The following is a 288,358-nucleotide window of genomic DNA, read 5'->3' as shown; positions in this document are numbered from 1 at the left end:
GTTATTCACCCCATGAGCAGAAGCAACAATCTTATTTTTTAAAAAGTATCAACCATTATATGAAAATATTTTAAACATCCAAATTCTGAGATATGTTATATCTGTTTGCCAAATGGTGGTAGGGGTTTTTTTTTAGCCCACAAGGATTAATTATGCCAGCAGAGGGCAGTGGTGTGAAGGAAGAACTTCCAACCAAACTTAATCAAAAGAGATGGAGAAGGGCTCTTCATATTCACCAAAGGAAAAAACCACCAAGATAATGTCTCAGTTCTGAACATCTATGCCCCAAATGTAAGGGCACCCACATTTGTAAAAGAAACATTACTAAAGCTTAAATTACACATAGAACCCTACACATTAATAATGGGAGACTTTAACACCCCACTCTCACCAATGAACAGGTCATTCAGACAGAAACTAAACAGAGAAATAATGGAACTAATAGTTGTTATACTCAAATGGATCTAACAGATATCTATAGAATATTGCACCCAAACACAAAAGAATATACCTTCTTCTCAGCACCGCATGGAACCTTCTCCAAAATTGACCGTATACTTGGCCACAAAGCAAGTCTCAACAGGTTAAAAAAAAAAAAACCTGAAATACCCCTGTATCTTATCAGACCACCATGGATTAAGGTGGAATTTCAGAAACAACAGAAAGCCTACAAACTCGTGGAAGCTGAAGTTGACTGAATTACCACTGGGTCAAGGAAGAAATAAAGAAAGAAATTAAAGACTTCTCAGAATTCAATGAAAATGAATGTACCACATACCCAAACTTATGGGACACAATTAAAGCAGTGCTAAGAGGAAAGTTCATAGCACTAAGTGCCTTCATGAAGAATTTGAAGAAATCTCATACTAGTGACTTAACAGTACACCTGAAAGCTCTAGAACAAAAAGAAGCAGACACACCTAAGAGGAGCAGATGGCAGAAAATAATCAAACTGAGGGCTGAAATCGGTAAAATAGAAACAAAGAGAACAATACAAAGAATTAATGAAACAAAGAGTTGGTTCTCCCAAAAAATCAAGAAAATAGATAAACCCTTCTCCAAACTAACTAAAAGGCAGAGAGAGAATATCCAAATCAACAAAATCAAAAATGAAAAGGGGGTATAACAACAGACACTGAGGAAATCCAGAGAATCATTAGGTCATACTTCAAAAACCAGTTCTCCACAAAATTGGAAAATCTAAAAGAAACTGACAAATTTCTTGATAGATACCACTTACCTAAGTTAAATCAAGATCAGATAAGCAATTTAAATAGACCGATAACCCCTAAGGAAAAAGAAATAGTCATTAAAAGTCTCCCAACCAAAAAAAAAAAAAAAAGCCCAAGGCCAAATGGTTTTAGTGCAGAATTCTATCAGACTTTCAAAAAAGAGCTAATACCAATACTCCTCAAACCATTCCAAGTAGAAACAGAAGGAACATTGCCAAATTGCTTCTATGAGGCCACAGTCACCCTGATACCCAAACCACACAAAGACCCAACAAAGAAAGAGAATTACAGACCAATTTCACTCATAAACATTGGTGCAAAAATACTCAATAAAATACTGGCAAACTGAATCCAAGAATACATCAAAAAGAACATCCACCATGACCAAGTAGGCTTCATCCCAGAGATGCAGGGATGGTTCAACATAGGAAAATCTATCAATGTAATCCACCATATAAACAAACTGAAAGGAAAAAAAATACATGATCGTCTCCTTAGATGCTGAAAAAGCCTTTGACAAAATCCAACACTTCTTCATGATAAAAGTCTTGGAGAGATCAAGGATACAAGGGACATACTACACATAATAAAAGCAATATACATCGAGCCAATTGCCAACATCAAATTAAATGGAGAGAAACTCAAAGCTATTCCAATAAAATCAGGAACAAGACAAGGCTGTCCACTTTTTCCATACCTATTCAATATAGTCCTTGAAGTTCTAGCTAGAGCAATAAGACAACAAAAGGAGATCAAGGGGATACAAATTGGAAAGGAAGAAGTCAAAGTATTGCTATTTGCAGATGGTATGATAGTATACATAACTGACCCAAAAAATTCTACAAGGGAACTCCTACAGATAACACTTTCAGTAAACTGGCTGGATACAAGATTAACTCAAAAAAATCAGTAGCCATTCTATATACAAATGATAAATGGGCTGAGAAAGAAATCAGAGAATTAATACCCTTTACAATAGCCTCAAATAATATAAAATATTGGTGTAACTCTAACCAAACAAGTGAAAGACCAGTATGACAAGAACTTCAAGTCTCTGAAGAAAGAAGTTTAAGAAGATATCAGAAAATGGAAAGATCTTCCATGCTCATAAATCGGCAGGATTGACATAGTAAAAACAGCCATCTTAACAAAAGCAATCTACAGATTCAATGAAATCTCCATTATTTTAGCTATCCTGCACTTTTTTGTTTTTCCATATGAAGTTGAGTATTGTTCTTTCAAGGTCTGTGAAGAATTTTGTTGGAATTTTGATGAGGATTGCATTGAATCTGTAGATTGTTTTTGGTAAGATTGCCATTTTTACTACTTTAATCCTACCGATCCATGAGCATGGGAGATCTTTCCATTTTCTGATATCTTCTTCTATTTCTTTCTTCAAAGACTAAAAGGGATGCATGGATTTCCCTGGGAAGGGGAAAGAAATGAGATGGATGAGATCTCCGGGTAAACTGGGGGTGAGAGGTGTGGAGGAGAAGGGATGGAGGGATGGGAGCATGAGGGATAGGGTTGGTTGAGTTGGGGGAAGGATGGAGGGGGAGAGTAATAAAAGAGATATCTTGATAGAGAGAGCCATTATGGGGTTAGGGAGAAACCTGGTGTCAGGGAAACTCCCAGGAATCCACAAGAATGACCTCAGCTAAGACTCTTAGCAATAGTGTAGAGGGTGCCTGAACTAGCCTTCTCCTGTAATCAGATTGATGACTACCCTAATTGTCAACAGAGAGCCTTCATCTAGTAACTGATGGAAGCAGATGCAGAAATCCATAGCCAAGCACAGGTCTGAGCTCTGGAAGTCCAGTTGAAGAAAGGGAGGAGGGATTGTATGAACAAGGGAGGATCAAGATCATGATGGGAAACCCACAGAGACAGCTGACCTGAGCTAATGGGAGCTCACAGACTCTGGACTAGTGAGCCTAGGACTTCTGCATGTGGATGACAGTTGTGTAGCTTATTGGTGAAATTATTAAGGCCACTCCACGTAGTTAAAAGGGAGGTTTATTTTGTGGGGTAACTTACAAGTGAAGGGATAGGCTACAGGGTCTGGGAAAGGTGCAATCCGGCGGTGTTCTCTGGAGAACTCTGCTTGGTCTACCTTCAGGGTCCAGGGTCCAGGAACCAAGAGAGGCGGTGCATCCAGATCTCGGGTCTTCAGGGTCCTCTCTTGGCCCTGCCTTGTAGGTGTGACAGTTACCAAAACCTCAATGGAGGTTGGAACTTCCAGATCAAGGCTGGAATGGCTACCCATGACAGTAGCTTGGTCTGTTTGTGGGGCCTCTAGCAGTGGGATCAGTACCTGTCCCTAGCACATGAGCTGACTTTTTGGAACCTATTCTCCATGCAGAGATGCCTCACCCAGCCTTGATGCAGGAGAGGAGCTTGGTTCTACCTCAATTTGATATGCCATGGTTTGTTGACTCCCATGGGAGACCTGTCCCTTTCTGAATGGAGGAGGAGTGGATGGGGGAGCATAGATCAGAGGTAGGGAGAGGGAATGGGAGAGAGGAGGGAGGGGAAACTATGGTTAGTATGTGAAATAAATGAAAATATTTAATTAAAAAACTATAAAAAAAATGGGGTGCAGATCTAAAAAAAGAATTCTCAATAGAAGAATCTCAAATGGCCGAGAAACGCTTAAGGAAATGTTCAATATCCTTAACCATCAGGAAAATACAAATCAAAAGGACTCTGAGATTCTACCTTATATCTGTCAGAATGGCTAAGATCAAAAACACAAGTGATAGCTCATGCTAGAGAGGATTCGGAGCAAAGGGAACACTCCTCAATTGCTGGTGGGAGTACAAACATGTATAGTCATTTTGGAAGTCAGTTTGGTGGTTTCTTAGAAAACTGGAAATCAACCTACCACCAGACCCAGCTATACCACTCTGGGGCGTATATCCAAAGGATGCTCAATCATACCACAAGGACACTTGATCAACTATGTTCATAGCAGCTTTATTTGTAATACTCAGAACCTGGAAACAACCTAGATGTCCCTCAACCAAGAAATGGATAAAGAAAATGTGGTACATTTACACAATGGAGTATTACTCAGTTGTTAAAAACAAGGACACCAGGAAATTTGCAGGCAAATGGATGGAACTAGAAAAAATCATTCTGAGTGAGGCAACCCAGACCAAGAAAGACAAACATGGTATGTATTTACTCATAAGTGGATATTAGCTATAAAATAAAGAATAACTATGCTACAATCCATAGACCCAGAGACTAGGTAACAAGAAGTTTTCATGGGGGGACACCCTGATCTCCCTGAAAAGGAAAAATAGAAGATATTTAATGAGTGGACTGAGGGTGGGTGGGGGATGGGGACATGAGTGATCAGGTTGGGGGGCACAGAGAGGGAGAGTGCTGAAGGAGACTGCTGGGGGGGGGGGAATTTCGGGATCAGGTGGAAGCCTGGCACAGGGGAATCTCCCAGGAGTCTATGGGAAGGATCTCAGCTTAGACTCCTAGCAATAGCAAATAAATAGCCTGAACTGGCTATCTCTTGTGACCAGATTGGTGCTTGGCCCAATTGTCATCAGAGAGACATCATCCAGCAATTGATAGAGGCAGATGCAGAGACCCACAGCCAAACATTAGGTGGAGTTTGGGGATTCTGCAGAGGAGGAAAAGGGAGTATAGGAACCAGAGGGATCAAGGACACCACAGGAAAGCTCACACAATTAACTAACCTAGGCTCATAGGGGATCGCAGAGACTAAACCGACAACCAGGGAGACTGCATGGACTGACCTAGGCCCTCCTCAGATATGTTACAGTTTTGTAGCTTGGTCCACTTGTGGAACTCCTAACAGCAGGAACAGAAGATGTCTCCGACTCTTACTGGATTTTGGGACCCTACTCCTCATACTGGGTCACCTTGCCCAGCCTTAATACAAGGGGAGGTGCTTAGTCTTACTGCAAGTTGATACACCATGTTTTATTGATACTTGTGAGAGACCTGCCCTTTCCTGGATGGAGACAGAAGAGGCAGGAATTAGGAGGGAGTGGAGGGAAGCATAGGAGGTAGGGACTAGGAGGGGAAGATGTGAGGGAGGCCTCATCTAGGATGTAAAATAAATAGATGAATAAAAAAAGGACATCTTAGTGAAGTTAGCTTTGGTATAGGAAGAGATGGTGCCCGTGGCCTCGGCAGGTGGGCAGGAAATAGCGAAGGAACAGGGGAAGAAATTCCATGCTCAACCCATGAGAGTGGACTCTATATGTCTTGCCACACAAATCATAACTGTGGGTGTGAAGCACTGTCATCTAGATTATGCTTGACCCTGCTTGCCCCCATTTTATCCCACTCTGAGTATGTTGTGGGGCTAAGATCAGATGGGTCTCTGGCTTTCCATGTTAGTTGGAACTTAAGACCTTTGAAAGTCAACTTGTTGGAATAGTTAGTCATAATTTAAAATCTTAGTAGCCTTGTGTGGCACTTTTATCCAGTTAGAAAAGCACTTGCCAGATGGCATCATCTAAGGAAGTCAGACTTAATCACGCCAAGAGACTGCCTTCGCCCCTTCCACAAGACCACCTCCAAGGTTTCCCAGGTTCTCTTAGGGAAATAGTGTCGAGGGAAATAAAGGATAATTCTGTTCCAAGAGAGTAAAGATAGGAAGTAAAGTTGAGGCCTCATATTGTTCAATCTCTCTGTAGTTGGGAAAGGGAGGGTGATATTAAACAGGGTGAAGAAGCCCATTGAATACAAACAGAAAAGCTGCTTCTCCTGTTTGGGGTAATGCTTCCTTTCTTTGGTCTCTCTCTCTCTTTTCTTTTTGCCTTTAGTTATTTTCCCACCCTGGTTTTACAGTGTGCCCAGTCCCCTTTTATGGAGGTCCTCTCCACCTATTCCCCACAGCATCTTTACCTTTGTCTGTGCACAGAGTATTCCTGGTCTCCATGGAATGTCCAGAGTTTTCCAAACTCCAGTTCCTCTTTTGCTGATGTGGAAAGTGCCAGAGACATAATACAAAAGGGCCACCAACAAAAAATTGGTGGCAGGCATCTCCCCTGGGAGGAGGTCTGAGGTACTCCCTCAGGTGAGACAGGTTCTCAACTGACCTCCCAAATTGTTGAAAATAAGTTTGGGTTTGAAAAGAAAGAGACCACCATTCCAACTGAAGTCTCTGGACAGGCATACTTTATTCTTGATCAAAAGGGTGCCCTCAGAAGAGCAAACACACCAACACAGAAAATGTGTTTAGTTTTCATTCTAACCCAGCTGGAGGCTGTGTCTTTCCCCCAACTGCTGGGGTCTGACCTCACAATCGTATTCAGTTGACTAGTCTGAAAAGAATTGGTTCACAGGGAAAGGAGTCACTGTTCCAAGGAGAAAAGGGTCACTGCTCCAGGCCATCAAATTCCTAGACTAGAGCAGTGGGACTTTGTGTAAACAAAGGTTTTTACTGGGTTAGGGAGGATTAAAATATTGCATAAAAGTCTTACAGTGTAGGAAAGATAAAAAGATTTTAATTCTGTGTCAACACAAGTTTTATAGTATCTTTTAGGAAAGACTCATACTGTTATGGGTCTGGGGTCATTAAGAGATTCACCAGTCTGACTGCAAATAAGTTTAACAAGAGGCTTTATTGAAACTGGAACCAGGACTGCATACAAGAGTAGGGATTCTCAAGATGCAGCCTCAAGTCGCATTAGTTAGGGGTTTATAAAAAAAAAAAAAAAAAAAAAAAAACCACAAGTTACATTCTGGGAGCTATGTCAGCACATATCCTGCCTATACACAAGCATCCAGCCTATGTGTAAGCAGGGGCTTAATTAGCAAACAGATGTATTTGGTTACCTTGAGCGAGCAAGCTTGTTTACAGAAGCAGAAACACATGATTAGCACTGTAACTGTTACTTTACATGAATGGCAGTTTTAGTTAAAATTGTTTAAGACTAGATAGTTGTGAGAGAACCCCCAGGGATTCCAGGAAGCCATCTGTTCTTAAGCAAGCTGGCTAGCAGGGTCCCATTTTTATCAGTACAGCTTTTACAGGCTAGAGGCTATAGGAAAAAGGGATTGGCCAAAGAAACTCATCCTGGCCCTAGAGCCCAGAACCAGGGAAAGAAACATAGCCTGGGTCTGGGACCTGAGTTTCTGATTGTTGTTTTGACTTATATTTAGAAATTTGTAATCCACAGTGTTGCACAGACAACAAAATGGGTAAAGGGTTTGGAGGATGTATTAATACAGACAACATCCACACACTGTGAAAATCACTAGTAAGGCTGTTGCTGAGGGGGAATTTCATTTGGAAATTCCTAGGAGCTGACAGCAGTTTGTCACTGTGTGAAGTCGTGGCTCTTGCAGGGTTAATTCCAAAGGTGACTGCCTTATAGTCTCACAGCAGCCGTTGCTTGTCACCTTCAGTGGGAATAATTTATAGTACAATCTTACATGCAGGCATACTGTTAGTATTACTCCTCAGAATCCCCTTATTAATAAAGTTAGTCAAATTAGCCAGTGGAGAGTCATATTTGGAAATCCAATGACAGTTAACATTTTTAATAAAGGCTCAGAAATATTGTTGTGGAGCATGTGGTACAGAGAACTGTGGTCAAATTAATAATTGAAGTGCAGAGCCTGACAGAGGTGAAGATTGATACTGACTTCTTTCCTCTAATATTTGGAGGAGTTTTAAAGGTAAATAAAATGAGATAACAAGACACATCAAGTTTTGTTTATTTCTTTGATCATTCCTCCCCACATGAGAGCACAGGTCCCTTGTTTGTCTACACATCTTGAATAATTCACTACTCATAGACTTTCCAGTCCAACACATTATAAAACAAACTCAGTCTGAGTTCAATCATATTAGACTGCAAGCTGAATTTTTCATGAAGGATTATTTAAAACAAAATGTATCTTGGGCCCAACAGCCTTTGAAACCAAACAATCATGAGAGTTCAGTGAGAAAGTGTCAACAGTGGAGAATTCTTCAGTTCGGAGAACTAATGTTTGATGCACATTAACCATAACAATATTAACAGCACTCTGCTGGAGCTTGGTACTGACTGGAGAGGTGGGCTAGCTTTGGTCTTGTACTTTAACTAGTTGGGAAAGCACTGGGAGAGGTGTTCCTGGGTTGAACTTGACCTGCCTCTGGAATCTCTCCATTTTGAAAGCTTTATTCAGTTGGATTTTTCTGCCTCTCCCTTCTTAATTCTTGCTCCTATAGGAAAATGAAAACACTCAGACAATGACATTGATACTGCAGAGGCTTTTCTGGGAGCAGTGTCTTTCAGTGTTCTGTCTTCTAAATGACACAGTCAACCCTCGGGCATAAAAGTCACTCTTTTTATGGAAAGACCCCAACATTGATTGACAAACTACAAGTCATTTTAAACCTCATTTTAAATTTGAGCCATATCTTTATGTTAGAACTTGACTTGGTCATTAGCGAATAATGAAACAATGGTTTTCACTGGGCTGTACACATGGTAGAAAGAATGGAGCAATTATCAGTCTTTCTCTTGAGTTGTAGAGAATACTGTAATTTTGGCTGGGTAGTTGTGGCATGAGCCTTTAATCCCAGCACTCAAGTGGCAGAGGTAAGAGGATCTCTGAGTTCAAGGGCAGCCTAGTCTATAGAGTAAGTTCCAGGACAGTTGGGGCTACACAGAGAAATGAAACCCTGTCCCAAAAAAAGAGAGAAACAGAGACAGAGAGAGATGCTGTAAATATCTCCATTAGTATTTTACCATTAGATTGTTTTATCTGCTAGCTGACCCGGACTTTTAGGTCACTGAGAAGCTCATATTAATTTTTAATACTCTCCCTTTCCCATTAAAATGCTTATAATTTTGCTAGTAAAAAATGGAAAAAAAGCCGGGCGTTGGTGGCGCACGCCTTTAATCCCAGCACTCGGGAGGCAGAGCCAGGCGGATCTTTGTGAGTTCGAGGCCAGCCTGGACTACCAAGTGAGTTCCAGGAAAGGCGCAAAGCTACACAGAGAAACCCTGTCTCGAAAAACCAAAAAAAAAAAAAAAAAAATGGAAAAAAGAAAAATATTCCATTAGGAAGGAATGAAGAGAGAGAAGAAAGGGCAGGAAGGAAGATGGGCTCCTAGATGAATGTTATGGGATAAATCTCCTTTTCAATCTTTAATGAACAAGCTGCTGCTGACTTTTGAATAGAGAGTTCATCTCAAAGGTGACATGAGAAGATTTTAAATTCAATCAGCATCTCTAGGACTCAAGAGCAACAATTGCTACATTCTTCATATCATGTCCATTGAGAACTATTACACTTAATTATACACTATTTAAGAAGACATCTACGGGACCCTCCTAGCAATTTCCTAATCAAATGATGTGGAGTCAATTAAATGAGGTTTCTCTCTTATCACCATGCATGCTATTAAGAACTGGCGTAGCAAAAACAAAGTAGACAACTAAGACAGCATGCCTTAGTCTACTTTCTGTTGCTAGAACAGAATACTTGAGACTGGGCAATTTATTAAGTAAAAGGATTTATTTAGGCTCATGATTCTAGAAGCAAAAGAGTACAAGCATGGGTGGCTACATGCAGCAAAAAAGAGCCTCACGCTGCCCTATAACATGGTGGAAGGCTTCACATAGTGGGAGTGACCAAGAGCTTAGCAGTGGCTGCACCTGAGAGGAGGAGACGAGAGTGGTCCAGATGATTTCTAACTAATCGTCACAGGAACTGATCCAGTCTCGGGAGAAGGACCCGTGTCTCCTGACATGCCCACTCCCCAGTGCTACTGCCTTGGGAATCCTGCCTCAGTGTGTGTGGCAAGAACATCCAGACCACAGCACAGAGACCCTGAGTCTGAATTTGCAGCACAGACTAAGAACAAAGCTGAAGTGTCTACATCCTACTACAGAGACACTTGCTTCTTGCACGTTCTACAGCCTACAATCAAGGAACGTTGCTGTGGGATGTTCTGTATGGCAAATGTGTTGCTCTGATTGGTTTGTAAATAAAACAACTGATTGGCCAGTAGTCAGGCAGGAGGAAGTGTAGGCGGGACAAGGAAGAGAATAAAGCTGGGAAGTGGAAGGCTGAGTCAGAGACACTGCCAGCCTCCACCATGACAAACAGCATGTGAAGATGCTGGTAAGCCACAAGCTACATGGCAAGGTATAGATTTATAGAGATGGATTAATTTAAGCTGTAAGAACAGTTAGCAAAAAGTCTGCCACGGCCATACAGTTTGTAAGCAATATAAGTCTCTGTGTTTACTTGGTTGGGTCTGAGTGGCTGCAGGACTGGCAGGTGAGAGAGATTTGCCCTGACCGTGGGTCAGGCAGGAAAACTCTAGCTACAGAACGTGTTTCACAAATCATTTCATAACATTTTTTTTCATATTTAGTAGGAATATTGCCCCATGGTTTCCCTTGGCTGAGTCTGTGGCTGCCTATCTCTGTGGCATTTCTAGATCAAGGAACAGCCAGTGAGATATTGAAACAACATGGCATCATAGCCAAAAGAACCTAAAAGTTTCCCTCCTCACATCTCCATATCCCCATCTCTTCTACCCCTGTCCCTCCTCTGCAAACTGAAGGGCTCATGGCCATCTTTTCAGGCAGCCTTTATCCCTCCCACAGGCTCTAACTCTCTCCCTCACAGTAAATCCTGGAATCCACTCCTTGCAGCCCCTCTGGTTTTTCCAGAGTTGATTTTGAGGGGAGGGTAAGACCCAGCAGCCCTGTTGGGTGGCCATGCTTCAGAGCTATGACTTACTTTGGGAGAGGAGGAGAGAGGTACAAGCTTTCCCGGTAGGAGGAAAGGTTTAGGTTCTGGGTCTGTGGAGAGATCCAAAGCAGAGGACACTCAGGGGAAAGAGAGGAAGACAATTGGTGAGACATATGGCATGTGTATCCAGAAGCCAGAGATGGAATAAAAAAGGCCTCTGTTTAGCATTTGACATCATGTCATGGCCTTGGCCACTCAGGGAGCCTGTGGCCAAGATGACATACAGGGGCCTGAGACCCTTGACCCCATTAAGCGGGCCAGTGCTAGGTGCCTGCACCCTCTGGTGAACCTAGAAAGTCAGGAGCTGTGAAGTTCAATTTAAGTTAAATTGAGCATTTAAGCAATGCTCCCCTCCCACACTATCATTTATGATGCCAGTATCAACCCTGAGGTGTAAATGTCTTCACTATTCCTGCTGCATAGAGAAAGAACTCTCATTTCAGAACAGTGACAGGACAAGCTCATGTCATACAGCTAACAGCTTAGTTCCTTGTGGAGTACCGGCCAACTCGCCTGAACATGGTCCTTTGGGACCTTGGGATGTCCACAATGGCTCAGAGGCCAAGGCTGTGGCAGCTAACTTGTCCTTGCAGACCTTTATGCAAGGCTGTCATGTGTAAGGGCATAGTTTCACTGACCACCTGGAAAGCTGGGGAACCTGAAAGAGAGAGGTCATCGATGGAAGAATAGAAGTCACTGAGGTGATGCTGGGGAGATGGCTCTTGGGTAAAGTACGTGCTACAGAAGCGTGAAGACCTGAGTGTGGATTTCCAGCACCCATGTAAAAAGCCAGATGTGGCTAGATATGCAGGTGTGGTTGCAATCCCAGTGCGAAAAAAGGAGAGTTGGGAGGATCCCATGCCTTACTGGCCACTAGCTGCACACACATGCATACAACACACACACACACACACACACACACACACACACACACACACACACACACACGATGGGTAAATAATATTATTAAAAAAAAAGGATAGCATGGAGGATGTGGTGGTTTGAAAGACAATGTCCCCCAAAGGGAGTGGCACTAATGGGAGGTGTGGTCTTGTTGGAGGAAGTGTGTCACTGTGGAGGCAGACATTAAGGTCTCATCTATGTTCAAGCCATGCACAGTGAGACAGTTCATTTCCTGTTGCCTGAGAGATGTAGGGCTCTCAACTACTTCTCCAGCACCATGTCTGCCTCCACGCCACCGTGTCCCATGATGTTAATGAACTAAACCTCTGAAAATGTAAGCTACCTCATTAAATGCTTTGCTTTATAAGAATTGCCGTGGTCATGGTGTTTCTTCACAGCAGTAGAAACCCTAACTAAGACAGAGAGAATTCCTAGGGTTTTGTTTGTTTGTTTGTTTGTTTTAGGAAGAAATAGACATTTAAGAAAAAATCATTTTATATATATACATATATATATATTTATCCTATGTTTAGCAGTTTAATGGATTAGTTGTCATTTTATTTAAGTATAAAATTATTGTTGTTTTTATCTAAGTTGTTCTACTTACCAATAAAGACTGGAGAGTCAGATGTTGGAGTGAAAACTTGCAAGATCAGAGAAGCCAAGAAGCAACCAGTTGACCTTCCTTTTCAGCCAAAGACTCAGCAAGAGAGCATCTTTCCACCTGTCCCAAATCAAAAAGGCCCACAAATCTCTAAGTCCCTCTCTACTCCTTCCTGTGCATCTCTCCATGCACAGTCCTCCTGCCTCCTCCATCCTCTCTGTGGCTAATTCCTATCAACTAGTTGCTGACTCTGCCCCCTGATCCAAGGTTAATTTTATTAACACAGTCTCAGAGTTTCATTGTGTGGTCAAATATCCCACAACAAATTATCACTTTAAGTTCAAAAGTATTCTCTGGGCATCAAATCAAAGAAGCACTAGGGGTTGTTTATTCATACATATTTTCTTTAACTGGGAATTGAACCTAGTGCCTCATGCCTGCTAGGTAAGAGCTCTGCCACCAAGCTACATCCCTAACCCTTTTTACAGATTTATAAATTAAGTGGTTGTTTTTTTCTTCTGCTTAAGTCAGGATATTGCTATAGAGCACATGTTAGCCTCAAACCTATGATACTCTTGCCTCGACTCACTGAGTTCTGGGATTATAGGTTTGTACCACCATGCCCAAGCTAGCTATAAATTAACTTTTTTCTGAGTAAAAATTAAGCATACAAAATAAGGGTTTCATCATGGTGTGTTTTTTTCTTTTTTAATTTCAAACTGTTTGGTCTATGGCTCAGGCTTATTGCTAGCTAGTTCTTACATCTTAAATTAACCCATTTCTATTCATCTATATTTTGCCACATGGCCATGGTATTATCGGTCTGCAGGCATCTTGTTCCTTCAGCAGCTGGATGGCGTCTTCTCTGACTCCAACCTTCTTCTCCATGTATCTCTGCTTGGATTTCCTGCCTGGCTCTTATACTGCCTTGCGATAGGCCAGAGCAGCTTTATTTGTTAACCAATAGGAGCAACACATATTCACAGCATACAGAAATACCATCCCATAGCATTTCCTCTTTTCTGTCTAATCAAAAAGGAAGGTTTTTATTTTAATATGGCAAAATTATATATAACAAAATAGTTGTCAAGTGAGAATTATAGTTATAATGTCTATTTGTATTTGGCAAAATTAAAGAAAATATTTTATCATCTATCCTATTTTTGTGTTTAAAGTTTTATATTTAATTTATTTTTATCATAACTAAGTAAAACTATAATTATAACTATCTAGTCTTTAATTACATCAAAGACCCCAGAAGGATACAATATTATCTGAGTAAACAGTAAGTGCATTGTAAGCAACTTCTAAAATTCTAGAAATGACAAGAGACATCTGGTTGCCTGGACAGTCATCCAAGAGCTGGGTAAACAAAGGTGGTATATCCCTATGTGTATGTGCTATGGCATGGCTAAATTGAAAAATATATACATTATTCTTAGAGAAAGAAGCCAGACATATTAGACTCTATACAGGAAAGTTCGCTGTGCAACTTAGAAGAAGCAAAACTAACCCACCCTTCCTCCGGGGCAGTCAGGCCAGTGGTTGCCTGAGCAGGAATAAAAACCAACTGCAAAGCAAAACTGGCAGCTCTGGGAGGGGGTAGAAATGCTCTGGGGGACAAGTCACAGTGGATTTACCTATCTGTCAAAAACCATCAAATTAGATAGCTAATTTGGATACATGTGTTGTGTGTAAATTGTACCTCAAAGCCATTCTTCAAAAAGTGCAGCAGACAAAATCCAACTGCTTTAAGATTCCATCTATATTGGGCACTGAAGCAAAGTAGCCGGGTTACTTGTTCCAGGTGACATAGGGGGTAAATGACAGATGTTGACATAAGCGGTTCTCTTTAACGTCCATCTTCTAGAGTCACCAGGGCAAAGGCTCCATCGCCTCCTAGAGCCAGGACAGAATAGGGAGATGTACGTGAGTCCCAGCCCTGCTGCTGCAGGATCTAAGAACAATGGACCCGACTTTCCTCCCAGGTGAAGTGACATTGAGGATCAAAGGATAAGAAATGCTAAGGGACCTAACACTTCCCCATCACTCTGAGAAGAGGCTGCTGCTGTTGCTATGGTTATCACAATGACTATGGGCTTGGCTATTGCTCTGCTGCTGCTACCGTTTGAGAACTATTTACAGTAAATGCCAGCTCCTTAAAAACACATACCAGCAGAACATTGTTGCAGGAATATCTTTTTACACTGTGTGAAGATGTGCCACTATGATTGGTTTAATAAAGAACTGATTGGCCAATGTCTAGGTAGGAGAGACTAGGCGGGACTTCTAGGCAGAGAGAGGAACTCCGGATGAATCTAGGTGTGCCAGAGACACCAGCAAGATCCTGAAGAAGTCGGACATATGGTACAGAGGAGAGGTAACTGAGACACGTGGCAGATGTAAATTAATAGAAGCAGGTCAATTGAAGTTATAAGAGCTAGTTGGGGGAAAACCTAAGCTGAGGCCAAGCTTTCATAATTAATAATAAGTCCCCATGTTGTTATTTCTGAGCCGGCAGCCCAAAGGAAAGTCTGAGGGGGAAACTCAGCCCAGAGGAAACTCTGCTGGGGGAATCCCAGCCATCCTCCTGTCTGCTTTCTGCTTCCTGCCCCTAAGTCCTGAATGTACTGCTCAGAGCCTTCCGAAAGGAGGCCCAGGCAGCCATCCCTCTCTCCCGATGTCGACTGTCTTGTGGGAAGCTGACTGTGAGAAGAGCTGGAGACTCTCGTTCCCACACCTAACCACCTGGGCTCAGAGAGGAGGAACTAGCCCTCAGCCACCCAACCCAGAGGTCAGGGAGCCCACGACAGGCTGCAGTTGTATGTGTGTTCTGTCGAGGGTTCGGGCAACCTCTCCACACTGGGTAGGGAATACAGGAGGACTGGGCCACCAAACCCTGTCCTGCCTCTCTCACACCAAGTACAGTGGGCAGCATACCACGGGTGCTCATCAAACTCCCACTGACCGACTGAACACAAGCAGAGAAGACCGTGCAGCCTACGAGACCACCGGCCTAGATAGGGAGGCCCCAGTCAGGCAATGTCGTGCAGAAAGTCCCAGCTGCGTGTCACTGACAGCAGGACAAAGTTACTGTGGACGTCTAAAGGTCTCTGGGGGCTGTTGTGTCATCATACCACCTTGCAGGCCAGCCCTTCCTCCTTGTCTACTGACAGGAAAAGCTTCCGCTTCCTCCTAGTGGGGGGCGGGGGGCGGTGAGAGGCACCAGCTGCAGTGATTCTCATCACTTTCCTCTCTGGCCTGCACCCAGCAACACAAGTGCAGGAGAGCGGCAGCTTCTCACCTGCTGACTCACCCCTGTTCACTTGGGAACCCTAAGGTCATCTGGCCATTTCCCAAGCATTAGCTTCCTCAGCTCCTTTACCCCTAGGCGTCATCACCTTGACACGAGCCCAGATCCACTCTCCCTGAAAATGATTCTTTTGTTACTTTTCAATCCATATGCTTGCATTATTATCCTGTACTTCTCTTTAGTGAAAGACCCAAATGAAGCCAAGTTTCGCCTAAGAAATAGTAAAAATAAGTCATATAACCACGGGAATGGGGTCAGCTTAGTGGTTACCTTGCATGCAGAAGACTCCAGGTTCAATCACCAGCACTGAAATTTTGATCAAAGATAGGACCATGGTCTAGAAATTCTTGGTAAAATGCCTAGCTGGAGCTGGGGAGACAGTTTAGCCTGTAGGTGCTGGTCACCAAACCTGATGACATTTCCTCCTCCCATGTTGCCCAGGACCCACATGGTAGCAGAAAAGAACAGTCCTTCAAATTGTCTTCTGACCTCCACATGTGTACCAAGCCATGCATGCATGTGTGTACATTATATATTATATATACACAACACCAAATAAATAAAATGCAATTTAAAAATATATCTGAGCGATTTGCCTTCATGTATACATGGGCACTATATTTATGCCTGGTGCCTGCTCGTAGCAAAAGAAGGTGTCAGATCCCTTGGAAATAGAATTATAGATTGTAGCTAAAAGTTTTCCTGTGTCCCACCTGGCCCGCAGTCAGGACAAATCTCTCTCATCCGCTGGTCCTGCAGCCAAATAAACACACACAGGCTAATATTATGTTTAAACTATGGCCACGGCGGGCTTCTTGTTATCTAGTTCTTACATCTTAAATTAACCCATTTCTATAAATCTATACTTTTGTGGCTTATCGGTACCTTTACATCTTGCTTCTTCTGGCAGTGGCTAGCAGCGTCTCCCCTGTTCTGTCTTCCTCCTTCCTCTCTTTCTTTAGAATGTCCCGCCTAACCTTAATCGGCCTCACCATTGGCCAAACAGCTTTAATTACAAAACCAATCAGGGCAACACATTTTCACAGCATACAGAATGACATCACCCATCAATGGATGGTTATGTAGGTGCTGGGAATCGAACTCTGATCCTCTGCAAGAGCAATGCAACAAATGCTCTTAACCACTGAGCCATCTCTCCAGCCCTTAATTTTTTCAAAATACTAGGACAAAGTCATACTACAGGCCAAAAATATGTTGAGAGTGGCTGTTTTGGGAAAGCTGTGGCTCTATATGCCTGGCAGTACATGCCTACAATCTAGCACTTGGGAAGGTGAAGAAGGAAGATCTGATCTTGAGTCCAGCTAGGGCTAAAGAGCAAAACCCCAAACAAAGTAAGCGGCATTGGTAAACGATTTTCTTCCAGTATGTCTTTCCTCTTCTCCTAAAGGGCCCTTGTGTCACTGTGGTAACCAGGGCCTCTAGAATCCTTTTATGATACATGGCTGTGCGAGAGACTTGAGTCCAGGCAGGGAAGGGCGGAGCCAGAAGAGCTATCAGGAAGCTGAGCCACCAGCCAAGGAAAGTGAGCACCTGTAGCTGAGGTGTGGGTGGGACTTAGAGAGATGTAGGTGGCCTCCTGGGTCCCCCACCACATTATCATACCAAGCGATGGGTTTCATTGTGGCATTTCATACCTATGTGTCATTATCCTTGGTCCTTATTCATCCTCCGGACTCGTAAAGAGGCAGAATCAAGGCAGTTGGCACAGACCTTTCCTTCTCTATCACAGGAGTAAGCCATTGCTCTTGAAACAAAACCAGACATGGGAGAACTTGAGACAAACCCTGGGGGAGGGGGTCATGACACACAGAGACTGTCACACTGACAACAACCATTAAAAAAAAAATATAAGACTGAGACAGGCGTGCGTGGTGGCACACACCTTTGATCCCAGGACTGAGGAGGCAGAGGCAGGCGAATCTCTGTGAGTTTGAGGCCAGCTGGTCTATAGATCGAGTTTCAAGACAGCTAGGGCTGTTACAGAGAGAAACCCTGTCTAAAAAGACAAAAAATTAAAAATTAAAAAAACTCACTCATAAGATAAAAATAGTTCTCTTCTTTAAAAAAAAACGATAAAATCAACGCTCACACTGCATTTATCAGGCTTACTACTTACTCAGAAATAATTAAAATCAGTGAACTGCAAAATGAAAACCAAATTAAAACTTAAGAGAAACGTAGGTGCAAGCCCTGGCCATCCTACCGTTGCGTGCATACTGAAATTTGCCCGGCCACCCCGCTGGTATACCGTGTGCAGAATCTCTTGGAGGGCTCTCTCTTGAACCACAAGAGCAGGGCTGCTTGGCTTAATATGTTGCTAGGGCTTTGTGAGACCTTGTTCTAACTGTGGCTCAGAAGATATGCAAACCGAATTCAAATAAAAACCAACACTTCACACACGTGCAAATCAGGGTGGAAAAGGAACTTCTGAAGGGGCCCCAAAATACCATCCTGTGAAAGGAGAAGATGAGGAATTGATGGCGGTAGAATCTTTTCACTCTATGCTCCAGTTTCCAAATCCCAATCGTCTTAAATCGCTTCTAAAATAAAGGAACAGGGCCAGTGAGGTGGCTCAGCAGGTCCCTGCTGCCAAGCCTGAAGACCCGAGTTCAATCCACAGGACTCACACAGCAAAAGGAGATAAGCAATTCCTGCGAGTTGTTCTCTGACCTGCACATGCTCAGTGTGGCATGCACATGTACACCACACTCCCCACCCCACCCCACCCCCACACAGACATGAATGAATAGATGCAATAAAACAATTTAATTTATATTTAAAGCTAGGGACAGGTGAACATAGTTAAGAGAAATCGATTTGGTAACGAAAGGGAAGCAGGCACTTCGTTACATGTTTTGCTTCCATGAATTTGTGTTAACGGAAGAGGCAGTCATGGTACAAGCAAAACACGCAGTTATTGTGAAATCACAGAAAACCCACTTCTCAATACCCCTAGACATCCTAGGCCAGTGTCACAACAGTTATGTGGTTATTGTGTGTCATAAATTAAAGTGACACAGCAAGACAAGACAGAAAAACAAAAACCTACGTATTAACTAATAGCAGCCGCCGGAACAGCAGACTGGCTCATTGGCTCTCGCGCAGGAAAAGATGCTCGAAAGTTGCTTTGGGACAGTGGCCAGAGCCAGTAGGATGCCTCTGTGAAAAATCAAGTGAAGCAAAAGGAGCCTGGAAAGATGTGGGAGGGCTGGAACTCTCAGCCACTGCCAGTGGGAATTCAGAACAGCAAGGCCACTAAAGAGAACAGATGTGCAGGGACCCCTGACCTAGCAATTCATTTCTAATCAAGAAAAATGAAAATGTAAGTCTGCACAGAGACCATTCACAGCAGCTAGCTTGACATGAAATTGCCACCGGTAGTTGAATGTATACTCAAATCGTGGTATAGCCATATAACTGTTCAACAATAGAAAGACATGAAAACACTAACAAATCTAGAAAATTATAGTGAGCAAAAGAAGTCGGACACCGAAGACAATACAGCATATAATTCCATTTAATGAAGTTATAGAAAGGCCTAATTAAATTGTGGTGACAACTCTCTGTCTTGTTTTATTTTTTTTTCAAGACTGGGTTTCTCTGTGTAGCCCTGGCTGCCCTGGAACCACTCTGAAGACCAAGCTGGCCACTTACTCAGAGATCTGCCAACTCTGCCTCCAGAGCGGTGGGATTAAAGATGCATGCATGCCTACAGAGTGAGTTCCAGGACAGCCGGGGCTACACAGAGAAACCTTGTCTATAAATAAATAAATCAATAAATAAATAAACAAACAAACCGTGGTGCCGAAAGTGAATCGTGTCTTCATGGGGATGGGTTGGGGGTGACTCTATTGGAGCATCAGGTTTCACAAGTTGGGTGTTTACTGAAACTGATTAAGCTGTATATAAACTCAAATGGATGTTTTGTTACATGTAAATTATACCTCAACAAAATAGTGAGGCATTTGTTGTTGTTGTTGTTGTTGTTGTTGTTGTTTGGTTTGGGTTCAGTTCTTTAAAACAAGTTTTAGTTCTCACCTCAAGTCCAGTTTGCTTCGAACTCACTATATATCCATGTTGGCCTCGAACTCACACTGATGAGACTGGGTCAGCATCTCCAATGCTAGACTTACAGGCACGAGACACCATGCCTAGCTTAAAATTGATTTTAAAAGAAAATATTACAGCTAAGTGTGACAGTCATTAGAGCCTTCCCAAGTATATACATAAATACTTACACATGTACAAAAGGGAGGTAACTGGGGTATCACGTTATAGTATTCTTTGGGGTTCAAGAGAGCTTTGGGTGTGAAGGAGGTATAAAAGGGGGCTGGTTCCTTCTCTACAGATTCTACATTTCTCTAGAGATTCTACATTCTCTACAGATTTTTGCATTTTAGATAAAAGAAGGTGAGCTGGACCTTCAATGATTAGGAAGAGTGCCAGGGGAGATGGCATTCAAGTCCATGGTTTTTAATTCTAGAAGTCGGGGGAATCCACCTCCCACAGGAACTGAAAAGGAGGCTCTTTGCTCCCTGCTGCCCCCTCTAGCACAGACAACGTGCCCAAACACAAGGTTAGAAATGCTGACAGAAACACTTCATCACATAGTTTGTGCTTTCAGTTTGTAAATAGAGAATTGCGGCCCTTTTAGCAGGGTCCCAACTTCTCAGGAACCGGAGAGTTCTTCTCCTCTCCTCAGCCTTCACTCTGGCTTCTCCTCAGCCAGCAGGCTCCACAGACTCACCCAGTTGTTACCCACCTAGCCAAAGATGCAACTCAGCTTTCTGGTTCCACCATACACTTTTAGGCATTACCAAATCCTCCATCTTATTCCCTAAAATATGAATCATCCCAAGTTTTATATCAGCCATCTTTTTATAGCCACAGATAGGACACATTTAAAAATATGTGTTACACTTTTAGAATACTGACTAGCACGTACAGGCACTATTTGTGGAAGCAATGGCTTGGCGTGGAGCTGGAACACAAATGCCACATTATCCTTATAACATCTATTTACCCCTGTCTTTATTTAGTTCGGTTTTGCATTGCTGAGTGTCTCAGCTGATTAACTCCGCACGGCAAACACGCATGAACTGTGGGGTTGCTGCCACTAGGTGGCGGAGCTGACTTTCCAGTCAGATTGAGTCATGGCTCTGCCTGTCTGGTGGAAGAAGGAGAGAGCACCAGGCTCTGACGGCCTGTGCCCTTGGCAAGGGAGCTTTCTGAATGACAGCCCAGTAAACGTGGATCTGTTTGCTAACACCTGTAGAACATGACTATCTAGCAATGATAAGAAAACCTTCACTGGAAACATTTTTAGAGAGATTTCCAACCCAGGATTCTGAATGCAGATACTTTTCAGCAAAGCAGTGGTTTATTAGTGCCAGGGAGCCTGGCTTTGCTTACCATTCTTAAACCAATCCAGCGGGTTGTGATGGCACAGGCCACTAGGATTTGCTTAAACCAATCCAACCAAAGAAACACCTAGTGCAACTCTTAACTGCTGTATCAACACAAAGTATCGACCTCTTTTGCCTCTAATTTGCTCATCTCTCTGCTCAGAAGTCCTGAGGCAGAGTGCAGTGTGGTACAGGCAGCATGCAGAATTTGAGGATTCCTGCATACACATCCTCACTTACCCACTACCCACTGAGCCAACACAGACCCACTTATTTTCTTCTGGCATTTTCTGACTCTTACTCCTACTCCATCTTCAGTCTCCTAAGACTGCTCCAGTAAACACTGGCTTGTGGACCCAAACGGAACCAAATAACACTGTCAGAGTGCAGAGGGACAAAGGTTTCAGCAGGTGTCCTGATCCCTGTCCCAGGCCCTCTGCTTCTTGGTAAAATCAAGCGTCAGCAAGAATTCTGCTCAGCAGGCTATCAGCTCACCTGACGTCTAATCAGGCTCCTCAGTCTGCATCACCACCCAGGTGAGGGGCAATGTCCCACCTTGCCATCAGTAAGAATCCTGGTAGGTGAGTGTACCCAGAACCTTCCTGACTCCCCATGTTTCCTGTCAGTCCTGTTCCATCCTCTGGCACCCACCACGTTCCCCAGCTGTAAATTATCCCTTGTCCATGCAGTGTCCTGAGCCCAGCCCAGGTCTACACTGCATTCTCTTTCCCCCTGTCACAACCGTCCTACATGAACCTGGTTTTACTGTTAATAACAACACTCTAGCTCTGGGGGTCCTTTGGTGTAGGATAATTTTTATTCCACGGGCAATTTTTCTCAGAGAAACCTTTGTTTACTGTGACATTTCCTGGCTTTAATCTGTACTGTTCAGAACTATGGCTTCATGTAAAAGAGCTAGACAAGCCTTCCCAATGCCATGAATGGATGCTCACACAGGAGGGGCGGGGAGACTTGAGGAAGGAGTCCTAGAGGGGCCCCGGTACCTGCCACTCCTCCTGCTTCCGGCTGGGCTCTGGGATAGGAACACAGTCAAAACCCAAAGGCACTTAGACGTCTGTGGCTGCACTTGGAACCAGGGAAGCTACGAGCTGTAAAGAGATAGAAATAATGGACACCCTAGCAAGAGAGTACTGAATTCTGGGTAAACACAGACACCCACAGCTTCCTGTGGTCCCAGAGGAGTTCAGAGGGACATCTAAAAGTTTCCCTTATCCCACACCTCAACACAGAGGGGCCCACAGGCCTGGAAGCTTCTGATTAGGGTGAGGACACAGGCTGTCCTTTAGTGGGAGCCACAGAGCTCAGGGCTAATGATCTAAGGTCACATAACAGCATTTTCCAAAACCACCACAGACCAGTACCCTTCCACACAACAGCCCTGTGCTATACAGACCCCCTAATACAAGGCTGGGTTGAGTTTCTGCCACAGCAGCAGAGGAGAACTTCACCTGAGATTAGGTAAATTATATAAACATGAAGAAAATTCTACTTCTTTTTCTTAAGACTTACCCTTTATTTATGTGTTCGGGGGTGGGGGCGTGGTGATGTATGTGTGAGTGCAGTATCCGCAGAGGCCAGAAGAGGGTGTCCGATCCTCTAGATCTGGAGTCACAGGTTTGAGAACCTCCTGAGGCGTGTGGTAGGGACTGAACTGGGTCATCTGGAGGAGAGCTTAATTGCTGACCTGTCTCCCTAGGATCTACATGAGGGGAGGAGAGAGATGGCTCCCAAAGGCTGTCCTCTGACACATGCATAGAACACATACATGTGTACATACATGCTAAAATGTATTGTATGTGTTTCAATAGCTGAAACTTCTATCTTAACCAGAGCAAATAATCAAAAGAGAACCAGGGCCTTTATTTTTGTATAGGTAAACATCTGGGGACCTGAACTATGTCATGAATGATTTCCAGCTGTTCACACTGGTAGTTCATGTGGGCCACTCCTGGAAGGCAGGCAGACACCTCCTGAGTGTCCAGAATGTTCCCATTGCTACTTAAATTAGGAAGCAAAACGTAAACATGCCTGGACCCCAATAAACATTGAAGGCTCCAACTCAAGACCCGCACACCAGCAGAACCAGACAGCCCAGCGCAAATGTCTCTCTAGGGACGAAACAGGAACAACGGGCGCTGGCTTCATGTTGGACAGAAAACCTGGTGCTGTTCCTTGACTCTCCTTTTGCTCAAGCATGGCCCTTCCTAGAGGCCCAGCACCCGTGGTCCATGTGTGTGACCTACATCCGTCTTTTTTGTAGTTCTTGGAAATGCCACTGGTGTTCATTAAGTGGTCTGTGTTTGACAAGTCCGGGTGTGAGGTGAGGGTTGGCAAGAACTCTCTCCTCAATAGGTCATAAGCTCCCCAAACAGATAGTATCCCTCCACCCCCTTTCCCGTATCTCCCCGGTGTAACTATGGTGGCAGGAATGGAGAGATCTAGGGAGACATGTATGCCCCTCCTTTTAGCTACCAGACTATTGAAACAATGGTCCCTAAGAAATTGGATTCCCCAAGCATCTCATGCTGGGAAAGAAGAAAGGCTGAGTTCTGAAACCAGCCAGCAAGGGAGTTTGTCTCCTGGAAGAGGTTTCACACAGTTCTGACAATATATCAAACCACCTTGCTGGAAAGCCTGGGGCCTAGTCCACGGTGATGAGCCCAGTACCTCCTTGACTGGGGGACTGTTTAACTGTGATATCGCTTCCCCTTTATTTAAACCTAAACCTCGTGCCAGGACCTTGTGCCCCTCTTCTCAATCTGGCCACATTGAAGAAGTCTCCCCTCTTCTCCTTTCCACTATTATGTTTTTAAATTGACTTATTGAGGATGATTATCTTAGCTTGTTGGTGCTGCCAGAGCCCAGGTTCCAAACCTTCAACTCCAGTAACACCAACAGCACCCAGCCCACTGGAGCAGTGAGCCCAGATTGATAATGGAGAACTCGCTCTGCCAGAGATTGGAAGGCTCTACCCTTCCCTGTGAGGAGGAGTCCCAGCTCTGACATCTGCCCATGGGCAAGTGCTTCTTGCCTCTTGGGTCCCATTTGTATAACTGAATGCGATGAGCCCTGGGGTCCTGCTGCTTAGGGAAGGATCTTCCGAGATCACCCAGAAGTGATAGAGCAAGGATGAAGCGCTTGAGTCATGAGTCACGCCTGAGGGCATTTCTTTGGCCAGACAGGCTGTTGGTGCCACCTTAGCAGAGCTCCTTTCCTGTCCTACCACTGCATATCTAGCTTTGAGAGTAACACACAAACAGGACCGGAAGTCTAATGATATGAAGACCTCTCCTAGCCACAGGAAATGCCACTTGGATGACAAGAGCTGTGTTTCCATTGGCTTTCTCAACTGGCCATGATCTCTCAAGGTCTGAGGCCTCCCCTCCTTTAAGGCAGAGAAAAGCGGGGGGAGACACTTCATTAGCTCGAAAGTGTACCCTGGGACAAGAGACCCACGTTTGGAGTAGCAGGTGCTTATCAGCACGTCTCAGAGGCACAGTCACAAGAAGGGTGGGACCCTCAAACCCTTTATGTGTGTATATGAAGAACACCTCACCTTCCCACATAACAGAGCTAAGTCAGCCTCAACATGGTCCTCGCGGTAGAAGAGGAAGTGAGCAGCCACCTGCCCCTGTGGGCTTATGTGCTTGCGTTTCTGGGAAAGTGTACGGCTCACTTCTGACAGACTTCCTTCATTGGCTTACTTTCACCTAGAAACCTCAGACCCAGCTTCAGCGAAGATCCAGACACTCCATAGGACACAGTAAACCAGATGGCTTGGGGGTTCTTTCAACTCAGTACTTCGAATCTCTGGTGATCTGGTTCATGGACAGTTCCGGATGGACAGTTCTCTTACCTGATCTGACAGAGTCCTGTTTTATCAAACAGCTACCTGAATGGCTTCCCTTAAGCCCTGGTTTCATCCCAGCAGGACTTCCGCTTGTCTGTCCCAACTGAGTGACAGGTACAGTATTCTCACACCTGCACAGTCAACTGTGGCTGTGGGTTCTGAAATGAGCCAAGGACGCTGAATGCTCAACGGGTCACCAGCAGCCCACACATTTGATAATCCCATAATTCTCCACCACTGCTGCCCCCCAACATTGCCGTCACCTGTACCTTCCCTGCTGAGTCCTCCTCATGAGATTTCCTACAAGCTCTAGCTTCCTGGCCTGTGGCTTCTGCCACTGTTTTCTTTTCTTGAGGATGACTTAATGGCACACCCCATCCAGTGCAGCCCAGAGCCACCCAGCATTGTTGTGGGAATTAGGGATGAGTGAAACCGTTTCTTAGATGCTCTTAGGAATCTGCCCCAATATTGACCAATACAGTACTTACTGGTTAACACATTCCTCCCCAGAATCTGAATCTTCCAGAAGCCTAGGACAGTACCCGAGTTTTCCTGTAATCCCATGCCGACACTCTTCCACTGCCGACCCGGCCTCCAGAGTTCCCTGAGCACGCACAGAATAAAAGCACCAAGCAGCCAGTGAGTGCCACAGGAAACCTTCCCCCTGCACGTGCCCTTCTCAGCGAGATGCCAGACCGAACACCTTCAGAATTGTTTTTCTGAGATCGCCTCTAGTGACTTCCTTTTATTCCATAGCTTATGTCATTTTTAAAGAAATAGAATGTTCTGAGGGTTTCTGGATTACTCCTCCAACTTGTACCACCTCAGATTTGGGTACAAAGCCCCAAACAACTGCTGATGGGCGACACAAAATTCCTTTTCCAGATATATTGTTACTTATTAACAAATCAAGTACCTCATGGTGTCTACAGCTAAGTTGAGCCCAAGGGCATTTTCTTAATCACTCAACACACATTTAGCTCTCCTTTGTGGGAATGCTGAGGAAATACAGAACACAAAGTCCTGTTCGCTCCAGAAATGAAAAGGCACGCACTTCCTTTTAGGAGGCTCATTCAAAGAATGTGGCCTGTCCTGATTCTTAAAGTGGGCCACACCAGGGCAGTGGGGAGAGAAAGTGCTGTGCATACACTCAGAGAGGCAGATGTTCTTCTGGCATGGAAGGGCCCTAGACATATTAATTAGATAGAATCTTGCCCATTAGCAGTGATTGTCTTTTGTGTCCTAGTTTATCTACGTGGAAACACATTCACCAGATGTGTTCATAGCTTGATCAAAACATGCATCACAATGAGTATTATAAATATACTCAATTTTATTTATCAATATGGTGTCATACCCTTCAAAGTGATAAATTCTTAGATTTAGAAGCAGCCTTCTTGCTACCATTTCATCACTGCCCGTCACCTGGAGGGCTGCCGGCCATTCCTCAGTATCATGAAAGACTGCTGTGGGAATAGAGATGGTGGGTGAAATAAGATTCTTAGTCTTTTTTGGCTATAGTTACACCCAATATTCCAATATTTCTGCTAGGTCTCTGTAGCAAGTCTTTCTCTGTCCCACCAGCTAGCTCTCAAATAAAGACACAGAGACAGTATTAATTATGAAATCTCAGCCTATAGCTTAGGCTTGTTTCTAACTAGTTCTTATAACTTAAATTAACCCGTTTCTACTAATCTACTAATCTACTAAGCTACCACATGGCTCATGGTTTTTACCTCTCCTCCTACATGTCCTGCTTCCTCTCTGTCTCCTCTGGCATCTCTCTTATGCCTAGATTCATCTCTTCTTCTTTCCTCTCTGCCCAGAAGTTCTGCCTAACCTCTTCCTGTCTAGCTATTGGCCATTCAACTCTTTATTAAACCAGTCAGAAGGCACCTTGGCAAAGACACATCTTCACAGTGTACAAAAAGATTATCCCACAACAGATCTAGGAATCACATTCTGGGACAGTGAAAATGTAATTTATTATCTAGAATTTTTCCTGTCTTGGAGAGCTTTGATCATTTCTGAAGCGCCATCCCCAGAGCCTTGTTTCCATTCCCATATCCAAACTTCCATTATCATTGGAGAAGTTAGAAATCTTCAGAACTGGAATAACTCAATGGCTCTGCCTCTACCTTGTAGGCTGTTGGGAGAGAGGAAGATTCAGAAAAACACAAGAAAGCATGGGTCAGAATATTGAATCGCCATAGTCCTGAGAGGTGGCTACCCATGATCACATGCCCCTTCATTTTAGATTTTCAGTGTGATTATAATTCCCAGCCAAGCACCGTGACTTTCAATGCAGTCTCTTTAGACTGCCTTGCTTCCGCTGCTCTAGGACCCAGAGGGCCTGAGTATGCAGAGATGACCTGGCACAGGTAACTTGGAATGGAATCCCTAGCAAGGTGAGCACAAGAGAAGGAGCTGAGATGGTACAACAGCCTGATGCCTGAACTAAATCTTGAGGTATGAGACCCAGCTATATACCCAGAGTATAGGCCCAGGCCTGTGATCCTGGAAGATTGCCCCCATGGAGAAGTGCACCCGAAGAGCAGTGTGCCTGAAGAGGAAGGTGCAATGAGGAACTTCCCCATAGAGGCCTGTGTCAGAGGAGAAAGGCTGTTCTGCCCTGGAAGACACAAGGAAGGCCAAGAAGGAGCAGGTGAAGGGTGCTGCCCTGGACTTTGACAGCACCTGGACAGATGAGCCAGGTCCCAGATTACTGCCTCTGACTGGTCACACACTCTGAGACAGAATCCACCGAGAGGCCAAACATGTTTAATCTCTATTTCCTGGATCTTTAGGAACACTAGAGTTAGTGAGCGGCCTCCCAGAGGTGCCTCCAGACATCCTGTGATTGCCTGCAGTGATCTCGCTGCAAAGCAGAAGGCTACACAAATTAGTCCCCTTCGTCCCCACCACAGTCAGAGGCCTATGTTGTCATGGCTACCATATGATTTGGCAACTGGGGATGGGGAAACAATTTCCTGAGGTCACAAAGTGTCAACCGCTAAGCCTAGATTTGACCTCAGACCTTTGTTCTTGTGGTCTGAGCCCTAAATTAAACATGCAAAGCCTTGACTTCCAGCTCAAATCAGATGTGCAGCTATCACACGTCCCGCCTCTGTGACCACCGCAGACTTAATCAAAATGACTTCTGGCACTGGCTTCTGTGGGTTCCGTCGGGTCACCAGCTCACTGCGGTGACCATGGCAGCAGGAAAGTGAAGCAGCTGGTCACGGTGCATCTGCAGTCAGGAAGCAGAGCTGACCACTTTGTTTTTAATGAGTTCCCAGAACTCCTCCAGTGAGAATAAATTACAATAATACTTACCAAGCACTTACTGCAAGTGAGACCCTGTATGAATATCTTAAGTATTTTGCCCCATTTATTCCTAATAATGTGTTCCACAAGACCAAGGTTTTCATCCTGACTTTGTAGAGAAAGACTCACTCTAACTATGGAGTGCCACGTTCCCAGGGTACCCACTCAGTCAAACCCGCTCTTTCCTTGCTGATGTGCATAGTGCTGTCTATCAGTTACTGGGACAGTCACAACTTCACTTGCTGCCTCCTGCTCTCCTGTAACCTCACAGGCTTGCCAAATTCATACACTCAAACATTATTTGCTCTTACGTTGCCCTCATCCTTCTCCAAAATGAACTAGCAAAGCTAATCCCCTGCCTATTTTTCTGGGGTGCTGAATAATCCGACTTCAGTTAGTCAACCCAGACATCTTAGAATTATCCTCAACTGCCTCAGCCTGCACAGCTTTGGGATTGACCTGACTGGGGAGACAGGGAACGAAGAAAGCAACAGACGTGGACATTAAAGAGCTGGGATTGGGTGGGCTGTGCTCTCTGATGGAATCGCTGCAGAAGCCGCGCAGAAGCTCGGGACATTTATTGTATGCAGCAAAAATGGGGAGGAGGCAGGTGAGCTAATCTTGGCAGAGGGTCATTGTAGGGGAGAATTCTCAGGTTGGGGGGCAGTCTCAGGATAGGGGAGGGTAGTCTCAGGAGAGGGGGGCAGTCTCAGGATAGGGGAGCAGTCTCAGGATAAGGGGGCAGTCTCAGAATAAGGGGGCAGTCTTATGATAGGGGAGCAGTCTCAGGATGGGGGACAGTTTCATGATAAGGGGCAGTCTCAGGACAGGGGAGGGTAGTCTCAGGATAGGGGAGCAGTCTCAGGATAGGGAAGCAGTCTCAGGATAGGGGAGCAGTTTCAGGATAGGGGAGCAGTCTCAGGATAGGGGAGCAGTCTCAGGATAGGGTAGCAGTTTCAGGATGGGGGAGCAGTCTCAGGATAGGGGAGCAGTCTCAGGATAGGGGAGCAGTCTCAGGACAGGAGAGCAGTTTCAGGATAGAGGGTAGTCTCAGGATGGGGGGCAGTCTTAAGATGGGGGGCCATCTCAGGAAAAAGGAGCAGTCTCAGAATAGTGGGGGGCAGTCTCAGAATAAGGAGGGCAATCTCAGGATGGGGGCAGTCTCAGGATAGGGGAGGGTAGTCTCAGGAGAGGGGGTAGTCTCAGGACAAAGGGGGCAGTCTCAGGATAAGGAGGGCAGTCTCAGGATGGGGGGGCAGTCTCATGATAGAGAGGCAGTCTCAGGATAGGGGGCAGTCTCAGGATGGGGGGCAGTCTCATGATAGAGAGGCAGTCTCAGGATAGGGAGCAGTCTCAGGCTTCAGTCATCTGAAAGGAGGAAGCTACAGATGATCCTTTCTGCATACACCATCAACATCCATGCTCGGACTGCTAGAAGGCCATTTTTCCGAGCCTGAGCCAGGGGAGATCTTGCTATTCTAGGTCTAGAGTACTGGGATCCTTGACATGGCCATGCTCATGTCAGTACACATTCACTCAGAACTTCACCTGCTCCCCACACTCGGCTTTCCTTCCTTGGCCCCCTCCTTGCCCACATCCAATCAGTTACTGAATCCACTCTGAGTCTACATGAAAATACCTCCATTCCATCCTTCCATGTTCTTCCCTCCTGCACTGCCTAGGTCAAGGCCTTGTGATTTCCCTCTGGACTATCTCAGCCCTTTCTCTGCGACTGTGAGAAGAAGAGGAACTGGTTGCAAGCGCAAATCTGACTGTGCCATCCAGATTGCCCAATATGCAATGTCCTTCCCAATCTGGCCACTTGCCCGTCATCATTTCCTGCAGAGACCTGGCCTGAAGTCCCCTTTTTTCTGAGGTTTTCCAAGCCCCCTTGTGTACCACTCTTCCTTTAAGGTGTGGTATAAGCAGGAACATCTCATGGTTGTACCCCTAATGCACCCAAACCCAATTACCTGGCCTTCCTCTTGGTCCCTCCCATGCACTGCCCCTATGTTATGATGAGAATTCTAGGATAGTTGTTACTTTTGTCTACCATTCCAGAAAATCTGTGAGCCTACGTCTTAATCCACTTTACATTGCCAGTGTTCAAGTCAGTGCCCTTTATGTAGAAGGAAAAAAAAATCCCGCCTCTTCCAGAGGATCACCAGTCTTTAGTTCCCCACGCTGTAGATAAGCCAGGTTGTCTAGTTCAGCTCCATTCTAGAATGTAGCCTCCTCTCTCCCGTCTTTTTATGTCTGAGCTGCCAGTTAGGAAAGGAGTGGATTCAGTATTGCCCATCTCCAAATCTGGTCAATTGATCTCTCGGGCCCCTGTCTTTCAGGTACTGTAAACGGGTCGATGCTTCTCAGCAGCATTGCATAACTCAACTTTCTTGAATAATTCAGACTATGTTTGCCACTAAATTAGATCTAGCTTTGAAATAAATCAAGTCACCAATGGCAACAGCTCTCTGCCCTCAAATTATAGTGCTTTCAGCCTATTCAGTTCATCTTATCTCAATTGATAAGTTTATATAGTTGGCCTTTATTTCACTCTGTTCCTGTGAATTGGAGTCAGTTGGGAAAGTCTCCTGATAGATGGGTGATTGATTGATTGATTGATGGATTGTAACCAAAACTTTAATCCCAAGAATTCTCAAAACATATTACAAATGACAGTATGAAAAAAAAGTCTTGCACAGTAACTCAAAGGTTCAGCTCTACAATGTACCCTTAAACTGATAGCTAACTTAAAGCCTTCTACTTCCAAATAAAGAATGTTACAAACAGTCATTCGTCCATATATAGCAATGAGTGTATAACCTCTTTGCAAGCCTTCAGAATGCAGTTCCCACCCTTTACCTGCTGGCTTGTGTTCGCAGCAGCGCTTAAAGACTTCTTATCATTTCCCCACAGCTCCACACCGTAGCCCAGCTACTACAGAGACTACAGCCCTTTCCATTTCTGCCCGTGGTTTCCATATCATTAGCACATCACACTTGAACTGGGCAGCATCTAGGTTTATTTCAGTCTACGAAAAACTAAAGTTCAAAGCAAATTCAATCTTGCTTAAGGGAACATTGTAAAGTAACAATTCTGGATATTACATGCCTCATCTGATCCATTTGGAACCACAGAGAATTACATCGTTATGTGTGTCACTGTTCCAAGAGACAAAACAAATTTGAACAGCTAAAACATCTGAAAAATGTACAAAGCTTATGACGTCTCAAACAAAGCTTGAATTTCCTGTACATACTCCTGTCGGATGAAGTTCTTTCCCATACACCACTTCTTTTGCAAACTGGTCTACTTCCTTTCATGTGACCTAGATTGGCCATGAGACCGAGAGAAGGATTGAGAGGGCTTGTGATTTCTGTCACGAGACAGAGACCTTTCTCTTCTCCTATCTCTAGAAAGTGACCTGCTCCAGCTTCGAGAGAAGTTTCTCCTTCTTGGAGATCTTCGCTGAGGTGGAGGACTCCTCCTATGGCAATCATCTCGAGGGCGACAACCCCAGGAGGGAGGTGGGCCACGATTCCGACTTCTTTTTTTCAGCATTCCACTCTTACACAGCAGCCACATAGTGTTCTTCCATCTAGCTCTCGGACAGCACCAGCGGCATCGCAAAGATCCTCAGATTCAATGAAGGCAAAGCCAAGAGGGTTTCGAGCAACCCACACACTTCGGAGTCGTCCATTAGTCGACAAAAGTCCGTTCTAATTCAGTCTTGTTCCCATTGTTTCCAAGATTACCTACATACACCTTACAATCTAATGGACAGGAATCACCATGCATTTCAAGATCCTGGGTTCAAAAAGCTGAAGCTCAAATCCCAACACTCCAACAGGCCCACCCACACCCTTTAGGATCTGCTTCTGCAAATGCTCTCCATTCCCTGGCATCCACGAAATTGTCTAGATGGGTGATTTCTAACAAAGTGAAACAATGACAGTTTTGTCCATTTTCTTATAAATGGCTAATTAATCACCTGATTTAGTTGGGGGGACAAACTGAGTTTATATCCTACTGTTGAGAACAAAAGGATAAGTATCTTCCTACATACAGATTTTACTATGACAATCCAAAATAGGCCTTAATTAATAAATGATCGTGAAATCAGTTGCCAGAAATAGCAACTCCAGAATAACTTTTCTAACACAACACCATCACTTATAAAGATATTCCAAACATTTGCTCTGCCAACAGCTAAACTACCTACTAAGATAAATATTAGTCAAAGAAATACAAAACAGAATTCTTCAAAAACTGCATAACGAAAATTCCCCAAGTAGTGACCTCATTACCAAGAGTTTCCATCAACAAAGTCACCCACCCCAGTTGCTTAAGTAGGAGGCAAATCTGCCTTTGAGTAAACAGTTAGAAATCCCCAACAATTACTTCATGACATACTCTATGTGACGCCAATCACATTCATAAATGATGCCCAAAACAGGTCTTGTTTTTCACAATCTTCTGATTTTTGCCAGGGCTTATGGAGAAGATTTCATATGACTCTGCTCCCTCTTTGATACAGTTCTTGAGTCCCTGGATACAATGGAAATAATATGATATCCCACAGGCTAATTCAACGTGGATTATACTCATTTAAATAACGTCCAATCTGAGTCAATAATCAATTTAGAGTACTCACTGTGCTGTGGGGAGCAAACAAAAAAAGAAGTGATCTAAATCTTCAGGAGCTCTCACGGTCTAGCAAAGAGAAAGGTTGACATAAAACTAGTTCAAGACAGGTGAGGAAAATAATATAGGGGACTGGTGAGACGGCTCAGCAGGTGAAAGTGATTGCCACACAAGCCTGAAGACCCAAGTTCAATCCCTGCAACCCATGTAAAGGAGGATGGAGAGAACCAACTCCACAAAGCTGCCCTCTGACTTCTGCACATGTAGCACATGCACACCTACAAACATACGTAATATACTACTGCTAATGATGATGATGATGATGATGATGATGATGATAATAATAATAATAGATAAAATAAGTAGTCTAGGAAAATGGAGAGGATAACTAGACATTGTCTTTGAGTACACAAAGTCTTGAGATATGATTTAGTAGGAAAACATATACCAAGGAGGGATCTGAGCTGAGAATGTAGGATTCATATGAAGATCAGTCAGTAGTACATGTATGTAGTAAAGTATGGTGGGAGATAAATCTAGAAAGTAGAGAAAGGCATGGGGACTTTTAATTTCTTGCTCAGGTTTCATCTTGTATTATAGCAATTCTAGGCATCTGGTCAACCTTTGTAAACAGTCCATGTAAACCTGAAATTAGTACATATTCTATGGTATTTGCATATATTTCAACGTATGTTCATTAAATCAAACTCATTTAGAGCATGTTTAAATTTTAAAATGTTTTCCAGTTTCATCTATACCTAAATGAAATAAATAAGTTGAAGTCTCTATATATGGAGTTGTACTTGAAAGATTTCATTGTGTCTTCTCAGTTTTGTCTTATTTACATCTATCTTATTAGGTACTTTAAATGCTTGTGTCTCTCTGGTAAATTAAACTTTCATCATTACATGCTTAATTACAACACTGTCCCCTATCTCAGATCCCAGTCTAAGACTAGTAGAGTCACTATAGTAGTTATAGCTGTTGTTAGTGTTCATCTTTGCCTTTTAGTAGTGAGTTTAGCACATTAGTGATATTTCTGATCTTGTTTCTACCCTTTTCTTTCCCATTTTCTGTCTCTTTTTTTCTATGCTGTTAATTTCTTTTCTAAGCATCTTCTTTTCATTTTATTTTATTGTTTTTGTGGTGATGCTGGGATGGAACTCGGGTCCTTGCACTTGCTAATTAAATGCCCTACCTCAGGTCTCCACCTCTCAAGTGCTGGGATTGCAGGCATGTGACACCATACCTGTCTTACATAGTGATGGATATTGAACCCAGGACCTCCTGAATATCAGGCAGCACTCTGACAATTGAAGTACATACCCAGCTTTATTTTTTTAGACTGCTTGCAATATATTCTCACTAGTATACTTATTCCATATTTTCCCTTGACTATTTCAGAAGTTATTCCCCTATTTCTATTCTTTTTATGGTTACATTGCACAGTTAATAGAGTAAAAAACAAACAAAAAAAACCAGTATCCTTACTCCCCAAAGATCCTACAATTTTAGCTTCCAAGTAACTTCTGAATATTTTTCATGCTTTGGTTCACTAATACTTTGGTTCTGAACTTTCCTTAATCCTACCATATATTTATTAATGACGTGATTGCTATTACTATTATTATTATTCACTCATTCAGTCAGATAATAGGTTTTAAATTTATCTATAATCATAGCAGTTTCTTTGCCCGTAATTGCTTTTCACATCTTAGACCTTCTTTACTAAATCATCTTCTTAAAACTCTTTTCAGGGGCTGAAGAGATGGATCAGAGGTTAAGAGCACTAGCTGCTCTTCCAGAGGTCCTGAGTTCAATTCCCAGCAACTGCATGGTGGCTCACAACCATGTATAATGAAATTTGGTGCCCTCTTCTGGCCTAACGTAGGTAGAACACTGTATACATAAATAAATGAGTAATTCTTAAACAAACAAAAAAACACCTCTTTTCAGCAATCCACCATTCACTTTGGATGTAGGACACAGATAAATCAACTAGGACTGACAAGAAGCTGTCCCTCTGCTAGAAGAAGCTATGCAGGCTGCTGCTGGGAGAGAAAAGACATCAGAGATCTTACCCAGTGCTCCATCCTGCATGCCACAATTTCCACCTACGAGCAAAGATATACTCACTAGCGCAACGGTGGTGAGACTGTTTATGGAAGTGACCTCCTCACTCTTGATTGAATTTGAGGTCTGCTCCATGGCAGTCACATGGCTGCTACTGCACACATGTGACTAGCGAAGTCACAGGTCCATGGAGTGAAAACTTGGTGCTATTTAGTTAGTCACATTGTCAAAAAGCCTTCCAAATACTTACGTTTTCATGAGTAGATTTGTGTTGATCTCAACATTGGGTAGAGAAGGTACTTATTCCAGTGGGTAGTGGCTAATAAAGAGATATGCTTTTCTAAATACTGAAACTAAGTAACTGTGAATGCTCAGCAGTAGATAGAACATCTGTATCAACCCATACACCCAAGACTCAGGGGGCATCATAGAAGACAGGCAGAAAGAACAGAAGAACGGGAGGACTGAGAAGAGCACTGTGGAATGCTGTCCTCCGGACATGACATGGGTGCTGCCCACAAGAACTCCTAACTGTGGTTATCGTCACAAGATCAAGCCAGTTATAACCTCCAGCATGGAGGTGGGAGGGGCTACCCAGTCCCCATTCCCAGCTGAAGAGCTACTAATTCCTGTTAGTTGCTGAGGGAGAGATGCCCACTTTTCATTAAACTGTGCCTAGAGGCAGGTTGCCCGTATCCCATTGGATAATGCTACAGCTATGTGCACATGAGCAGCATAAGATTGGAATTAATGGGTTTTTAAAAGAACCAAAAATTGGATCTGAAACTGGAAGGGAGATATATTGGGAATGGAAGGGCAGAGAATGGGGGATGGGATGATCGATATACATTGTGCACATCTATGAAATTTTCAAAAAAAAATGAAGAGGAAAACAATCAAGTAAAATAAAATCATTCCCTTGAGCAATGCCTATCAGCAGTCTACTCTTTCAGTTTGTTCTTTGCATTTTGAAGATACTATCCCACTGAGTGTGGTTTCCATTGCTGCTGTTGGTAAGTCTGGCACTTTAATTTCTTTCCAGTATTTCTATTCTTTGTCCTCTGACTTACGGACTTCTCCTAAGGGAAAGAAGAGGAGCAAGAGAGGAAGAGAAAGAGAGAGCGACTTTAGTTTTATAGTTTCACTACAACTTATTTGTAGGGCATTGGTGTATCCTCTCTACTATACACTACTTTATTTATTTCTGGAAAATTCTCAGTCATTTCTTTAAACATTGCTTTTCCCCATTCCTTTTATTTTCTTGTGCATACCTCCAGTCAGGTTAGTGTTAGTTTATTTTATCACCATCCCTGGCATTTGCCCTGTTTTTAAATTCTCATTTACTGTCACAAACTTTTACAAAATTTACTTCCACTTCTGCTGAATTCCTTCAGAACTGTCTTCTGCTATTAATTCTTTATTTGGTTACTTAACCCAATCATTAATTTATGCAGTTCAACAGTTCTATTTTTCCACTTTTAGGATGTCATATCACTTTTTCCACCCTGCCTGGTTTTATTTCTCACTCCTTCATTTATATCTCTGAACATGGTCTACATGGTTCCACACTGGAAGAACAGCTCTCCTAACAAAGTACATGGCTTTAGACAAATGAAAGCATCTCTGTTCCTCTGTACTCTCATCTGCTAAATGGAGATAATAATTGTATCTTCCTCATAGACATGTAAGTATTAAATGGGTGGATGTATATATCACAATGTCTCTGTCAGGGCATAGAAATCAGCCTAGGTTTTTCAGTCAGAGAGGAAATTATTACATACAAGAAACTCAGTGACAGGAATTATCAAAGGAGCTACAGGAACAAAAAAGGAGGGAGATAGTGTGCCATGAAAGTCAGGAAGTATGGAAAGCTGCTGCTGTGCACAAAGACTCCACTGAGTTCCCTCTGCTCTGCTCCCAAGGGTCAGTCTCCTGTCTATCAGCTGGCTACTGTCCCTTCAGCAGGGCATCCCTTGATCCCATACCTTCAACTCCTCACTGCTAAGAGATCACTGTAAGAAGAGACACTTAGCTGCCACTTCCACTACTACTGTCATTCTGCTGGTGTGGTCAGAGGCACAGCCAGGAGCGGAATAGCTGCTATCATCTAATCAGGTACCAAGTAGAAGAGCACAGCGGGAAAGTGAGGACAAATGTGCACCTCGGTCAGTATTAGACACGGTATGTGGACTGTTTATATAGTAGGAGCAAGACAGATGCCTGCTGTTGTGGCAGTTACAGTCTATAATAAAATAGATCCAGTAATTCACTAACAGCTGGAATCTTAAAATCTTCCATCTACTGTGTGTTCATTCTGCTGATTCTTATGCATGTCACCTAAAGTTTGTGGCTCTGGGTGTTTGGTGACATTCAGTGATGATCTTAGGCACACCTGATTTCAGTCTATGGGGATCATCTTCTCTGGACAAATTGGGGGTCTTCCCTCCAGAAAGAATTTGTTTTGCTTTCTTGCTGGGAAGGCAGGCTTGTAGCTCGAGTTTTTCTCTCCGGGTCCCGCCAAGCCCCAGCAGTCCCGTAGCCCATTTATAAAATAAACATACAGACGCTTATATTATTTAAACTGCTCGGCCATTAGCTCAGGCCTACCATTGTCTAGCTCTTACTCTTATACTCAGCCCATTTCTGTTCATCTATATGTCACCACGTGTTCTGTGGCTTTACCTGCTGCCTTTACATGATGCTCCCTGGATGGCAGGCTGGCGTCTCCTCCTCTCCACCTTCCTGTTCTCTCAATTCTCCTCTCTGCTAGTCCCGCCTGTACTTCCTGCCTGGCTACTGGCCAATCAGTGTTTTATTTATCAATCAATCATCCACAGCACTTCCCCTTTTTCTTTATTTTCAAAAAGGAAGGTTTTAACTTTAGCATAGTAAAATTACAGATAACAAAACAATTATCAAGAAAGAATTACAGTTACAATATCTAGTCTATTTATAATAACTAGTCTATTTCTATTTGGCAAAATTAAAGAAGATATTCTATTCATCTTATATTTGTGAGTCTAAGGTTTCATATCTAACTTATCTTTTATCATAACTAAGGAAAAGCATAACTATCTAGTCTTCAACTACATCAAAGACCTCAGAAGGATATAATATTACCTGAGAAATGGGAGAAGGATGCAAGCAACTTTCGAGAGTCTTGTGAGAGTGGACAGAGACAGCTGGCAGCCTGGACAGTCATCCAAAGTTATTTTGTAAAGTTGGGGCATCTGTCTTCAGCCCACAGGCCTAGAGTCTCTCAGTCACTTTTCTCTGTGTCCTGTAGAATGTCTGGCAGTTTCCTCTGTGAAGCAGGAACCTGAAGGACCATTTTGCCAAGCAAAGTTCAGCGGTCACCTTCCTATGAGTCCTGCATATCCTGTTGATCAAGCAGTCCAGACAAGAACAGTTTCTTGCCCAAATGGCTGTTTTTGCCAAGAAGAAGATAAACTCCATACAGAGTGTCTTCAATGCCCATCCTCCTCTCTGAAGTAAATTGGTGCTGCCAGAAGCAGACATGTCTCGCTGTCCAGAAAGTCTAAATTTTTAAAACATTTTAAATGCCATATTCTGTAGGTCTTTAAAGTGTTTGAAGATTACCTATCTATCTGAAATATATCAATGTATACCTATAAAACTAAACTAACATGACTATAAGTTTGATTATCATAGAAGACTAATTATTAATCTGTATTTCTTAATTATCCATTACAATTTAAATGAGTTGTAAAAATATAATACCTTAAACAAGAGTAAAAATACACATACATTAACTTTAAATTTGTATCAATAAACTAAAATCCATAGCAATATAAAACATTTTTAAACAAGTTGTTACTCTTTAAAAGTAGGTTTATTAATCTAACCTTTCATCCCATCATATCTAAACTATCCCCTTTTCTTCTTTAGAAAGAGATCACATTTATAATCAACCTATTTTAAAAAGAAATATTGGTTTTTCTCTATCCCACACCAGAGGGCTCTTCTGATTTGGGACACAAGAATCTCTTAATCTTTTCTTTTAGCAATGTGCCTGGGTTTAGCAAAAGAGTGAGCCAATTCCATCTCCAAAGCCAGCTTGGTATATTTGAGAATTTGGGCGTAGCTTCTCTTACTACTTCCTGCTGGAAAGGGATGCTGCATCTTATGGGGACACAAAGAAAAATTTAAGATTATGGAGTAGTCTGTGAGGGTGTATAGTCTGAGCCAGTTGCCTTGAAACCGTTCTGGATATTGAATCATCTGGGCCATAGTGTCATCGGAGACCTTTCAGGGGGTCTTGGCTGGTCAAATCTGATGTATCTTATTCTGGAAAAAATCCATAGCCTCTGGCTTTGTGTGGAAACAAAAACAGAGCCTCCTTTCCAAAGCAACATATCCTTACATCCAAATTTTGAAGTCAAGATATTGTACTTATATCATTCATTTAACAATGTAATGCAATTTGCTAATCCTTGAATGTTATTATTACCAACCATTAGGATATAAAGAAATGAAAGTTAGTAGTTAGACATTACAATAGAATTTGTAGTCATATTAGGTATGTTTTCAAGATTGAGCAGATATATTTTAGATAGACAGGTCATCTTCAAACCCTTCAGAGATCTACAGAATATGACATTTAAAATGTTTTAATAACTTAGAAAATTTTTCTTTTTTTTTAATGACTATTGAGACATGTTGGCTCCTGGCAGTACCAATCTACTTTAGAGAAAATATGGGCATTGAAGAAACTGCATATGGAGTTGACTTTCATTGTGGCAAAAGTTAGTCACTGAAAAACAAAGTATCCTCCAATTGACTGCTGACAAACAGGACAGACAGGACATGAAACAAAGGACTAACGATTCTTGCCAAAACAAGTGTGGTTGTGGCTTTATCAGAAGGCATCTTCTGAGGCCAGGACAATATGGCACCATCCCTGAAGTGGCCTTTGCAATCCAGAAAAGGTACAGTGCCTTTTTCTTCAAAGGCAGCTGAACAGGCAGTGGACCGATGCCTTCTGATGTGCAGTGGAACAGCAGCTGAAACAATTGTTCTTGAAGAGTAACTAAGCTGACAGAGTCTAACCTCTCAATGGTAGACTGGCATTTAATAGAGGGATGTGGAGAAGAACAGGATGCTGAGATGAAGCCACATACACACAGCCAAAAAGAATGGACAGCTGAATTCAAAAAACATCAACAATTTCCAGAATTTAAAATCCTGAATCATGACATGACACTAGTGGAATTCAGGTGTTTCTGGTACATGGGCTGCTCTCACCAAATGTGAGGTTGAACTGTTAACCTTGTGTACATCCTACTTCACAAATGAGTCTGTCAGATATGCTAAGCCTATAGGCTGAAGATGATGCCCCAGCACTGCGGAGAAACCTCAGGTGACTGTCCAGGCAGCTGGCTGTTTCTGTCAACTCACATTTTTTTTTTGGAAGCTGCTTGCGTACACTTCCTGTTTTTTAATTTTGTTAGGTAATATTATTTCCTTCTTGGGTCTCTGAGGGAGTTGAAGATTAGTTAATTATAGTTGAAGACTAGATAGTTATAGCTAAAGTTTAGATAGTTATAGTTTTCCTTGTTAAGAATTTTAGAAAAGAAACTCACTAAAGACATAAAGACATAAGTGTATAAATTTGAAAGATGTTATAAGATAGTTCTGTTAGTAATATAAGTTAGGATAGAAAGTGAATCAGGTACATTTTGGACTTACCAAAATAGGATAGATAATGGAATTATTTTCTCTGAATTTGTCAAATGCAAATGGACTAGACATTGTTTAGGTATTTATTGCTTGTATATATGGTATATAGTTATTGTACTTTTGTCTTGTTTTTCTTATTTTAGTTATAACTTTTTTCCTTTTTTCTTTTTATTAAATTGAAAGGGGGAAATATGGTGATATTTTATTTGTACTGAAATGTGGTTTTATTTGTATGTTAATAAATAAAGTTGGCTGAGGTAATAGCAAGCCATAGCAGAAGTCTGGCAGTGGTAGCACACGCCCTTAATCTGATCACTTGGCAGGCAGAGTCTGTGTGTTCAAGGATATAGCCAGCATGGAGACACACGCCTTTAATCTCAATACCAACCATAGAAGACCTGGAGGCCTGTATAGACAGGCAGTGATGAGGAGGTCATATTGTTGGGTTTACAAGCAATAAGAAGGCAGAATAGAAAGTCAATAAAAAGACAGACACACAGGAAGTAGGCCTCTTTCTGAGGGGAAGGACAGCAGTGGCAGGAAGGGTAAGAAGGAGGTTTTAAGTCTCAGTTCTTAGCTACTGCTCTGACCTCTTGGGCTTTTAACTCTGCATTTGGCTCTGTATTTCTTATTTAATAAGACTGTTACATCTACACAGGCTAATGCCAACAACCTGGAACTTCCTTTTACATGTTTTAAAGGTCTCATATTGGCTCCTGCTCACTGGGCTCACCACCTCATACCACTGTCCCATAGCTCAAGGTCACCATCAATCGCAATGCTGATGTGTTTTCTCTCACGTAAGAGGCCTGCCTCAAGAATGTGTCTGCCTACAAACCATAACTACTCCACCCAATACTTTGAGAGAACATTAAGGCAATAGATGCAAAAATAAGCTTAGAGATTTCCTTTCCCTTCTGGGTATCCAGAAAGGTAGTTCAAAAATCTATTTTATCTTAGATCAATTTGTTTTGAGTCTAAAGGACCCTGCAGAGTCTATTTCCATCAAAATCTGGAATATGTATTTTAGTCCATAGAAGGTGGGGGAACCATTAATTAACTAGAAGTGATGGAAACCAATCTAGGTCTCCAGATGAAAACAGGCATTAAAACATCTGGTTTTTAATGTCCCACTTATTTTAATATTAGAATTGGAACCTCTGCAAAGGTACATCAATGGTACTTACATATTCAGATTTAGTAGGAGATCTAAATTTCAGGTAATTAACCTTATGGATATCACATACGGATTTGACAGAACTCAAATTCTAACTTGAACCTGACCAAGTATTATCATTGTAACTGTGGCCTTCATCATAAATCTAATTCATTTGCAGTTTAGTTTAATGATCTATGAATGTGAATGTCATTGACAAGATCCCAAGAAGTCAGGTTCCTGGCAGTGTAACTGAAACAAGGAACACCTGGACCAGCGACACTGTGGTCAAGTGTTCAAAACATGGTGGCTTTATCAAAGGAACAGTCCCAATTGTAGCCAGAAAAAACTCTAAGAGTAGCCTAGAGGCCATCTGAAGTCTCTCTGAGACTCTGATTCCATGAGTTATATTCCATGGGCATGCTCCAAATTTCTGCTTGTTTTGAAAAAGCAAGCCCTATGAAGAATAACTTCTATATATGATGATTAAAAAATAACTGAAGCAGGTAGACAGAACTTAGGCCTGGTGCTTGTAGAGTCTCTTAGCAGCCAAATGAAGTGATGTTTTCAAATACAAAGAGTAAAGGTAGGAAGGAAAAAAAGCATTGAAAGCTGTAACCCCACCCAACTGTATGGATTACGAGTTTCCTGGTTGTGTTTCTGCATATGTTTGACTAGACAGGTAGCATGGTGAAGATAATGGGTGAGACTGTGCTTGGAAAGAAGGAGGGTGGAGCACTCATGACGGGCAGCTGAAATGAGCTGAGAAGAAAGACAAGGTCCATTTCAGGGGCCAGTCCAAAACCACGCTGGTAATAGGGTGGTGGTGATGAGGGGGAAGGGAGGGGACCAGGTCAAGCACTTGGCTTTTCCCTTGAGCAACTGGGTAATTAGAGCACCATTTAGTCAGAACCAGAAACCCAGGAGAGGGACAGGCTGGGCAGGAATATCAAGAGTTCTATTTGGAACACGTTGACTTGAAGATGTTTGAGGAAGAGCCAGATGATTATGTAAGGTGTGCTGCTGTGGATATCTGTATGCTGTGAATGTGTTGCTCTGATTGGTTAATAAATAAAGTGCTGATTGGCCAATAGCCAGGCAGGAAGTATAGACAGGACAAAGAGAGAGGAGAACTCTGGGAACAGAATGGCTGAGTCAGGAGACGCTGCCAGCTGCCATGAGAATCAAGATGTGAAGACAGAACTGGGAAAAGGTACCAAGTCACGTGGCTAAACATAAATAAAAATTATGGGTTAATTTAAGTGTAAGAGCTAGTCAATAGTTAGCCTGAGCTAATGGCCGAACAGTTTTAATTAATATAAGTCTCTGTGTGTTTACTTGGGTCTGAGTGGCTGCAGGAGTTGGGTGGACACAGGAAAATTCCAACTACACTGTGCAGTTGAAGATATGAGCATAGAGCATATCTGAGGTACCTCCTGAACTGACACAGAACTTCCAGGCTACTCACACCTGAGTTTGCCCAAATAGTTTTTGAGAGCTACTATAATGACTGGTAAACTTGAGTGGCAGATTCAATTCCTCCTCCCCCACACTGTGCAACATTAAAAGAACATCTAAAAGGTCTAGCACTTCAGGAAGTCGACAAGCATTGGTCTTACCACTACTCTCCACTCTGTGTTTTTAAAGATTTACTTTAGTTTTAACTGTGTATGTGATGGCTGAGTGCATGTGAGTGCAGTGCCCATGAAGGCCAGAAGAGGAAGTCAGATAGATCCCTTGGAGCTGGAGTTACAGGCAGTTGTGAGCTGCTCAACATGGGTGCTGAGTACTGAACACCAATCCCCTGCAAGAGCTGTGCATCCTCTTAACCACTGAGCTATCTCTCCAGCTCTTTCCACTCCATTTTTCTCAGAGAAAAAACTTCCTACCAGTCGTAAGGCAGGGTCACACAGCCATCCAAAGTCCCTACAAAGCCTTTGTAGTCTTCCTCTCTGGATGTGGATGAACATCAATTCTTGCTTCTGCTGTTCTGGTCCTCAACTCTCTGCCTGATCTCCTTCCTAATCCTAAGAACTACTCTAGAGAGAGAAAGAGAAAGGGGCACTGCTCTGGAGAGAGAGAGAGAGAGAGAGAGAGAGAGAGAGAGAGAGAGAGAGAACAAGAACTCTAGAAGACCCCTGCTGAGCAGCTGAAAGGATGGCAGTGTCCACAAAAACCCTTCAGAAGCCACACCTTTTGCGTCCTGGCTACTCAGCTATCTTGTGGAAAATTCTTCACGCCTGTCTTGGACCTGCCACCAGCACTAACTGGTATATTGTTCTCACAACATATCCTCCCAGCCCCAGCCCCTTTAGCCCTTATATTCCAACTCCCACCCCGACTGGCCCATCTCTTCCAGTCACCAAATGTTTGTGTACCAACATTAAAGCCAGCCTCAAATGTGACCTAGCCTTGAAAATGAGGAAAAGAAATGAAAATTATTTAAAGCACACTTCATTCTAGGAACTACTTATCTCTCTGACTCTCATAGGCAGGGCAGATAGATTTTTATCATGCACATTCTGTAGTTAAGAAAACAGGCTCAAGAGGACATGTAGTTACAAGGCTGAAATGCAAATCCAAGTCTGTTAACATCAACATCTATGTTCTCAACCACCATTTCATCTTACCTCAAAAATCCAACGCTATCATCCTGACCTCATATGCTGCCCAAACCACACCTCAGATCAGAGGCAGAGAATGTGTTGGATGAAGCCCTCCATAGCATACCTAAGGAGTCTCCAAGTAATTCCAATATGGAACCAGAACTGAAGACCACTATCTGTTCAGTCCCTTCCTTTATCACTGTAAAAGCAACTCTTCATACCCCTGATCTCTCACCACTTTGCTTCTACCTCCAACCATTTTCTTTGTTCACCAGATCAGCCACTCAACAGTTACTCATTGATCCCCTATAGGGTGGTTCTAGCTGTGTGAGAAACACTGGGCATCAACATGAATCAAAATGATGCTTTCTAGCCTCATGGAGGCTGCTCTCCCAGAGAAGTGATACAGCAACTATGGGATGTCCACAAATACAAAAGGCAAAACAAGCTCATTTAAAACAAAATATAGAATATCTTTGTGCCTTTGAGGCATGAACATATTTTTCATATAAGATACTTAAGGCATAAATCATTCATAAAAAACTGATCAATTTGACCACATTTAAGTATTATTCTCTTTTTGACTGATAGACACTATTAAAAAGTAAAAAGAGCCATAAACTAGGAACCCAGGCTTATAACATGTATGTTTACAGGACCAATCTTCAGAATATGTGAACACCTTCTACAAGGAAACAGGAAAAAGAAAAACAATCCACCACAGGAGAATGCATGCATTTCATCCGACAATAGATTCAAATGGCTAGTCAACATTTGAGAAGATGGCTTATCACATTAGAAATTAGAAATATGGAAATTTAGCTACAATAAGATACCATTTTACACCAAATCGACCTTTAATTGAAAGTCTGGCTACACCAAGTATTGCCAAGAATGTGACATGACTAGGATTGCTTTGAAACTGCCAGCGGGTGTGTGCTGCTGGCATTCACAATAAAATGTAGTAAGCACGTGATAGGTGGACCAGGAAATGACATGGGCCCATATAGAAGGTGGAGCAGGAAAGGCTTCCCGAAAGCTCAATCTGTGGCAAGGAAGGGTGTTCCGTGCAGGAGGGGGATGGGTGTGAGCTATTCAGTGCCAAAGAGAAGAGTGTGCTTGTCCAGGTCAGGAGGCTAAAAACCATATCAAAGAGCTTACAGAGCTTTCAGACCATGGTTTGAGGTGAAACATTCACTCACTCATTCATTTATTCAGCGTGTGTGTGTGTGTATGTGTGTGTGTGTGTGTGTGCGCGTTAGAAGTATGTATGGATACACTTGCCCATTCAGGTGCCTTCCTAGACCACTGTCTATATTATTTGTTGAGGCAGAGTCTCTTGCTGAAGCTGGACCTTGCTTTATCTACTACACAGCAAGCCCCCAGGATCTCCTTGTCTCCTAGGACTGGGATAGAGGCACACTACCACACCTAGCTTTCTTATGGGTGCTGGAGATCTGAACTCAGGTTCTCACGACTACACAGTGAGTACTTTACACAACTGAGCAATCTCCGTAGCCTCTCAATCACTCATTCAGCAAAAAAATTCTCTGCCACCTGCCATGGACCAGATCTGATCTGGGTGTGAGCTCTACATAACTGAATCTACTGAGGAGACATCACTCTGGCTGTGGGGGGAAGAACAGGACGGAGCGTCTTACAGCTAGCAGCAGACAAATCACCCATGAAGTGAACCCAGGGCTATTTCTCAAGGCAGAGGACACGGATGAAGAGACGGGGGGAGGGGGAGGGAGCAGAAGGATTCAGACAAATCACCCATGAAGTGAACCCAGGGCTATTTCTCAAGGCGGAGGACAAGGATGAAGAGACGGGGGGAGGGGGGAGGGAGCAGAAGGATTCAGACAAATCACCCATGAAGTGAACCCAGGGCTATTTCTCAAGGCAGAGGACAAGGATGAAGAGACGGGGGTAGGGGGGAGGGGGGAGCAGAAGGATTCAGATGTGATGACTGATTAAATGTGAAGCTAGAGTAGGGAGAGAAGACTGGAGGAGCCATAGCCAAATATCCAGGTGGGTGACAAGATATACAGAGGTGTTCTAGCCTAGTTTTGTTATAACAAAGACACATGAGGCAACCTACCTTATAAAGAAAAGACGTTTATTTAACTCATGGTTCCGGCAATTTAATGACATGGTGCCAGCATCAACCCAGCTCTGGTGAGAACGTCCTAACAAATGATAACTGAGATGGCAAGGACACATAGAGATGGCATTACCAGACAGGACACCAAAACCAACTCAGGACTCGGGCTCAGGCTACATCAAAACATGCTGCCTTCAAAAATCAACTCAAGGGTCCCCAAAGAACTACCTGAAACCATGTGAGAGCATGCTTTCAATGACCTAAGGACTTTCCCACTAGGCCTCACTGCTCAGCATCACCACTCTAAGAAACAGGCTCCTGAGGCACCCACCACTGAGACAAAGGGGAAACATCCACTCAAACCAAATCCAACCCACAGCAGTGAGCTGAGAATGAGAGGAGAGCAAGGCGCAGACAGTGTGTGCAGTTCAGAATCACTAAAAGCTCTTCAGAAGATACTACAGGAGACCAGGAAAGGAATGGCCCACAGAGAAGCAGGGTGACCCTCCAGAGATGGGGGCAGGGAAGGTTGTGGTGTAATAAGAAATGAAAATGGCCAATATGAAACACTGCTGAGGAGGCAAATCATGAAACACACTGAGCGTTGACTGTGGGACAAGACAATCATCAGAAGGCTTAGATTAAGTGGTGGTGGGAGCAAAGACGTCGAGGGCTGAGACAGGAGAGGAAAAATCAGTGAAGGACTCTTTCAAGAGAACCAGCAGTAAGTGGAAAAGGAGGCATTGCCTTCCTCGTTTTTGGTTTGGTTTGGTTTGGTTTTTCATTTTGTGTGAGTGTGGCATGAATGGGTGTGGTGAGAAAGTGCATGCCAGTAGAATACAAATATAAAATAGAATAAGAACAAGAAACAGTGGAGTCCTTGAGAAGCAACATGCTGTTTCAGTCCCATTGATATGCTGCAGCTCAGTTCCGCCACTCAGCATTCCAGAGTTACAATAGTGTGAACCCCACAACTTCAGTACCATGCTCCCCAGTATATCTGATCCTCCATCGGGTGTCAAGCTCACTTCCTAGGTGCCCAAGCCACTCACCATTTTTAATAACTGGCTCTAAATGCAAGGAGCCTTACAAGCCCTGAAAATGTAGTAAATTGTTTAGTAAGGCTCAGAACTCAGGAACGTTTATACTTGTCACAATATCTTTATGTTTGAAGATACAAAGGACACAGAGCAGAAGGGTTAGCTCAGTGGCCAGATACAGAGAGAAAGATGGAGTCAAGTCATGCTTCTGTACTTGCTCATTGTGGAACGTCAGGGTCCTCACAAAAGTGTGGCCCCCATCCAGGAAGCATCTGCAGGCTCCAGTGACCAGTTTTTTGGGGGGGTTCATTATGTAAACAAGACAGATGGAGTCTCTGGTCAATGAGTGAATTGTCTTCTCTAAAGATCTAATGATGAACTCATGTCTGAGGCTCAAGGCTGCAATCCCACAATCATGGACTAAATTTTTACAGTGTCTTGGCCCCATTTTGAAACTACCTATATACTAGAATGTAAAGGAGCTTCCTAGGTGGTAGGCACCATGATATGTACTTTTTAAATATTTTTTAATTGATTTTTTAAAAATTTCATACATGTACATGTATTTTTATCATAATTGATCATATTTACTCTGCAATACTCCCACCTCCTCCTCCTCCCAGTTCTACCCCTCTATACCCTCTATACCCTCCAAGCTTCAGGTCCCTCCCTTTTTTTATATAGCTCACTGATTCTGATTTGTGCTACTCTACACTCATGGGTGTGGGGCCTTCCATTGGAGCATGGTCAGCCTAACAGAGATCACATCCTTAAAGAAAACTCTCCTTCCCCAAGAAGCTGTCACTCAACTAGGGGTGGGAACTTGTAAGCCCCTCCTGACTCGTGCTGGAATGCTAAGTGGCTTGATCTTGCTCAGGTCTTGTGCAGGCAACCACAGCTGCCAGGTCACGAGTGCAGCAGTCATGGAAACACTGTTTTGGTCCAGCCCTCCTAACTTCTGCCTCTTACAATTTTTCCATCTCTTCTTCCAAGACGGTCCATGATCAGTTGTGAGTTCCTTCATTAATTGCTGCCCACTGGAGCATTTTGCTCTTTATCTGACCTCTCTCTGTATATCTGGTCACTGGGACAGCCCAGAGCTAATTAATTCTCATGTTATCAAAGATAACTCCTGCTATTAGAAAACCCCAAGGGCTTTAGAAGGACCATATCAGCAACCTAGGGCAAAGACCAAATCAATTATGTATTAGAAAGTAATTGAAGATTCGAGGCCTGCGTAAGAGGCAAATAGGATACAGAGCTTCTGCCACTTCAGCAGTAAGACAACAGATGCGTGATGGGAAATGCCAAAGGTATCCCTTTTCACTGGTCAGTATATAGAAGGTAATACTATCAGGTTGGCAGGACAGTGGTATGTAAAATGACAGCTGTGGACAGGAAGCCCTGCAGGACTAATGAGCAGAGAGAAAACCAAGTGAGTGGCATCCATTGCTGAGGCCAGGCAGCTTCTTCCAAGAGGCCTCGGCAGACCCCGTGGGAACACAGTGGAAGCAGAGCAAACATATACAACCCCGCCTTGGATGTTGTAGACTGAGAACAACAGAATGAAAATCGAAGGGCTGCTCGTGAGAGTAGGACGAATATTACTGAAGAGATGGAGCATGGGAATTATGCTGTGGAGGAAGGAAGGAAAAGCAGAAAGGCTCTGATAAGAGCAAGTTGATGTATTCAGATTGTGGGGGCAAGAACTCGGGAAGGCTGGGGACTGTGGTCACAGATGAGCATGTGTACACATGATTACAGAAATGGGACTGTTCCAAGAGGCTCTGAGGGCAGCAAAGAAGGAAATCCTGTGTTTGATACCTAATTTCATTTTTCATATTGAACATAGTAAGTTCCCTGAAAGAGAGCCATGTTTGACTCATCTGTGTTTGTCTTACAGTACCAAAAAAAAAAAAAAAAAATGAGCTTTGAAGAATAGGTGGGGCTACGTTGTGAGAAATTCTGAAAACCTAGGACACCTCTGAGTACCGAATCCAAGGAGAGTGTCATTTTTCCACTTGGACAAAAGCCTCAGGGGCGTCGAGGCATCTGCAAATATCCCCATCCCCACTGCAGCCCCAGGTGATGCTCACTGGTCACACACCGGCTCACACCTGATCAGTGGTGCCCGTTGGAGTGTCAGAGATCCAATGCCAACAGAGGGAGCAAGGCCATATCCATTAGTAGGGAAGGGCTGAGGAGAAGGAGAGGTGAATAAGTACTTCTGCATGTCCACAATGGTTCATCTCTCATAGGTGTTTTCCCTTGTGGGACTTATCATTATAATAGCAAGAGTGAGTCTCTCTGTCTACATGGTAAACATGGGGACACTTAGGACACATGGGAGGGAAATGCTCCATCTAATCTCCCCCATTTTCTTTTCAACTCACCAACCATGTGCTGTCTAGATGACTTCAGCCCCCACTTAGAGTGCCCACTATAGGCAGGGCATCACTGGGGAGGTGGGCACTTTTTTCACTGCCCTCTACAGACAGCGGAGAAGGTTAAGTATGTTCCAGACAAGTCACATCCAAAGCAACTTCTCGGTACCTAATGAGAAGCCTTGTTGCCTGAGGGAGCCTTGTGAAAGTTCTTCATCTGTGTATGGAGGTAGTGGACCATTTTCTTGTTCACAGGACAGTTATAACTTAAAGGAAATAGGCATAAATTTTGCTGTGAATCCTGTTGAATTATTGATATTTTAAAATAGTATTTCCTGTAAATAGAAGGGAGATAAAGAACTGGACTGGCTGAACCCCAGTGATCTAAGGGCAACACTGTTGAAACTATTTGATGACACTGTTTTTTGTTTGTTTGTTTGTTTGTTTGTTTGTTTGTTCGAGACAGGGTTTCTCTGTGTAGTTTTGATGCCTTCCTAGATCTCACTCTGTAGACCAGGCTGACCTCGAACTCTCTGCCTGACCCTGCCTCCCGAGTTCTGGGATTAAAGGCATGCACCACCGCCTCCCGGCTTGATGACACTGTTTAACACACAGTGAATAAAATTTATTCGAAGGCATCATACAAGGTAGAGGGACAGCTCCAATTCGATTATGTAAGAGGAGAGAGAGACCAGACATAACTTCAAACATTATGTAAGAAAATGAGAAGCCATGAAGGAGAGACTGTTATGATCAAAGTACATGTATACATATATGAAAATGTCATAATGAGATCCATTGCTGATGGCTTGAATGTAAAATGTTCACGGCCTCACGTTCTGAGCAGCTGATTCTCATCCGATGATTTGCTTTGTCATGTAGCCTTTCAGGGATGGTTCATGGGAGCAGTGAGGGTTACAGACCATCCCTAATTCTTGCCTGTTTTCTGATTCCTGGTTCAACTAATTGTAGAAGCCCTTGCCACATGCTCCACCACCATGGAGCGTCACCATTCTTTCCCTGCCGTGACGGACAGTATCCTCTCAAACAGTTACCTAAATAAATCTGTGTACACTTACGCTGCTTTTGTTAGATACTTTGTCAGTGATGAGACAATACGCCGTCATTTCATATTATAAATGTCAGATAATCAAAACTAAAGAAAAGGGGGCTCCATAGACAAAGAGGTGAGTAGGGAGGTTAATGAATAGGAAATTAGTAAACAGAAAGGTCAGAAGTCAGTGGATTCTGGCTAAGCTTAGCAACAGGATCTCTACTAAAAACAGGCCAGGTGACCAGACAGTACCTGGGTAAGGGGGCAGAAGGAAGAGCCACACTAAATATCAGGACTGGTCAGTTGTTGATGGCAGGACATTCTTGTTAAACTAAACATAGTTCTTTTCTAAACTAGCTTTCACAGGCCTAGGGCAAGCGTCAGGGAGCTGCCTAAAACTCTGTCAGTGTAAGACCCAGGTGCTCTGACACACAATCGGGGTAAGCCAGTGAGAGAAGCATGGGTTCAGAGAGAACACGGAGGGTCACTCCTTCCCATTCCATCCCCATGCACTTCCTCTGTGCTGCCATTTGTAAGATGATGGGAAAAGGACTGACTCCTAGTAGCTAAGCAAATTCTGCTGAGGTTTGCAGCCCAGGGTGAACCGAGACTTCAGAGTCCTGGGATTTCTCAAGAGCAGGGTGTAGCACCACGCATCCACCTCTCCCTTTGAATGCCTGGTGGGGGCAAGAATTGGAGCTGGAATTCAAGGACCTGTCCTAATTTCTAGTAAGTCTCACCCCTTGACTATCAGCTGCTGTTGGGAGTTTGTTCAGAGAGCTAAATGGGTCCTCAGATGCCTTGAAGCTGCTGTGGAGTAGGACTCTGTTGGAAAAGGTTGAAGTCTTGACTAGCAAGCAGTTTCAGAAGGAACTCCCATGTGGAAGCAAGGGAAGGCAGAAAAATGTGCACAATCAGCTAGAGCCACACAGTCTACCAGGCAGGACCCAGGGTTCTGATCCTCCCACTCAGGGACACTGAACACAATCACTCTCAATACTCTTAAATTGGGCTTAAATTCTCCAGTGCAAAGGAAACAATGTGAGGATTTGCCTGGAGAATGTTCCTTTTTCCAGTCTCTGTGCAATATTTTAATCACTCACCTCACCCTCAGGATATAATATAAATGAGTTGGAAGAGGCTTTCTGTGAGAGCCTTCCTACTCTCCCACTTTTCTGCCAGGCCATGCCTCCCAGGTGTGAATGGAAGAAAGAGCAGATAGCCTTTCCCTGAAAAGTTGGTCAGGTATAAATAAATTGTATAGTATAGTTGCTCTTCCCTTATGAATACACATATACACATGCACAGACACACATCAAAAGGTGCTTGGATGGATGGATAAATGGATAGATGGGTGGATGGAAGAATGGATGGATGGATGGATGGATGGATGGATGGATGGATGGATGGATGGATGGATGGGTGGGTAGATGGATGGATAAATGGATGGATGGATGGATGGATGGATGGATGGATGGATGGATGGATGGACTGCTGTGAGATGTCTTTCTGTATGCTGTGAATATGTATGGCTCCCATTGGATAATAAATAAAGCTGTTTTGGCCTATGGCAAGAATACTTACAGCCAGGTGAGAAATCCAGGCAGAGATACAGAGAGAAGGGTAGAGTTGAAAGAGATGTGAGCCACCACCAAAAGCACAACAAGATGCCAGCAGACTGGTAACACCATGGCTATGTGGCAACATATAGATTAATAGGAATTGGTTAATTTAAGATGAGAGATCTAGCTAGCAAGAAGCTGAAGCTATAGGCCATAAAGTTTATAATTAATATAAGCCTCTGAATGATTATTTTATAAGTGTTTGTGGGACTAAGAGGCCGGGTGGGTGCTGTGGGTGATTGATTAATAAATAAAACACTGATTGGCCAGTAGCCAGGCAGGAAGTATAGGCAGGACAAAGAGAGAGGAGAATTGTTGGAACAGGAGGGCTGAGGCAGAGAGACTCGGCCAGCCACCTTGAGGAGAAGCATGATGTAAGATACCAATAAGCCACAAGCAAGGTATAGATTTATAGAAATGGGTTAATTTAAGATATAAGAACAGATAGCAAGAAGCCTTCCACAGCCATACAGTTTATAAGTAATATAAGTCTCTGTGTGTTTATTTGGGGGATGCTAGTGGGAGAGATTTGTCCTGACTGTGGGGCAGGCAGGACCAGGAAAACTTCAACTACATGTGGGACTGAGAAACATTCCAGCTACAATGGATGGATGATGCCATTCCCTTATATTTCATTTCCTTGGCATGCCATCAGCACCTTGACTCCCTAGCTTCTGATCTTCCCAAAAGTATTTAGAAAATATCTCTCAGGAAACATCTCATACTTACTATGAGGAATGAAGTATCTTTGTACACATTTACCTGCCACGAGTATTTCTAGAAAGACACAGGTCAGAGGAGCATTACCTTATTAGGTTAGGTCAGTCTCAGTTACCTCCTTGTCCCAGAGAACTTTGTAAAAGACCCAGAATTGTTGTAGATTATTATTTTAAGGTGTGTTACTTTTGTTTATTTTACATTTGTTTAACTCTGTGAAGCTGTGTTACTGTGCCTGTCTAAAACACCTGATGGTCTAATAAAGAGCTGAATGGCCAATAGTGAGGCAGGAGAAAGGATAGGTGGGGCTGGTAGACAGAAAGAATTAATAGAAGGAGAAATCTGGAAGAGGAGAAGAAGTAGCCATAGAAGGAAGAGGACATCAGGGACCAGCCACCAAGCTACACAGCAAGCCACGGAGTAAGAAATAATGAAAAGTATTCAGAAATGGAGAAAGGTAAAAGCCCAAAAGCAAAAGCTAGATGGGATAATTTAAGTAAAGCTGGCTAGCAACAAGCCAAGCTAAGGCCAGACATTTATAATTAAGAATAAGCCTCTGTGTGTGATTTATTTGGGAACTGGGTGGTGGGTCCCCCAAAGAGCAAAACAGAATTCCCAGTTAAGTAGATGAACTCAAGCTAGGGAAGCAAGATAGTCTTCAACATGCCTTTCTTCTCCTTTTGTTCAAGAGGATAATATTGTGTATCAGAACCAGAGCCACTATTCCCCTCTGGAAGTCCCTGGGGTCTGCTCGCTGCATCCACATCAAGAAACTCTTTGGGGTATAGTATATTCTGAGTTAGACATAGTGTCCTCACGCTTTTGATTCAAAGGTATTTTTTCCCTACGGAAGTCCTTGTTTGTCAGGAAACTAGTCCCTACTGGAAGCCAGGCATGTGGTTGCAAGATTGTGCCTGGTTTCTGTTTGTTTGGTCAATCAACATTCATGGAACATTGTCTTGTTCCAGTCAAGGCTACAAGCAAGGAAATCCCACCTGGTGTAGTACATGTACAAATAAAAGCTCAATGACAGAGGTTTACTGAGGAACACAGATGGACAGCATCCACCATCTGGCTTGTCATGGAGAGGTAAAGCGTGAGATGAACCTTGAAGAGCTGAGTAGGCCCAAATGACAAGGAAGAAAAAGTTTTTAGGAGGCCCACAGGTTGTGCAAAAGCAGAGAAGCCATAAAGAACGTGCAATCATGAAGCTACAAATAGCTGGGAAAGGCTGAAGCATAGGAGAAGGGAGGAGAAGCCGGGAGGCCGCTGTAGGCTTTGTACACCACGTACATGTTTAGAGCTGTTCACACAAGAGATGGGGAACCAAAGGTGGGTTTTAAGCAAGGGATTAGTGGCCTCACATCTGCTTGTTGGATATAGCTCTAAAGCTGTGTAGAAAGTAGATGAGGTTTCCATGGCAACCAAGGTATTGAAGCAGCATATGATTTAAATAGCTATGGTGAAAAGGGAGACAACCTTGTAGTACAATGTAGTAGTAAGTAGGGGTGGAGAGAAGTCCACCTACACAAAAGAGCAGCTTAATCCATGGATGGCAGGTTTGGGACGGATGGATAAATCCTGGGGGTGGCAGTGATTGGGGGAACAAAATTTCTGGTTGAAGTAAGTTCTCCAGTGGAAGAGGAAGTGAGGCATGGAGAACAGGAGTCTTCCACTTTGTACTCTTATATACACACGATACTTTCATAGATACTTGTCGCTTTGATATTTTAAATGAGAATGATTGTACATAATACAAAAAGTTTAAGAAGGGTCTTTTTTGTTGTTGTTTTTTGGGGTTTTTTTGTTGTTGTTGTTTTTTCGAGACAGGGTTTCTCTGTGTAGCTTTGTGCCTTTCCTGGAACTCGCTTTGGAGACCAGGCTGGCCTCGAACTCACAGAGATCTGCCTGCCTCTGCCTCCCGAGTGCTGGGATTAAAGGCGTGCGCCACCATGCCCGGCATAAGAAGGGTCATTTTTTAATCACTACTAATGTTGATATTTCTTTTGTGGAACTTCATATCAAGCATCACTACATATGAAAAAATCTGTTTTTAAGAGTGGACCCTGGATGACTATCTCATTGATATCCATGAGATATTGGTAGATTATCTAAATCTCTAATGTCGGGTAAAGAAAGGACCCCCAATTCAGAGCCTGATGAATTTTAAGCTGTCTACCCACAATCTTAGAATCTTTGTCTTCACGGGAAGGATTAACAGCTGCCCACGATCAGACTCCTTTATTCCATGCTGCTCAGTCATTAGGGACATTAGCCACCTAGAATCTAGTCCTGGACTTCATCAAGACACCAATAAATTCCGAGTGGCCCTGATGGCAACTTTCTCTCCCTCAAGACAGAAAACTCTGTTCCAGCCAAGAAGGAGGAAGTAACTGGAGAAGTGAAATTAACAATAGCAATGTCCTGGAGGGGAATGGCCAAATCACCTCCTGTGATGTAATAACCAGAGAGATGAAAATAGACAGACCAGATACATTAGAAGTATTTTATCATAGATGTGAGGGCTGCAAGTCCATACAAAATATTATCCCAAAAATAAAAACTCTAAAGAGTTTTGTTTTTTTTTTTTAATAGAAGAAGACAAAGGAAATCCACAAACAAGGTTGCCAGTCACAGGTGAGGAAGTGAAGCAATAAGGAAGAGCCTCGGAAAAGGGAAGAAAGACAATTGACAACTAATCCGGAAAGTCCCAGTGTTGCCCCGAGAGACAAATAAAGAAGTGTGAATTCACATAGCATGTCACCCACTGGAAGGCAAGGCGGAAAGGCATGGAATGGAGTCAAGCCCAGTGCTAAATGCAAAAACACTTGAGCAGAACTGCTGAGATGCGCAACATCTACTCAACAATGCTGTTTAGATTATAATTAGGTCTTCGAGAAAATAGTCCAGAGATGGATGCTGTGTAGACAGGAGGAGGGAAAAATAAATAGTCAGAGCAATTAACCGTGCAATAGAGCAGTACTAGGTAATACTTAGAAGTCGTTATGGAGACTGAGATGACGATGCAGGGGGAAATGGCTGATACTTACTAGGTATTCCATAAGGGACATTAAAAAAAAAAAACAACTATTGTCACTAGTTTGCATCCAAGAAAAATGGTACAGTTACAATGGTGTAGGACAGAGACTGCAACCTAAGATGAGCAGACAAATCCGCTGAAGTCTGAGGGGGACCCTGCAGGTGTCCAGACAGGGATGCAAACCTCAAAGAGGTGAGGATGAAAACCCGGTTCACATTGACTTCATCAACCTGGATCAGACTCGGGGAGTCTGATGCCAAGTGGTTCATTGCCAGCATATTTAAAACACAGTACAATTTTGGGGGAAATTTCCTGGTGTAATACAATGCCCAGTGCACAAAGAGGCATAATTACATTGAAACTCAAATCAGGGTACACACCCTTTCTTCCAAGATGGCTTCTAGAGATAGGCGACCTGTACTAGTGTAAGGGCTAAGGAAGGGTCTGGCCCGGTCTTGGTCATATAAATAGCATAGAGATCATTTGGGCTCAGAGCCACCTCTGGTCCTGGTTGTGGGGATCTCTTGCTACACAGATTATGTAAGGGTTATTTAGACTATTATGTATCTCCAGTCCTGGTTGTGGGAGCCTGGGGAGCCCCTGGCTGTAAGGGTCATTTAGATTACTAGCCACCTCTGGTCCTGGTTGTAGGAGCTTGATATGGCCTGGCCCAACAGATAACACATATAACCAGGCTATTAATCACCTCCAATTCCAAGCTTCCTGGATGGAAGAAGAGGTTTTAGGTCTGTCCGTGCCTTTGAGGGGGCAATCCTGTGTGCTTAACATTCCTGGTTTCTCTGGAGATCTGAGGGTGCTAGGACCTTTGTGCTGTGCTCCCAACAGAAGCCCATTAAATTGTGCACAACTTGTGACCGCTCTTCTGAAGCAACAGCAGAACTGAGTCACTGCACCTGAAACAAAAACAATCTGTCCTTTTAGAAAACAGGAACAGGTGCTGGAGAGACGGCTGCTCTTGCCGAGACCCAGATTCACTTCCAGAGCTCACATGGTGGCTCACAGCTGTCTGTAACTCCGTTCAAAAATCCAGTGCCCTCTTCTAATGCATACAGGCACCAGGCATGTACATGGTGCACATGCATGTGTGCAGGCAAAACACTCAAACACATTAAAAATAAATAAATCTTTTTGTAACACCTATTTCCAGAACCCTCAGATAAGTAGTAGCATAGCCCCTTGTTCATGGCATTTCTCACCCACAGTAAAAGAGAAAATTGAGCAGATAGTCATGCCCCTACCCACCTAGAGCAATTCCTGTGAGATATAAAGGGAAGTCAAGCTTTCAATAGCCTCTCCGAGGTATAATAACAGCTCATCCATCAAGAGAAAGGTGTTGGATATCATATATTACAAGGTTCACATGTTAGTTCCTTTATGTAAGTTCCCCTTACTATAAAGGAAAAGAGAATCTTTGCTGGAACCTGTCTGCATCTTTTCTGAGCTCTTGAGTCCAAAAACAGGGAGTAGACTAACTGGAGATGATGCCCTGAGAGGAAGGGGAAGGGCAGAGGCCTTAAAACTAAAGCTCATGAAAGGGCGTGATGATGCACATCCATAATCCCAGAACTTGGGAGACTGAGACAAAGGACCTTGAATTCAAAACCAACCTGAACACAGTTGGTGAGATGGCCTCGTGGGGAGAGGCGTTAGCCATGCAGGCCTGGCAACCGGAGTTTAATCCCCAGAGCTCATGAAAAGGTGGAAAGAGAGAAACAACTGCAAGTTGCCCTCTGCCCTCCACATGTGTGCCATACATGCAACCACACACACCATACATACGCAACAAGGAATAATAATAATCATTTTAATGCCAAACAGAGTTGGCTCAGCAGTTAAGAGCACCAGCTGTCCTTTCAGAGGTCTGTGGTTCGGTTCCCAGCACCCACATGGTGGCTTATCACCGCCTCTAACTCCAGTCCTAGGGAATTCTGCAGACACTGCACACACATGATGCACAGACAAGCATTCACAAAACATACCCATCTACATAAATAATAAAAAATAACTTTTAAATTAAAAAATAATTGTGAGACAAACAAGTAAAATGTCCTGAAGATAATTGTGTCTAATCATAAACTCCCAAGTCCCTTAAGATAAAAAAGAAAAGTGTCAATAATGTAACATCCAGTGTCTGGGATCTTCTGGGCATCTCCAAGGGGCTTGAGTTACTTCTGCGGCTCTGCCCTCTATAACACACACAGCTTGTCTTCTAGGCCCCAGCTGGCTCCACTCTACCCTGCTGCTGTTCTTGGCGGTCATCCTATGGTACTGGCATTTCCAAAACACTGGGGTCTGCTGATACAACTGGGCTGCACTTTCACCAATAGCCTCTCCTGGGCCCTCTTCATGGTGACAATCCTCAGCTTTTCTGCATGACCCCTTCAATCCTGTGCCTTCAGCCGCCACTGGGGCTAGACCTTCACCAATGGCCTCTCACAGTGTCAAGCCTCAGCTGCTCTCCATGACCCCTTCATGCCTTCAAAACCAGTAGTACCACCTGGGTGGTATACATGATCAAATTTAGCTGCCAGCATGAGGCACAACCTTGGCCCATCTCTGGAACACAGCTTCTGTGTGCTGACTCTCCGGGGACACACACTTTCCAGAAGATTTCACCTCAACGATGCCGGTTACTTCCTAATCACTGCTAATTTCTCAGCTCCAGCGACCAGCATCAACTATTCCAGCAAAGCAAAGGTTTCACTTTAATAATTCTGGTATCTTGTTAATCCCAGCCGATCCTTCAGCCTCAGCTAACCAGAACCACAGAATCTTAATTAAAAATAACTGTGGTCCCAACAGAGTCTTTAAACTTCTCTCTGAAATTTTACAAGCCAGGCAGGCCTCCATTGCCTGCATTACCGTTGACATTCTTATCTTCCAAGGTCCTACAGAACAGCTCACAAGCATTGAACACTCAATGACTTTTCTTGCACAAAGTTTCCAACTCCTTCCACAATCCTCCCCAAAACAACATGGTCAGGTCTGTCACGGCAATACCCCAAAATCCTGGTACCAAAATTTGTCTTAGTTAGGGTTACTATTGCTATAATGAAATACCATGACCAAAGAAACTTGGGAAGGAAAGAATTTATTCAGCTTATGCTTTCACATCTCAGTTCATCATCAAAGGAAGTCGAGATAGGAACCCAAGCAGGGCAGGGACCTGCAGGCAGGAGCTGATGCAGAGGCTATGGAGGGTTCTGCTTCCTGGCTTGATCCTGATGGTTTGCTCAGCCTGTTTTCTTATAGAACCCAGGACCACCTGCCCAGGGATGACCCCACCCTTAATGAGTTGGGCCCTCCCCCATAAATCACCAATTAATAAAATGCCCTACAGACTTGCCTACAGCCAGATCTTATGGAGGCATTTTCTCAGCTGAGACTCCCTCCTCTCCGATGACTCTAGCTTATGTCAAGTTGACATAAAATCAGCCAGTACAGAAAAGATGAGAGGAAAAAGCAGACTCCTAAGAACTGTGCTAAAACACCAACTCCCAGAAGGAGACAAGGTCTGGGGAAAGGAGTAGGGATAGAAATGGCTTTGTTCTGTTCTGACCAAGAGGATAGACAAAGAAGGAAGCACCCAGTGTAGACCCCACACATCGATGGGTGTGGGAGCTCGTGCCTGTAGTCTCAGTCCTTGGGAGACAGATGCAGGAGGATTGCCATGACCTTGAGGCCAGACTAGGCTGCAGAGTGAATTCATTCACATTTATCGCAGCAGCAGAAAAGTAACTAAGACAGGTACCAAGTCACTTGCTGCTTTGAAGAAATGCCTGTCTCCATCTTGGAAGCATGAGATGCCAGGGTGGAGGGAACCTTACAGCTGAAAAGGGCTGAGTAAGTCAAAAACTGGAGAATTCCCCAAAAGCTAGAATACCCACCACCATCCTGGCATTGCCAACTTCCTCCTTTGCTTTGTTCATTTCCTTGGTCTACACTGTCATCACCACCGTCATTACTATACCACACACTTCCCCCCCAACACAACGATTCCTATAATGAGTTATTTTCTACTCACTGAGGACCAGAAGGATGAGTGGCCTGACAGACAGGGTTTGATACACATATTGTGCAACTTGCCTGCTCTATTCCACAAGGGGAGGAGACTTGGAGTCCAAGCCACAGGGCCAGGATGAGGTATGACAGAATAACAGGGTACCAGAGGCATTGCCCCATGGCGCCAAAATTTCCCTGTAGAAGAAAAAGAACCCTCAACCTCACTGTTGCACTGGGCAAATCATCGCTCATCTCCTCATCTCTGTTTCTCCATCTGTTAGTCACGTTTAGATGACCATTTGTCTTCATCCATATGGTCCCACCGGATCCTACCAATCGCTGGGGCTCCTCTCCGCTGTCAGGCTTGGGGGGTTGGGAATGTTATAACTAGACGATGGTGAGGAAGACGCTGCAGCTGGACTGAGCTCAGGGTTCCTGACAAAGCACCCAGGGAGAAGGGGCTGGGAGCTGACGCTCAAGCCCCTCATAAGCCCCTGTCCGGTCCCTGGCTTTCACCCTCCCCTGCTCCGCCCATCTCACAGCAGCAGACCAGAAGTGTCTCTAACACTCTCAGTCAGGAGAGCCCACAAAATCATCTGACCCTCCGGCCCTGCCCAAAGGCTCTGAGGAAGGTAACAGTCCCTCCAAGCAGGCTTGGGTAGCAGTGGTTAATTTGAAAAATAGATCCTGTGAAGGCAGAACAGACAAATGTACCAGCTGGCCCAGACAGGACTTCTGAACCGTCTGCAGGACAAGACAATAAATCTTTTTAAAAATTTTTTCCAGGAAAGGTTTTTCTGTGTAGCCTGGAACTTGCTCTGTAGACCAGGCTAGCTTCGAACTTACAGAGATCGGCCTGCCTCTGCCTCCTGAGTGCTGGGATTAAAAGCATGTGCCTCATCAGGGCAGCACAATAGAGCCAACCATGTTAGCAGAGATGTGGGTGAGCCAGCCCCGAAGTTGTGAGCATGGGAGAACTGTCCCCATTATTCATCAGTCTTGTGGCTGTATGAGCAGGGGAGAGTTGCCCTCCTCCTTCTCCTCTCCCTCCCCCCCCCACCACCCATCAATGCCTGAGGCAGGTGGGAGAGCTGGCCCTGTGGTCACAAGAATAGGAGAGCTTTCTCTGACCCCCACCAGCTGCAAAACTCGGGAGAGCAGGCCCTGCAACTTGCCTGGACACCACAATGGAGCCAACCATGTTGGTGGAGGTGTGGGTGAGCCAGTCCTGAAGTTGTAATCATGGGAGAGCTGTCCCCACTACTCGTCTGTCATGCAGCAGGGGTATGTGGGGGTATGTATCCCCTTTACTGCCTGCAACAGATGAGAGAGCTGACCCTCCCCCTTACCAGCTGCAGCACTCAGGAAAGGAAATCGAGCCCTGCCCCTCGTCTGGGCAGCACAGCAGAGCTGCCCAGTGGTCGGAAGTGAGGGAGAGCTGTCCCCATTACTCATCTGACATGTAGCAGCATGGGTGGAGGAGAAATGCTCTCCTCCTCATCCCCCACCCATCAACACCTGAGACAGGTGGAGGAGCTGGCCCCGGGCTCATAACCCCTGGGATGGCTATCTCTGCCCCTCACCAGTTGCAACACTCCAAAGTGGCCCCTGTACCTCACCTGGGCAACGCAATAGGCCCTGATGGTGTCAGGGTGGGAGAGCCAACCCTGAGGGTGTGAAAGCAGGAGAACTGGCCCCGCCCCTCACTGATTGCTACAAGAAGTGAATTATCTGGGGCAATGCTGGAGAGCTCACCCTAGGGGTGAGGACAGGAGAGAATTGGCTGGCAGACCAACCCTGCAACTGCCCAGGCCCAGAACCAGGGTTATGACTTGGCCCGCCCCAACATCCACCCCATCTATGATTTGCTGGAGCACATGAAGGGACCTGCCCCACAGACCCAAAGATGCAGAATCTCCACAACACAGGGCAACAACAGGATATCCAAGAAAAGTCCTAGAGAGCCCAACATCGATGGTGTAGCCGAAACCAGAGGCCTCGGACCAGACTAGCGACTCTTTACAATGAACACTTCCAAGTAAAGCTATTTGGACAAAGGGTCTACTGAATGACTCACTGTGTCACACTACAGCTGCCATGAGGAGATTTCAAATTTTCTCCCCCCCTTTTTTTTTCCTTTGTTCTCTTAAATTTTGTTTTATTGTGGGGGTGGAGTGTAGGGGCAGAGGACGGATGTGAAGGGATAGAGAAATGAATGCGATCAAGATACATGATGTAAAGACATAGAATAAATAAAAAGAAAGTTTAAAAAATAATAGCATGTGCTACCATTACCCGGCAACAGCAGGCCCCTCTGTTGATTTATTTTGGCTTTGGTTTTCTGGTTTTTTGAGACAAGGTTTCTCTGTGTAACAGCCTTGGCTGTCATGGAACTTGATGTGTAGACCAGGCTAGCCTCAAATTTACAGAGATCCACCTGCCTCTGCCTCCCAAGTGCTGGGATTAAAGGTTTGTACCACCAATCCTGCCCAGCTAATCAGACAATTAATTAATTTTAATTAATTAATTTTATAAGGTCTCAGTGCTGGGAACTGATTATTGTTAACCAAACTCAGATGAAACTGAGGTCCTAAACTGTCTCCAGATTTCAAATCAAACATAATTGATCAAAGATGTGATTCTTCTGTTTGCCTTCTGAAATTGAGATACTGGGAGCCAAAGTAGTCAAAAGAAGGCCCCTTGGTGAGCAAACCTTGTTCCATAGTAGAGCCTGGTGACTTCCTGCTTTCAATTCTCTCTGCATATTTTCCTTGAGTGCTGAAGAATAAGCTCAGTGCCCAAAACATACTAGGGACAAGCTCATTTGAATGAGCACGCTGTCAAATTCCTGCTCCCCCAGGCCAGCCCCTCCTGCCTGCATTCATATGCCCAGGACTGTGCTAGACTTGGCTCTGCTAGAGTCCACAGACCCTCTGAGGGATCAGAGAATGAGTTAGGTTTCCACTGAGGACTCTAATGACGACTGTACCCAAGCTGTGCCCAAAGGGCTGTGTGCACCATTCATATGACCTGGTTGCTCATTCAGTCCAAGAAAGAAGAGCAGCCCTGGGCAGACACTCTGCTGCTCTCTGAGTTAACAGTGTAGTAACACTTGGTGTTACCAAGAGATTTGAACTCCCCAAGATCTTACAGAAACAAGACTTTGCCTGTAGGGTTTTTTGTTTGTTTGTTTGTTTGTTTGTTTACTCTTTGGGGGCCCATCACCTAACTCCCAAATAAATCCACGAAGGGTTATTCTTACTTACGAATTCCCGGCCTTTAGCTTGGCTTGCTTCTAGCCAGATTTTCTAACTTAAATTATCCCATCTCTGTTTACTACATTTTGCCTCTGAGCTTTTTACCTTTCTTTATTCTATATATCGTTCTTTCCTTCTTACTCCATGGCTGGCTGGGTGGCTGGGTGGCTGGGTGGCTGGGTGGCTGGGTGGCTGGGTGGCTGGGTGGCTGGGTGGCTGGCCCCTGGAGTCCTCCTCTCCTTCTCTTCTCACTCCTCCCTCTTCACTCTTCCCTGGAGACTAGGTTTCTCCTCCATTTATTCTCTCTGCCTGGCAGCCCTGCCTATCCCTCTCTCTTGCCTTGCTATTGGCTGTTCAGCTCTTTCTTAGACCAATCAGGTGTTTTAGACAGGCGAAGTAACACAGCTTCACAGACTTAAACAGATGCAACATAAAAGGATGCAATACATCCTTGTATCATGAAATAAATATTCCACAGCATAAACAAACGTAATACATCTTAAACTATGTTCCACAACATTTGCCAAAACATTTTTTTTTAGGCAAACAGTATCTCTACATATTCCAAGATGGACTGTGATCACGAACATCACATGCCTCATTCACCACCTTTTTTTTTTTTTTTTTTTTTTGGTTTTTCGAGACAGGGTTTCTCTGTGTAGCTTTGCGCCTTTCCTGGTACTCGCTTTGGAGACCAGGCTGGCCTCGAACTCACAGAGATCCACCTGGCTCTGCCTCCCGAGTGCTGGGATTAAAGGCGTGCGCCACCACCGCCCGGCAAAATGTACACAGTTTTCTTTTTTTTTTTTTTTTTTTTTTTTTGGTTTTTCGAGACAGGGTTTCTCTGTGTAGCTTTGCGCCTTTCCTGGAACTCACTTGGTAGTCCAGGCTGGCCTCGAACTCACAGAGATCCGCCTGGCTCTGCAATTCACCACCTTTTTGCATAATGAAACTTAATTCAGGCTCATTTTGCCAACCACCTAGCAGTGATACATTTTCAACATGAGACAGGCTAGGGCACCTAGCTCCTTGGCATTATTGGATTGTATAAAGTTGCCTCCAGGGTTCCCCTACCCTGTGGCCAGCCTACACAGATGCCTGCATACGTGTGTATTCTGCCCCATGCAGGGAAGGGCAAATGTCTCTGCAGACGTCTCTGTCAACACAATTGATGGAGAGCTCCAGCAGTCGAGCATACTCTCAAGTCAGACCAGGACTATGGTGGAGCATCACACACGGTTATCAAACTCCAACTGGGAAGCTTCCTCGGCTTAAACACAAGGAGACGAGAGAGGTGATACATTAGCGGGTGTGCATCTGCATGTCCTCCTTTGTTCCAGATGTCCTAACCCAAAATGTGCAGCTAACCCAGGAAAACCCAGTATTTTAATATTGACACCATCTGCACAACTGTTCAGAGAAAAATAATGCCTGTTTCCCCAGTGACACACTTGCAAATGTGTCATGGTTTGCCACTCCTTGTGTTTCCAGGGATTAGAAATTATTTCTTCAGGGTAACAACAGCCTCGGAGTTCCCATCAATCTCCTCCCCCTCCCTGCACCTTTAACTTGGTTGTGAAATCGGTTAACCGCGGGAAAATTTCTCAGCTCTTCACTTCTGCTTTTGAAGACTATAAAAGAGTGAAGGAGAACCAGTGGACAGCAAACCTTGTGGGGTCTCAAGGCTGAACAGGTTGATCGGGAATTCTCTCCAGCCAGGCTTCCTGTGCAAGTAAGATTTACCTCTCACAGCTAAGTCCTCAGAGAGAGGTCTCTCTCTCTCTCTCTCTCTCTCTCTCTCTCTCTCTCTCTCTCTCTCTCTCTCTCTCTCTCTCTCTCTCCCTCCCTCCCTCCCTCCCTCCCTCCCTCCCTCCCCATCCTTCTCCTCTCTCTCTCTCTCTCTCTCTCTCTCTCTCTCTCTCTCTCTCTCTCTCTCTCTCTCTCTCTCTATGTTGTTGGTTTTTTTTTTAAACATAGCTGTAAAGCTATGACTTGTAAAATACTCTGGAAATGAATGCTGTTTATATGGCAGCTGACATCTAGGAGTTAACTTTCTCCTTGAAAAGTTTTTCTGTCTGGGGTTTAGTTCAACACTTGCTTTCTTCTAGACCAGTGGTTCTCAACCTTCCTAATGCTGTGACCCTTTAATACAGTTCCTTATGTTGTGGTGACTCCAACCACAAAAATCACTTTCATTGCTGCTTCATAACTGTAATTTTGCTACTCTTAGGAATCGTAATGCAAATATCTGTGCTTTCCAATGGTCTTAGGCGACCCCTGTGAAAGGCTGAGAACTGCTGTTCTAAATCCACACAACAGCTCCTCAATTCATCCGCTCATTCATCAGAGATCAGTTTTTCCGTGCCCGCCCTGAACTAGAGCTGAGAGAAACACAAATGAAGGTAACCTCAGGGAACTAACACTGTGCATGACCACTCCCTTTCTCTCTTCACACAGGTGTCTGAAGCAGCCATGGCAACTGTTCCTGAACTCAACAGTGAAATGACAGCTTTCCACAGGTCAGTGGGGACCTGGAGAGGGGTCATGTGTTCAGGGCTCTGCTTTCAGGAATGGAGGGCTATCTATGCTCAGAGGCGAGATTGTCTCCAGCTCAACTCCTTCCTTGGTTATCAGAATTCAAGTCAACCTGGATTAAAGGCTGGTTTGTCTTTGTTTACCAAGACCAGCCTTGAGACCTAGGTGTTGTCCACTATAGGGAGTCCTACAGACGCAACTTCCACATGGACAGTACAGGAGACCCATTTGCAAAGTCTGGCTTGGAAGCAAGGGAAGAGAGCTCAGAATTCAGCTACCTCTGCTAGTCCAGAATTTAGGTGTCAGAATCCAACAGAGAGCACCAAGAGTACCCACCTACCCGGCCCAGAATCTGCTTCTAGACTCTTGCTTGCGTAACACTATGGAACTTGCCAGAAGTCTTCAGGAAGCTTTGAGTGTCATTCTATGCATAGGTTTATTTAACAGTGAAGATTTGTGTGCATATTATTGCATGGTATTGATAAGGAGACATAACTTAACCAACATCTGTTTTCATTACAGTGATGACAATGACATGTTCTTTGAGGTTGACAGGCCCCAAAAGATGAAGGTGAGACTTGGGTGTTAGCTCTCAACCTATGGAGGGACTCTGGAATGGGAAAAGCTCCAAACAGGGTGAGAGATGCTGGACTGCCTCGCTCCAAGGATATTTTATGATGGTGTTATTTTGCCTCTTTCAGTGAAACAGATACAGACAACCCACACACTGACCTAGCTTCTACACAGCTCCCACTACACCGTAGCCACTCACTAAGACGTGCTGATGGTGATTACGGTGTTTTATGCTAGGAAGACAGTAGTCAAGTTTTCAGCACACATTTGGCCCTTCTTTCAGATGGAGAAGCCACTCTGATCATTTAGGTCAAACTCCGTAAGCTGTAAGCCGGAGAGGGTGACCTTTACAACCAGCATGTCTTCTTTCTCTACCATAGAATAGTTTATGTTCCCAGGGAAGAGATCAAGACAATAAGAAGTGGTCGATTAAAACAAAGAGATTAATTGGGATTTTTAAAAATAAATTGTGACCTTAGACAAGTTACTGTGCCCTTTTGGCCCTCATCTCATAAACACAGGGCCTGAGCCAGAAAATCTCTGAGATGTTGGCATTCTGCAACAACCTTCGATTCGGAAATGTTTTCAGTGCTGGCCAAGTCCATCCTAGCATGTGGGCATTTTCCAGAATCACTCCCATGAAAAGCCATATTGACATCCCAGCTGTCCCTTCTCCTTTCCACAATAACTCTCTAATGTGGCATGGCATCTGCCCAGCCAGATCACTGCCTGGGGCAGGAGGCAACTGCTTTTCTCAGACCTTTTTTTTCAAGTTCACAACAGCCTCCCCCAGCTGCAAAATCCAGTCCTCAGTCTTAAATGAGTATCTTTTAAAGACCATTATAACTGGTTGACTTAGCCGTAGGTGGAGTCCCTGACCTTCTCAGCCAGGCTGTGGCCCCCACTCCCTACTCCAGAGCCTGGCTCTCATTGGGAGCCTCTGCTCTGGACAGGAACTTCTCTCCCAATCACTTTTTTCTTTATATCATTGAAAGTATCCATCGCTGTCCTTCAAGCTTCAAAACTATTATCATGCCTGGAGACAACTTTGGTTAGACCTTAGTGTATGTTTCTCTGAAGAACAGGAAAGTGATAACACATTTCACAGGCAGAAACTCTGCTTACAGTGTCTGCCAAATGCCTTTGAGGAAAGGGGTGTGTGGGAAACAATTGAGAACTTGTTGAGTGATCTCAGGTGAATAGAAGACAGCATGAACATGCTGCCATGAGAAATTAAATGCACGGTGTTAGAGCAATGAGGACACTAAAGATGAAATGTTTAAGTAGGTACAATTATATGGTGAGGTGAGGTCTGTATGAGAGAGATAAAGTAGAAATGAGGTTTAGTATAGAGAATGGCAGGAAGCCTGGGTCTGGTGGCCATGTCCCTCTGGGTAAACCATTTAAGTCCTCTGGCTTCCAGAGACACAAGGATTGTGGTTAAGAGCGTGGTTTTCTCCCAGGGCCCCTGGAGTTCTCTGGGGTTAATGTAGGAGTTCCCTGGTCTGATGACCTAACTGGTCTCTGCCTGGTTTCTCCACAGTGCTGCTTCCAAGCCATTGACCTGAGCTGTCCAGATGACAGCATCCAGCTTCAAATCTCCCAGCAGCATTTCAACAAGAGCTTCAGGCAGGTGGTGTCTCTCGTCGTGGCTGTGGAGAAGCTGTGGAACATACCTGTCCCTTGCCCATGGACCTTCCAGGATGAAGACCTGAGAACCTTCTTTTCCTTCATCTTTGAAGAAGGTATTTGATGAGAACTGAGATAGTAGACCTTCGCTCTCTGGTCCTTCTCTGTCTACCTCTTAGCAGTCAACTTCCCTCCTCAAGCAGAAGACCCTTAATGGTAGACATTTCAATCATTAGAAGAAATAAGGAGGCTTCCAAAATGAATTAGTAAGATCTTGAGCTGATTAACTTAAAAGAAGGTTTTAATGATGCTTACATTTGCAGCTCGACCATCCATTCTCCAAGCACTTGGGCTTACACTAGAGCTTGAAGTCTTATGATTTTCCTGATGAGCTAGTCTTATTACTAGCAACATTTTCTGTAAGTGCCTCTCCTGCTGGTCCATAGTGAATGGTCCTAACACTGAAAGCTGTCTCGTGGTGCCAGAGCCAATGCTCTTGTTCACCCCACTTCCAATGTACTTATACCCGATAAAAATTAGGATAGAACCTTGACTCTGAATGCTTAGGTGTCGCTCAATAAACCAAATCCTGCTGCTTCACTTCCCTGGGCTTGCTCTTCTAACTGATATCTAAACGGCATCTGCTCTTTGACTTTCAGAGCCCATCTTCTGTGACTCCTGGGATGATGAGCTGGTCGTGGCTGACGTTCCCATTCGACAGCTGCACTGCAGGCTCCGAGATGAGCAACAGAAATGCCTTGTGCTGTCTGACCCATGTGAGCTGAAAGCGCTCCACCTCAATGGGCAGAATATAAACCAACAAGGTAACTAGGCGCAACTTGATTTCCCTTCCTGGCCTTCTGGGGGCTTACTGGAGCTCTGTGTTTCAAGATGGAACACGACAGCAAATACATAAACATATTGTATATGTATAGCCATCTTCCAGTCCAGTCACATAGGGATATAGGATTACCACACTGCCAATGCTCCATTAGTGTGGAGTCATTTGATGGGCATGCCATAACTGCCTGTGGGTTCTTTTTCCCCCATTTTGAGGCTGAAATGTGGTTGGTAGAGAATTGATATGTCCATTCCTGTTCCCAATCCTGTCCCTTGTCCTCACATCCTTCCCACCCAAAACCACATGTTTCCTTGTAGGGAGACTTCCTGACCAGCAGGAACTTACATCTCTCTTTGATAATAACAAGTGTTTTGAGTGTGGTGAGGGCATCTTTAGATGTAGGGATGGACCTGGCACCTTGCCACTGTGCCCAAGAGGGCAACAGCTGACAGCAGCATGGGCTTCTCCTTGGCTTCTGATCTTAGAAGCCTTGGAAGGAGCTGCCTATTCTTGTCCAGATGAAGAGAATCTTATTTCTTTATAAATAAGTCATGGCAGTGGCCAGGGACCTCCAATTGAGATTGCTGTGACTAGGATCAAAATGGGTGTCTCTTTTTTGAATCCACTCTCCCCAGCTCAGCCAATTGTTCCCACTTACTCTTCTATATTCCTCAAAACGTGCTGGACCCTTTTAGGAGCCAGAAAGGCTTTAAAAGTTAAAAAACTTTACCTGTTTTCATAGTGACCAAATTGTACTTCCCATGTTAATGGGCACACGGCCTGCCAGTGACATAAGAGCTTTATTCTTTAGGGCTTAAAAATTAGACCGCTTTCATTCTTCATTGTGGCTACTAAGAGGTTCAGAGGGAATCCTGGACCAGCCCCCTGACCTTGCTCCTGACTATGAGAAGCTCCTTCTGGGCTCCCATAGAGGACTATATGGGCTTTGCTTGTCGTCTGGTGCGTGAGTCCTCCCAGCCGGCCATATCCTTGACCCCGCTTCCTCTTCCTCCTCCAGTGGTATTCTCCATGAGCTTCGTACAGGGAGAAACAAGTAACAACAAGATACCTGTGGCCTTGGGCCTTAAGGGAAAGAATCTGTACCTGTCCTGTGTGATGAAAGGTGACACCCCCACCCTGCAGCTGGAGGTGAGTGAAGCCAGAGAAGCCATCCCCTTGTTCTCTTGATTTTTTTGAGACAGGGTTTCTCTGTGTAGCTTTGGTGCCTGTCCTGGATCTCGCTCTGTAGACCAGGCTGGCCTCGAACTCACAGAGATCCGCCTGGCTCTGCCTCCCGAGTGCTGGGATTAAAGGTGTGCACCACCACTACCCAGCCCCTTGTTCTCTTAAGACTCTCAGCCATTTCCCACTTCCCAGACAGCCTCCTGCCCCGCCCTCCAGAAAATGTTGGAGGTCTTCTTGACAATTTACATAAATATAGAATAAAATTAGCACAACTTTGAAATGCTTGTAAACCTCACTCCCTGCACGGGAGAAACTAAGCCATTTGGTTGTTCTTACCGTGTCCCGCCACTGTTACCACCCCCAGCATAGCATGCAGTGTCGAGGCTGAAAGGGTTGTGTATGGCTACAGTTTTTCCCTCATTTGGTGGAGGACGGTTTGGAGAGCTACTCATTTAAAGGGATCCACCATCAATCTTCAGTCCATTCCCACCACTTGCAGCATGCTTACCAAAAGCTTCATTCCCAAGCCGATGCCATTCTATCCAAGGCTTTAGGGAAAAAAAATGTGACAAAAATCCCTAGAAACTAGGTATTCTTGGAAGCTTTAATATAATATAATATAACTTTTGAAAATATTTCCACCCATATGCTCCTCCCCTTGGGCTTAGGATTCAGAAAAAACAAAGGGCTCCTCCAATGATTAGCTCGAAAGATGGGGTCCAGCAGTAAAGAATGTGGCCCCTCGTCCCACAGCTTGTTCAGCCATCTCCCCTCCAGCAACCCCGAGAACATGTCTACTCTGGTAGCTTTACCCTTCCTGTCTCGCACACGCACAATTCTTCTTTCTGTTTTTCTGCAGAGTGTGGATCCCAAAGAATACCCAAAGAAGAAGATGGAAAAGCGGTTTATCTTCAACAAGATAGAAATCAAAACCAAGGTGGAGTTTGAGTCTGCGCAGTTCCCCAACTGGTACATCAGCACCTCTCAAGCCGAACATAAGCCTGTCTTCCTGGGAAACAACAGTGGCCAGGACATAGTTGACTTCACCATGGAATCCTTTGCTTCCTAGGAGGTCCATGTGTGTTGAATGAAGCCTCAACCCCAAGTGCTGACGTGAGAAGAATAGGCTGGACCATTTCTAACGCCTGACCCAGGACATGCTAAGGAACTCCCTTGTTGTCAATGAGCGGACAGCTCTGTTTCCAGGGGAATCATTAGTCCTCTGCCGAGCCAGGTCTCGTTCACCTCTCCTGTGTTTTCAGAGCCACCTTGACAGAAACCATGGCACATTCTGTTCAAAGAAAGCCTGTCTTTTCTCCTGGCCTCTGATGGGCAACCACTTACCTATTTATTTATGTATTTATTGATTGGTTGATCTATTTAACTTAATTCAAGGGGGACATGAGGCATGCCTACAAAAAAAAAATCTAGCTTTTAATGTTTATAGAATAAATTGAATTTGAATCCAGTGCATGGCCTGAACTGAGTTCTTTCGTTGAAGCTGAGAATAAATAGGCTCATATTATGTAGATGAGAATATTTATGAATGAAGCATTAGCACAATGTTTTGATGAGTATGAAATAAATTTCACTAAAACAAAGAACTTTCAGCCTGGTTATTAACTTCTCTTGGAGTTTACACAGAAAGAGAAAAATCAATTGGTCCATGAGAATTCTCACTGGAGGGCAGAGAAGCCTATTCCTCACAGCTAAGGGCAGCAAAGTACCTTAGACATATCTTTGGCCACAAATAGAAACCTTCTCACCCTCTCAACTTCTTTCTTCCTTTCTCTCTTTCCTTCCTTCTTTCTTTCTTCCTTCCTTCATCTTTCTTTTCTCCTTTCCTTTCTTTCTTCTCTTTCTTTCTAAAGGCTATTCAAGGGCTGGGGAGATGGCCCAACCAGTAAAGTATTTTACCACGCAAGCATGAGAACCTGAATAAGATCTCTAGCATCCATATAAAAAAAAAACCTGGCTTGGTGGCACGTGCCTGTAATCCCAACACTGGAGATGTTGGAACAGGAAAGTCCCTGGGGCTTGCTAGCCAGTCGGTCTAGTGGGTATCCACATCCAGTGAGAGACCTTGTCTCAAAACTTAAGGTGGAAAGCAATTGAGGAAGATAACTGATTTTGATCTTTAGTCTCCACCCACCCCCAACACACACAAAGGAATTTTCATTGCACATGATTCATCTAAAAAATAAGATCAGCTGAAACTTTAAAGGGAGTAAGGGTTGGTGGTAACAGCAGACTTGCCTAGTCATTTAGCCCACAGACATTTGTTAAACAATTGCTTGATGAATAAGCTAGGCATCCCTACTTACATAGAAGACAGGTGAGCAGAAGAATGAAAAGATGGATAGTAAACAGACAGATGGAAAAATTAATGCAACATAATACATAGAGACAAGATAAAGTATAAAAGGAGTGGCCAGGAAGGAGCTACAGGGTCTGGCAGGAGAGACAGCAAGTCAAGGAGGGTGGCATTGGCGTCGTATCTAAAGTAACAAGGGCAAGTTAGAAAAAGGAGAAAGGGGCACATCAGGAGCAGGGACCTGAGTGAACGAAGGCATGGGGATGTGGGAATGGATGATGCACAAATAAAATCAAAGTCAAAACACAAAACAAATTACAGAAAAAGAAAATTGTACTTCATCCCAAATAAAGGGTTAATGTCCTGGACATACAAAGAACTCCTTCAAAACATTGGAGGAAGAATATAATGAAGATCCAACAAAAACGATAAACCCAGAGGGGAGGGCTATTACCAGGCAACGCTGATCACAGAAAGGGAAATGCCATCAGATCCTGGGCAGAGCAAGGGTTACTCAACGTTACTCATTAGAAAACAGTAAACTTAAAAGTACTTTGAGATACTCATGTGTTCCTATCTGAATGACAAAAACCAAAGGTTTCACACGCCCTGTTGGCAGAACTGTAGGGAAACCCCACTGTTAAACATTATACATGAGGTATGACATCTATGGAAGAAACTGCAGTAATGACTGACAATCACAAAGGTACTTCACTTTGCCCCAGCAATCTTACACTGAGAATGCAGCCTATGACTGTATATGACCTACAGGAAATGATACAGAATCAGAATTGTTCATTTTACATGGATCACTCTCAATAACTGGAACTAACTCAGCATCAACAAGTTAAAGACTCTTGAGACAGAACTGAAGAATGAGGAAAGACCTGGCTCTCTGTACCAATGTGGAACTCTCTCCAAAATATGCAGAAAAAGCAAGACCTGAAATGCCAACATAACAGAGAGCAGAGAAGAAGGCAAAACCACCTGTTGTGCTCTTATTTGATCTGAAATTTCTAGAGGATACATAAGAAACCAATAAAGTCACTGAGAAGATCCAGAGAATAAAACATATATGAGCAGGCATAGGAATAAAGCCCTCTCTGTATACTTTCTAGATAGCTTAATCTTTTTAATCATGTGAATGCATTAACTTCTCAGATACAAAATAGCAATAACTAAAACTTTTTTTTCCAGAACAAAATAATTTAAATGACCAATCACAGGAAACCAAACACTGAAATGTCAGTGCTTAGAAGCTCACTTCCAACACCCATTTTCCTTATCTCCAGCTCCCCAAGCTAAGGCAGAGAGAGAAGGGCAGCTTTCACATCTCCTGGTTTCAGAAATCAGCGTACAGAATGGTACCAATGTTGGGAGCAGGCACCCAAATGTCAACCTATTCCATAACAGAGAGCTACTGTGAGTGGCATAGAGGTGGCCCCATAGCCCAAGGACAACCCCCATTCCTTGGTCCAGTGACACAATCCTTCTGCCCTTTCAGGTCCAGTGGTCACCTGTAATGACATTTCCCCTTATGAGGAAGCCAGTTCCCAAATCATCTATGTGCACATACATGTGTATGGCTCTTCAGAGAAAAAAAAAATTGGCAGTGCCTAGCTTTATTAAATGACCAGTGGTTCAGAAATTCCACTCATTCCTTGCTGTTCCTCCAAAGAAACATGTTCAAGAACACTCATAGGTGCATTGTCTATAAATACTTAACAAAAGCAACTGGAAGCAAGATCTAGACACATCATTGGTAGAAAAGGGCAAATCACACAAGGACAGAGCAAGACCTTTTACAGAGAATGGAAGGCCCAGCACATCTGCAGCGTTAACCACGTGCTCCTAAGGGCAGAGCTGGAAGGGTACTGACCAGGCTGAAATGGTGGTTACTGGGGGAGAGGCAGAACACGGAGGCTTGTCAAGGGGAACTTCAACTTTCTAACATCTGACTCTTTGACAGGGAGAGTATATAGTTTATGTAACACTAACACACACACACACACACACACACACACACACACACACACACACACTTGTTTAATCCTCTGCATTGAAATGTGCAAATGGCTTGAGTTCCAATTCCTGGATCTGAGTCAATGACTAAACTGATCCTCCAAAAGGTATTCTATTTCTGATGTGGAGCCAAGTTCTCTGTACTAAGTGTCCTTGGCCTGGAAGAAAAAAAATTACTTCCTGCTACATCAAAAGGCTCAGATGATTTGAGTAGGGAAGAGTCAGCATGCTCCTTGAACTCTACTCAATACACAAAATGTAGGCCAGTAGGAAGCTGATTTGTTTGTGACTTTGGCAGGAAACACATCACCCCCCCTAACCACCCCCACAGCTCCTACCAGCTTCCAAGGAGAGCCCACATGCTGGAGAATGGGAAGCAGGTGCTTCTGACTTTAACCTGATGTCTGAGATTCTGTAATAAGCAATCTCTAGGGGCAGACAATGACTGATTCTATAGGACTGAGCTGCAGTGAGCAAGTACCTAGCTGGGGAAGAAAGAATCCAGTGGTATCTGGGACCACATGAGGTCTGGGAGAGTGGGTAGTGGGTAGCTGCTAACACCTAAGCCGGTAGAAGGGTAAGTCAGCGTGTCTTCTACACAGACCTTTCCTTACTTTTTTCTACCATGAACAGCAGGACTTTGGGACTGACCTAACTAGAGCAACAGGGAATGAAAAAAATGATAGACACGTGTACAGAAAAGCTTGGATCAGATGGACCATGTACTCTGACTGAGATACACTGGCTGCCCTGAAACTCAGCGAATTTATTGTACACAGTTTAAGGAGAGGGCAAGCTAGCTAACCTCTCAGTAGGGGGTCTCTTTAGGGGAGCAGTCTCAGGAGTCAGTCTGCTGTGGGATGTCTTTCTGTACACTGTGAATATGTATCACTCCCATTGTCTAATAAATAAAGCTACATTGGCCTATGGCAGGGCAGGATGGAGCCAGGTGAGAAAATTCAACAGAGATAGTGAAAGGAAAAAGGAAAGTAAGGAGAGACGCCAAACCACCGTTCAAGGAGCAACATGTAATAGGGCACAGGTAAAGTCATGGAACACGTGGCGATACAAAGATTAATAGCAATGGGTTGAGTTAAGTTATATGAGCTATCTAGCAAGAAGCAAAAAGCCATGGGCCATACAGTTTGTGATTAATATTAAGCCTCTGAGTAATTATTTTATAAGCGGCTGTGGGACCTTGGGGCTGGGTGGGACTGGAGAAACTTCCAACTACATCAGTCATCTGGAAGGAGGAAGCTGTAATTGATAACTTTCTGTACTGTCAACTGTCAGCATTCCTACTCTGACCAGGGAAAGCCTTGCCATTCCTGTAGGTCTGAGGCATTGGGATCCTCGACATGGCCATGTTCATGTCAGCAAAACACATTCACTTGGGAATCCATCTGCTTTTCATATTGTTGCTTACTCTTCACCCCCCACCACACACACACACACACACACACACACACACACACACACACACACACCAGTACAACCTTGCTGAGCTACCAACAGACATGTGGTTCTCCTGTAGGCTAAGGGTGAGGTGAGCTGGGGGTCTGAGGTAGTGATGCCCAGAGATATGTAAGTCAGAGCTTCCTCCCAGTTCTTCTGACTTGCCTTACTCACATCCTGGGTCCCAAATTGGCAGGGAGGAAGCAAGCCAAGTGATAAGATTTCTCTTCCAGGGTAGTCTGGAAGCACTGCTTCTCTTATCAAGATAAACATGTCTATTCACATACATAATCATGAAAATTCAATTCTGTACCAGAAAGTCACAAAACCATGAAACATAAATGATGTATTGGATCCCTGGGAGTAGAGACAAGGAATGTCATGGGGGAAGTGAGGAGTGTCCTGGGGCCCCTGGCTTTTCTCCCAAATCAGAGGTCTTATTGTCTCTGATATCACTACATCTTCTGGCAAATAGTGTCTGGAGACAGAGATATCAAGGTAAGATCTGTGCCTGAACAAGTGGGGTCCTCTGGAGACTGAGGCAAGATCTATGAGTGCTATGCAACCACTTTCTTCTGGGTTCTAAGCTTCTCACAAGCTGCCTAAAAGAGCCAATACTTCTCTCCCCCTCCAGTCTCTCACCTCTATTGTGGGAGGCCAGCTGGGAGACCAACTCCCACATTTTACCCTAGGGTACTCTTGAAGAGAAAGGTATAAGAGATTTAGGTAGAAGGATAGAGGGGAGAGAAACAGATAGAAATACAGGATAGCCTCGGGAGGGCCTGGATCCTTATCCACCAGCCCCTTTTTTCTCTTCTAAAGGACTATTTATAGAATTGCCAAGGGGTAGAGCAAAAGACCTCCCCCTAGTTCAGCCAAGTGTAGACCCTTCCAATCACCTAGAAACCATGCACATGGTCAAGCAATCCTCTAATGCACCTCTGCTGGGTAAAGCAAGCTCAGATCTCACTAGGAAACCTTTGTGGGGCTCCACACTCTTCCAACTATACCCAACAAGATCAGCCCTCCAAGAGAAATGAGTGAAAAATCTTCCATCTTCCTTTTGAGTAGACTCAGGGATCAGGGCTGGGGGAGGACAGAGTCCCAGCCAACTGAACATCCTGATGCTATGTTGCCTGACCAGTAGGGGCCACATAATTTTTTTTTTTTTTTTTTTTTTGGTTTTTCAAGACAGGGTTTCTCTGTGTAGCTTTGCACCTTTCCTGGATCTCGCTCCATAGACCAGGCTGGCCTTGAACTCACAAAGATCCACCTGGCTCTGCCTCCCGAGTGCTGGAATTAAAGGTGTGCGCCACCACTGCCCGGCTGGGGCCACATAATTTGTACATAACTGTTAGATTTGAATGAAACTTTAGAACAAAGAAGTGCCTGGAATCTAGATTCATGTAAGAGCCTTTCCACCTGATGTAGTCTGCCTTTAAAATAATATATATATATATAGATAGATAGATAGATAGATATAGATAGATATAGATATAGATATAGATATAGATATAGATATAGATATAGATATAGATATATGGATCCTGTCTGCTTTAAAATAAAATATATATATGGATCCTAAACATGACCAGACAAGTCATGCCTGGGAACTGACAGGATGTTCCCCATCAGGAATCTGAGAAGCAAGTGAGGCTGAGCTCACATGTCTCTATAGGCCTTTGAATTGGGAGCTTCATCTCAAAGAAACAATGTTCTCTGGGTACACCATTTACAATGGGTCTTACTACACATTCCCAATATCCTCCCCAGGAGGCCATTCTGAGGCCCTGATCCTTGTAGAACACTGGCCTTTCAAATTTTTATATAAAACACCATCAAGGAATTTTTTAAAAACATGGACCTTCTGCCCCACTCCACATGAATTTTTTAGGTTAATATCAAATTGTTTTAGTCAACATCTTAAAGAGTCAGTTGCAAGTGTTTTTATAAGTACAATTGGTCCTCAAGAGCCCCATGCTCTACATTTGAAAATTAACCATTCACAGGTGGTGGTGATTTGAATAAAATGTCCCCCATAGTCTGGGGCATTTGATTACTTGGTTCCCTGTTAGTAAAACTGTTTGGGTAGGTTTAGGAGATGTGGTCTTGCTAGAGGAGATGTGTCACTAAAGGCAGCAGGCTTTGAGGTTTAAAAGCCTCCCACCATTCCTGCTGGCTCTGTTTTGTGTTTGAAGTTCAAGATATGAGTCCTCAAGCCCTTCCTGCCCCTCACCAGCTGCAACACTCAGGAGAGCAGGCCCTGCACCTTCCCTGAGCAACACAATAGAGCAAACCCTGTTGGTGGAGGTATGGGGAAGCCAGCCCCAAAGTAGTGAACAAGGAGAGTTGTCCCCATTACTCATTTGTCTTGAAGCATGAGTTGCCCTTTCCCCACCACTACCCATTAACACTTGAGGCAGGTTTGAGAACTGGCCCTGAGGTCACAAGAATGGGAGAGCTATCCCTGCCCCCACCAGCTGCAACACTTGGAAGAACAGGCCCTACACCTCGCCTGGGTAACACAATAGAGCCAATTTGTTGGTGGAGGTGTGGGTGAGCCAGGCCCAAAGTTGTAACCATGGGAGAGCTGTCCCTACTACTCATCTGTCATGCAGCAGTATGATAAGGGAGGGATACCCTCCTTATCCCCCACCCCTTACCTCCTGTAATAGATGAGAGAGCTGACCCTCCCCCTTACCAGCTGCAGCACTCAGGAAAGCAAGCCCTGCCCCTTGCCTAGGCAGCACAGCATAGCTACCTGATGGTCAGAGGTGAGGGTGACCCAGCCCCAATGTGGTGAGCAAGGGAGAGCTGTCCCCATTACCCCATTACTCATCTGACATGTGACAAATGGGTGGAGGAGAAATGCCCTCCTCCCTAACCCCAACCATCAATGCCTGAGGCAGGTAGAGGAGTGGGTCCTGGGGTCATATGTTGTAGAATATTTTAAGATGTGTTATGTTTGCTTATGCTGTGGAATATTTCTTTAATGATGCAAAGATGTATTACATTTGTTTATGTTGCATTTGTTTAAGTCTGTGAAGTTGTGTTACTTTGCCTGTGTAAAACATCTGATGGTCTTATAAAGAGCTGAATGGCCAACAGTGAGGCAGGAGAAAGGATAGGCAGGGCTGGCAGGCAGAGGGAATAAATAGAGGGAGAAGTCTGGGAGGAAAAGAAAAAGGAGCAAGAGAACAAGGAGAGGAGGACATCAGGGGCCAGCCACCCAGCTACACAGCAAGCCATGGAGTAAGAAGTAATGAAAGGTATACAGAAATAGAGAAAGGTAAAAGTCCAGAGGCAAAAGACAGATGGGGTAATTTAAAGTTAAGAAAAGCTGGCTAGAAACAAGCCAAGCTAAGGCTGGGCATTCATAAGTAATAATAAGCCTCCGTTTACTTGGGAGCTAGGTGGTGGGCCTCCAAAAGAGTAAGAAGAGCAAAACCAAACAACAACAGTCATAAGAGAGGGAGTGCTGTTCCTACCCCTCACCAGCTGCAGCACTCCAAAGAGTGGCCCCTGTACCTCACCTGGGCAACACAATAGGCCCTGATGGTGTAAGGGTGGGAGAGCCGCCCCTGAGGGTGTGAAAGCAGGAGAACTGGCCCGGCCCCTCACTCATTGCTATAAGAGGTGAATTAGCCTGGGCAATGCTGGAGAGCTCACTTTGGTGGTCAAGACAGGGGAGAAGTGGTGGGCTGAACAACCCTACAGCTACCCAGGCCCAGAACCAGTGTTATGACTTGGCCTGCCCCAACATCCACCCCAGCTATGATCTGCTGTAGCACATGAAGGGTCCTGACCCACAGACCCAAAACTGCAGGATTTCCACAACACAGGGCAACAACAGGATATCCAAGAAGAGTCCTAGTGAGAGCCCAGCATCAATGGTGTAGTAGAAATCAGAGGCCTTGAACCAGATCAATGATCCTTTGCAATGAACACTTGCAAGTAAAGATATATGGACAAAGGGTTTACTGCATGACTCACTGTGTCACACTGCAGCTTCCATAGTGAGATTTTAAATTATTTCCTCCTCCCCTCTTTTTTCTCTAAATTTTGTGTTATTTGGGAGCTTCAGGGGTGGAGGGCAGATGCAAAGGGACAAGGAAATAAATGGGATCAAAATGCATGATGTAGAAGACACATAGAATAAATGAAAAGATAGTTAAAAAGAAGTCCTCAGCTTCCTGCTCCAGTTGCCATGTCTACCTGCTATCATGCTTCCCCACTGTGATGGTGATGAACTCATCCCTCTTCAACTATAAGCCCAAATCAACCCTTTCTTCTGTAAGCTGTCTTAGGGTTTTATCATAGCAATAAGAAGGTACTAATACACATGTGAAAAGTAGTTTTTTGAATATGTACTAAAAATATACAAATTAATGATAAGCCACCCTGTCTCCATTCTAGGCCTGAAAGCCATCTTATAGTAAAGACAAACTAGAATCATTCCTGTTTATGATTAAATCTGTTTCTCCAGGATTGGGCTATGCCCCACCTGTAACCTTAACTACAAATGGTTCTGTACTGCCTGTTCCAGGAAACAGCAACCCTGACTTTTTTTGAAAAGATTATTATGACCACCTGTTGTTATGACCACCTTGTTATGACCACCTGTTGTTATGACCACCTGTTGTTATGACCACCTGTTGTTATGACCATCTGTTGTTATGACCACCTTGTTTTATGACCACCTGTTTTTATGACCACCTTGTTATGACCACCTTGTTATAACCACCTTGTTATGACCACCTTGTTATAACCACCTTGTTATGACAACCTTGCTATGACCACGCTGCAAATATATCTTTGTTTCAGGAGGTTGTTATGAGCAATTTGTTATGCTTATGTTCTGCTTCTGCAGCCCCGCCTATTTGCCTGCCAAATCCCCCATTTGAAAACCCCCCACTTCTGAAGTATAAAAACGCTTATCTTACCCATGTCCAATGCCAATCTTTTGAACCTTGCCTTTAGGGAAAGACAGCCCATGTACAGGAATAAAAAAAAATTTTTTAAACTTGTTTTAATTAATTGCTTAATTTGGCCATGATGATTTCGGTTGGTGGTCTTTCTCCTCAAATCTGTGAGATTAACAATTAACTTTTCTTATCTTTATTCCCTGAATATTGCAATAAAATTTTCTTTGTATTAAGTATAAAAACTAAAAATTATTAAAGATTATTGTTTCCTATTGCCATACATCTAAAAATTACACAAGAAATCCTCCAATAGCCAGGAAACTTACTGTAGTCTGTGTCTTTGAACTAATATTTCATTTCCTTCCTTCATGAAGTTTATTATTAATACATATGTATATATAATATAATTAAAAGCATTTCACTGATTATTCTATATTCTTTGTGACAACAAAATAATTTTTATATAAATTTATATTTTTATGTAATCACAAAATATATTTATTATACTTTATATATTATGCCTATGTATAAATTACATATTATATAAATTATATTCTTTCCATATATTGTTTATATACTTTGTGTATTTTTACATAAGCATAAAATTCTATTTTGAAAATGTTCTCAAGATTGTAGTATTCTTTTTTGTTTAAAAAAGATCCAAGTCCCTCCCCCTGCTGTGTGAGGTGTCCCCTCATAGAAGTGGGCTCCAAAAGGCCTGCTCATGCACCAGGGATGGACTCTAATCCTACTGCCAGGGGGCCCCCCAAGAAGATCATGCTACACAACTGTCTTGCTATGCCGAGGGCCTAGTCCAGTCCCATGCACGCTCCATAGCTGTTGATCTAAATTTCATGAGTTCCCACTAGTTTGGTTTGGTTGTCTCTGTAGGTTTCCCATCATGATGGCAGGATGAGGGAAGAGGGGGATCTGTGGTATGTAAAATGAATTAAAAATTATTTTTCTTAATAAAAAAATGAACTTTGTGCCCTTAATGTAACAATTTGAAGTTTTCAAAAATCCTTGTCTTCTAATTTTCTGATCTTATAAGATAACCAGTGCAGATAGGGCCATTTTCACTTACTCAGTTAAATAAACTATCTCAAGTAGGTTTATTGGCTTGTAAGAAACAGCATTAATTAGTAATTTGTATTTTATTTTATTATTTTATTCCAATGAGCTTTTTTAAATTTATTCTTCTTTCATACAATACATCCTGATGACAGTTTCCCCTCCCTCCACTCTTCCCAGTGCCTCCCCACCTTCTTTCTCCCCCAGATCCATTTCCCTTCAGAAAAGAGCAAGCCTCTCAGGGATATCAACCCACATGGCATAACAAGATGCAATAAGACCAGGCACAAACCTTTATATCAAAGCAGGACAGTGCAACCCAGGAAAAGGAAAAGGGTCCCAAGAGCAGGCAAAGGAGTCAGAGACACTCCCACTCCCACTGTTAGGGGTCCCACAGAAACACCAAGATACACAACCACAACATATACACAGAGGACCTAGAGCAGACCCATACAGGCTCCATGACGGCCACTTCAGTCTCTGTGAGCCCCTATGGGCCCTGTTTAATTGATTCTACTACGGGCTGTGTTCTCCTGCGGTCAACCTCACTGGCTCCTACAATCCTTCCCTCCTCCTTTCCTATGGGGTTCTCCAAGCTCCGCCTAATGTTTGGCTGTGAGCCTCTGCATCTGCTCCCATTAGCTTTGGGATGAAGGCTTTCTGATGACAACTGGGCTAGGCATCCATCTTTGAGTATAGCAGAATATCATTAGGAATCATTTCATTGACTTCTCTCTCTCTCTCTCTCTCTCTCTCTCTCTCTCTCTCTCTCTCTCTCTCTCTTTTGCCAGTCACATTTATTCCTAACAACCATTTTTACATTTTTACCATTCTACTAAACAATTAAAAAATTAGTAATTTACAAGTATTTATTTTATCAGCAAGGTATCTTCATAAGACAAGATTTCTAAAGTTTCATTTAATATAGGTTGGAGAGGTAGTTCAGTGAATAAAAGTACCTGCCACACAAGCATGTCAGCCTGAATTCAATTCCAGAGTACACCTTAAATAAATAAACAGATGTGATGGTGCATATCTGTAATCCCAACACTTCCAAGTCAAAGTGAGAAGTGGAGATATGCAACACAGCAGCAGAAACAAAAAGAGAGACCCTGCTTCAAAGACAAATTCTAAGGGGAGACCTAACTCATAAGAAGCAGTCCTCTGACCTCCACACACAAACAGTGTATGCTCACCACTTCACACACACACACACACACACACACACACACACACACACACACACACACACACTCACACTCACACAGAAATAAATAAATCTTTTTAAAAGTTGGTATATGTATGAATGTGTGTGTGTGTGTGTATTGTGTGTGTCTTAATTAGGATGGGAATTCAATGGCCATCTTACTCTTACTTGTATTTTATTTAATACAAATGCTAAGAAAACCTGTGCATATGAACAGTAAATAAACAGGAATGAAAGGAACTTTATTTTAACATGTTACTTGATTCTTTGAAATCCTATATGAATTTGCAATTCTGAGGAAAAAGAACAATACCGGAGGGATCATCATACCTGATTTTAAGATATACTACAGAGCCATAGTAACAAAAACAGCTTGGCACTGGTACCGAAGCAGACACAATGATAAACAGAACAGAGGGCCCAGACTTAAATCCACACGGCAACAGCATCTGATTTTCTTTCACAAAGATGACAAAAGTGGACTTTGGATTTTTTTTTTAAAAAAAGCCTCTTTATCACGTGGTTTTAAAACAGGATATCCCATTATAGAAGAATGAAACTGGACCCTTACCAAAAACAAAATCAAAATGGACCAAAGACCTTGATCTAAGATCTAAAACTCTGAAAGTGTTATCAGAAAACCCTCCACAATGTGGACACAGACATGGACTTTCTGAAAAATACTCCGACAGCTTGGAAAATCATCTAAATACCTGACATATGGGGTTGCATGGACTCAAAAGGCTTCTGAAACTCAAAAATATGGAATTAAGTAAAGAGCCAACAGAAAGAGAAAATCTTTGCTAGCTATACATCTGACTGCATAGCCAGAGTACGTAAAGAACTCAAAAAACTAAAGGTTAAAACCCAAACAACCCCACACAAAACAGGTTTCAAAAGCTGAAGCACAAACAGTCAATAAGATGAAAAATAAGATTTTCCAACATCCTTAGCTATCAGGAAAATGCTAATTAAAACTAAAATGAGTGGGCTGGAGAGATGGCTCAGCAGTAAAGAGCACTTGCTGCTCTCACAGAACCTGCATCCCATTCCCAGAATCCACATCGGGCCGTTCACAACTGTCTACAAGTCCAGGGAATCTGATACCCTCTTCTGGCCTCCAATGGCACCTACATACACATAAATTAAAAGAAAAAGATCTACACTAAGATGGGCTGAAGAAATGCCTTGTGAGTAAGAGCACATGATCTGCAAACATGAGGACCTGAGTTTGAATCCCTAGTACCCACATAAAAATCTGGGAGTATGGCTGCATGTGCCTATTATAATCTCAGCATCAGGTGGCCGAGACAGGCAGATCCTAAGAGCTCACTGGCCGGCCAGCCTAGCTGAAACTACAAGTCTTAGAGCAGTAAGACAAAGAGTAATAGAGGAAGACACCACCAGACAGCCTGTTCTGGCCTTCGAATGTGTGTGCATGAGTATGTGTACTGTACGCACACTCACATACATGCAACACACACACACACACACACACAATACTACATTGAGATTCCATCTCACCCATGTCAGAACAGCTGTCATAAGAAAATGAAAACTAAGGGCAAGAAATGCTGGTAAGGATGGAGGGGGGAATCATTACACAATGCTGATTATAGAAATATAAATTAGTATGGCTACCATGTAAGTCAAAACAAAAGTTCCTCTAAAAGATAAAAATAAAAACACCATAGGATCCTTTTCTCTATCTATTTATTTATTTTTGGTTATATACCCAAAAGATTCTAACAGCACACCACAGAAATACCAGAATATCCATGTTGATTACATATGTTTATCTATGTTCAAAGTAGATATGTTATAAAAATCAACCTGGGTATCTGTCAAATAAACAAGTAAACAAAAAAATGTGATACACACTTTTATTGAGCCATAAAAAAAGAATGAGATTTGTTGGAAAATAGATCCACCTGGAGATCATCATCTTAAGTGAAATAAGCCAGACTCAGAAAGAAAAATATTGCAGGTTTTGTTTCATTTTTGGATCCTAAATGTATTTTAGGATTTTTATATATATTTTATAAAAATGAAAATTCCTGAAAAGAAGAAAGAAGCTGTGTCTGGCTGTAAGCAAGGAGCTGGAAGGAGTCTGTGTCCACAGAGACAGATGGACCGATCAGAATCTCAGTTCTGTGGAGAGACTGGAGTTTTGTAGGTTCAGAGGCTGATTATCTTGGGTTAGTTCTAGCCTTCTGGAACAGCCATTCCTTGCCCCACTCTGTATCTGAACTAATGCCGCATGATAATAAATAAAAACCTCTTAGAAGCTGTTAACTTATCAGAACACTAGCTTCCACCAATCTACGGGCTAAGAACGTCATCAGACAGCATCGTGGTTCTATAGACTAGATCCTCCCTGTTGCACCCACCTCTGTGATGTACCCACCAGTGTATTTTAAACTTGCCTTGATTTATGATTTCTTTGTTTTGCAAAACTATAAAAAAATTTATAAGACAATTTCCTGAACAGAACACCAGTAGGTACAGACACTAAGATTGACAATTTAATAAATGGGACCTCATGAAACTGAAAAGCTTCTGTAAGGCAAAGGACACGGTCAATAAGACAAAACGGCAGCCAACAGAATGGGAAAAGATCTTCACCAACCCCACATATGACAGAGGGCTGATCTCCAAAATATATAAAGAATTCAAGAAACTAGACATCAAAAAAAATCTGCTGGGCAGTGGTGACGCACACCTTTAATCCTAGTACTTGAGAGGCAGAGGCAGGCGGATCTCTGTGAGTTTGAATCCAGCCTGGGCTTTAGAGTGAGTTCCAGGACAGGCTCCAAAGCTACAAAGAGAAACCCCTCCTCAAAAAACAAAAGAAAAAAAAAGAAATAATCCAATTAAAAATGGGGTACAGACCTAAACAGATTTCTCAACAGAAGAATCTCAAATGGCAAAGAAACACTTAAAGAAATGCTTATCATCTTTAGCCATCAGGGAAATGCAAATCAAAATGACTCTGAGATTCCATCTTACACCTGTCAGAATGGCTAAGATCAAAACCACAAATGACAGACCATGCTGGAGAGGATGTGGACCAGGGAGAACACTCCTCCACTGCTGGTGGGAGTGCAAACTTGTACACCTGCTTTGGAAATCAATATGGTAGTTTCTCAGAAAACTGAGAATCAATCTATCTTTGGACCCAGTGATAACAACCTTGGGCATATACCCAAAGGATGCTCAATCAAACCACAAGGACACTTGCTCAACTATGTTCATAGCAGCTTTATTCATAATAGCCAGAACCTGGAAACATGCCCCTCAACCAAAGAATGAATGAAGAAAATGTGGTACATTTACACAATGGAGTATCACTTAGCTGTTAAAAACAATGACTTCATAAAATTTGAAGGCAAATGGATGGAACTAGAAAAAAAAATCATCCTGAGTGAGGTAACCCACACCCGGAAAAACAAACACAGTATGTACTCGCTGATAAGTAGATACTAGCTATAAAGTAAAGGATAACCATGCTACAATCCATAGCCCCAGAGAGGCTAGGTAACAAGGAGGGCCCAAGGGGGGATGCATAGATCTCCCTGGAAAGGGGAAATAGAGCAGATCTCCTAGGTGGACTGGGAGCGGGTGGACATGGGAACTTGAGGGAAATCGTTGTGGGGTAGATGGAGTGAAAGGACCAAGCAGATGCCATAACAGGCTGCTCAGTCTTCTCTCAGAGATTAGGCCTCAATTTCAGTTTCCTGAGACTTGAGCAAGCAGTTTCTGAGAGGGCCATGAACAAAAGACATAGTCCTTGCAGTAGCTCCCTTTCTGCATATACTCTGACTGCTCAAAGTTCAGCCAGATGTTTACTGTCTGGGGCCCCTCACCAACTTAGAGTTATGTGCAGTACGTGCTTGGCCAGCCAGCCCCCATGGTGGCTCAAGGACAAAGCCTGGGACTTGTGCTGGACTGCCCCCAAAGTAATAAATTGTAACCACCAACCAGTAAATTCCAAGGTTACATACCCTCACCCAATTAAAAGAGAACAGAGATAAAAATAAACCAATCCGAGTTGCACCCATGCAAAACTCCCCCAACCCCCCTGAAGGGCTTGTGGATTTTGCCTTTAAAAAGCTAGCCACACAAAGAAAAAGCAAGTTCCTCCTGGCCTCACGGTTACTACGAGTGAGTGCTTTGGATCGAGCTTCCCTGCCCGCAGCTTGTAAGCAGAAATAAACCTTGCTTTTGCATTCTGTACCTAAGGTCTTGGTGGAATCTTTGGGGTCACAATCTGGGCACAACAGGAGGAGGAGAGTGCTGAGAGGGATGACTGGAAAGGGGGCCTTTTCGGGGTCGGGTAGAAGCCTGATGCAAGGGAAACTCCCATGAGTCTACAAGAATGGCCCCAGATAAGACTTCTGGCAGCAGTGGATGCATAGCCTGAACTGGCCATCCCCTCTGATCAGATTGGTGACTACCTGTTTGTCTTCAGAGAGCCTTCATCCAGTGACTAATGGAGGCAGATTCAGAGACCTATGGCCAAACAGTAGGCCTAGCTCTGGGACTCCTGGTGAGGAGAGGGAGGAGGGATTGTAGGAGCCAGGGGGTCAGGGACATCACAGGAAAACCCACAGACATTGCTAGCCTGGCTCATGAGAACTCACAGTCTGAACCAACAACCAGGGAGCCTGAATGGGACTGACCTAAGCCCTCTGCATATGTGACAGGTGTGTAGCACGGTCTGTTTGTGGGACTCCTAACAGTGGGAGCAGGGACTGTCCCTGGTGCTTTGGCTGGCTTTTGGGAACCTATTCCTCATGCTGGATTGCCTTGCCCAGCCTGAATACAGTGGAAGGTGCTTGGTCTTATGGAAACTTGATATGCCATGCTTTGTTGATGTCCATGGGAGGCCTGCCTCTTTCTAAGTGGATATGGAGGATGGGTAGATTGGGGAGGTGGGGAGTGAGAGAAGAAGAGGGAGGAGAGGCTGTAGTCGGATGTAAAATTAATTAATTAAATAAATAAAACACTTCATGAAACTGCTTCCACATTGGAACATGGAATTTGGGGTAACCTAAATCTGTGTTCCTGGGCCATGATCACTCAAAATAGCTCCAGAATAAACTCTCTCTTAAAGATAAGAGCTATGATTTATACATATGAATGATAGCAGAAGGGAGACTGGGGGAAGGAAGGAAACAGAGAAAGGGAGCAAAGAGGAAGAAGAGAAACTGGAAGGTAGGGAGATGTGTAAGGACAAAATACATAACATATTTCACAAAATGTGTTTGTGAAACCTAACAGGTACAATGAATATACACCAATAAAAATAAAAGAAATGCTTCTGAATTATTTGACGAAAGTGACATGGTGTGAAGGAGAGATCTGAACCAACTTCTGAAAGTTGCCCTCTGACCTCCACATGAGCATGTGTATGCACACACACACACACACACACACACACACACACACACACACACACAATAAACAAATAAATAAATAAGTAAATAAATAAATAACTGTAATTTAAATGTTTAAATTATTTTTAGGACTGGATATGTAACTCAGGGAGCTAGGGATAGAGCCCTTGCCTAGCAAACACAATACCCTGGGTTTGATCCCCACTCACACAGCATTTAATGACTTATTAAACAAACTATTCAAGGCTTCCATCAGTTGTTTTAGAAGAAAAGGAGGCCACCAGAGCTCTAGGAAGTTTGTGAGTCCTCTGCTGGCCTCTGGATGCTGAGACAGTCCCTCTGTTCTAAGTCCCAGGAGTTTTGATAGCCTTGGTAAATGGAACTTCCTAGGATCCCAGGACATGCAGGAAGCTTCTTTAGTAAGTGAAAATGGAGCAGACCACAGGGGACGAAGACCACCCTGATCTTCACCTTCACAGCTGACTGCCTGTCTACCCTCAGGGTGTGTTTGCTGACTTGGATGACAGCCAAGTGTGATCACAGTGGATGTCAGGACTGTGACTTCAGTCATGCCAACTAATGGAAAAGACTCTGGAGTAAGCCTAGCCCACCTTCCCTCTGACCTCATTTCCCTTCTGTCATAATGTGGGGGTGGATCAATGGCTGGTCATCGGCTCCAGCACTCTGTGGTTCAGTCCCTTCCCGCTGGTAGAAAATAACCAAGCAGAGGAACATGACGGAGAATTACTGGGCAACTGCAGATGGGTAGTACTATTTGCATAAATGTACCCATCACACCAAGAACTGGGGAAACAGCATACCAAGAAGAGGAAGTTGGAGCAGAAAGGCCCAAGGCTGGATGTGGGTTTGGCACCAGACGAGCACCATAAGGACGGACCCCACAACCTGAGGGAGGCAACGCCTCCTTCAGATATCTGGTCCAGAGAATTAAAAAGGAGTCTCTGCTGTAAGTTGACAGCTCTCAACTTTGTTTGTACCTGTTAGGTTTCACAAACACATTTCACAAACACATTCTCAACATTGATGGTGTCTTGCTCTTCCACACTCTTTGTCACATACACTCTGTTACACTAAATCACATGATGTAAAACTTCCCACCATCCCTAAAAGATTACAAAAGGTCAGACCTTCCTTTCTTCAGGGGGATTTGGCCAGAAAGACTCTTCAGGGGGATTCTGGGAGATTGTTCTAATGATGCCTCTTTATAGAGGCTCTTCTGGCCTCCTCCTGCTCTCTCTCTCTCTCTCTCTCTCTCTCTCTCTCTCTCTCTCTCTCTCTCTCTCTCAAGCTCCTTTCCAGGCTTTAAAGGGAGGCCTCTCTTTCCCTTTAAGGTGCGTCATTCCATTATGTTTAGATTATAAATACCCTATTGTCTATCTAAGGCTCTCCTTCCACCTTAAGGCATCACCGTGGCCTTGAAGACCCTGTTTCCTAATAAACTCCATTCTTCTAAAGCTAATGATGTGTGTCAGCTTTCATTCTGGACCTACTGATACTATTCTTGTTTTACCATAACAAAGCTGAAGCAGAGTAAACAAGGGACAGAGGACAGTTTGTTTAAGAGTGGACAGAGGGGCAGGCAGGGACCAGATGTAAGGAGTTTGGGGTTAGAGCCTTTCCCAAGTTACTGAAGATTCTTAAGGATGGAAAAGAATGACCTCATTGTTTGGTTTATAAGTACCACTCTTGCTATTTTGTGAAGAATGGATCCTGGGACAAGTGTCAAAGTACAGTGGACTAGGCAGGAGAGAATGGATCTGGGCCCAGAGTAACAGAGGGATGGTGAGGAATCTATTCTGCGCCTAAAGACAGCAGCACAAGCTGATAAACAACACTGAAGATTAGGGAGAGAGGGGAATCAAGGGGGACTTACAGGCTGGAGGAGTGAGTGAATACTTGTTTAACAGACATGGAGCAACCTGGAAGGGCAGTAGGAATTGTGGGGGTGAGATTAAAAGCTCTTCAATTTGATCGAGCCATATTTGAGACATCTGTTATATATCCTCATGAAGATGTCTAAGAATCAGTTGCATATAAAATCTAAATCCCCTTTGATAATCAGAGCCAACTGTAACTGGCATGTAGAAGTATATGATGCCATGGGTCACATTAGACCACACAAGAGAAGGAGCTGGAAAGGCTAGCATGACCAGAAACTGCAATGTGTACACCAGCATGGGGAGTTTGGAAGGACAAATGGAGCCATCAAAAGAGACTGAACAAGGGCAGCTAATGAGGTGAGAGACCTGTGGGAAAAGAAAAGATACCTAGAAAAAAATGGCAGAAGGAATTGTGTCCTCCAGGGGGAGCGAGGGCCTGGCCACAGGATCCAGCAAAAGGAGTTAATGACGGCTGTAAAACCAAAGCAAGGAAGAATTAGAGGGCCAAACAACCTCACTGGAATGGGCTAAGAAAGGAATGAAAGGCAGTGTGTGCAGCCAGTGAACAAAGCCTCTGAAGCCAGGGCATGGTGGTGAAACTCAAGCAGGAAAATCGGAGTCTGGGGTTACCCTGAGCTACACAGAAAGACCCTCTTTCAAAAAAGAGTCCTTTGGATAGTTCTTTTTGTAAGATGAAAATACATTCAGAGAGGAATGGAAAGTCAGAGAAGGGCAGTGGGTAGCTGATGTCATCGGATCCATTAAAGGTTTTTATATTGAAAATGGATTTGCTGGGGCCCATTAGTAAGTGAAGATGAATCATGCAATCAGGAAGGAGAAATCTGGAGGGTGGGAGAGAAAAGAAACCAGCTCCCTGAGAAACCTGTCAGGGACACAGTGAAAGGAGATGCTGCAGACTATGGGCACAGATGCAAATGGGCTGGCAGTCGCTGGAAGAGAAGTGCCCGGCAGCTCCATCCTGTCTGTCCTGGCTGAATGAGCGAGCTCCCAGCGTGCTGACAGACATAATGACGTCTCCTGGTCATTATGCCCTTTTCTTCAGTGCCTCCTCCCCGTGAGACCCGTGCTGAAATCTGCATCAAAACCTTTCTTAATGAACTCCAACCTTGTTTCACATTCTAACATTCTTTGCAGGAAAGTCAAGAACCCCAACTTCAAGGCAGGTGTGGTGATGTGCCCTTGTCATGTCAGCACTCAGAAAGCTAAGGCAGAAGGATTACCGTGAGTTCAAAGTCCACCCTGAGCTACATAGAGAGACCCGAAGAGTCAGGACCAAGACTGGGGGAGACTAGAGTGTGCTAGAAAAAAGAGTTAAACATCCAGGGGGCTACGACAGCAGGCAATAACGTCGCTGATCGATGGTTTTAAAAATAAAGGGTTTTTCCTCTAACTACATGAAAGAAAATGGCTTTATAAATTCAAGATTTGTAAGTCAAACCTAAAATGCTAAGAAAACATAGGCATTTCAGTCAACAATGATAATAAATTTAATGATACGCATTGACTTTCAAGCAACAGCAAATGCCTTGAACTTCAAAAGGAAGTTTCAAAATCAGCCAGATCCCAGATGAAGCCAGTGCTCCCTTGCAGCTCCGGAAATCTGAAAAGCACAGTGGTCAGAGTCCTTACAAAGTTCTGCCATCCCTCTCCTCCCAACACATGGGCTGCCTGGTCCCCTTAGGTCCCTTATGATACCAATTGTGCTACTTGGTCTCAGAGCTGAGACCCACTCTAGAAAACTCTACCCACTCACCAGGGATAATACCCCCTACACACACACACACATACACACACACACACACACACACACACACACACACACACACACACACACACTATATATATATATATATATATATATATATATATATATATATATATATATATATATATATATATAGGCAATCAAAAAAAGGTCATTTTAATAGTTTAGATTTTCTTGTTTCCCAGAATCGAAGCAGCCTGTTCTGGAGCACCCGATGATCTAGGTCAGAGGCCCACAGATCCCCATTTTCTGTAAAGGACAAAACAATAGTCCTTCAGGCCCGAGGACTGTGAGGTCTCTGTCACAATCTCTTAACAGTACCTTGTAGTACTAAGACAGCTGCAGACAATACACAGCAGCTATACATGCTCGCAGAAGGCCAGATGGACCCATGATCCTTTGCCGAGGCCTCTAGAGGACAGTGCCTATGTGATTGCTAGTTACTGATTCAGGCCCAAACTCCACGGTCTGATGTCACCTTGCAAAGATTATTCCAGTCCAGTAAAAAGTAAAGCCAACTGCCAGTGATTGTCCCGTTTCTCTGCTTGGTTGATTGGTTGATGTGGGGTTTAGTTTTTTGAGACAGGGTCTCAGGTATCCCAGGCTGGCCTTGAATTCCTGATCCTCCTGTCTCTAGGTCCCAAGTGCTAGGATCACAGGCACGTGCCACCACACCCTGCTGTCCTGTCTTGTATCTAACCTTACAGTTGTCTTCCAGCACTTTTTATTCTACTGGTGCCATGAATATGTGTGACAGTACCTGTCATGAGTAGATAGATTCCTGTCCTGTTCCTTTAATCAGCAGGGCCAATGCTGGTCCTGCCGATAATTAGTTGAATGTATCTTTGACACAGTCTACCATATATCGGTAAGAAAGTTGTATTTCTTAAGTGGTAAATGTTGTACTTTGACAGTTCCTGCATCTTTTCTTTTCTTCTTCTTTCCCTTTGGCACTAAAATCACTTGGATTACCCTGGACCACACTATACCACCCATTCCCGGGGCTTGGAAACTCTGCAGCCCTTCTTCCAGCCCCACCTCCTCCCAAATACCAGGGCTGCTCGAGCTAAAACTGGATTGAGATAGCAAGGGTCAAGGGGAGAAAAGGAAGTACAGGACGCAAGACCTGCTGGGGCAGCGCCCAATCTTACCTGTTCTGACTATGACTTCACCCAAGGAGGTCTGGGAAGGCAAGCAGGGAGCCACACCCCACCACCACCACCACCTGCTCTCCTGCAAACTGAGTCATCCTGAACACAGTAAAGCCAGAACAGAAGGATTTCGTTTAGCAATAGACACCTGAAACATTCAAATGCTTCTGCTTTGGCCCAAATTCAACTTATAAAAAAATATTTTTAAATTCTATTAGCTGATAATCAAGGATGCGCAACAAATTTTATGTATTTTATCAGTGCTTATTGAATTGTTGTTCAAAATAGTAAAAGAAAAAGTGAAATAAACCAGGAACTAATTAATTAATATTTAGTATGCCGATTATGCAACTGTTAAAAAATTCTTAGAAAGAGAATACTTTATATCAATACCTTATGGAATATTTGATAAAAGTAAAAGCACAGTTTAAACACATAATTTTATTCTAATACTGATGACGGTCTATATCATATATAGAAAATATATATAATTCCATATATTTATATGTGAACTATCCATATGTTTATATGTGAATGCTACATATATATACATATAAATAATTGCATATATGATGTGGATAAGTATATATACAGGTATATTCTGCTAGCCTTCCCCAATCAACGTGAATCAAATTTGTGGGGCGGGGGGGAAATTGCCTCTATACTGAAGAAATACAGGCTTTTCTTTCTTATTATTAGCGCCTAATGATACAGAATGACAATCTTTACATGGCGTTACATTATCGTAGGTGCTAAGTCACCAGAATTGACTTAAAGTCTATAGGAGATCGTGCCCGGGTTCATGCAAATACTGTATCATTTCATATAGAGGACTTGGGCATCCTCATCTCTAGAGAGAGCAGAAAGAGATTAATTAAACAAATCAGAGGGAAGGTTGGGACCTAAAATAAGACAGATCTTTAGGAGTCTCCAACAGCACCACTATGGAAGGCTCCCCGACTCATGGCTACACAATGGGAAGCAGCCTTAAGGCTGCCAGAGCCCAAGGAAGCCACGTGCAGAAGAAAGGGAATGAAAACATGTATGATCTTGGCCCTGAGCTCATGATTCAAGAAATTCCTGAGTCAGAGCAGAGACTCTGGAGTAAGGCAGGGGCCCTAGCAGGTTTGGGGAGGAACCCACATACCAGAGTGTTCATTGCTCGGGCCGGTGAGGTCCAAGTTAAGTATCGTGAGAAATGTGAAGTCACGACCCCTTGGCTACAGAAAGAAAGAAACTCTGATTTGAGGGAAGGTGGGAACAATGGAAGTTTCAGGAGTTTTCACAGAAAAAGTAGGAGCATAAGTTAGCACCTCAAAAGGAGAGGAGTCTCTACCACCAAACATGGAGATCAACCAGCAAATAGCAGGGCAGGGGGAGCTAATGCAGAGGTGGAGCCAGCTGTGCCCAGAGTGGGGAAGAAGATGTGACAGGTGTTTGGAAAACCCTACAATGCTACAGTTCAGAGACAACGCTGTGGGTCACTTCCGTCCTGCTATGACATAACTCCAGAACAGCAGGTATGTGTTGAATGCCTGCCTTCACCCCACCATTCCCTTCCTTTTGAGAAGAAAATTAAAACAGAGGCAGAGAAAAAGACCAGGGTTTGTTAGCATCCATCCTGGAAAACACTGACCCGGGGCTGGGGAGATGGCTTGTCAGTTAAGTGCCTACTGGGCCTTACTTTGAGGACCTGACTTTGGATCCCAGGCAACCAGACTTTCCATACCAGTCTTCTACCCTAAAGCAGGAGTTGGGGAGACAGACAGGTAGATTCCCCGGAGCTCACTGCTCAGTCAGTTAGCCAAACAAGTTCTGGGTTCAGTGAGAGACTGGGTCTCGAAAGATAAGGTAGAATAGTGAGAACGCCCAACATCAAACTGGCCTCCACATGCACACACATTGGATGTATAAACATATATATTATACATGCATACACTACACACACACACACACACACACACACACACACACACACACACACTGACTTAGTCTCTGTCCCTGACTACTAGACTTCTCTGTCTAGCTTTAGCCACTGCAGATTAGCTCACAGGTGAGATACACCAGTATCAATCAGTGTTTCCATTTTCGCTCTCCAAAAAACATCTAAACTTCGTCATGAGATTCAGAGGTGAGTCCACTACATTAGGAAGCCAGCCTTTGTGCAGACTTGCCCACTGAACCATGGCTGTTCTTGATGTCTTTGCTTACTTATTCTACCTATAAAATTGACAGTCTCTAAGAGCCTTCCAAGCAAATTTGTTTCAAAAGCCACAGCTGCCCTGGTTGGCATCTAACTTGTCACTGCACAAAGGCATGCGCTCTGCACATCCCTCTTATCTGGTCCTCCAGCCGTTCCCTGGAGGAAACAGCACTGACCTCCATTCCTCTCCTTACGAAGTGCCTTTGTCCTGTCGGTTATTTAAGTAATAAGAAGTGTCCCAGATCACAGCCTTAATATGGCCTGGAAGCAACAAAAGTACTGTCCTGCACTTTCTGCATAATTCATATGTTAGCCTCAGAACAATTTATAGGAATGAGCTTGGTTTTCAGTCCAGCACCTGGGCTCAGTGCCTAGGGGAAAAAAAAAAAAAAAACTTAATAAATGTCCCACGAACATGTGGTGCCATTTCTGAATGAGGAAATTGAGGCCCAGAGAGAACTGGCAATATATCTTCTCCTCCTGGCTAGCTCTCTCCCTTTTACCTCAGGAATGTGGTAATCCTCCGCGCCCTGAACTTTGCCCTCCTTTTCTTGAGAGACTGCTTCCTTTGACCCCATGTTGACTCACCACTGTACATCTTTTGGGTAAGATAACTATGTTTTAAAACAGTATGTAGAAATAATATACTAGTCACCCTATCCCCAAAAATGCCTTGTAACAGGAACAGTCTAGGCTGGCTGAGGAACTCTGTTCCAACAGAGAATCCTTGGTCTTGGACCTCATAGCACAACTATTGACATGTGCAGACCGTGAGTAACACCTGGGAATAAGCACACTGTTCTCCTGGTCTCACGAACCGATGCATTACTCACAAAGTGACCTCTATCCAGTGGCCATCCATCCCCACAAAGTAAAGGGTGGCTCTACCCAGCACCATCACATTCCTCACCCATTCCTTAGAAGCTGCAGTATGGGGCTATGACAGCCTTTGGAATGCCCGTGCACTTAGCAGTCACCTCTGTTTGTCGTGACAATGGCATGAAGCAGACCCACTCACTCCCTTTTCCCACACACAGATAGCTCCAAGGACATCTCAAGAGAGACAGGCTTCTTGGTATACAATGATGGGTGGAGGCAGGCCAGTATCTGAGTGAAGGCACCCACCGCTATTTTTTTCCCCCATCCATTGAAATAATTAGATACTGAGTTGGCAGATATGCGTGGAAATTCTGGTTCCTGCTGCTGTTACTACAAACTGCTACTGAGTAATTGCTCTGAATTCACTTTGGGTCCACAACATTCAGCCTCTACTTCCTTGGGAATTCCCCAGCATAGAGTTTTCAATGCCTTGATACTTGGCTATTTTTAAGGCTGGAAATGGAATGTTTGTAGAACTTCCTCTTCAAGAGGAAATAGTGACCTCTAAACATTCATCGAAAGAGACAGAAACAGACACTATTTTTAAGTTCCTTCCATTGATGCCATCTAGCAGAGCTAAGAGCCTCCTACCTTTGGTAAACCTCAGCAAAGCCTCCGAGAGGAAGCTAGGCTGTGGCTCTGGGGTACATTGGGACACAATGCTATTCAAGTTTGTCCTTGTACCTCCTCTCCATTTCCAGGGACCTTTGTCCTCCATTTTCAAAGATCATGAAAGACTCAGAGATAAGAAGTTGGTAGTCTCTGCCTGAGCCCAGTTCTCAAATGCCCAGGAATGTCTCTCCAGGTGCTGGCTCATTGGCCACTGAACCTCTGCTGAGCCTTTTTCCATGAGGAAAAAACTTTGTGCCCAGCCATTAAAACATTCTCTCTGGATTGAGGCTTCCCTTTAGCTGAGCCCCTCCAGACTCTGGAATCTCCACACTTGGCGGTTCATCTCTGCCTCCCTTGTACTTCCCTCCCTGCTTCCCTGCCAGGAAGGCCTATCCCTTCCTGGCACCAGAGATACCACCACTGACCTTCATACCATCCTAAATCGAGCTGCCCAGTTTCTGTTCTCTGTACTAAACATCACCTTCGTCTTTGAGCTGGCACAGTCCCCTCTTCCAAGGCAGCTGCTGCAGTTGAGAAGGAAAGAAGGGAGGGAGGGAGGGAGGAAGGGAGTGGAGTGCCACAGTCATGACCAAGCTCAATATAAAACACAAATTTCTCTTTTTCCTCCCATAATTACACTGTCAGACCCAAGGACATCTTTAAGCTCTTACAGAACATTCCGATAAACACTCTTCCTATCAGAATAGTGGTATAAATATTCATTCTTGTAACTAATGCTGTTCCTTTTCCCAGCCCCCAACTAAAAGAACAGTAAAGGATTTTGATGTGTTGTTTCACTTTGCTTTCTTTTTAAAACCCACAAGGATGCTGCGAACAGAGAAGAAAATAGCAAGAAGAGGGAGCAGGGAGTGGGAACATGAATTCTTTAGAGCCAGCAGCCATGTTTCACTTCCCCGAGTTCACACTTACTATAGCAACTCAAGAGTTCCCAGCCTCATATGGGAGTTTTGTAAAACAAAATAAAACAAACAAACAAAAACCTTGTTTCTGAGGGGTGGTGACATGATGTTTATTGTCAAACATGATGCCCTGAGTTCAATTCTCCAGGAACCACACAGTGGAAGGATAGAACTGGTTTACATGGTAGTTTTTTAAGCCCAAAACTATTTAGTTTGGGGGCCAGTGAGATAGTACTTACTGCCAAGCATGATGCCCTGAGTTTGATCCCCAGGACCCAAATGGTAGAAGGAAGAGAAATCAACTCTGTAAATTGTCTTCTTCTAACTTCCACATGGGTGGCTGACACATACACACAAGAAAGAAACAAAGTAATAAAAAAAAATTGAACAACAAATACACATAAATTGGTTTGGAAAATGGAAAGCAGATGGACAAGTGGAGGCGGAAGCTAAGTGGGCAGGAGAAAGGTAGAGAACCAGTCAGAATCTTGCACCTTTGGGAATGAGATGATAAATAAGTAAGACTGCACGATGATTAAGAACAATAGGCTCCCCGCCCCCACAAAAGAGTGAATCATGTAGGATTCCATTCATATAAAACTATAGAAAACATGAAGTAATCTTTAGGGACAAAAAAATAGATCTGGGTTTGCTTGGAGGGGAGGAGGGAAGGGAAAGAATTACAAAGGACTCTGGAGAGACCTAAGAGGAGATGTGTATGTCCTCAGTGATGATGATGGTCTCATAGGCATATGTCAAAACACATAAATTGAATAATTTATATATGAACGGTTTATTATCTGTCAGTTTTACCTTGGCAAAGTTGTCATTTAAGAGTTGGTAATGCAGAGGCTCAGGGGTAGTCAAGGCACCAAGAACAAATGACCATTGAGTGCTTAGCCTTAAATGGGTCAATCAAATCACTCACTCCAAGGCTCACAAAACATCCAGTAAGAGAGGACTGAAAGAATGTAAGAGCCAGGGGATGGGGAGAGGAGCCCTGAAATGCTGTCTTTAGGCAGGATAAGGTGTGGTCCTCATGAATCCATAGCAGCTGTGGTTGCCTGTATAGGATCTGCACAAGACTGAGCTTATTAGCATTCAGTCACAGATTCAGGAGGAGCTCATGAGGCCCAGCCCTGTCCAGGGGAGCTATTGACTATCCAGAACTGTGAGGAAGAGGAAGTCATTGTCTTCAATGATGTAGCCACTGGTGAGTTACTCATGCCTCCTGCAATAGCTCCACACCCATGCCCACACAGGAAGCCCTAGTTAAGTCCAGTGGCTCACAAAGCAAAAACAAAAGACATGAAAGTGTATGGGAATATGGGGGAGGAGGGGTTTGTGGGAGAGAGTGAAGAGAGGATGATGGGGGAGTGAGTGTGATCAGAACATATTAGATACATAGATGAAATTGCCAAAGAATAAGTTTGTAGCTAAAGTTTTCCTGTGACCTGCCCAGTCTGCAGCCACTCAGACCCAAGTAAACACACAGAGGCTTATATTGGTTATAACTGCTCAGCCATTAGCTCAGGCCTACCATTGTCTAGCTCTTACACTTAAACTCAGCCCATTTCTGTTCATCTATATGCCACCATGTGTTCCATGGCTTTACCAGTGTGCCATTACATGCTGCTCCCTGGATGACGGGCTGGTGCCTCCTGACTCAGCCTTCCTCCTCCCAAAATTCTCCTTGTCTGCTTATCCTGACTATACTTCCTGCCTGGCTACTGGCCAATCAGCATTTTATTAAATCAGTGTACAATAGCATTATCCCACAGCATTAATTGATACAAAAAAAAAAACCTCTAGTTTAAAATGCTGATGAGGGGCTGCAGAAACAGTTGTGTGGGTAACAGTACTTGCTGTGAAAGCAAGAGGACCTGAGTTCAAATCCCTAGCACCTATGTAAAAAGCTAGACATGGAAAAGTGTGCTCCATCATTGGGAGTCGGAGACAAGAGGATCCTAGGAATTCTCTGGCCAGCCAGCAAACTGAAACAGAAAGCTCCAGGTACAGTGAGTGATCTGTCCAAAAAATAAATAAGAGAGAGCATAATGGAGGAAGATACCTGATGCCTCCCCTGGCCTTCATAAACATACGCATGAGCACACACACATGTACACACACACATATGCATATACCACACACATACATACATACATACATACACAAACTACAGGCTGCTAGTTGGTTCTGTGATTTTTGGAGAACAGTGTGATAATAATTTAACATATGATATAAAAATGAAGTAATCAGGAAAAATTAATGATTAGATTCCCAGAACACCTCATATCAAACTATCAAATTACTGTCTGTAAAAACTGGAAAATGAAGTGTCTGGGGACTGGAGGATGCCTGGTGTATTTTAAGAAAAGAGGAGAGGCCTGAAAACAGGATAGTTAATGAAACAGAAAGCCTTCTGTGGAGAATCCCAGCCTTTTCCCCCACCCCTAATGCAGGCTGGGCTCTAATCCCCATAAGCACATCTATTTGAACATGTGGTCCCCAGTTAGTGGAACTACTTGGAAAGGGTTAGGAGGTATGGCCTTGTTAGAGGAGGTGTGTCGCTAGGGTAGGACTTTGAGGTTTCAAAAGCCTCAGGCTTCTGGATTAAGATGTAAGCTCTCAGCTACTACTCTAACTCCATATCTGTGAACTGCCATGCTCCCTGCCATGATGGACATGGACTCTATCACTGAGACTGTAAGCCCCAAATAAACTCTTTCTTCTATAAGTTGCCTTGGTCATGGTGTATTATCACAGCAATAGAAAGTAACTAAGACAGAAGGCCATTCCCCTCTAGGCAGGAGATTAAAAGAAACCTTCCTGGGAAGCAAGCCAAAACTACTATTAAGGACTGCTTCACCCAACAGCCCTGATAAGACATAAATCAATGATCTCTGTAGCTATCAAGCCTCACCATGCACTCAGACATTCCAATTCACTCTAGTGACACTCATTCTAAAAAATGTAAGATTATTAAACACCTGCAGAGTTCTCACGAGACGGACATCAAATAAACCAACTCATAGGGGCAAAGGGGCAAAAAGACCATGCAAAGAGAAAAGAACTTGGAAAGCAAACGAAAGCTGGTATGAGTCAGGCACAGCCACAGTGACATGTTCCTGTAGTCCTAGATGCCCAGAAGGCTGAGGCCGGAGGGGTGCTTGAGTTTCAGGAGATCAAGACAATCACGAACAACCAGAGAAAGGCCCTATCTCCATTTTTTTTAAGTTTAAAAATATTATGAATATATACTCTAAGTAGGTAAGCATCTCAGTATATAACAAAGTACATTATGCTAATAAGACAGTAGAACTGTGAAGCAATAATAAAATACTATAATGTTCAACAGACAGAAGAGTCAAGCAATAAAACATATTAAGATGTCAAAGAAATGAAAACTCAATAAAAGTGCTGAGAGAGAATGGCTAAGTAAACCTCCTAGAAAGTAGAGAAAAAGACAAAGACTTAAAAAAATAGACTGGAATAGAGTGTTAGAGCTAGGGCTGGAGTGGATGGCCCAGTTGGTAAAGTACTTGCCTTGTAAACACACGGACCTGAGTTCAATCCCCAGAGCTCCCATAAAAATGCCAGGCATGGTGGCCTGGGTTGGTAATCCCAGCACTGGGGAAGAGGAGACAGAGGATTCCTGGGACTTACCAGCCAGCTACTCTAGCCTAATCCATGATGAAGTCAATAAATGGCCTTGTCTCCAAGGAGGTGGATAGCATACCTGAGGATGACACCCAAAGTTGTCCTCTACACTACACACACACACACACACACACACACACACACACACACACACACATATACATATACATGTGAGCCTGCATATACACACAAGCATGCATAATTTTTTAAATTAAAAGTAAGAAAAAACCAATAAGAAGAAATAATCAATAGTTTTTTAAAACTTAAAGAACATAGGTTTTCAGATTCACCGACCTATTAAATGCTTCACAGGATGAATGAAAATGTACTCATATCATAAAATTTCAGAATACTGAAACTAAGAAGATATTTCTATGACATTCCAGACAGAAAACAATAGTCACATGAGAAGAGCTAGACATTTGAATTGAGTCAGACTTCTTCACAGCAGTATTGGAAGCTAGAATGAAATGGAGCCATGCTTTCCAAGCCAGGAAGCCAAACCTACTCCAGCCTAGAGTTATACACCCAGACATACTATCAAGCAAGTGTCAGAGTAGAACAGGGATGGTGGCACGCAGGCAAAGTCCTAAAGACATGTCTACACTTACACGCCTTTCCAAGAGGGAAGTAAAGGGGGAGAGAACAGGCTAAAGCTGGAAACAGCAACAAACAACCACTGTCCAAACTGAAGCAGACCACAGAGCTCTAGAGATTTCCCCACAAGGTAGAAACAAGCTGCCTGGCATGTCCGAATTTAAGGGAAGACTTAAATAATCACTGTCAAGTTTGTAATACAATTAGTGATAGTTTTAGATCAATTTTCTGTGAAGATAATCAAGCTTAAATCTTTTATTTTCAAGTGTTTGGTTAGAAGATCCTTTATAATTTTCTCTCTCTGTCTCTGTTCTCTGTCTCTCTCTGTGTGTCTCTGTCTCTCTATCTCTCTCTGTTCTCTGTCTCTGTGTGTATCTCTGTCTCTCTGTCCTCTCTCTGTTCTCTGTCTCTCTCTGTTCTCTGTCTCTCTCTGTGTCTCTGTTCTCTGTCTCTGTGTGTCTCTGTCTCTCTGTCTCTGTTCTCTGTCTCTCGCTGTTTGTCTGTCTCTCTGTCTCTCTGTTCTCTGTCTCTCTCTGTCTCTGTTCTCTGTCTCTCTGTCTCTCTCTCTCTCTGATTTACTGGAGTTGATCTAGAGCCTTACTTCTGCTCAGCAAGCACAGCCCCAGCTCTCTTTCATTCTTTGAGATGGGATGTCACTAGGTTGTCTAGGCGGGCCTTGAATATGCAATCCTTCTGCCTCAGCTTCCTGGGCAGCTGAATTACAGGCCTATGACAACAGCCCAGCATGTGTTTCTTTTCTTAGCCAGGTCTGCCAACAGAAAGTATACACTCCCCTACTGATAAGTACATAGAAAACTAAGAAAATGAGAAAGAGAAGACAGCTATTAAGGAAAGACAAAATGTTTAACTGGACAGAAAGAATGCCTAATTTACTAAGTATATTATTATGATATATATATCATAATAATAACACCATTTATTGATATAAAAAAATTAAGGTGTAACCATATTAGGAGGATTAGCAGATGGGAAAGGTAGATAATGCCAGTTGGAGATTGGAGCAGAGCAAAGAATTTGTTTCATTTTCCAAAGAGGAAGTATTGCGCAAGCCTAAAACCCTGAGTTTAAGACTTAACAATAAAGTGTGTCGTTAAGAAACAAGAGCTAAGGCTGAGACGTTCAGTCCGTAGAGTGCCTGCTGAACAGCCAGGAAGACTAGAGTTTGAATCCCTCGAACCTACGTTAAAAACTGCCATCCTCCTCACACACCTGAAACCCTAGTGCCAGGGAGCAGGGAAGGGGGAGGAGGCCGGGGAGTTCGTATCAGACTGTCTAGCCAATCAACAAGCTCTAGATTCCCTGGGAGGCCTTGTCTCAAAAATAAGGTGGAGAAAAACTGAAGAAAATGCCTATCTGGGATTTCCAGCCTCCACATATGTGCGCGCGCACACACACACACACAAGAAAGAAAAAGAAACAAGGGCTACGTGCCAAATTGGAAGACAGAGATGGAGGAAGTGAGAGCATCTGATTTCTTGAAAAGAAGAAACTTTGGAAAGCTACTGGACTCTACACAAAACTGACTTTAAAACAAAACCAAAAGGAAAAAGAAAACAACAAAACAAAAAATAACACTGCACTATTTTTAAAACTAGATTTAAAAAAAAAAGAATAAAACACTATTGTTTTAGTAATTTAAACTCACTTCAATATTGTATAAACTGATGACATGGCTGCTCCACGGTTAAGGGGAAGGTTCTTATTGTAACTATGAGGGAGAGAAGAACAGTCAGAAGCATCTGAAAGAGTCCAGAGTGGAAAAAGAAGCAGACTGGACATGGCCAGGGCTATCTGTGAGAGAGATAATAGCAGGGCACAGAGAACAGAGAAAACACAGTGAGAGAAGCATGAGCCAAGAATAGTGAGAATAGCAGGTGATAAGAAGGGTGAGGGCCGGGCGATGGTGGTGCACACCTTTAATCACAGCACTCCGGAGACAGAGGCAGGCAGATCTCTGAGTTTGAGGCCAGGCTGGCCTACAGAGCAAGGTCCAGGACAGGCTCCAAAGCTACAGAAAGAAACCCTGTCTTGAAAACAAAAACAAAAACAAAAACAAAAAAAAGAGGAGGAGGAGGGGGGGGGGGGAGGAGGAGGAGGAGGAAGAGGAGGAAGAGGAGGAGAAGAATAAGAAGGAGAAGATTAGCTGGAGAGGGAGGGGGGCCCATGGAGACACTGAAATATAACTACTTGTGAGTGGGGATTGAGTGAGCCTGAAGGCTAACATGGACGTTGATTATGCTGACAGGCACCGCAGATATAAGCTAATTGGAGAGCCATATGTCCCTTCTTCCACAGGTAAGGGAAATGACTCCTCTTGGCAGAGGGGAACTGGCTTCCTAAGTTCCTGACTGATGCTGACTTCCATCCAGCTGCCAGAAATCCTCCTGTAGTCAGGTGGAGCTCCTGTCTGGATAGTTAGATTGCCTTTTGGAGTTTGGGGAATTGGAGATTCCTTTGAAGTGGCAAGTATTAGCTCACTGAGTCAACAGGCAGGCAAGGCCCAGGCACGTGTGTTTGTGTGTGTGTGTGTGTGTGTGTCTGTGTGTGTCTGTGTCTGTGTGTGTCTGTGTGCAGAATCGTTTGGAAAATGTCATGAGGAGAGCGGAGAGTGAGAGAATAAGAAAACACACAAGCCACACACCCAGTCCAGTCCTTCCCATGGCCCTCCACCACCCCCAGCTCTGGGAAAAGAAGTTCTCTTTCCCCTCCTCCTCTGGCTCTCCCTTCCTCCTCCAGTCCTAGAAATGGAAAGTCTTCAGATTGTGGAGTTTACCAGTGCAGGTGACCTGGATTTCCACACGTGACATGGGAATTCCCACTGAGGCCTATGTCATTGCCCAAGGATCCAATACGCCCAGGCACATCCTGTGACCTGGAGGGGCACAGTGGCACACGCAACTGGAAATCCTGCCCTGGCATGAGCTGACTTGCATGCTGGGTGTGCAAAGCCTGTGGAGGAGGGGCCCCTGAACAAATAGCTTTCTTGAGCAGGTGTCTCTGCTCAGCCACAAGAAATCACAGAGAAAGGTGTTTAACGAAGGAATTTGACGAAGACTGTTAGGTGCACATGCAAAGGCCTCGCTCTCCCTCCTGCATGAGGCAGAGGAACCTGAGGGACCACCACAGTCCCTCAGACCAGAGGTTTATAAGACATCCACGGTACGTGGGTGAAGATAATCAGGGAGACTGGAGTCATTACTGCCAAGTGTCCTTGTTTGCCACAAACTTGTGAGACCCAGGAGTGAGCATTTATTTGTCTATCCTTAAATATACTCTCTTAACAGCTTTATTGTGGTATAGTTAACAAAAATATGCAAATTTAGGACAAGGGAGATGGCTCAGTTGGGCAAAAAGCACTCGCTGCCAAGCCTGAAGAGCTGAGTTTGATCCCCTGGCCTCACATGGTAGAAGGAGAGAACAGAATCCCACAGGTTGTCCTCTGGCCTCCACAGGCATGCTTAAGTGCATGTTCATAGACACACACACAAACAATAACTTTTTTATTTTAAAATTCCTTGGTTGTAAAAAGAGTAATATTAAACACAATTTGGTCTTTTTAAAAAACCTGCAAATTTAAAAATGTACAATTCAATAATTTGACAGAAGTATATACAATGAAACCAAGGGACATAACCAAGTGCTGAAAACATCTGTCATTCTCCTGCCTCGTGGTGAGCCCTTTGTCCTCACTTGCATCACCACACAGGGGTTGGTGCGCTCTCTCCCCGTGGACTTGTTGACACTTCCTAGAGTTTGGTATAAATGGAGCATATAGTATATATACTCCTTCTGAATGACGTGTGGCACCATGATTAGTCTGAGACACATGCATATTGTCCCACGGGTCACTAGTTCATCACTTTTTATTGCTGGGTAGTAGTATTCCATTATATGGCTCAGCCACTGCTCATTTATCCAGTCACTTGAGGAAGACTTAAAGCTGTTTCCATTTTTAGCAACGACAAAGAGCATTGTTATGAACATTCCCATAAAAAAAAAATGTTTACATGAGGATATACTTTCTTTCTCTTGGGGAGATAAAGACCCAGGACTGGAAGGGTGGAGCCTCATGTTAGATATATGTTTAACTTTTTAAAAAACTACGGATTGTATCACTTTACATTCCAACCAAGAGCATATGAAAATTCCAGTCCTTTCTCATCCTTTCTAATTTGGAATACACTGATAACTGTGTGATTATTCCTAGAGCCTTGAATTACGTTTACATCCTCTTTAGCATTCAAAACTTTGTCAAGCTTAGAGGGAATACCCAGAGGATTGGTGTCTGTCATAGTAAGTGGAATTGGTTACTGCTATGCCAGGCTAATTTATGCCAGTCCCAACACAGACTGGGGTGTGGTTCAAAACAAAGCAAAAGGTTGATTAGGGTAGACTGGGACTCTGGTTTTAGCCCTCAACTTGTAAACTATTACCTAAGTATCCATGGCAAACTCACCTACCTCCCCAGGGGCTCAGTTTCCTGTCTAGATAATGGGACCCGTGAAATTGTTAATTTGTCGAAATTACATAGATGAGTGATATTTCTACAATAACAGCAACTTTCAAAGTATTTTAAGGTTACATGAGAAAGGAAACAAATATTATCAAATTTTTCTTATTTTTACCAAGAAATGCACATTTTGTTTTATTTTTTACAACTGTCTTACGAAGAAGACAGAGCTACCCCCATTCAGGATGACAGAAACTCTCGTCTGCCCTCCACCAAAGCCCAGGTTCTTCTTTCTAGAATGAGAAATGAAACAGCTAGTTTCCATCAGGGCCGCACATGTGAGTTCTGCTCCAAACCATTTGCGGGGGGGGGGGGGGGGGGGGGGGGGGGGGGGGGGCTAGTTGGTTATATAGCTGGAATTTTTTTTTGAGGCAGGGGGCAGGGTCTTGCTACATAGCCCAGGCTACCCTCAAAGCTAGAGATTACCCTGCCTCAGTCTCCCAGGTGCTGTAATTTCAGGCACACACCACCATTCCTAGCATGCATTACAGTTTTGCAATTATCTGACTGATTCTTGAGCCAATGCACAAGAATAATTACCCAGCCAGGCCTTGCTTCTAGAGATAACATTGTTAAGAATGTCAAGAAAGGACAATGTAGCTCATTGTGAAAGTAAACTCTGCTCCTTGGAAACGTGACTAAAACCCGACCAATAGAAAAATCACCCTACTCCCTCTGTCACATTTGAATGTTCAGGAGTCAACGTTATGTCACAGGGGCCCTGGTAACTGACCCTGCCCTAAGAAGAGCATTCAACTCCGTGAGGATCAATCAGTTGAATTCTGTGAGGACCAGTTAGAAGGGGCTCAGGGGCCACAAAGAAACGCCATAGGATCCTAAGGGCTCCCTTGAGGTAGCAAGCCTTCTGTGCATCTTTCAGGAAACACCTAAGATAAATAGATGGAGCTAAGGACCCATAGAGACTGGTTGTACCAGAAAGGAGAGCATCTTTGTATCAGAGCTATACAGTTTCTCAGTGGGCTGTAAGGTGGTTTCCAGCTCTTTAGATAACCCCATGTTCACAGGAATACAATAAATAAGACTTATTCTTCTGAGAAAGAGGTTGGATTAGAGGAAAACTCCAAAGTTCCAAAAAGAAGCAACTAAAGGTGCTGCCCTAGTTTAAGTTCTGATTCTATGATAAAAATAACCTGACAAAAAGCAGTTTAGGAGAAAGGGTTTATTTGGTTTAAGAAAATCCAGGTTACAGTCCCTCATTGCAGGTAAGTCAAGGCAGGGACTTCAAACAGCGGGTCATGGCACCCACAGTCAAGAACAGTGAGAAATCGATGTATGCACGCTCACTTGCTTGTGCTCAGTTCCATCCCTCCACTCTTACACAATTCAGAATCCCCTGTCTAGGGAATGATGCCACCCGCATATCAATTAAATTAAATTAAGACAGTCACCCACAGGCCAGCCTGATGTAGACAATCCCTCACCTCTGTTCTCAGGAGATCCTAGGTTGTGTCTGGTTGGCAATTAATGCTAACCATCCAAGGTACATACTAGCAATTTTCTCAAGTCTTTGTTTAATGACATCAAATGTAAGGTGAGTGGGACCAAATCATATAGGCAAATGATAGTAGCAAGATCCTGTCTCAAAACACCAGCCCTCCAAGCAACCCAAGACAATAATAATCTCATTTTAACTTAGGTGACTCCTGTGTGAGGTTCTGGTGGTTACTGCCTCGGTAGGGTATTTAGCATTTGAACTTTCACTTGTGAACAATGAGGAATCCTGGGAATGGAGAGGTTAAGCAGAGCCATACAAACACAAAAGATCCCGACAGCGACAAGCATGAGGGATGGGCACAAGAAGTGAGTGAAAGCTGTCACTCATCCTCCGAGACCACAGTGAGGAGAGAGTGGGTGAGGGAAATCAGTGATGAGACTCCCCGCTGGTGGGAGGGGGATGGGCAGAGGAAGGAGGAACCCATGACAGGGCACCTGGGTGTACGGGAGAGCAGAAAAGCACTCCATGACATAAGATCTTGAATCTGGACTAGGAAAATGGAGAAGTCTGGAGGAAAAATGATGCTCTCTGGACACTCTGAGTCAGTGCGTAGTGTTAAGTTTCACCAACACAGAAACATTACCCAGATTTCCCCACCAGTTAGTTCTGCTTTGGGGCAGCCTGTGGGAATTTCTAGAGAACTGAACTAGTGGGCTTTGCAGTGTGGAAAGAAAGAATTCGTAGAAACAAAGTGGAGAGAGGGGAAGTGATATTCGCATCCCTCTAAGGAAGGAAGTGGAGGCTTCTTCCTCCCTGCTCTCTGGTTTCCTCAAAAGTCACCTAAGAGACAGCAGGTTACACGTCAATGCCAAAGTTCCAGGATTTCAAGCCATACCTAATTAAGCTCCAAAGAAATTAAAGGCTTCAATATAAAACACCAAAGTATAAGCCACAAACAGATATCAAAGGCAAATTTTTAGGTAATCCTGGGGGTGAATTTTTGAAGATGAATCTCTGAAAGTAGAATCCAGAGTTCAAAGGTCTTTCCTATAAGGATTTTGGTATCCTACAGCAAGCTGGCTCCCTGTCCTTCCCTCCATCTCTATTTTTATGCCACCTTGCTCCTCACTGTCAGAGCTTCTTCACTGGCTTGCTCTTGCTTTTTCTAATACTCGTGATCTTGCAGCTTCAGGGTTCTGCATGGGCCGTTCCTGTTAGTTAGAATGTGACTCTTCCCCTGGGTTTCTTCCTTCCCTACCTAGACATCATGCTGATTTTTCAAGGGGACTTGCAGAGGATCAAGGTCTCCCCACACATGTCTTCATAGCATCCCATACTTTCCCTTCCTTAACGATCACCTGCTATAGACTGCAATGGTTGTACACCAACTTCCCCCAAAATTCCCCTGGTGAATCCAAATCCCAAATGTAAAGACATTGGGAGATAAGGCATGGGGAGTCGTGGCCTCTTTTATGGTGGCACTACCTGGTAACCTTACAAAAGAGATCTGCCAGAGCGATCCTTTGCCCCTTCTGCCATGTAAGGCTTCAAGAAAAGTGTGATCTATGGAGCAGAAAGCGGACCTCACCAGAATTAGCCAGCACCTTTCCCTGAGACTCCCGAAGGTCTGTGTTTATAAGCCATCAGCTTCACAGTGTTTTGCTATAGCTGTGCTAGTAGACTAAGACAACACCACACTTGCGGCAAGGAAGTGTGTCTTCTCTGCTGACAGAGACACTCCATGAAGTTAAAAACTGCGTCTGTCTTACCACTCAGCCCTTAGCTCTCAATATGACCCCATTGTCTACAAGCAAATGTGTGGGAGCGGATGAATGAAGAGATAGCCTTTAATAATTATCCCAGCCTCTTTGTTATGCGGACTGTAGACAAGTTTGTGTTGTACTCAGAATCCTTTTGACTGCAGCCTGATTTTTTTTTTTTTTTTTTTTTTTTTGGTTTCAAACCGTATGGCCGTGGCAGGCTTCTTGCTAACTGTTCTTACAGCTTAAATTAATCCATTTCTATTAATCTATACCTTGCCACGTGGCTTGTGGCTTACCGGTACTTTACATCTTCCTTATCCTGATCGCGGCTCGCAGTGTCTCCCTCTCCAGCTTCCTGTTCTCTCAATTTTCCTCTCTGTTAGTCCCGCCTATACTTCCTGCCTGGCCACTGCCAATCAGTGATTTATTCATTGACCAATTAGCAACACATTTGACATACAGACCATCCCACAGCACCTCCCCTTTTCTTTTCTTAAAAAGGAAGGTTTTAACCTTTACACATCTCTAAAGTCAGCTTGGTATATTTGGGAATTTGGGTGTAGTTTTTCTTACTACTTCCTGCTGGAGGGGGGCGCTGTATCTTCTGGGGAAACAAAGAAAATTTTAGGATCATGGAGTAGTCCATGAGGCTGTATCATCTGAGCCAGTTGTCTTGAAACGGTTCTGGATGTTGGATCATCTGGGCCATGGTGTCATCGGAGACCTTTCAGGGGGTCTTGGCTGGTCAAACCTGATGTATCTTACTCTGGAACAAATCCATAGCCTCTTGCTTTCGGTACTTTACATCTTCCTTATCCTGATCGCGGCTCGCAGTGTCTCCCCTGATTTTTTTTATTTTAATTTGTTTGTTTTGCCTAGTCACATTTGACATTCCTTACTTTCAGAAAGCCATGCTTTCCAACCTGTGTCACGAAGGGACCTAGACAATGAGTAAAGAAGTCGTCTGAGTTCCTTGAGTGGAAGGAAAATAAATTCCGAAGAAATAATAAGCTTCACCACGGATGGAGTAAAGCGGGGGAAAATGTGGCATCTAAAGAGGACGGAAAGGCGACCAACACTAACTCACAAGCACAGTCTCATGCGATGCTTCCAAAACCCTGTGAGGAATTACTAGAGCAGTTTTGCAAGTGAGGCAACCCAAGCTCCGAAGGGTGAGCAGCTTACCCATAACCACACAGTAGGAGACACAAATGCCTTCAGCCTTACTCACCCGGTTTCCTCAGCTTGGAATGGCCATTCTCCGCTATGCAAATCCAAGTTCCCAAGCTAAATGGCAGCTTAAGGTAGCTTCCCTGAAGGCTTGCCTACACTTCTTCCCACCCGTGAGCTTCCGGCAGTCCCTCCCTGCCCGCTTCTGTCTGTCCTACTCCTCTATTCTCCTAACCTCCCCTTCCTCCCAGAACTTAAAAAACTTAAAAACAGCGGGGCTCTTTGTCGCTTCTTTTCCCACAGCTGTCCTCCAGCTTCGCTGTTGACTGAGCCACGGAGCAAGGCACCTACCAGGCTGACTGTACAGTGCTCCCCAAGAACACCTGCCCAGGACTCGCATGGCTCCACTCCGGAGCCCAAGCTCGGTAGCTCTGCTCCTCTTTCAAGAGAACCACGGTACCTTTGAGTAACCCTGGATAGGATGAAATATGCCCTCTAGGCGCTACAACCCACCAAAGAAAGAAAGCAAAACAAAAAAAAGAGAGTTAAAAGCATATTCCCCCTCCCTTGGATATTTGTTTTCTTATTAAAATACTTTAAAACTCATTCAGAGTTTCTGTCTTGGTAACATAAACTTCTTTTCCTTAAGGGTTATGAAGGGCCCTGACAGTCTTTCATACATAGGAGGCTTTCTTGAAAGCAAGACTGATTAATCAATGACCTTTTCACAGTCATGGTAGAAAGACCAATTCCTTCTAACTTGTCGGCAACTATCATATACACCTATGCTAAGATAGGATTTATTTCTGTTTCATTGAGGAGTCAAAATATGGTTTGCCATTGAAATCAAAAGGACAAAGGCAGAGAGAACTTAGCACGCATCTGTGATTTGGCTGTGCATGAGACAATTAAAGATTTTCAAGGGAAAGTAAGGGTCTGGAAAGGGACACTACACCACCAGACACAGTATTTCAGGAACACAAGGGAGCCATTGCAGAATATGGTCATGTTCAGGGTCATCGTGAAGTCTGGAATGGACAACCAGTACTAGAATACTCCAAGTAACTATCCATTCCAATCTTCCTCCTCATAAATAAGGGAAGCCCTGAGAAGTGTGAGAATTGTTTAAGGTCTTAAGTGGCCAAGAGCAAAGTCATGATGAAGCTCTGCCTGGCAGGCCACACTGTGTGCCACACCTGCTGAGCCCACATCGCACCCTAGTTGGTTCAGTTGCAGGTTCATCATCTTCAACCAACAGTTCACATCAGAAAACAGGAAGGAGAGAGCTACACACTGGGCACGGGACTGTTGGCATGCATAAAAAGTCAGCCTCGCGTCATATTAGAGTCTTATATTTCTCTTTATTAAAAATACCTTGAGGTCTGGGGGAACGGCTCAGTGGATAATGTACTCATCACTCAAGCATAAAGACCTGAGTTTGAACCCCCAGAACCCATATAAAGTTGGGCATGGTAGCACATGTATGTATCCTCAGCTCTCCTACAGCCAGATGAGAGGCCACAGGTGAATCTCTGGAAGCTCACAGGCCAGCTAGCCAGGAGTACACGGGAAAAAACAAGAAAAGAGATGCTGTCTCAAAGTAGGCAAAAGGAGAGGACTGACTTCTGAGGTGGCCCTCTGGTCTCTTACAGGCGTGTGGTAGCACTCACATGCACACACACATACACACACACACAGGAATGCATTATACACACATAAAAATGTTTAAATATGTTAAAAAAAAACTATAAAGCACTACATAAGCATTAGGTTATTTTATTGTTTGCCTGGCCTACTAACACAATATTACTAACTTTATTATCACCTACTTCGTTCTCACAGCAAATTTATCTTTACATCTGAGTCCTAATTTAGCCTCACTGTAAGCATCTGGTTAGGATGTTGAGTTGTCTCCCTGGAAAATCCCTCTCCCAGAGGGCAGAGAGCATTAAAGGAAGAAGGCTAATGTAGACACGATGCTGTCCAAGATGAAACTGATTGTGTGAGGGAGGAATTTTGAGAGAATATATGTCATCGTGGTCTGTGGTAAAGAAGGGAGTGAAACACACGGCATTAGTCAGAATAGGTCTGGTTTTACCACAGAAACAAACTGAATCTCAGAGATTTGCCAAAACTAAAGCTGTGTTTCTCACGCAAAGTCGAGCGCAGGTGTTCTAGCCTCATGCCTTTGCCACAGCAGTATCTGCAACACGTGACTTCCACGGTTGCTGCATCAGGGGAAGCTGAGTGTGACGAAGGCCCATGCTGGCCCTCCTTGCATCAGCAGAACAGCAGTCACTTCCTGCTCGCCGTTTGTCAGCCAGAGTTTTCCATGTGTCCCCAATCTAACTGCAAAGGAGACCAGGAAGACAGACATTCATCAGGCAATCCCACACATGAGCAGATGGATATATTTAGTGAGCAATTAGCTACCGCACATTGATTCCAGAAAAGCAAACATCAAAAGATTTTAGAGTATCCCAATTATCTAAAAAAGAATTTTTTTTTTTTTTTGGTTTTTCGAGACAGGGTTTCTCTGTGTAGCTTTGCTCCTTTCCTGGGACTCACTTGGTAGCCCAGGCTGGCCTCGAACTCACAGAGATCCGCCTGGCTCTGCCTCCTGAGTGCTGGGATTAAAGGCGTGTGCCACCACCGCCCGGCTCTAAAAAAGAATTTACATAGGCCTTAAAGACATAAAGGCTTGAAGAAATAACACAAAAATAAATAATAATTACTCCCAGTTATTACATTTCTCGTGGGCTTTATTTTAGTCTTTTTTATATATTTCTCCAACACAGAAATATTTAATAACAAAGATTTTAATTATACTATTTTTTCATTGAGAAACACATTCAAAATAATCCTGACTCCAATGAGGAAAAGACTCAAAAGGAAAGAAATGCCCTTTTTGATCAGAAGATCGCAATTAGCCCAGAAGAGGAAAAGTCAGAGACCGGTCCAGACACAAGGGTTGCCACACAGGAAGCCTGCTGATGAGCTCATTTCTGAAGGGCATCAGGACAGAAGCAAGGAAGAGGCAAAGCCTCATTACTCAGCATCTCAAGAGGTGAGAGAAAGGGAATTCAGAAACAGAAAGCATCCGTGAGGGAAGGAATGGACTAAGGCAGAGGGAAGGGGCCCCAGCTAGCCAGCTCCCCGGTGATTCCATGACTGAACTTCATCCGTGTGTGTCCCTCCTGCCGCAGACTTCTGGATCTCCCATCACCTCCAAGCCAGGGCCGTCCCTCTGCTCCTGGGCGGGCAGAACATCTTAGTCCTACACACCTTTGAGTTCAGGTAGAAAGACTGCTTTTGACACACGTATAGACACATTGCCATCTCTCTAGGTACTGTTTCACAGCCTAGAAATAGTTCCCAAGCTCGAAGCCATTATCCTGTAAAAGGACAAAACAAGCTGAGGATGCAGCTCGATGGGAGACGCTTGACACCGTGTGCAGGAGACTCTGGCTCAACCCTGGCAGTGCAAAACCACTCAAGTTACCAAGAGGCAGAACTTGGATGTCTTCCACTAACCCTCCAGGAAAGAGAGTTACACGAGGCCTTGCTGGTCTGGCTTCTGCTTTCCTCCCAGTCCTTGGTCCATGGCTCACCAGCTCATCCCCCTCCACCGGGAGCTCTGAGCTCCAGCCTTCATGAGCTGCTTCAATTTACTTGACTCTCATAGCATCTGCTTAGTCCAGAACGTTCCCTTCCTCTCCCCCACTGAGTAACCCTCTCTAGGACTGACTAGTGCCTCTATTTCATACTTTTATGACACTTAACCTTGATGTGTAATTAGGTACGTGGGGTCAGGGGTCATCACTGGCTTCATTGTCAGCTTTCAGGAGATCAGAGACCACAGCTAGTTGTCATTGCTTGATGCAAAGTAAAAAGAGACAGGAAAAAAGCTCAGAAGTATTGTAGCTTTCCTTCATTCTTTGTAACTCCTTTAAAAATCTGTGAGTGTGAGTGTGAGTGTGAGTGTGTGTGTGTGTGTGTGTGTGTGTGTGTGTGTGTGTGTGTAACATACATGTGGCTGCCCGTGGAGGCCAGAAGAGGATAGATTTCCTGGAGCTGGAGTTACAGGTAGTTCTGAGCCACACAACATGGATGCTGGGAACTGAACTTGGGTCCTCTGGAAGAATAGTAAGTGCTCTTAACCACTGAGCCATCTCTCCGGCTCCCTGTAACTCCTCTTTTTAAAAACATTTTTGAACACCTATTTTATCCCCAAACCCATGATAAGCATTTTATTTACTTATTCCATTTGTTTGTTTGCTTGGGTCTTGTGTATCCCAGGCTCACTTAAAACTCGTTATATAGCAAAAGACCTGATCCTCCTGCCTCCAGCTCCCCAGTGCTAGAATCACAGGCATATGCTACCCTACCCTATTTTTCAGTGCTAGGAATCAAACCCAGGGCTTTGTGCATCTTGCTGAGCCACACCCCCAGCCCTGTAACTCCTTTTGAAGAGTGAGATGTCGCAGGAGAATTTACTTCTTGTCTTTCCCCCACTTCACTGAAGAGACTTGGTCCTTCAGACGTAGAATATTGTAGGGTGGAATCAAGAGCCGAGTTTTCATTTTATTTCCTGTTCTCATATGAAGCCTCCATGTAAGCCCAAGCTCTTTTAAGAGAGTTTAAAATAGGTGGTCTCCAAAGCATGTTCCCTGTAACACGTAACTCTAGGACTCCCTACAGACCAAGACAATGTAGAAAGAGTAAAACTCCACTTAAAAGAGAACCAGAAAACAGAGAGGGGGAGGGGACAGGGAGAGAGAGCGAGAAAGGCGACATTAAGACATAGAGACAGCCTTGTGGTTGAGTGTAGACTCCCGTCTGAATCCCATTTCCGCAACCTGCTGAACCTTGCAACCTCAGGCTAGTTACTTAACTTTGCTAGAACTATACTTCCTCTTCTGTAAAATGTGACGAGATTACCTCCTCTCTGATCTGATGAGAAGATTAAATGAGATAAGATATTCTTAAACCTGGAAGCTAATAGGGTTTTATGGACATCTTTCCTCCTGCCTAATTGTCATGTAATTAAAAAGCAGATTAAAACTAAGTAAAGCATGAGTGGAGACTGTAAAGCTCACTTGTCTCTTCATGTTTTATTCCTCTGAACAGGTTTCATATCACCTGAAGAGAAATGCACCCTCCGTTGAGGTCCACAAGCAAATAGTTAATTCCAGGACCCCTGTGCCCTCATGAATAACAAACTCCATAAGTGCTCATATCCCTGACAGAACATACCTTTGCACTCACATAACCTATGTATAGCCCCCATATGCCTTGAATCATTTCTTATCTCTTATAACACCTAGAGCAGTGTAAATGCTCTGTGCAAAGCCACTATACCATATTGTTTACAGAGTGATGACAAGGGAAAAGTCTGCACTTGTCCAGTACAGACACTTCTTCTTCCCCCAACCCCCAAGTGTTTCTGACTACAGTTGGCTGAATCTAGGAATACAGAGTCCAGGGACACAGAGGACCAAATTCTGCCCACCCCCCAGAAAAACTTAGGTTGTGCTTCTTTCTGCAATTCAAGGGATTTCTTTCACATCCAGGTATCATGCGCTAATTTTAAAGTGGATTCTAAAGGTGTTTGCATAAGTTTCCCATCTTCATGGTACATTGGCAAGATCATGCCTGAGTTCACAGCCATACTCCACTGCCAATCATTACTCCATCATATCGAAAGCCTTCCTTCCATTTCCAGAGTACCGCAGAATAAAAGGAGATTTCACTAGAGGAGAGAAAGGAGAAAATCTTCCTGATCTTTGGGGTTTGTTTGTTTGTTTGTTTTGTGTTGGGGAGTGTGTTTGTGTGAGCACATGTACATACACTTTACGTGCATGTGAGTACTGAGGCCGGGGGTTTGATATGAGAAATCTTCCTCAGTCCCTCTTTCATCTTATTGTTTCAGACCCACAGCTTGCAGGTATGGTTAGTCGAGCTAGCCCAATTGCTCCAGATTCCCTCACTCTACTTTCTGAGGCTGGAGTTACAAATGGGCTGCCATGGCCACCCAGCATTTCCATGGGTTGTGGGTATCTGAACTCAGGTCCTCTTGCTCTTCCAGCAATCGCTTTTAAATTCGGAGCCATCACCACCCCCCCCCCCCAACAATCTTTTGTTTTTATAAAATCCTAGAATCAGCAAGGACAATGCATTTCATCCCTGTCACTTGACAGGAACAGTGATAAAACATTCTAGGGTTCCAACTGCAAACGAGATCTGACCTGGCATCAGAACCCTGAGTCTCAAGTACAGGCTGTGTCTGTGTCTCCGTTTCTACGACCTTCACCTTCCTTCTTCCAAGGTCGTCGGCCACATAAGGAGACAGAAAGGGCCACTGTATATGTGCAGTTGGAGGCTGGCGTGCATGTGAGCACTTTGTGAACCATAAGGCAGTTGTCACAAGAAAAGCATCACCAAGGTTCTTTGGATCCTTAGGATAAGTAAGTGTGATGGGATATGGCTGTGCCTATAAGCCCAGCACTCAGGAAGCTGAGGCAGGATGAGCAAAAGTTTGAGAACGAACTCGGATGCATAGTGAGACCCTGTCAAGAACAAAAGAGGGGGGCGAGGGGGGGAGGGTGAGATGGAGGGATGAAGGGAAGGAGAAAGAGACAGACAGACAGATCCCTTAGAGTCATAGCATCTGGACTTACAAAGCATATTCACCTACCGACATGCATCATTTCGTCTTGCATGCTTAATTTTGTAGCTCCTGAGGGGAAGATGTTAATGTACAGCAAAGCCTATGGTACAGAATGAGTGCCCAATATTTTCCCTGGATTATTTAGAGAGCTCTGAGGCAAAAACATCAGGCCTGGTAAAGCCCTCCCCAACACATTTCTCTTCCCCTTCCCTAGAAGAGTTGGTTTAGACACACTCGGTGTACTCTCACAGGAGGGTAAGCTCCCCACCAAACAAGCGAGGTGCTCTCACTCTCTGAGCCTCCTGCCCTGTCTATTTCCCTTCAAACCTCTTTCCAAGAAGATCATGTGGAAGAGTAGGGTTGAGAGAGACACTGACCCAAATTGGCTGTTTCTCAACCCGACTCTCATTTGGTGAGTTCTCCACACCCCAGGAATGAAAATGGAGCTGGGCTGGGTGTTGCTTCAGATGGTAGAAGAAAGGGTGCTTTCCCGGATTGCCAAAGAGGCAGGCGCTCTGCCTTGCTCTCAGAAACCAAAGTGCTTCAGTGCCTCATGAGTGGCCTTCACTCAAAAATGTCTTCCCTGTTGAAGTCTTCTGAGCCCTATTTTCATAAGAAGTTTGTTTTCCTCTGTGAACTAAGGCATCATGGTGATGACTATGGACTCTCGAGTGACTGGAGCCATCATTAGTGTCGTTATTTGTGTTTGGTTGCATCTCCATAGCAGCCCACATTCCCAATGCACCTTGCAATTGTTTCTTAGTGATTGTCCTCACAAGATGTCCGACGGGCCGAAGATGACAAGGTTAACGTTTCTGTATTGCCTGAGGGGAACTAGGGTAGGCAGAGATGTGGAGTTAGCTGGCTGACATCGCTGCTCATATAAGATCTATTTAGAGACACCCACACTTCGGCTCCAATCTGCTTTGATGCTTATTCTGCCTTCATTTAGGATAGCACTCATCTTTGACTCCTGTTTATAAATACAACAAGAAGGGACAGGCTGGCCAACAGAATTGGAACTGGAGAGTCTCCATATGTAATAGAATCAATGAACGTTTGAATAGCTCCATTATTTGTGGTTAAACAGGGCCAGAGGGAATACATCATACAAATCACACAAGTTACTTTACTCCTCGTCCCATGCTTCTCTTTTTTTTTTTTTTTTTTTGGTTTTTCGAGACAGGGTTTCTCTGTGTAGCTTTGCGCCTTTCCTGGAACTCGCTTTGGAGACCAGGCTGGCCTCGAACTCACAGAGATCCGCCTGGCTCTGCCTCCCGAGTGCTAGGATTAAAGGCGTGCGCCACCAACGCCCGGCTCCCATGCTTCTCTTATTCCCATGTTTCAGTGGCTTGCTTTTCTCTCTTTGCCATTTTTTTTTCTTTCCTTGTCTACCACCCACTTCCTTTATTTAAAATTTAAGTGGCTTTACTGCCAACTAGGAAAGCTGAGACACTGATTTACTGAGAGTCTGGTGCTCTACCATCTGAACTGGACTGGCCTCTGGGGACTGAAAATGTCTTTACTAAAAGTGACCAGGCATTGCTGATTCCATGTCATATGTAAGACTCCATACCTGCCTTTCCCACAGCCTCCATTCCTGAGCTGAGTCACTGTCCCAGCGGGGGCTTTGTCCCTGCCTGCGTAAGTGGGGATCTATCTTTGCCCACCTCTGACCTGTCTTTAGGTAGTGGGACAGGGTCACTTTACCATAACATGGCTGAGCCTGGGAGTTCTCTCCTGAAGCTGCCATCTCTGTAGGAAATGTGTTGGCATTATTCAAAGGAGTAAGAGGACCCGGGTCTTTATGGTCAATGTCACTTTTGTTATCTCTACCCCCTCTAACCATAAGGCTGTCATTCCATACGCAGACTGCTGCCTTCTTCAAGCAAACCTTCCTCTTCAGAGGGGAGGGGGAAACCTCATTTTCCCTCAAATGCTATACCTTAGCTGCCAGTTACCCTGCCCATCCACATTCAGTCCTGGGGCACAATAAACAAACCAGGTCAAACACAAAGTGTACCCCTGAAGCTCCCATCCTACTCGGTCTAGCCCTCTGATTTGAGGATTTCTGCCTTCTTCTTCCACCCAATACTTTTAGAATCCTGGTGAGCTTCCTGCTGCTCTTCCCTTTTTGTAAGACTACGTGTTTATAATCATCTGGAACAAGCAATAAACAGATGAATCAAGTCAACAGCCTGTGGAGTCTTTGCAAAGAACATTATTACCGAGTATATAATCAGCCTTTTGGCCAGTATCAAGCAGAAACGAACATAGAGAGATACAGAACAGAATTGTCTCATGTAAATTCCCAGTGACACACTCATGGCCACACCTACTTGAGATGATTATAAAAGACAGAGAAGCCTGACTCAGGCCTAAGTCTCCAGGGCAGAGAGGGAGTCACCTCATTGGCGCTTGAGTCGGCAAAGGTATTGTCCTTATCGCGTCTGAGACTATGAAAACTGTCTTTTGTTTGGTCCTTGACTGTTTTCCCTCGGGGCACTTTCTGTGAGGCTGTGGTCTGTTCCTTTTTCTTCTCTTGCTGTTCCTGATTTGGTGTGTGAGCTGGAATCACAGATTTCAGAGAAGAATTCTCTTTCTAGTGATAAGGAACTGAAGGGCAGCTGAACAGGATTCCTGTGAGGGAATCCATCAGGACAGCCGAATCTCTTCCCGGAGATGGGAACTCCCTGCTGACAAAAAGGAGAAAGATCTGCGGTTTCCCATGCTGTGTCTCCCTTGCCTCTGTATAAGGCAGATACCTCACCCAGATGGCTTTCATTATTTTCCTTGTCCTATCCACTGAATGCCTACTGTGTGTGATGGCATGGGCTGGACACAAAGAATCCCGAGACAGAGAAAAGATTCTCAAACAAATGTACAAGCTAGTAGAGGAGAGCAAAGTATACACAAAAAATGCAAGGGGGTATGAAGACGAATAGAGGAAATGCCGGGCGTGTGATAAGTCAGTCACTCACTCATTGAGGTTTCTCAAGAAGAGCAAAGTGGGGTCACTGTCCTTGCAGGCATGGGGTTCAGAGGTGGAGAGCTGACAGCCACTGTGTTCTCTTGCAGAAGTCACGATGGCGAAGGTTCCTGATTTGTTTGAAGACTTGAAGAATTGCTATAGGTAAGAAACATATTCTACTTTCTGTGATTCACTAAATCTAGCTAGGAGTTAAGTGATCGGCCAGTGGCTGTGTTGTCAGAGGCTCTGGAGATGTACACTGACCCTGGAGTCCAGGCAAGACCAGAGAAGACCCTGAAAGACAAAGCCTCCAACATGCTAAAATGGTATTTCATTGAGAGAAATGGAAATTATAGAAAACCGTTTTTGAGGTATACTGACTCCTCTGTAATTTTATATCAACATCAGCTTAGGCACTCTGAGGAGTTTGTGTGCTCTGCTCCAGCAGCAGGTTTTAATGAACTGTTTGAGAGAGAATTCGTTCTCGGGGGACCCTGATCCCTGTCAAGCAGAGAAAACAGCTCTTGGGCACATGAATTCACAACCACAGTTAAACTTCACCCTGATAAGTGAGCAGAGTTGAAATTCTAGAATATTCTTAACTAACACTATGTTCTTGTTGTTTACAACTAACAGTAATGCTAATGAAGCTACAAAATATTTCTTGGCTACTGCTGTTGTAACATGAAATCTGTTTTAGCGAGTACATGAAAACAGTGTATGACACGTGTGTCTGTGGTACTTCAGAAGTTCTCTTTTCATTCAAGGAGCTTCAGCCTTTCCTGAACTCCAATTAAGGCTCTTTGATTTATTAGTCATGCTTAGTTTTTACAGATAAAGCACAAAGCTGTTCTAATAATTACTAATTCCAAATTAGTGACAAACCAATTACTATGTGTGTAGACATGAATATGTAGAAGTCTTTAACTTTTCAAAGAGTAGTGTCTGTCTGTGTGTGTGTGTGTGTGTGTGTGTGTGTGTGTGTGTGTGTGTGTGTGTATGTGTGTGTGTGTGTGTTCATGTGCCCAAGTTACTGTAGAACTGACTCTCCTCCTGACTGGGATCAAGTTCTCCTAAGAATGGAGTAACTCTTGAACAGCCACTAAAACCCATCGCTGTGTTGGAGCATTCCGACTCAAAAGTGCCTGGGTCTAAATCAGTATTCAGCAATGTTGTATTACCAAAGCTAATGTGGTCATTAAAATATGATGCCTAAACCACAGTAAAATGATGAACTAAAATACAGTCTCATTATATGTTTTTGACAGTGAAAATGAAGAATACAGTTCCGCCATTGACCATCTCTCTCTGAATCAGGTAAGCACATGATTATCATTCTTATAGATCTGGATTTTCCTTTTCTTTCTTTCTTTTTTTTTTCTCTTTACACACTAGTTCCTCTGCCAGAAAAGCACAATGAGGGTTGAGTATTACACACTTTTGTTTCACTCTCACGACAGGTCTAAAGTACATTTATTTATTGGTAGGAGACCACTGGCCTCTCTCTCCTAGTAGTTAGCTGGTGTTCTTCACGCTCATTGGCTCCTCCATACAGAGAAGAACTACCTGAAGCCCCAAGAACTTCTGGGCTCCTTCAAAATGTTAATTTTGTCATCCTTCGCCAGTTGCTTCAATCCACCTCACCTGGAGTCTTGGACTCCTAATATGCAATGTGCACGTCATTCTCTGACATTAACACCAGAGGCCAGAGATAGCCTGATAGTGCACAGAGCTGAGGTAGAGGAGGCTAGCTAAGAGAAAGAGAAAATGTTACACACACTCACCAAGTTATTTTGTATATCTGTGATACCGGTTTTAAAAACTGCTTCCAGAAGAACAGCCATACCAAAGACATCCATGGGGGGCTCAAGCCCCCAGGGAGATCACCTTCTACAGATGTTCAAGTCCCTTATATTGAGTGACCTTCTATTTGTATAAAATATGCATGCATTCGCAAATGACTTTAATTCATATCTGGGTGACTTAACCATACCTGCCACAATGCAAATGCTATGGGAATAATTGTTATACTTATGAGTCAGTGATTACATTATTTAGGAAGCAATGACAAAAAGATTCACATGTTCAGTACAGATGTCATTTCTTTTTAGAAAATATTTTGAATCTTAAGGTTGGTTGAATTTGAGCAGGCAATACAGACAGCCCAAAGTATTTTCTAAAATATTCTGAGCACTCTCAAGTAGATGTCAGACCTCTTGATGGAAGGGTCTCACTCACCAGGATCACGTGTTAACCTATTTCACTAAAATGTTTTATTTTGGGGCCTACAGATGAGTGAAAAGACCTTCCCCCAGAATCATGTGGTTTCAGGGAAAGCCAAGAAAGGAAAAAAAGAAGGAATGGAGTGGGACGCGGGGAAGGACCGTGGAGGGCAAGAGGCGAAGGAGAGATGAAGCGTAGGTTGGTTCCCTACAGCCAGAATGGAGGTCACTCTCACTAAGTCTGTAGGATACAGACCCTTTAAAGAGTGTCATCCCAAGGTCATAGGTAAGCTCTCAGGTGCCACTTCCCTTCCTCACAGAAGTCCTTCTACGATGCAAGCTACGTCTCGCTTCAGGAGAATTGCACAGACAAGTTTGTATCTCTGAGATCCTCCGAAACCTCAAAGACATCCAACTTCACCTTCGAGGAGAGTCTGATGATGGTGGCAGCAACATCAAACCAAGGGAAGACCCTGAAGAAGAGACGACTGGCCTTCGATCGGGCCTTTGCTGAAGAGGACCTGGAGGCCATGACCCATAATTTAGAAGGTAAGGGATAAAACACAACAAAATCCAATTTTCCAGTTTTAAGCAAAGAAAATAAAACCTGGAACCAAACAGGAAAGCAACCAGACATTAGCTCAGTAACTATAACAAAGAAAAATTAAATGCTGCTCTTCTCCAGAGGGGAGAGATTAACGGTAGCCTGAGTCTAGAACACTTACTCAAGGGCTCCTTTCTTGGCTATATTGTGAAGGTCACATAAAGGTCTTTGGTTGGAGAGAAAGCAGTCATCGTCCATTAGCTCATGACCTCTAGTGGGTGCCACCTCCTTAGTCATGTTCCTCAATCTCTCTGGGCTTCAGTTCCCCATACTGTGAATAGAGATGACCAAGACTTCCAGCTCACTGGGTTCCTGTAAAGATTAAATAAGCCAATACCTCTAAAACATTTAGACTAGAAGAATGTCTAATGTGAAGTCACCACCCAAGAAACGTCAGCCATTGGTATTGCTCCCAGTGCCTTTGGAAATGCCACAACACTATTAAGTTATTGATGGCTGCACTCTCTGGAGGCTCCAAAACAGCCTTCCCCTCTCCTTCACATATGAGGAAATGAGGCTCAGTCTCTACGTGGGAAACCCTCACAGCCAATTCAGTGAGAACCCTGGGTTTTTCTTTCATGTCTTTGCTATACCTTCTTCCACAGGAAACATAAACCAAGTACTCATTTTAATATAAAACCTAGGCAACAATACCTCTCCGCCTAGAAAAAATTTAAAATAAAACAAAGTATAAGAAAGAACTTTAGCATTCACTCATTTTTGTCATTCAGATTTTAACCCTACCAACACCATGGAATGTTTCCTTAAAGTCTTTTGTGCATACAGATGCACACAAGAGCAAACATGTCCAACATCATCATTGGTATACTACACACAATCTCAAATCCAGCTTTTTCCACTTAATATATTACAGACATTTTACAGGCAAATTTTTCAACACTGAAGTGACAGTGAACATCTATGTCAATATCTGTCACCATTCATTTCCTTAGAATAGCATCCTAGAAGTGAAATTAGTCAGAACCTGGAGATTCATGAAACTACTCATACATACACTTTCCAGGAAGATGGTAGACCTGTACCTTCAGTGCATATATATGTAACCTATGTATTATTTATAGATAATGGGGACATATCATTGTGGTATACAATTTTAACACATTTCCTTTCATCTTAGCATACATTCATCTGAAAAATATCGATTAGAAATACTGGTAGTCTTTCTCATCACTTGAAAACCTGCTAACAGGGCCAGGCATGGTGCCTAACACCTTTAATCCCAGTAGGAGGCAGAGGCAGGAGAATCTCTGTGAGTTCAAGACTATGCTTGTATATAGAATGAATTTCAAGCCAACCAGGGTTCCATAATAAGAAAAAAGAAAAGAAAAGAACTAGCAAAAAATTTAAAAGTTTCTCAAGAACTCTTGTAAAAAGTAAAATAAAATTATTGCCTGATGAATTGGTTTACAGAAAAATTAAGAAATAACCATTAAAAAAAAACCTAGCTGGAATCAAGCCTCCTGCTGATTGATTTCAGCTCTGGCTGTTCCACCAGGATCAGCTACCCCTACAGTCCCTCTCAGAGCTACATCTGATGCTTGTATTAGCATGTATATATCATCTATATTTTTAACAAGGCAATAACCTGACCTTGTGATAATGATTCTAGAGACCATCCAATCAGATTCAGCACCTCACATCTTCCAGAGTAATGTGAAATACAAATTCCAAAAGCTTGTCAAGCAGGAGTTCGTCCTGAATGATCCCCTCAATCAAAACATATACCTGGATGTGGACAATGTACATCTCAAGGCTGCTTCATTAACTGACCTGCAACATGAAGGTAAATTGGCCACCTTGGCACTCTCCCCTCTTTGGGTTTCTTCGCTTCTTTCAAACTTTCTGCTTTCAAAGCACAAACTTACCTACATCCCTGGCTTTGCACACTTCTTCTAGAATAGAATGAAGCACCCCACCTTCACCAAGAATCCCTGAAAAGGACAGAATATCACCCAAATCTATGAGTTCCACCAGAGAGTAGTTTCCTACCTGAGCTCACTACATGGGACAGAGAGCTTTCTGATGTACCATCTCTTTGGTGCTTGTAGACATTCTCAACAAGACCTCCCTATTATAATTTTAAAGAAGAGAAAACTGAGCATCACAAATATTTAATGACTTACCCAGAAGCTAACAAGGCGCAGTCAGTCACTATCTATTAGAAAGCTGATGATTAAACTTACAACTCACATTCAGCTAGGGAGAGCTTGCTAATGTGGCAGGAAAGCCAAACAGCCCCTAACTGCAATGGGATCTGAACGATGAAATTCAGTGCCAAAAGTCTTGTTACACAGATCCAGCTTCCATAATAAACCTGTTTTACATGCAGAATGCATCATCAATATGCAAAATTATTTTTTAAAGGGCCACAGTAGCAACTTTATAGTAAGCAGGCAGGGCTCTTTCTGATTAGAGACACCATGCACACCAGTTACCATGCTTTCTACTCGATAATATATGCAAATTGTTGTGTATCCTATTCCCTACTTACCATACAGTTTCCCCCACGTATTGACTTAATCTATGAATTTTCTACACACACACACACACACACACACACACACACACACACACACACACACAAACACTTGCTTTTTGGTGCAAGAGATCAAACCTAAGCCAGATACACTGTAAGCAAGTGTATTATTTACATTTCTAGTGGTACTAGAGCAGTTAGTCATTTTACTATGCTGGATGTGTGTGTGTGTGTGTGTGTGTGTGTGTGTGTGTGTGTGTGTGTGTGCACATGAGAGAGTGAGAGAGAGAGGGGGAGAGATCTTCTTAGATCCCTCCATTTTAAGCCATTAGGAACTCTTAAACCAACAAATGTCAAGGTCTTATTCCACTATTTTAACTACAAGAGCTTTAGCAAGAATTTGGTCCTTAAGCATTCTACTCAAATAGAAAGCTTTAGAAACATTATTTACAGCTGCAGGCATTGTAAAGGATACAACAATGTATAAAATCCCACTCCTGACCTCCACAAATAAATATGGTGTATTCATTTACACCATAGTTGGGGACCTGATTTTACACATGCATGCACACACATGCACACACACACACACACACACACACACACACACACACACACACACACACACATCTTTCTAAACACCTCTCTTTATATTTAAAAAAGTAGTGGACTGACTTTCTGGCTTTTTCTTTGACAGTAAAATTTGACATGTATGCCTACTCATCAGGAGACGACTCTAAATATCCTGTTACTCTAAAAATCTCCAATACTCAGCTGTTCGTGAGCGCTCAAGGTGAAGACGAGCCTGTGTTGCTGAAGGTCAGTTGACTTCCATCTCAAACTTGCCCTCACTTGCCTCCCACTGTTGTAAACTATCATAGTAAGCAGACGTCCCTCCCAGGGTGGCCTGCCAGAGTCACTACACGCTCACCCTTCCCTCCCTGACTCTGTTCACCTCCCACCCCAGAGCATCCATTTGTTCGTTGATCTTTACTGACATCTACCATCTGACGTGCATGGCAGTGGGCATTACGACAATGGGGCAAGCCTCAAAAAAACCAAACGAGCCCGCTGAGATCAGAGAGGATAAACCACTTGCTAACACACGTGAAGTCAAAAGCTAAGAACTGCAACACTCAAACCTTAGCGTTCTCACTCCAGTGGTCCATTGGTAATACTATTGTCTCTCATCCTGGCCCCATGTTCTCTACAGCCAACTCCCTCAAACATACACACATACCACACACACACACACCACACACACACACACACACACACACACACACACACACACACACACACACACACACACACACACACACCCCACATCACATCACATCACACATATTTAAGCATTAGACATTTTTACCATGGAGAAAAATGTGACTCTCATTCAGTAAATGTATAATACATTGCTTCCAGTTTCCACCTAAAATGTATGTGGGCACTTGTATTTCTCTGTCTGAATCAAATGAAATGAAAGTGTCACCCACTAAGTAGGGCAGTAGCTTCATTCATGAATTGATTCAACAAGCCATTATTTACCAAGAGCCTTCTCTTTTTCAAGCACAGCATTAAGCTATGGAGAATGGCAAGCCAATTCCCTAACCTTATGGGACATAGTACTCTAGTACACAGACAATAGATAAGTCAGATAGACAACAACAAAAAGGTAAATGGTGGACAGAAAATGCACAAGGTACTAAGAGAGAAGAATGGCAAAGTGTTATTTAGAGGGAGGAACAAGAGCAGAACTCTCTGAGAGACAAGACCAGCTAATAAGAAGTCAGGACGGGTCATCCTACACCTCTTAGGATCTGAGTTCCCTAGATCTCCATCCATGAGTCCACAGGCCAGCTCCAAGGGTCAGCGAGCACTCTTGTGTATTTGATATGCAATTGAAAGGCACTAAAGGGTTGCAGACAGTGCAGGGTGCTGGTATTAGTTACATTTTGTAAATGGATGATGGTCTAGAAGGAAAGCATGAGCAAAAGCAGAGAGCTCAGTTGGGAAGTTAGAGGTAAAGTGTGGAGAAGAATAAGGTGAGCACACAGAAGGGAACAGACCTTGTAGAGTCATCTGGAGGCGGAACAGCCGAATGAAAGGGTAAAAGCAAAAGATGAACAGGTCTGAAGAGTACTGTTCTTGCTGATGTTGACACCCCAAGGAAGCTGATCAGGTTATTTACTTGTAGATTTGCAGATTAAAAAGAGTACAAAATGGAGTTTTAACAAACACAGAATTTGAAAGTATTTTTCCATGAAGGTTATTCTTAAAGTTTATTCAGAGTCAAAGGAAGAGGACAGTCTTAAAAGGTTGTGTTCAACACAGTCAGCAATTAATCGATCAGGGAAGCATTGTGGGGTTTCAGTTATTTGTTTTTGTGTTGGGGGGTATGGTTAACTTTCAGATTTTGACTGAAATACAGAGATAAATATCATCTCAATGCTCTACTGCTTCCGGAAAGGTGTAATTTGTATGCTTGGGGGTCAGAATGTTTGGAGGTCTTAGACTCATCAGTGATCAGATTTGGTGAGAGTACCCTGTGCCCACATTAGAGACAGGATACATACGTGCAGTGTTTCACCTCGCTTGTCTGGATACAGGGAGATGTCGGCATCATTGACAGTCTTCATGATTCATTTAGATTTCTCTCCAATTAACTAAAGAAATCAGCTCTTATGAATAGTCTGGACCATACATCGAATAGGCATGTGGTAAATGTTTATTGAGTGAACAAATGAAGGAGTGGATCATATCTGAGTCAGGCTTCTAGAGTGCTATTTTTCATGAAGGTCAGACACCAGAGGGTTGTTACACTTCAGTTTTTTTCCAACACCTTCTTGTGCACTAACAGAATTCTATTTTGCTTATCACAGGAGATACCTGAAACACCAAAAGTCATCACAGGGAGTGAGATCGACCTCATTTTCTTCTGGAAAGTGGTCAACTCTAAGAACTACTTCACATCAGCTGCCTATCCAGAGTTGTTTATTGCCACAAAAGAACGAAGTCGAGTGCACCTGGCAAGGGGCCTGCCCTCAATGACAGACTTCCAGATACCATAGGAGCAGCCTTATTTCTGGAGTCTACTGACTCGAGAAGTGCTGACAATCTGTATGTACCATGTACAGGAAGGTTCTTCACCCTGAGTCACCTGCACAGCATGTGCTGAGCCTTTGTAATTCTAAATGAATGTTTACCCTCTTTGTGAGAGAAGAGCAAAGCCTAATGCAATCAACCCCGACATATAATGTTGTTATTTAAAGAGCACCCTATACTTTGCACAGTACTAATCCCTTTAATTATTATTCTTCATGACATTCTTAGGAGGAACAGAGCTGTTGTGATCAAAAGACTCTGCCCATATTACAGATGGGTTAACTACAGCATAAAAAAAACTAAAAACTACACTTAATAGCAATTGGAATGAGAATCCACAGACCCATGATGTCAATCTAACTGTGTCCCTTCTGCTTCCAAATTGCTGATTGAGTAGGATAGAGTTATAAAAACTTAACTCTATCATTTTCAAAAGGAAGGGGACAATAGCTACATCTTTCCTACCTCAGTGGGTTTTATTCCAATGAGATCATTTGGATGAAATCCTCCTGTAACAAACCTCAAGAAGAAGACAGAATGTTGAATGTTATTTTTAAGTTATTTTATATATGTATTTATAAATATATTTATGATAATTATATTATTTATGACACATCCTTAAATCCTCTGAGCTTGACCAGTATCCTCAGCAGCAGGGTGTTCTAGGTAGAATCAGTTAGTTGTAGCTGCTCCAGAACACCATGTTGTAGACATTATGCTTTTTCCACAGCCATGAAGTTCTCTCTGCATCCTCATTCTCGGGAGCCCTATAATTAGGACCATGAACCTGTATTGTTTACTTTGTTCATTTAAAATGATAATTGGGCCAGTCTTTCACCCTTCTGTCCCTAAAGCTGTCTGGGTATTCTTACATCACTCAACCTCACCTGCAATTAAATCCAACACTCCAAAGATGGAAAGAGCTTAACTGTGACAACCACATCACTGTTACTTGAAGTTTCCTTTCTAGGATGTAATCAGTATTTCTTCTGGGTTTCAAATTTGTTCTCAAACCACAGTGTCACATGACTATCAACAATAGTAATCAGTGCATTATTGTTGATCATAATTAAATAAAACAAGTTTGAGCTGACATATATTTACTTGTTATCTTTTTTGCTTGGGTTTTGCAATGGGATGGTTGTTTGTTGTCAGACTTTGTTTGGACTACCAGCTCCCAAATAATGACACAGGGAATTCTTATTAATTATGAAAGGTTGGCCTTAGCTTAGGCTTGTTCCCAACTAGCTCTTATAACTTAAATTAACCCATTTATATTAATCTATGTTCTGCCATGTGGCTCATTACCTCTCCTCCATACTGTACATCCTACCTCCCCATGTCTTGCTGATGAATTCTGCCTCTCTTCTTCTCAAAGTTCCTATCTCTTCCTGGAAGTCCTGCCTATCCTCTCCTGCCTACCTATTGGCCATTCAGCTCTTTATTAACCAGTCAGAAGGTGCCTTGGCAAAGACACATCTTTACAGTGTACAAAATGATTATCCCACAACAATTATTTTGCTTTTTTTTTAATACTGTGAAGGGTTGTTCTGTCACTTGCTGTCTTCATTACCTCACTGTTAGGAACAACTGGGCAGACAGTCACATAACCCACTACAGTTAGTGTCACTTTACAAAACCAGGTTCCCACACAGCTCTCAAGAAGATGTCTTCATCAAATCCCTCCCCACAGAGTTCAGTGAACCCCGTGGATGTGGAGGCAGGAGTTGAGAAGACAGAGGGGATCGAGGACATTAGAACAAGGCCCTCTAAAACAACTGAGAAAAGCTAATATAAATTCACAGAGACTGAAGAAGTAGTCACAGGGCCCACATGGGTCTGCACCAGGTCCTCTGCATACATACTATAGCTTTCAGTTTAGTATTTTTGTGGGACTCCTGAATATGTAAACAAGTAGGTCTCTGATTCTTGTGTCTTCTCTTTGGACTCTTTTATTTTTCTGTTGTTTTGTTCAACTTTGATGAGTTTTGTTCTGTCTTCTTATCCTCTATGTTATGTTTCATTGTTATCTCAAAAAATACATTTAAAAAATACATATTTCATAGTTTTTCTTTCCTTTTTGTTAGCTGCCAGTATTCAAGATAGCACTGAAAATTATATTCCCAGGCTCAGTTAAAACATATAATACAGCCGGGCGGTGGTGGCGCATGCCTTTAATCCCAGCACTCGGGAGGCAGAGCTAGATGGATCTCTGTGAGTTAGAGGCCAGCCTGGGCTACAGAGTGAGTTCCAGGAAAGGCACAAAGCTACACAGAGAAACTCTGTTTCAAAACAAACAAATAAAACATATAATACATATTCAGTGCATGTGTATGCTGATATAGATGTCCATACACACTCATACAAAGTACCATCAAAAACAAGTAGTGGTTTTATAGCAAACTGGAAGCTGTGGTGGTATTTTACTTGTTCTGAAATGTGACTTTAATTGTATGTTAATAAATAAAGTTGCCTGGGGATCAGAGCTATTAGAGCCATAGCAAGTGCGTGGCGGCGGTGGCACACGCCTTTAAGGACCTGGAGGGCGGTACATATAGGCAGTGATGAGGCAGTCACATGTTTGGGTTTACAACCAATGAGAAGGCAGAACAGCTAGAGTATATAAAGACATACACACAGGAAGTAGGTCCCTTTCGGAGAGCTCTCTTGGCTGAAGAGGATCCCTGAATCAGGAAGGGTGAGGCTCTTAGCTCTGACCTCTTGGCTTTCTTCTCTGAATTGGCTCTGTGTTTCTTATTTAATAAGACGGTTGGTTAAATCTACATTTGGCGCCCAACGTGGAGCAAGAGTTTCCACCTAAAAACTGAGTAAAAAGATTCTAAAACGGAACTAAAAACAGTTCCTAGTTGTCTCTTTCAAGTTAGCAGCAGCCTGCCGGTTTGAGCTACTGGCGGGTTCCTAGCGTGTGTGCCTGCTCGACCTGCAGTATGGCGGGAATGAGGCCTCTGCAAGTGGCACATTAAGCTGTGTGGTGGATTTAGCCTTTGCTAGTACAAAAAAAAAAAAAAAGAGGTTTCTGGGCTACACGCTGCTTTGATAGAAGCATAGACCCACTATTTCTGAGAGTTGATGGCTCCCAGAGCTGGCGGAAAACGTATCACCGCCATGTTGGGAAGCTGAAGTGGGCGGAGCCAGCAGCGCCAGCGCCATTTCAGGCTTAGAAGGCTGCAGTTTAAAGCAATAGGCTCAAGCTAATATAAAAAAATAAGCCACATAAAGATGGCTACCACACAGAGAATCTGGATTATGTTCTCTTTGATATTCGTAACTGAAGAAAAACATTTGATTACAAAAGCTGTTGAGTTATGCCAAAATGTATATTTTAAAGGTACCTTGACTTCAAAATTTGGATGTAAGGATATGTTGCTTTGGAAAGGAGGCTCTGCTTTTGTTTCCACAGAAAGCCAGAGGCTATGGATTTGTTCCAGATTAAGACACATCAGGTTTGACCTGCCAAGACCACCTGAAAGGTCTCCAATGACACCATGGCCCAGATGATCCAACATCCAGAACCGTTTCAAGGCAACTGGCTCAGACGATACACCCTCATGGACTACTCCATAACCCTAAAATATTCTTTGTGTCCCCATAAGATACAGCACCCCCCTCCAGCAGGAAGTAGTAAGAGAAGCTACGCCCAAATTCCCAAATATACCAAGCTGACTTTGGAGATGTGTAAAGGTTAAAACCTTCCTTTTTAAGAAAAGAAAAGGGGAAGTGCTGTGGGATGGTCTGTATGTCAAATGTATTGCTGATTGGTCAATGAATAAATCACTGATTGGTCAGTGGCCAGGCAGGAAGTATAGGTGGGACTAACAGAGAGGAGAATTGAGAGAACAGGAAGCTGGGTGGGGGAGACACTGCCAGCCGCCATCAGGACAAGGAAGATGTAAAGTACCGGTAAGCCACAAGCCACGTGGCAAGGTATAGATTAATAGAAATGGATTAATTTAAGCTGTAAGAACAGTTAACAAGAAGCCTGCCACGGCCATGCAGTTTGTAACCAATATAAGTCTCTGTGTTTACTTGGTCGGGTCTGAGTGGCTGTGGGACTGGCGGGTCAGAGAGTTTGTCCTGACTGTGGGCCAGGCAGGAAAACTCTAGCTACAAAATGGCTTTCCTGTGGCCTAGTGAAGGAAAAACTCAGAATAAGAAATAATAAGACTACCTCAAAAAAAAAAAAAAAAGCGTTGGAAATTCACAAAGCTGAAATGTGCAGTAACTCCTCACCTGTATTCTTGTATGTAACCCCAGTAAAACTCATTGGTCCACCAAGTTGGACTTTGGTGGTATCCTTATTTGGTCTGTCATGGAATCCCCATCCGAAGTGAGTAGACATGTGTGCTATGTCTCCTCAGGAAATGTTTTGCCACACAACAAAGGGATGTCAGGATGTCAGACCCCATGGAACTATTATTTGCAGCCAAAGCCAGCCTAACTGATACAGAACATTGTTTCTCCCTGTCATCCAACTGCCACAACAGTCCTTAGCCCAAATCCGGCTACAAGATCTACTCTGCACGCCCGACTGTCAGCTCCGGCCTTAGCCTTGACACACCGCCACGGAAATGACCCGGCCACTGGGCCCCCCTCTGGGAGCTTGTCCCCGCCCCCACACGATCCTCCAATCGCAGCGCCTCGAGGCGGTCCCGGGGCCAACCGCAAGGCGCTGGTTTCCTGTTATCCCGCCCCCTCTGCCTTCCGGTTGGCGGATTTCAAAGTCGCGGAACCAATGGGAGCGTCCGGACGCGCGCTCGCGGCTCCTACCAGAACAGGGCGCGCCCTTTGAAGGAAGAAGCTGTCGCCGCGGAGTCATGGTGGGACCGGGCCCAACTGCCAGCGCAGCCGCGGGTAAGTGTGGTCGCCAGCCTCCCGCAGAAGCTGCCAGGCCGCCCCCTGCCTGCTTCAGCCTGCCCGGGGCTCGGGCAGGTTCGGGACGCTGGACCCGGGTCACACAGCGAGGAGCGATGCGCTCCGTTGCCGCCTGTGGACACCCTGGCTTTGCTGGTTTGGGCCGGAACTTTGACAGGAGTCAGGAGACCGGTTCTGTCTCAGTCCGAGTCTCTGCACCTCTGCAGGTCGACTCATAAAATGTGCGCTGTCTGGAGGTTGATTGATTAAATGTGGGCCGAGGCGTAAGGATGCTGTGGACCCTGATCTCTGTGACGGGCCTGGAGCCCTTCCTTGCTCGCTCTTCAGAATGCCCCACCCCCATGTCACCTTAAGATGCATGCGGTGTCGTCACTCATGAGCTCTGTTTGTTGTTCTGTACCCCGTCCAAGGCACTACCTACTTGAGGGTTAAAAAAAAAAATCTTGCTTTCAAATCCTCGCTTTGCTGCCTATTAGTGGGTCAAGTTAAGCATGTCACTTACCCTCAAACAGCAAAATACCTCACAGGATTATTGTGTTATTGTAAACAGCTTACTAACAGCTTGGCACCACGCTGATACCGCTGGTGTTGATATGAGTTTGAAAGCAAGGATAACAGGACTGGCCTTGACTTTCCCAAAGCCCAAATAGCTACAGGACCGTATGGTATTTTAGGACCGTAAAGGGACTGGTTAAAACCTCAAGTTAAGTTTCTGTTGTTTGCTCGTGTCCACGTTTTGCAGAAGAACGATGGAGAAAGCTCCAGGAGTACCTGGCAGCCAAGGGAAAGCTGAAGGACCCGAACACCAAGTGAGTTCACCTCCCTGTAGTTTGTTTTGTTGCCCTGGTTGCTAATAGCAATGAACAGTAATACCAGCCCTTTTGTTTCCGGTCTGTTTGACCTGCATGGTGAGCCTGTAATAACAGAAGGAATGTTTCAGTCCAGGCGTGATTTAAAAAAAAAAAAAAAAAAAAAAAAACACCTGGATGGTGTCCTGTTGGCAGAGATTTAAGCATTATTTAAGCATTTTTTTTTTCCAATACCAAAGGAAGAAAGGATTACAGTATTACCTACCTCACTGGAAGCTTTTCTGGTTCCTTCCTTTTTCTGGGAAGATTGGTTCCCAGCAAAGCAGTTTTTGATCAAGGAGGAAACTGGTTCCAGTGTTTGCTTACTAAAGCAGGAGCATTGGTTATAGTCAGTCCACAACAGTGGCTCACCGACATCCTCCAACTTGGTGATGTCCTCCTGGCATACATTTGAGGTGGACAGAACATAACCCCTTTACCCTTTTCTCAGCACCATACCATCTTTGTCCTGTTATTTCTCTCTCTCGCTTGGCGTAGGTATATTTTCATTTAGGTGACTCAGTTATGTGTGTGTGTGCACACGCGTGTGTGCCAGAGGGGGATGTTGGGTGTCTGCTCTATCGCTCTTCCCCTATTCCCTTAAGGCAGGATCTCCCACTGTCTAAAGCTCTCTGTTTAAGTTAAGCAGGCTGGCCAACACTCTCCTATGATCCACTCATCTCCACCTCTAGTGCCTAGCGTTAGAGGTACATTTACCATGTCTGATTTTTATGTGGCTGCTGGAGATCTCGACTGAGGTCCCCAGGAGCACAGCAAGTGCTCTTACCCCTGAGCCATCCTCCTAGCCCAGGTGATTTTACCTTGGGTTTTTCCTCACCTCTACTTCCTTGATTGAATGAACCCAAATCATTTTCTCAACAAATATTCATTTAGTACCTATAATGTCTCTCTCCTTCCCTCCCTCCCTCTGTCTGCTTCTCTTCCTTCTTCCTCCTTTCCTCCCCATCCCCTATGAATGGAACCCAGGCCTGTCGCGTGCTATACAACAACTCTACCACTGACATATATTCCCCAGGCCTGTCAATCACTCTTAATGCAGAAAGATGCAGAACTTACTAAGGCAGAGACATCCCTGCCCTCCATGGCTTATGCTCGTCAATCTCTGTTCGTCTTGGATTTCAGTCCATGGAGATTGAGTCCTTCTCAATTCTACTCTGTTCTATCTTTTATTTCACTAACTAGACTTCAACTTCATGTTACATCCTCATAGGTACCAGAACTTGCAGATGTTCTGGTCCCTTCCATGAATGCTGTAGTGTTTACATGTAATGTATGCACATCCTTTTATAGACTTGAAATCATCTGCAAGTTACTTATGAGTCCCAGTACTATGGAAATGCCATAGAAATAGTTTGGTTTAGAGAATAAGGAGGGGAAAGTCTACATGTTCAGTATGAATGCAGTTTTGTTTTTCATATTTTTTTTTTAAAGATTTATTTATTATGTATACAGTGTTCTGTCTGCATGTATCTCTGCAGCCCAGAAGAGGGCACCAGATCTCATTACAGATGGTTGTGAGCCTCCATGTGGTTGCTGGGAATTGAACTCAGGACCTCTGGAAGGACAGACAGTGCTCTTAACCTCTGAGCCATCTCTCCAGCCCTTGTTTTTCGTATTTTTTTAATCAAAGGTTAGTTAAATCATAAATGTGGAACCCATGAACTGGGGACTTGGTTATATACAAACCCCCGTCCCCCTCTGAAAAATACTGAAGACATGCAGAGCGAGGAAGTTTCTCAGTGAAGCCGCTCTCTCACGTCTGGCCCTCAGTACTCAAGAGTTGATGCTCAAAGAAGACTGTAACTGTGAAGAGGCCACATCTATTTCCTTAATGGTTTTAGAATGCTCCATTTGTACATAGGATATCCTGAAAAAAAATCACAAAAGGAATTGGTAAGAGCGGCTGTGGTCTTTGGGGAAGGGAATACAGGGCCAAGGAAGGGAGAGTAAGGATACTTTTTTTATTAAGTAATAATTTTGATTTATTTTACCCTATACAGAAATTCTATTGGTTTAAAATTCTAATCATAATGTTTTAATCACTATTCTTCCTAGCTTTCCTGATTCTTCTGTACCAAGTATTAATTTTATTTTCATCTTTCATAGGCCTTATCTAAAAGCCAAGAATAACTGCCCCAAACCACCATCTTCCAAATATGTAAGTAAACAACCCTATGAAAAGGTCGTTTGTGTGATTTAACATTCAACCCAGAACTCTTTAGGATAAAATAAAGTACTGGACCAAGAAGCCTAAATCAAAATGTCTTGTAAAACTCAAGAACATAGAATACCTGTCTATCTTAGTTAGGGTTTCTATTGCTGTGAAGAGACACCATCACTACAGCAACTCTTGTAAAGGAAAAACATTGAATTGGGGTGGCTTACATTTTTTTTTTATTTTACAATACAATTCAGTTCTACATATCAGCCACGGATTCCCTTGTTCTCCCCCCTCCCACCCCCCTTCCGTTCCCCCCAGCCCACCCCCTATTCCCACCTCCTCCAGGGCAAAGCCTCCCCCGACGACTGAGATCAACCTGGTAGACTCAGTCCAGGCAGGTCCAGTCCCCTCGTCCCAGGCCGAGCCAAGCAACCCTGCATAAGCCCCAGGTTTCAAACAGCCAACTCATGCAATGAGCACAGGACCCGGTCCCACTGCCTGGATGCCTCCCAAACAGATCAAGCCAATCAACTGTCTCACCCATTCAGAGGGCCTGGTCCCGTTGGGGGCCCCTCAGCCATTGGTTCATAGTTCATGTGTTTCCATTCGTTTGGCTATTTGTCCCTGTGCTTTATCCAGCCTTGGTCTCAACAATTCTCGCTCATATAAACCCTCCTCATTCTCGCTAATTGGACTCCCGGAGCTCCACCTGGGGCCTAGCCATGGATCTCTGCATCCAGATCCCTCAGTCATTGGATGGGGTTTCTAGCACGACAATTAGGGTGTTTGGCCATCCCATCACCAGAGTAGGTCAGTTTGGGCTGTCTCTCGACCATTGCCAACAGTCTATTGTGGGGGTATCTTTGTGGATTTCTGTGGGCCTCTCTAGCACTTTGCTTCTTCCTATTCTCGTGTGGTCTTCATTTACCATGGTCTCCTATTCCTTGTTCTCTCTCTCTGTTGTTGATCCAGCTGGGATCTCCCGCTCCCCCAAGCTCTCTTTCCCTCGCCCCTCGCCCTTCATTTCCACCACTCATGTCCAGGCTGTTCATGTAGATCTCATCCATTTCTCCATCACTGGGCGATCCCCGTGTCTTTCTTGGGGTCCTGTTTTCCAGGTAGCCTCCCTGGTGATGTGAGTAGCAGTCCAGTCATCCTTGTTCCACATCTAGTATCCTCCTATGAGTGAGTACATACCATGTTTGTCTTTCTGAGTCTGGGTTACCTCACTCAGGGTGATTTTTTTCTAGAGAGGTTTATTCTGTTATCATGGTGCGACATGGTGACATGCACTCAGACATGGTGCTGGAGAAGGAGCTGAGCATCCTACATCTTGACTTGCAGGCAATAGGAAGTGGTGAGACACTGGGAGTGGCTTGAGTATATATGAGACCTCAAAGCCCACCCCCACAGTGACACACTTCCTCCAACAAGGCCACACGTACTAATAATACCACTCTCTTTCAAACTACCACACTGTCCTAGAAAAAAATAGATATTACTGTTAATGTAACTGTTGTGCCTGTTTGTATGTGAGACATGGGGTTCAAAGAGACTATGTCCTTCACCCTAATTCTACAACCAGTAAGAGCCAAATCCTGTCTCATTCTGTTAATAAATTATATTGAATACATGGGGCTACTTAAAGAATATACTGAGTTTTTAGAAATTATCCTGAGAGTAGATAAAAACCACTGATAAGATATGCATTAATGTCTTTTCCAACCCTATCATGGCCTCTGTTTCAATGTATTATTATTTTTATGCGCTTATATCTTTTCTACTTAAGGTCCTCAGAATCAAGTATAATCCCATTCCACATCTCCTAGAGTCTAGCACTGTGCCTTTTCTAGTCAACCTTGAATAATTCTCTCTTGATTCAAGCCTTCCTTACATCCTCTGAATTTGCTCCCTTCCAATTCAGATGCCCAGAGTGAGTGAAAGTAAATGTAGCTTAAAGCAATTATTCTTTCTTGTGCATTCATTGTTTTGTTTTTCAACTTCATCTTTCAGTTCTGAGATGGTTTAAAGGAATCAAGAGTCAGAAACGGAAGTTCTAACCCTACCCCAACTTCCAGCTCCCTCCCTGTGCCTAGCCTTGGACAGCTCACTTTCTCTACCAGATGACGGAGTTGAATTTGTCTCTAAAATCTCTCTTTGAGTTCTAATGCCCTAGTCTACGGATGGCTTTTCTCCCTCACCGGAGGGCTTGAAACTGAATGACCAGTTCTACCACTTGTAATACTTTAGTCAGGTCAGGCCAATCTAAAGTCAAGATCTGAAAAATGTCCAAAAGAAACATTTGCAAGTCACATATCTTATGGGGATCTAGTATCCAGGATATATGATTCTTACAGCACAAACAAAAGACAAATGACTCAAGTTTGAAATGGGCAGAGTCTGAGTAGACATTTCTCAAAGATGTCAAAGATAAGAAGAAAAGTTCAATAGCGTTAACTGTCAGGAAAATGCAAATCAAATGACAATGAGAGGCAGGCCAGTAATCCCAGACCTGCTGGTGGGACCGGCTGATAATCCCAGGTACTGGGAGGCTAAGGGCAGGAGGGTTGAAAATTCATAGCCAGGCTGGGCAATTTAGTAAGACCCTGTCTCAAAATAAAAAGTAAAAATAAGTTTGGGGATATAGTTTAGTAGAAAAATGCTTACCTGGCATGCATCAGGCTCTAGGTTCAATCCCCAGTAAAACATGCACTCACACACACCCCAAAAACAACAACCGGGCAGCGGTGGTGCACGCCTCTAATCCCAGTACTGGGGAGGCAGAGCCAGGCGGATCTCTGTGAGTTCGAGGCCAGCCTGGTCTACAGAGCCAGATCCAGGACAGGCACCAAAACTACATCGAAAAAAACTTCTCTAAAAAGAAGCATTTTACGTTGTTGTTGTTGTTGTTGTTATTGTTGTTTTTACTGGGCTGGAGGTATAGCTCAGTTGGTGGATTGCCTGCTCGGCATGCACAAAGCTCTGAGTTTAACTCCAGCATTACGTAAGCTAGGTGTGATAGCACATGCCTGTAATCCTAGCAGTCTGGAGGAGGTGGGAGGATTAATACTGTAAGGTCATCCTTGACTGCGTATCAAATTCAAGGGTAGCCTAGGCTACATGAGACTCTTTCAAAACAAAAGTAGTAAAGTGCTGATACAGGGTACAATTTGAGCAAATCTTGAAAACGGTATGCAAGGAGGGGAACGAAGAAAGCCAGACACAATCACACAACAGGCATGCACAAAACAGTCCATGAATCCACCTGTTTAGCAGCTCTGCATGGGTGTAGGGGAGAAGTAGCTCTCAGTGCTAAGAGCTGTGGAGAGAGGGAAATGGAGAATGACTGGAACAAACCTCTTCTGGGGTGATGAACATGTTCTGGCATTCCTTGGGGATGGGTGTACAACCTTGTGAACATTCTAAAACCCACTGAACTGGAGGGTTTAAAATACTACATTTTATGGCATGTTAATTAAATCTCAAATTTGTAAAGTATAAGCCATAAAAACACGTTTTTTCATTTTTATTTATTTGTTTTACATCTCGGCCTCAGTTTCTCCTCCCAGTCCCTCCACCCCACTCTACCCCCTCTGTGCCCACCCCCCAATCCACTCTGCCATTTCTGTTCAGGAAAGGGCAGGTCTCCCATGGATATCAACAAAACATGACATATCAAGTTGCAGTAAGACTAAGCACCTCCCCTTGTATTAATGCTGAACAAGGCAACCCAGTATGAGGAGTAGGGTCCCAAAAGCCTGTAAAAGAGTCAGAGACAGCCCCTGCTCCCACTGTCAGGAGTCCCTCAAGAGGACCAACCTATACAACTGTAACATATATGCAGAGGGCCTAGGTCAGTTCCTTGCAGGCTCCCTGATTGTCAGTTCAGTCTCTGTGAGCCCCTATGAGCCAGGTTAGTTGATTGTGTGAGTTTTCTTGTGTTGTCCTTGACCCCTCTGGCTCCTATAATCTTTTCTCCCCCTCTTCTGCAGGATTCCCTGAGCTCTGCCAATGTTTGGCTGTGGGTCTGCATCTGTTTCCATCAGTTGTTGGATGAAGCCTCTCGGCAACTGGGCTAGGCACCAATCTATGAGTATACGAAAATATCATTAGGCATCATTACAGTGAGATTTTTTTTCCTCCAGTCATATTTGGTTCTGTCACAGGTCTCTGGGTCATCATTTGGACATTTTCATACCAACATCCCCAGTTTCTCAGTAAATGATGATGTAGAGTTCTGAAGTGAGTGTTAGGTCCAAGTGGTAACCCAATATAAATATAGCCACATGGTTTACCATCTCTCTCTCTGCCTCCCATTTCCAACCTTCTTGTATCCCACCCTCAGCAACACCACACGCTGCTAGGGTTTCAGGCTGGTGTCTCCTTGCTCTGGTGGTTCTTGTTAAAGATTTCCTTTGTATATTTACCTAGTGAGTCTTGGTGATGTGATCAAGAGAGCCGTGGTTTGGACCTTCCATATCTTCTCTCGGATATATGTGTTCTTTAATATGCCCAGTTCTCCTTGCTGAGTAGTTGCTTTCACTGTGGATATGCCAGTGCCCTCTTACTCCTCTAGTTTCTTTTCTGTTGCTGTGATAAAACATTCTGCTCCAAAGCACCTTGAGGCAGAAAGGATTTATTTGGCTTATATTTTCAGGTCATAGTCTATCACTGAATGAGGTCAGGCCAAGCACTGAGGCAGAAACCATGGAGGAATGCTGCTTTCTGGCTCATTCTCTGGTTCACACCCAGGTTCATGCTTAGCTAGCTTTCTTTTATTTATTTGTTTGTTTGTTTACTTATTTATTTTATTTTATTTATTTATTTGGTTGAGCAGGCTGGCTTCAAACTCCCTCTACCTCCAGAGTGTTGTGATTAAAGGCATCGCCACCACACCCAGCTATTAGCTAGCTTTCTTATACCACTCAGGACCCCTACCTGCCTAGGGACAGTGCCACTCACAGTGGGCTAGTCCATCCATTATCAATCAAGACAAACTCTCACAGACATGGCCACAAGTCAGTCTGATTTGGGCAGTTTTTCAATTGAGAGTCTTTCTCAAGTTCAAGTTAACAATAAAAGCTGACAAAGATACTTGCTAATTACAAAAAAAAAAATCTAACCTTAAAATTCTACCTTGACGTTTGTGTGTGTGTGCACACACACACACACACACATCTAGATCTGTTTCTTGAGCTTTGTCTTTGACTCTTTCTCATCTGTTTGTTTGGTTTATCTGTTCCAGTTAGTTCACTTTTGTTTTATTTTGTTATTTTTAGATGTCTGTTTTCTGTGAGAGAAAGGGTGGGAAGAGAGATGGGGGGAACTGGGAGGACTTGAGGTAGGAAAACTGCAATCAGAATATGTATATGAAAACAACCTATTTTCAGTGTAAGAAAAAATTCTATCTTGACTTCACAAGTGTGAGCTCAATTACTTTTTTTGTTTTGTTTCGTTTTTCTGTTTTTGGCAGTTGTTGGAGGGGAAAGGAAAAGGCGTGTGTGAGACTCTCCCCATATTGCAGTGTCCTCTCCCTCGTATCTTTACCCTCTGACGCTTACAGAGGGCACTGATTCCCGGATTAAAGGTTTACCCCGGTGAGGATCTGATAGGAAAACAATGCCTAGCGTGGCTGTACAAGTACAAGGGAAGGTCTGTCGAGGGCTGTCTGGCCACAAGTTATTGTCTTTCGAGTTGATGGTGTATCTGTCCAGGCCAGTTAGGAGTGTTCTTTATTGGGACATAATGGGCATTGAAAAGTACTCTTTGATGTAGGCAAATTCGTTTTTGAAACAGTTTTTTTCTTGTTGTTGATAGTTGTGTTTGTTTGTTTGTTTAATTTATTGAATCTGCCTAATTGTGTCGAGTTAAAAAGACTCTCTCTGAAGCCGGGCGGTGGTGGCGCACGCCTTTAATCCCAGCACTCGGGAGGCAGAGCCAGGCGGATCTCTGTGAGTTCGAGGCCAGCCTGGACTACCAAGTGAGTTCCAGGAAAGGCGCAAAGCTACACAGAGAAACCCTGTCTCGAAAAACCAAAAAAAAAAAAAAAAAAAGACTCTCTCTGGCTTACTTCTAATACAAACTCAAATTACAAAAATCACCTATATGCAAAGGTAAGCCTTCATATTCCAGATTCATCTTTCTTAACTAACATCCTAAGATTGTTTTCTAACATGTGCTTGGGTTATTTCATCATTTTAAAACGTGAGCTATTGTTATGAGCTTTTAAATATATTTTTTCTTCGTGTTTTCAGACTCCTGGACCTAAAAAAGATGTTTCTAATCATGCTGCTTTGCCTGTCAAAACTGCAAGGCCCATCAACACTAAACTCCAGACTAAACCAGCTAATATCACAGGGTCCCAGAAGCCAGAGTTGGAGCCAGCAAAACTTGCAGGCAAAGGGCTCACTTCAAGATGTTTTTCTTCCAACCCAGACTGTAAACAGTCCAGTAAGAGCCAGCAGCAGCACAGAGCTACATTGTCCACTACAGGGCTGTCAAGAAAACCCAGGCAGTCCACTGGTACCCAAGAATTGAAACCCCAAAAGCAACAGGAAACACATCAAGGAAATGCCGAATGCACCGGTCCTGTGGCTAGGACCCATGTCGAAAACCAATCTTTGAAGGGCTTTCTAGATGACATGAACAAAGAGAACTTGCCCCAAACCTTGCTAGAACCTGGGAAGCCAGATCCTGACTCATACCCCATAAGTAAGCCAAACACTGGCTTCTATAATCAAACCCAGAGAAGTCTGGCTTCTAAACAAATCTTGAGCAAAAGTTTGGTTAACCATACTGTTTTGAAAGACAGAGCCAACAAACAGTTTGTTAGAAACACACAAGTCAGAGCTCAACCAGTGAAGTCCCAGCATCTCTCTACAGATGCAGATTCTGCACAACCAAGAGAAAAACCCCCACGAACAGTTCCCTCTCACTTCATTCCGGCCCATAGTAAGATTCAGACGTCAAAGAAACCAGTGGTCAAGGACACACAGGACATAAAGATTAACAGGGTTAAATGTGGAAGACCAAAAGAAACTAAGGTAAAGTCACACCCTGCTACTGAACAGAAAGAAAAACATACTAAACCTGGTTCCCAACCCAGCTTACTTCGGGGAGGACAGAACAACAGACATCCAGCCATCAGGCGGGATCAAAAGACTGTGCAGCCTTGTCTTGGACCCCGGACGCCATGCATTCTGCAAAAGTCAAGAGCCATAAGCCAGAGGCCTAATTTGACAGCTGGCAACTTTAATCCAGTCATTCTAAGCACCCCTAGCATAAGAGCAAATAAAACCCATGACAATAAATGCAATAACATCTTTCAACAAAAAGCACAGACTCTGGACTTAAAGTTCAAAAAGGTTCTTCCCCAGAGCCAGTTTCTGAACAAGACTGCTCCCAAACCAAAAGCTGGTACAGCAACCACGAGTAGGAAGGAGGCCCCAAGTGCTACCCAGACTCATCCACGTCTTAGAAAGACAGAAGCAGAGGATCGGAGGTACTTTGCTTTAATTCTAAGATACTGCAATTTGTGGTTGGGGTTAGGACCATAGCTCAGTGATAAAGCACTTACCCTAGCATGTGTGAGGCCCTAAATTCAACCCCCAGTACCACCAACAGATACACACATTTTTATATGTGCATATGCACTAGGTTGAGAAATAGCTCCTAAGTGGTATATAGCTAGAGCCTGAAATGGTATGAAGCTATAATAAATATTAACACTTAACAAAACTAGGTGACCCACAAATGTTTTATAAATCATTCTCTATAATTGTCTATAAAGTTGTTTTGTAAAAATGAAAGTGGACCAGAATAGATGAGCAGGAAATAGGAGTTGCCAATATAGATTAGTCTCCCAAGAAGTGTCCTGCAGAGACTGAAGAGCAACAGACCAGGACAGTCTGAAAGGAGCCAGAGAAGTAAGTTCACATAGCTAGGAAGGAAGAAGTCGGTGATTGCCTTTGCAGTTAGCAGAGAAGGAATGGAAGGCTTCCATGAGCATGAGTGGCCCAGGCTGGGGAAGGTAAGCTGAAGCAGGAGCCCTGGTCAGAGGCAGCGTGCACGTGTTAGAAATCGGGACCCGGGGTTGCTGGGGCTCAGTGTTGTACATGATGCTTGAGGTGAGCTGAAGGATTTTGTCCTCTTTCTGCCCAAGACCAGTCACCGTCCCAGAATGCAAGTGAGCCTCCTTAGAGTGCACTTGTGTAGACCTGGTTGGAACAGAACATAGACTCCTGACAGAGTGAAAGAGGCATGTAAAATTAGATGGTGGCTGAAAGTTGGCGCAAACTGAGGGGGACAGGATTTGGTCTCGGAACAGAGCCTTCTGCCTTCTTAGAAAGAAACTTAATGTTTGGTGATGTGGTTGAGAGGGTAGGACCAGGGTGGCCATTTAAATAGGAGGTTCGGGGAAGCACTTCCATCACTGAGACCTGAGGCTGACGAGGAAGAAGAGGAGTGTAGAAACTGAGAGTGATGAGTGACAAGTTGGTGTCTGTCTAGACCTCCCAGCCTGACTCACGTATTTGCCATATGACAGTGTGTGGCGTGTTGAAAGTGTCTGGTCACAGAAGGACTAGAGCCTGTGGGAAGGGTTAGATCCATCCACTCGTGACGCGTGTTCCCCCATCGCCTGCATTGTGCCAGGCTCAGGTGGGCAAAGAAGACCATCACTGCCTCTACCCTGAGGGAGCTTGTCGTTTGGGGTAACATGGAAAGTTTAGAGAAGTTAATCATGGCATTGAAGTCCTAGGAGTACGCTGATTTTAGAAGGGGAAATTGTCTTCATTATAATTACAAGGAGACTATGGAGATAGGAAGAATGCGAGGGACTGGAGGAAGTAAAGATCATGTTTCTTAGCTTTGTTAGCATGGAACAATCCTGCCTACGCTAAGCACTGTGCAGATTGTATGATCACCTATCTTCTGGATAGAGTCAGAGGAAAATGCAAGTTAATAACTTTCATTTATTTATAATTACTGAATTCTGGAAAAGGCAAAGCCATAAAGACAGAAAGCAGATCAGTGATTCTCGGGGACTGGAGATTAGCAGTAAGCTTGGCTCTCTGAAGAGATTTGGGCCTGTATTGTATCTTGATTATAGTTACAGTCGAGTGGTCTTGTATGTTTAAACCCACAGAACAACACACTTCTAAAAGGTGAGTTTTACCATACTGTCATTGAAAGCTTGTGTGTGCCAGGCTCTGTGCTAGGTACTGGACACCCAGTTCTGCCTTCACAGAGCTTGTGTCCTAGTGGAGGAGACACAATATGAACATGTTGATTAACTAGGACAGGATAATTGCAGATCATTACTCTTCAAGTAAGAACCATTCGAATAGAGGACAGAAAATGCAAGGCCCTGAGGCAGGAATGAGCCTGGATCAGGAAACTGAAAGGATGTCAGAGCTCTATGAGGGTAGTGAGGGAGAGGGCTGTGGTGTGGAGCTGGAAAGGGTGGCGGGACAGCCCTAGAAAACATTGTTAATTTTGTCTCAAGAGCAATCTTGAGATTAGCACAGTCTACTGTACATTCTATGAGCAGAGAGTGACAAGGGGCTAGAGTTTGCTTTATGTTTCAGACAAGGTGATGTGTGTGGCTTGGCATGGTGGTCAGGTGGACAGAACCAATACTAAATCTGTACAGTGATGTGTCAGACACAAGGGAAAGCAACTACTCAAAGACAACTCGTGAGTTTAGGGCCTACTGTTGATCAAATAAGGGAATTAGGAAAGGACTTGGAGGTGAATATCAAGAGCTTTGTTTGGGCACAGTATTGAGCTGAAATGCCTGCTAGACAATAAGTACAAGGTACAAATGAGGCAGTGGATTTAACATGGTTTGGGGCTCCATGGAGTGTCTGAAATCTGAAATGGGCATTTTCTGGTCATTGGTACACAGTTGTGATATAATCTAGACACTTGGTGTCCACATCCATCCCCTGCCCTCCAAAATAAGTCTATTTGCTTAGCAGTGGGAATGGAGAAAATGTGAGTCGTGGCAGTCAGCGCTAGAGCTTGGCACTGTCAGAAACCGGTTACTTAAGGAGAAGAGAGCCCTAAGATTGTTGATTAAAGAAGAAAGGGCCATGTGTGGTCAGAACACTAAGGAGCTGGGCGAAGTGGGTTCCTATGAGCACCAAGGCCCTACTGAAGATATAATGCAGGTTTGGGGGGACTGGGTGGCCAGAAGCTTCCGGTGGCAGAAATGGAGTGCTGAGGTGTCTTAAGGGCAGGTGGTGTCCAAGGCAGCACACAAGGAAATGAAGACTCAGAGGAAAAGACTGAAAAATAATCAGAAGTCAGGTATTTACACACTGAAGCTCCAGTTGGTCCTCTGTAACCCCAACAGCTCTAATTGGCATAGTCAACCCAGCATGGCCATCGCCCATTTGTGGGTTGTTCTTCCTTCTGCCTCCTGACCTTGTCTGTGTGGAAGGTTCACTTATACCCAGTCTCTGCCTGTCGTCTGTCTTAGAAATGTTAAGAGGGAAACAACTAACCCCCACCCCAATCATGTTACAGGAAACAGCTGGAAGAATGGCAGAAATCTAAGGGGAAAACCTATAAACGCCCTCCCATGAAATTGAAACCAAAAAGAAAAGTCATAGAGGAAATGAACGTTTCGTTCTGGAAGAGCATTGAAAGAGAAGAAGAAGAAAAGAAAGCTCAACTGGAGCTGTCCAATAAAATTAACAGCACTCTGACAGAGTGTCTGAGGCTCATTGAGGAGGTGAGTGAGAGGGGGAAACAGCAGAGATGACCTGCAATCAGTCCTGGTGCTTAGAAGTTTTCTTACAGAGCAGGGGAAATAGCCTTCACCTCGACAGAAACCCAGCCACTCTTCCAAGTATAGAGAAGAGTGATAGTAACAGCAATACTGATGAAATGCAATTCAGTGGCAGCCCAGAGATGTTAGCAAACTAACCTAGGCCATTTGGCTCCCAAAGGAGCCTTCTCAGGACGGCAGGGTCCAAGGAGTAAACAACATTCAGATTGAAATCTAAGTCAACATGCAAGGCTTTTTTCAAATAGGAATTTCCTAAATAGTTTTGGTTGGGGGCTTTTGTAAGATTTATTTATTTTTATTTTATGCATATGGGTGCTTTGCATGTATAGATAGCTGCATCCTGTGAATGCAGTGCCCATGGAAGCCAGGAGAGGGCATCAGATCCCCTGGAACTGGAATTTCAAATGATTGCCACCCACCAGATGGGTGCTGGGAACCAAACCCTGGTCCTCTGGAAGAGCAGCTAGTGCTCTTAACCACTGAGCCATCTCTCTAGCTCCCCTAAGTACTTTTGGTAGCTAGAAATGGTATCTGAATTGTGTCTTGAAGTCTACAGATCAGGATAACGTGGGTGGTAGACTAAGTGTCAGAAACTTAAGCAATTGCCTTAATGAAAATGCATTAATAAAAATTGATATGCTTAACCTCTAGACAGAGAGTGAAAAAGTAAAAGTCAGCGTGTTCTGGTAGTGTTGGACTTGGGGGAAGAGCAGAAGGACTATTATTTTAATGTTTCTCACTGCGGGGAATATTATTTCTCCTTGGTGGAATTGAACTTCAGAGGTTTGTTTGTTTGTTTGATCTGCTTTTGTTTTCATTTTTTAAAAATACACGGATACATTCTTTTGTGGGTTAGAGGGGTAGGTACACTTATGTGAAGGCCAGAAGACCACCACAAGTGTCATTCTCAGGCACTGTCTTCCTTGTTTGGGGGGTAGGAGTTGGTTTGGTTTGGGTTGGGTTTTGTTGTTGTTGTTTGTTGTTTTGAGGGAGGGTCTCACAGGCCTGGACCTCCAGAGTAGACTAGGCTGGAGGCTGTCTGGCTATGAGCCCCAGGGGTCTGTCTACACCTCCCTGGTGCTGGGACTGCAAGCATGCACTACCAGTCCCAGCCTTTGGGAGGTTTCTGGCTATTGGACAATGTCCTTCTACTGAGCCCACTTACCAACAGAGCCCTGCCCCCTATGGCCCCACCCACTTTTTGTTTGTTTGTTTGTTTTGAGGCAGGGTTTCTCTGTGTAGCCTTGGCTGACTTGGAATTCACTCTGTAGACCAGGCTGGCTTTGAACTCAGAGGTCCACCTGCCTCTGCCTCCTGAGTGCTGGGATTAAAAGCATGCCCCCCACCCTGTACTTTCTTAGTATTAAAATAATTTCAAGAAGTAATACAGATGAGTGAGCAGACCCCTGTCCACCCGAGCCTGCTCCTTGAAGGTGGTCATCACCCACTGCTGGCTGTCCCTCCAGTTTTGGCATACATGTGCATACAGTCCCCATACATAGCGAAGGAGGCAGATCGCTTTGTCTTCCAAGTTGCCATTATCTTACTTCACATTTTATGTTTTCCTAGTCTCAATCAAATAAGTTGGGTATTTTCCCTTTTTTCTACACTCTGAAAATAGTTTGTGCAGCTTTTCACATGATTGTTTTATGTTTCTTGGGCTGAATGTATAGTGGATTTGTGCCTTTTTTTTTTTTTTTTAAATCACTTATTGCACTTGGGAGGCCAAGGCAGGAAGATCACAGATTCAAGACCAGTCTTGAGTGAGCATAGAAAGTTCATAGCCAGCTTCAAATATGTAGTGAGCCCTAACAAAAAAACTAAAGGGGAGCAGATCAGATTTGCTGAAGATTTCTCTGATCTATTTAAAGGTTGCAAAATCTTTTGGATTCCAGTAATTGTTTTTTCTCGTTTGTCCATATCTATACCTATCCTGTCAATTGTTATTCTTAGCTTCTTGTTAAAAGCTTGGATGATTTAATCAATCTGAGTTTCTTATAAATATGATAAATGCTATAAATTTGCCTCCTGATTTTACTTTCTAATATCTGTCATATTTAATAGTCTTATCAGCTAAGGTCATATCACAAAAACAGAATGCCTTTCTCCAGCACACCACCTCATGGGTTCTATCCAGAAGTTTCCTGAACTCTGTCTGGTTTTGGATTTTATGGAGGCTTCATTACATATGCATGATTGGTTACCTTGACCTACATTAGGCCATTAGTGATCAGCTTACCCTTCAGTCCCTCCCCAGAGGCTGAGGGTAGGACTGAAGCCCCCACCCCTCTGATTCTGCTTGCCGGCTGTCCTGGGACCAGCCATCATCCTGAGGCTACCTAAGGACTGCCAGTCATCAGTTAATAATTAGCATGCAAAAGACTTTGGAGAGTCCAAGGATTTTAGGAGTTACATGCCAGAAATGGGAAAGACTCCATGTGTGGTTCACAATATCACACTAGAAGAGGTGAATAGGAGAAGATAGGATTCCAACTTCTGCTAGGGTGTACCACCCAACAAATGCTAGTGTTTTAAGGACAAGAGGAGGGAGCCTGTGGGCCTGGGGCTCAACCTTGAGGAACGACCACTACCCCATGGTGCTCTGAGCTCAGTGATGTGAAAGTGACTGTGGGGGTGGGGTGGCTGGAACCAGCTGCTGTCCCTGGTGAGGGACTACTGCTAGGGTAGGACAAAAGCGCTGGAAAGACTCTGTCCCTCACTTGGGCAGCTCCCTCTAGTCTCCTGTGCAGGCAGGGCCCAGCCAGAGCCGCTGTCGGGCAGAAAGCTTTGCAGGCTTCCAGCCCCAGCGTCAAGACACAGGACGAAAGTGGGCTTTGAGCGAAGTTGAAGTAGTTCACTGAGTAGCTGCCTGATACCCAATGCCTTCTCATTGCTTTCCATTTGTCTCTAACTCTGGAGAATTTCTGTTTGGAGTTCTTTAATGCAAAACTTACCTTAGAAGCCTATCTTTGCATTTCATGCGTACAGTGGCCTTCTCTTACAGGTGTTAGTGTCTAACTGTATAGTGATTGGTCAAGTTGCCTTCTCTGGATTCTCCCTGATGGAATTGGTTGGAATTTTCTTAGTTGTTTTAATAACTGATCATTTTTAGTAAACATTACAAAAGTGTTTAAAAACAGATGTGACTTTGGGAACTCTGAATCTGGGTTTTGCATTGTTCACTTCTTTGTTGTGTCCCACTGGGGTGCGGGGATCTGTGGTAGCGATAGTCCCTTGCCATTCTGCTGGTACTGCCTTCTCGGCCCCTCAGTTTTTGTGCTAGTGTCCATTCTTGGTTGAGTTGTGTGGAGCTTTTATATCGTGTTGGTGAGGCTCAGCTGGGAGTGTACACGTTTGTCTCCACGGCTCCAGCGGAGCTTCTGAGTTTGGTGGTTCACTCTTGCTCCTAGTCCATGTCACAGCCCTGCCCTGGGCCTAAGCCAGAAGCCATTTCTAAGTCCCTTTGTGTGGAATCTACCTGCATGAATCTCCAGTACACCCACATGTACACATATACCCTGACTGACCTTTGCATACCTCTGCTGCTCTTCATGCATGCTGAGGCTAGTCATATGGAAAGTCTAGCCTTGACTCACTGTTCACATTACTATGAATATGTGGTTTGGTGCCTGACCTGGATCTCACTCTGTAGACCAGGCTGGCCTCAAACTCAGAGATCCACCTGGCTCTTTAATCCCAGTGCTGGGATTAAAAGTGTGTGCCACCACTGCCCGGCTTCAATATTTTTAATATGTAAGAAGTATTTATTACTCTATGTCTTGATTCTGTTTGGGTCTTTCATACCATAAAAATATAGAGCATATTCTTTACCTTATGCTGTGGTAAATGTTTTTTTATCTACTGTGCCTTATGTAACTCTTAAAATTTAAAGGCTAATGTTAAAAATTTTTGAAATGGCCGGGCGGTGGTGGCGCACGCCTTTAATCCCAGCACTCGGGAGGCAGAGCCAGGCGGATCTCTGTGAGTTCGAGGCCAGCCTGGTCTACAAAGTGAGTTCCAGGAAAGGCGCAAAGCTACACAGAGAAACCCTATCTTGAAAAACCAAAAAAAAAAAAAAAAAAAATTTTGAAATGTACAATTAAAATAGGGACAGTTATGTATTTATTATATATTTACTATACCTCAATAAAATTGAAATTTAACTTCAGAAAAATTAATGATCATACTTTCAGATATCTGAGAGTTAATAGCAAACTAAAGTCATAATAATCATTTTGTATTTCCTTTTCCAGGGTGTATTTCCTAATGAAATATTTACCATTGTGTCCAGCATTCCTGAGGCTGAAAAATTTTCCAAGTTCTGGGTCTGCAAAGCAAAGTTACTGGCAAGTAGAGGTCCCTTTGATGCTATTGGACTGTACGAAGAGGCCATTAGAAGTGGGGCCGCAGTGAGTACCTGTCTTGGATGGGGGACCTCAAATTCCCTTTCGTGTGCTTTCTTTGGTGTTGCAATAAGAGGGCTCTATATTGCAGTGGTAAACTTCCGTTCATACAGGTGAGAGGGGGTAATAGGGTAAAGATGATCCAAGTGTGTTATATGCACGTGTGGTGATGTCACAGTGAGACCTGAAACCCATTGTTTCGTACATTTAATACATACTAGCGAAAACCTACTTCACCTCATCAGGCAATCACAGGGTCCAGGGGGAATATATTCTTATCAAAGCATCACTCAACTATTTCTTAGAAAGCAGGGTTACACTCAGTGGAATTTGGGTTTTCTTGTCAAGTACCCATGTCTCGCTTAGCACCCGTTGCAGAATCCAGCAGTTTGGGAAGTAACACTGGAAAGTTACAGTAGTAACAAGACCAGATAGTGAGAAAGAACCTAAATTACATTAAATTCAGGACATCACTAACCCAGAGTCCTTACATCAAGAAGCTTGCTAATTCTGGAAGCAAACAGAAACCTCCGTTTGCAGGTTTATTTAATGAAGAGTGTATCAAATCACCTCCTAACTCTTCTTGCTCAGATGTCGTTCCCTCCCTTCCTCCCATCCTGTGGTACCCACGGCCATGGCTGCTCACGGAGTTGTACATCTACACTGTTTGCTCAGTTTCACCCAGTTATGTCTTTCCTCATCCCGCCCCCTTCATATTTCCTACTTCCCAGAACAAACTGATTCCATTTTTACCTCTGTGGTTTCAGAAAACATGCTTATGTTGCTGTTTCCACTTTTTGGCCATAATTTGTGACCTCACAGATGAGGACCTGGCTGTAACCTCCTTTTACCCAGATTTCCCCGTGTCCACTGCCTCACACACATGTCGACAGCTCTGTCTGTCCTTGTGGACCTTTGCCGTTCTCTATGCTTCCACTAACACTGTACAGAAATTCTGTCACTTTGTGTCCATATTGTTAGACCTATGTAAGAAATACATGATGGGGCCGGAGAGATGGCTCAGCGGTTAAGAGCACTGACTTCTCTTCTAGAGGACCTGGGTTCAGTTCCCAGGAACCATGTGGCAGCTCACAACTGTATAATTCCAAGATCAGACATAGACATACATGCAGGCGAAACACCAATACACATAAAATACAAACAAATAATTTAGAAAAGAAAGAAAGAAATACATGGCTGTGCTGAGCTATGGAATATGCACTGTGATTGCTTTGCCTTTCAAACACATCTTCTACTTTTCCTAGAATTAATTATTTGTTTTGCCTATGCTTAGTTTTCTGAGTGTGTCTTAAATAACTAATTGTCATGTTCTTGAATTTTCTAAATAATGTCAAGACTTCAGATATCTACTGGTTTATTTTTCTGAGAGACCCCTCTAGTTTATTCCAGGTTGGACAGGCAGCTCTCAGCTCCTGTCTGCACCAGCTGTCCTTGGGCTCTCTTCTCCATCCCTGGCAGACAGACACTCTCCACACTCCTTGAGTGGGCCGTTTCTCTTGTTCCTGCAGTGCCGGCCTCCTCTTCTCTGTTGCTCTTCCCACTCTTGCCGCTGTTTTGTTCTCCATCATTCATTGAAGGGTTTATTCAGATGCGGCTGAAGTTGGGATAGATGGATGTGTGCACACACAGGTAGACTGGAAACGTGTATTCAAAGCTATGGAGGCTGGGAAGGTAGCTCATTCAATAAAGTGCCTGCTGAACAAGCATGAAGATCTGAGTTTGATTCTTAGCACTCATATAAAGTAGCAGTCATGGTGGCACACACTTATACTCCCAGCACTGGTGAGGCAGAGGCAGGTGGATCCCTGGAGCTTTCTAGCTGGCCAGCCTAGCCTAATTGATGACTCCCAGATCCTAGTGAAAGATGCTGTCTCAGAAAGCATGGCGGGTGGTTCTTGAGGAATGACAAAGACTCTACACACACGTGTGCGCACAGACACATACGTACACACTGAACATGCATGTACACACACACACATACATACACACTGAACATGCATGCATACACACACACACACACACACACACACACACACACACACACACACACACACACAAGCTCTGGCCACATGTATGGGGATTTCCAGTAGGGTAAGCTGGCCAGCTGCACTGGCTGTTTGGAGAACCCTCGGTATCAGTTTCTTCAGGTCTTTCTCTTCAGTCTGTCAGATTATCTTGGGGAGGTTCTGCCAGCCTCCTTCCTGGGAGCTAGAAACTGTGCTGCCAGTGTTGGGGGTCTCCACAGCCTGGAGATTTTGTTTATCCTGTTTTCAACTAGTCACCTACCCGGGTCTTACATGATGTCCCTTGGGAATGTGAGAAAAGTCCCAGTTTTCTGTTAGGGTAAAGCTGGTAGGGCACAAGCACCAGGCTGCAGGGGGCTGGAGTCTAGGGTAGAGTTGGAGGTCTCAGACTTGGTGAGCAGAGGCCTCACCTCCTGCCCTTGAGTTTGGAAGCTCTGGGATACACAGCAGGGTTTTCCTCAGCCACACTCCAGCCCAAGATTAAGCTCTCTCAGACAGTTGGCTCTCCTCTCCACCATTCCAGCTTCTAAAATCTTGCTGTTTATTCTCTCCTGTGCCTCTTTTTAATCCTTTATTTTCATTTCAGTAGAATTTCAAGAGAAGTTAGAAATAAATGTGTTTTTAGTCTACCGTCTTTAACAGAAGTCTATACAGATGCAAAATATGCTTCATGGAGCTGGGCTTACCCTGTAATCTCAACACTTGGGAGGCTGAGGCAGGAGAATTGTCATGAGTTTGAGACTAGACTGGTCTACATAGTCTGGCTTAGCTTAGACTACAGAGAAATACCTTGTCTTAAAAATTTAATAATAAATATGCTTGATGTAAGTCTTTTATAATGCAGATTCATTAGTGTATCTATGTATATTCCCCACTTCAGAAGCTTACAGCATCACTCGTTCGGTTGGCTTTGTTCTTCGGTTTGGGTTTTATTTGTTTGTTGTTTTTGTTGGAGTGGGCTTTTTTGTTTTGTTTTATTGAAACAAATATATGGTCTCACTATGTAGACCAGGCTGGACTGGAACTCAAAGATCTGCCTGCTTTTACCTCCAGAGTCCAGAGTGCTAGGATTAAAGGACTGTGTTACCATGCTTGGTCAATTCTCTCTCTCTCTCTCTCTCTCTCTCTCTCTCTCTCTCTCTCTCTCTCTCTCTCTGTGTGTGTGTGTGTGTGTGTGTGTGTGTGTGTGTGTGTGTTAGTGTGTGTTATTAATTTGATACAGAGTACCAAGTCAGGAAAAAAATGCAGTATTCCCAGGGAAAAACAGCAGTTGACTCTGCGGCATGCTCTGTGATGTGGTTTACATGGTTTTCTGTGCCTGGAGTTTTTTGTTTTCCTTTGCTTGGTTGATTTGTCCTGCTGTTTAAGATACATAACTAAAGAAAGGAGAGAGAGAAGAGGCCAGGGAAAGATACAGAAAAGAGTAAAAAAAAAAAGACTGCATCATGGGACTCTGGGTAAAACTCTTCCTTGAGTTAACCTATGGTTCAGGCTTTCTGAAATGCACACACACCTTCAGTCACGAAAACAAGAATTAAACTGACAACAGCAGTACTTGATGCGTTTTCTATCTATATAGTTAACTTTATATCTCTAAGCCAGAATCTTTGTATAGGAACACATCTTTAATGATATATAAATTAATGGGAAAAGAAAATTTGATTTAGAGAAATTATAAACAGCTTTGAACACATCTCTTAATGAAATTGGGTATGCAATTTAATCAACATTTTCTATTTCTTTGTTTTGCTCATGAATCTTTAAAACTGAACTATTTTAAGTGTGTTTATCTCTGAATATGCAATTTAAAAAGAAAACATTTTTATTGCAGAAGGTTTATTTGATGCTAAGCAGAAGTCCTTAGCTCAGTTTTTCCATGAATGCTTTTAATACCAGTTGTTTGTTTTGCTGCCTCCAGCCAATGCAAGAACTGCAGGAAGTTCTGAACATTCTGCAGGATCCAAGCAGAAGCACGGAGGGTATGGTTAGTTTTGTATTTGAGTTCGTTCCCTTGAGCTGTGCAAGTGAAAATCATCGTGGCGCATGTTGGAGATCAGTGGAATGAGGCCCTGAAACACCTCTCGCCTCTTGGTCTTTGTGGCCTGGCCCTTTTTAGCTGTAATCATCTACCGATTTATTTCTATGATTACAAGTCAATATATGCCCAATGCTGAACAAAAGTTTTGTCCACCACAGCGGCCTGGACTAGTGTCCTGCTTTCCTGGAGTCCTCTGTGGGAAAACACAAATGACTGTTTACCAAGAGACGGAGACAAAAGGAAGAGACGCCGTGGTTTAAGTTGTGTGTTTAGTCACCTCTAAGTTACCGTCACTCACCTAAACTCATGTCATCTCTCAAGAGTCTCTCCTCTTACTTGGCCATCATGGTCACTATTCAGAACCTTAAAGAATGTGTCCTTGGAAGTAATGGTGCCAAACTCGGTGACATATAATAATGTGCAAGATACTTTTTATAGGAGTGGGAAGGGAAAGTGTGTCCTGTCTTTAGAAAATAAAATGAGCTCTTAGTATCCTAGATGGCAAATAGTTTTCCTTTAAGAATAGATTTAAGGTGGCCATGATGGCTTATGCCTGTAATCCTGGTTGAGGATTGCCTTGATTCAAGGCCAGCCTGGACTACAAAGTAAGACCTTTAAAAAAAGGAGACAGAGGAGGAGGAGATTTAACTAAGGACCATGAAGTCCTATGGAATAACAGCTAAGTAGCTAGTAATTTGAGGAACCGAGTCGAACTATTTGATGGGAGACTCACAAGGAGACTGTAACTCAGATACTTGCTCTCATGAGAGTGAATAGGCAGTCAGAGTATGGCCAGTGCTAAAAGGGATCAAGGGTCCATCTTCAATTGGTAAAATGCCCAAAAGGTATCTGGAGGGCTGCTTAGTAAGGTGGCCTGATGTCATAGGGCGTTGCCGTGGAGCTCAGCAGGAAAGGGGGCAGTAGGAAGAACTGGAGGAGAGTAGCGGTGGATGGATATAATCAACATACATTTTATAAATGTATGAAAGTTTCCAAGAATAAGAAAATACTATTTTTTAAAAATACGGCAAGAAAAAAAAGAACATAAATGCCAGTTGCAGTCCTAGCTCTTCATTTGCCATACAGACTCCATGAGGATCACGGGAAAGTCACTGTATATGATGCCCTCTTGTTTTACTGTTTTTTAGTTTAATTATTAAATTGCTTAACTCTTACGTCCCTTCCTGGCCTTGTGTACACAGTAGTCACCTCTGACTCGTTAGCTGCTGAAACTAATGTCACATCTGTGGACGAGCTGGCCAAGAAGGAGGAATCTGGGCAGTCATGTCCTTCTCTAACAGAAGGAGAGCAGGTTACAGCAGCTCCACTAATAACCACGGCAGAATGGGATAACCCTACGATCAAACTGCAGATCGCCCCTCTCCCTAGGTAAGCCAACTCCAGCAGACTCTTGAGCACAGAACTAACTCTAGTTGAACTCCCGGTTTCCTTCACACCCAGCCAGAGAAGCAGTGGTTGATAGATGCCTCTGCAAAGAGGTTAGGTCAGTGAGGAGTCCCGGAGAGCTCTCAGGGCATCGAAACAGAGAAGAGGATCAGTGCTGACAGGAGACCCAGGATCCATCTTCAATTGGCAAAGATGCCCAGATCACGGTCTTTGGCACTGAGGAAGGGGCTGAGGATACTAGAAGTTAGAAGCATTGACAGGCAAGTCTGCATCTATACTGCCCCCTGCTCCACCCTAAGAAGACACAACTGCAGTGAAGTCCGTGCTGCAGAGTCTGGCAGGTGCTGGCGTGGAGCCACACCCTCCTGCATCCAGCCCCATCTCTCCACTGTTCTTTGTCCTGCCAGCCGGTCCCAGACAGGAATGGGGAGCACTAACTATGAGAACAGTGAGGGCAGCTGAGTATGTTAAGAGACTACTAGAGCCTTCTGTTTCCTAGGAGGTTACGTTCCAGGCAGAACTGCACTGTCACTGTAAGGCAGTATGGCAGTGGATCAATGTCGTTTCCAAAAAGTAAGTTTAGTATCTCTCGTCTGTTCGTGATTCTGAAAGGACTCCACACAGGAGCACCAGCTCAGCGGTTCTGAGCCTTCCTTTCCCCGGAAAGCACAGCTAGACTAACCCCTTAGCCATCATTGCCCCACTGTGGTTGGCTTATGGATGCATGAAAGCAGTCAGGCTGTCTGAAGCTCGCCTCCCACTAGCTCCAGAATTATTGTTACAAGCACTTTTTAGCAGACCTGCCCTCTAGTTCTACATAAGCTAATGCAGCCAGTAGTTTTGTGAATTTTAGACCAGTCTTGCATGCAAAGGTCTCTGAATACATTGGGAAGTTTACAAGGAAGATTCCCAGTTGTTCCAGCTTCAGTACATGGTTTGGTCCAGTATCTTAACAGATTTTGAGTGATGTATATAGTCAACACTAGAAGGACTCTTTGAAGTCACCAGTGCAGTCAAGTTTGGTATTAGGCCAGTTTCCTCAAAACCCTCAAAAGTTTATGAGACAAACAAATAGCAATTGTAAAGCAGTTAACTTCAAATCAAAACCATTTTCACCCTTCATTCATAAAATCCTAATGCTAACATCATCCAGGAGCATGTATGTGGCCACCACCCAGTACTTCCTGGGCATCAGGGAAAGCCCAGGTTTCCTTCTTAGGGTGGAGCAGGGGGCGGTATAGATGCAGACTTGCCTGTCAATGTAGGTTGAGAACTACTGCAGACTTGTCTCGCTCAGCTTACAGTGAGATGTCAGTTATGCTGCTGTAGCTGTGAAGGCTCTGAACGCATCCTTTGGTCTCCTTCAGAATATGTGGTGTGCCAGAAGTACAAGACATGAAGCTCATCACTCCCGTGAGGCGCTCGGCCAGGATCGAGCGAGCAGTGGCCCGCTACCCAGAAATGCTGCAGGAGCATGACGTCGTCGTGGCTTCTCTTAACGAGCTACTGGAAGGAGACAAAACAGAGTACTTTGTCTTCCGGGAAAATGAGGCCTTACCTGTGTCATTAGGCTTTGAAGTCCTTGAATCATGATCTTTTGATTTTTTGTTTGTTTGTTTTTGTTTAAATGGGGTTTTTTTCAGGACTTGCAAGAGATAAGAAATGCCCTTGTCAAGATGGCCTGAAATAAATGTCCACTGACACACCATGGCCCAGAAGAGAGACTCTTGCGGCTAAGGAAGTAATGCATTGTGTTTACTCTCAAATTGTATATCCCACAAAGACTTTTGATTCATGTGTTTTGTTACATACTTCGTGATAGTTTTACGGCATACATAAGTTCAGAGTATCAATATACTTTGCTGATCTACTATAATTCTACTGTAGTTATTTTTCATCCCAAAGGCTGATGCTGTGGTCTGACTTTCCTCTTAGCATCCACTATACCCAGGAGGGCAGGTTCCTAGGATGGAAAGATTTGGGTTTGAAACCAGCTCACCAGGCGGGATGGTCAAACCCCACACGTCAGAGAAGATTGGGCTAGCCACGCCTATACTCAGATCCCAGATGACATTCATGGAGTCCTCTGACTTCCATCATAACGACCCTATAGATGAGGGTGACTCTTGTTCTCTCTGGGTGGGTGTCCTCTAGTGAAGCACAATCCAGAGTTGGCGTGGCCACCCAGGTGTTTATTAGGTACAATCCTCATTTTGCACTTGTAATGCAGAAATGCTTCAAGTGAAAGCAAAAGTGTGGGGACAGCACCTGCTGCATCCATTGTTTTCTGTTTCGGGGACTCGTAGCCTGAAGAGGCTGTGAGCCCTGAAGACTGTGGCTGTGGTTTTTCTTCTCCTTGGCAACTGCTCTTGGCGAGGAAAACCAGAGTTGTTTTGTAAATATTTTGTATAGAAAGCCTAGTCAGCACATATTAAATTCAGCTTTGTTACTATTATTACTAAGTAATATCTAAAATAAAAGCCATTAAATAGTTGTTCATCCCTGCTTGTTTGTTCACTTTGTCATAGTGGTGGCTTAGCAAGAGCCGTAGGGGTTCCTCAGGGGCGACACTGATGGATACCCCAAGAACCTCACGGGGTACATTTGTAGCCTGAATAAAGGATCTCACCATGAGCCTCATGAGGAACTGGATTTTTGGTGTGAGGGAAACAGGTTCACCTCTCAAGATCAGGCTTATAACACCAAGATTCCTAAAACTGACCTAGAAAGCCTTTGTGCCAGAGAAGTAGCCCTCCATGAGAAATAGATGTCCATCTCCACCAGCATGCGGGAAATCATGCAGCCAGCTTGGAGGGTTGTGTAGTGGCCACAAGACTAGGAGAAGCATTAGGATCAGCAAGCTAAAGTCTTGCAAGGCCCCCCAGGAGGAAAGAACTACCTCAAACCTCAGACTCTGGCTTCAGTCCTCACAGGCCTCAGGATGGAGGAGTTTTGCCCTCTTCATCCCCAGCTCCCTGCAGGGTGCCTGGCGGTCCCTCCCAGACACTGGAATAGTACACGTTCAACTGTAGTGTCTGACAAGGGTTGGCTTCAAAAGAACTAGTTGGAGGGTTTTCAAAGCCTCATCAGACTTAACGGAGCCTCTGGTCATGAAAACAATTGAGGATGCCATGACTGCAGAAAACCACCTTCACGCTGAGGCACTTTGTAGAGACTTATTTTGTTGTTGTTGTTGGTTTTTTTTTTTTTCATTTTTATTTATTTTTTCTATTATCAGCTTGATACAGTGCAAATTCTTTTTTCCCCTTTTCTATTTTAATAAAAAGAAAAAAGGAAAAAAGTTATAACTAATATAAGAAAAACTAGACAAAAGTACAATAACTATATACCACATATACAAGCAGTAAATACCTAAACAATGTCTAGTTCATTTGTATTTGACAAATTCAGAGAAAATAATTCCATTATCTATCCTATTTTGGTAAGTCCAAAATGTACCTGATTCACTTTCTATCCTAACTTATATTACTAACAGAACTATCTTATAATGTCTTTCAAATTTATACACTTACACCTCTTTAGTGAGTTTCTTTTCTGAAATTCTTAACAAAGAAAACTATAACTATCTAATCTTCAACTATAACTAACTAATCTTCAACTCCCTCAGAGGCCCAAGAAGGAAATAATACTACCTAATAAAAAATAAAAACAGGGCCGGGCGGTGGTGGCACACGCCTTTAATCCCAGCACTTGGAAGGCAGAGGCAGGCGGATCTCTGTGAGTTTGAGGCCAGCCTGGTCTACAGAGTGAGTTTCAGGAAAGGCGCAAAGCTACATAGAGAAATCCTGTCTCAAAAAAAAAAAAAAAAGAAAAGAAAAGACAAAGAAAAAAAGGCCTGGGCTGGAGAGATGGCTCAGGGGTTAAGAGCACTGGCAACTCTTCCCAGGGACCCAGGTTCAATTCCCAACACCCACTTGGTGGCTCACCACCATCTGTAACTCCTAATTCCAAGAGGATCCAACACCCTCTTCTGGCACCTCTGTGGGCACACACACAGGGAAAACACCCAAACACATAGATTTAAAAAAACAAACAATTTAAGCCCCCATAGGCTCATATATGTTTGAATGCTTGTTCCGCAGTTGGTGGAACTGTTTGGGAAGGATTAGGAGATGTGGCCTTGTTAGAGGAGGTGTGTCTCTGGGGTGGGCTTTGAGGTTTCAGAAGCCAATACCATTTTAGTCTCTTTCTACCTGCCTGCTACCACGACCCCGACCTTGATGGTCATGGACTCACCCTCTGAAACCATAAGCCTTTATTAAATGCCCTCTTCTATAAGTTGCCTTGGTCATGGTGTTTTGTCACAGCAACAGAACAGTGAGTAAGACAGACAGAAAGTGGCATGGTAGGATCTCTATCCCAGAGCCATCTGGCTCCAGGTCTAGAACTCTTGACACCTGACTTACATAAGGCAGTGAGAGGGTGATGGAGGGGAAAAAGCAAATCTGAGAAAGTCTGAACTGTCCCTGGTTTAGCAAGTGAGAGCCACCTGGGCTGAGAGGACAACTCAGTGTGAACACACTTGCTGCATAAACAGAAGAACCTGCTTTCGGATCCCCAACGCATACATAAGAGGCTGAGCAGAGTGATGAGTGCCCCCGGAAGCCCGGAGTTGTGTGGAACAAAGACAGCAGGACCCCTGGGACCTGCTGGCTGTCAAAGAGACTGTCTGAAAGACAGAGTGGGAGAGCAGGACACCCAAGGCCCTCTGGCCTTCACTCATGTATGCAGTGGGGGGGGGGGGGGGGGAAGGTATATGCATATATACATATATGTGCATATATATGATATTTCACCAAAAAGAGGGTGGGGCTAGAAATAGGGTCACTGATGGAGAAAGTGCTGTCATTTATTCTTCGAGTACAGTGACTAGGTCACTCACATACCACTGGGTTGCTACCCCAGGAGGTTTCTGCTCTTTTATTTCCTGCGGCTGGAGATGTGGGGCCGGAATTAAGACATTGGCTCAGCTGCCGGAACTAGTCTCAAATGGAAACGCAGCGCTCACGTCAGCAGGCCCAGCGAAAGTGTGCATTACTAAGATGCTGTCAGGCATCTTAGTCCGGATCCCTCCTGGGGCTCTGCCAACCCTCTCTGGGAGCCTCTTGGAAGTGACCAAAGCCGGGTCACAACCAGCTCTAGCCCTGGGAAGGAGGAAGAGGAGGCCACATGTCCCTATTCATCTTCAAAGAAAGCTTGGAAATGTCTGCTAGACCTATGAACTTAAAAGGGTACATATGTAAGCGAGACATGACTGCCGGGTGTCTGCTACGTATTCCTGTCATACATCTCTAAAGTATAGATAAATGGGTATAGATTTAAAAATAAAGCCTGCACTATCTGAATAGCTCTCAAGTTGAGGTCTCTGTGCTACCCTATCTTACCCCAGACAAGTTCCTGAGGGTAGAGTCCCAAGTCAAAACTTATCACCTGTTCCCACTTCCTCTTTCTTACACCGTATTCTTTGCTCCACCCCTTCCCCTGACGTTCTCCAAGGCAACACACAGCTCCTCATTCAGTAAAATACCCAGCATGCTGCAGACACCAGAGATAAGGATGGCAGACCCAAATGGCCTGACCCCAAGGAGCTGAGGAGCTAGTGGGGACTTGTAATCACAGTCACAGATGTATGTTTAAGTCCTCGAAAGAGCTGTCTCTGGTCAGGAGCTGAGAACACACCAGTCTAGTCAAGGTAGCAGCAAAGCCCTGAAGCCTGAAGAGGAACAGGAGGAACTGAAGAGACAGGAATGTTTTAGGCCTGGAGAAACTGCATAAAGGCCCTGTGGCCACCTCTCCTCTCTTTCCTTTTCTCTCCTCCCTCCCTGGGCCCCTCAGGTACTTTTGATGTTTTGTACCTGGTCCTCTACTCAGGAAGGAAATCCTGTGAGATTTTGTAATCTTGGCTTTGTAGTGGATGGGCCTTAAGGGATAAACAATCTAACTGAAGAAATACTACTAGCCCCTCAGTAATGAATTGGTGTTTAAAGACACAAAGCCAGATGTGCCTAGTCCATGTCTGGAGCGGGACCCTGTAGACCCTGGGGCCCAGAAGTACTTCAGGGAGGAAAGGCCTGAACAATACCAAACCTGGATGTTTCTGAAATGCACAGGAGGAATGAGAAAGTCACTCCCTGAGTGCCCATGCCCATCACCCACCCTCAGACATTCTAAATGCTCACACTTCTGACCCAGAGAGTGAACCTTGAAAAATTCACTATCAGGCCTGTCCCCTCAAGGGTGCCTATTCCCTCAAGGATTCATTCCGTCATCTCCAATGGGTAGGGTCAGGCTCAGACATAACGGCAGCTGTCTCCACTAAGACAAAAACTGAACAGTAAGAGGGAATTAAAGCCAGGATCTCAGAACACTGAGGCTCCAGGGCTGCATGAGAGGCTCCTATCAAAATAATCCAGTTATGAGGATGACTTTTGATGTGTTCTGATGCATATATGAATCATCTGTCACAGTGACCCAGGATGACAGAACAGAGACAATCCAGCCTAACAAGACAATCCGGCCTAACGAGACAATCCAGCCAAGCAGGTTTTATAAATTTTGAAACACAAAGTTCACAGAAATACTGTTTTTAAAAGACATATTTAGAAATAAAATTATATGTGAACGTGATGCAACTTTGGAAGAACTGGTTAAAATATCTCATTTCCATTTGTTTCACACACTTTCAAAAGGCTCAACAGCCTTCAAGGATGCCTTCTAAGGTAACAGCAATACTGCCCCTCCCAAAAAAAGAATTCTCAGGCTCCAAGTTAGTTCAACAAGAGTTTTCAATGTGACCAGATATAGTGGTGCATGCCTTTAATTCCAGCACTCGGGAAGCAGAGGCAGTCAGATCTCTGTAAGTTCAAGGCCACCTGGTCTACAGAGTGAGTTCCAGGACAGCCAGGGCTACATAAAGAGACCCTGTCGCAAAAAAAAAAAAAAAAAAAAAAAAAAAAAGCAAAAAGAGCAAGCAAACAAAAAAGAATCTCCAACACATTTGCCTTTTCCTTTTTTCATCCATCTCCAGTTACCTGAAAAACATCTCAAGCAGATGATAAGCCATGATGCCAGCCCATGTCCAGGACTGAATCAGCTGCGATGCTACCAGCCTTGTCCTCAGCTCTGTCTGTGCTAGGGGGTCTTATAAGGAACAAAGAAAGTGGTATGGAAAGTGACTGCCCAGTGGAGTCAAACACGTCCAAATGCCTTAGTCTGGACAAGGATAAAAGCTTGGAACCAGAGACGCGTTTTCAGGGAGAACCCACGGTACCGGTGAAAGTGGTCCCACTGCTGGTGGGCTGACGGGAAGAAGATGTACAAAGCGCAGGTTCAAGATTATGACTGCCCTGGCCTCCTGGGTGTCTCCTGAGCAGGGCTCGTTCACAGTTCCTTCCCCTTCCTGTTCTACACTGCCTCCAGGCAGGAGTGTGGCACACAGTAGCCACACTGCATCTGCTCACACCCAGAAGAAGGAGACCTATGAAGAGACATTTTAATAAGCAAGCCCCAAGAGTGTCAGGGGGGAAATAAGGCCTCTCATGACAGCAGGAGTCCCAGCCCTGAACTCAAAAGATCTCCTCCTCCTTCATGTCTAAAGACTCCAACTCAGGAGAGTACATGCCCCACACTCTCCTCCACAGCAGAGTGGGTGGGTTTGGGTGATGGACCAACCAATACTTATCTGTGAAGGTTGATTACAGGACACCAACAGTTAGCTACTGAGCAGATACTGTGGCCCTGAAAAAAACCTAATGTCCCTAATTTTGTCCACCAGGGGGAGTAAGACAGCAGGCCCTCCCTCTAAAACAGGAGTGTAAGGTTAAACAGGAGAAAGACCATCCTCAGCAGCAGCGTCTTCCCTATAAAAACCTAACAACTCCTGCTTCGTTTGTTTGTGTGTGTCTGTTTTTAAGAGTTGTGAACCCAGTATCTGAAAGCTTCTGGCCCCACGATGTCTACAGGTTGGCTAATAGACTTGAGGACCCTGCAAGGTCCTGAAGGGGTAGAGAACCAGTGAGTCCTTCTTGGGTGGAGAGTCAGGAATGCTCAGGGAGAGGCACCAGAGACTCACCAGCTCAGGGACTGTCCAAAATACCGAGCTGAGCAGGAAGCGCAGAAAATTAAGGCAGGCGATGGTATGGAGTCTGCTTAGCTGGCTAGAGAAGAGGATCTGACGGAACAGCTTGCCTGTGGTGCTGTCTCACAGGTCCAGCTCCCGGGTTACCCTCTGGCCAGAGGGAAACCTGATGAATACAGATCCCAGCTCACCTCCTTCTGCACTGCCCTTGGCACTGAGCGTGACCCCTGAGTGTGACCCCTGATGGGGCCAGGCCATCAGCCCTGCCCCTGTCCTAACCCCCTGGGGACTGAGGCTTGTGCCCATCCACAGGAAAGGAGCTTTGACTTCTAAACCACAGCTGCACACAAGTAGTTTGGGTATTTGGGCTTGGTTGAGTAGCTGGTTGGTTGTTTTGTTTCTTTGTATGTTTGTTTTGAGAACATAATCTAGATTATGTAGCTCAGGCTATCTTAGAACTTGCAATTCTCCTGCCTCAGCACTTCAAGTGATAAGATGTGCATGTGCCATCATACCCAGTGCTCATTCTATGGGACTTTTATTTTCAGTGCCGGCCTGGTACCCAGAACCTCGTACATGCTAGGTGAGCACCCTGAACAGAGCTGTGCCCCCAACTTTTGGGGACAGAATATCTCTCCACTTTGCTCAGATGCTGCTCCTGCCTTCCCCCAGTGTGACCTGCCTGGCTCAAAACAGTGATCAGCCAGGTCTGAACACAACAGAGGACGAAGCAATGTCCACAAGCCCACCCTACAGTTACTGCCCTGGTGGGTCCACAACTCTTCTCCAGGTCCTGTTTTCCAGGCTATGAAGAACTAGCTCCAATCGGTTTTCCCATCTTTGGACCTCTGCCTCCTCAACTGTAAGAACATGAGTTCCTGCCAGCCTACCTGACCAGACCAAGGGGACACTCAGATGTGCCGGCCTGCCTGACCAAATGGACACTCAGAATGCTACATTCTAGGTGCCTTAAACTTTATAGCCCGCAAATGACTCTGCCAATGTCCTTGTCATTGATGTGGCTGAGCCTAGGATTTCCTGGAATTCTAGATTTTCTGGAACCCTTCTACCTGAGTGGTCTGTGGGAATCTCCCAACTTTGCTGCTCAGTAATGCCACGGGAATGTTTTCTTCTCTTCTTTTGTCCCAAGACCCGTTAACTCACTGGCCCAGAATCCCTTTTTCTCAGGCTCCTTCTCCAGTGACATCCCAGACATCCATCACAGCTATATAGTCAGCCCCAAGAGGCCAAGCCCAGAAGTCAGGCATGCCTGAGGAGTGTTCAGGGTGAGGACTGAGAGGCCAGAGAGAGGCAAGTCCCAGAAACAGGATTGATTGTAACCCTTCTACTACAGCGTGCTGCGGTCATTTAGAATACTAACCAGCAGAGGGCACTGTAAGACAAGCTCAGGAGACACTCAGGCAAACCTGGAGAAAACCAAATAGCGGGGCATAATAAATAGACAAATTAGACTAGACCTAGACAGGCAAGGGAAGGCTCACTCATCTCCTCTTGGTTTTATCTCTCCTCTCTCACCACATAGCACTTACCTGAATCTCCTCGGAGTTGAGGGCTTGTAACCCACAACTGCTCCCTTCCAAGTTCCTGGTTCAAAAATAGCAACATGATCCAGGAGAGGGGTATGACCTTCTTCGGCCCCATATGCGGAGGGCACACAGAGCATTAGGAGATACAGAGCATAAAGAGTAGGAGTCAGAGGAGAGGGGAACACCCATGGGCTGTGTGCACATGCCTGAAAGGACAGCCCCTGAGTCTGTGCCCAGTGGGTTAGAAGGAACGTCTTAGAGGGAAGCACTGAGCAAGCATGACCCCTGGGGGTCCAGTGGGGTCACTACGGAAGCCTGATTCAAAACACATCCTCTAGGTTTCTGTATGAGCTCAGGCCAGGCCACCAGCCCTCATCCCTCACCTTGACCACCCTCAGGAAAATCGGCACTCTTACAGATCCGCCAGGTGTGTGTCTAGCCTCTCCAGATGCTCTGACGGCTCTGAATAACAGGGACAGGAGACAGCAAGGGTAAGTAGCAGCCTTGGGTTACCCACTGTCCCTGATCACTTTTGTCTGTCAGCTCCCAACCAAAGGTCTCTGCTCCCCTAGCCATAACCTACATTACCCCCTTAGATTAGATAGGACGAAACCCAGAGCAAAGAAGAAACAGCAAGGGCCATGTCTGACAGATGACCGAAACACTCAGGGAGTCAGGTGGCCAGGCTTCCAACAGTCACAAGGCAGTGACTCAGACCCAACAGTGCTTACAGCACACCTGAAATTGTTTGAGCTCACAGCAAGCAAGCCCTGATCTCTCACGGGTGAGAAAGCATGCCTTTCCCACAAACTAAATCCTCAGGGAAGGTGGGGGAAGGGCGAGAAAACCCACCCTGGCTGGAATTTGGAAACCTCAAGTCAGAAAATCGGGACCTGTTCACCTCTGTGATTTTGGACAGACCTCTTAAAAAGGTCTCTGCTTTCTTGTGTAAAGAACAGATCTCCTCCCGTAAATCACATGGTAGATCAGAGTCCCCTCACAGAAGACAGGAATACAGCCGCCCTCCCGGCTCACCTTTCTCTCTCACACAGATGCTCAGCTCCCAGGGCAGCTCAGAATCTCCCAGGCAAGTACGCCAGCCCTGCCACTTCTTAAATTTGACAATGTCCCCAAAGACGTGGCCCCCGATGTACAGTACGTCCATCTCCCCACTCCAAAAATCCCATATACCGTGTCTGATGCTCCCGCTGCAGCAAAGAAAGACAAATGCTTGCTCACCATTCTGCCCTGGGGTGGAAGCTTGGGGGTGTTGGTAGCGTAGGAGAAGGTAGCTGGAGCCGGTACCTACAGAGTAGACAGCATGGGGCTGGTGGGGACCAGTATAGGTACCCACACAGAGCTTCCCAGAGTCCTGGAGGGGCAGAAGGAGCCCTGAGCCAAGAGAACCACGCCATCTCGGGTCAGAGAGGGCTGGGGAGATCTGTGTGACGGGACTACTATGACAGTGATGGAGTAAGAATGTCACCAGGCCCTAAAGCAGTCTCTTGGATTCCTGTCTCCAGGGACAGGCAAGCCGGCCGAGCCGGCAGCAGCCACAGGTGAGGTCACCTCTAAGGTCGGGAGCCTCCCTGCCACAAAACAAGACATCAGCAACTGCCACTACCGTTTTGACCTGCCTCAGGACCGTCCTTTCTGCAAAAATAGCGAGGCTTTTGTGTGTCTACCATGATCGGGTCAAAGTAGGACCTCTAGGTTCTGGGTGAGGGCAGCCTAGGGGACAGGGTTCAGGAACGTGGACATATATAAGGGCATACACAGCCCAAGAAGTGTGACCCTGCGACAGTCTGCCCCTTGCCCACCAACCTCCCATACTAATGAGACACCCCAGGGCCCTGGAACCAGGAGGCTTGATCCACAGCATCCCTAGCCAAGACAGACAGTAAATGACCAATGGTAATTGTATAGGGGGCGGGAGTTACCCTCATGTGAACTCTTAGGCAAGCCTCCAGAGATGGTCACAGTGGAGAGCTCCAGGGCCACAGAACAGGACCACAGTTACCACCCACCCAGCAATACTTGATTAGAGCTTAAGGCTTGTCCCTTGATCTCCTGGACCTGCCAGACACTTAGTTCACCCCACCCAAGTCCTCTCCAAATATCTTACTATCTCTCTTTTGTGTGTGTGTTTTGTTTGTTTGTTTTTGTTTTTGTTTTTGTTTTCAAGACAGGGTTTCTCTGTGTAGTTTTGGAGCCTGTCCTGGATCTCACTCTGTAGACCAGGCTGGCCTCAAACTCAGAGATCCGCCTGGCTCTGCCTCCCGAGTGCTGGGATTAAAGGTGTGTGCCACCACTGCCCAGCATATCTTACTGTCTTAACAGGCCTTTGAGGAGGACATAAGTGGTCCTGCCCACCCATGGAAAAAGACCATTCACATACCTCCTCCTCATGGACTAGGAGAGGCTGGCCCTCCTGCCCTTTCCACATACATACCTTCCTGCCCTAACCCCTCAAACCTAAGACATGTGCCTCACCGACAGCAAATAGGTCAGTCATGATGGCCTGGTAGGGACAGGCAGGAATCGAGGTCAGACCTAGGCTAGGCCAGAGGGCACCCAGCCTCTGCCTTCACTTCGTCATCCCCTATTCTGGGCCCTCAGGCACAACATGGTAGGAAAATTAGGGTTGAAAGGTCAAGAAATTAGAACTCAAGATGCTGACAGGGTGATGGGGGTAAGAAAGCCTTTGTTCCTCCCTCCAGGGTCTCAGTGTCCCCTGGGGCCATAGAGAAAAACCAGGGCCTCACTCCCCACCCCTACCCCCACCCCCACCCACCCCACCTCTGGCACACACTCACAAGTATAGGTGTAGTAGTCACTGTTGGTGGCCCAAAACCTTTTCCCAGCCTCATTCACCCTGCCAGCAGGATGGAGACTCATGCCTGGGGCAAAGAAGGGATTTCCCAACCTCACAGTGCTGGACCGCCCAGGGCTGTGCTGGCATCTCCCTTGTGGGTTTAAAAGCCATGGATACCCCCCACAACCTAGGTTCCATAGCAAAGAGTCAGAGGTGTGTGTAAACCTCGAGGGAGATGAGCAAAAGGGGGCTGCCTGCCACCCGAGGAACAGGGACAAGCCAGTCAGGATCTGGGATCTGTGCCCACTCACATCCTTCTCCATGCATTTCTCCATGTCCTCCAGAGGCTTTCCTTTGAGACAGCCCTGCATGTACATACATGTGCGCACATACACATGCATGCATGTCCACCCCTGCCTACATGTCTATGTCCAAGACAGTGGGTATTGGCCAAGGAGGCATGGGCCAAAGTCCTCAGCAGAAACTTGAATAAGGTCTATAGGAACTGGAGGTCTTGGGGTTGCCCAGGAGCACCGAGGACAGACAAGTCAGAGATGCTGGGGATCCAGGCACTCGCTGACCGGTGGACACGTCATCAGTCACATCCTAGAAGAGGCTCAGAAGGACACAGAGAGTTCCCATGATGACAGCCAGTGTCACAATGGGACAGACCTCGAGGAGCAGAGTCAACTAATCAGGAGGACTGAAGTGATCACCATCCTCAGAGCCTATACCAGAGTGAACCCCTCTCACCTCACTGGGGCAGCCTGGGCTCATGCCCCAGACATCTGGGGAAGGAAGTCACCTTGTACTGAGAGCCACCCTCAGGGTCAGCAAGGCTACAGGTCACCCTGAAAGCAGGGCCCTTCCTCCTGAGCCCCTGGAGCCCCTCCAGCTTGGGATGAGGAACTTCTGCCCCTTGATGGCACCTCCATTTGGGGGTTTGGTCCCTGGACAGCAGCATCCTATCTGTCACCCCAGGCTGGCCAAGGTGGGACACACTTGGTTTTAGAGGAACAGCTGGAGAGGAAGTCCCCCAGACATGTGTAGAGGTAGGTTTCTGGGAGGGAGAGGCTGGACAGTCAGTGGTCCACCAGGCCAGAGCCAGGCCCCAAGGACCGCCTCCCCACCCCCCAGCTGCGCTTACCTGGCAGACTGAAGAGCGTGTTGAGGACATGGAAGCGAGGGAAGTCGACCCCTCTGGATGAACTTGCTGGGGTAGAAACTCAATCTCTGCTCTAGGAGAAAGCGGGGTGAGTGAACCCTCTCTCAGAGGCTCCCAGAGGCCTGTGGACCTTGGCCAGTCTCTCCCCCCATCACTACCCCTCTGTTGTGTCTGGCTAGCATTTGTTTTGTGGTGTCTGGACAGTCATCCAGAGCCACTTCTCTCCCCTCCCCCCAGTCCCTCCATCCTCCAGCTGTCTCCCACCTCCCACCCCTCTATCTCTTGACCCTTACTCTGAAAGGACGTTGTGAAGCCAGTGACATCCAGTAGCATGTTTCTATGAAAGTCCACCTCCAGCAGGTTCCCACAGAGTGAGTCAAACTCCAGCCTTCTGGGGAAAGCGTGTGGACAAGGGTTCCAGAGCAGCCATAGCCTTCCACTTAGCCGAGCTCCCACACCTGATAAGGATGATGGGATCATGTATGTAGGATCTCATGAGGATACCTGGTGCACATCAGCCATTCCAGCAGCAACTTGAAGGCCAGAGTCTCACAGGCCAGGGACTTGTAAGCTGCAGAAGGGTCGAGTAGATTGAGGCTGGTAAGTGTCTGGTTGCCTTTCTCATGGTCCCTCCCATCCTCAAATGCCCTGCACTCCAGCCCTCTCTACCAGCCACAGTGTAGTCCGTGTGAAAGCTGCAGTTGACAAAAATCCTGGGAAGAAGAGAGAGTTGGGATGTTGTCCCCCAATCCGGCATCAAAGACCCTGCTGGTAAGTGTGTGGAGTGGGCATGTATGTCTGAGCATGCTCGTAAGAGTGAGAATGGGTACATGTGGCAATGCGTGCATGCAAAGATACAGATTGGATGCATGTGTCAGAGCATACATGTGAGTGTGCAGAATGGGTACATGTGTCTGAGAAAATTGAGCATACAGAGTGGGTGTTCATGTCTGTGTGTGCATGAGAGTGTACAGATTAGTTATGTGTGTCTAGCTATGTGTGTAAGGGTGCAGAATGGGTGCATGTGTCTGAGCCTGCAGAATTGGTTTACATGTCTGCGTTTGCATTGAACATGTATTGTGGATGCATGTGTGCTAGTGAGTATACACAATCAGTAGCTCACAATCTCTTTGTTTGGAAACATGTTAGGAACATTCATCTTTGGAATGAGAGGTGTGATTGTCAGTGTAAGGGGCTGTCAGTCTCTGAATGGGGTCAGTGTATTCAAGTTCAGAAATGTGTTTGACACAATTGAGTAGTATATGTCACCAGGATGAAGGGCAGAGATCTTTGGGGGACTCATGAAAGGGATTCTCTACCAATGCGTCCAGTCAGTGTTTCCTCTTGACAAGTCACTGCCATCTACAGAAAAGTGTCCCTATGATGCCCATACCTGACTGTGAATGGAGAAGAGTCACTGTGTGTTGCTGTGACATGCGGGACATTTAAAGGTTTATCCACCCCCATGCCAAATGCCCATCTCACCTCTGATGCCAGTCGTGCATCAGGCCTGGAGAGGAAACCAGACTCTGTTGGGCTCCTGTGGCTCATGCACACTGGCCATCACCCAGAGTCAAGAGGAGGCAGCGACCCCTCCCCAGTCCCAGGCAAACTCCCAGCGTGGCCCAGCTGCCCCCGGTTCCTCAGCAACTTGGGACCACCTGACCCCGCTGGCCCCGCCCTGTGTTCCTCCCTCTGCTGCCCTCTTTTGAGGGTGGAGTCAATAAAGATGGCTTTACCATCTCTCCCTCCTTCAGGACAGAGGTAAGAGTCAAGGAAGAACAATTAATCTACCCCAGGCCAGTTCCAGGATTTAGACAGCCAAGGACCTCCTAAATTGAGGCAGTTTGGAAATCAAGCAAGCACAGGAGTTCCAAGGTGAGGATTCGGTGCTTAACAATAAACAATAAAACTATAAAAGAGTCTTTCGCAAAACCCTGAAGAGCTTGGCCTCTTCTTTATACACAAGTCTAGTACCGGTTAATAAATTTCCCAGCTCGAGAACAATAAAGGAGAAATTGCCAGAGCGGGTAAAGCAGAACCCTAGACTCTCTGGGTAGGGTACCAAAAGGAGACAGCAAAGCAGAGCCACTGGGACCGCCTAGTGTAGAGAGAGAGTAGCCCTATGTCCCCTAACGCCCCCAGCTCCCCACCCACCCCCAACTGCTCTTACAACAGAACAGCGGCTTTCATCCAGAACAGTGGCCTGGATCATCCAGGAAGACTTAGATGACAGGCATGGTCTCTTCTTAAAAGGAAAGCAAGTTTGGGACTGGAGAGACGCTTAAGTAGTTAAGTGCATTGATGACTCTTCCAGATAGACCAGGTTCAGTTCCCAGCCTCTCATGGTACCTCACAACATCTACAACTCCAGTTCCAGAGCAACCAAAACCCTTTTCTGGCCTCCACAGGCATCAGGTACACAGGTGGTACACAGACATATATATCTGCAGGCAAAACACCCGTACACAAAAATAAAATGCAATTTCAAATAAAAAAAAATTAAAGGAGGCCGGGTTTGTGATTTATTTTAGAAAATTTTCTCTCTGAAACAGCTAAAGTAAATGAAGTTGGGCATTTTAAAATAGAGAAACCTTTAAAAACTGGTCTGGGCATGTGCTTATGGTAGAGTGCTTACCTAGGAGGCATGAGGCCCTGAGTTCAGTCCCGGGCCTGCATAGGTGGGCAAAAAGGCCATCCTCTGCTACACAGAGACTTTGAAGCCAGCCTGAGCTAAATGAAATGATGTTGCTTAAAACAATAGGGCTGGAGAGGTGGCCTCATGGTTAAGAGTGCTCGTTGCACAACCCTGAGGATTGGAATTTGGATCCTGTGTAACATACGAGGTATCCCTTGTTTGCCTGTAACCAAGCTCTGAGGGGACTGGGATAGAAAGATCAGAAGGCCCAGGTGCAGGGAGAAATAGTCTCACAAAGGAATAGGTAGAATATGATAGAGAACATAAGGCCTTCCAAGAAAGCAAGCAGTCACACACCCCCAAAAGAAAAGAAAAGAAATGATCAAAAGACCTCAAAACAAAAATAAAAATAAAAATAAAAAGCATGTCTATGAAATGGGTCCTGTGTTGGCAATGTCAGATGAGCAAGTAATAGATGAGGCAGAGTCCACAGATCCTAGGCCAGGTTGAATGGATGCAGAGGCAGGTGGACTCATGCCTGCATGGATGGGTGACGAGTTGCCAGGCCATATATGGCAGCCTACATTGATGACCTCAGAGGAAATTCAAGCTTCATAAATGGAGATTTCCGGAGTCCCCTGCACCCATGATTTTGTGCTACCCTCACAGCTCCCTTCATGTGCTCTTTCCCGCATTAGACACTACTCCTTCAGGTCAGAAAAGAGAAAGAGGAGGGCCACCTGCTTACAGGAAGTCATGGGACAGTCCTAAAGTGTCACATCAGGGTTGACAAGGCCCCCCAAGAAACAGAGAATACCTAACAAAGTCTGCCACAGGAGGCTTGTAAAGCCCTGCTTTGAGTTACTGGTCAGAGTCGTCTAAGACTCTCAAAACGTTTAGGCTGTTGCTAGTGCTCTTGGATCCCCACCAGGAGGAAGGGAAGCCCTTATTGTTGAAGATGCCATGTACTTCAGACACAGGGCTCAGAGGTCACCTGAGCTAAACCTGACCTGAATGTTTCCTCCCTGAGGACTAACTTTCATGGTACCAGAAGACACAAGCAAGCTCCCAAAGGAGGGAAGCAAACACCAGTCCTTCCCAGCTGTGATGCCTATGAGCCACAACAATGACCAGCATGGCACAATAGCCCTCGGAGTGCAGTAGTAGCATACCTTGGTGGTGACCAACCGCTCTCTAATTGGACTTAAGACTTGCTTAACAAGAGGGAAATCGTGCCTGCTACTGGAAACCTAGCCAGCTACCTAGGGCCAGTGAAGTCACGGATCTTGGAGGACCTACAACCACCACTTTACTAAACCAGCACAATCCCTAACTACACTCTAAATATTTGTCCTTATACCCACAGGTAAGCATAGTCCTCATTCTCCATCAAGGACACTTCTCTTTGCAGCAGACAGAGACCATTACAAAAAAAAACCACGACCAATCAAAATGCAGAGTTGTAGAGCCCAGTCCCAGTGGATACATCTACAATACAACACCTACTCCTAAGGCTCAGGAAACATTTTGGAAGAGGGGGAGAAAAGATTGTAAGAGCTAAGAGAATCAGGGAGTTTGCTGTGAGGTTGTGTCTCCTAGGATTGTCAGAGAAGCTTCACCCATAAAGTCTCACCTACATGACTGACTAACCAGGAGCTGAACAGGGACAACCAACAACAATAGACATGATGCCAAAGTGGACAGGGGTTGAAGGGGTGGAACCCACAAGGGGTCAACCCTACACAAAGAACTGAGCAGCTAAGGAATGCTCAGAGTGAGAGAAATAATTTTCCCCACGAAGAGCACACCAATTGGCTAGCCAATACCAAGTGGTCAGCCCCGAAAACATGTATGCCAGCATCATTATACAGTCTGAGCAGGTTGTGTTTAGAAATATGTATGTCTATATATACATGTTACAAAAATCAATTTAAAAAAAGAAGCCATGAAAGAGATCAAGGAGGGGTATATAGGAGAGGGTTAGAGGGAGAAAGGAGAAGTGAGAAATGATGTTATTATATTATAATCTCAAAAATTAAAAAAAGACATCACACAGGTGGAAAGAGTGTGTCCTTTTTCTGTGGCTGGAACTCCCCTTGTGTCTGAGGGTAAAAACACCATCCACTTGATGCTCAGGCAGCGTGTGGCTTCAGTGTTTCCCAGGTCACTTCTCCAAGTACACCTCAACCATGCACAATTGGCCACGCTGCTAATTAGAAAGTGTCCCATCTGGTGGGTACTAGCTGGTCTTGACTGTCACAGTTGGGGAGGCTGGAACATCCTTGTGTTAAAACCTACTGCACTGACATGTCCCTACTGTGTCCTCAGCTGCTCCTAGCTCCAGATATGGCTGTTTGTCTACTGAACAGCCAGCAGGGTGAGCCAGGAACTGTTGCTGTAGAGCCCTGACTGGCCTTGACCTTGACCCATGACTGCAAGTGCCAGGACCCACTGTACTCTAAGCACTTCAAGAGTAGGTTTTGCCATGTATCAGGCCTCATAACTACCCTTCCAGGTGGGTCCATCGTTTGCAGAATTTAAAGGTGATCAGCTACGACACAGAGTGTGAGAACAACCTTGCCACTCTTACAGAGCTAATGAGTGGCCCAGTGGGGCTAGGTTCAGGCAACTGGGCACTAATGTCTTTATTCTAAACCACTAGGCAAGACCTCCTCTGCCCAAGGTCCTCACAAAAGTCCTTTGACTTTTCAATGTCCTAAAAGATCAAGGAAGGCTGGGGAAAGGTTCTTGGCTTAAAGGAGGCTAAAGAGCTATAGCAAACAATTGCAACCAAGTTCTACTGCAGGGACATAATACAGTGCTGGGGACATTGTTAGATCTACAAATACAATTGGAATAAGGGTGGTAGATTAAAGGGAACTGCTGCCTTGATGTAAACCTAAGGCACAGATGACTTTACTGCAGTAAGATAAGAAAATATCCCCAGTCTTGGGAAACACTGACTGAAGGATTTAGGGTAAGTGTCACAATGTGGTCACTAACCATCATATGTTTCAGAAAAAGCGATCAAGCACCAGGACATACTTACATACAGACATTTGGCAAAATGGTGGGGGGCAGTGGTAAAACACATGGGACACATGTTAGCAATAGAAGCCATGGGGATGGCTCAGTGGGTAAAGAGGGGATTGCCACCAAGCCTAGCAATCGGAGTTTGATCACAGGGACCCCACATGGCGGAAAGAAAGAACCAACTCCTACAAGTTTTCCTCTGACCTACACATATGTGCTCTGGAGTGTGTGGGCACACACACCAAAAACCAAACAGATAAATAAATATAATAAAATTAAATAGTTTTTAATGCTAGCAATAGATCAATCATGGTTAAAAAAATTATGTATAAAGTTATTATTGTATGACTTTTCATAAACCAGAAGTTATTTCCAACCTGAAAATGTGTGGACACGAATCCCTGCCCCCTGCCCCCTGCTCTGAAGCTCTTCTCTTCTGCCCTGCCTTCTGAGCGCTCTGCTTAGTGACTCTGATCTGCAGATACAGGAAATGGAAACAGGGCCAACCTGCTCAGAGGCCCCTGGAATCTCCTACCTAGAAGTGGACCATAAATGTCCTTTTACATTTGTCTGTTTGAGAAGTGTCAAGGTTGGGACTGGAAAGGTGGCTCAGCAGTTAAGAGTGCTGATTGTACGCCGGGCGGTGGTGGCGCACGCCTTTAATCCCAGCACTCGGGAGGCAGAGCCAGGCGGATCTCTGTGAGTTCGAGGCCAGCCTGGTCTCCAAAGCGAGTTCCAGGAAAGGAGCAAAGCTACACAGAGAAACCCTGTCTCGAAAAACCAAAAAAAAAAAAAAAAAAAAAAAAAAGAGTGCTGATTGTTCTTCCAGAGGACCCAGGTTAGATTCCCAGCATCTGCAGGGTGGCTCACAACCGGCTGTAACTCTAGTCCCCGGGGGATCCAGAGCCCTCTTCGGCGTCTCCAGGCACTGCAGACACATGGTGCGCATACATACAGGCAAAACATCCATACATATAAAATAGAATAAAATAATAAAGGCTTAAGAAAAAGATAAATTTTTAAAATTTTAAAAGAAGTGTCAAGGTTGGGACTGGAGTGATGACTCAGTCAGTAAAGAGCTCAAAATGCAAGCATGAAGACCTGAGTTCGGATCCCCAGTACCCACGTAAAAGGCTGTAGCACTGCAGGTCAAGAGGGCAGCACAGAGACAGGAGGATCCCCGAGGCTTGCTGGCCAGCTAGACTAACGAATCAGTAAGTTCCATGTTCAGTGAGAGACCATGCTCGAAAAGCAAGAGGAAGGCTGGGTGTGGTGGTGCACTCAGGAGACAGAGGCCAGAGGATCTCCAAGAGTTCGAAACCATCTTGGTCCACATAGTGAGTACCACAACAGCCAAGGCTATGTAGAGGGACCCTGTCTCAAAAAAGAAAATAGAAAACCAAGGTGGAAAGCAATAGAGGAAGATACTTGATGCTGCCCTCCAGCACACCACACACACACACACACACACACACACACACACACACACGCACACACACACACACACACACAGAGTGCAACACATATACAAATACACATATGTCCAAGTCAAGCTTGTGATGGATTTGTATCCTGGATGCCCACACTCAGGTCAACAGAGCAAGAAAGGATCTTACCTTCCACATCACCCTAGATCACTCCGGTCTAACCATGGCAGATTTAGTAACATGGGACCCACTCCCTAAGGCTGGAGGGGGCTTCTATCCCCTTTAACTTGGGAAAACCCTCTGGTGGTGATGAGAAGCATCCTCTAGAATCAGTTGCTAGGGCTTATTCACACAAGGAGACTGAGACACATGGACTCTGGCTGTGTATCAGGGAATCTTTGCAACAGAGGAGTCTTAGATGAGGAACTTAAGAAAATAGGGTTTGTATTTTCACAAACCCAATAATCGGCCTGGTGTTTGCAGGTAGAAGTGGACCTTAGGAGACAGCAACGGATGGGGTGGGACCATAGCCAGGCCATCAGAGCCCAGCCCGGGTTTTCTGGCCCCAGCAGCCTTCTTAACTCAGATACCAATGGGCATGCTCTAGGGAGGGACCTTGACTAGACTATGGCCAGAGGGTAAACTCCATTTGCTGGGGAGGGCGTGGAATGCTAAATCCCAGAAATAGCTCTGCCCTTCCCAGGACAAAGGCTGCTCCCCTCCTTGGGTGGGGATCATGAAGGGAGAATTTTGGGGTAAGAGATTAAGAAATTCCCAAGAATTCTGCTCCTTCCATCATAGCAAAGGAAGCTGCTGGGAATCTGTGATGTGATTGTAGGTGCAGATGTGGATGTGGGCAGTGCGTGGATGAGGATGTATGTGAGTGAGAATTTGGGGGGCAGGCATATTGGGCCCAGGATGGGAAGTGGGTGTGCCAGTCCCTGACCCCTGGTCTCAGGGTGGAACCTCTGGGGGACTGCAGTTATGGCAAGAGTGGAGAAGGGAGCGGAGAACAAACATGGCAGCAACCCAGCCCATCCTGCCTGTGGCAGGAGAGCACAGCTTCAGGGCTGGGGAAGCCAGAAGCCATAGGCTCTCAACTCAACTGTACCATCAGAGTGAGGCTCTTAGCTGGACATGCTGGTACATACTCCCAGCACTTGGGAGATGGAGGCAGGGGTATAGTAAGTCAGGGACATCATCCAGTTACATAACAAGTTTGAGGCTAACCTAGACTACATGAGATTCTGTCTCAAAGAAAGAAAAGAAAATCAAGACTCTTCGGGGCTCCTTGTTTAGACGAAATTGACCACTAAGGAGGTGCCTCTGCTACCTCATCTGGAAAACCAGAGGGACCACAGCTCAGCAGCTGTGCAGCCCTGTGCAAGAGTCTAAGGGTCACAGCTGGTGGAGGGCACATGAGACCGGAGGAGCAGTTAAGTCTCTCATGCTTGAGAGATGGCGGGGAGGGGAGCAAGGAAGGTTCTAATCAGACAGAGAGGATGTTGGGAGAGTGAAGAGAGCCTGAGGCAAGGCTCCCAAACCACAGCAAACACTCTCAATTATCCTGAGATCTAGATAGAAGATAATTTGAGTGAGAGGACCTCCTCAACAAGGATCCCCAGCTTTCCTCGCTGCAACCTACAAGACCTGGGAGCCAGGCTGTCCCATGGTAGAGACCTTGACTGGTGTGTGTGGTCCTGAGTGTGGCTTCCAGCACCTCACAAAAACACAGTACAATACAGCACAACCAGGAAGGGATACAGAGATACACAGGCTGGGATTCGAGTCACACAAGCAGAGGCCAGAGCCGAGGGACCCAGAGCACACGGAAACTGTCTGGGAGTCAGAGATGGTGCCTGTGTCCTTTGCTTCCTATACAGAGGTCACTGTAGTGAGACAGAGTCATTGAACATCTGCCTCATGCCCAGCCTGAGCTAGGAGCTGAGTCAAAACCCCGAGGCACACGTGTTACTTGTCATCCTTCTGTCCACAGTCTAAGAAGGGCGATAACTTGCCTTAGTAGACAGCAGTGAACAGAAAAGGGCTCCCTGTGCCCACACTGCCCCAGGGAGGGGTGCATGGGTGCCGCCTCCTTGTTGTGCCCCCCTGGGAGGGAAGTGGTAATTCTCTATCAGTTCCTGACTTCTGGAGAAGGCTCTCAAAGGCCCCCCCACTGTGCAGCCTCCGGGCCTGCAAATGGAATAACCGAGATGTGTATGCCCAACTGCTGAAAAACAACAGATTCTCTCTTCTGACAAAGTCCTGCTTTCTCCTGAGAAGCTTGAGTTAGCTGTTTGTGTGTCACAGGGGTGTGTGTGTCTGTCTGTCTGTCTGTGTCTGTCTGTCTGTCCAGCTGCTGTCTCAGAGTTTTGGCCTCATCCTCCCAGCATCCCAGCCACTTCCTTTTCCAGACTCCTCACATCCTGATTAGTCAAATGACTCCCTGCCTGGCTGCCTTTCCACACCACCCATCATCTAGGCACCCACCCCACAGCTCCTGCTTGGGCTCCTGCCCCAGTTCTCAGCGACTCTTAAACTCTGAGCCTTGAAGGGGAGGGTTAGCCATATTATTAATGAACTGGAAAGACCTAGGCCAGAACAGATGTGGGAGTTGCAGGTCTGTCGCTTCTAATCTGAAACACTACTGCCAGAAATGCCTCTGAATCCCACATTTTCTAAGCTGGAGACTAATACGATTTACTGTATGTATGCAATCACACTCTTGGTGGGACCCAGGACAGCAATTACTGTAGTCAGTGGATGACACTCATTCTACTATGTGACTATACAAAGGCAAAAAACAAAAAACTCATGTAGGTGGTGGCCAGTCAGGGCTTGCCACTGAATGAGCATGGCCACCTCTCCATTTGGGGTTCAAGGGATTGAGATGAGGGGCCTTATGTCAGTGTCTGTGACAGCTGGAGACTCAGCACAGAAGGGTGGCTAGGGTGAAATGAGGCAGGAGGGACCTCAGAGCTGCGGACTGAGGAGCTGGGACAAACAAGAGGACTGGAGACAGAGGAATCCCACAGAGGAGGCTATGGGGAATCAGGGAGGGAGCCGGGAGAGAAACTGGAAAGGTCTGGGCAGAGCCCTGGCGCAGGGGCATACTGCAGAGCAGCCGATAGAAGACTCAGATGTGCTTGGTAGCGGTGGAACTGGTGCTGAGACTGGAGAAGTGTCAAAGGAAAGCAGATGACAAGGACAGGACGCCGCAGCCCATGACAAGCTTCCCTGGCTGGCATCTCTGCCAAGAAAGGGAACCAGGGTTCTCAGAGCGCCGCCAAGAAGCTGAAGGAAGGACAATTCCAAACGGAAGTGTTGTAAGAGGTGCCTGAGAGACGGCTCAGTGGTTGAGAGCATGTGCTGCTCTTCCTGAGGACCCAAGGACAGGAGTTCAGTCCTCAGCACCCCGAGTGGGCAGCTCACCTGCCTGAAACTCCAGCTTCAGGGGATCTGACGCCCTTTTCCGGCTTTTTCAGGCACCTGAATTCACGTGCACATTGCCCAACACACACATATACAGCCTCTCTTGTGGACACATATGTGTGAACACATACCATGTCCCACACTGTTACAATGGCACATGAGATAAAAATTTTGGAGAAACAGAGCCGGGCGGTGGTGGCGCACGCCTTTAATCCCAGCACTCGGGAGGCAGAGCCAGGCGGATCTCTGTGAGTCCGAGGCCAGCCTGGACTACCAAGTGAGTTCCTGGAAAGGCGCAAAGCTGCACAGAGAAACCCTGTCTCGAAAAACCAAAAAAAAAAAAAAAAAATTTTGGAGAAACAGAAGAGGCATCACTGGCCTCTATACACAGGCCCTATGTGGGGGCCACCTGGCCGTCGGCTCCCTTGTCCCACTGGATGGTTCCTCTAGAAGGTTTTTTTGGTGCCCATGCCAAGCAACTTCTGAGAAGTCACCTCCCCCTCCTCCACCTCCTAGCCAGCCACTCCAAGGCATGAATGTATGTGACACAGGAAATACCAGGAAGGTAGAGTGAACAATGAACAATGGTTGTCTGGCACAGCAGGACTAGGAATTAATGAATTATTCTCAGTCTCCTATGGTTCTGATGTTTACTTCAGGGGCCTTCACGTTTTCTTCAATAAAGCAGGTTAAATGAATTTTTAAAGAGGATCCGTTAGAGAGGCATGAGGGTGGCCGCCCCACTGGGGCGACTGTTGACAAGTTTCTCAAATTCACACAAAGCTAAAGACAGGCTGCAGCAGGACAGTGGCGCCTGCCTGCCCGGCACAGCCTCAGAGGACCTGCTAGGTCTCCTCGGGGTTCTGGCAGTCCACACTAAGCTCTGAGCAGAGATTCTAGGTCGGCAGGAGAGTGACCTAATTAAACACACAAGCTTATTCTTAGACCAGGAGGCCCAGTTAAGGCCCCTGGGTAGCCCAGCCCAGAGGTACAGGCCTGGAGGTGACTGCACAGGACTCTTAAATGGTTCTTGCTTGTTTCTAATGGTTGAAGTACCACACACTCATCACGGGACCTTTGCAAAATAGTTAAGTACAGAAAAAGAACTGTTAACCCAAGAAACCTGCCAGTTGGGCTTTTTTTTTTTTTTTCCTGGTTTTGTTGTTGCTTGCTTTCAAGTTTTGTTTGGTTTTGAGATAGAATCTAACTATATAGCCCTAGTTGGCCTAAAACTCTCTGTGTAGACAAGGCTGGCCTCAAACCCATGGAGAACTGCCTATCTCTGCCTCCCAAGTGCTGGGATTATGAGCGTGCACCGCCATGCTTGGCAAAATCCCCTGGTCTTTTTAAATACACATTTATGTATCGGAGGAGAAATACTTGTTCACATAATGTAAGTTTAAGAAACAAGAAAATTCTGAGCTTGCATGATTGACCCCTAATCTGCTATGTAAATGTAGCCTGGCATATGTCTGTAGTTCCTTGTCATGTTTATCTCATTCATAATTATGGAAACATCTTCCCCATGTCATTACACATTCAGCTATTGTGTGTGTGTGTGTGTGTATGTGTGTGTGTGTGTATGTGCAAGTCCATGTGTGTGAGAATTCTTGTGTGCAAGTGAAGATATGTGCTTATGATAGCACATGTCTCCTATCTGTCTCCTATCTCCCCATAGGAGCACTGGCATTACAGACGTGTGCGGCCATGCTTGGCTTCCTTATAGGGATTCTGGGGGTGTGAACTCAGGGCCTCACATTTGCATGACAACTGCTTTGCACAGCAAGCCATCTCCCCAGCCCCAGTCACTTGATTTATAAAGACTTCAAACATCTATCATATAGAGTAATGAATAAAATATGTCCCTGTGGTGGGGCATCCAGATTTTCACCAACAGCTCAGTAATGAATTTCCTCATCTTTAAGCTGGATTTTAGAAGTAAAAAATTATTTAGGACTATTGCAAAATGACTTCCTGAGAATTCACAGCACCTGACGTCACCACTGGTAAAGTTGGGGCTGTCACAGGGCTTGTGTCATATCCTGATTCTTGTAAACCAGCTAGTGCTAGGTCCAGATCAAACTGGATCAAACATAGAGGCCACTGTGAGCAGGTGACTTCATCCTGGATCCATTCAGGACTTTGTGACCAAGCCTAACCCCGCACCCTTCCAGCATTAGTCAGCTCTCACGAGGTTAGGCTGCTGTGACAACCCCAGAATTTTGGGGGATTACTGCAAATAAGATTTCATATCCAATTACTTAAGATGTGAATCAACTATGACTTTTGTTTTCTTCTTATCCTGAGGCTCATGCTGATGGAACAGCCCAGCCCCTAGCTCCAGACTCAAGGTCATGGGTTAATGGCATAAAGTAGAAAACCACATTGGCACTTAAGGTTTGATTGGGATGTGGCATGCATCACACCACTCTCTTCCCATTGTCCCAAAGAGGTCATGTGGCCAACCAAGCCCAGTGCCTGTGAGAGGAAAGAATTCGCTTTTCTCTTAGGAAGGTGCTGCAGCTCACACATTGGGGTGGGGAGATTCAGAATGCCCTCACAGAGGGGTCAAAGACAGCTGGAAAGAACACAGTCCTCCACAGTAAAGGGCAATCAGACCGCCCTCACACCCTGGCACTAAATCTGACATCAGGAACGTTGACCACGGCAGTCTCTCTTCACTCTAGAAAACGCCTCCCCCTGGATACCTTCTCCAGGGAGGGGGTTACTTAGGTGTCCTTTTGTGCAGATGAAGGAAAATACAAGAGCCAGAGATGGCATGCATACCGGTAATCCCAACATTTGAGAGGCTGAGACAAGAGGTGATGGGGGCAGAGACAGACAGGAAACGCACGTGTGTGTGTGTGTGTGTGTGTGTGTGTGTGTGTGTGTGTGTGTGTGTGTGTTTATGAACATACACCTATTATTTATTTATTATTAAAAGTGGTGAGACACTGCAAAATTACTTCAAAGAGTGAGACCATATGTATAACAGGCTCTCTCCTTTCCTCATTTTTCTCTTATTTGCTTTTTTCAGTACTGGGGAATGCACTTGGGACCTTGCACAGGCTGGGCGCTACAGAGCTTTATGGCCATTTCTTTTTATCTTTTCTTTCTTTTTTGCGGGGAGGGAGATAAAATATTTCCCAAGAGACCAAAACAAAAACTCTGGTGACAATGGTTATTTTGGGTGAACAGAACTAAGTGACTGAAGGTGGGGTGGAGGAGGGGCTTACTTTTCACCCCGCCCCGCCCCCCCCCCCCCCCATTTTCCAGCTTGTGTTGATATTGCGTTCTCCTCCCGGTTTTCTTTTAATTTACGTTTTTTAAGTTGTCCTTTCTCTCTCAGTCATGATTTCCCGTGGCCTTCCTGTCTGTTCTTCTTCTTCCTTCCGTGATCCCACGTTGGAACACGCCCTGATGCCTAGACCTGGAGCTCGAGAAGACACAAGAACAAACATCAAACAGTTACAAAGCAAAAACCAAAGAGTTCCCACTCCAGTAGAGGAGGCCGCTGGAGGGGACAGCCAATGATCGCTCCCCACCTCCAGATAAGCTCTGAGTGGGTGAGATGGGAAAACTAGACCAAACTCATGCACGCCCGAGTCAGAAGGCCCGCCCTGACGAGGAGGAGCAGTGACAGAGAAAACCAGAGAGAAAGAGACCACACGGCCAAGGCGGGTGGGGCTGGCTCAAGTCCAAGGCCAGTGGTGCCCCCAAGCTAGGGGCAGTCTACCGACAGATGCCTGTTGCACCGTTCCATGCGGAGACCCCTCTTCTGTCACCCACACATCCCACTCCTGTTCCCAGTCTTCAGTGGAACCTCTTCGCCCCTCATGACTGTGTGGGCAGTTCCCTTTGCAAAAATCGAAAGGCCTGATATTTGCCATCTGGATGCAAAGAACAGAGGCAGTGCCGATGGGAACAGGCCCGGAAGTCAGAGATAGCACCAGGACACAGTCCCCAGAGAGAGAGTGGGATCTCTGGGGAACGCTAAAGATTGCTTGAAGGCGTTAGATTTGAAATTCAGAAGAACTTGTGTCTAAATTAGCCACAGCTCGGTTTGGATACAGGACCTCTAAGGATCCGTGTGTTTAGTCACCAACATGTACTCCAATCAGGAAATGGTGGAACTAGAAAAGAGATATGGCCTAGTGGGAGATACTCTAGTCAATGGGGCCACGTCCTTTAAGGGGTTACTGGTACCCCAGCCTTTTTCTCTTCCTCTCTTTGGAGGCCTGGCTAAGAGACGATCAGGTTTGCTCCACCAGGAGCTTCCTGTCATGATGTCTCACTTTGCAACAAACCCCCAAACAATGGATCCAACCAGCCACGGGCTGAAACTGCCGGACTGTGAGCCGAAATAGGCTCTCTGTAAATGTCATCTCAGGAGTTCTGTGACAGTGGCAGGACACTGACTAACACCGTGAGCCTGGAGCCCAGGGGTCAGGAGGGCACGAGCACAGCCCTCTGACAGAACGGCCTTGCAAAGACGTTGGAGGGGTGGACTGCAACCCTGGCCATCCTTAGAAGATGCTCACATCCTTGGAACTCTCCCGCCCACTCTGGCAAGACCCCATAGCCCCGAAGGAAAGGTGCATCTATACAAGACATTGTCACCGAAGCACCACTGGAACACTTGGCTTGACTTCCTGTTTAAATCTGGTTGCAAGAGACATGTCCAGATGGATGAGCAAAATTGCCAGGCTCCTTGAGTGTCTCCTGAGACCCAGAGGTTAAGATGACATTCTCGGGGTTCTGTGGAACAAGGAAAACACAAGTAAGTAGTATGATGACATACATTGTAAGCAAAGTCGGGAGTGTTGGTGCATACCTGCAACCCCAGAAGGCTGAGGCAGAAAGATCCATGAGTTCAAGGCCAGCCTGGGCTAAATATCATCTCTCAAATATACGTGTGCGTGTGTGTGTGTGTGCCAAGTATAGTGGCTTATAATTTTTTTAAAAAATTGTATTGGTGCATACCTGTAATCCCAGCTATTGGGCATTGAGGCAGGAGGATTGTCACGAGTTTGAGGTCATCTTGAGCACATAGTGAGTCCCAAGCCAGCCTAGACTACGGTATTAAATCTTATCTATGTGTGGATGAGTAAATAAATAAATAAATAAAGGAACACACTAGAAATAAAGACAAAAGGCACGTTACAGCCTGCAAGGAAGAAAACTTTGCATCTCATGTCACAGGTGAAGGAAGAAGCTTCCTACGATATGTAGAGTTTCTAAAAAGATCAATAAACGAACACAAGGGAGCAAGTGGCTCTTGATTGCATAAAAACGCCATCAAACTCATCAGAGAATTGCAAATTAAAGCTACAGACAGCAATTTTCACCTATGAGATTGGTAAAACTCCAACTAGTGGCGAGCACGCTGATGCCACCTGAGGAGACAGGCTTTTCGCACCATCCCTGTAGGAGTGTAAATTGGCACGGCCCCTTCGGGAAGGCGACTTGGCAGCATCTATTAAAATTGAGAGAAATCCTCTACACACATGAGACTGGCTGACATACATCCAGAACAGGCAAGTGGACACAGACACTCACGGTGGCATGGTCTACAACAGCAAGGGTAAGTCATATATACGGCCATGAAGGGCGAGCCTGATGCAGGAAGACCCCTCCGTAATGGGGTGCCTTATCCACATGCCTGTACACAGCTATTAGAAAAGAATGAGGACAATGAATAAGGAGGCTCCTGGGCAGGGAGAGGAGGAACTGAAAGACATGGCTGTGAGGCTTATGAGCAATGAGAGATTCCAGAGATCATCTACACAGCCCGTCACCTAGGGTTCACATCATAGTATGCTCCAAAATGCAAGAGGCAAGGCCTGGTAGCACTCACTTGTAATCTCAGCGTTAGGAGGCAAGAGGATTGCCAGGAATTAAAGATCAGCCTGGTATATATAGTAAGTTCCAGTCGGGCTAGCCTGGGCTAAAAACTCTTGCCATCAGGAAAGGAGGAAGAGGGGAACATCTTAGGGGTGACAGCTAAGTTTATGGCGTCCCAAATGTTTATCTTCAACTCATCAAGATCTACACAGGAAATACATACAACTCTTGTGAAAGTCAATCAGACTTCACTTGTAATAAGAGTGAAGTAGTCCTTCATCTATGAATAAGAAAATGTTTCCAAGATATGCCAATAACTGGGGGTGGGAGAAGCCTGGAGGACAAATAGGTGTCTCGGGCTCTGGGAAAAGAATGGGATGAGAGTCCATGTTTGGATTACCTCTCTTTCTGTAAAGAAATGCTGGAAGACCATGTTAGAAACTAAAACCTGGACTTCAGAAGACGGAGAAGGTCGTGGGAATGAAAGCAAAGAAATAAGAGGTAAAGTTGTTTTCATAATACCCTGGTTCATATTTTGAAGTTGTGAGCCATGTGCTATATTACCTGCTCATAAAAGTAAATGAAAAACTGTGGGTAATTACCATATAAGAAGAGGTAATTATAACCAAAACCAAAATTATACCCTGAGTACCACAATCACACCCTAGGATAAAAGATGTGTTTTAGATTTTATGTTGACATTTGGGTGTGTACTATTCTTTTTCTAAATCTCTCTCTCTCTCTCTCTCTCTCTCTCTCTCTCTCTCTCTCTCTCTTTCTCTTTCTCTCTCTCTCCTTCTCTGCCTATGCTGAAATCTATATTAAAACATTTTCTCAATAAACTCCAACTTGCTTCAAGAAAACAAGGGAAAAATTTGTGTTAGCAAGATATAAAATCATGCATAAGATTTTAAAAACATTTCAAAATAATTTGTCATAGAATGCTAAATAAATCTGAATTGTCAAACTAAAGAATTGATGTGCATCTTGTTTTTTATTGAGTTTTGTTTGTTTTGAGACAGAGTTTCACACTGTAGCCCAGGCTAGCCTTTAATGTGTGACAATCCTCCTACTAAGGTCTCCTGAGTCCTGGGATCACAAGCAAGAACCACCATTCCAGTGGACATTTTATTCTTATTTTTGTTCTGTTATAATAGAAAAGGTACATTTTTTTTGTGTCTACAGGAAAGAAAGAAGGGAGGGAGGGGGGCAGGGAGGACAGATGGACAGATGGAAGGACTACTAGAAACCCCACAGGCATCCAGAGTTCAGGATATCATATTGTTTGAAAAGCTGCTATGTATAAAACTCAGGCAGCTTTCTGAGCAGCTACAGGATCAATCTAGAAGCGTCTCAGACTCCGAATCCAGCAAAAATTCTGCTTGAGACTGACCAGGAACTGAGTAGGTTTCCAAGGCCAGCTGCACAAGATTTCTTTTGGTTTGTTTGTTTTAGTTTTTTTGGTTGGTTGGATGGTTGGTTGGTTGGTTGGTTGGTTGATTGGTTGGTTAGATGGTTGGTTGGATGGATGGTTGAATAGTTGGCTGGTTGGTTGGATGGTTGGTTGCTTGATTAGATGGTTGATTAGTTTAAACAGGGTCTCACTATGGGGCCCTGACTATCCTAGAACTCACTTTATGGACAAGGCTGGCCTTGAACTCACAGAGATCTGCCTGCCTCTACCTCCCAAGTGCTAGGACTAAAAGTGTGCACCACCTCGCCCAGCAGGACAGGATTTCTTTCTTTCTTTCTTTCTTTCTTTCTTTCTTTCTTTCTTTCTTTCTTTCTTTCTTTCTTTTTTAAATTTTATTTAATATGTATACAGTGTTCTGCCTGCATGCCAGAAGAGGGCACCAGATTGCATTATAGATGATTGTAAGCCACCATGTGGTTGCTGGGAATTGAACTCACCACCTCTGGAAGAACAGCCATCACTCTTAACCTTTGGGCCATCTCTCCAGCCCCAGGACAGGATTTCTTAAGTTAGACATCTTTTGTGCCTTTTTCAGATACATTACTCCTGTGGAGGATAAGCAGGTATCTCCTGAGGCTAGCCCTTTCACCTAGTTGCCCATTACCTATTTTCCCACCAGGTTGCTGGTTTAGAAGACGCTGGTGATTACTCTTTCTCCTCTAAGCAATAACGACAAACTAAGGAGAACTCCTCAAGCACTTGGTCAGGTTGGATGCCTCATTTCCATGGAAACACAAGGGAGGGACTTGAGGACCTGGGTGTGAGTATAGAGACTGCCTGAGGAGTCAGGGGAGCAGCAGGGATTGTGGCCACTCCACTTCTATCCTGCCCACCCCAGTTTCTCTTCCAGGTCACAGGCTCTCCTTCATCCAGTTCATATGCTAAAATGCTTATCCTCTGTGTTCCATCTGAGAGTCTCCAGACAACGCAGGAGAGACTTTCACAGGTAGAGTAGAAGTGTGCTGGGTGCCCTGGTGTGGTTTAGGTTCACACCTCTTTCTGCCTCGTCCTTGCTGGTCTCCCTGACATCAACAGCCCCTTCATTCACGCCCCTCCGGTCCCAGCGACCATGCTGGCCACCTTTCTTTCTCCTTTTGCTTCCCCAAACCCCGTCTATTTCTGTTCCAGGCTTACTTTGGGCAGCGCTCTCTCAGCTTCCACTGGGGAGCTACCTGAACCATATTCCAGAAAGAACAGGTGCTTTTCTCTGAGCAGGCAGACTGCCAGGGCAGGGTCAGAGCCAAGCTGATGCAGAATACGCAGGCAGGAAGCCCTTCCAGGTCCCACCAAGTCTGTCTGCTCTCCTCTCTGTGAGTGCCCCATATGGCTTCAGGTGCAAAAAAGACTTAGGCTGAGAAGTTGATTCACTCTGTGTGTGTGTGTGTGTGTGTGTGTGTGTGTGTGTGTATCCCCACACATGCTGGGGTGGGGAGCTCATTTGTGTGTGCTCATGTGGAGGTCAGAGGTTATCAAATGTCTCTGTTTTTCATCCTCCTCCTTATTTTTAAGACTGGATCTCTCAATCAACTTGGAGATTGTCATTTCAGCTGGACAGTATGGCCAGCAAGCCCCTGTGTTCTGCCAGTCTGTCTCAACCCCATTGATTGGGGTTACACACACACACTGCCATGCTCAGATTTTACGTGGGTGCTGGGAATTAGAACTCTGACCCTAGCACATGCTCAGCAAACTGTTTAGCTGCTGAGCATCTCTCCAGCCCTCTTTACTGGGTCTTTTTATTATTATTATTATTATTATTATTATTATTATTATTATTATTATTATTTCACTTTATTTTATGCATATGGGTGTTTTCCCTTTATGTATGTCTATGCACCACATGCATGCAATGTCCACAGAAGCCAGAGAGGGCGCCGGATCCCCTGGAACCTTATAAATGGTTGTGAGCCAGCATGTGGGTGTTGGCAACCAAACCGGGTCCTCTGCAAGAGCAACCAATGATCTTAACGCTGAGCCTTCTCTCCAGCCCTCTTTACTGGACCTTAGGACCAAACACACAAATGACAGTATTTTGTGTTTTAATAGGTTCACAGTAGGAATGTTTTCATTTTCTCAAAGGATCTAAAGATCCTGTAGAACACAGTCTGGCTAAAGGGGAAGAACATTCTGGAATGCTTAAATCCCAGAAGTTCAGTGTTCATCAGTGAAGCCCTCAGACCCAGGTTCAGGCACTCATTTCTTTCTTTGCCTCCTGGGTCTTTTCTCCCACACTTGACCACTGCCCACCTAGCTGCCCAGAGTGACCAGGGATAGAAGTCACAGAACCACAGAAAAAACTGACACAGCCACCCTAGACATCGATGATTCCAGCGTTTCCTGTGGGTGAGGCCCGACAGTCTAGGGCTCTGGAGGAGGGAACAAAGAAAGCCAGGGTGGTGAGAGAGCCTGGCAGGTGACAGAGGCGGCCCACAGCAGGAGAGGGGGAGATACAGACCCTGAAGAGCTGGGGAGGGCGGGGGTCCTGTGGATACTGTCGCTGCCTTCTCTGCTACTGCAGAATCAGTCGTCAAGTTCAAGCTTGCCAGGTTCTATCATCATGAGCTCTGCACTCCTCAGTAGGGATCACCCACTCACTGTCTGGGAGGCTGTGTAGTGAGTCAGCCTGGCCACATTTCACTCCACACAGCGGTCAAAGTCCAGAACGGACTCCAAAGGCTGGGGCTCACATGGAGCAGGTGTTCTTACACTGCATCTGACCTTGAACTGGAAACTCATTAGAAAGAAACCGAGTTGTCACGTCCAGAGCAAGGCACTAGGAGGTCAGATGACCAAAAATCTCCATTTCAGACCAGTAGTGGAAGTACTGACCTGGGTATGTTTCACTCAAGATGACAATTGAAATACTCAGTGGCTTTTCGGATGCCTAGAAGATGCTCTAGCAAGCTGTCCGGTGAGTCCTGGGCACTTCCTGTAACACAGACATTTCTAGGGGTTGTACAGAGTCTTGCAGTTTCCAGTGACTGCTGCCAGGCACACGGAGGAGACATGTGAAGCACTGTGTACACGGTGACTGTTTGGGTTGTAACAGTTCCCACGACAGAGCTCCTGCCAAGCCGTACTTGGGTTTCTACACCCGCCCACCAGGCATACGGAGACTTGGCTGGAAACAGCTCCGCGGGAGCCCACTTGGCCCAATAGGACTTCCCACCGAAGGTGCTAAGGACTAGGATTCTTGTGCAGCTGGGCTAAGCAGTCTCCCTAATGACACAGGCGGTGATATGCACGCACACAGGGCCAGCACTGGTGAGCTTCTTGAGGACTGACAGAGGCCTAAGGCCCAGCAGAAGCTGCTTTCAAGAAAGTCCTGGTCTCAGGGCTAGGAAGACGATTCAGTAGTTGGGAGCTCATATTGTTCTTCCAGAGGACCCCAGTTGAATTCAAAGGTCACAACCACCTGTAACTCCAGCTCCAAGGGATCCAGCACCCTCTTCTGACCTCCACTGACACCTGTACTCATATGCACAGATACCACACCTAGGCATAGTTAAAAATAAAATAAAACTGTAAAAGAAAGGAAGGAAGGAAGGAAGGAAGGAAGGAAGGAAGGAAGGAAAGAAGAAAGAAAGAAAGAAAGAAAGAAAGAAAGAAAGAAAGAAAGAAAGAAAGAAAGAAAGAAAGAAAGAAAGAAGTAACCTTCATCAGTATTCCAGCATGTGTGGGGAAGGGGATCATGAGGTTCCACCCCCCCACTGAGATCCTATATGCCCCATGGTAATGGTTGCTGGGGGGGTGGGTCATATTTCTCAGTAGTGTAGTCACACACACACACACACACACACACACACACACACACACACACACACCATGAAAGCAGGAGAGGTCACTGGGAAGGAGAAGAAATGGTTTAGTGGGAAGGAAAAGGCTTATTAGTGAGGATAAGAGAGAACTATAATGAAGCATAATACATATATCTCTATGGACAGATATGAAATCATGAAATAATAAATATTTTTACAAAGAAATAACAAGTCATTCACTATTTAATACCAATGAGCACATGGTGGAACTCTGCCTGCATGGGAGTGGAGAGCACTCCTCTCTGCAGCCCCAGACAGGTACCAGGCATTGTGCAGAGTGGGACACCCCTCAGGTGAGACAGGCATGTGTGTTTCCGGCCTTTCTCCCATGTGGAAAGCAGGAGAAGATCCCTAAAACCTTAGCATCTGCCTCCACAGTACATCTAAGGAAAGAGGGAGCCCAAGAGGAGGATGAGGGATCTAGGATAAAGAGAGAGGAAGAGACAGGGAACAGATGAAACATGATGTTTGGAGTTTTGCAGGGTGCTACCATAGTGCACAATTTTCATCCTCTTGGGCCCCTAAATTCTGCACCCCTATGTTAAGGGATCTCCCTTTTTAGAAGGCAGACTTTCCTTCACAATACAAACTGAAATGCCAGGGGCTCAAGTTCCCAATTTCTCTATAGGAAGATGTGGACTCAGAGCTCCACCAATCAGATAAACTCACACAGCATTTGAATCAAAAGTTGGTGACATGAAGCCCTCAGTAAAACCCACTCGTCAGAGCCAGTGAGATGGCTCTGTGAGTAAAGACACTGGCTGCCAACACAGTGAGAGTCCCATTGGATCTCAAAGGAATAAAGTAAAAACAAAAAAACAAAAAACAAAAAAACAAACAAACAAAAAAACCAAAACGATAGAGCAGGAAACCAGAGATCATTCTCTAGGGTGTACACATATGCACCCATGCACACACACAACTCGGAAATAAATAAATCTAGGTATCAGGGACAAGGGAGATTGCCATGTTACTGGACTAAGTCAAGAGCATGGAAACCTAGATTTAATTTAGCTTTAGGTTTTTTGTATTTATTATTATTATTAGTATTATTGCTATTATTATATTATGCATTTAGTGCTTTGCCTGCATATGTATAGCAGCACTTCCCTCAGAGTCCAGAACAGGGTGTTGGGTCCCCTGGAACTCACAAGAGAAGTTGTAAGTTTCCATGTGGATGCTGAGGATTAAGCCAAGGTCCTCAGGAAGAGCAGCCAATGCTCTTAAGCACTGAGCCATCTCTCCAGCCACTTTATTTCTTAATTTTTAAAAAGGTTACTTTTATTTGTGTGTGTGTGTGTGTGTGTGTGTGTGTGTGTGTGTGTGTGTGTGTGTTTACCACATGTGTGCAGGTACTAGAGGAGACCAGAAGAAGGTGCCAGATCCCTTGGAGCTGGAATTACAGGTGGCTATGAGCCTCCAGATATAGATTCTGGGAATTGAACTTGGAACCTCTGGAAGCACAGCACATGCTCTGAACCTCTGAGCCATCTCTCCAGCCCCCAGATTATACTCACAGTGCATACTGGATCTTGTAAATTCCAGGAAGATACTCACCAACATGTTCAAAGTGGATGCTCTAAGAAAAAAGTCTTTTTCTTTGTTTTTTTTTTTAAAGTCATATTTATGTATTATTTTTAACGTTTTGAAATTTTAAAATAAAAAAGCAACATATTATTCTACAAATATATTAATGTCTATATAAAAGGAAAGATAAAATACGTGTTCTAGAAAAAGATGGGCCTCTTAAAGGGGCAGGTGGTTAGGGATCTGTGGACTTTTAATGCCTACTGAGTCTCTAAATCAATTTGTGGAATTGACAGGACTGTCTATACTTTTTATTTTTATTTTTTAGTTGGAACTCTTTGTGTTACTTTACATTGTGTGTGCAGTAATTTTTTTAACATATTAAACAGGCAGCAAAAGGCTAGCTCCACTCTTCATTAGGCCTAAAGTAAGACCAGAGAGGACAAGAAGAAACCAATCTTCCCAGAAGGGGGTGGGAGGCAAAAGTCCTGCACATCCCATCTGTAGACCCACAGTGGCTCCAAAGTCACTACTGTTGGGCTGAAAAGACTGTATTTGCAGCTTAAAAATGAGAGTCATTAAAAATTATGGTACGCTTATACAATGGAATATTACTCAGCAATAAAAAGAGAATTGTTACAGATATCCATAGCAGCATGTAAAATCTCACAGACATGTTGTTAAAGACCCAGGCACAACCGTCTAATCTAATTTCCATGAATTTCTAGAAAGAGTGGATTATGACAACGAAAGGCGAGAGCAGGGGAGCTGGCTGCAAAGGAGTAAGAGGGGACATGCAAGATGACAGATCTTGAACTTCGCCAGTTAAAATGGATTTAACTTTATTATGATGATGTTTACCTTGGTCTACGCATTTATTAAATCTTGTCATATACCGAAAACCGGTGCATTTTATTGCATGCAAAGTCTATAGTACCCCGAGTGCTGTAACCTTAAGCTTTTGTCGTCCCAGAGAGGATGGTGTCCTTTTCAACCACTTTTCATCTTTCCCAGGTTAATAAAGGCACAGTTTCTGATCCTCTGCTCATTGCAGACAATTAGACATCCTTTGTTGACCTCATGGAGTACCCTCCCCCTTTTCAAAGATAAGGTCTCCTTACACAGCCCAGCTGGTAGCCGGTCTCACACTCTGGGTCCTTCTGCCTCAACCTCCCAGAATTGCAGACCTCCACCACCTGCTGACTGGCTGTTCCCTCTTTCATTTCTTCTTTCCTTTCCTCTTTTTAGGTCTTGCCTTCTTCGTCTCCCCTCCCCCACCCCACCACAGGGTTTTGCATGCAGCCTTGCCTGATTTGACCTCACTATGAAACTCAAGTCATCCTGGAACTTTCAGCAACCTGTCCACCTTTGCCTCCCGAGCCCTGGGGCTCGTCGGTGTGCCACCAGGCCTGGCTCTGTGTTTCATTTTCTAAGTAACATTCTTCGTCAGGCATTTCCTCTGCCTGTTTTTTTATTGTGATCTCTTTTATTTTTCTTAGTTATTTCTGCAGGCCCTTTGCATATTGAAAATATTAACTCTTTGCCTCCTGGGTTACAGCTCCTGTTTTGTATATGGTTTGATCAGTGCTCTTGCAGGATCGTGGGGTAACTGTACCGATATTACTTTCATGATTTCCGCTCTGTATGCTTGTAAAAGTCCTTATCACAAGGATGAAATGTGATTCTTCTAGACCTTATTAGGGATGGCTAACGAGTCCACTGACTGATTTTTTTCAAAACCTTACTTCAAACTGTCCTTAGGAAGGGGAAGGCAGCCCCAGTTGAGAAACACTGACCTACGCTTTGCCTGCTTTCCCCACACAGTAAATTCTCATATACAATAGCACTTCGGTCTATTTCTTAGTTTTCTACTCAATTCCAATAATATGATGCCTGTTCTTGGGCTAGTAGTACTCAACTATTTTCTGCAGTTTTATATTCATTTTAAACTCATTTCTCGTTCTCCCAGACTTTTTTTTTTTTTAATCCTCCCTAGAAGAAAATCGTATTGAACAATCAGGCAGAACTGAAACAAGAGAGACCCTGGCACAATCTGCGGGATGGGATCACCAGGACACCTTAACATCAAGGCAATGTGACCGGGGTGAGGCCCACAGGCCCACAGCTGCCTGGGGCTGATAGGTGAAAAGGCGCCAGATACAGCTCAGAAGTGTATCTCTGGCTCATTGGTGGGACCCAGAGGGAAGGAACTACAGAAACCAAAACCATGGGGAGGGAGCAGAGTTTTGACCTGCGGGTACTAAGTTGGGATGGGGAAGGACGGAGGCAAGACACAGGGGCCGGTTCACAGGGTAGATACATTTCTGCTGCCCCCATCCATAGGCTCACTGATTACAGGGGGTTAACCATGGGGAGCCTGGAGTAGGTGTGGGAGTCCTACCTGCCTGCCTGACTGCTGGATCACACACACAGGCGTGCGCGCACGCACGCACGCACGCACGCACGCGCACACACACACACACACACACACACACACACACACACACACACACACACACACACCAGGGAGCTGAAGCCTTTTTGACCTCTAAGAAGGGTCCTGCCTCTACCAGAGGATGCCAGGATGAGCCAACCAGCCAGGGCTGCCTGTCCAGGAGCCCACCGTCCAAGAGGACTTATAGCACTGTCTCCCAAAACATCAGAGATGTCCGTCTCTTCCAAACCTCTCTATTGAGAGCATGCCTGGCACCGGGTGGGGCTGTTTCAGGATTGTTGCAACTGTGAGGAAGCAGCCAAACTGGCCTGGACCACTGGTCATCTTGAGAAGGGGGCAGCAAGTGCAGAGAGGTTTCATACTGTAGCTTACTGATAGGACCAGCTTCCTGCCTCCATTCCTTGTCAAAGACTTGGACAGGTGCTCCATGGATGAAAATCTGAGGCTACATGCTCCCCATCTCACAAGCAATCCCAGAAAAGTCCCCAAAGTCACCCTGAATAGACTAGAGTTTTTCATATGTCTGTCCTGGATGAAGATAGATTTAACCTGTGTTGACTGGCTTCAAGCTGGGATCACTTACGCGCCTGGCAGAAATCTGCAGCTTCTGGGAACAGGGAAGGGGTGGATACTGGCATACCTCCCATCCCCCCATGTGTGTTCTGCCCCAGTGCTGAAGAAACTCAAAGGGAAGGAGGTTCAAAGTACTGGTCTCATCGAAGAAACTCTCTCCAACATCTTGACACTCATAATCACACCCTCATTACATCCTTAGCATTTCTTGCCAACCCCGGGATTCAAAAACCCTATGAGCCCAGGGTAAGGCTAATAGCACAGGAAATTCATGTGGCCTCAACTCCAGACAAAGTCAAATTCTTACTGCATGCTCTGACTTGTCCCTCAACAAAAAGCAAAACCCTATGTGACAAAGATCATGAAGTAGCATTTTGTCTGCAAAATAATCTGGTGTTATTACAGTCAAAAAGGCCCTCAAGACCCCCAACTGGCTGCCCCTGCCCCCCACCCCCATTCTCACCCTTGCCCCTGAGAGTCAAGAAGGCTCAGACAGAAAGGAGCAAGGAGGTAACCATCCCCCGGTGTCCGCCAATCCAGGGCCCTGCAAAGCAATACCAGGAACAGCCTCCCTATCTCTGCAAAACATGCATCTTCTCTGCCTGCCTGACATTTTCTTATCATCCTACCTCATCAAGTAACCCAGTGCCTCCTACCCATGAACTCTGCCCTGTTCAGTAGAAAGTTCTGAAAAGTCAAGGTGGAGAGGCTGGGGACAAAACCAGGCTTGGCCTGTGATGGTCCCTGTGTCTCAAAGATCTCCTGTAGACCACACTGGGAAAGCCCACATCACATGGCAGCCATTCAGTAATAATATCACTGTCTTCAGTCATGTTTGTGAATAGGGCTGTGTTTAGCCTAATGCTGTATCTTGGCTCATTTTTGGACACTTTAACTAATTGAATTGTGACGGTGGTGGGGTGGGGTGGGAGGTAGGGCAGAGGGAGGCGTGTACCAAAGTACCTTTGTGTCAGGGCACAGTTTATAGGAGTCAATTCTTTCTGCTACCATGTAGATCCTGGGGACAGTAATTATGCCATCAGTCTTGGCAACAGGCACCTTTAATCCACTGAGTCAAATTGTGTCAGTAGTCTCTAAACAATGTATCTACATTTTAAATGTTTCTTTTTATGCTGTGATGTACATGCATGACGTGGACTCCCATGGAGGTCAAAGGACAACTTGCAAGAGTCAGTTCTTCTTTCTACCATATGGTTCTTAGGATCAAACCTAGGTTGCCAGGCTTGACTATGAGCCCCATTTCTAAATAACCTTTAAACACTTGCTCACCTTAGCAGAAGCAATCCAATGGATATCCAGACCCTGTTTCTCTCAGCCTGGTGCACCAGTTGAATGTCTCCGTGTGCTTCCTCCACCCCTGGATGATACGTTCCCTCTTGTGCAGGCTCTGACCTCAAATGGCTTTCTCAGTCTCTCCAAAGCCTTAATCATCTCCTCAGGAAGGTGTAACTTCCCAACTGAGTTATTGTGAGCAGTAAATGAGATAAAAACAAGTGGGGGGTCAATTAATGCCAGTTCTGACTAATTTGTGCCACCCTAATTATCGTCTGATTTCCCTTTGGCCAAACTCATCTCAAAATTATATAACACAGGAAATCTAAATTGTATTTATCCATTCCATAATTACATCTTTTATTATAAATTAAGTATGCACTTCAAGCAAAGACCAGGCCAGAACATGGGAAATGAAGACAGAGGGTAGGAAGTCACGGGCTACAATTCGCAATGTGCTTTTTATATAACACAGGAAAAGTAAACTCATGACAGCTGGATTAGGAAAATTTCAGCCTTGAAATATACACAGTTTGTGATCTCTGCAAAGAATAAAACATTTTCACTTCAGACTCTACCTAGTTTAACAAAACAGGACAGTTAAACCAAGCTCTGTGGAAGATGGAGAATCCAGACAAGGCTCAGCTTGGCTGGCCTTCTCTGTTCCACTGTCATCAAGTAGTATCTCACCTGGGGCTGGAAGACCAACTTCCAAGATGGCTGCCGCCCATGGTGGCAAAAGTGGGAGGTAGCTGGGATACCCCACAATGCACCAATTTGAGGAGCAATCCATTTTTTTTGGGGGGGGTTGTTTGTTTGTTTGTTTGTTTGTTTGTTTGGACCGGGTCTCTCTTCCTATCCCTAGCTGTCCTGGAACTCACTATGTAGCCTCGGCTGGCCTCGAACTCACAGAGATTTGCTTGCCTCTCCCTCCCAAGTTCTGGGATTAAAAGTGTGCACTACTACGCTCTATAGCAGTCCAAATTCTTTGACAATTACCTTTCCCACAGAGGAAGCGATCTGAGAGATAAGCAAAAGCTATCAGAGTCTTAAGGCCTGGACCTGGAGACTAATAGTTGCTTCTGACAATGTCTGTGCAGCAGAGCGGTTGAAGGCCCTTTAGGGAGGAACAGCCCAGGTTCCACACTGTGGAAAGAGGGTCAAAGAATCCACGGCCATGTTTCAGTTTTTCCCTTCCTAACGCCAGCCTTACATGTCGGCGCTATAGACAAGAGGTTTCTCTATGTTCTGCTGTCCACTTGTTCTCTCTCCCTCCTGCACTTCTTGTTCCTAAACCCCGGGTCTCGGCCCCTCTCTCACACTTGCCCATACTCAGCTCTAGTGACAGTCTTGGGAATCCCGCCATGTCTCCATGACTTCATGTTAATCAAGAGCTTTGGAATCCTGCAGACATGAGCCAGATCCAACTTGCTTATTATTTAAGAGTTTATTTTATGTCTTTTATCATCGGATACTTGAGTCGTCAACTGAAATGAAAAAAAAAAAAAAAAAAACCTGATAGGATTGTTAAGTTTAGCAAATAGCATATTTGGCAAAAACTTAAGGTCTGACAATATCAAATGTTAGCCAAGATGCTGATTGAAGACTTAATGCTCGTGAGAGAATCACCTGCTTTAGTTAGCCAGTGTCTCAACTAAAACTAAAGACTGTAACATGCACAACTCCACTCTTGGGCAGGAACACCCAAGGAAATCCTTATAAAAAGCTAACGAATGATTGGAGATGTCATACTTATCATGTTCAAGGCCCTGGGTTCTATCCCCTGTGCCACACCTTTAAAGGACTGCTAATAGAACCACTCCTTTTTTTTTGGAGATTGAACCTAGAGCTAGGCAAGTGTTCTGCCATCTATCTAGATCCTCAAATCAGAAGCACTCTTTGAATTGCCCAAAATTTGAAATCACCAAAATATTGATGAGAACGGAATCAAACTGGCCGTGAGTGTGGCCACAGCCACACATATCAATGGGGGGGGGGGGTGTTTTGCTGCCATGTCAAGCAAAAAGGAAGTGACGTGTGTAAGACTACATAAAGTATAAGATCATTTTCATATGGCCTAAAAACGTGCAAAGTGACATTGTCCATTCTCAGGGATATGTACTTGTGTGTAGTTAAAATCAGAAGAAACATCCAAGTCCTGAACTCTCAAGATGGGAAGTGTTCATCATTTTATCGTCTTACAACTGTGCAACTTCTAAAAATTGTTTATTCTTAGTGTGTGTGTGTGTGTTGGTGCACACATCATAGCACACATGTAGAAAACAGAGGACAGCTATGTGGACTCAGCAGGGGTTCACATTCCTGTCAACCCCCTTCACCCACTGGGGGATCTTATTGGTCCCATGACTTTTAATGTTTTTGCTATGCAACTTTGAAAAAGAATACAAATTCCTCCATTGAAATGCTGCTGGGTGTTTGGTGGTATTTTTGTTTGTTCCTCCCATGCAATGATTTCATTGCACTTTTCAACTCCATGAAGATTTGGGTAAAATGTTGAGTAGCAAGTTATAGACATTATCTTATGAAAATGGTGAAATAAGTACTTCTAGTGTGGGTAACAAATGTGTTCACTATCTTATTCAATTTATTTGTTATTACTTGGTTGGGTTTTGTGTTTGGGTGCTGGAGACTGACCCTAAGCCTCCTACATGCTAAGCTAAGCACATGCTTCATGACTTAGTCATACCCAAACCTGATTTATTTATTCTTTATACTTTTTTATGGATGAAATATTTGACAAAAAGTTGGTATTTTGTCTTTTGGATTTTTGTTTTTCTTTGTTAGGTTTCATTTTCATGAGGATCTCATTCTGCAGGCCATGCTGACCAGGAACTCACAACAGTCCTCCTGGCTCCATCTCCTGGGTTCCAGGATTACAGGCATGAGCCACCACACCCATATTCAGTATGTAACCCAAGGCCCGGTGGGTAACAGCACCTACTTATCCCTTGTATTTCCTGAACTACCCCTCACTCCATCCTTAAGACAGAGAAATGTTCCCATTTCCACATAGCTCAAACAGGCTGAAATTGGGGTCATGAAAAGTACTTAAGGCCAATTACCTGGATCTGAACCAAGGGAGCTGCAATAAATGTTAAGAACAGTGCCCCTTTTTGAAGGTGGTAAATCAAATCTTAACTATGCCAGTGATCACACACTAGCAGTAGATGGATTTTTGAAAGTGCTGATTTGAAAACAAGTCATACCAATGTACACTCCTGGTTCCACTTACCCTCCTACCCTACCCAAAGGACTCTAACCAGAAGTCCTCATGTGCTCAGTCTAAGGTGCTTCCTTCAGGATTCTCAGTCCTGCGAGAACGCTGGAGTTCCCACTAGAGATTTAAACATCTTGACACCCAGGCTTTACCTAGGTGGAATTACAGAATCCCTGGAAAAGACCTATGTCCAAGGTTGAGAACCACTGGACCATTCTGTCCTCTCAGGAGAATGAAGGCCCTAGATAAAGGGTGCCAACTGTGAGCTCAAGCTGTCATTCCTTCTTATTGCTTGAAGTTTACACAATTTAGGTTCATGAAGGATTCAAACACCATAAAGAGACTATGCAGGCTTAGGAGTGTCACAGAGAACCTCAGGGGTTGACACTTGTCTATCTGCTCTCCCCATGATCCTCAGTAGAACTCCAAATCCACCCAGCAAGAAAACCACATCTCGGGCTGGAGAGATGGCTCAGAGGTTAAGAGCACTGCTTGCTCTTCCAGAGGTCCTGAGTTCAATTCCCAGCAACCACATGGTGGCTCACAACCATCTGTGATGAAATCTGGTGCCCTCTTCTGGCCTGCTGTCATACATGCTGTATACATAATAAATAAATAAATCTTTAAAAAAAAAAAAAAAAAAAGAAAAGAAAACCACATCTCAGGGCAGAGTGTGAGGGAGACAAGGAAGCTCTTCTTTACAGTGAGTGCCACTTAATAAGTGTGCGGGGAATGAGAGAACTAGGAATCCGATTGTGAAGTCTAACCTTAGTGGTTAGAGATCCACACAAGATCCACCTGCAGTGAGTGAAGCCACTTGGTGCAGGATCGTCACGTGATGACATCTGACCGTCACCCCTCAGATAACGCACCATTCCTCAGAGCACAAACAGGTTGAAAAGGGAGAATGCCAGCAGGTGCCACCTGAGTGGGTCGGGGAGCCATGGCAGCCCAGCTTCAAGCCCAGCCCGCTCTGCTCTGCTCCTGGAAACTCCTCCAGGATTGTTTGCCAGTGGCTGGGGCTTGCTCTGCTCATAGAGGGCTTGGAGGACACTGGAGAAAGGAAGAGGAACTTCCTCGGGCTCTGCTTCCTTTTCCGAAAAGGTAACCTCGCAATTCTTCACTCAGCAGCGTCTCCTCGCTGTCCAGTCCCCCTTTGCCTCTCACAGACCTGGCCGGTCCTCATAGCGCTTACTCTCATCGGCCACTAGCACTGTTCTTGGCAATCTTGGCTCCCACCCACAAAAACTCACCCATTCCAATCTTCCGCAAGGACCCAGCACACAAGGTCCCCCTGTTGGTAACTCCATCCCTTCCTTTCTCCCTCCTGCCTTCTTCTTGCTGCTTCAGTGATGCCTCAGAGTCCTCCTTGCTGTCTCGGTCACCTGGTCAGCATTTTACAGCTACTTAACACCTAAAATTCAAAGACTAAATTCTCCGTTGAAATAACTATTATGGGGGCGGGGGCGGAGCGGTGGTTCAGGGGGTGAAGTGTCCCCATGCAATCGAGGGGACCAGAGTTCAGATCTCCCACACCCAAGTAAATGTCAGGTAGGTGTAGAAGTCCACCTGTGGTTCCAGCACCCCAGGGTGGAGACAGTGGATCCTGAGAGCAAGCTGGCTAACAAAACTGGACAAAATGACAAACTTCGTGTTGAATTGGGGTGGAGAGTGATTGAGGAAAACACACAAACAATTAAAAAACAAAAACAAAAATTTAAAAACCCACGACTTCTGTCTCCTGATTGGATCCTGATGCAAACTGGTACCAGGAGTGGGATGTGTATCCACCCTCTGCAGTACACATACACCTGTCTAAGGTATATGTACTACTTCCTGCTCATTAGGACTCAGTGGTGCAATCAAACTTGCCATCACCAATGAGATAACTGATGACTTCAGGTACTTGGCTTTGGAGATGGTAAGCACATATTGAAGACGGAACCAGACAGAGAGAGCCTGTCTTTGTACCCTGATCACCCTGAAGCTGTTACAACAGACTGGGATTTCTTGTCATGGGGAGAAAAATAAACTTTCTTCATTCTTGAGGTTTTATGTCATTCACAGCTCAACCTAAACTGAAGCAATACAAGGTCACACACTCCTAGCTCAGACTTCAGATGAAGTTACCATTGCAGAAAAACTGCTTGTCACATCATCCACTCAAGAGAAGATGCGTGGAGGATCGATGCCGAGTAGACTATTACCTTGTCAGGAAAGCTGTAAAGTCCAGGCATAGTGCTACAAGCTTGGAATCTCAGTAGTGGGGAGGCTGAGACACAGGGATGCCACAGACCAGCCTGAGTTACACAGATAACTCAGGGAGGAGGAAGAGGAAAACAGAAAGGCCACAATAAAAGCATGATCAGCAACCGCAAAAAAAAAAAAAAAAAAAAGCCTGCTTAGAGACTAGCATCAGTCACTAAACACGACAGAGGGCTGAGGTCAGCCATGGCACAGATCACATGCATTATTTTATTTAATCCTCATGAAAATCCTGGGACATAAGTGCTGTCGTCATCGACAACCTTTAGATGAGCAACCAGCGCTTAGATAGATGAATCAGCCTCCCAGGCCACCCAACTGGAAGGGGTAGAGCTAGAACCTGAGCCCAGACAGGTCGGGTCCCAAAGGCTGTGCTTCTCAGCCCACTACTGCACAGGGGAGACATCCCACTGGCAGTGAGATCTCTGCTTCCACAGGAAGCTCGGAGTTCTAAGCCTTCCTCCATGTGGGAAGAACTAGACCCATCTAAAGGAGAAACCAGATTCTAAACACAAGTGCTACTTACCGACTCTCTGCTCCCCTGCTGATGTGATTCTTAGAAGGCTGGTAAGGCTGGACACACTGAGGCCAACAGAGAGCTTGCCAGGAGCCAAGATGTCAGGTAAAAGAAAATTACCTTCATTCCAGATCAATAAGGCACATGTGAGACCCGTCAAAGGACTGTTCAACTAATGGGCCATATCGATTAATATTCCTGGGAGCTGGCTCCCCAAACATTTTAATTGAAATTAAATTTAATAGAGGCTCTTAGAACAAGCCAGAAGTCGATGGGTACATGTTTTCAGGCTGGAGGACATTCTCCAGTGGTTCTTCACACCGTACAGGCTCCCTCTGGGACCCCCAAGGGTCTATTGTCCTTCACGCTAAACTACAAAGTACTAGTTCACTTGAGGAACTGAGCTGGGAATCCAGCTGCTAGCCGTTATTGTGCGAAGCAGGACACAGTGAGCTGAAGATTATATTTTTCCAATTAGCACAGTGGGAAACACTGTGAAGCATTCAGCTCCAGCCTGCAATTAGAGAACATTTGCTTCCAGAAATAGAATGAATGGAAGTGGAGACCTGCTATCTAGGTCTTCGGCAATAACATCCCAGGCAGGGAGACCTGCTACCCTTTCCCAGCAAATAACTGCCTTACTCTTTTTTAAAAGAAGCATTCTGCCCTGCACCACAGTGTGCTCGGCAGAGACCAAGCCCCCCAGCATCATTCCCAGCTTTATCAACAGCCCAGCCTTCAGGAAGACAAGGACTGTGGGTGAGCAGCCTGCGTTTCATTTCAGTACTCAATACACTCCATCACAAAAGCAGGTTTGGTAGGAGCGTCTTCACCTTCTCCACTGATGTCCAGCCACCCGACCTTTCTCAAGCCTCTAAACTGTACCATCTCTCAGACGAAACAGTAAAAGTTTAGGAGGTGACAACCGGATGGCTCAGTGAGCAAGCTGCCTGCCACACGAGCGTGAGGACCCGGGTTCAAAATCCCCGGCATCCACATACAAGCCGAGCACGGCAGTGCGTGTCTGAATCACCGCCACTGGGAGGCAGGCACAGGTAAATCCCCTGGAGCCTGCTGGCCAGCCAACCTCACAGAAAAACAAACTTCAGGTTCTGAGAGATCCTGCCTCAAAAAGCAAGTTGGAGGGGAATGGAGGTAGACACTTATGGACCTCTGACCTCCATACGTGCCTGCGTGTGCAAGCACACACGTGCACAGATAAATCAGAAAGGAAACAAGAAACAACAGAAGTTTAAAGAAGTCAGGTTTCTTAGTCCAGGTCAAGATTGGGGCAGATGAGCAATAGAAACTATTTCACACTGTGGGGAATGAATTCGGTGACCCCTATCAAGAAAGCCAGAGCACTAAACACGGTTTTAGTGAAAGCATGGGAAGAGCGTAGGTAATTAAGATGTGTGCAAACATCACGTATTATGGAAGAGGAAAGGATCAGCAGACTAGGCACTCCGTTTTACAGGGAACATCAGAGCATTTACTGAGCAAGACTTGACGTGCTACCTTTGCTCTGCAAGGCGCTTTTGTACTGCCTGAAGGTGAAGGAGGAGAGCAAATGCTTTTATTGGCTGCCAAGCAGGTAATAAAGATTGAAAACCTGGCTTGGCCCGGTGTGGCCCAGCTTGCAACACTTAAGGCCACTGGCAGGACTGTACAGTACTCGTCCATTATGATAGGAGGCTTATCAGTGATTTGAGATTGACACTTAGTCTAGGAATGACGTCATCTGACTTCTAGACTCCCAGGGAGCTTACCAAGAATAAACAGCTCAGGAATGGGGTGGGGGCGAGGGGAGGACAGGAGGTGTTGGGGATGAGTTAACCAAAACTAAGGATGTATGGGAAGCCTTATGCAAATCCACTACTTCATACACTCATTTAAAATATGGTTTTAAAATATATTTTATTATTATTATTATTATTAATTATTTCAAAACAGGGGTTTTCTGTGTAGCCCTGGCTGTCCTGGAACTTGCTCTGTGGAACAGGCTGGCTTGGAATGCAGAGATCTGCCTGCTTCTGCTTCCCAAGCGTTGGGATTAAAAGTGTGCACAACCGCCTCCTGGCCTGAAAAAATATTTTAATGGAAATAGTTACATCACTTTCCCCTCTCTGTTTCCTCCCTCCAACCCCTCCCATGCACCCCCAACTCTCAAGTTGATAGCCTCTTTTTTTTTTTAAATGTGTGTGTGTTTGTGCATACAGAAATATATAAATACAACCTGCTGAGTTCATTTTTGTTGTTTGTGTGTTTATGATTTCAGGGCTAATCACTCTGGATAGGACAACCAATAAGGGGGCCTCATCCTGGGAGAGTCCAATCCTCCTTCGCCCAGCAGTCAATAGCTGCCTGCGGTTGGTTCTTTGTCTAGGGACCCTGTGGGACCCTGTGACGTTTTCCCCTTTCCTCCTTAGCACGTCCATTGATATTGCCATTGTTCTAGTCTCATTTATGCAGCCATTTCTAGGAAAGACTATTTCACAGCAGACTTCCTGGCCCTTACAGTCTTTCTGCCCCCTCTTCTGTGACGTTCCCTGAGCCATAGATGCAGGAACTGTGAATTCACTGGGGCTGGGATCCTCACATTCTGTTGATCTCTGCATGTGCCCGGTTGTGTTTTTTGTTATGACTGCCATTTTCTGTAAAAAGTGGGTTCCTTGATGAGGGACGGCAGCTACACTTCCCTGTGGGGAGAGGGCAAGATTTAGAATGTAGTAAGGAGTTATGCTGATCTAGCAAAGTGGTGCTAGTAGACTTTCTTCTAAGGTCCCTGCCTTCACTAGGCCCAAGAAGCTGGCTAGGTATAATTTTTTTTAAAGGAGTTTGAATGGAGACACCATGCATGGGTGATGAATAATGCTACTCCCACAAACCATGGGCTATTAAATTAAAACTCCAGAGCCACACTCAGGACACCTCCCTACGATTATTGGTCACAGAGCTCACAGAGGTCACCACAGAGCTCACAGAGGTCTCCAAAGAAGCACAAACTATGGCCATTGCTCTTGGTTGCCCTCTAGAACTCACCTATTGCTGAGGACACCACACACTTGGGTTGTAGGACATGGAGCTGGAACTGACCTGGAAATGTCCTTCTTACTGGCTGCTTTCACAGCATCAGAAGGTGCTATACCAGCCACTGGCGAAGCCATCCATCATCTTTCACAGCTGGACCCTGGATGCTACAGCACTAACCTGCCCGGGAAGATGTGCCTATTGTCACAACAGCGGCATGAAGATTATGGGAACTTGTAACCAACCGCTTTCTGATCGAGGTCCACTTTACAGGAGGAGAATTAATGCCTGCTACTGTAAACCTCCCCAAGAGCTCATGGCCCAAGAGGTCCTTTAATCCCAGCACTTGGGAGGTAGATCTCTGTGAGTTTGAGGCCGGCCTGGTCTATAAGGTGAGTTCCAGGACAGCCGGAGCTGTCACACAGAGAAACCCTGTCTCGAAAAACAAAATGAAACAAACAAAAAAATATTCAGTGGGTTATTATTTTTTTTCAGAAGACATGAAAATAGGAGGGGGATGTATTGTAAAGAGGGACTACTGACTGAGTAGGAGGGCAATAAGAGAAGGGAATGGGAGGATGTGCATGACTATGTTCAAATGCATTATAAACATGAATGAAGTTGTCAAAGAATAAACATTTTTAAAAAGAGCTTCATTTTTCAGAAAGATTCCACGAATGTGATGTTAATACACATGCATGTGGACGGAATTCTTTAAAAGGTATGCAAGCTTCTGACAATGCCTTCCTTCGGGTGATGAGCTGAGACGGGGAATGCTGTGAAGCTCTCTCATTCTTTCCTACACCTAATTGTTGAAAACGTTTTCCATGTAAGCATTGAGTACATTTTTTCACCTTGTGCATGTGTGTGGTGTGTGTGTGTGTGTGGGGGGGTGCTCACCTGTGTGTGCACATGTTGAGGCCAGAGGTCAATGCCAGCCATCTTCCTCTGTTGCTCTCTGACTTACGTTTTTGAGACAGGCCCTCACTGAACCCTGAGCTCTTTGGTTAGACTGGCTGCCAAGTTCTGCTGTCTGTGGCCCTCAGCCCTAGAGTTACAAGCATACACCAGCATATCCAGTGTTTTTAGTTTAATACTGACTAGTTTCATGGGGGCAAGAGACACAGATGCCATGGTGCATGCGTGGAGATCACAGGATGACTTACGGGAGTCTGTTCTCTTCTTCCATCACATGGGTCCCAGGCATCAGGGTGTCAAACTCGGGGCATCAGGATTGGCCACAAATGCCCTTCTCTGTCAAGCCATCTTGCCAGCTTCTTTTTTTTTTGGAACTGGTTTTCTCCATTCACTTTTATGTGGGCCCTGAGTACTGAACTAAGGTTTACAGGCTTACCTGGCAAATACCTTTACCTTGCTGAGCCATCTTGCCCACCCATGAGCAGCATTTTACACAGGGACTGGGAACTGAACCCAAGTCCTTACGCTTTCACATCAATCATCTTACCCACTGAGCCACCTACCTTCCAGGCCTGATCTTTCACTTAAAAAAATAAAATGTTACTAACCTATAAACGACTCAAAAATTCCTAGAAAAGCAGATTGAAAACTTTTGTGTTTGATCTCCCTGACATGCCATAAAAATGGCTGTAAAGGCTATCACAGAGGCACAGTGGAAGGAGATACACTATTACTCGGCAAATGTCACAGCAGACAGGAAGACTTGAGCCCTGAAAGGTGACTGCTAAGCTGGCCACTGAAAGGCTCAGGAATTGAAGACCCGGGGCTAGCTGGAACTCTGTTGGTAGAGTACCTGCCTACCATGCAGGAAGCTGATTTCAGTCCTCCAGCACCTCATCACACCAGGTGTAATGCAAGCCTCTATTCCCAGTAGATGGAGGAAGGAGGATCAGAGGTGCAAGGTCACCCTCAGCTTCGTAGTTAGTTTGAGGCCAGCCTGAGCTACGAAACCCTAGAGGAAGGGAGAGAGAAAAAAGCAAAGCAACCCTGTATAACTGGAATAAAACTAAGAAAGCACAATGTATTAATACTCTGCAATTTAAGATACTGGGACATTGGCATGCTTTAGGTTCAGCTTCCGACATTTTACCCTTTGAGCTTTACTGTGCCACGTCTCTGAGATCCCTTACTATCATCCAGTTTGGTCAGTGTCACTCCATCTGGGCCATCTGCATTCTTAGCCTCACATTCCCACCCTTGTTTCTTGATAACTTTACCTTCCCTAAGTCCCTCTGGTTGTCCATACAGTCTCTCAAATGGCAGCCCCACATGTAACTCGTGATGCTCATCTGTAACCCTAGCACTGGTGGGAGGGAGTGGCAGGAGGACCCACAAACCCCAAGGCCAGTAAGGACTATATAGCAAGGCCTTGGGCTCAAAAAATCAAACCAACCAACCAAGAGTAATCCCTCCACAGATCCCAGCCCCTTCGCCTCCCTGTCTAACCGTGTGTGATTTGACTCCTGAGGTTATTCAGTGCCATGACGAATGTTCATTTCTGCCATGGTGCTTTCAACTAACTCCCAACTTACAGCTAAACAATTTGCAAGATCTCTAGATGCAACAGCAAAGGGCTATCTAAGAGAAGCTTTAGAATTGAAGTAATGCCAGGCAGTGGTGGCACACGCCTTTGATCCCAGCACTTGGGAGGCAGAGGCCAGTGGATCTCTGTGAGTTCGAGGCCAGCCTGGTCTACACAGGAAGTGCTAGGACAGCCAGGACTGTTATACAGAAAAGTCCTGTCTCGGGGGAAAAAAAAAAAAAAGAATTGAGGTAATGCTGTGACTGTAAGTAAGGCTGGACTGATGAGTTGTGTCTAATGGTAAAAACAATGTCCATTCAAGCCCCAGAAAAGGCTGGAGCACAGCCCAACAGCAGTGGAAGTTGGCCTAGTATTTCTACTTCGAGGAGGCAATACAGCCAAAAGCTTTGTCATCTGTGACTGAAGTAACAGGTACACAAAACCCAGTCATCAGCAGACTTTGGAAGCTGAGCTGGACCACTGATCACGAGTAGCTGGTATTTTCTAAATGTGATTTGCAGACTTAAGAGCTAGCATTGAAGTTTGCTCTTTACACAATGACTCACACATCAAGGTGACTGACGCGTGAACCAGGTTGTTGACCAGTATTTACTAAACCACAGCAACTGAAATCCACAATCAGCCAAACAAAGCAAAGGCTGCCTATGCTTAAGAGGAAAGTTAGACTATGTGGAGACGCCTCTCCTCATTGAGCCCGGAACTCTGAGCAGCCGGACTTTCACCCCTCTGAGTTTTCCTTTGGGATCTCCAAGCAAACAGCCCAACTAGAATCTCCACATCTGGTTTCTTTGACCTCAGTAGAGCTGTAGAATGTTCAGGGTAATATCTCTGGCCAGTAGCATCTACTGTAACCATAAAAAATGCCTACAATATTTTCCCATGTGGAGACAGGAAGAAAAACCACCCCAGTGGGGAACCACTAGGGCTGACAACCAGGTATCTCCCAACACAACTGGCCAAAAGAAAAAAGGGGTAACTAGTAATACATTCATTCAGCAGTGAACACCAAAACAGACAACCTGGAAGAAGCTTCCTCAGGAGAGGAAAATGGCAGCAATGGACCTATCTTTTATTAAAAATCTTACTGCTGACTCTAATATACACATGACTTTAATTGTTTAATAGGCCAGGGTTCTTACTAGTATGTGTCCCTGCCTATGGGGGGACATTAATAGACAAGAAAATACAAACTCCCATCACCTCCCACCTTCAGGGGCTCTGCCTATTTGGTCCGAGTACATTCTTCTATAGAATGTACTCTTACTCTAGAAGGAAAGCATTGGGGAGGGCGCTGTGCTCTATGTGATGACAACATGGAAAGACTTGGGCTTTCATGCCATAGAACAATCAAGTATAAATGCCAGGCCCAGCTCTCAGCATGTTCTTCCAACCCTCGTTTTCAGATTTAACTCTCAGGCCCATCTTTTCCCATCATAACTGCCAGCCCCAGAGCCTCCAGCTAACATCCATTCTCTGCCAAAACTCACCAAGCATTGAAGCGTTCCAAACTAAGAGTAAGGCCTGCCACAATGTTCACAAGGGCTAAATATCAACAGTTCAGTGCCTGATGGTGAGTGGGAACATTTACTGAGAAGTCTCCAAGGAGACTGACAAGCTAGAATGGCAGATAGCCTACCCAGTGGACTAGCCTCTTGGGCATAGACTTCTCCTGGCAGTCATGGATTTTATTAAATAAAATACTCTATAAAACTAAATGTCAAAGCATTGTCGAGTAATTCTCAGGATAGAAGCCATCAACGTAGTTCACAAAGAAATATATTTTTCACTAATTGTTCTGATAACGAGTAAAAGCCAGCACAGCAAGATTGAAGAACCCCAAGCTTTTTTTTCCTTGCAGTGCCTAAGATTAAACCTGGGGCCTGTGTGTGGCAGGCAAATACTCTACCTGAGCTCTATCTTCAGCCCTACAAGCAAGAATTCTTAGATGAAGCTGAACCCCAAACAAATCTCACTTCAGCTTCTCTGTGACTGCAAAGCTAGAAATAATCTAAGTCAACTATGTGCAGACCTGAGAAGATCTGGGCTGCACAACTGCCACACACCAAATTACTACGTGGAGCAACACCATTCAGGGGATCACAGAAAACCAAGTTCGAGGACCTTTCTTTAACTTGGATAGCACCCTGATTCGGGAAAGTGCACACATCCTAAGAATGTCAAAACGCTGAATGATCGGGACTCTGAGGACTCAATAGAAACAAAAACCACGAGAACAAATTTTCTAAAAACTGTAGGCTTTTTATTCAGTTAAGAGGTAGACAGATGAACATGGAAGGCTGTCCCATTGAATTTGCCCAAAGTTCATATTCCACTTCATTCACCCATCCCACAATGCCAAAAATCTCAAAAGGAATAACCACAACCGCCAGGAGGCTTTGTCTTCATACTTCTTAGCAACATGTCCATGAGTTGTTTGCAAAGAAGTTACTATAAACTTTTCTTTTCACTGTGCCAAAGATTCTTGGCCCTCTAAGAAGCTCCCACATACGTCAACAGAACCTGCTACAACAGACAGGGGGGCAAGTGCCGTGACTATTTCTATGAGAGACTACGAGGGAAGCTTCAGTTACATGTTTGTTAAATCCCTGTGCATGTTGGGAAAGAAGCTGGTGAGGCCAACAAAGCAGAGTACACGCCATCAAATGGCTCTGCCTGGCTGTTTAAAAAGAACCCACATAAGTTATCTTACAGACAACATTAAAATATAATGGAATTGATGCTGGATACAAAAAGTAGAGAAATATGTACAGGAATTCATAGCCCAGAAGAAAAGGGACCTTAGGATGAACCAATGGAAATCTGGCTATTTTACATAGCTAATTTTGAGACAAGTTGTATTTAGCACAAAAGCAATTATAGTGTAAATTACACTTCCCTCCCATGGCTCCCAAACTTGAAAACCCTTGTCTGTCTTCAGCAATACTGTGAGCATTCTTCTAGGAACAGGAATGTGTATGGTGGTCCCAGATGCTGACAAAAACTTTCATCCCAGTTTCACACTTTTGGGATGATGTACTTGAATATTGCCATGATAGCAGCACTGATAACCCCAGAAATGGGGACTGTGACAAACCAGGCCATAAAAATGTTGCGAAACAGTCGCCAGTCGACAGCCTTCTTGGATCGGAGCCAGCCAACAGACACAACAGAGCCCACCTAGGAAAGAAACAGACATTATAATCAGCAAAAGGACACCTGGGACATGGAACCCAGGCAAGTGATGAATACAGCTCCATGGATGCAGTTTCTGTCTGAAGAAAGAAAGACAGGGTCTCGCTGTCGTCCAGACAGGATTGAACTTGTGGATCCTACTTCAGTAGCCCAAAAGGTGAAATTACAAGCCTGTGACACAAGCTAAAAGCTAACTTCTAACAAGTTACAATTATCCATGGCAAGATGATGGCAATATAAATATTCAACCATTAAATCTGGGCTAAATGTCCTAAAATATGACAAGACTCCTTTTCTCTGCCTTTTGTAAGTTAAATTTCTGATTTCCTAACAACTTGTTCTAGAGAGTTTGTTCTGGGATGTGACCCAACAAACACCCTAGCAGAGAGAGTGACATGGCAGGCCCCAGGCTGGACCAGCTTCAGTTCTTTTATGGAAGCCAGTTCCTTCTTCATATAATTACATTATGGTCATCAAGAAATTTCTTGAAAATTCAATTAGTTTCTTGGCACTACAGGCCCGAGAGGCCCTGAATATACGCTTTCACCAGAAGACTGCCCTTACAGTAAGCCTCACAAACTTGTTAAACGAGTGCATTTACTACCACAAGAGATAGGAGCCCACCCAGACCCACACTAGCTGACTAGTTTATTGGCACACACTGTGTTCTTCCATGGGGAAGCCAGTCAGCACTGTGGGTGTATGCTAATAAACTAGTAAAAATGAAGCTAAACACACAAACTGCAATGAAGAGGGACAAAAGGTCCGTAGCTAGAGATCACAGTTAGCTCCGCCCGAGAGAACTTAAATGATTGAAAACAAACAGTAGAATGTCAGCTTTTATCTTCGTGGTCATGTTTAAGCTCGTCAACTTTTAAGACTCCAACTGCACAAAACTTTCTAAATCAAATAAAAGAAGTAAAGCCACACATAGGTTATGGGCTAGGACAATTTGAGGGGTCCATTCCATTCCATTCCACTTACTTTACAGTGTGTTGTGCTGATGGGAAGGCCAATGTTTGACGCGATGACCACAGTGAGGGCAGATGCCAGTTCAATACTGAAGCCACTGTTGATAAAAAAAGATCCGTGTCAACATTTCAGGGTTTTCTGAAAAGCCAACACTACCCCAGGTAACCTAATCTAATCTTGCTTTGTTCTACATAGTGACAAAACCTGACATTTTCATCTCCTCTAACCCCTGAAACCTACTTAAATAGGGCCAAGCCTCTGACATTTGAGGATTAAGTATTTCTGGCATTTCGTTATTTAAAAAGCTGGGACATGCCAGGCATGGTGGCACATGCCTTTTAATCCTAACACTCTGAAGGCAGAAGATGAATTTCTGAGTTCGAGGTCAGCTTGGTCTACATAGTGAATTCCAAGCCAGCCAAGAATAGAGAGAGAGATCCTGTCTCAAAAGGAAACAACAAAATAAAGAGTTCAGACTTTTATTCTGAAGAAAGTGTAAGGTTTTAGCTCCAGAATCAAAGCCATATATATCTAATTATTTACACCAGTACATCTTTCTCAGAAAACTCAATTACGTGATCACTAGAGCTGAGCAGATTGATAAAAAAAATGTTTACAAATCAGACAGTAAGTGCAGAGAAAACATTCAGATCAACTATGAGAACAGCAACTGCAACACACTCCTTCAGCAGAGACCTATGTACAACCCTCCACAGCATGCGTCTCTCGAGAAGCTTGAGCTCTACTCTAAGGCATGCTTCCCCTGCTCACCTGGAGGGTGTGATTGGTGTCAGGTCCTTCCCCATGGTCTGGATAACTCTTCTTCCCCAGACCCACAGCCCTATGCAGATACCAACACCACCATACAGCAGAAGCCAGATCGGTGTTGCCATTTTCGTAGATACATCTTCCGTTTTATAAACAAGATACAAAGCAACCAGAGGACCAATGGCATTGCTGGAAGACAAGAGAGCAGAGGTGACTTTGTGGACAGACCCAATCTGTTAACCGACGGCTGAACTGTCTAGGCCCAGCTTCTCAGCTCATTTAGTAAGCCACCCTACAGAAACCCAACACACAAGAGAAGAAAATGAAGGCTGCTGTGACTGAAGGGTGTGTCCAACTGGTGGCCCCTTTTCTCCTCAGAATCCAGTCAAGTTTACAGGCCACAGAGACATGGCTCGATAACCTTAAGTCCATTCCCCAGGGCAGACAGTGATCTTAAGTTTTTCATCATTGATGTCACAATTTACTACTCAGTTCCTATCTAGAAAGACATTTATCTTAAACAGAAATAAAGCTAAAACATTCTTATAATCTAAATGAACTTCCCTTTTGCTTTATTAACAACCACCACCTCATCCTGTCTGGATCAGTCAGTGTCCCCCAGGAGGTAGAACACTGCACACAGGAGGGTAAGTAGACTGTTCAGAGTCAGCAACACCGAGTCATGTGGACTGACCTGACATCATTGCCACCGTGGGCAAACGACCCAAAGCAGGCTGTAAGGATCTGCAGAAACTGGAAGAGGAGGGAGACTTCAGGCTTATCCTGGTCATACCACTCTTCAAGAGAGCCACTACTTCCTTTTCTGTCACCCAGACCCATCTCAGCCTTGACGTTCATGTCCATCTCAGATTCAGAGTGAAGGTCAGACACAGCATTGCAGTAACTGGTGTAACTGTCCATTCGAATCCGCTTCTTGGTATCTGCATTAGGCCATGTCAGCGTCTCCATTTCTTCCCCCTTTTGCTCCCCTTCTTTGGCACGGAATGAATCCAGGGGCATGCCACATATTGCCATGGTGTAGGAAGTGTAGCTGTTGTTGCGCCTCAAGGGCTTGTCCCCAGAGTCTCCCATGCAGTCTCCCACCTTGGCCAGATGTAATTTATGGAGCAGCTCTTTGTACAAGCCAGAATCCTTGTGCACGGTGTGATACTGATAGTGACCGCTGGAGTTGATCTGGTTGCTGACAGTTTGACTGAACTGAACAAGGTTCCCATTAGGCAACTGCACTGCACCTAGCCAAGACCAAAAAGGTAACATTCAATGCAAAGTGTATCAGTCCAGAACAGCAGCCTCTCTACAACCACGGGGCCATCAGGAAACCCTGGCAAGTCAACTCACCATTGATGGTACCATCTATGCTGGTCTCCTCCTTCAAGTCCATGGGAAGTCGCTCTCGCTCTGGAGCTTCCTCCAGGTCCCCAAGTTTGAATGATACTGTTCTCTCCTCCACCACAGCCCGGAGAGGCCCAGTGGTACATGACACCTCAGACACAGGATTTCCGTTCTCAACATCCCCAAGAGACATCTTTGTTTCTTCATGGTCTTCTTTCAAGTTGTTCTTCTTTTCCATTAAGGGACTTTCGGAGGGACTAGACTTTATTTCTCCTAGAAAATAAAGGGAATTTTTGGTTTGACTATACTGCTTTGTTCCATATCCTTTTATATCCACCCCCGAAACCCATCTCAAAATAAAAGGTGTAAACTCTAGTTAAAAATTCAAGCTAGCCGGGCGGTGGTGGCGCACGCCTTTAATCCCAGCACTCGGGAGGCAGAGCCAGGCGGATCTCTGTGAGTTCGAGGCCAGCCTGGTCTACAGAGCGAGATCCAGGAAAGGCGCAAAGCTACACAGAGAAACCCTGTCTCGAAAAACCAAAAAAAAAAAAAAAAAAAAAAAAAAATTCAAGCTAACATTCCTGTCCTCTTTATGATGTCAGGAATTCATCTTTCCCTTGGGAGCATGCCAGCCACACACCACACCCTCTACTGGGGAGAAAAGGAGGAGGATAAACTGCTGTAAATGGCCAGATAGTAAGTATTTTAGGGTTCTGGTCCATTTCTTGGTTTTTATTTTTATTATTTACAAGTGTAAATCTCTTCTTAGCTCTCAGTCATGAAAGGGAGCTCAAGGAAACTGATTAAAGAGCTAGAATGCCCCTAAGGAATCTCCTAACTCTTAGGCCACGAGTACAGACAACTAAGCTGTAAGTGACAGTCACGCCTAAACATTTCCACAGCCGGTAGCCAGGCAGTATTTCTGCCTGTCAGGCCAGTGCTCACCACGTTCACCTAGTGGCTCAGTCCTCTCACACAAGGACAGCATTAAAGTAAGATTTGTCTCTCCTCCCAGACTGAGACAAAAATGAGGTCAGAGTCCTGAAAGCCTCATTCCCACTGTGCATGTGGCACAGTCGACTGGCACAGAGCTCTGGGCAGATCCTCGGTTCAGCCGCAATGACGCAGCATTCTTTCAGCGCTACTGCAGTCTATGCATCCCTGTACTAACGTTCCACACACTGAAGGGACAGAAGAGAATTCTTAGCCACTAAGGAAACAAAGACTAGGACCAACCAAAATTTACTCAGTATTTCATGACACTACAAAAACATTCCGCAATGACTGAAGAGATTACTTATACCTGCAACTGTTCACTGCTACATGTGTTACAGCTCTAGCACAAGAACTATGTGCATGGCTGTGTGTCTGCACTATGAAGTATATATGTGTACACGCACTGAAACACATATCTAAGCTGAGTATACAGAGGCAGCTGAGGCAAATGCTTTCTCTATCAAAATGCTTTCTCTATTACTGTGTATCTACCCTTAGTCACATACTCTTAATGGCTAGGTCTCAAGCCACTTGGAGTCCACTTAAAACCCTATGCTGGGCCGGGCAGTGGTGGCGCATGCCTTTAATCCCAGCACTCGGGAGGCAGAGCCAGGCGGATCTCTGTGAGTTCGAGGCCAGCCTGGACTACCAAGTGAGTTCCAGGAAAAGGCGCAAAGCTACACAGAGAAACCCTGTCTCGAAAAACAAAAAAAAAAAAAAAAAAAAAAAAAAAAAACCCTATGCTGTCAGTCTGTCCAAACAGTGTACTCTTATAGATGAGGGAGCGAGGGAGGAGGAGGGGAGAACACCACTAAACTGTATTACTTACGTTCGATTTTTCTCTTCATCCTGGGACATACAAAGAACCAGACGAAAAGGGCACAGAAAACTGCACATCCCACCGAGATGAGGATGGTACCCCACAGAGGAAGTTTGTCAAAGCCCAGCACTACGAGATAAAATGGTGCATCTTGAAAACCCCAGGGCAACAGCCCCCTGTAACAAAGTGTAAACCTTCCTGAGGGGAAGGAGGGCTTCCCCAAGCTAGCCCATCACCCTTGAAGCTGCTGTCATTCTGGAGTTTCATGAGGCCAGCGGCTATACAGACCATGGAGAAAACCCAATGACCATCTTATCCCACAGCAACCAGCCCCACTGAATCACTGCTGGACTCAGGCACTAAGTTTCTTCATGTTCTTGGCCCTGCAGATGTAAGAATCACTCCATTGACGACCTAAAGCTATAGAATCAACCAAAGCATCCCTTTCTCCACCCAGCTCCTCATTCTAACTATCACATATTACCCTTACACATGATTAATTTTAACATTAAAAAGAGAAGATGTTTCAGTAAGTGTCATGCTGACACAACTGTGGAAAGTTGCCACATTCACTGTACCAGGCAGCCTTCAGGGAAACTGATTGTCTCTGCAAAACTACCATCAAGCTAACAGAAAACAGGGCTGTCAACTATAGCAAGACAGGTGTTTAAACAGTGGTCTTTCACAAAGGAAAGGTGTAGTGGTAGTTCACTAACAAGCCATTGAGAGACTTGTTCTTGTTCCCGTGGCTCAAGGCTCTCAGGATCAGCAGCGTTGGTCAGTACCAGCTTACCACTACATGCAAGCTACTGGGGCTGCTGCCTGCACTAAAGTCCAAGACCACTTCACGTTACTGAAACCCAGGGCAACACTGTCTGCATGGTAGTCACCTGCGCTTGTTTCACTTGATTGTGCTTACTGCATGTTAAGTCACTTAGAAAATGGAAACATTATTGTTCCATCAAAACCTTTTAGGTCAGAGTTGTAGCTTCAGCCTAGCTTCATAAGGCCCTAGATTCAATCCCCAGCACTGAAAGAGACAAAAAATACAAGAACTAGCCTTTAAGAACTGGACATAAACTGAAGTTCTGTGTTGACTTCTGGTCTCTTCATTTTAAGTTCTGCTTTCAACTGTGACCATGCAGTTAGCCACCAAAGTAAAATACACATGAGCTTTAGTCAGTCTCTATCACAATTTAAATCTGTCCACATTCCAAGTCAAAAGGAATGAAAGAACTGGTTTTCCTTATAAATGATCCATAAAGGACAGAACAAGAGTAGCAAAGTTCTTGCATTAAGGCTAGTCCTGTCCGAAAGCCTGTCTCTTTACTGACATTTCAAGAACAAAAATGTTAGAAGTACTCTGTTAGCTGTTTCTGTTTTCCTCAGTGACTTACTACATAATTTCAGTGGCAATAATAAACAGATCACAATCCAGTAGTCAGAAGTGGAACCAACTTAGAGGTCACAAGCATTAAAATCCTTTAAGAATTGAAGATGTGAGCATCTATTACATAAGGACAAATCCCTTTGCTACCTTTCTATTTACACACACGGACATGGACATGGGTGTGCTCTGGGCAGCACACAATTTTTCTCACAGATTAGTCAGAAGAGTAATTGCAGTAACTGTCTAGGTTCTTATGTAGTGAAGAACCAGCATGCCAAATGATCCTAGATGCCAGAACTATACTGCTCTGCCTCACAAGGTCCAAGCTATCAATCACTCAGTTGTCATAAGTGAATTATTGCCTTCCCTGAGTCCCACTATGAAAGCAGTCAACACCAGAACCTTTCTATCCTCTCAAATGCTTCCTCTTAGCTGCAGAAATTCTTCTTCCACGTGTAATTAGACCAGGTGTTAGACACTCAACTCTTCGCATTCAAGTAAATTCAGGGGTGCAAACTGAGAACTTAGAAACTGAAATTGCTCCAACTGGGAGAGAAAAATGATACCCAACAACCAGTCCTAAATGACCAGTTATTGAAGAAGAGATTAACTAATGACTCTTCAGTAGCTGAGGCCAGTATCAATTCCAGCATTTTTAGCATAGATATGAGAAAGGGAAGGGAGAAGGTCATATTATCAGTGGATCCTGTGAAGACTAAAGAGGAAAGGTCTGTAGTGATTTAGAATCTGAGCAGGTCTCTTTGGTTGAAAACTATCTAGGTTAACTCAGCATACACTAGCCTGCAGCCTTCTGAAATGGGCGCAGGCCAGCCACCTTCTAGGAGATTTCAGCCCTGTAAAGCAAAAAGGGGTAAATTGGGCATTTAATGCAAGTTTTGTAAATAACCTTAAATTCACATTTAAATATCTTGATTTGTACTTACACGGTGCTCCAGTATACATAATGGAAAAGAGGTTTATTCCAATTGTGCAGGCATAAAAAACTGGTAAAGCACGTAAGCCATTAGGAACTGGATCTGCCTGTAAAACATTAAGATCAGTATCTTAAAAGTTGTAAATGTAGACCCATTTCCAGAGCACCCTGTGCCAGGGCAGGCTGTGGAATCCAGGTGCTAACAGCAACCTCCCACTTTAATTTCTACAAAGCCAAGTAAGTTTTGTCCTGCATTTGCTCCCTAAGAAAGCTAATGCCACTTTCTATCCATAGGTGACTTTTTCTCTCTATTCTTACTAACAAGGATGTGACTGATACCCCAAATAACCAGTTTTTCTGAGTTATCCAAAGTCCATCTGTAAACATGAACATAGGCCCAGGATGTACTGTACTGAAGAGATAAACAAACAGACCAAATTAAAACTCATTTCCCAATGTTCTGCCTCCAAAAATAAAAATCAATGTGCAGACTATACACAACTATCATGTATGTGTGTGTGTGTGTGTGTGTGTGTGTGCATACATACACACACACACACACACACACACACACACACACACACACACACACACACGATGAATGTGACATAAGGCTTTATCAAAGTGCAAAGTTAAATCAACTGTGAACACAGTCGTCCACTCAGTCAAGTGACTGTCAAGAACTGTTTAGGGCCCTGAAGTAGAGGGACCAGACCAAGTACCCATTTTCATAGAACTGAGTGTCATATTTTACTATACAGTAACATACTGACAAATACTTCAAAGGAAAAAAACAGGCAAGAGGATGCTGATGGGGGAGGGGCATTTTAATTGAAGTCTGGGAGTTAGGGGCTGACACAGAAATGTCTCAGTGTGGAAAAGTGCAAGCTACCTGTCAACTAGTGGGTGAGGTGGGCAAAAATATGAGCAAGTGCAAAGACCCCAAGGCAAAACTGTGAGATGTTTAAGAATCACCAAAGGCCAATGTGACTGAAAATGAAAACAGTTTCCTTTACAATACATATGTATTACTGATAATTCCACAGAAAAACTTCCAAGCCAAACACTTAAAAGAATGAGAACATAGGTCCATCAGGAAAGCCAAACCTTCAGCACAAAAGTTTAATGCTACCCTTGTCACAATTCCATGATAATCTTAAGGATGAGACAGAGGGGAAGACCCAAATAGGATTCCAAAGTTTCTGACAATCATTACGACTTTAGGGAGGGAGAGAGGCAGTGTAAAAATCATTGAAGTTAAAAAGCACAAAGCCCCTCATAAAGGATGGCTTTTCAAATCAGTCTAGACCCTCACTGAAAAACACTTAATTTTAAGCTTTACCCATTGTTTAGGAGGACACTAACAGTGAGACACCAGATCAGAAACAACCTACAGAACCTATGACTCACCACTGAATAACTAAATAGTTGCAGGCCACACCTAAAGGCAGACAAGAGCCTGAGGAAGATAAGCAAACCTAGGGTTTCAAGAAAATTCTATAGACATTAGGTAGGAACTCTTACCAAATTTTCAAAGGCTATTTAGCAATTGACTCATTAGGTAACAAGCAGTCTATATATGTATTTTTTTCCTTGGGGCCAAATTAAATATTCCCCCAAGTAAGTAGCATCGTGGGTGGGGCCACGGTAGACAAGGTGCTATACACCTGTAACACCAGCACTGGACTCGCTGAGCAGAAGTCCGTCCGTCCCTCCCCCACCCCCTACCCCCAGTTCAAAGTCAACCTGTGCTATAGAGACTTAGTGGCAAAATATCGATAAATTTAAAATAAAGACTGAATAGCTTGGGATAGGGTAGGAAATGACTAGTCTTAATACACTATGAAATACAGGCTAACTGGTTTAAAAAAAAAAAACTTTGTACGAGTCAAGGAAAACAGTAAAATAAGGAAGGCTTCTCCCTTCTAGCCTCCTCCCTGTTTTTCCTAAGAGGTAACTAGGCTGGTGATTTTTATAAAATGGTTTTCTCATCATGTGACTTATCTTTTACATATAGTGATAAAGAGAAAAACCAGCTATGCACTAGGCCACTCAGTCAGGTCAAGAGACTTCCAGGAACTATTTTGAGTCCAGTATAGGAAGGAATGAGACCAAGAAGTTAAAGCTTGGAAATTATGTGAATATATATAACGCAATTATATGGAGGGAGACAAGAGAGGGGGTCCCTCATCTGTTACTGAGGGATTGTGAACAAGCGAGAGACAGAGGGGGGGGCAGAGCCTCAAAGTCAGCACTTTATTAAATTAAACATCATCCATCATTCTTCACCATGCCCATCGCATACTCTTATAAGAAACATTCTGTTAAGCTGAGAGTAGGGACACACACCGGTAACCCAAGAACTTGGGAGGTGAATGCAGGAGGACCAGAAGTTCAAGGCCAGTCTGGGCTACATGAGACCATAAAAAAGAATAATCAGTTACACAGCCAACTTGAACTCCCAGTAACACAGTGAGAGTAAAGACACTTGGCTCACACCCTCAATAAGAGGTTCTGGACATTGAGAAAGCCCTCCCTGCACCTGTTCTCCATTCTGGGAATGACCACCAATCAGCTTTCTGAGATGACATAAGAGGAGGATCTTCAGAATCAGAAGGATCTATTTCCCAATCATCAAAGGGGCCAGCATAAACCTTTATAAAACAGGAATCCAAATAGCATCCTATTAATTATTCTGGTTTTCTGATATGTCGAGAGATACATGGCTCTAACAGGAACACTAAAAAAAACTACTAAGTACTGGTGGGAATCAAATGACCATATACTACAGTTAGGGAATGGGCGGAGTGCTAATTATACTTGCTTGCTGGATGAAAGAATACCAAACCTAGAGGTTGAGCATCAGTGAACTGTTTACTCAGTCATGCTGTGCCAATCTGAGATATTTCCTTCTTTCATTTGCTAATACTTTTAATTAATTAATCAAAGTTTTTCCTCCCTCTCCCTTCCCTTCAGGAATGTACAGGCCTTCCATGTATATCAGCCAGCCACGGCATATCAAGTTCCAGCAAGACTAGGCATCTCTCTCCTATTTAGGCTGGATGAGGCAACCCAGGAAGAAATGGTTCCAAAAGCAGGCAATAGAGTCAGACAGGCCCTGCTCCCACTATTAGAAGCTCCACAAGAAGACCAAGCTGCACAACTGTAACATATGTGCAGAGGGCCCAGGTCAGTTGTCAGCTAGAGATATTTCTAATGCTCAACATGTTAAACATGTTCTGCTAGACATATGAGTATATCCAGAGTATATACACATTCAGAGTATAGTGAATCGGGAGTCAGGGAAGGACTTCTATTGAGAAAGACATAAATCATTCCCCAGAGACTCAGAACTAGATCAAGAAGTAGGGAGTCTAAACAACACACTCCTTCAGTTGGGATAAGGTTCCTACCTCCCCTCACTCAGATTTCTACAGTTTAGGGGAATTTTAAAAGGGCATAACAAAGGACGCTTAAGAGCCATTCACCCTAGAAAATAGGACAACTCTGTCTCCTGAGAAAAATTCATTTATTCTTTCTGTAATTCAGTCCAGTGCCAACATAATCCCTTGTTGTCTACATTTATTGTGGAACCAGGATCAGACTCCATGATAAAAGAAATGCCACTAGGTCTCTCAAAAGGATTTTCAAGTAGTCAGGAAATTCAATGGCTACCTGAACTTTTTAAGCCAAAAAAAAAAAAAAAAAAAAAAAAGCACAAAACAAACAAAAAACCAACCACCTAAGAACCTATCTCACCTGCTCTTTCCACCTGAGAAAGCAGAGTCCCTACAAGTAGGGCCTCTTGTGTAGCTTGTGTGTAGTTAATGATCAGCATGGGAGAGTCTATTGAAGTAGCAGTTCACAAAGCCACAAGAGGATACTGTAACATGTTGAATTCAATGGTTACAATTCCAATTGTCCTGAATGTAACGGTGGTTTAGATAAGGTAGCAACCTGCACATGGCTAGACAAAGCCACCTTCAACAAATGTCCTTATTTCTCACTCCCAGTCTCTCTTATTTCTTGGCAGCCCATAGAACCACCCAGTTCTTCCTTCCTGAATGCCCTCTGGGGTATTAAAAACTTACTTCTTTCAGAGAACGCCACAACATACAGGAGAACAAAGAACTTTTTTAACTTTACAAAGTCACATACTTACATACCAGTAACCCCTGAAAGAATACCAGTGAGTTTGAACAGGACTGAATGTGACTCATGAAAGGTCGTAAGTAGAAAGGTTACCTTACGGAGGATGAATGCACGAACAAGGAAGAATAAAATTCCAGACATAATACCAGAGAGCAGTGGAGAGACGAACCAAGACATCACTGGAATAGAACACAAAGTAAAGTGTCAAGTCATGAAACTAAGGAAACGTGTTCCTGAGATGTTAGCTATTCCATTTCTGATACCCTTAAATTTGGCCCCCTACTCTACACCACGCACTCACTCCCCATAAACCATATTACAGAAACACGTGACAAAAACAAACCTAAACCGTTCAGAATTTAAACGTACCAATTTTTATCAGTTCAGACCACTTGACGCCCCTCTGCCCCTTCGCCACGAGGGAGAAGCCAATGGTTGCACCGACAATACAATGGGTCCCAGAAATGGGGAGCTTCAAAAACGAAGCCACTAGTTGCCACACAGCAGAACCTGAAACAAAAATCAATCAAATTTCGTTGGGTAAATGGCAAAACTCCGTTATGTAAGCAGTGCATTCTCATGAAAATAAGCGGAAAAGGTTCAGGACAAAAACGGAACCACCCCAAGACACAAATCGGTTCTGGCACTGGAAAGAGCAGAAGGTATAATAACAAGAACTTACCAAACATAGCACTGACAGAGCCAGCCATGAGCAGGCCTTGAGTTGAGTTGTACATCTCCACATCAATCAAGCCCTTCCGGATGGTTTCACTCACTTTGGCCCCCAGCAAGGCGGAGCCCACAGTTTCGAAGATGCTAGCGAGGATGCAGGCTTGCTTCAGAGTCACCACACCTGAGCCCACAGCTGTACCAAACGAATTTGCTACATCATTGGCTCCCACGGAGAATGCCAAGACAAATGCGATGATGAAGCCCAGGATGAGCATCCATAGTTTGTCATCCACCGATGGAGCAGCAGCAGTAACAGCAGCTAGAGTACTAGTAATCGGTGCCACAGTAGATGCCATTTTCTAGTGTAGTGGTTCTTTTAATTAATAAGAGAATTACTGAGCGGCTTTCAAGATGTGTAAACGGAATGAGGTATCAAAATGCTATAATAAATAGTATATATTATATAAAATTAAATACTGTAAACTACGGCACGGAAACCGGGCTGGGGAGTTACTGCTATACGCTGCGTATGGGCGTCTGTTGTCTGGGGTTTCTTTGGCTCTGGAGGGCTAAAAGCACGGAGCAGAATTCCATGGCGGATTAAAGAAAGGACGCAAGTTCATCCTGGGGGGACGAAGTGGGAGAAAATAACAATAGCGGCGCATCCCTGGGACGGAGGCAGCCCAGAACTCCGCAGTGCCCTCCGCCCGCTACTTCTGTCCTCGGTCCCCGAAAGGATGTGCGAGGTGGGGCACACGGCGGGCGATCGCCGTGCTCCCCCCCTCCCTGCGCCCGCCCGCGCGCCCCGCCCCACGCGTCCAGTTCTGTCTCCGGCCGCCCGCCCGCCCGCCCGCGCGCGCCCTCCGTGGAAGACCGGAAAAAGGCCATTCCCGCGCGCGCGCCTGCCGGGGACCGCCGAAAAGGCCCGCGGAAGGGTGCGGCGTGGGGGAGGCGGGCAGCAGCGCCGCGGGACCGGCGTAGCTCGCACTCCACACGCCCGCCCGCTTCCCTCGCCCCGGGCCCCGCTCCAGAGAAGAAAGAACCTTTGCAAGGGGGGCCGCGCCGCCACTCACCAAAGGAAACTGAAGGCCGAGCGGAGACCAGGAGAACGGGACTGAGGCAGGCTGGAGCCGCGGACGCACAGTCCGGGGCGGCAGCAGCCGGAACGACACGAAACGGGGCTCGACACCCACTCGGAAACAGCCGCGGGCGCCTCAGAGGCTGAGAGAAGAAATCGCGCAGCGCGCGCCGGCGGCCATCACTCTGGCGAGCACGCCGCCGGGCCCCTATTTATAGCCCGCTCCGCACCCCACGTGACCTGCAGGGACTCGCGCCGCGCCCGAAGCCCCGCCCCTGACGTGACGCAGCCACAGGCTGGTCGGGCGCGCCCGGCCGGGTGAGCTGAGCCGCGGCTCTGATTGGTCCGGGCGCCCCCTAGGCCCCGCCCCCAAGGGGGAGCTGGTCCACGTGGGCCTGGCGGGCCTCCTCCCTGCAGCCTCGCCCCGGTTAGCCTGTCTGTGCCGGCTACGCCGGGTGGCAGCGGGCGGGGGCTGTGGGGGAGTCTCGCCCGGGCCCGCAGGTCGCCACCCTGGGACCCAGAGGCCGTAGCCGAGGTCGTCCCGAGTTCCTCCCACGCGGGCCGGGGTCAGCTGTGTGGCGACGCTGAAGAAGAGCGCGTGTGCTGGGGACTTGCCCTTGGCCGGACCCGATCGGTTCCTTGCCCTCACGTGGCCGCCTCACTCCCGCAGTCACGCACTTGGGTGAAAACGGAAAGATCCCGGAGTCACGAGGACAGGCTTGCGTTCCCAGTTGTGGCACTGCGCTGAGGGAGAGCCATGGGTCATTAGTGACTCCGCGGCGGACCTGCGGTGTCAGAGCCCCGGCTGTGGCGCAGCGGGCGGGGAGGATGTTGCGTCGGATTCGAATTCTGACTCTCTGATTGCTGCAGTGTGTCACCTTGAACAAGCCCTGGGTCTCTCAGACCAAGTGCTCCAGAACGTGAAATACTAGCAGTATGAGAGGAGACCCGTGGACGGGTTAGGATTGTGTAAAGCAAATTGTGCACAGCAAAGATGCATTTCCTGTCTGCTCATCGGGGCTTGTGGCGACAGGCAGTACTAATTCAGGTATTCTGGTTACAAGTTCTTACCCAGTAAGAATCATATGAGCTAAGATATAAGCATGTGACTGGAACTCAATAGATCTTCGGGAAATGTTCATTTCCTCGTTACTTTTTCCTGAGTGTGCTTGTTGTAGAGTGTAGGAAAAGGTAGGAAATGGTGGAAAATGTGCCTGTTTTAAAATGTAGGAGAGGATGTCCTTTTCGCATCCTGGAAGTTTTCCCATCCTTTTGAAATAAAGATTACTTCCTGTTCCCCTACGTGGTATAAGGTGTAGTTTTGCCATGAGGTTAGTTATGTGCATTTGGCTTTTCATTTTATTGCCTGAGAGATTTAAGTTATGAGAGTTATAGTGATAGTTAAGTAATCCAGCCAGAAATACCTGGTTTAGAATGCCCTAAAACTCCCTGCAGTTTTACCATCTCCAAAGGTAGGGCGCTGAATAGCAGAAACAAAGGTGTTGTAAATTAAAACGTCATCTGAGTGTCCTCTGACCTATCTGCTAGAGTCGGAATCGTATAGTTTATACAGGTCTATTGACCCCAAGGTCATGGCTGGAAAACAAAGTTCGTGTTCCAGGACACTGACCCCAGAGTGTAATTCTGGCATCTTCAAATGCAACACTCTCTGCCCTTACTTCATTCCAAGGTTATAAAACATTGAATAAAGGACTGGTTTGTTAAAGGCTGTTAGTGTTCTGCCAGTTAAAACAATTTTTAAAGTAATTATTTGTGAGGAAATTGCTCATGACTTTCCCCACTGTTTTTGATGCGTTTTGCTTCAGTCTGCTTTTGCCTCTTGAAATTGAGACAACCAAGGCGAGGCAGCCATGGTGAATAAGGTGCACTAGGGGACAAGAGCAGAATCCTGAGGCAGAGTTGTAAGCTGTGGAGGAGTGACTGTGGTTCCAATAGAGGATGCAGTATTCTGACATGTGGCCTTATGTGGGTTGGTAGCACTGTATTTTCAAGCAGAGACAAGTTTCTCTGTCTCTGGAGAGAAGTTAGTGTTTTGAAATAGGAAAAAAAGGGGGGGAATCATGAAATGGTTGGGTTTTTTGGAGGGGGGGGTGTTGTGGGTTTTCTTTTTTGTCTTAGTTTGAGGTTTTTGTTTTGGTTTGGTTTTTTGTGTTTTTTTTGTTATTGTTTTTTGAGACAAGGTCTCATTGTGTTGCTCTGGCTCTCCTGGAACTCACTATGTAAACCAGTCTGGCCTTGAACTCACAGAGATTCCCCTGCCTCTACCTCCTGAGTGCTGGGATCAAAGGCATGCACCATCACACCTGGCTATTAGTTTTAATATTCAGTTTGATACGACCTAGAAAAACCTGGGAAGAGAGTCTTGGTGAAGGGTTGTCTAGATCAGGTTGGCCTGTGGGCATGTCCATAGAGAACTGTCTTAACTGATGTGGAAAACCAAAGCCACACCATACCAAAAAGGAAGTTGGGGGAAGGGATTTATTTGGCTTACACTTTCACATCACTGAAGGAAGTCAGGGCAGGAACTCAAACAGGACAGGAACTTGGAGGCTGGAGCTGATGCAGAGGCCATGGAGGGGTGCTGCTTTCTGGCTTGCTCCTCATGGCTTGCTCAGCCTGCTTTCATGGCACCACCCACAATGGGCTGGGACCTCCCCCATCAATCACCAATTGAGGGAATGTCCTACAGACTTGTCTACAGCCTAATCTTATGGAGGCATTTTCTAAACTGGGGTTCCCTCTTCTCAGATAACTCTAGCCTGGGTCAAGTTGACATAAAATTAGCCAGAATATCTGTTTTGGGTCCCTGGACTATACAGGAGTGGAGAAGGGGCTGGAGAGATGGCTCAGACATTAAGAGCACTTGTTTTCCCAGAGGGTCCCAGCTTGATTCCCACCATCCACACAGGGGCCCACAATTGTCCCTAACTCCAGTTCCGGGGGATCTGACACCCTCTTGTGACCTCTGCATGCCCTAGGCATGCATGTGGTACACAGCCATAACATTCAGGCAAACCCTCATACACATCAAATAAAAGGAGATGTTAAGTGGAGAAAGCGAGCCTAGCACTAAGCACGCACACATTCACGTGGCGGTAATGTGACTGGTTGTCCCAAGCTCCCATCTCCTTGACATTCCCCGCAGTGATGGTTGTAACCTGGCATTATAAGCTAAAAGAAACCCTTGTTTCCCTAAGTTGCTTCCTGTCAGAGTGTTTTCTTAAAGCATAAGAGAGTGAAACTAGAAGAGCAGATGAGGAACCCTAGCCACTACACAGATAGCATTGGTTCCAGCATCCTCTGAATGCTGAGGAAAGTAGTTAGAAGGGAGGCCATGGTACACACCTGCTCTTGGGTCTTAGGAAGCCTATTAGTAGTAAGTAGTTCAACACAGTCTGAAGCCAGACTGCTTGCTCTGCAGTCCACTAGTCTCATGACCCAGGGCAAATACATCCTCTACCTGGTTACCTCAGCTTTAAAGAGAATGAAGGGTTCCTACTTCACAGGGAGGAGGAGATGATCCAACTGTGTAAGGCTACTCTAAAGGGCAGCTAGCATACCAAAACACCCTTTCTCTTTAGTCAACAACTAGCTGTGGTCAGAGTCCCCCACCACCTTCTTTTCTCCAGCCCTCAGGGCCAAGTTCTTCCAAACTTCTTGCTGCAGAAGAGAGGCCGAGCACGTCAGCTGCTGCCAAAGGAGTAGGGCAGCAATGTGATACATGGTATGGGAGCATCCAGGCCTGAACTCCAATGCCTCAGAAGTTGGTTGTTTTTTAATATTTATTTTATTTTGAAATATGTATACGTGGGTGGGTATGTGCATCTGAATGCAGGAGCCTAGAGGCACAAAATACCCCTAGACCTGAAGTTACAGGCAGTTGTGAGCTGCCCAGTGTAGGTGCTAGGAATCAGATTCAGGTCATTTACAAGCATGGTATGAACTCTTAACCACTGAACTATCTCTCCAGCCCCTAATAATACTTTTGTTTTATTTATGTATGCATTTACTTACTTGCTGTTGTGGCATAATCTTTTCGTACATTGTAAAGATGTCTTTGCCAAGGTGCCTTCTGATTGGTTTAATAAAGAGCTGAATGGTCAATGGCTAGGCAAGAAGAGGTTAGGTGGGACTTCTGGGAAGAGAGGGGGGAGAGAGAGAGGAGAGAGAAAGAGAGAGAGGAAAAGGGGAGATGAATCTAGGTATCTAGGTGCAGGAGAGACACCAAAGGACACAGGAGATGCAAGATGGAAGAAAGGTTAAAAAAAAAAACAAAACCACAAAGTAAAACATAGATTAATATAAATGGTTTAATTTAAGTTATAAGAGCTAGTTATACAAGCCTAAGCTATAGGCCAAGCTTTCATAATTAATAAATCTCCGTGTTGTTTTTTGTGAGCTGGCGGCCCAAAGAAAAATCCATCTACAATTTGCAGTGCGGGGAATGGAACCCAGGACTTGCGTACTAGGCAAACACTCTACTGCTAAAGCCAATCTCAGTATCCTTGCCCACAGGATCCTTAATAAGTCAGTCAGTCACTGCCGCTAAGCCATGAGTCTCAGACCTCTCAGAGATCAGAAAAAAAAAAAAAAAAAAAAAAAAAAAACAGCCTGCCTGGTACTGCAGAACACAAAACAAAGCTCTGTGGGACAAGCCTCCCCTGGCCTTCAGAATCCCAGAATCCCAGACGAAAGGAGGAGACAATACCACATGTGGACATTGTGAGCTCAGAGAGACTTACAGTCCAGGAAATTCATCTGCAGTCACCATTCAGTATTCATGAATGTACATCCTGGAAAAAGTCTGTTGTAGAGAGGAAACTCAAGCAGACATGGGAACATTCCCCGTGCAGCCAGACCAGGAACAAGGCAGTTGCAGAGACCACCCATAGGACTTGAAGGGAACAGAGGAAGAGAACATCCCTGGAAGAGAAGGTACCCCTTAAGGGAGACCCTCCTCCTCCACAGTCACATCCCTGTCCCCAGGTAAAGGAGAGAATTATAAAATCTGCAGTGTGACCATATGCTTCCTCTGTGCCAGGCACATTCCCATGTAAAACACTGTATTTTCATGTTATTTTACAAAAGAACTGAGGCACAGAGCATGAAGCCAGTTCAATCCGGTGAAAGCCCTAGCAAACTCCAAGCACATTCCCCACCTCTGTGGAATGCTGGGAAGCCCAAAGGCAAGTCAGGCAGTTTGGGGTGTTAACTCTTACTTGCACTGGACACATTTTTTTCCTCTCTTGCATTTCACTCTTGCATTTACAACCTGTATTTAAAGCCTTCTCAAGCCCTATTGGAATAGAAAGGGACACTCCTAGACCTGTCTCCAAGATTGGCCCCAGTTTCCCTAGAGTAAGAAGACAGGAATCTAGCACACATGCTCGCTCTAGAATGAAGGTGTGCCTTGACCTTGGAGTTGCTGAAAACCCTGTTCTCTTAAAAAAGTCTTCCAGGAAAAGAGAACCTGTCTTGCAAGGCAAAACCCTCCTATGGGGCTGGGGTGATGGCTCAGTGGATAAGAGAACTTGCAGTGTACACATAAGGACCTGAGTTTGAATCCCCAAAACCCATGAAAAAGCCAGGCATGGCCACATTTATCTATAACTCTAGCACTGGGAGAACAGGGAACAAAGAGACGGATCCCTAGAACTCCCTGGCCAGCCAAACCAGCCTAAACAGTAAGCTTCCAATTAAATGAGAGACCCTTCTCAAGGCAGTAAGGTGGAGAGTAATAGAGGAAGACAGCTGATGTACACACGTACACACACACACACACACACACACACACACACACACACACACACACACAGTGGGGCAGGAGGGGGGAAGAACCAGCAATCATCACTTGGGATGCAGAAACAGGAAAATCATGAGTTCTAGACCAGCCTGGGCTACAGCAAGACCCTGTCTCTAAAACCAAATAGCATCAGGAAAAGTAAAAAAATAAAATAAAATAAAAAGGAGTCCAATCCCCATCACTTCCCCATCTGCTTTGGATACTGCTGACCTCTCTGTCTCCAGACAATTTCACATCTTCCTTCTCCCTATCTCACAGACCAGGCAACCAGTATCCATGACTGTCCACACTAGTGGTCCGTTTTACTGTCAAGACCGGAGGTGGCCTACCCACTCCGGACTTTCGGTGCCTCCTTCCTGACTGCTCATCATGTGGTTGCTTCCCTCTGGCTTGTATTCACACATATGGGTGTGATGTGGCAGAGGACCCAGACAGTGGGGAAAGGAGCACCGCTCTCTAACATCCTGAAATGGTCCAGATGTCCTGGCTGTCCTCTGAGCCAGCCTCAGGACCACACAGCATTCTCAGATGCTTCTTCAGAAGGACTTACGTCAGAAGTCTCCGAGGAGACCCATCCTGAGACTCCCCCTTTTCTCCAGTGCTGTTTTCTCAGCTCTTCAACCAAGGTGAAAGGACTGCTGGAACCCACCCGTGTAATGGAGATCCCTCTCATTGTCCCCACACCCAGGACATGTGGGTTTAGCCTGAGAAAGTGAGGGGGTGGCAAGACATGAATCATGCACACAGTCATCTCCAGGGGGAGAGAGGCAGCTTTGGGCTCAGCATGGCTTCCCTAGCTCTTCAATCATTCACCAGATAGCCTGCTGTGGATCTCACAGCACAGTCCCAAGGTTGACCGACCTGTGTCCTCACAAACCACAAACTCCTTCCTCGCCTTTAAACAACAGCAGAACTGGTAAAGTCAACATTCTACACTTCTTCACACCCTGCCCCCTGCTCGACCTGCTGCTTCTAGGCCTGGCCCACACTCTCTGTCTACTAGTAGACCCTGATCGATCATTCACTCAGCAAACATTTCCAGAACATGAAAGATTATACCAGGCTACTTGCCCCCCAGGCCACCCCACCACTGCAAGGAACCCCTCCGAGCATCCCCTCCAAGTCAAATCTGGATCATTGATTCCTTTGATTCCTTCACCAAAAGAGGGCTCTCTAATAACAGCCCCCACAGGCCTCAATGGGTAGGAAAATAATACCAGTCTTGGGGCTGGGTGAGGGGAATTTTATCATAGCTTTACTAGTCTCTAATGTTAAGTGTTTGGGGGCCCAAGAGGTGCTCCAGGCTGGGGATAATGGTGTAATTCCAGTACTCAGGAAGTGAAAGCAGGAGAGTGAGGAGCAGGAGGTCCTTCACAGAGGGAAAGGGCAAAAGAAAGAGAGGAAAAGAAGGGAGAGAATGGGAATAGATTTCAGCTGTTGGGGGAAACTCAGATCATGAGCAAAACTTTACTTCCTCATTTTCATTGGAGAAATCTATTTCCAGTGATGGAGGCGAAAGGGCTTGTCCTCTGCCTGGCTCCTCAAAGTATGGTCGTGGATCTCCAGCAAGGGAACTTGCCAAGTCCCCACCCCAGATGTCTAGAACTAGACTGCATTTGTGGGGAGAGAGCAATCCTGGGGCGTTGTGCATGTTGAGAGTGTACTCAGCCACTGTGTAGCAGCCCTCGCTCCCATAACACCCAACAAGTTCCCGGTGTGATTCGGATGCATGTAGCAGTTTGGGAAACAATTACAAAAATAATGATTCTTGTTAACTGGCAAGATTAGAAACAATGTGTTTACCTATTCTTTTTTAGTCAGAGGCTGAAAGCCACCACTTTTTCTATATTAAGTCCTATTTTCCTGAGTTTCTACTATGGTACTCGCACATAGGTGTTGAGGTCAGACCATCTGCAGTGAGAGGCTCTGCCTCTTATGTTCCCCCCCCACACACACCCCGTGACTTTGGGCAAATGGCTTCACCTCTCTGTGTCACTGTATCTGGCGTCTGGAAAGCACTCATTTGCATACCGGTTGGATTTTAGTTTGCTTGTCTTTGAGATGAAGTCCCCTGTATCTCAGGCTGGCTTCAGACTCACTCTCTAGCCAAGGATGATCCTGAACTCTACAGTCTTTTGCCTCCCTCTCCTCAATAGTAATCTTACAGTGTATGTCACCCTACCCGCTTTATGAGGGGCTGGGAATGAAACTGAGCTTCATGGATGCTAGGAAGCCCTCTACTAATTAAGTTACATCCCCTGGCTCCATCTGTTTGTTTTTGAAACATAGTCTTGTTAGTAGACCAGGGTGGCCTTGAACTTGTGACCCTCCTTCCTCTGCCTCCTGGGTTGTAGGCTACATGAATGTTTTCATTATTTATATGACAATGTACCAACTTAGACACCAACCCAACACACACAAGGAAACATCCCGGTCAAGGCTGAGGGGTGTTTTCAAGTCTCTTTCAGAATCGCATGTGGCCACCCACATCTCCCTTTCTCTCTTTAACTCTCTATTTAACAGAGAACTCTCTACAGTTCTATTGAACTCTTTTGATTCTTATCCTCAGCCAAGCAGCTTTTCCTCTGCCTTCCTGAACGAACTCCAGCCTGTCACTTCTGAACAAGACTCTCTCCCCATTTTCCACAAGCTCTGCTTTCTTCCTCCCTCCACCTCTTCCCAGCCTGTCTGCTCCGCGACAGCCTCCCACAGCCCAGCAGATGAGTCCCTCCTTCCCCCAGCCATGTGGGGTGTATGCTTGCTTATCCAGTGAGGTCATCCTCGCCTTCACCTCCTTTGCTTGTTGACATCCCCACTCCCACAGAGCTGGCCGTTGGCATGGCGGTTGTTATGGGGTCATAGTGGGTAACCAAACTCTGAAGAGACACAGTTTTGCTGCCAACGACTCCAAGTCTGTAGTTAGCAACTCCGAAAGGCTGGCTCAAGGCTCTGGCTGCTAATAAATAGCTCATGATTAAGCCAGTCCTTGCCCTCACCTCCCGGGGGTTACCACTTTCACTTCCTATCGCTCTTGCGTATCTAACCCAGGGGCCACTCAGAGCACTTCACTGATGTTTACAACCCTCTGCACATTTGGCCGGCGGCTCTAATTGGGTCCTGGGATGGGGGGCAGGGGAGGAATAGGTGCAAAAGGAGAGAGGAGTCCTGTCTGGTGCTCAAGATCCCAACCTTGAGCTAAGAACACCCTCACGGCTCTTGGTCCATCCAGCTGCCTCACATCTCCCTCTGCCTCCAGGAGTGAAGGCCAGGGCCTTAGGGACTTTCCACCAGCAGAAGCTAGCAGATTTGACACAAGGCTGAGGAATGAGGGAACTGCAGGTTGTTGTGAAATCCAAGATTAGCATTTCCACCTACCCCAGGGTGTGTGTGTGGGTGTGTGTTGGGGGGAGGGGGAGTCACTTAACTCCTCTCATCCTTATTGTCCTCTTTGTCCCCAGCAGGTACATGATCCAGGACTTCTCTCACTGCCCTCTGTTTCACCTCTAAACACCTCTAAGTTGCCTGTGCTCTGACTGCAACTCCTTTCTACCTCAGGTGCCCTGAGGTAGTGGTCTCAACCCACTGCCTTCTGGCCTCTCCACCTGCTGAGACCCATGTGACCTTCTACATCCAAACACTCTAGCCTTTCTTAAGGCTTCCTAGGTAGCCTATCATTGAAATGCTGATGGGGCTCCCTGGATAGGCTTTTGTGCGTGTGTGTGTGTGTGTGTGTGTGTGTGTGTGTGTGTGTGTGTGTGTGGTTAGCCCGCTGAGCCCCAGGGAGGCTCATCTGTGTGTGTGTGTGTGTGTGTGTGTGTGTGTGTGTGTGTGTGTGTGTGTGTGTGTGTGGTTAGCCCGCTGAGCCCCAGGGAGGCTCATCTCTCTGCCTTCCAGCACTGGGATCAGAAGTGCACACTAGCAGACTCCCCTTTTTACACCAGTGCTGGGGATTAAACTCAGGTCCTCACACTTGTAAGGTGAGCGTGTATCCCCTGAGCTCTCTCTCCAGCCCAAGCAAATTCTTTTTAACATGGTCTCCGATGACGTCTGTGTGTTCTCCACCTATCCAAGTCCATAGCAGCCTCCTTTCCCACCCCTCATCATCTGTCTCCTCGGTCTCATTGTAGAATCTCACGGAATCTGTCTGCGCTGAAATCACCACCTCCAGGCACATTTCCACTAACCCCGTGTCTCCTCCCACCATTCTCAATACAGCTATAAAGCTCTTCCAGCAATTGTAGCATAGTAACCCCCAAATGTCTCAATGACTCCAAGCAGCAGCCCTCTCAGGACCCACCCCTGATGGAATAACCAGAGCGGCATCTCTCCCAGCTAGGTCCTCTGAGGCTTCAAGCCCACTGTTCCCTGAATCTCCAAACTCCACACCCCAGCAGTCTACATCCTGTGGTTTCACCCAGACTACTGCCTCCTTCTGCTCCGGCCTCCTCCTGGATTATTTGGATGCTAGGTGACCCGATCCTATAGACATCCCACGTGTTATCATAATCATCATTAGTCTGTGGCATATAATCCATGATGAAGACCTCTCATCCCTTATCTTTATGTCCATCCCCCTGGAATCCTCTTATTCAAGTTTAACTCTAAAACACAGGCGTTTACCCTGCCACTGGGTCTGGTTGGTCTGCTCTCTTTTTCCATATCCCAGCAAAATACTGAAGTGAACATCTTTGTGCCCTTCGGTCAGAGCACAGGCAATTTAGCAGGGATTGGCAAATTCACAAGCTGGGGCAAGGCAAGAAGATCTGTAAGTGAGGTACCAAGGAAGGTATATATTAGAAGGTGGAAGGCCCCGGGGTGACCAGTCTCAACCCTTTTGCAGTTAGACTGGACTATGTATGAATCACCAGTTTCACTTCCTCAGTGAGGTGTGTGCCTGCAGCCATTCCAGAAATACTTCTCTATAGTTCGGTCCCCAGAGGCATCGGTCAGTCCCTCCGTATCTGACAGGGTGCAGGGTGACCTGCTTTCCTCTGCGTTGAGTGGAAGCAGCAGCAGCCCTCAGCCAGCCCAGAGGTGTCAGCTTCTCTTCTCACCCAGCCAGCTGCACGGCACCTGATGTCAGGTGCTGCCAAGGGCTCTGGCTTCCGGTGAGGTAGACTCCCGGGCTGACTTTCTCACTAAAGAAAGAGGAGGCCTGCCCCGCCTCTGCCCATGACCCACTCAAAGGCAGCCAGCCAGAGTTTGCCAGGGAGCTGCTGCTGGCGACATCTTGATCATCCTAAGCATTTGCTAAGTGCCATCAACACATTGACTTAAGTGGTAGAGGGACGTGGGACTGATACGGGCAGAAGAGAAGGCGAACGAACGGGAGGAGAAGGCAGATGGAGGGAGGTGTGAGAACCAGGCACCTGACTAGACTCTGGTTTCCCCTGCCCTCGCCGCACTGTCCTCCGATCCAGCCACTCATCCATGGACACCTTCAGCCCTTTCCCAGCCTCTACACTCTGCCGGAACCAGCCTGCACAGTCTTCTAAGCCATTATTTTCTACCATGGCCTAGGGGACACAATCCAGATGGCTTTGTCTAGCCAGGGCTTTCCGTGGCTGGGCCTCCTATCCGTCGGCTTCCTTTTCCATTGCTTCCTGAGGGGGGAAATGTCTCCTGTGCCCAGCCTGGCTTGTCTTTACCGCCACTCCCTCTGTGCACTGAAGCAGCCGGGCATGGTTATTTTGCAAAAGGCAACCTTAGAATTTTTTCTTCTTGGGGGTTTCACCTGTAATTATTCACTGGGTACCACTATTCATACAATTAGAAAAAGGTGAACTTTCTCAGAAACCTTACCTGCTTCCCAGCCTACCCCCTGGTTCCTTCCTTATAGCAATCTTGAGCAACAGTGAAGCTTCCTGAATTCTGCAGATGAGAACCCAAGGCTTAGAAGAGACTGGTTCCTCCTACGCCGGAAGACTCCTGGGCCAGAGAGCTCCAGTCTCTTTTTGTTCCACGGGTCAAGGTCATCCATTCCATTCTACCTCACTGAAGTGAAAACTATATGCACTTGGGAACATGGACCATCCTCGCTACTGTGTTTGGCAAACGATGAGCACATTAGTGTCTTTGTCTGTACAGGCTCCTGAAACAGGATCCCATAAACCTGTGGCCTGTAAACAACAGGAATCTATTGCTCACAGGAAGCTGGGAAGTTCAAGGTCAGGATGCCCACAGATTTGTGTCTAGTGAAGGTCCATCATCTGGTCTATAGAAATCCATCCTCTTGCTTTGTTAACATGACAGAAGACTGTGGGAGCTCTTGGGAGTCTCTTCTGAGAGCACTGATCCTGTACACGAAGGCTCCCCACTATGGTCTAATCACCACCCTAAAGGCCTGCCTCCTGGTGCCACCACATTTGGCATCAGGCTCAACACACCAATTTATTGCAGGTGGGCTATAACTATTCTCTTAAAAAAAAAAAAAGAGCACTAGGTAAGTAATTAAGCTTTTGTTTTTGTTTTCATTTACAGAGTTGTTCTCGTGTGTGTGTGTGTGTGTGTGTGTGTGTGTGTGTGTGTGTGTGTGTGTGTTGCCTGTTATTGAACCCATGTCTTCACACCAGTGGGGTAGACAAGTACTCTGAACAACGGCCTCACCTACCCCCTCGAATTCAGTGTAAGGATGAAATGGCCAGGTTAAGGAGAGTGCTCAGTTGGGAGAGTGCTCACTTAGCTTGCCCGAAGCCTCAAGTTCAATCTTCAGCACCAAAATGGCCTTAGTGGTATGGGCCGGCAGTCCTAGCACTTGGGAGGTGGGGGCAGGAGGGGCAGAAGTTCAAGGTCATCCTGGGCTACGAGTTCAAGACCACCCAGGGTTACAGAAGACCCTGTCTCAAAAAGATACACTTACTTTCCTCTCCCTCCATTTGAGATTTTTAGAAACTGTATAGGAGCGTTTTTGCCTGCATGTATGTCTGTGCACCACGTGTGCTGTGTTTGAGGAGGTCAGAGAAGGGTGTCCGATTCCCTGGAACTGGAGCTACAGAGAACTGCTAGCCACCGAGTGGGTGCTGGGAACTGAGTACACGTCCTCTGGAGGAGCAGGCAGCTCTCTTAACTGCTGAGTTATCTCTCCAGACCAACGTTGTCCCTTTGACCGACAGCACAATGCTATCCTAGAAAGTGTTTGATGAGCTTGGGAGAACAAAGACCCAGGTATGTGAGACTGCAGTGTTCTCGTCAGCTTTCCTCATGGAGGTGGTATGCCCACTAGAATACAGCCCACCATGTTACCCCTCTCTCTATAAAAGATGTGTGGTTACTGTTATCAGTAGACAAACAGAGTCATGACAACATTTTGCAATGTAATGTCATGATTTATATATCATGTTTTATGATGTTCTTTTGACAGTTACTAAAAGAGTTTATAGCTGGAATGTTGCTATATTGGGATGGGAGATGGGAATATCCTTCCCCACCCTTGCATTCCTCTTAACTCTTATTCACGTGAGGCTGTGTAGACAGGAGGGGCGGGTTAACCTGTTTATTCCCTGCCACTACTCCCTGTGAGTGTCTAATCACCGCCTGCCATTCCAGAGCCTGTGACTGTCTAATCACCTCCGCTGTTGCAGAGCCCCGGAGCTTGAATAAAGGCTCTTTGCTTTTACATATGGGATTCGGTCTCCGTGGTGGTCTTTTGGGGTCTCCACCATCTGGGCATAACAAAATTACCAAAGGGGAAAAATACAAAAAGCAAGACTAGGGCCTAGTTCTTATCCAGACCATGGAAGACATGGCCACTGTCAGTAAACCACCCACCCCCACCCCCAGGGGCTCCTTCCTTGTAATGAGGCCAAATTCACAGTCTGCAAAGCAGAACCCAGCCGAGCCCTCATTTGTTTACAGCTTAATTCTAATCTGATCAGGTTTGGATGTAAAGCTCTTCTCAGTTTAGCAGTGACAGAGCACCCTGTGCTTTAGGATGGAGCTTCCTACCTCCAAATCCCGACAAGCTCTTTTTGGTTTTGGTGCTAGGGTCTCATGTTTGCTGGGCAAGTGCTGGACCACTGAGCTACATCTCCGAACCTACTACAGGCAGCCTTGTAAAAAATGAAATAAAGAAAATACCAGACTGCATCCAACATTGTAAGTATTCTTTCTTAAAAACTGTGTTACAGGGGTGTGTGTGTGTGTGTGTGTGTATGTGTGTGTGTGTGTGTGTGTGTGTGTGTGTGTGTGTCTGTCTGTCTGTTTGTGCAAACTGTTGATAATATAAAATGTATTTCTTAGTGTGGGTGGAGGCTAAAAAGGTTTTTAAAACATTGGTTTAAAGGAAAACATCCATGCCTCAACTATTACACAAATATTATCAGAGCTGTGTCTTGTGCTAGGAGAAAGAGAAAAACAAAATTTGGCTACTGCACCTGGAAAGCTCTGGATGGTGGGAAGTGGGTGGAGACGACAAACACACCAACCAGGACAGGATGTAAAAACCACACTGTCTGAGGGGTGTCATTGGGAGAAACCACCACCTTTGGGCCCTGGTGGCTGGTTCTGACATCAGCTGGGGGACGAAGGAAAAAAGGATGTTCCTGATGAAGCATGGCTACAGAGCTACAGTCCCAGGCCCCATGGCTGGAGCTGCTACCAAGACCTTGGCATGGATGCCTGGGAAGGACAAGGGTATTGGGAACAGTCAGGAATGAAAAGGACCAAAGGGAGCAGGTGTTGGCTTTACCTTCTTGGAGATGTGGGTACCTGTGTTATTTGTTTCACAGGGAAGGGCCTGGAACAATGGAGGGCAGCATCGGGAAGGCCAGATGTTACCTTTGTTCCCACCCCAGGGCTTTTTCAGACTTCAATAGTGATTAGGATTAAGATGCAGGGCACCATGAGCCCATGGTCTGATAGGAACCGTCTGTATTTAGATTTTCTTCTTATGCCTTGCCGTCTAGCTGGACCCAATGCTGACCTCTGGCTGCCAGGTCCAGCTCAGGCCCTTACCACGCGAAGCATTCTTGCTTTCTCCTCTCATTTTCTGTTTCCCGGCTGAGCCCCAGCACAGCTGGGAGGGGAGAGGAAGACAAAGTCTTTCCTGCCCGTGCTTCCCCTGACACACCTGGGGTTGCAGACAGGTTGGCTGCAGAAAACCGCAGCAGGATAGAGAACTTCGATTTCCTGCTCTCCAAACAGGGAGTCTTCCCACTCCTGCATCTCAGCACGGACACTAGAAAGGAAAGGAAAGGAAAGGAAAGAGTGAAATCAACTGAAGGAGCGAGCAGATTCTCTCTCCCCTACGCAAAAATACCATTACCAAGATGGAGCTACCAAAGGGCTAAGATTTGGAGACAGGAACCCAACATGTGCTTCAGTGTTACGTGGGCTTCTTCCTCCTATGAAACTGGGAACTCACTGGAAAGTCACATGATTGTATATATATAAGGGATATATATATATATACAGTTGTATTGCATGCAATACCTTCTCCTCACTCCCTGCCCAAGCTCCCGCCTTGCTCTCAGTGAGTTCTGCTGTTTGGGTTTCCCTCATCTTTTTTTTTGCCTGTACCTATTTGAATCCTACCAATAAGGATGATCTCAAATTCCTTATCTTCCAGGAAGCCAACCCACAAAGAGCTCTCAGAATTTATAAAGTCCTTATGGCACTTAAGTATTTATGGATAATAAAAGGAATCATTTGTCCCCTTATGTGGGACCTCATGATCGTAAATGTTTGTCACTGAGTTCATAGATGCCTGGAACCTGGGGGACACCTAGCTCATCCTCTATTTTTGCCCCAACGCTGAGTATATAATAGGATCTCAGCACTGAGCTCTGAGCTCTAACATCAATCTGACGGGAAACCTGGATTCAGTTGTTGGGGACCTTTAGAAGGCTTTTAACTCACTTGTCAAAGGAGCCATGGCAGCTATCACTTAAGGAAATCACAGAGATTAAATGAATTGTTTAATTAATTGTTTCATGCAGAGTAAACTTTGATTACTTTTACTCTAAAGTGATAAGATGAAGAGGACATTATCTTTTAATTTGTTTATTTCTGTTTTTAAATTTGATTTTAGAGTTCTCCATCTCCTTCTGAATTTTATTTCATTTAAGTTTTAATTTTGCAGTGGCTCCTAAGTCAGAACAAAAGTCTTCATCCACTTTATCCTTTTCATCCTGTCTTGGCCACGCCCTGCAGGTAGCTAATCTCATTAGTCTACGCTTTTTTTTTTTTCCTTCTATTTCTGTTCCTTTTTCCTTGAACAAATAGGTACAGGCTCTCACTTCTTCCCCTAGGAGGTATTCTTGAGGTAGTTTCTTTCAAGACTAGTTTTTCAGGATTGTCTCACCACCACCACCACCACCACCACCATCACTACCACCACCACCACCATCACCACCACCACCTCCACTACATCCTGTGTCTGCTGGCTGGGAGGAGCTGGACAAGGAAGAGCCCATAACAAAGGGATTTGTTATGTGTTACTCCCCACTGGAGTTAGTCATAGTGACAAGGAAATGACATTTTTTCCCCCAGGGCTAGCTCACTTCCAATTACAGGCCTGAGACCTAAAAGTGTAGTCCTGTGATCGGTCCTGCAGCCGGAGCTCAATCCCAGCTACTCAGGAGGAGGCTGGGGCTGAGGAAACATCCACAACCAAGCTCTGGCCTGCTCATTCTCCTGGAGGTGGACACAGTGCCAACACACACTGGCTTCTGAAAAGCCACCAGTAAGACCTCTGCCAGCACATGCAGCATCCATGAGACCTGTACCCGTGGCAGGAAAACCACACTCTGTGCCTGTGCTGGCTAGTGTCATGTCAACTTGACACAAGCTGAAGTCATCTGAGAGGAGCGAACCTCAATTAAGAAAATGTCTCCATAAGTTCAGGCTGTAGGCAAGCCTGTAGGGCCTTTTCATAATTAATGATTGATGAGAGAGGTCCCAGACCGTTGTGGGTGGTGCCATCCCTAGGCTGGTGGTCCTGGGTTTTATAAGAAAGCAGGATGAGCAAGTCATGTTGAACAAGCCAGTAAGCAGCACCCCTCCATGGCCTCTGCATCCAACTCCTGCCTCCAGGTTCCTGCCCTCACTGCTTTTGATGATGATGAACTGTTCTATGGAACTGTGAGCGAAGCAAACGCTTTCCTCCCCAAGTTGCATTTGGTCATGGTGTTTCATCACAGCATAGTAACCCTGAGACAGTGCCTCTACCCGTTTTCCCTATGAGCTTTGAGGATTGAAGATGGGCAATCCTCTGGATCCTTATGGTCCCATTTCAAGGGGTACGTGACATGTCTAGGGAAGCTCGTTTAAGTTATAGGGAGTTGGCCAAAGCAGTGGAGTGCCGCCGATGGAGGTGTTTGTTGGAAAAAAAGCAGGAGCAGGGAAGATTCTTGCCTTGGGGTCAAGCTGTCCACAGTGGTTCGGAGGCTGTGACTCACTGAGGAAAAGGAGTGCCCTGTGTCCTAGGAGAGGCTGCTTTCTCCAAACAGGAGTTCTTTGGCCGAGGAAGGAAATGAGGCAATCTTAAGATTAATCAGCGGCCACCAGTCAGACAGATCTAGAAGTCCAAGCCATGCCCAGCTACTTCTGCTTAATAGTCGGCCTTTGCCCCCTAGGTATCAGGTCACTAATATGCCATCGTGTTCTAGTGAGAAAGGGAATGGAGCCTCTCCTTGGGCAAGTAGCTCCTTCTCTCTGGGCCTTAACTCTTCTATTAAATGAGGAGATAATTGGTAACCAGTGATACAACTCAGCCACGGCCATCTTTCTTTCTTTCTCTCTTCCTTCCTTCCTTTCTTTTTTGAATTAAAAATTGTTGGTTTAATATATTTTGATCATATTCTTTCTCTCCTCAACTCCTCCAAAATCCTCCCCAAGTTTTAAAAATAATTTCATAGTTTTTTTTTTTTTAATTGCCTATATGTATATGTATGTACCTTGTGTGTGCCTAGTGTCCCAGAGGGCCAGAAGAGGGCATCAGATCCCCTGGGACTGGAGTTACAGATGGGTTGTGGGTTGTAAGCTGCCATGTGGGTGCTGGGAGTCAAACCTGGGTCCTCTGGAAGAACAGCCAGTGCTCTTAACCGCTGAGCCATCTCTGCAGCCACCCCCACCCCCCCCAGCCACATTTCTTGTCACTCAGAGTTAGAAAAACAATAGGATTGAGACATTTCTTCACAAGACTCACTTCAACATAGCTGCCGCCATCTTACTCTAAGACAGCTTCACAGTTTAGGGCCCCCACCTGCCCTTTGAAGTTCTTTGAAATGCCAGCTTGTAGACTTACAGCAACGGAGCCCCTCCCACTGCGGAGCCTCTAGGGAGTCTATGCCTCAGAGAAACAGATTCTGAACTGGGAATGGAGACAGTGAGCAGCCTGCACTGGGCTGAGAGTGAGATGAGCCTTCAGTCCAGGATCCTAGATGGGGGAGCGTGGCAGGATGCCAGGGCCGGGCATCTGCCAGGCTTAGGGAGAACTCAAAACAACCTTTTTACCCAACCTCCTTGTGCATCCTGTTTCTCTGGTGCTGCTGCTGCTGCCAGCAAGTGGGCACCATGCCCAAGCTTCAGTGGGCAGTGAGGGGGCTAGGTGCCCATCTGCCCTGCTGGCTAAACCAGTGGCTAGGCAAAATGGTGCCTGAGCTCAGACTGCCCTCTGCTGGGGAGTTCTAGAATGAGGCGCGGATGGAGCCCAGATGTGAGCCCAGATGTGGGCTTCTGCTTTCCGGCCACCTCCCAAGGAAGACTTGGACCTCTCCTGGTGGTGTTAGTATCTATGGTGGGTCCTCAGACGCAGGCCCATAGGCTCCATGACAGCATGCTTAGTCAACACAGAGCCGCCCCAAGCCGTCTCAGGTGTCACACGGCAATTGAATCTTATTTATTTATTTATTTATTTATTTATTTATTTATTTATTTATTTATTTATTTATTTTTGGTGGAAAGGGACTCATTTTTTTTTTAATTTTTATTTTTATTTTGCAATACAATTCAGTTCTACATATCAGCCATGGATTCCCTTGTTCTCCCCCCTCCGGCCCCCCTCACCTTCCCCCCAGCCCACTCCCCATTCCCACCTCCTCCAGGTCAAAGCCTCCCCTGCCGACTGAGATCAACCTGGTAGACTCAGTCCAGGTAGGTCCATTCCCCTCCTCCCAGGCCGAGCCAAGCGACCCTGTATAGGCCCCAGGTTTCAAACAGCCAACTCATGCAATGAGCACAGGACCCGGTCCCACTGCCTGGATGCCTCCCAAACAGATCAAGCCAATCAACTGTCTCACCCATTCAGAGGGCCTGATCCAGCTGGTGACCTCTCAGCCATTGGTTCATAGTTCATGTGTTTCCATTCGTTTGGCTATTTGGGACTCATATTTTTATTAGGCCTGTTTTTCTTCTTTCTTCATGTGTTAGCTCATCAACCTGACCAATGCTTTAGTCATTTGGCAAAAGGGAAACCCAGTTGATAAAATGCCTCTATCCAGGTTGATATGAATGGGCCCAGCCCATGGGGGTCGGTGCTACCCCTGGACAGATGGTCTTGAGGTGTATCAGAAGGCAGGCTGAACAAGGCATGAGCAGCAAGTCAGCAAGCAGCATTCCTCCATGGCCTCTGCTTCAGTTCCTATCTCCAGGCTCCTGCCCTGACTTTCCTCAGTGATCGAGTGTGACCTGAGAGCTGTAAGATAAAATTAACTATTTCTCCCCTGAGTTAATTTTGGTCATAGTGTTCGTCACAACAATAGAAATCCTAAGGCCTGAGCTTTCCTAATTAGTAATGAGTGTGATGGTTAATCTTCGTTAAATTGTCTAAATTTAGACACACCGTGGCATCACACCTCTGCGTGTGTCTATGAGGATGTTTCCCAAAAAGTTGAACCAGGTGGAGAAGACTTGCACTGAAGGTGAGCTGCATGGTCTGGGGTCCTAGACTGGAGAAAATGGAGGAAAATGAAGAAAGTGAGCCTAACACCAGCATTCCAGCTGTGGCTGTGTGAGCAACTTCAGGTGCAAGACGTAAACTCACAGCCAGGACACAACCGTGAAAGATTTTTATCACCTCCAGGTAGAACATAGTGCTCCCCTCAAACAAAGAAAGGGTGAGGAATTGTTGGGGTGGCCTATATCTATTCACATGGGGGAGGTACTTTGGGAAGGGTCCAAACCAGTGCGTGTTCAATTTAAGACCCATACATCTGAGCATGCTTAGTGAGGGTCATAATTCAAGAACATGCAGCAGGAAGGCACTCCCCTGGAATGATGGAGCAGTCTTGTAGAGGCATCTGTGGAGATGCTCCACAGGAACTGGAACTGGAGCACCCACCATCACTTACCAACAACCACGGTACGCTAGAACAGAGAAATCAACACCAGAACTGCTGATTATTTTCCGCGGCCAGTTTATCCTGAGGCATTCTTTACTATACCCTTCAATCCCATCTCAGACTTCCCATCTGATTCCTAGATATTGTCTTCTTTCTCTTATCCTTCCCGCCCCTCTTTTCATTTTTGTTTGCTTGTTTTTAGACAGGATCTCATTGTGTAGCCCGGAATGGCCTGGAACCCAATAAGTAGAACAGACTGGCCTGAAACTCACAGAGATCCACCTGCCTCTGCCTCCTGGGTGCTGGGAGTATGGTGTATGCCACTATGTTCAGTCTCTTTTTTCTTCTTTTTACAATTTGTTAAATGATTTATTTTTATTTCATGTGCACTAGTGTTTTGCCTGCGTGTGTGTCTATGTGAGGGTGTCAGATTCCCTGGAACTGGCGTTATAGACAGTGAGGACTGCCATGTGGGTGCTGGGAATTGAACCTAGGTCCTCTGGAAGAGCAGCAATTAAATACTCATAACTGCTGAGTCATCTCCCCGGTCCTCCTCTTTTTATAATCATTAAAATCTGTGGACCCGAACAATATCTTAACCAACTTTCCCTTCCCAGCTACTTTACCCACCTCAGTATTTTTTACTTATTTGTCTCTATCCTCACCCACTTATTTCCTTCCCAATCCTAATATTATTAACTAAAACCTGAGTATACACCATACTATCTTGGTTGTTTACCCTCCAATAGTTACTGAAGTTAAAGGGACATTGTTATGAATCGGCTGGCATGACATTTGCATGGTAGTAATACCAAGCAACTGTAGTGACCCTACCAGTTAATGTCCTGTTCAAATAATAATATAGAGCTTGCACCAAGAACCTTGAGTTCTTGGACTGAGGAACTGTTTTCTTAACCATATATTCAACTCTACCACATCCAAACCCAACATGAACACTATAAATACTTCAACTGAAAAAAGATAGAGCGGATTAAAAATTGAACCAAGAAAAGAAATACCATGCTCGCTTCGGCAGCACATATACTAAAAAACTACAACGATACAGAGAAGATTAGCATGGCCCCTGTGCAAGGATGACACACAAATTCATGAAGAGTTCCATATAAAAAAAAAGAAAAGAAAAGAAATACCACCAGATGCATAAATCCCAACTGAGAAACATAAGAAACACACAAAACCCAAGACAGCATAACTCCTCCAAAAATTACTACTCCTCTGGTAATGGTATCTAGCAAGAGTGAATTAGATGAAATCCCAGACAGAGAACTCAAGATTCTAAGTATGTTCAAAGAAATCAAGGAACATAAGTTTTGACTAAGAACACAAACAGCTGGATGAGATAAGAAAAGTGATGCAGGATGGGAGAGAAATTCAACAGAGAGATAGAAACACTGAGGTAAATCCAGTCTGAAATACTAGAAATAGAGAACACAGTAAAACAAATAAAAAACTCCAGAGAAAGTCTCACCCAAAGAGCCAGTCGAAGGAGAGACCAGAACACTGGGGCCTTTAAGCATGGTAAAGCAACTGGGACGATCAAACAAGGACAATGATAAGTTAAAAAGTGAGTGAGAATTCCAAGTCACATGCAGCACCATGAAAAACACAAGTCTCCCAGTGGCAGGGGTAGAAGAAGGAAAATGGCGTGTTTCCAAAGGCATAGAAAACATTTTTTTTTTTTTTTTTTTTTTTTTTTTTGGTTTTTTTCGAGACAGGGTTTCTCTGTGTAGCTTTGCGCCTTTCCTGGAACTCGCTTTGGAGACCAGGCTGGCCTTGAACTCACAGAGATCCGCCTGGCTCTGCCTCCCGAGTGCTGGGATTAAAGGCGTGCGCCACCACCGCCCGGCAAATTGTACATTTTTTTTTTTTTTTTTTGGTTTTTCGAGACAGGGTTTCTCTGTGTAGCTTTGCGCCTTTCCTGGGACTCACTTGGTAGCCCAGGCTGGCCTCGAACTCACAGAGATCCGCCTGGCTCTGCCTCCCGAGTGCTGGGATTAAAGGCGTGCGCCACCACCGCCCGACAGAAAACATTTTAAAAAGAGAATCACTAGAGAAACTGGAGAGATTGCTCAGTGGTTCAGTGCATTTACTGCTCCTGCAAAAGACCAGGGTTCAGGTCCCAGTGCCCACATGATGAGTCATAACCATCTATAACTCTAGTTCCAGGGAACCCAATGGCCTATTTTGATTTTTGTGGGTGTCTGCACATAAGTGGTGTACACACATACACACATTAAATAAATAAATTAATTAAAAAAATAGCAGAATATGTCCCAGAGTTGATAAAGGGGATGCCAATCTAGATACAGGAGCATTTGAGACACCAGACAAGACCAAAAAAGAATGTCCCATCTCATGTTGTAATTATAATTAAAACACTAACTATACAGAGAAAAGAAACCATATTGAAAGTAGCAAGATAGAAACACCAAGTCACATATAAAAGAAGACCCATCAAAATAGTAGCAGATTTCTTAACTCAAGACTTTAAAAACCAGGATGGCCTGGACAAGTATTTCAAGGTATATTTCTGAAAAGCAAAAACTGCCAGCACAGATTATTATACCTAGCAAAACTAGCTATTTGTTATAGTTGAAGGAGAAATAAAAACTTTCCATGATAAAAATAGGCCAAGGAATTTACTAAGATAACACTACAGAAATACTTGAATGATCCCTTTGGACTGAAGAGAAATATCCATCCATGAGGTCACAGGAAAAAAATAAATCAAAACAGAATAATAGTTAAGTAAGAGAGAAAGAGGGGGAAAAAAACACTACTGTGGTGGTTTGAAAGAAAATGGCCCCCAAAGGGAGTGGCACTCTTAGGAGGTATGGCCTTGTGGAGTAGGTGTGGTCTTGTTGGAGGAAGTGTGTCACTGTGGAGGTGGGCTTTCAGGTCTCATATATGCTCAAGATACCACCCAGTGTCTCAGACTACTTCCTGTTGCCTGCGTGTCAACATGTAGCAGCTCCTTCTTCAGCACCATGTCTGCCTGCATGCTGCCATGTTCCCCACCATGATGATTATGGACTAAACCTCTGAAAATGTAAGCCATCACCTCAATTAAATGTTTTCCTTTATAAGAGTTGCTGTTATCATGGTGTCTCTTCGCAGCAATAGAAACCTTAACTAAGACAACTACCAAGTAAAGAAAATGAAAGGAATCCATACATACCTTTCAATAATAAGACTTTAAATGGTCTCAACTTCCCAACCAAAAGGCAGACTAGTAGAGTAGATCAAAACACAGGAAGCATCTATTTACTACCTCCAAGAAATGCACCTCACCACAGAAGACAGCTATAACCTTAGCACGGAATCATGGGGAAAAAATGTTGTAAGCAAATAGACATAGGAAATAAGCTGGGGACACTGTTGACGAAGTAGACCACAAACTGAACCAGTGAGAAAACACAAGAGTCACTTCATTCTGAATAAGGGAATGACCTGTCAAGAGGACATTACAGCTGCTAAGCAGATGTGCTCCAAATATGGGTGCACCCAGTCTCATAAAGAAGATAATAGAAAGCCCAGACTGATTCTAGCACAAGGAAGTGGGCGATTCTGTGGAAAATGTAAACAAAATGTATCCTTTCTATCAAAAGGTTAAAGAGGACAAAACTCCATCAAAATGTGTTTTAAAGAAGAAACTTGACAGAAACACAAATTCCTTAAGGGACAGCACTTTTTGAAAAAAAAGATGAGCTCAAGAGCTCAAGATAGCACTTTCTGCTAGGAATCACATTTTGCTTGTTCCTTTAAAGCAGACAAATTTAGGAATGTGAGGCCAAGCTCTTACCCCTCAGAGTGAGGAACAGGGCTCCTTTGTTTGATTTGACTAGGTGCCCTTTGAAAGAAATAAAAGGTTTTGCCTTGCAAAAATGCCTTGGGTTGTGTAATCACTTTCTTGAGACCCCAGACCCATTTCTTACAACTTCAAAATCCCATAAAACTTTCTCCAAAATGCATTGTATATCTGCACTCACAGCAAGTCTCCACAAATTCAGGAAAGTTAAAATAACGCCTTGTGTTCTATTTGGCCACTCTGGTCTAAGACTGAAAATCTGCCATAAAAGAACCCCTAGGACAGACGCAATCTCATGGAGAGTGAATAGCATACTACTGAAGGATGGATGAATGGGTCCCCAAAGAAACCAGGAAGCAGAAAAAAATCCTAGAATGAAATGAAAATGAAACAGAACAAACCCAAACCTATGAGGCACTATGAAGACAATAAAACGTCATGCTGATGGCTGGAGGTGTAGCTTGGTGACAGAGTACTTATCTGTCATTTTTAAGACTCTGTGTCAAGAAAGGAAGGAAGGGAGGGAGAGAGGGATGGAGGGAGGGAGGAAGGAAGGAAGGAAGGAAGGAAGGAAGGAAGGAAGGAAGGAACAATGAAAAAGAAACAAGAGCAAGAACATTAGCTAGTTATGGTGGCAGGCTCCACTCCTCTCCATTTCCCTTAGTCACAGAAAGCCTGCAGCCATTTTCTTACGGCTCTTTCTAAGAAACAGTATTAAGAACATGCAGACATGTGAGTACAGGGATGCATTCCAATAGTGCCTCATGAGTACCTTCTCTGATCCAGGCACTGTCCTTACAAACAACATAAAAACCTTGCTGGAGATGTTGATGTGTAGGAAAATCAGGGTGACCTAATTCTGAATTCTATGCTATTTTAAAAATAACGTGGCTGGAGATGTAGCTCAGCATTTAAGAATTTATTTAGCATCAAGTAGGCCCTGGGATGGATCTCAGCACTGTCAATAACAAGAATGACAAAAATTGAGAGTAAATGAAAGTAACTAAAAGTATATAATTACAAATTACTAAGTAATGAGAAATATTATACTAGTTTCTTTTCTTTTCACCAAGTCGAAATACCTAACGAGATCAGCCTCGGAGGAAGAAAGGTTTAGTTCAGCTCGGTTTGTTGTGGGGCGGGGCATGGTGGCTGGTGCTCTATCTGTGGCTGTTCCGTTTTGTTTTGCTTTATTTTTCTCCATCTACCAGGAAGCAAAGAGATAAAATCAGAAATGTAAAGGAGGTTATAAACCCTCATTATAATGCCCAACCCTTAGCAACCCACTTCCTCCAGCTAGACTCCAACTCCTAAAGGTTCCTCAGCCTCTCAGATCAGCGACCCCATCTGGGGACCGAGTGAACATATGCATGAGCCAGTGAGAGACATTTCATGTTCAAATCGCCACAAAAGGTGGGTGTCTTTTCCTCCATACCCTTCCCAAACTCTAAAAGTTATGCTAAATAAACAGAAAGGGGTAGCAAACTCCCCAGAAACAGATTACATAATGCTTTATTAACTTTGAATTTTCTCAAGGCTAATGAGAAAGGAACAACAGCTGCAAAGAGACACTGGATAATAGAAAAAAAAACTACAGAATTAAATCAGCCTGTATACTTTAAAGATGTGTTGACCTCAGAATGGAAACCAGGATATGTGTTACACTGGGGACAAGGTTTTGCTTTTGTTTCCATAGGAGAAGAAAAGCTACAGATATGATCAAAATTGATAAAGGTTTGATTTGAACAAGTGAGACCTCTTTATTAGAAGAGGTAATAGTTCATCAATCAGCATGACCATTCAATTTAAATTAACTTATACAACTAACAAAAGCTTTTCATTTGATCAGTTATAACTTGCCAAAAGGGAACCTCCCCAAAGTTGGGAAAGGGTTTTGTTTTTTTCTTTCAGGAGAATGAAGGCTAAGGAATCTGAAGAACACTGGACAAATGAGACATCTAAAGAAAAAGGACAAATCATCCAGAAAAAATGTCCCATGAAAAAGATTTTCCTCAGTGAACCATGACCACGCCTAATATCAACATCTTTGAAAAGATAATGAGACCCCACAATGATGATTCCATGAGGACTATGGTAATGCCACTAAACTGACAAACACCACCCAAAGATCAGCTTTGGACTACAAACTGCTCAGGACAATATCGAAATGGCTAGCTGAGATGATACAGCCTCACAGACTACTCCAATCAGGACTTGAACATAATCCTAAATTTTCTTTGTGTTCCCATAAGATTACCAGTGCCCCCAATCAGCAGGAAGTAGCCTAGAAAACTACACCCACATTCCCCAAAAATGGATTATGGATGTTTGTCTTTGTTTAGGGGTAGGTTAAATATTGTTATTGGCTATAGTCAATCTCTTTCTAAAAGAAGAAAAGGGGATGTGATCTAGAAATGTATTATATAGAAATGATAGGATAAAAGGGTAGATTTATTGAATGTACTCTGAAAAGAAAAAGGGGAGGATATAGATATGATAAGATAAAAAGGTAGATTATTGAATCTACTTTTAAAAAGAAACTACTAGTTTTAAATATTTTACATTGAATTGGACTTTTGTGTATTGTATACTAATTTTATATATAGATACAAATTTGAGATTATTTTTGTTAGAACATACTGTACATACATTTCTAATCTTGTTCAAGGTATTGTGCCTATACAACTCACTTAACAATGTAATGCAATTTTCTAGTCCTTGAAAGTTATTATTACTAACTATTTAGGATATAAAGAAATGCAGCCAGGCAGTGGTGGCACATGCCTTTAATCCCAGCACTCGGGAGGCAGAGCCAGGTGGATCTCTGTGAGTTCGAGGCCAGCCTGGGCTACAGCGTGAGTTCCAGGAAAGGTGCAAAGCTACACAGAGAAACCCTGTCTTGAAAAATCAAAAAAAGAAAAAGAAAAAGAAATGCAAGTCAGTTGTTAGTCACCTATTACAATAGAACTTGTCAGGTTAGGTATGTTTTCAAGGTCAAACAGATATATTTTAGAAAGACAGGTCATCTTCAAACACTTCAGAGATCTACAGAATATGGCATTTAAAACGTTTAAATAACATAGGTTTTTTTTTTTAATGACTATGAGACATGTCTGCTCCTGGCAGCACCAATCTACTTCAGAGAAGGTAATGGGCATTGAAGAAATTCCATATGAAGATTACTTACTTTGTGGCAAAAGTTAGCCACTGGGCAAGAAAGTGCCCTTACCTCGACTGCTGACAGTATGTTGTCCAAATGGACAAGCAGGACACAAAAGAAAGGACTTTGCCAAGACAAGGTAGGAAGGCCCCTTAGGAAATCCTGCTTCACAGTAAAATCTGTCAGATAGTCTAAGCTTATAGGCCAAAGATGGATGCCCCAACATTGCAGAGGAACCTTGGGTAACTGTCTAGGCATCCAGCTGTTTCTGTCATTTCTCATATTTTTTGGAAGTCACTTGCCTGCAATTCCTGTTTACTTAGGTAATATTATTTCCTTCTCAGGTCTCTGAGGGAGTTGAAGATTAGATAGTTATAGTTTTCCTTGTTAACAAATTCAGAAAAGAAACTCACTAAAGAAGTATAAAATGTATAAGTTTGAAAGACATCAAAAGATAGTTTTGGGTTGGTAATACAAGTTAGGATAGAAAGTGAATTAGGTACAACACTTTGGATTCACCAAAATAGGATAAATAATGGAGTATTTTCTCTGAATCTGTCAAATGTTAATGGACTGGACATTGTTAATGTAATTCTTTACTGTATTATATATTGTATATACTTATTGTATATAGTTCTTCTTATATTAGTTATAACCTTTTATTATTTTTAGACAAAAAAAGGGGAAATGTGGTGATATTTTGTTGTACCCTAATAAAATTTGCCTGAAGATCAGAGAACAGAACAAGCCACTAGATTAAACATAGATGCCTGCCGTGGTGGCACACCTTTAATCCCAGTACTTGGGAATCACATGCCTTTAACCCCAGTACTAGGAAGGAAGTAATATGGCTGGGCAGAGAAAGGTATATACGGTGTGAGGAGACAGGAACTAAAACTTTTTCAGCTGGAGACCTTTTTGACTGAAGCCTTTTCAGTAAAAGCTTTTTGGCTGAGAGCTTTTTGGCTGGAGGCCTTTCAGCTAGAAAACATTTTTGGTTGAGGACTCAGAGGCATTAAGTCAGGATTCGTGGAGTTGGCGAGGTAAGACGTGGCAGTGGCTTGTTCCTTGGTCTCTCTGATCTTTCAGCATTTACCCCAATATCTGGCTCTCAGTTTTTATTATAAGACCATTTAGGACTTCATGTAACACTGCACCAAGTGCTACCAGGCTGCATTCCAGACAAGTTAAAACAGCCTGGTTTCGCGTGCTCCTACTACGTCAGCATGAACAACAATGAAAATAATATATTTGGTTTCAACTTGCAGATAAGCAAACAAGCTCTCACCTAGAGGATCGTTAATGCCTGTGTGTGGCTCATTTTACTGGAAATTGCATTTTAGATCATGGGACTTCTCTGAGGCTAATCCCGGAAGTATCTGTGATCTGGAGGAGAGATTTAGGAGGCATAGGCAAGATAAGGCTTGGCCAGAGACCACCTTGCAGTGAGTCACATGGCTCTGTTTGTACTCTAGAAAAAGCAGGTCATGCTAAGGAATAATGGTACCAATCCTAGCAACTGTGGGGCTGGTATTTCTCTCTTCCCAATCAACCCCTCCCTGTGTCTTCCCCCAGGACGAGCACTCCCAGAAAAGGGAAACGTTTTGCTCAGAATCCCATTTTATTTGGAAGTCAGTTTCAAAAGTAGATGTAAAAACACAGGGAGATGTATGGAATTTTAACTTCCCCTCAAGTTGAAAGATTTACTGGGGAAGGGTAACAGCATTCTGCACATGCTCTTCTAGCTGGGAGGTTTCTGGAGCTAGTTTAAGTTGTCCCAGCTAGAGCTCACCACGCCCACTTATTGCTCTTGATGTCCTGTTTGGGGGCCCTTAGCCATCCATATGGAGGGGCCACCGACACTGTCTTCATGACTCAGCTGGAGTTGAGCACGGTGCATTATTGTGCTTTATGTCCTGTTTTTTGAGGCACATTAGTCCCCACCAGAGCCAACTTTCTGCCTAACAGAGACAGCATGGGCTTGGCATCTCTGACATTAGGGCACAAAGTGTACCTGTCCTACCTCTTAGACTATTCCACCAGGACCAAGACAGTTATTTTGTGAGCTGTTGGAGCACTGACTGCTAATGACTCATAGGGAATCCTTCCCAATAATGACCTTGGCCTAGGGAACAGTCTTATCCAGGATACACAGCCTGTCTTGAGTATGTGAGATCCTCCTTTTACCAAAAGAAATGTTCCTATAGTAATAGGATACATGTGTAGCCAATAACCCACCCCACTCTCCAAGCAATGCTCTGAGGTATGGGTGGAGTAGTATAGTTTCGTGTGTATGTGTGTGTAGGGAGGCGGTCATTTCACATGATAAAAGAGCTAGCAGAGGCAGGCATGCTTAAGAACACTGTCCAGAAGACTGTAAGAAATGCTTCCCTTCTCAGTCCCGTTAACTCCAGTGAGACTTTCAAGGCTCAAGTACCGGCGGCTAGCTACTATGCAGAATGATGTCACCAAGTGTCCCGAGAAGTGTGGTTTCATAAAAGGGTCACTTCCAGATCTCAGAGGAGAATGTGCTAGCACCTCCAGCTTCATGTGACTCTTTTTCACAGAAATTCTGCTCAGTAGACAGAGTTGAAAACTGTGCTGTTTTCTCTGAAAAGCTGAAAGATCTCTCCAAAATTCACCAGTTACACTTTTGTTGATCCGTGGATCAACCTACAAAGCCAGTAGGTCCTTTGCCTGGCAACAAGACAGGGAGATAATCAAGTGGTGGAGAGCATTGTGGTGTTAGATTTCACAAAACCCACACCCTCTGCTGGAACTAATGTGGACTCCTTAAAAACAAACACAAGTGGAACTGCACGCCTGACCAGACCTGTGCCATCTGGGTAAAAGCAACAGGATCCACCCTCGTGACAACACAGAGCTGAGGTCCAAAGCAAGCCTACTCATTTCCACACAAGAAGCTACAAAGGCTGCATGCGGTGGCTCACGCCTTTAATCCCAGAAATCAGGGGGCAGAGGCCCGTGGATCTCTGTGTGAGCTCCAGGCCAGCCAGAGCTATATAGTGAGGCCCTGTCTCAATAAACAAAACAAGAAGAGGAGGAGGAGGAAGAAAAAGAGAATTGAAGAAGGTACTGCTGCTGCCCCACAAAGTTTGATCACTGTGCCTGTCAGCGGAGTGCCCAAAGAACGCTGAGTATGTGTAAATCTGAAAGAGCAGATTCCGTCTAGTCCTGGGAAGCAGATTCGACTCCTCTTTACTACGCTCCTCCATAGCGTCTGCTGAGGGTATCTTCGGGGGCATCATTTGTAGTAGGCATGTCTCCAGACATGCCAGAGCAAATGCATCCCATACATCTGTGAGCCACCCTGTTTCAGGACTCACAGAGGAACTGTTCCATACTCAGATTCCCTGCACATATCCAATCAAACAACAGTGCTGTATGAAGACAAGAGGACCCAGCAGTAAGCTCCACCCTGACATTCCTGGGACATCACAGGCCACTCTTACCCACAGATAGGAGATACCATTGAAAGAGGGAATAGATTCTTAAAAGAGAAAATTTTAAAAGATACACAGACAATCAAACCTCAAATTCCCAATATACCTCTTAGGTATGATTGGATGTGAGGACTGCTCCACAAAAGGAAATTTGAAACTAGTATTGTAAATACAGTCAAAACTCATGGCTGTGGAAGCCACAGACCCCCGAGGAAAACCTATAGCTGCTGTTTGCTAAATGGTCATGTTGTCAAACTGTTTCTAAGTATTTATTTCATTGCCATAGACTTGTGCTGAGTTCAAGGCCAGCCTGGTCTACAAAGCAAGTTCTAGGACAACCAGGGCTACACTGAGAAACTCTGTCTTGAAAAACCATAAATCAATCAGTCAGTCAATCAATCAATCAATCAATCAATCAGGTACTGGTTAGGAATCTAGAAGTTATTTAGACACAACACAGAGAAACTTTTTAAGTCTGTCCCACACAGGGTGGGGATCAAGAGCTGTCTCTTTTCTCTCTTCCTTCCTTCCTTCCTTCCTTCCTTCCTTCCTTCCTTCCTTCCTTCCTCCCTCCCTCCCTCCCTCCCTCCCACCCTCCCTCTTTCTTTCTTCATTCCTTCCTTCCTTCCTTCCTTCCTTCCTTCCTTCCTTCCTTCCTTCCTTCCTTCCTTTCTTTCTTTCTTTCTTTCTTTCTTTCTTTCTTTCTTTCTTTCTTTCTTTCTTTCTTTCTTTCTGTGTGTGAAAGTTTTCCTATGTAGTCCTGGCTGGTCTCTAGCTCACAGAGACCTGCCTGCCTCTACCTCTCAAATGCTTGGGTTACAGGAGTATACCCCAACATCCACCTCGTGGATCTGGCCCCTTAAGAGTGATCGCTGTCTTAAAGGGGCAGGTGTGGGTTCCAAAAGGGGCCTAACGCTACGCTTCTACTTAGTGTAGAACTTCTCTTCAGTCATGATGCAATGTCTATGACTTACTTCAAATTGGCGGGGGACCTTTTCCTGCATCCCCACCTGTTGGCCTTGGAAGCCTGCTCCTTTACCACTGCTACCCATGCTGGGCTAGCATCCCAGGAATCCTTGATCCTTACTCCATCTCTGAGGCTCCTACCTTCAGCCTCCCTTGAAGCATTAATACTAGGCCAGCAGACACACACAGCTGCCTCAGGGTTGCCCAACTTCTTTTAGAAGAATATAGTAACCTTTCTTCCTGGGCTAATTTTGATCTGCTCATGAGATAGCTTCTTGGCTCATTTTCATGCCTAAGTAAGCCTTCAGGCAATCCTGGTCATGAGTCAGAGTGAGTCTCGGGTCATCTAACAATCTAAACGCATCTTCTTTCCATGTGCCGCACTGAACAGCAGCTGGAAGGCCAGTGATATGAACAATAGAATTTACCAATGGTAAGAAAAAACAGATGTTTTAAAAATACACCCCAAGAGAGGTGATGGGCAAGTTCCCAAGATGGCCACAGCACTGTGGAAGGAGCAGGTTATCTTATGACAGGTAAGGATGGGATTATCACCTGTACCATCGGTGTGAGCTCTGTTTGTGGATAGACAGGCAAGAATGTTAAAGTTCCCAAGATGGCACCACAACACTGGAAGGAGCAGGTTGTCTTACCACAGGTAAGGATGGGGTGTGAGCCCCGTTTGTGGACAGACAGGCAAGAGTGTTAAAGGCTGGGAAATCAGCTTGTTTTGCTTTGTTTTTTTTGTTTTTGTTTTTTGTCTTTTGTAGCTACACTTTCAACCCCACCAATACACACACACTGCAGATCAACAAAGTCAAGTCACTGACAAAGGGCCAATTAACTTTAGGCATTAGTGATTTAATGATGAGGGTGAAAATATATGAAATAGAGGCTGGAGGGGAGAAATGCAATCAATCAAAAAAAGAAATCCAGAGAAAAATAAAAATAGAAGGAAGTGTAAGTATACTGCAAAACTCAAATGGCCAAAATATTCTAAAGCACTGATTATTATGACAGATGTAACAGATCATTAATTATTATATAAATTAAAATCAAACGCACAGAATTCCAATAACTGAACTTTTTCATGTAGGAAAAATAAAACCCCAATTGTCAGAATAGGTTACAGGAAACGCAATTTTAAATTGTTGATAAGAGACATATAAATATTTAATTTCCAGGAGGATTTAAAGTAAAGGAAGATAGAACGATACATTTAGACAAACTAAAGAAGTTGTGGCCATGATCACATCAGAAAAAAAAGAATCAAAGGCAAAGCATTGAAAGATGGAGGAATGAACATTACAATAAAAGGTTAAATATATTAAATATACCGGGCACCTAAGACACAGTTGGAAAGGATGGCTTGTTTACATAGCAGACATGAAGTCTTTACAAGATTATTTCAGCATTTGTCTGTCTGTGTGTGTGTCTGTGTATCTGCATATTCACACAGATGCCCATAGAGGGCAGAAGATGATGTCAGAGTTCCTGGAGATGGAGTTGCAGGTGCTTGTGAGCCGCCCAGTATGGGAACTAAACTTGGGTCCCCTGGAAGATCAGTGTTGTGAGAATTTTTTCTGGATATGTGTGTGTGTGTGTGTGTGTGTGTGTGTGTGTGTGTGTGTGTGTGTGTGTGTGTGGTGGAGGGGCTAGACAACATCTACCTCCCTGCCTCTTAAGGTCCCAGTGGAAAATCAAGGTATAATTCCATCAAAGTTCACTTTGGGGAACCAATGAGTTTATGACACTTGCTTACAGAGCAGTGGGTCAGGGGATACAGGTAAGAGTACAGGTGACCTTAAAATAGGCACACCGGGAGGTCTGCACCCAGCATAGATGACAACTTTCCCGTGGCTGGATAAATGGAGTCCCCTCCCTAGTCCTTCCAGTCGATACACTTCTAGCCCCGCCCCCGCTCCCCAGGCCATGCTCAATTAGGGCAGAATTGCTTGCAGTTGGTTGGGAGAAGTGGCTGGATGCTCAGGTGAGGCTCCATGATGTTCTCCAACACACACACACACACACACACACACACACACACACACACACACACACACCATGTAAGAGAACTTCATAGTCAACAAGCCCTGCTGTAAAGATCTTTGGCAAGCTCAGGTGAACTCCTGAGGAGGTTGGTGGTTTGGCTTAGAGGATAGCCCTATACAAGCAATAAGAGTTCTTAACCCTGAGCCATTTCTTCTCCAGCCCCTGTGTGTGAAGTCTTAGGTTCAATCCTTAACATAATACATGGGGTGGGGAGGGCGCAGGGACGGGGGAGAGAGAGACAGCATAAGCCAGATAATGTGTGAGTCTAACCTGAAGTTTAGTATGTCATTTTTTTTTTAATGGACAGACTACAGGGGGGAACCACACCACAGCCATTGTGGGTATTTTCACATTTTCTGTAGTGTTTAGACTAAGTTGCCACTGTGTTAACTGAACTCTGCAGCCCGTCAGCTTACCCTGTGGGCACTCATAGAATACGACACAGGAGTCTGATGTCCACATTGTTTTGAATTTCCCGTGACATGTGTGAAGAAGAGCTTCAAAGTACCAATGTCATTCTCTGACTGTAACTTAATTAAGTTAGACTATATCAGTCAAGAAAAGGAGAAAATTACTGTATTTGGAAAGCCATGAGCTTCCTTCTAGAGAGCCCATATCAAAGATCCACAATGGAGCTCATTTAATATGCAGAAATGAAAACAATGACAAGAATTACCATATCACAAATGCTCTCTGGATATTAATAGTCTTAAGTGCTCATGTAGAGAGAAAAATAAAAGCTATAAATTCAACATTCATGTTAATATGCAACTTAAGACATTGTAAAATAAAGGTCAACATAAATCCAAATAAATCTTTATTTTTTTTAATGTTTTGGTTTGCTTTGAGACGGGGTTTTGCTGTGGGATGTTCTGTATGGCAAATGTGTTGCTGATTGGTCAATAAATAAAACACTGATTGGCCATTGGCTAGGCAGGAAGTATAGGCGGGACAAGGAGGAGAATAAAGCTGGGAAGTGGAAAGCTGAGTCAGAGAGACACTGCCAGCCGCCACAATGACAAACAGCATGTGAAGATGCCGGTAAGCCACGAGCCACGTGGCAAGGTATAGATTTATAGAAATGGATTAATTTAAGCTGTAAGAACAGTTAGCAAGAAGCCTGCCACGACCATACAGTTTGTAACCAATATAAGTCTCTGTGTTTACTTGGTCGGGTCTGAGCAGCTGTGGGACTGGCAGGTGAGAGAGATTTATCCTGACTGTGGGCCAGGCAGGAAAACTCCAGCTACAGGGTTTCACTGTGTAGTCCACACTGGTCTCAAACCTTCTTTGTCATCCCAAGTGCCAGGACTTACAGAAATGCCCCACCACGTTTGGTTTATTTCTTTCACAGGTTCAAGCATCCATTCTCTGTGAACCTAGACCTCAGATCTAGCGGAGCCTCAAATTACAAGGATGTGAAGATTAACAAGGTCATGATGTGAGAAAATGCACCCATACCTAATCCCTCCCACACACTTTATTCTGTGACGTGTGCACTCTGGCCATTAGTTAAGACATAGCTCGAAGCACTGGAAAGACAATATCCTAAATATTTTGTCCAGGATGGTGCAGAAGTTTATATAATTGGCCATTCCAAAGTTCCATCTGGATAGCCGCCCCAGCTGGGGTGACATATGAGAGAGAACCAGTGGCTCTGTCTTTAGGTACCCACTGTTAAATCTCATCCATACTCAAATAACCCTTATTTTGAGTTGATACAAGAACCCATGCTAGAAACCACGTTGGAAAAATCAAGCATTCTGTAAGCCTTCACAGAGGAGCTTAAATAGACATTGCAGGTAATGAAGTACCTCTACTGTGGAGGAGATGTCTTTAGTATGAAGCGTTGGTCTTCCCTTGATAGAAGAGGCCAATATAATCAATGTGTCACCAAGAGACTGACTGGAAGCTTCATGGGATGGTACCATATTGCACTGAGATGGTCCCACGGGATGACCATTGATTTAGACCAGCCTTGGAGAAAGAGGCAGGCAGTTGGCATGCACACACCACACCTCTGCCACTATGGCCCACCTTCCAAGCATCAACAGAACAAGCTTGGAGTTCTATGATTCAGAAGCTAGCTGATGTCTGTCAGGGAGTCCTCCTGTCCACATGTCTGTTTACTGCATCTTCTGAGGTGAATGCCCTCTGGTAGGCAATGACTTGAGACACAGATACCCACATCTCGTGTCAAGGCACATAAGTTCAGCCAACTGTTTCTCACTCAGGCCTCTGGGTCTCCAGCTTCCCTCTCCTGCTCGTTGAACATGTTTTTGATGTGTTATAACTGGAGGTAGAGTCATCTAAGGGTCCAGATGAGAAAGGCAGGATCCCTGGGGTGGTGCTACCAGGAGTAACGGGATCTTTAAAGGTAGGTGCCTAGTTGGTGGCCATTGGGTCACGACGGCCATAATATTCTGGCTCTCGGGAGTTCTTGAGGTCTCTGAAGTTCCTGAGAGAGAGTTGCCATAAAAGAAGCAAGTGTGCTCCCCCGCCCCATTCTCCTCGGCTCCAGCACAAGCAAGATTCTATTGCTTCTTCCTTCATACTCTCCACCATCGACCGTTCCTCATGCGGTCCTCACTAGACATGACCCTGTGAAAGCCTTGAACCTTCAAGGCATAAGCTGACTAAACCGCCTTGCCTTTCTTTTGCTGTTGTTTGTTTTTGTTTCTTTGTTTATTTTTCAAGACAGGCTTTCTCTGTGTATCCTTGGCTGTCCTGGAACATACTCTGTAGACCAGGCTGGCCTCAAACCCAGAGATCTGCCTGCCTCCTGAGTGCTGGGATTAAAGGCGAGCATCATCATGCCTGGGTCCTCCTTGTCTTTCTAAGTAGCCTCATCAAGTACTTCTTTATGGCAATGAAAAGCAAGGATAGCTACGTCATGCCTCTTCCTCCTCCATACAAAGTGAATGGTCAAATACCCTGTTGTATTAGTTTTCTCATCTCGGTGAACAAATACCTGATGAGAAATGACTGCAAGGAAGAAGTGCCTGTTTGGGCTCACAGTTCTATAGGGAACAAGATGTGGTGGGTGGGGCTGTGTCCAGAGTGGCAGGAGCTTCAGCAACCTCCATGGGATCAGAAAGCAGAAATCTCAGCCCGGAATCAAGGTTGACTGTAACCCCTACAGCTGTAGGTCTTCCAATTAGACCCCACTTCTAAAAGGTTCCACAACCTCCTGACACAGAGCCAAGTGTTGAAACAGGTAAACCTGTGGGTAGCATTTCACACTCAAGCCACAACACCCATTCACAGATCTGGTCACTGGCAAGATTTTCCCATGCTACCATTCGGGCGCCCATGCTGGTTTCTTCTAGATCACCCCAAGGCACAAGATTTTTCCTCCATCAGTTTACTGTACAAACACACCCAAGGCTATGGCATGAGCTGAGAGACTGACTCTAATGCAGCAGAGGAGAAGACATGGGATCCTGGCCATGTGTTCACTTAATTGCCTCGTGTTCTTTGGACCTACTCCCAGTGACCACTTCCATCACATTTGAGAGGCAGTCCAGCTTCAAAGTCATTTGATGCCTCGTGGTCAATTCCACAATGTCCTTTAAATGACTATTTTCCAATTGAATAGTTAAGAGTCATGGTTACAAAAGAAATACCCTTGACCAGGTTTCCATGGCTCTGTCCTGCAATTCTAATACCAAACATTCCAGAGACTTCACATGGCATTCTTTATCTACCATGAACAACCTTCCTGCACACAGGGCATTTTGTAGCATCGATCTGCTACAAAGTCTTTCCTTGATCTACATATTATTTGAACCACAAAACAGATGAATCAATGCTATATTGTCAATCAGATGTAGGATACCCCCAATCCCAAGAACTCTGACAATGCTGTGTGTTTTTCTCAGAAGGAAGGACTAGTTGGGATACAGCATCCTATCTCAGACCAGTGGATCCCCACAGTTTTTTGTTTTTGTTTTTGTTTTTGTTTTTACTAATATGACAGAGCTCTACATTTTAGGGGAAGGGAGCTTTATCTCCAATCTACTTTACTGGCTATATTTTGTTCAAATCCAGTTAGCATCACACTCTGTAGGATGTCAGGGTGATCAAGGACCCCGGGGCTGTATTGTGATAGGAGAACTAGCACTACCAGGAGCAAGGCAATAAATCTACACTGCTGTGTTTTCCATTCACGAACAAAATAACTTCGAATTTCCTTACTTGTGAGGACTTAATTTGAGGAGGGGCGTTGACACAAGGTCTCTCTATATAACCTTGGCTGGCCTGGAACTCCCTATGTAGACTAGGCTGGCCCTGAATTCATAGAGATCCACTGACCTCTGCCTCCCAAGTACTAGGATTAAGGGTTTGTGCCACCTGAGAGGATGGTGGTGGCGGTAGTGGTGACAGTAGTGGCCCATGCCTTTAATCCCAGCACTTGAAAGGCAGAGGCAGGTCGATCTCTGTGAGTTCGAGGCCAGCATGGTCTACAGAGCAAGTTCCAGGACAGCCAGGGCTGTTGCACAGAGAAATCCTGTCTCGAAAAACCATGAACAAAAGGTGTGTGCCCCCGTACCTAGCCTTGACGAGGACTTAAAAGACTGTAGACACAAGTGCAGTTGCTGCACATCGAGTATCAAAGGCTGTATTGATGTGCTCTGGTAGAGACTGGCCCAGATGCACTTGGAGCTGTGGCTTGGCTAAACTGATGGAACACCACTGTCATCCCGTCTGCAGCTCCTTGTACCAGCGAACCCAGCGGGCACGTGATAGGAACTGCCACTGCCGTGCCTTTAGTCCTGCATGGAGGGGCTGATCTCTGCAATTCTTCACCCAGTGTGCTTTGCTTTTCATTTATTGTCTTAATTCAATACTAGAATCTTCCTAACATAATTGGTGGGGTATCCAGCATGCCCCTTCTGCTAGCTGTTAAATATATTCACCCCAATGAGGAAAACCCAGAAATAACTGCAAAATGAATCTGCGGGCCCATTAGACCCATGGGGAGAGAAATGTGAGACAGGACTCTCTCTGCCTTGCTTTTATTGGCCTCTTCTGGGCAGGGAGCATGACAGTTTTTCAGGTCCTCTGGCCAATGACAGAATGACATTTTTCCAGGTCCTTCTGGCCAAGGTCAGAAGTCAGTAAATATCTACGGCCCTTGACAAATCCAGGCAATCCTTTGTCTGTGGTGAACACTTACTCTAGAACATAGTCAGGAGTCCCTAAAGGAAGATCCAGAGGGTGAAGTGCACACACACACACACACACACACACACACACACACACACACACACACACTGAGATGCTCGTCTCTTCATGGGATCTGAGTCTGAGGACTGACGCAGATGTAGAAAGTACATGAGGACTTATGGTCCTCGCTGTGGTGGATGCCATCTGGCTTCGCTCCTCATTTGTCTGGTTATGCAATCAAATGCTACTTAGTCAGCTTCCTTCTTCTCTCTTCCCCCAGAGGATGCTGTGGATGGTTAGTCATCACAACAGATACTTCTGTGTCAGGGCACCGTGGCTTCCAGTCCAGGAAGTACGACCACCTTAGCTCTGAGAAAGTGCCTCCACCAGTCTCTGCTGTTCTGGAAGCTTCATTCCTCATTCCCATTTACACTATGAGGTCCTGTCACCCTTGGGCTGTGTGAACCTCACCTTTAAGTTTCTCACTGACAGCAGACACCCCCTCTCTAGAGTACTCCGCACTGCACCCCGACTAAAGGACCATGGTGTTTTCTCCTTATTCTCGGGTGGTCCAGGTAACCAGATGTTGAGAGCAGAGAGAGACAAAGATGTCAGTAACAGGGAAATCTGAAGCAAGTGTCTTTATCTGTTGAGCTGTCTCGCTAGCCTTAAAAATACTGTGTTTTCTAATAATATTTTCTGCTGAGTCATTCTAGATGGAAAAATGTTAACCATATTATTTCTTTTATTTTTATTTTCAATTGTACGTGTGCGTCTGTGCATGTACGCCACCACGTGATGCAGAGGTCAGGTTGCCTGGGGCTGGAGTGACAGGTGACTGTGAGCTGCCTGACATGGGAGCCAGGAACACTCTTCCTGGGCCTGTGAAGAGGCCCTGCCTCCAGAATGCTCATTTCTGGGCATGACCCTCAGAAAACATAGGAGCCACACTACTATATTTTCTGTTTCTTGAGCATCAAATTTGAATTTACTAACTCTTTCCTTTCTGTTATGGTCTTTGTCTTTTGGTTCTTTGAGATAGGATCTCCATATGGAGCCCAGGCTGGCCTGAAACTCGAGGTCCTCCTGCCTCAGCTGCCCGAATGCTGTGATCACAGGGGTGCCCCACTACACCTGCCATCCACTTCGCTCCTACTGCTCATTGCACATCCAGGGCTCAGACTTGGGCCAGTCAAAAGAAATTTTGTGCAATCCATTTTTATTGTTATTTGCGGCCCACACTTATTTTATTTAAAAAAGAAACAAGCAAACAACAACAACACAGTAAAACACTTGTGTAGATAGTGCCCACTGCCTGGACTAGAAACAACAAAGATGTCCGTCCCTTTTAAATTGAGGAACACTGACTTATCTGGACCTCATGACATGCGGTTACACCACTTTTCTCAGTGTAGCCACTTTGACTCGAAGAAATAAAGGAGCAAACATACTTAGCCTTGGCTGCTTTTGTGTCTGGTAACAGCACCCAAATTGTTTCCCTGCAAAGGATCTTTGAAGTTCCGAGTGTCCTTCCTTATTCTGGGAGATCCCTTGTTTAGCCTCAGTTCAGCTCCACGGAATTTGGGACTATTTGTTTACTTCATAAATGTCATAAAAATACAGTTGCTGCACTACTGTTGAGGGGATAATGGCAAGAAAAAAGTATCTGCACATGTTCAATAAATATTCGGAGTTTTTTCTAAATATTTTCGCTTTCTGACTGACTGAATCCATGGATGTAGGACCCATAAACATGTGGGACCAATTGTGCGGGGGGGGACCTGGGGACCCGCCCCCCCTTTTTCCCCCAGGGTACTTTTGAGCAGGGAGAAGTGGGAAATATTTAGATAGAAATATACAGGGGAGAGAGACAGAAACACAGAATAGCCTTGGGAGGACCTGAGTCAAAACCCATCAGCCCCTTCTGTCTCTTCTAAAGAGCTTTTTCAGGGAATGTCAAGGGGTGGAGCAAAAGACCTTCCCCCAGCACAGCCAAGTGCAGACCCTTCCAGACACCTGGTAATCACAGACATGGTCCAGCCATCCCCTTATGCCGCCCTGCTGGGTAAAGCAAGCTCAGATCTCACTAGGAAACCTCTGTGGACCCCAACACAACTGTAATAGACTGATACTATCATTTCACTGCTGTGACTGCTCTGTAGTCTACAGAGATGTACCCAAACCTATGGGGCAAGTCCTGTGTTTTAAAATAATGCCATCATGTCCTTTCTCTGCAATTAACAAACCACAGTGTGCCAAAGCCTTTGAGGCCACATATTTGCCGATTTAAAAATTCTTTCCTGAGCAAGATGTGGTGGTGCACGTCTGTAATGCTAGCTAGCACTTGGGAAGCTGAAGCAAGGGGGTGAGTAGAAGGGGAAGAAGGGAAGAGGAAGGAGGAGAAGGGGGAGGAGGGGGAGGGAGGGAAAAAGTAGGAAGAAGGAAATTTATTTCCTGATTGTGGGTTTTCTAGACTGAATTGCTGGGTTAAGAGGCTAATATTCCCCAGGTCGTTTAAGCCTTCCTGCTTCCCAGAAATGCCTTCCCAATTTACCCAGGAACTATTGTCTAAGCACAGTTCCCTACACCTGCACCAACACTGAAACATGGTAATTTGCTAAATTAAACACTCCAGCATTGTGTTCAAAATACAAGTTCATTTCTACTGATCGTCATTTGAAAATATGGAGCAAGAAATTTATATTCTCTGAGTTTTAGTATAAATAACCTCAGCCTACTTCCAAGAAATATTATGAATAATTAAACGATGTAGCACACTTGAAAGTATTTTAGGAAAATCAAGAGCAATACAGAATGCAAGTTCTTAAAATATTGATGAAGGGATGGCAATCGCTAGGGTTTGTGATCTCTTTCCAAAAGAAAATAGACGGCATCGATGGTTGCTAGGCTGGGCACCAGGCAGCGTGTGAAATGCTTGATGTAGTCTTTACATAGCCCCACGATGGTCAGATGAGCATTTCAGCCTCATTTGACAGGTGAACAACCAGGCTTCATGATATTAAAGAACCCTCCCTCCCTTCAAGGGAAAAAAAGCACTTGAAAAAAAATAATAACAGGAATCAGGGCTCATCTTCATTATTTTATTACTGTTCTTTCTTTTCTTTTCTTTTTTAAGGGGCTGGAGAGATGGCTCAGCAGTTAAAAGCACATACTGCTCTTTCAGAGGATCCAAGTTACTGAACTCAAAGGAGTCACTCATCACCCACAGTCTTAGTTAGGGTCTCTGTTGTCATGATAAAACACCATGAGTAAAAAGCAAGTTGGGAAGAAAAGGGTTTATTCAGTTTACACTTTCACAGCACTGTTCATCACTGAAGGAAGTCAGGACAGGAACTCAAACAGGGGAGGATCCAGGAGGCAGGAGTTCACGCAGAGACCATGGAGGGGTGCTGTTTATTAGCTTGCTTCATGGCTTTGCTCAGGCTATTTCCTTATTGAGCCCACCAGCCCAGGGATGGCACCACCCACAATGGACTGGGCCCTCCCCCATCAGTTACTATTAAGAAAATGCCCTGGTGGTGCACGCCTTTAATCCCAGCACTCAGGAGGCAGAGGCGGATCTTTGTGAGTTTGAGGCCAGCCTGGTCTACAGAGTGAGATCCAGGAAAGGCACAAAGCTACACAGAGAAACCCTGTCTCGAAAAACAAAAAAAACCAAAAAAAAAAAAAAAAAAAAAAAAAAAAAAAAAAAGAAAGAAAGAAAGAAAGAAAATGCCCTACAGCCAGATCTTATGGAGGCATTGTCTCAATCGAGGTTCTCTCCTTCCAAATAGCTCCGAAAGTTTGTATGTCAAGTTAACCTATGACTAGTCAGCACACTCAGATCACATGGCTCATAGCTGCCTGTAACTCTAGCTCAGAGAGATTTGATGCCCTCTTCTGGTATCCCTAGAAGAGGGCTACCAGACATGCACATACCACACACAGATACAAGTACACATAACTAACTAAAAACAAAACAAAACTTGTGTTACATTTACTTATGGTGTATGTGCTCACATGCATTCGTGAACAACTTTTAGGAGTCGGTTCTCTCCTTCCACCATCTGGGTCTCGGGGATTGAACTCAGGTTGGCAGGCGTGGCAGCAGGTGCCCCAGTTGAGCCATCTCACCAGCCCAGGGTGGCTTTGTCAAAGCCTGTGCTCATGTACTCGAGCCTACACTGTGAATTCTGAATCTTAAGTATGCGTGGTGGAGACAGAAGGCGTTTCCGTGGTCTCCTGGAAAAAGATGAGCTGCTGGAGGGCAACAGAGAGTTTGGGCCCGAGGCCCTCTCAAAGTGGGCCAAGAGGGACCCCAGACCCAAACTGTGTGTTACAGCCACTTCTTTTGACTGCAAACACACCAAAACATTGCATGAGTGGATGACTCCTTCCACATCTTCTCTGTCCCATGAATAAGAGCTGTTACCATGTGACAGGCCACATGGAAGGAAGCTCTACCTCTTCCACTGAGACACCAACACACAGCTAGCTATTCCCTGTCCCTGGGGGACTCTCTGTCCCTTTGGTGCTGCCATGCAGGATTTTAAAAATTCAGAGGTAATGGTTCCAATCCCATCACCATTCAACTCTCATGCATGAACAAAATACAATGGGACATTTTCACAAATGCAGTCAGAGGGTGGTTGGCAATGCTCAGTTGGGCCCATGGACAAGTGGCCAGAGCGTGTGTGGAAATGCCGCATGAGAGATGACCTGGTCATAGAGGAAGTAATGGAGTCTGTGCATAAGTTCAGCAGGATGGCCTTCCACTCACCAAGGCTGCCAAGGGCTCGGTCCTGATGAATGTCCAGCCTACTGTCCACAGAGGCCAGAAATGAGCAATAGAATTCTTGGAAGTGCAGCTCAGTCTGGCCAAGTTGTCACACTACAAAGCATCAGGCCTAGTGGCCAAACTGCTTTACTAAAGACAAACGGCCAAGAGAGGAGCCAAGAGGGGACATTCTAAAAGCTCTGGGGTGTGTGTGTGTGTGTGTGTGTGTGTGTGTGTGTGTGTGTGTGTGAGAGAGAGAGAGAGAGAGAGAGAGAGAGAGAGAGAGAGAGAGAGAGATGCTCTTGTTCTGTAGCCCCCAGCTGACCTAGAACTGTGTAGACCACTCTGGCCTCAAACTTGCAGTGATCCTCCTGCCTCTGCCTCTGAGTGCTGGGATTACAGGTTTGTTGAGTATCCCAACTCTTAGAGTATTAGCTGGGCAACGCCTGAGGTTTTGCTACAAAGACATACCCCTGCACAGCTAGTCCAGAAAGCAAACACGTGACAGTCCAGTGTGGAGGACCACGGTTGTGTGCCCAGAGTGCGTGCATAAGAAGAGAAGAGCAACACGAGAACGTGAGAGCGGATGGCAAAGGTGAGCCACACTGACACCAACAGAGGGTGGCCAGTGTGGTGGGTGTGCCTGGGACTGGCAGAGCCAGTGCCCCAGGAATGAGGCTTCTTTCCCTGCATGATACACAGGAACTAACTCTTGGCAGAAGTCACGAGCCTGGCATTCAGTAGTCCTCCACAACAGGGCCCTACATTTTGAGCCCAGTGTATGATGGGAGAGGCAGTGGCCTGCTCAGTGGGATGACAGACAGCCCAGCTTGCTCAGGGCTTCTCCTGCCAGTCTTCACTTTCTCTTCCACCCCATCACCTCCACCAGGGCAGAGGTCTTGTCGTGTGGGTAATCTCCAAACTTAAAATGGACAAATGTATGCTTTTGTTCATTTTCTTTTTTAACTTTATTTTTAACTAATACACAAAAGCATAAAATGTGTACATGCGAAGAGAGTACTATGGAAAGTTGTTATACATGAGTACATTGCAGAATATTTTAAAAAGTTTAAACATATCTGTCTCCTCAATGATTTTTCATTGCTCTCTGACAAAAACTCCTAAAATCCTCTGTCCAGCCTTTTGAAATATAGTACATTATATTTCCATACACTAGCACACCAAAATGTTTGCTCCTGCCTAACTGTAGCTTAATGCCCATCCATCAGCCTCTCCTCATCCGAGCTGACATTTTTGAAGAGCTGCCAGCTTGGTTTCCAAAGCAGCAGCCCTGTCTCCCATTCCCAACAGACAGACATGCCACCACAAAGGCAGCCACGGGCTCTTCATGATGTCCCAATTCCCAACACTGCCAAACACCTACTTCTCATTTCTTCACAAATTACATGAAAGTCTTGATTTTCTAAAAAGTTAAGTGGTTCTGTTGAAATGAAGACAAAAACCCCTTAATGAAATAAATGTTAGTTGTGAGTTCTATTGTGTCTATTTTATTACTCATTCAACTATCACAAACCTCATAGATCTGAACAGCTAATGCTAAACGTAAACACTTTAATAAGTTGCCAATTTTCATCATATAAAAGCCAAAGCCTTATACATTTTTTTCCATTTTGTTCATGTGAAATTTTATTTACCACAACAGGAGGCTAGCACACATTTCACCTGGCAGGATTACTTTTGAATACTGGATATGTTGGTGGGAGGCCTCTGTTTGCACTGAGGACTTGGATGCAAATGATGGGGCCCAGATGGGAGCTGCTGTCTCTGCTTTGGATCTAGGCAGTGAATCGCCAAGTTTTTTCTTGCCTACCAGATAGATATTGAAAAGGAAATGCATGTGATAGAAAGATAAGGAACTAAGGTTAATATGGGAGAGGAGAGAGCAACTCTCCCAAAGGAAGCTAGTGGGAACAAGTCAGTATTTGATTGACATGGGCCCCTGTTCTCTCTCCAGGATTATTAGATAGTACCAGGACAATGGCTTGAATGTGCTTTAAAGCAATAAGCAGGGGCGGGGCTAAAGTTCAGTAGAGTGCCTGCCTACATGCACAAAATCTGTGTGATCCCCAGCACTGTGAAACCAGGTGCTAACATACGCCAGTGTTCCCAACTGCTTGGGAGGTGGAGACTGGATGATCAAGTTCAAGGTCATTCTAAGAATCATACTTTGTTGGAGGCCAGGCTAGGATTCATGAGACCCTCCATCTCAAAAAACACACACACAAAAAAAAAACAAAAGGCAGGGGCTGAAGGGATGGCTCAGAGGTTAAAAGCACTGGCTGCTCTTCCAGAGGTCCTGAGTTCAATTCCCAGCAACCACATGGTGGCTCACAACCATCTGTAATAAGATCTGACACGCAGGCAGAACACTGTATATACATAATAAATAAATAAATCTTAAAAAAAAAGGCAGACTTACTCTTGTTGGGATGTCATGTTGTAGAAACGGCACAAACCTTGTTTGGAGGTGACTTCATTTGGTGTCATTTATTAATACTTCCGTGGACAAACATGAAGAGACAGTGTCCGCTCTATGAACCAAGAGTCTCTCAAGGATTCCGATCATAGGAAGATGTGTACAATGAAAAAGGGTCTCTCTGAGATGCTGGGGACCACAGGAAGATGTGTACAATGAAGAGGGGTCTGTCGAGATGCTGGGGACCACAGGAAGATGTGTACAATGAAGAGGGGTCTGTCGAGATGCTGGGGACCACAGGAAGATGTGTACAATGAAAAGGGCCTGTCTGAAGTGCTGGGCACCACAGGAAGATGTGTACAATGAAAAGGAGTCTGTCTGAAGTGCTGGGAACCACAGGAAGATGTGTACAATGAAGAGGGGTCTGTCGAGATGCTGGGGACCACAGGAAGATGTGTACAATGAAGAGAGGCCTGTCTGAAGTGCTGGGGACCACAGGAAGATGTGTACAATGAAGAGGGTCTGTCTGAAGTGCTGGGGACCACAGGAAGATGTGTACAATGAAGAGAGGCCTGTCTGAAGTGCTGGGGACCACAGGAAGATGTGTGCAATGAAGAGGGTCTGTCTGAAGTGCTGGGGACCACAGGAAGATGTGTACAATGAAGAGAGGCCTGTCTGAAGTGCTGGGAACCACAGGAAGATGTGTACAATGGAAAGGAGTCTGTCTGAAGTGCTGGGAACCACAGGAAGATGTGTACAATGAAGAGGGGTCTGTCTGAAGTGCTGGGGACCACAGGAAGATGTGTACAATGAAAAGGGGTCTGTCGAGATGCTGGGGACCACAGGAAGATGTGTACAATGAAAAGGGGTCTGTCTGAGATGCTGAGGACCACAGGAAGATGTGTACAATGAAAAGGGGTCTGTCGAGATGCTGGGGACCACAGGAAGATGTGTGCAATGAAGAGGGGTCTGTCGAGATGCTGGGGACCACAGGAAGATGTGTGCAATGAAGAGGGGTCTGTCGAGATGCTGGGGACCACAGGAAGATGTGTGCAATGAAGAGGGGTCTGTCTGAAGTGCTGGGAACCACAGGAAGATGTGTACAATGAAGAGGGGTCTGTCGAGATGCTGGGGACCACAGGAAGATGTGTACAATGAAGAGAGGCCTGTCTGAAGTGCTGGGGACCACAGGAAGATGTGTACAATGAAGAGGGTCTGTCTGAAGTGCTGGGGACCACAGGAAGATGTGTACAATGAAGAGAGGCCTGTCTGAAGTGCTGGGGACCACAGGAAGATGTGTGCAATGAAGAGGGTCTGTCTGAAGTGCTGGGGACCACAGGAAGATGTGTACAATGAAGAGAGGCCTGTCTGAAGTGCTGGGAACCACAGGAAGATGTGTACAATGGAAAGGAGTCTGTCTGAAGTGCTGGGAACCACAGGAAGATGTGTACAATGAAGAGGGGTCTGTCTGAAGTGCTGGGGACCACAGGAAGATGTGTACAATGAAAAGGGGTCTGTCGAGATGCTGGGGACCACAGGAAGATGTGTACAATGAAAAGGGGTCTGTCTGAGATGCTGAGGACCACAGGAAGATGTGTACAATGAAAAGGGGTCTGTCGAGATGCTGGGGACCACAGGAAGATGTGTGCAATGAAGAGGGGTCTGTCGAGATGCTGGGGACCACAGGAAGATGTGTGCAATGAAGAGGGGTCTGTCGAGATGCTGGGGACCACAGGAAGATGTGTACAATGAAGAGGGGTCTGTCGAGATGCTGGGGACCACAGGAAGATGTGTACAATGAAAAGGGGCCTGTCTGAAGTGCTGGGGACCAGCAAGCAGCTTTGGAACTCATGGAATACGGCCTAGCACAAACGGGCTGGGTGAGCCTTGCAGGGGCAGAGCCCCGGAGTCCCGAGGACCTCATGCTGTTACTGAGCACTGCTCTGATGGGTGCCTTTGGGGTCACCACGTCCGTCATCATCTAAGGGTTGTATGAAAACTCTCAGGGGGCGTCTAGCCCCTCACTGAGCAGTGTTCCTGGTGCTTAACAATAATAATGATCAATTTTTTTTCCAAGCATTGCTGCTGGAGCAGATTAAGGATTCAACCACCAGCCTTAGAAAGAATTTAGACATGTAGAATTGTTAGTAAGGTTAGGTTAAGATGTTTTTGTTAATGGCTTTAAGGTAGAAAATCTTAGGGAACAATTTAAAGTTTAGAAAGGCACACTTTTAATAGTTGAGTGCCGGACCTGTGGAGGTCAAGGAACAAGAACAAAGGTGGCCTGGTTATTACTAGCTGACTGACTTGCCTTTCTTGCTAGGATAGGTTGGTGATCAAAGGAGATGATTAATTCCTTGTACCCATTTCTGCCCTCAGCTTCCTGATGTAAAAAACTGTTGATGAGTGGGTGTGCACCCTGAGGATTTAAAGTAGAGATGACTGATTGTTTTCCATATGTAAAAGTTTAGATTTATGATTCTTTCAAGATTTTTTTATAACATTGCCTTTTGAGATATATAATAAAGTAATTGATCCTTTCTGTATAACCAAAAAATTCAACCTGCCAGTAAAAGAACTGGCTTGAGAAAAATACCCTGCATGTTAATCTATAACAAGATGTTTAGACATGAATGTATATGGGTCTTTGGGAATAATTTGGTTTTCACCTGTAATATGTAAAATGTTTACTCAAGTAAGGGTAGTGAGAAACATGCTGGTTTTTTACTTGTATACATTGTAATCATTCACTTGAAAAATATAATGTAACCACATTATAATTTTTATATTTCTTGAAAGATTTTGCTGGGTGTATATAAGGTGTAGGGAAAAAAATAAAATTAATTAGAAGGAGACATCAGGAAAAAGTTAGAAGGGGACATCAGGATAGAGGTAAGAAAAGGAATAAAGATAGAAAGACCCTGACATGTTGAAGGTGTGTGTGTGTGTGTGTATGTTTCCCTTTTTCACCAGCCCCAGAGAATTAAGTTCTACCCCCTCAGATAAAAAAGTCAATTGAGTGACTAGATCGCCAGCTCCATGCCTCCCCTCCAGTTCCTGAGCTGCCGAAAGCTGGTCTGACCAGCAGCACTGATGTTTCCACTTCTGACATTTTCCCAGTGGTAACCTTCACGCCTAAGAAAGCCAGAGAAGATGGCAGCTCGTCCTGGGAGGGGAGAGCAAGCCCAGAAAAGCCTGCTCTCTCCCAGGAAGGACAGCCAACACAGACTCATAATTGTTAGGGGAGGGAAGACATCCCAGAGAAGGAGTCTTGCCTTGGAGGACATGAATAGAAACCAGCAAAATACATTGATAAAGTCTCCAGTTTCTCAGGGAAATGTAAAAACCAAAATGCACAGAGTGCACATGCTCGCAATCAAGTAGAAGATGAATGATGAGGAAAGTCAAAAGATGCAAAAATGTTGTTTCGTAGCTAGAAAACCTTGACTTGGTTTTCTTTTTTTATTATGTCTTGCCTCAGTTCCTATCTGGTGGAAGAGAGGGAGGGTCAAGATCATGGGCTGCATAACTTAAGAGGTAGGAAGTAATTCTTTCAAAATAAACAACGGCGCAGAAACCACAGAGACAGCTGGTCCTGAGATGCACGCACAAAGGGCCTCCATTTATACAGGGTGCAAGCTACAGGGCCTCCGCCTGAGCAAATGGCTCAGTCTATGGAATACAAGATTGGCATGAAGGAGAAAATCCAAAGTGAAGATGACCTCACCAGGTAAGACTGACAGCAAAACTGACTGAGATCATCTCATTTCTGCTGTAAAATGAAAGGGTAACCCGATAGAGGGCCAGGCTTCAAATGTGAACTAGAGACCTCGAGGGGAAAAACCAGCAACAACAATAATAAAGATAAACCTTATATTCATTTTAGTTCTGTGCATCCCATGGCTGACTTGGCGATTTTTTCCCCACTTAAAAATGCAGGCTTTCTGGAAGCAGTATTACCCTCTCACTCCATTCAAACTCCTTTCCAAAGGAAAAAAATCATATCTTTTTAATTAAGTTATGGGTTTCCAAAAGGCTTTCCATGCATCCTTGGTTTTTGTTACCCCTCCTTCCATCCCTTCCTCTCCTCCATCCCCATCGCCATCCCTGAGTAGTCCTCTCCACCCAGCTTTTCCAGCTCTGCTTTCATGTGCTCCACTAGGACCGTTCTCTCTCAACCCCTCTTCCCCTCTGCCCTCTCATGGTCTCTTTCTAGTTTCCTGACCTCTGTAGTTTGAATAAAACACACAAGTCCAAAAATTCAAAGCTAAGATCTGCATATGAGAAAGAACATGCTGTCTTTTTTTTTCCAGGGGTCTGGGTGACCACACTTACTATAATATTTCAAAGTTTCGTCCCTTTTCCGGAAATTTTCATAATTCCACTTTTCGCTACGGCTGAGCAAAATCCTATTGTATGTGTGTACATTCCCATTATTCATTCATCATTTGATGGACATCTCTAGCTTCTGTGAATAGATCAACAATGAAAATGGCTGAGCCAGTGTTTCTGTGGTAGGGAATAGATCCATTTGGGTTTATGTCCAATAGTGCTATCGCTGCAGCAGATGGTCATTCTATTTTTAGATTTTTAAGAAACCTCCACTTAGATTTTTATAGTGGTTCTATCGGTTTGCACTCCCACCAGCAGTACATTAGGGGACCCCTCTCCCCACCTCCTTGTTGCCATTTGTTGTCTTGATAGCCACCCTGACTGGGATGAGATGTGGTTTCAAAGTCATTTTTACTTGCATTTCCTTGATGGCTAAAGATGTTGGACATTTAAAAAAATGTGTATTAGCCATTTTTTCTTTTGCAAACTCTATTCAATGTTGTCTTAGTCATTGGTCTTGCTGTGAAGAGACACCATGACCATGGCAAGTCCTATAAAGTAAAAACATTTCCCTGGGGCTGGCTTACAGGTTCAGAGGTTTAGTTCATTATAATCATGGTGGGGACCCATGGTGTCCTGCAGGCAGATATGGTGCTGGAGAAGGAGCTGAGAGTTCTACGTCGGGATTGGCAGGCAGCAGGAAGAGAGAGTGACGCTGGGCCTGGCTTAAGCTTTTGAAACCTCAAAGCCCACTTCCAGTGACACACTTCCTCCAACAAGGACACACTTCCTTCAACAAGGACACACTTCCTTCAACAAGGACACATCTCTAATAATGCCACTCCCCATGAACCCATGGGGGTCATTTTCATTCAAACCACCACCACAAATGTCATATCTCATTCTTTCTTTAAGTTGTTTTCTTGACGTGTAGTTTCTGAGTTCTTTCTGTATTCTAGGTACTAATCCTCCATCAGATAGCTTTTTCCCATTCTGTAGGCTGCCTCTTCAATTAATTGGCAGGTTCTTCTGCTTTTTAATTTCATGAGGTCCTGTTTGTCAATCACTGGCCTTATTTTCTGAGTGAGCAGGAGTCCTATTCAGAAAGTCTCTACTTACACCTAGATCTTCCAGTGCCCCCGCCACTCTTTCCTCTAGCAGTTTCTAGTTTCAGGTCTTAGGTTGAAGTCCTTGTTGATTTTTGTGCAGGGTAGGAAATAGTGACTTGGTTTCATTCTTCTACCTGTCGCCACCCAGTTTTCCCAGCACCGTTTGTTGAAGATGCTTTTCTCTAATGTGTATCTTGGGTATCTTTGTCCACATATGTACATATGCATGTACATATTGTGTACATGTATGAATGCTAAGTATGGATGTCTGTCCCCTTAGCATCACTTTTGTCTCTTTGTCCTTTCCTCTCAATACAGACAGATGTATACATTTTTCTTTTTGGAGCTATTTAAGAGTAAGTTGCATTTTCTTTTTCTTTTTTCTTTTTGGTTTTTTGAGACAGGTTTTCTCTGTGTAGCTTTGCGCCTTTCCTGGAACTCACTCTGTAGCCCAGGCTGGACTTGAACTCACAGAGATCTGCCTGCCTCTGCCTCCCGAGTGCTGGGATTAAAGGCGTGCGCCACCACCGCTCGGCAAGCTGCATTTTCTTATGAGACTTTATTCCTAATGTGCTATAGTTAGTATTGACTGTCACTCAGCTTGACAGAGCCTAGAATCTTCTCAGAGATGAAGCTCTGCATTTGTCTGTGAGGGTTTTTCTAGATTAGGTAAGACAGGAAGAACCACCCTACATATGAGTGGCAGCACTTCGTGGGCTGGTGTCTTTATTAAAAAGGGGAAAGAGAGATAAGCACCAGTACTCATCACTCTGCTTCCTGACTGAGAATGCAACGTGACCAGCAACCTCACACCCCAGCCACTGTGTCTTTCCTGCCATGAAGGAGTAAACCTTCAAACTGTGAGCTAAAGTAAACCTTGCATTCTTATCAAATATTTGTCATAGCAACAAGAAAAGTAACTAATGCAGATGTGAATCTCTTAAGAACAAGGACATGCATTTAAATGAACAAAATAGCATTCTCAAACTGAAGACATTTAACACTGATACACAACTACCGTCTAACACACAGACCATGCCATATGTCTCCTGGAGTCCTGGGGATGGCTTTTAGAGCTTCCCAGGGTCTGAGTACTGTTCCCTGGGGTTTGTCTGTCTTTCACGACACTGACATTATTCAAGAACCTAGAGCAGTCATTCACAGTGTTTCTCAGCTTCATTAAGGCATTTCCTCATTCAAGTGGGACCACAGTGAAGAGTTTATGGTATTGCTATGAAAACATACAGAAGTGGAAGCTTGTCCTCTGTGGTGATCAGGAGAGAGAAGGATCTCAAAGGCACTCTTGACTGATCAGATAGCAAGGGTTAGAGGATCACATTAAGCTAAGCTTGAGAAGGGCAGGCCAAAGAATACAGGCTGAGTCTGAGGTCTAGCTTGGGATGGGCAGGCCAAAGAATACAGGCCAAGTATGAGGTCTAGCCCAGAAAAGGGCTCACAGGAGGCCGACTGAAGTTTGGTCTATGAGTAAGTCTTGGGCAGGTGTTGACTGCTGTAGAGTTACAGAGATGAGAATTGAAAAGAGAAGCCACATGGAAGTCACTGGCAATCTGGACAAAGCTCAGAGTTTGAGGATATTTTCCATCTAGAACTGTGGCTATACTAAAAATACTAATTTTAGATATAATTCATTTTCAGTATCTACATAAGGAAATATTATGTAGCCATAAAAAGAATTAGTTGTTTATATATAATACGGAGTGATTGCAAGTTAAACTTCTAGATGAAGAAAAGGAAAGGGCAGAACACTATATATAGTAAGGTAGTGTTTTTGTAAAAAGCGATAAAAATATACATTTATATATGTAGGAGTGTGTCTGCACATGCATGCATTTACTGATATATGCATAAAATGTTTCTAAAAGGATAAAAAAGAAACTGGTAACCTTGGTTACCCATGAGGCGAGGAACACAGACCCAGAGCACCAGTGAAAGTCATCTTTTTAACACAAACTTTCTGAACCTTTTAAATTCTATATGATGTGCAACTATTACTTATTTTTAAAATTAAAAATGCTATTTAATTCTTTCTGAGATCACACACTTGTGATTTACATCTTATTGAATATTTGTTCAAATGGCAACATAAGAGTTCTCACACTCTTTCTGATTGCTATATGCATCTCATTTTATAGACCAAACATGGTCCAATGTTCCCAGTTATTTGTTCTTGTAAACAATACTGCAAGATGTACCCTTGGACATTCTGGTTTGTGCCCAGATAAATTTCTGCAGTGTAACTTCCTACAAATGGGACAAGATACTTCTCCATTGCTTTCCACAAAAGGCTGTTCCAGGACACATAGTGTGACCTCCCTCACACTAGAGCTCAAGGTATTCTAGGGAAGTGAGTATTCTCTCCAGATTGTATGGGTGTTCTAGTTTCTCTTCTGTTGTTGTGATAAAATACTCTAACCAAAAACAACCTGGGGCCAGGCAGTGGTGGTGCACTTTTAATCCCAGCACTGGGGAGGCAGAGGCAGATGGATCTCTGTGAGTTCTAGGCCAGCCCGGTCTACAGAGAAGAGTTCCGGGACAGCCAAAGATACAAAGAGAAACTCTATGTTGAAAAACTAAACTAAACAAACAAAAAACCTGGGGAGGACAGTGTTTATTGACTTACACTCCCAGGTCACAGTCCATCACTGAGGGAAGTCATGGCAGGAACTCAAGACAGGAACCACACAAGACTGCTGCTTGCTAGCTCATAGTCTGCCTGGGTTACTCATTCTTGCTTAGCTAGCTTTTTAAAAAATACAGCCCAGGATGTTTTGCTGAGGGATAGTGATACCCACAGTAAGCTGGGCCCTCCTATATCAATGAATGATCAAGATAATCCCTCACAGATATGCCCACAGACCAACCTGATCTGGGCAATTCCTCAACTGTCATGTTTCAGTGGGACATCTGTCATGACAAGAATGGTACTGAGTGTTCACCTGCTTTCCCTCCAAAAGGTAGAGGTACGCTATATTACCCAGCAAGACTTGCAATGAGGTAGGCCTGAGTTCTGATGAGAGCAACAATGATGGGCTTCTAGAAGCACTTCTAGAACTAGCCCCTATAAATGTCCCCCTGACCTTTAGCCTGACCTTTTCCTTTATCTGCTTGATGTGTGAAGAAGGTTGGGTGGAGGACTCCAAACCCTCCAGTGTTTCCAGGCAGAGTAAAAAGTGGCCTGAGCACCTTTGAAGCACACGGCTAACTTACGCTTGGTGGAAACTCAGACTTCCTTTGACCCTTCCTGCCCCTGGCAATGAGTCCATCCTTGATGAACCTGCTGGTACCACTCTTACAGGAAGTAAGAGAAAGCAACAGCTGACCACTAGGCCCCAGACCCTCTGCCTACCACACTATCACTACTCCAGTGTCTTCTTGTCCTACCCCAAAGCAGACCATGTTCCATGTTGAGACCTGGAGAGGTCATGGTGACCACCCCCTTCACTTGTCCAAAATGTTTTCCGTCAACTAGGCATGGTGGCACACATCTGTAACCCAAGCACTCAGGAGAATGATGCTGGAGGATGGACAGCTCAAGGCCAGCCTGTGTGACTTGGCAAGACCTTGTCTCAAAAAGCTAAAAGAAAAAATTTCAAACACTTACTGTGTGACGTACACTATTCTAAATGCCTTTAATATACCAGCAAACAAACCAACAAGAAAAAGATTCCTGCCCTCGTGTCCCTTGCTAGTAGGAAAGATAGGAATGTGGTGATATTTTGTGTATGCTCTGACAAATAAAGCTTGCCTGAAGATCGGAGAAGCAGTACAGTCAGCCACTAGAGATCTTACCTCTACTGAATCCTCAGATCGAAAGGGCCGAGCTCCTGTCTCCACCCTGCCCTAACGCTTCCTCTCTCTGCCCAGCCATATCACTTCCTGTTTCCTCCTCCCAAGAGGTGGGATTAAAGGTGTGTGCCACCACTGCCTGGCCTCTAGTGGCTAGCTCTGCACTCTGACCTCCAGGCAAGCTATCACCACAGATGGGTAGAGAAGCTAGTATCTTAAAAGGCATGAGGCAGGCCAAAGCCCAATGTGTTCTAAGAGTAGAAAAGGGTCACGTGCTTGGGAGCTTGGGAGAACATGAGTGTAGAGAGTAATGAGAAGGGGGAGCCTCATGGTGTTGGATTTTGGAAGCTGCTGTAAGAACTTTGAGATTAAAAACTTTTATTGTTGTTATTATCATCATTATTGTTGTTGTTAGTGTGTGTGTGTGTATGGGTGAGAGGAGAGAGAGAGAGAGATTGAAGGACAACTTTTGGAGTCAGTTCTCTCCTTCCAGTGGGTTCCAGGGATCTAACTAAGGTCATCAGGCTAGTGTCATTGCTCTCTGAGCCATGTCCCTGGCCCTATCAGTACAGGAGGTGCTTGCCTTTGTACACTATTAGACAGAGAAGTGGTGTATGTTCCGAATTCTGTCTTACCCAGCAGACCTCCAGCTGTTACATCAAGGGCATCTAGAGAGATTGAAGCAAAGGAGAAGCTGAGTACCCAGGATGGTGGCTGCCGCTGAAGCCACAAGACGACAGTGGTGGCTCCTCTGGGTGTGGTGACAAGGAAGCAAAGGAGTATCTAGATAGCAGGTATGTTTTGTAGTTGGTAATAAAGGGGATGAGAGGACCCTGAAGTCTTGGGCCTGAGCAGCAGGAAGAATAGATCTGCCTGCCTCAGGGAAGGGTGAGCATGAAGCCAGTTCAAGAGCAAGGTCAAGAGGCCAGCCCTGAACACAGTAAGACCAAGACCCTCTGGGACATCAGATGGAGTAGCTGGATGGATATATACAAGTCTGAGTGGAAGTTCAGTTCCCGAAATTTGCTACCTTCCATAAGACACCACTGCTGCATTTCTGTGGCCCACACTTTTGAATCATCCACTGCAGTGCCCTTTTGAGTACTGTGACACACTGCATGACTTACTACCTTGGAGTTCTGTGTTGACAGAACTCGGACTATAGGTTAACTATTGCATTCTGTGTTGAGACAATGATGGCTTAATTGTTCAACATTGCAAATGTCATCACTTAAATAGTGAAATGAGAATGCTAGGGAGACTTTGTCAGCATGACTCAGATATCACTGAAAACAAAGACTAAATGATGATGTTGTTTGTTTGACAAGCAGAAAGATTTATACAAAGGGATTAGGAGAAAGAGAGAGTAAGCAAAGAACTCATACTGTTCCACATACAGAAGAACGTGGGATTGTATGTGCTCAAAATACACACAACGCGAATGGAGACTGAGTCTCACAAATGTACAGCATAGGCAAGTGCTTCCAAGTCAATCAAACGTGGCATTTGACCAGGTGTGGTGGTACATGATTATGATGCCAGCCTTGTTGTGACACTCATAGGCCTTTCACATCTTGTCTTTAGGGACCTCAGAATCAGTTGAACATCCTTTAGGACATTTCTAGGCAAGAGAATATGTATGTAATATATATGTATATGTGTATGTATATATGTATATGTATGTATTCCTCATTCCAAAAACAAGGAATTTTATCAGAGTGGTGGTTCTCAGACTTCACTAACTACATATTGAATCAATTTTTTAGCTTTTTTTTTTAAAGTTTGGGTTTCATCCCAAGAGATTCTGGTTTAATTGGCATGAACACAACCCGGCTTTTTAAAAGCAGCATGCCGTGTGGTAAAAGGCAGCATACTTTCTTTCAAGATTGATTTTCCTTATAGGACCTGGCTTCTATTTGCACACATTCCCTCTGAATGGCTTTTTGTTATTGCTTTGCTTTTGAGACAAGGTCTTGCTATGTATCTCCGCTGCTCATGGTAGACCAGGCTGGCCTCAAACTTACTGTAATCCTCCTACCTTAATCTGTCAAGTGCTGGGATTCCAGGTGTGTATCACCAGTCCTGCCTTCCCAAGAGTTTTGATGGTACTAACTGGTTTACCCATTGGAGATTGGTGCTGACAGATACTATCATTATTACAGTGAATATGTTTTGTAAAAGGATACATTCAGTAGCAGCCCAGAACTCCATCTTGAAAGCCACCAAAAGTAAAACAGGGGTTCTTGAAGACATACTTTGCTTCCTAGTTGACATCCCCTATCTTTTTACACCCAAAGCCCATTGACTGGCATTTTTTGCCTCTTTAGAATTCTGAATAACCATCAGTTGTCTTACAAGCCACACCAGCACCAGCATATCGCCCTCCACATTGCTACCTGACTCCACCAACGTTCCCAGTAATTCCCCATCCTTCATGCCCAGCAATATCGACTTGGCATTCTTGGTTGACTGTTCCCATTCTTTGTGAAGTGAGTCAGAATTATCAAAATCCTTTCACCAGTGGTGGCCATGGTGGAATAGGGCAACTGGTGACCGCACTGGTAGGCAGGAAGGGTGGGTAAGATGATGATGGCCACAACTGTGGCAGCTGAAGTAATGCATGGTGGCCATAATGGTGGCTAACACTGAAATGAATTTAGTGGATGATAGCAGCCAAGAGAGTCACATTTGGTTGACTGACAGCCTGCATGTATGGCAAGCAGGAGGTGGCAGGAAACCAAAACCAAAGCCCTCCGCTAAATAGTCCTCAGTGAAAGGGATGGTGGAAGTCGGTGTTTCTTACCCCTTAAGTGGGAATGTTCTGTCTCCCAGAGTTCCCCAGAGAACTAAGCTGTTGGCCACTATCACAGTTTGCTTGGTGAGATCCTTCCCTTCTTGGTCACACTTTTCTTTCTTTTCTTTCTTTCTTTCTTTCTTTCTTTCTTTCTTTCTTTCTTTCTTTCTTTCTTTCTTTCTTTCTTTCCTTCCTTCTTTCTTTTCTTCTTCTTCTTCTTCTTCTTCTTCTTCTTCTTCTTCTTCTCCTCCTCCTCCTCCTCCTCCTCCTCCTCCTCCTCCTCCTCCTTCTTCTTCTTCTTTAGATTTATTTATTGTGTATACAGTGTTCTGCCTGCATATATCCCTGCAGGTCAGAAGAGGGCATCAGATCACATTACAGATGGTTGTGAGCCACCATGTGGTTACTGGGAACTGAACTCAGGATCTCTGGAAGAGCAGTCAATGCTCTTAACTAGTGAGTCATCTCTTCAGCTTCCTGGTCACACTTTGCATTGTTCTACTACTGTGGCTTCCTGGGATCATCTCCTGAATCCCTGCCTCACATCCCTAAGCTAAGATTATGATTCAAGAACATATGGCACATTAACAGAACTGAGTCTCTGCCAAGCCATAAAGCTGTGACAAATTTTAAAAGACTGAAATGTAAAAGATGTTACCAAATCGATTTAATTAGGCAAGATAACTAGAAAAATTCCCATATGGTTAGAAACTAAGAAATATACCTCTGAATTTCTAAATAATCCAATACCAATAAAGAAATAAAATTAGAAAGAAATTTAAAAAATCAAATTTGTTAGCAATGTAATACATATCTCTTAGCAAAAGAAAAGCCTGAAACTTTCATCTCAAAAAGGTACAAATTGTATGTGGTGTGGTGGCACAGACCTGTAATCCCAAGGCAAGAGGATCAGGAGCTCAAGGTCAGTTTTTGCTACACAATAAATTTGGGCCATCCTGGCCTACAAGAGACCAGGTCTCAAAACAAACAAACAGACAAACAAACACAAACCAAAATAAAGATCAACAAGCTAAAAGTAAATTATAGAAAAAGGTTAATGAACTTGACAGGCCCTTGTCCACATTGATAAAGAAAGAAGGAAACAGGTCCAAGTACAGAGTCTGAAGCGAGAGAGGCAGTATTGCAGGTGCTACAGGCCTTAGGATAACATGGATATTGTGAACAGATTAATAGAGCCCCAATCATAGACAATGTGATAAATTCCCAGAAAAAATACAATTACCAAACCAGACACAGCTAGAGAAATAAAACACCATAGAGTTGATCTGTCAGCTCACAGACAGGCACAGATTCACTGCAGCCAAATATCACTGGGAAGTGAAGTCTCCATTCTTGGAATGTGTGAGACCTCAAGAATGCTTGGGTCAACAGAAGGTAGCAGCATGATACCTTTAAGGTTTCCCATTTCACTCTGTTGGACCCTTTAGTCCAAAAAAGAGGCCATTAAAAATGTTCTAAAATGTAGTCTGGACCTCCATTTTGTCTGTTCTCATCACACTCTTGGGAGAATGAGACAGAACCTCATTTGAACAAAACTAGCTAGCTGAAAACATCCTTCAAAGTCTGAGGGCTTAAGCCAAAGCCCAGGAAAAATGAGCTGGGAACAGAAAGCCACCAGAACCAAGGCAGCACTTTCAGGTCTACAAGAAACGATTTTCACCCTCCCCTCACCACCTTTTCCCTTCAGTCTTGCAACCCACACCTGGTAGCTCCTCCAATCTTGACTAGGTAGGACTTCCACCTTGACTCCTAGGCCAACAAATTTCTTTTGTTTTGGAGGCAAATATTGAGAGGAAACTCCCAATGGGTCAGGTTCAGTTTTCAAAGCCATAACACAAACCTTGGGATTCAAGTGGCTGGCTCCTTCTGGAGTCGCTTCAAGGGAGAAGAGACTTGACTCAATGGTTAATCTGCATGGAGGTCATGGGCACTCTTTGAACCAAAAATTCTAGAGATCAAGAGCTCTCTGAAATAAGGGGTTTACTGAACCATTACAAACACTAGCCAGAAAAGCAAAGGTCCAGGTGCAAAGACAAGCTCTCACCACGGCCAGCAGTGGGCGAGACAGACAGCAGTTCAAAAGAGCCTGCGGGACCAGAGCAAAACCGATTGTTTTGTGTTGTATTTTTGTGCCTTTTCTATAGCACTGGCTGGCTTCGAATGTGGCAAACATTTCAGCTCCCCAGAGCTTACAGGTGGGACTCACTATGCCAGGTTAAGGGCACTTAGGAAAAAACGGGAAGGAGAGCAGCATAACCCCTACTGCCATCCAGTTTGTAGGGTGGGATAATGCAGAAAGCCTTGGGCTGAGGACAGCCCACAGGAGTGTTGTGACTGATCTGGGGATAGCTAGTTGGCAGTGTTTGCTTACTGTGCACAAAGCTTTGGGCTGCATCCTCAGTACCAAATAAACTGGGCATGGGGGCACACTCTCTACCCTTGGGAGGTAGGGACAGGAGGGACACAAGTCCAAAGGCTGCCTTGGTTACATAGCAAATTCAAGGCCAGTCTGGGATACAAGACCCTGTCTCAAAATAAATAACCTATTTAGATTGACTGGTATTAACAACCTAGAAAGTTCATACATAAATAACAACCCTAGTGATTTGCATGATACAATTTAAGATTTTAATATCCTTTTATCAACATAAAACAGCCCTTTCCTTTCATCTTATACCTTGTTACTGATCAAGCCACTCTCACTTACCTTCTGGCCTCTGCCCCTTAGCAATTAAATTTAGGGTAGTTAAGGTTTTATCAGAGTGCCACCCCTGGGCTTTCTTACCACTGGATGCTGGACTGTTTCTTCATGACCTGACCAACCATACTGGAGAGTCAGTGGACAAGCAAACCCCTGGGCTGTGCCTGTGAACACTAGGATGGTAGCACTAATTCAGATCTCTGATGAAGGCTTCTTACTTGATCCCAGCACTACTTGTATGAATTAGCTCTACCCTTCCAACACGTGGGTCCTGGGGTCAAACTCAGGC

At 44.7% G+C, this 288,358-nt stretch overlaps 4 protein-coding genes, 2 long non-coding RNA genes, 1 other non-coding gene and 1 pseudogene across 13 annotated transcripts; 5 read left to right on the top strand and 3 right to left on the bottom strand.

Annotated features, from left to right (window-relative positions):
• Window positions 1–31,738: 31,738 nt before the first annotated feature.
• LOC128100553 (serine/arginine-rich splicing factor 3-like) lies at window positions 31,739–32,261 on the bottom strand (annotated as a pseudogene).
• Window positions 32,262–66,309: 34,048 nt separating this feature from the next.
• Il1b (interleukin 1 beta) lies at window positions 66,310–72,100 on the top strand. The gene is made up of 6 exons (XM_052725849.1): window positions 66,310–66,368; window positions 66,907–66,955; window positions 68,501–68,702; window positions 69,246–69,410; window positions 70,446–70,576; window positions 71,472–72,100. Exons 1-6 carry the CDS (start codon window positions 66,322–66,324, stop codon window positions 71,679–71,681), a joined length of 804 nt encoding a protein of 267 aa, XP_052581809.1. The 5' UTR covers window positions 66,310–66,321; the 3' UTR covers window positions 71,682–72,100.
• Window positions 72,101–120,975: 48,875 nt separating this feature from the next.
• Il1a (interleukin 1 alpha) lies at window positions 120,976–130,770 on the top strand. Its single transcript, XM_052725355.1, has 6 exons — window positions 120,976–121,437; window positions 122,544–122,592; window positions 123,818–124,046; window positions 125,732–125,905; window positions 127,296–127,417; window positions 129,478–130,770. Exons 1-6 carry the CDS (start codon window positions 121,391–121,393, stop codon window positions 129,664–129,666), a joined length of 810 nt encoding a protein of 269 aa, XP_052581315.1. The 5' UTR covers window positions 120,976–121,390; the 3' UTR covers window positions 129,667–130,770.
• A 3,705-nt stretch (window positions 130,771–134,475) lies between these two features.
• Ckap2l (cytoskeleton associated protein 2 like) lies at window positions 134,476–160,810 on the top strand. Its single transcript, XM_052725356.1, has 9 exons — window positions 134,476–134,572; window positions 135,336–135,402; window positions 137,569–137,620; window positions 143,878–145,124; window positions 148,154–148,361; window positions 152,672–152,827; window positions 156,785–156,845; window positions 158,107–158,293; window positions 159,679–160,810. Exons 1-9 carry the CDS (start codon window positions 134,536–134,538, stop codon window positions 159,902–159,904), a joined length of 2,241 nt encoding a protein of 746 aa, XP_052581316.1. The 5' UTR covers window positions 134,476–134,535; the 3' UTR covers window positions 159,905–160,810.
• On the bottom strand, window positions 158,300–205,998 carry LOC128101899 (uncharacterized). Of its 5 annotated transcripts, XR_008215221.1 has the most exons (7): window positions 205,480–205,997; window positions 199,448–199,635; window positions 185,788–187,224; window positions 172,441–172,507; window positions 172,230–172,327; window positions 171,919–172,009; window positions 158,300–159,817 (listed from the first exon to the last, which is right to left on the bottom strand). It is a non-coding gene; the product is annotated as an uncharacterized LOC128101899 (long non-coding RNA). The 5 variants fall into 5 exon arrangements; XR_008215219.1 differs by having other exon boundaries at window positions 172,230–172,507; window positions 205,480–205,998; XR_008215220.1 differs by lacking the exon at window positions 158,300–159,817 and adding an exon at window positions 168,998–169,164 and having other exon boundaries at window positions 172,230–172,507; window positions 205,480–205,998.
• A 7,261-nt stretch (window positions 205,999–213,259) lies between these two features.
• Slc20a1 (solute carrier family 20 member 1) lies at window positions 213,260–227,533 on the bottom strand. 2 transcript variants are annotated; one of them, XM_052722885.1, is made up of 11 exons: window positions 227,344–227,523; window positions 226,281–226,894; window positions 225,968–226,108; window positions 225,692–225,777; window positions 221,457–221,553; window positions 219,132–219,251; window positions 217,313–217,579; window positions 216,648–217,206; window positions 215,957–216,142; window positions 215,198–215,282; window positions 213,260–214,198 (listed from the first exon to the last, which is right to left on the bottom strand). In XM_052722885.1, exons 2-11 carry the CDS (start codon window positions 226,624–226,626, stop codon window positions 214,037–214,039), a joined length of 2,049 nt encoding a protein of 682 aa, XP_052578845.1. In that variant the 5' UTR covers window positions 226,627–226,894; window positions 227,344–227,523; the 3' UTR covers window positions 213,260–214,036. The 2 variants fall into 2 exon arrangements, with proteins under 2 accessions (XP_052578845.1, XP_052578847.1); XM_052722887.1 differs by lacking the exons at window positions 213,260–214,198; window positions 215,198–215,282; window positions 215,957–216,142; ... (1 more) ...; window positions 217,313–217,579; window positions 219,132–219,251 and adding an exon at window positions 221,299–221,366 and having other exon boundaries at window positions 227,344–227,533.
• Window positions 227,534–228,299: 766 nt separating this feature from the next.
• Window positions 228,300–245,993, top strand: LOC128100581 (uncharacterized). 2 transcript variants are annotated; one of them, XR_008214836.1, is made up of 4 exons: window positions 228,300–228,396; window positions 236,728–236,835; window positions 241,156–241,266; window positions 242,076–245,993. It is a non-coding gene; the product is annotated as an uncharacterized LOC128100581 (long non-coding RNA). The 2 variants fall into 2 exon arrangements; XR_008214835.1 differs by having other exon boundaries at window positions 236,728–240,336.
• Window positions 245,994–248,471: 2,478 nt separating this feature from the next.
• LOC128102807 (U6 spliceosomal RNA) lies at window positions 248,472–248,580 on the top strand. The gene has a single exon (XR_008215554.1). It is a non-coding gene; the product is annotated as a U6 spliceosomal RNA (small nuclear RNA).
• The last annotated feature ends 39,778 nt before the right edge of the window (window positions 248,581–288,358 follow it).

Source organism: Peromyscus californicus, unplaced genomic scaffold, assembly GCF_007827085.1.
Source record: "Peromyscus californicus insignis strain IS unplaced genomic scaffold, ASM782708v3 Scaffold_7__1_contigs__length_154581171, whole genome shotgun sequence".
NCBI lineage: Eukaryota > Metazoa > Chordata > Mammalia > Rodentia > Cricetidae > Peromyscus > Peromyscus californicus.
The sequence above is the reverse complement of the archived record's forward strand: the minus strand, read 5'-3'. Positions and strand labels throughout refer to the sequence as shown.

Bases quoted from the DNA above. Each gene is read 5' to 3' on its own strand.
- Il1b (XM_052725849.1), top strand. From the start codon at position 66,322: ATGGCAACTGTTCCTGAACTCAACAGTGAAATGACAGCTTTCCACAG. The intron at 66,369-66,906 runs GTCAGTGGGGAC...TTTTCATTACAG, and splicing joins GAAATGACAGCTTTCCACAG to TGATGACAATGACATGTTCT. The intron at 68,703-69,245 runs GTATTTGATGAG...TTTGACTTTCAG, and splicing joins TTCCTTCATCTTTGAAGAAG to AGCCCATCTTCTGTGACTCC.
- Il1a (XM_052725355.1), top strand. From the start codon at position 121,391: ATGGCGAAGGTTCCTGATTTGTTTGAAGACTTGAAGAATTGCTATAG. The intron at 122,593-123,817 runs GTAAGCACATGA...CCTTCCTCACAG, and splicing joins ACCATCTCTCTCTGAATCAG to AAGTCCTTCTACGATGCAAG. The intron at 125,906-127,295 runs GTAAATTGGCCA...TTTCTTTGACAG, and splicing joins AACTGACCTGCAACATGAAG to TAAAATTTGACATGTATGCC.
- Ckap2l (XM_052725356.1), top strand. From the start codon at position 134,536: ATGGTGGGACCGGGCCCAACTGCCAGCGCAGCCGCGG. The intron at 135,403-137,568 runs GTGAGTTCACCT...CATCTTTCATAG, and splicing joins CTGAAGGACCCGAACACCAA to GCCTTATCTAAAAGCCAAGA. The intron at 152,828-156,784 runs GTGAGTACCTGT...TGCTGCCTCCAG, and splicing joins CCATTAGAAGTGGGGCCGCA to CCAATGCAAGAACTGCAGGA.
- Slc20a1 (XM_052722885.1), bottom strand. From the start codon at position 226,626: ATGGCATCTACTGTGGCACCGATTACTAGTACTCTAGCTGCTGTTACT. The intron at 217,207-217,312 runs GTGAGTTGACTT...GGTCTTGGCTAG, and splicing joins CATAGATGGTACCATCAATG to GTGCAGTGCAGTTGCCTAAT. The intron at 215,283-215,956 runs GTGAGCAGGGGA...TTTTATCAACAG, and splicing joins ACACCAATCACACCCTCCAG to TGGCTTCAGTATTGAACTGG.